This window comes from Bombus pyrosoma, linkage group LG7 (assembly GCF_014825855.1).
Source record: "Bombus pyrosoma isolate SC7728 linkage group LG7, ASM1482585v1, whole genome shotgun sequence".
NCBI classification, from domain to species: domain Eukaryota; kingdom Metazoa; phylum Arthropoda; class Insecta; order Hymenoptera; family Apidae; genus Bombus; species Bombus pyrosoma.
This window is the reverse complement of record NC_057776.1, coordinates 8,766,847-9,010,639: the sequence shown is the minus strand read 5'-3', so window position 1 is coordinate 9,010,639 and position 243,793 is coordinate 8,766,847. Positions and strand designations below refer to the sequence as shown.

The 243,793-nt window shown below is 41.1% G+C and overlaps 2 protein-coding genes across 2 annotated transcripts; one reads left to right on the top strand and one right to left on the bottom strand.

Moving 5' to 3' along the window:
• Positions 1-20,903: 20,903 nt before the first annotated feature.
• On the bottom strand, positions 20,904-21,937 carry LOC122569047. Its single transcript, XM_043729509.1, has 2 exons — positions 21,609-21,937; positions 20,904-21,180 (listed from the first exon to the last, which is right to left on the bottom strand). Exons 1-2 carry the CDS (start codon positions 21,935-21,937, stop codon positions 20,904-20,906), a joined length of 606 nt encoding a protein of 201 aa, XP_043585444.1.
• LOC122569046 (discoidin domain-containing receptor 2) lies at positions 21,927-235,947 on the top strand. Its single transcript, XM_043729508.1, has 19 exons — positions 21,927-22,054; positions 68,511-68,576; positions 130,112-130,356; positions 137,274-137,376; positions 162,484-162,715; positions 181,975-182,122; positions 185,201-185,380; positions 193,549-193,688; positions 194,584-194,791; positions 196,905-197,060; positions 200,940-201,115; positions 215,267-215,390; positions 217,349-217,500; positions 218,950-219,263; positions 223,156-223,347; positions 225,527-225,619; positions 229,389-229,530; positions 235,029-235,178; positions 235,704-235,947. Exons 3-19 carry the CDS (start codon positions 130,176-130,178, stop codon positions 235,863-235,865), a joined length of 2,853 nt encoding a protein of 950 aa, XP_043585443.1. The 5' UTR covers positions 21,927-22,054; positions 68,511-68,576; positions 130,112-130,175; the 3' UTR covers positions 235,866-235,947.
• Positions 235,948-243,793: the final 7,846 nt, after the last annotated feature.

The following is a 243,793-nucleotide window of genomic DNA, read 5'->3' as shown; positions in this document are numbered from 1 at the left end:
TATTCGCGTTGTTATCCTTTTCTTTGTCCTTCGTGGAAGAAAGGGGGACGAATGATAAACGAACGACGGACAGAATTAATTTCGTATTGGTCGAGGTTTACTCTCGCCGACGTCTGTCATTAATTTAAGCGCAACAATTACACGACCCCCTCCGTATAATTCTTTCAGGGCCTGTCAAAAGGTCGTGAGCGTGAAAAAATGTGGCGCCCCTTTCGAAGGACCCCTTTTCCCGATGCGGCAGTCGTAGAAAGAAAAAAAAATACCGACGCGTCGGCTAGACCTACACCTCGTCGACGTTTCTAGCGTAAGATTACAGGAACACATCGTTCAAACGCGTATGTAACGAGTATACGTGTCACGTGTGCGGCCAGATGAACGGCAGATTCCGAATATCGTGTTGCACCAGAGAGGGTTGAACCATGTAGGAAATACGGAATAAAAGTCGCGCGCCTCCCACAGGGTGACGTTGCTTTCTCTGAGAACGCGTTTGGAAAGAAGATACGTTGGTCCAGAAATACGACCGTTCGTTTTTCGAAGGTTCCCATGATAAACGCGTAGGCTCTTACGAAAAACAGATTCTGCTTCGTTATTATTCATACGATCGTTTAATAACCACTTAATGTCCCACGTTATTAAATATTCTGCTTAAGAAAAAGAAGAAACAATCTCGAATATATGTATAAAGGATACATATTAATCGATTTTGTAGTGCTGGCCGTGATTCGGTCGACCATTCGATCGTACATTTATCATAAGAGTTCTTTCAACCGAGCCCAATGAACAGCGACCAATTACGTCTGCTTTCGAATTCGATTTGAATTTATAAGGCGATCCCATATATAGAAAGATCGGACGCGCTGTTTAATCGATCTCACTGATTTATATTGCCCCACGGTTTATCGTGTTTACGGAGGAAAATATCTGTCGGTTGATTACAGAAGGCATCGTTAAAAGCATGAAGCGAAACGCACCTCCACCGGGGAGGGATTGCATACCTAACGTCCAGGAGTACATCTCGATGGCGCGCACTGATACAACGCGTCAGTCCATGCTTTTATCTATATATTTTATGGCATCGCCTTTAAATAATGATAGCTTCTCGAGCGTGCTCCCATCGATAAAGAATACGGTTCTAATCGAGATGAATTCGCGTCCGCCAAAGTTGCGAACGCGTTTTTTCTGCGTGCTACGTTCATCGACATTGTCGTGATTTACATATATCGATTAATACCTGTGTCGTGATATCGCTGCGACAAAAGTTGCGTTTTGCGTGGCCACGCGTCACTTTGCCGATATCAAGATTTCTCTCGTTGACAGACGTTACTATACCGAAGCTTCGAGCTATCGAACGTTCCAACGATGGCGCTTTCTCTTCCGAGTTGACTTTTTCAAACGATTCTTAACTCTTAATTGTCAGATGTAATAAATGTTCAACGAGTATCAGTCGTACATAAAGCTGACAGACACTTCGGGATCGTTATAGCGATACAGTTTGTCACAAATCATCTGGACACCGGTACCTGGAACGTTCTAGATCCTCGATCGGCGCTACATTCTGGTCTCGACGTTCTCTATCGAAACTTCTAAACTGATTTTCAACGAGATTTCCAGCTTGACACCGGCAGTTTGTTAACAACAGGGATCGATGAAAGATAGTATCCTTATTTCGGTACGTAAGAATAGTCAACGAAATGGAAGACTCTCGTCGCTATTCTCGAGGGACAACTAGGTAGAAGGAAAAAAGGAAAGGGGTATTTGAGAGGCATACTTCCGAGAGAAAAATCCATCGTCTCGCGGCGCAATGCTCGTTCGAGTGAACCTATTTGGAACGCGATCGTAAAAGGAGACTGCACTCTCCATATCGGAGTCTGAAGTCTCCATATTATTCGATCAGACTCGACGTTACCTAAATTGTTTCAGCCCGTTCGTGTGGCCGCCACGGAAAATTGGAAAAGCGTCTAGTCGACGAGGACAGAGGGGCCCTTTTGAGAGACCGTGGAAGGACGCTGAAGGGTGGGGGGAGGGACACGTACGGAGTGCGACAATGTAGAGGACGAGGCGACGTCAGAGGTTAGCGAAGGAATATCGATCGATTTAAAGGAACGTGTAACGGCACGGTGTGGTGGGAAAAAGAGCGTAAAAGCGACCGGTCGAAGTCTCAGCTCGCGGATCGTACATCGTTCCATTTTGTCGTTCGACCGTTACGTGACTCTCGGCCCTTGCGACTATTTCGTGCGATAAGTCACAGCGAACGGCGCACAGGAAGGGAGTATAAAAATCTGATCTGGATCGCGTCCCCCTTGTAAATCATTTCCTCCGTCCTTAAAGCGTCATTCTCATCCATAACCGGTATCGATCGGCCGCCTAGTCTAACTCAACGCTTTTGAGGAGATCTCGCGGGAGGATCTCCCATCGCGTCGCTGTTCCCTTGTTGATAAGAAAGCTAATCTGTTCCTCGTGTTAATGCAGGCACTCATACATACCTACGTATATACACTAAACTACGTGTTTTCGAGAAAGCGGTAAAGCTTGGGCGATCACGTGAAAAAAAATGGAGAGAGGTTCCAACGGGGTTGAATTTTTAAACGTTAATCGTTCGAAGGTGGTGCACGATGGTTCTCTACGTGGAAAACGAGGAGCGCGCACGCGAACGGGGGTTGTTGGTGGGCGGATCGGCGCATTTATCCTCCGTCCCAGCTCCTTTTCTTCCTTCAGAGCGTGGCCACAAATTTTCCCTCTTCGTTCTGCTCTCATTGGACACCACGGGGAATGCCAGGCGTTTCCATTGTCGAGTGCCGCGTCGCACAATGCCCGTTGCCCTTGCAGCTGTCGCGGCGGAAACAAATTTCTAATGTCGCACTAAACAAACCGTCACAATGGTCGGATCTTCGTGTGCCGGGCCATTCGATGCGCGCTTGGATTCGTATTATTGGCCGTGGTTCGGAGGCCGATCGACGCCAGCAGTCACTCGAACAATGGAACGCGCGTCCACCGATCGACTATTGCGTTCGGCGAGCGTCACGTATGCATAAGCGACACCGGCTAACGAACCAGGCACGAGCCTCTTGACGTATTAACGCCGGATTTGTCGGATCGGGGAGATGCCAGATTTATAGGGTCACCCTGATCCTGACTATAAGTATTTCTATTCGCCGGGTCACGTAATCGGGGTCCGATGCCCCTACACCGGTAGCACGTATCTACTTTGCTTCGTTTGTGGAAAAACGTGACGAACACAATGCTGGTACACGATGTTACGCGGTTGGTAATCTTGTCGAGCTAATGTCGAGCACGGTGGGTAGACCGAGCGGTGGATTTTGTTTGAATCAAACGGTGATCGATGACTCGGGCTTACGCTGGCTTTAGGTGTGACACGGCATTTGGGAGAAATAGTGGTGGCAACGCTTAAAACGTGGACGCTTCTGAAGCGTTTATGTGCAACATTGAAAATACGATGTATTTAATCGCTGTTTGTATTCTTCTAGAAAGAATTCCGTTCTCGCTGATAACTATATTCCTACATCATACGATTCTTGCTTGAATAACTTTCTTTGCAAAATTCTAAAACAGCGATTATTATGCTTGAACCTCGTTCGGATTAGTTAAGCGACTTGAAAGCAAAATGGCTTGACTAAGGAGAAAAAACGTAAGAACTTGACGGGATATTTTAATTGAAGTAAATGATAGGGTTCACACCGAAAAAATGTTTCCGATCGAAACACGCTTCGTGCAGTTTCACGATACGTAGAATTCTGCCAATCACAATCCCCCGTAAGCAAAAATAAATATTCCACGGTAGAACAAGATTAACATTACTCAAACTAACCGCGTTTTCCGTTAGAGAAAACGCGTTTTCATATCGAGTCGATCGAAGGGTGAAAGCGGGGACGGAGAAGAGAGTCACAACGAGATTGAGTCCCCGCAATAATCCATCGCGAATTACGTACTCTGACGACGCTTCGTCGTCGACGTTAATCCAGAAAGGCCGACGTGATTGGCAGTGTCAGGCCGTGGGATGAAGCGCCGTGGCGCTGGCAACCGAAGCGCAAGGAGAGTAATTTGTATTCACGTTAGGTGTTGTCTCGCCACCTGGCAGCCCGGCCATCCCTTCTCGTCCTATCCGCCAGTCGCCCACACCTTTTCTCCCTCTCTTCCCTCTCCTTCTGCCATTCTCATCCTTCTCGTCCTTCTCATCTTGTCTCTGCCCCGACGCGCTGTCCGTCCCGCCAGCTTGACGTATGTCCCCATCGATCACTTTCCTCGCAACCCCCTTCTGGCTCGCGTTTCCACGTCCACCTTGCAGTGCGCAGCGCGCCGCGCCATTGAAATTCCAACCGGGTATAATAAGGTTTTATTGCTTTCGCGGCTGGGCTCGAAAACAAAAGGGAGAAGGTCGAAGGGTACCGAGCAAGACAGAGCGGGGGGGCTGCTAGCAGAGGACCGACTTCCGAGAAGTTCCGTACGGAAGCTACGTAGTTACAACCAAGAGTCTCGTTAAATCACCAACGACTATTTAAGAGGTGGATGTTTGCGTATTCGAAAAACCCCGATTTTAGATCGGTAAACAGATCGTTAACTTTGAGATGGCCCTTCACCTTTCGACAAAGAAACGATAAACGAAGAGAAGTTCAAACTGTTAGTGGAAACGGAAAAGTTTTTATAACTCGAGTCTTTGAACTTGGAACATTTGATGTTTTTTAGTAGTCTGTTATTTTTCTCGAAGTAAGTATCATATGTGACGCGTCATTCGATGAAGCGAATCGGAGGAATATTCGTGCTTCGTATTTCGTTTCGCATCGACGATAAAAGTGATGTATTAAATACGATCCTGTTGTTCGTCAAATTCTACTCGATATCGTTATCGATCCGGGAGCTGAACTGGCTAATTCGTGCTGGAAGAAACGGACGAGCGAGATCGATGGGAACAACGACGCGGAAATAATCGGCAAACAGGCAATATGTCAGTAGGGTTTCGGACCGGATACGCATCGTACGGACTTGTTAACCAAAAACAAATACGACTGGGGTAGGTTCTAACACGAGTCAAGGCCCATGGGATTATCCATCGCATCTCGTTTACGTCGCGTCCCTGTCAACCACCATCTGGTCTTGCTTTTGACGATTTATTCTTATTGGATGTCTCCTTTCCTCTTTCCGCGAGGAAGCATCGCGTAGTAATAAGAAGCAAAAAAAAAAAAGAAAAAAAAAGGAACGAAATCGCACGTACGTCGTCATATTATGCAAACAGGAGCAAAAAGGAGCCGGGCCAAACAGAAAATACGTATTTCCATGCCGACAAGATAAGAGGTATGAAAGGGACGCTCCTCGTACGAGCTGGATAAAAATTTCTGTCGGAACGTTGGGGAGATTTGCGGACTACGAGAGAGATATCGCGAAACGTACATTGAAAATTCGGTAAAAAGGTTGTACAGGGCTGTTCGTCGGAGTTGCAGGTGCGAAAATTTACAGGAAACGCGTCCGAATTCCCTGAGCCAACACGAAATCGCTCGTTCCCACAGGCACCGACCGTGTGTTTTCATAAGATACGAAAGAGAAAGTCAAAGCCCGGCTCGTATCTTTCCCCATAGAGAACCGTAGCTACCAAAATAGATGGATATTAACAACGTTGCACGGTACTTCCTGGAATGTATACTCTCTCAAACAAGTAGAACGTCTTTTTCTTTTCCTTCTCTACTAGCAGACACGGACGAATAGTGAATATTCCTTGTCGTGGAAGGGAACAAAATTTTAGAGAGAGGAGAAGTATCGTTTCTTGGCCACGGGTCAACATTTATCACATTCAGAGGTTCGCCACTCGTTGCGCGGTACAAGTGTACGTGGACGAAGGTATCCTTTGATCATCTTCGCATCTGGTGTAAAAGATTTAGACCGACCAGCCCATGCTCTTTCATCCCTGCATCGTTCTGTCTGCGAGACGGGCTTTGCCTCCCTTTCTCGCTCTCTTAGCGAACCTCTCGCCGCCACGGCCGTTTGGGAATACAGCCATTATCCTCTCGACATACAGATGAAAGCGAAACCTGACCACGGAATGGATTTATCCGGGAAAATGCGGCATAAAGGGGGACGAAAGTTTTCCGCTAATGCTGCCGCAGACGTTGCGCGACCGCGGTCTATTTTAAAAAATATCCCTCGGTATTTTAATCGCGCTACCTTCTACTTTGTAACTTCCTTCTCTTTTAGCGCAACGTACGTTTTTAAGCAACAGCTTGCGCGCACACGATTTCTCTCTTTGCTCTTCTCCGCAAATTTCCCACGAACCGTGGCGATCGTTTCATCGAACGGATATTCACCGCCCGACGAGATCCACCGATATCAAGGTACCCGCCGCTCTACTTCCATAAATTCATAAATCCACCGATTTTGTTTCACTGGCGTTACGTCTAGATGTTACGTGAACGTATACATTACTAGTTTGAATTCGCTCGTGGCAGTGCGCGCCCGTGTACGAGGGTAAAAGCGTGCGCGTAAGCTGTGGTAACCACGCTGTAACCTTGGCAATTTAGACGTAAATCGCATTCTCGGCACCGCGGAACTTTCGCATGGCGATATTGTTCTGACACTACGCAAACACACAACGAACGGAGCGCAATTCCGGTACGGGTGTAGCCAAGGCTATGAATTATGCAACCCCTATTGGTTGCCAGCACCCTCCGGTGGACTAGCACAATCCTCGTATTCCACTCTCGCCCTCCCCCCCTCTCTCTCTCTCCCTGCCCTCTCATCTGCTGTCTCTTCCTTCCTATTTACCTGCCTCTCCTTCCCTCACCCGTAACAATTCCACTAAATGTACCTATTGTATCGACCAACTCCTTCCAATATCGCATTCGATGCCACAATTTCGTCGCGGTCCGTTAGCATTCCGGTCGACTGATTTTTTGATCGTTCGAGCAACGTTGCGTCACATGGTGCCGCTGTATCGAACAACACCTGTTTGCGAATTGCGTGTTATTACGTCGAGAATATCGATCGATCGACCGATTGAAAATGGGGCTTTAATTGCGTGCAAAAATTTTACAAACTGAGCCGGTTTCGCAGCTTTGCTTCGAATAATAGGGAATAAAAATATCTCGCTATTCGTTAGAATGTGTAGAATTCCATAATCCGTTCGTCTGTATTCATTATCGTGTGAATAAGCGGGAAACAGGCTGCAGTGGTCAGATTTTTCGGACCTTTAAAAACCGATCTATTGTAGAACACAGGGCGCGACACACGCGTGCGTATACGTTCTCGTGCTGCGAGCTAGACGTAGTATTTACGGCTAACAATAAATCCCTTTCAAAGGCACACGCAGCGAGTCCATTTAGCGTTTTCTTCCCGCTTACATACAACGAACGTAGTAATTACTCGTTAAGAGCACGGAGGTTCACAGAGGGAGAGAAAGCAGGCTTAAATTCTGCAATGCGTCATTTCGTTCGTGCCATTAAAACTGTTGAGATCAGCCTGGCAAAGTAAAGAGAGAGAGAGAGAGAGAGAGAGAGGGATGAAGAGAGGATGAAGAAGGAAAGCTAAGCGGAAAGAGACTCGTAGGAAAGCGAGCTGGAGATTTCGACACAGAGTAAGACAGAGGGCGAGGGGGGGTGAACAGAGTAACGCGAGAAAGGATCTGAAAAAAGAACGAGCTTTTCTCGATTCGCGACTATGCGATGCGGTGGTAGCGTGGCATTTGAAACGCTTAAAAAAGAACGCGTCGTAAAAAGGACTGGATACTTTGATGCGGGTTGTACGTTTTATCTTGAAAAAAGGGGAGGTGCGAGGACCGAAGGGTGCTTTTCTCCCCGTTTTCCGTTCTGTCCTCTGGCGCTAAAGAGTCGCGGCTGCTATCTTCCTTCCGCAACGCCATTGCTAACGGGCTGCCGTTATCAATGGCCCTAGCCTAATGATTTTCAAGCGGACCAACCGTTTCGATCCTTCGCCACTAGACTGCCTGCAGACATCGTTCGCCATCCAGTGGCCACGATGAATATTTAACGACAACATATAAAATACGATATGCAGCGTAAAATCCTGGCTAAATTGTTCATCCCTGGCAAACTCTCATTAATTTCAGCATCGTTCAATGATAATAATGTCCTCGTGCCAAGTGATTCATGAAATCGTCGTTGACGTTTATTTCTGATTTATTTATTATCAGATCAAGGCATGGCTGGTTTACGATTAAATCGAAGTGTGGCTTAATTAGCCGGCTAAACGATCCTTTAATTCGACGATAGAGGAGAAATCTTGATAGCTGTGTTCGGCTCGTCAACCGTGAATATGTTTCAACGATGAAGCTCATCCGGTGATTTCGGATGATTAATGGATTATCTTTGGTTAAATGCATCGACTTGAGAAATACCAATCTGGAGGTACGAGAACTGGTCAGGAAATTTTGGTCAAAGTTCAGTGAGCTCGTAACATTCTGACATATATAGGAATATTGTAGCATCCTGATTATCCTAAAGAGAAACGTAATCTTTTCGAAAAAGACTTTCATTGAAATTACTCGCCTTTATGGAAATCACAGCGTAGTCAAACAACAATTTTTTTCGGCGTAAAACGCGTCGTGCGTTTACCTGCATATTTGTAGCTTACGCTTTACAACTGCGACGTACATCTCGTAAAGCGTGCTGGGTGCGTCGCTGACAACGATAAACGTAAACACGTTTTTGCGCGAGCCGCAGAAAGATGCAAAATAAATCTGTCCGCAGTAAGGAAGGCAGAATATTTGGTAGACCTGCCTTTGGGTAGAATCAGTTTCTAGTATTTTAAGAAAGAAACAAAGGGGATGATATTTGCGATGCAGACGATGAATAGATTTATGGTGGAATTCTACAAGGAATTTCCATTACAGGGAAGAAGCTTTTCACCGTCGATTGTCACAGATCGAAAGACTGGATATCGTTTATCGATTCCATTGCGCGACGATAAATTGATCTTCGACCACACCTCCGGCCAAGACGGATGATTTATGTCGTTATTATTTCGCGGCGGGCATTAATAGTCTGGCAAACACGGTGGAAACATGTCAGACGCACGCGAAACAGCGAAATTCCACGGGGGGACGTGCACTTTTATTCGTCTGCTTCTTTTCCCTGTCGCGGATCGTTAATCATTCGCCTCGCAGCGAAGAAGGAACAACGCCGAAACAACGAGAGAGAAAAATAGAGCGCGATGAATGGAAAAAATAGTGAACCGGGCTGGGAATTTTTCAGTCAAGCGCTACATCACGTCGTGAAAAACACCACACGTAGTCCCACGGGGGTGTTCATGACGCTATTCAAATGTCTAGAACCTCGTACCTTACCGAGGAAGATACATTTATAATAGCTGGCGCATTTAGCATGTCACTCGAAAATTATGTTCTATCCTGCGAGAAGAACGTAAATTAATTACGTACGTTCACGATTCGGATACTTGATTCCTTTTTTGCCACTTTATCTGTGTATGACATCCTGAAGCATTTTCTGAGCTATTTCTCGAACAACTTCATTTTATTTATCGTACACAAGCGAATATTTAATATCGCAGCGGGCCGATATTTTAAACCATGCAACATGAAAGATTCATATAGGAATTACATAAGAATTTATGTAGTTTACGTAATTTCCAATTTTACGGGAATTCACTTTTCGAACACGTTCCATTTCTTATCGATTCTCAAGACAATTTGTCAAGGATTTGTCGACATTTGTTTTGATATTTCTCGCAATAGCTGTTGCCCTTGAATCCTCCGAGTTCCAACTCTATATTCAACTCCGTTGGAAGACGCATACTGCGCCACTGTAATATTTTAACCTCTCAACCAATTCAAATATAGTTAGTCGCAGGAGCATCTGCAACCTTTCGAAGGACATCTCAAGGCTGTTTACGGTAGCGCCGAGTCTCCCCTGTGAGGTACGATGAAAAGGTAGACTTTCATAAGAGGTGCTGATACAATTCCACTGTACGGTATGTACGACGTGCAGTCTCTCGGGTTACCCTGCGCTGGTGTACCGTTACTCGTGCGTGTGAGCGCGTATACATGTGTTCACATAGGCCCCGAAGAGCAAGGATCGATAACACCGGTCGCGAACGGGGTACATTAAGGCTATTTTACGAGTATAGGATATCTGGAAAGCAATACTCTATTCTTGAGGATCCTTTGGGTGGCGCGATCTTTACGGCATAGTATACATGCCTCCGACATTGTAGAGTTGACAGGAAAAGAGAGATACACCCCCGTGGCATGCTACGCTTCTTTGAGGTTGTGTACCCCCATAGTCATGGGGAGCGAGATCAATTCCATTTTTCCTTGAAGCGAACCGAAAGCAACTTGACTTACGCTTCTTGCAACAGTGGCTTAACTATTGATTAATGTTTGTCATGAACAGTTTTGTCAGGGCTCTTAAAATTTAACGAATCTTTCTGCGTTAAAAGTCCTTAGCGAGTAACTTGTCCGTAGTCAATGTAATTTAAAAAGAGCGTCGTTTTGTAACATACGATATGGATATTTTGAAAAACGGAAGAAAACCATTTTCATTCAGCCTTGCAGCTGAGCAGCCTTGCTCGTCTTATTGTATGGTTGAAATGATTCGTAAAAACGAACGTATCTCGCGTTGTCATGATATTACGACACGCAGAATGGAACTTTCACTGCACGTTACTGAAATGTGCCACCTTGACATCTTATGAAAGGGTAATGAGACGTATTCACGAAGGGGCGGATCTCTAAAGTTTATATTCTTGTTCGTATAGCGGCAGATTTGTTCTATCCTGAAATCATTCCGTTTCACAATCATCCTTCGAATCGCGAAGATTTATTCGGAATTTATTCTAGGAAAACAAATATTTATTAGCAATTATTTATTAGCCACGATATATCACGGATTATGGATAAATTTGATGATATTTGATCGTAAAGGGAACATGAAATCGCAAGAAGCATCGATCGAGCGTGTCGATCGGGCATTTATACGTGTCGCTAATGAAAACCGACAGCAATATATCCTACTGTCGCGTCTTTGCTCTCCCGAGATCCTCCTTCTAATATTAAGGGACCACCCCGACTGCGTTAATTAGTAAACTCGCTGGCTGGCTCGGTTCTAGCGTTGCTAATGAGAATTTGAGTAATGACGGTGTTCTCGCGACTTGTCCTCTTCGTCTCTTGGCAAATTTGCCGATGTGCCAGTGTCAAGACCCACCGAGATCGATAGCTCCTTTGAGCGTATTTGCGAGAATATTGCTCCGGTTCTCGATAACCTATCTGATATTCCTCGCTGCGACCACGCTCTACGCTGTCGATTTAAAACGGTTCATTGAACATATATTATAATACCTTTTGCGATTTACTTTTAGATTCCAGTAAATTCAGGATATTCACCAATCTAGATGTTAGCAGTTTAGTGGGAATATCGTTGAAGATTGTGGCCTGGCTATATTAAAATAAGAGTTAAAGATAAGGATCTACGTTAAAAATGTGTGCTTAATGCAAAGTAAATACAAGATTTCTTATTACTGTAATATTTCATATTTTTATCTACATGTAATGAAAACACGTACACTTAATTGGATATTTGCAGTAATTACGACACTAAGGCAATTTCAAATGGTCTCCAGTGAATGGAACGAAACGTGACCGATGATAACTGTCGGTAGAAAGTAACCGAACCGCAAGAATAAGACATTATTAGCGATACTCTAATTCAACCATGTGGTACCCGGTTATTTTCAACGAATGAACCGTATCGAATGGGTTGGCACACGAAAAGTTTCCATTAATTACACGTACCGACTTACCCACTGGCAGTGGAATCGTAAAAGACCGGCTGAGTAACCTATTTTTACCCTCCATCTGCATGCACCGAGAGAGATTTAAATATGCATCAGAATGATAATGAAAATGCGGAGTTGTTAATCTCGTGGGATTCGTCTCGCTTTGTTTCGCTCTGGTTCTCTTTGACTCCGATAAATTCAATCGACCAGCTTACGCGTTTGTTGCTTGTTTCCTATCTCGAGATAGCTTCGATTTGAAACACGTGTACCGGCAGTCTTAAGGTAAGACGTATAACGTCTTCGATCTTTTGTATTCTTAGCTACTGAAGGGGGTTATCGACGAACAGATTGGGGTTGGAAGCTCGTGGATCGTGGCGCCACCATGGTTAAAAGCGTTCAACTGCGAGGGGAAAGCGCGAAACAACCCTCCGTTGGTCTCGATATTCCTTCACGTTTCTCGAGCCGACTGGTTGGTCGAGATACAGATTCGAGTCTGATTTCTACGTTCACCACTAGAGGGAGCATGTGCTTTGTAAAGCAAGCGAACTATCGTTATTTTCTCTTTTGCTTGTTATATTTTGATATTGATATCGTTTCCCATTATTTACATTCATATATTAATTGGAAGAGAATACTGAAAGGTTTTACGTGTTTTCGACAAAAAGTTTCATATAATATGAATTTCATCGGAATAAACGTCACGGAAATTGCCGGCTCAAATTCTATTGTTTTTTAATTTCAAGACAAAAAGGGGAAAAACAAATACCCGATAATATAGACGTTTCACAAACGCACACACATTTTAAACCATAGCACCTCGAAGCTGATAAACACTTCGAAAAAGGTTGCTCGTTCTTCATGTGGTACTTTATCACAGTTCAGACACTAATACCCGCCATATCTCTTAATGAAAAGTGAAATGTCTTTGGAAGCCGGTCTTGCCTCTCCAGCCTATGTAAGACCAACCTAAAACTCGAACCAGAGAAAACGGTTCTCGCCTTTGTCGAGTGTTCTTTTTGGCAAGGGACCTTCTCGCGTGCTGCACCGCGACGAGAGAGAAAGTCGAATGGAAAATTATTTACGACTTATTCATATCGCGGGCCAGACTTAGAAGGGAGGGTTGCGCGTTAAAAGTTCCAGCAATATATCGCGCCTTCCTTATTGTCTATGCAAATCCTTGCCCCAACTCTGTTAAAAATACCCCCTTGTATCTGAACTCCCACCCTCTTGAGCTCGCCCGTTTTGCCGGCTCTCGTCTCGACGGAGAACGTCGACGGGAAGAAAAAGGGGGTTGGAAAGGCAAACGGAGGGAACAAGGGGGGAAAATAGAAGAAGCAGACACGAAGGAGAAGAGCTTCGATATACCCGCCTACGTCGTGGCTCCAATCTTATTTTTCCACGAGGCGCCGCCTCCTTTAATTTATCTGAATTTAAATTTAACGAGAAATACCGGGGCTATAACGGGGTGGGGGTGGAAAATCGGTGGTCGACTGCCGCGGGAGCTGCTTCGATTACTCCACGGCATCTGCGCCCGAAAGCGCCGGCAAAGCTCGGGACTCAAGGTCGCTAACTAGTCCCTATATTTCTCGAGCTTTAAATATTTCGCGGATTTCGCAGCAAAAGGACCAATCTCTTAAGTAGCTGCGACCTGATTTAGTAGACGGCGAAGTTCGCGGCTACCTAAAGTTTGCGCAGTCCTTAATGACGCCCTTTCCGATATTACGGAAGTATTATCGAGATTCCATTTTGCCAGATGCGAAGAGCGGATTAAATGCATCTTATCGGCGAACGATTTGCACACGGGACCATGATCGCGTTGCAGGTGCCCGTCTAGTACGAGTCGATACCCGGTACGCTGTCATTAAGGCGTTGCCTAATTTGCCTCTGAAAACTTTCGACACGATTACCACTGACATGAGAAGTAGCGGGTGAAGCATATGGTTAAAGGACGGGGAAGCTTCAGTTATTACGTAAGTACGAGGCGAGTATTCCATTAATCAAGTTAGACGCGACTTCGCAACCAACTTGTTAGCAGGATGACGACCGGGTGACGAAAGAAAGAGATAAATTGAAATGGTGGAAGAGAGCGCTTAACATTTTATGTAGCGGGTGGTAAGTTTAACGCGTAAAACGATTATTCGTAGTTAAAGTAATGCGTACTCCAGTACTCCGCCTCATAATTTCAATAAAGACCTTCCATCATTATTAATAAAAGAGGAGCGGTGAAAGCCTTACAATGTATAAAGTCGAGCGGTAAAAATATTAATCCGACGGGATGGAGACATGGAAACGCTTAGCCGGTTTATGTTACAACGATTTAACGAAAGATTGTAGGTACCAGATTGAATTTAAGACGAAATATCGCTTCATTCGGTTGACAAGTATTGAAAAACGAAAGAAACGTGAGTAAATTCGTTTTACGTTTTACGGTTTCCGCCGTCTCGTGACTTAACCGCATTTGATCAAAGCTGTAGCTCGTCCGCGACTTGTACATCATGACATCAGCCCGTTCCTTAAGATCCTCGCAGCATCGGGCGCAGCTTATGCATAAATATACATGCTAAAATTGTGTACACTAAATTTCGTCCTTTTGTGGAAGCGAAGGCTTGACGAAGCTCTACGAGGCTCGATCTTCCAGGCTTTGGTCGAAGAAGCGGACAGAGCATACGCGAAAAGGGGTGGCAGACAGAGTTCAGTTTTGAAAGAGGTCACCACCCTATAAGAAGAAGGGTAGTGCAACCGCCGCGTTGCCCTGAAATATGGCGTTTCTGCATTTAGCTTTCGAATGCCTTTCGAGCAGCCTCGTTATCTTTGTCAAAGGGGATCTCTGGAACGCGGAACAAAAGGAAAGTGCGGCTGGCACGAAGGGTGGTGCGCAGAAAGAGCGGAGAATAATTTATTCTAACGAAGAACCGCAATTAACAAAATGTCGCTCCTTTTTAAACGACGGCTATCTTTTTCAAAATCGTTCGAGTTGCTTTCATCATTTTCACGAGAAACTCGACGGACTGGACGAAGTAAATTTTAATGAACAACAAACATTAACAAGCCGCCCGTCTTTGAACATTTATTTTGCAAGCAAGAATAATCATAAAAATAACTGTAAAATTATAGGCAAAAATGTTCAGACTGCTAGATACTATTATTATCATGTATGTACAGTATATCTATCTATGTACGTTATTGTGTATGCATATATTCGAAGCTGATTATCCGTGCGAAAGCAAAACATTGGAACGCGATCACCGATTGCGACTATACATTCTTACATAAGTAACATTCCCATGCGAATAAAATAAGCTACATCATCGGAGTGTTCCGCCTCGCCTCCTCAAATCTCGTCTAGTCTTCGATAAAGCCTAAGGGTACCACGTTTCAAGGGAAAATCCTTATTTGTTCGGCGTTTTGCTTAATGGGAGATCCATCTTTTCCCTTCAAGAGGGATTTACGAAAGCCTTATGGGAAAGTATGCGATGTGCCAGTACTCGTAGCGATGAAGATTAAACGAACCTTTTGAAGGATTTATACCATAAAAAAGAAAAGGTAGCGAAGAAATGAAGTTCCACGATCTACGATAATGACATTGCAACTTTGTTCTCGATATTTCGTGTGCGCGTCTATTTGTGAGTTCGCGTTGTTATAAATATCGTTAAACGTGTAATGTATGTGCCGCTTATAGGAGGACATTTTTTATGGGCATTAAATTCGCGTTTTACCCTCGCGAAACGCGGGTATTTATATTCATTGTTTAATATTTATGATCGAGGTCACGCGTAAAATAGCTTGACATGAACGAAACGGGACGAAGTCATGGTGTTTTCCATGGGGAACGATATCGAAAAACAATTGCTGGTGATAAATAAGAAAAATTGATTCGACGGAAGGGAGATGCCTAACGCCTACGTACTCGATTTCCCCCTGTTACCAAGACGTATATCCCACCGCAACCCTACGATATCGAAAACCATACAATATTTACGCTTTCGCCAGCAAACGCATAAATATTTCAGGAACAGCGGCCCTTTAACCGCGACGCTCGCGAAACAGACCTCTCCCCTTCGATTGATCGTATATTACCTTTATTCTGTTATACCAACCGATATAAAGTCAGAAAAGTAATGCAAAGTATCTCTTTTTCGCGATATTCAATTAAATGGAAATTCTCTATGGATATTCATGAATATAGACGCGGAGTATCTAAAAATTAGAAAGATCTACAGAGGAAAGGCGGTTAAAATTCCAGTGAGTTCTTTGACCGATAAAAAATATGGCAACGAAGTGATTAACTATGTTATAAAGGGAATTTCTATGGGTTGACTGGAGTACCATTTTCGTACCCTTGAGTTCAAGTAAATATTCATATGGAGCCATAGGTTTTGCGAATGTACGTGATTTCGATATCATCGCGAAGATTATTATGGATCTGTAAGTTTGAACGACCTCCGAGACATCGATAGCGACAACTCCTATGCCGTGGAGCCCGAGTTCAGCAACAGTGACAACATCCAGATTATAGGAACCGATAGCAGTAACATAGCCTAGGGTCGTAGCAATCGATGAAGATGACCCTCACTTGAAATCAGTAGCATGGGCATTAAGGTCGTGAAAGGCAACGACATACTCGACTGTTCGATTCGATCTTTACTTCGCGATCTTTACTTCGGTAGCTACACTAAAAACTTACAACTTCTTCTATAAAAGGTAATCAGTATTTGTGTCAATGTTTGGCATCATTCCCGGTAGTTTTAGATTTATCAATAAAATATTAAAACGATAAAAAGTCCCGAGTAGCATTCAAATACCCACTTGCAAAAACATTACGGTCAATTAAAGTAAAAGAATGTTCAACGACTGGAGTGGTACTTTTTCAGCTAAGATAGAAGTAATGGGAAATGAGAAAAATAGCGAACTGCTGCTTCTATGCAATGTCCCCGGCCGTCTGACTAATTGGTAATTAGGCGACGCGCAATTAATCATACCTCTTAACCCCCTTCTTTCCTTTCCCGGTCGAGCCAACCGAGAATCTCGAGTCGAGGAGCTTGAATGTTTAGGTCTATTCAGCTTGGCCATTCGTTAATGAAGTCGCGTGTCGGGACGCCAAGTTCATTTCCCTCTGAATGCGACGAGTCCGAGAATCATAATTACTGTATTCTGTACGCATATCCCTGCTGATGCGAAACGTGCACACGCCCACTCGGCTCCGCCCGGAATCTCGATTAAAACCATGGCCAAACGATACTGGAATCACCAGCACTCACAAGCATGTGATCGTGACCACGAATATTCTGTTTACCAGCGTGTCCAAATTCTAGTCCTTTCATTAAGCTTCTGTTTTATAGTTTAACGTTATCACGTCAGACTATCTTCCATATTCCATGCAGTTAAATTAAATCAATTAAACAATTTCATATGGAATTATTAAACGCTCCAAAGTCTCCACGTTACAGCTACCTATTACATTTTTCCATGTGTGATCCTTTCTTTACCTCATCGCTCCTTTTGCTTTTTGATTATAATAATTAAACGTATTCCATAATTGTCTTCTTTCGGTACGTAATTTATGCGTATCACGTACCAGCTTCGCAGACTTCCTTTGATCTTTTCGATAGATCGATTTCAATGCAACGACGCACGGAATGCCAATCAATCGCACGACCCATTTGGATATGGCGTCGCGGTCAGCTGTTCTATGAATTCTCTTTTATCCGTCGAAAACTGAGCTATGTCACACGAATCGGCACCGGCGCACGACCACACGGGTGTTAGCGCATCGACGTTCGCCAATGTGGACGGAGCCGTGTTCGCGCATACACACCAGTGAGAAACCGCAGGTCGTAGAAATATATGTACCTTCGGTGGAGGGGTGATTGTATAACATGATCAGCACCCGGTGCACGCCTATAACGTTTTGATTATAGGGCACTCGCATTTGACTCCGTTAAACCTGATGCCGGGATTTGGCTGCAACTCGTGCCGACTTCGAATCGAACCAATCATCGCCAGCTCGTGATATCGAAGTCGCAATGTTCACGCTCGGCTTAAACCGCTTACACTAACGAATACGTTATACACGTTGTATTAAGATGCCGTTAAGGTTGAGTAACGAGGCAATCGATATATTGCCAGCCGGATCGTTGATAATCGAGGCGTCTCCATTTAGCTTCCCCCCGTCTGATTGCAAAGTTTATTTTACCGTTTAACCCGCGCAAGAAGTTTCATCGTGTTCCATTTATGTCAACGATGATTGCGTTTTAATATAGATCAACGATATACGATCTTCGTTCGATTTTTTTGACCGAAGGTTGGTCAAACGTTAATTCGAAATACCGAGTTCGGTACAAGTCACGACACGCTTTATCCGTGTGCTTTGTTCGTTTAATACGGTCCAGCGGATGATATACGCCTACTTCGTGCGCAGGTAAATAATCTGGCACAAAGAATCTTACGTTCCTATGTGTTCCAAACATCTTTCACGCGCAATTATTTATACCGATGATGGAGTTCTCGAGGAAAAGTACCGTTGGAAAATAACGCACGACATTTCTCTACATCGCTTCACAATCGGTGCAGTGGTATCGAACTTAATTGTAGCTGTCGATCCGGCCGCGCACGTTGGATTTAATTCGAGCGTGAGCTACCTAAAGCGGTGCACAACCGAGCAGCTAATCAACGTGCCGTTCTCCCTCTGTATTTACAGTACTGTCGATTCCTTCTCAGCCTCGATATTCCTGCTCGTATGCAGCTTTGTATCTCACGTTATGTAGACACAGAACGTAAATATCCTGTTCAGGTATTTGTACACTTTGCGATGCATTTATCGTTTCCTGGCTGGTCTGTGACTTCACTCGATTGTAACCGCTGTCACGTGTACGTGACCCATTTACTTCAGTTTGTTTTTTAACCCAACAAAACTGATACGTGGACTTTTGACGGACACGAACAGCCGTTCAATCAGTGAACACGTCGATGTAATTATTGTGTAATATCGGCTGTTGCTCGTTATTTAAGAAGCACGCAAAAGTAATTCGCCTGTGGTGTTCTCGCGCGTGAAAAGCAAAAACATGGATAATAGCATTACACGTACGCAAAAAATAAATGGAGTTGGATGTTATCGACATAAAATACATTCTTGCTGGAACTGGAGATATTTCCAGAGCTGCTTTACAGTACATATTACGAACGATTTCAAAATGGGTATAGAAACGTTGAAGTAGAAAACTATTCAACCTGAACTCTTTAATTATATTTCGTTACGACGTTTTACATTGCCAGCCAATCAACTAAGTAGGATTAAATAGATTTCTCTTTGTAATAATAGGATCAGATCGGGGTGGAATTGAGGAAAACGGTAAACGTTACATAATGAAAAAATACTCGGCGATATATTATGTAACAGGTATTATCTCTAATTTAAGATTCAAGCAACATGTAATCGAGAATCGTTCGCGCTATTATCAATCACACTTCTAAGAATATCGATCGTTCGACTATGTCATGGATCAACAACGACCCACGCAGAGAACATTCAATCACGTCGTATCGCGCGTTTCCGGATTACATTATTAAAACAGAATATCGTAGAATTTACACGCACATGGGTTGTGCGAGCCAACAAGAGGATTTCCTCAACAAGCGGATCCCCCGAGATTTCGCCGCCGCGATTTCCAGTTGCTCAGCTTTTCTACTTTTAAGCGACGTGGAGATAAGAACGATAGGATTAGATGTACCACCGGATGCAAACCATTTCACGTAACCTACGTCGTGAAAAAACTGAATGGAAAGCGATAAACAACGCGTCACGCCGCGTTTTAAGACATCAAACCGATCGTGTGTTAGGAAAGATATACTACAACGTTCGCCAAATGGATTATTGGCCGCTCGACGTGAGCAGCAAAAAGAAATAGAGAACAAAATGAGAGAAAGATTGAAACGCATGGCCGCTGGCCATGGTACCAGAAAACGTTTACAAAGAAACAGAAAAGATGGTAATTGAATTTTGTTGATTGCAAAACGCGAAATCGAAACGACGATGCTCTAATAACGATCAGCCCAATAAAACCGAGGTATGTAACGTGCAAACGCAAACGATCCTGTCACGACAATTGCAATTGTCACGTGAAATGAGAATAGCGTGTCTCCGTGCTATTCTCTCTGCTCTTCTCCGCGTGTTTAATCACTCTTGGCCCGCGTATCCTTTCAAAGGATGATAATACGTGCTCGAAAACTAACAGTCAGACAACCATTAATTTTAATCCTCCAGCGAATCGTTCGTTTGAACTACGATCTCGGCGCGATCTCTCAACAGACTCAAAGAACACTATGAGGGTGTATAGTTCTATGCGATGTTCAGACATCGAGGAGCATAGCAAGGTTGAGAAAAAACTCATGATTCCAATCGCGAGCAAAACAAAATTGTAGGAATCCATCAATGTCTGCCGGTCATGCCGGCACGGTTTGCCAACCGTAGATACAAAGCGAGAAAGGAACGTAAAAGAAACCACGTGGTTAGACTATAGACGCAGAGGATGTTAAATTGTGGCAATTAACTCGATACGTCGTCTTTTTTGACTATGATCAAAGAAAACAAGTGTTTCAGTGTACGTCGAAGATAAAAGGATAGTGTACGCTTGCTATCGGATAATGTAATTTACGTAATTAGTTGAGTCAAGCAGCTTGTAAAGAGAAATCTCGGAATTTAAAATACGTTTGCAGCAAGCACAATTTACTTTCGAAACACGTGTGTATAAATATTATTTTAAAGAGGTTCCATATTAATTTCATAATTTAATTATCCTACTACTAAGTAAGCAGAATACAATAAATTCCAACTTGAAAGATTGAAATATTTTTGCTAGCAATATTTATGTAGCATTATTTATAGCAATATTTGTCCCATTTTTGTTTCCTTATTGAAATCTTAGGACGCTCACGTATTTTTACAATAAATCACAAATCACGACAGAAACATATTAGGGAAACGTCGTGTATCAGAAACAATATGAATGCATCCATCTTGCGAATCCATTCTCTGATAAATGGGGCCGGTGGACAAAAAGACGCCGTGCTGATTTTGATATGTTATTAAAAAAGGTAGGAGAGGAAGGAAATATATCAGATAAGATGAAAGAAAGGGTGAATGGGCGAGCATGTGGTCAATTCTTGGGTGTCGGGTAGTTGCGCAGAGGACAACCCTGATTGGTCCGTCGCCGCCGGTCGGCTGACGCGGCTTGTGGCTTTCGGCTCGACGAGCTTGCCTCGACTCGCTCAGTCGCACTCGAACCGCGCATCGGTGAGGGTGCTGTGTCGCCCTCTCTCGGCACCTTCTCCTTTCGGTGTATGCGTGTGTGCGTACTTACGGGAGCGGTTGCCACGCGAGTCGTACCACGTTGTCCTCTACGTTTTTTTTTTCTCGTTTCGATTCGCGCTCGACTGGAACAGTCAATTACGAAGAATTATTAAATAACCGAACTTTCAAGGTGAAAACAATACGAAATCCTATACATCAGGCGATACGTATCTTAACGGTTTTTTCTGTTCCTTGTTTACCTTTGACAGTCGGTAAGAGAGTAAGATAACTCGTAAATGTGTAACAGAATAACATTTGACTTTTGTATATTGGCACTATTGTTTTACGTCGTTAGTGTTATCGTTTGAAATTTTCATGCCGACCGTTTGTGAATTTTGATCGTACATTGTACTGGTATGTTCTCTGAGCTTACGTGTAGCGTGGTTTAGAACGGAAAATTTAAAGTAGTTTAACAAATGTAATTGGCAATTTCATTTTAAATTGGACGGATGCTTGAGTGCAGTCATATATGAGGTGTCAACAACTTTAACGACATAAACTGTCAACATACCGTGCGCTCCATCTTGAAATCGGGTAACGATTCGACTTTTGCCAGATGATTATTCGAGCTCGTGCTTTCGATCGCCAGTTGTTTTCTTTTCCGGCCACTCGAGTTCGATGATCGTTTAAAAGGATATCGGACGCCATTGAATGTTCGGTACTGTTCCCAGTCGGCGCGAGGACACAGTGAATAGTCGGTGCGCGCGTGTTTGTCGTCGTCGTGCAGTTCGTACTCACGGGAGTACGGGGAGTGCGGGAGATAGATCGTCTTCGGCGTAATCTGGCGTTGACGTAACCTAGCCTAACGTAACTTTTGTTTGGGACATCGGTCGCCTCCATTCCATCATCTATCCCACTGTTTCATCCATTCGGTGGTCTCGTGTGTGTGCCTATCTTTTCTGGAGTTGAATACAACTACTTCGTACTACAGCGGGACTGACCTCACACGTTTTTCTGGTAAGTAGCGCGCTATATTTATTTATCATGGCAGTTTGTCGCACCGATTTATGAATAGATGTCATGCTTGCACAACCTATGTTTCGATACCATTTCGAACGATCGTGGTATTTATCTAACAGTTCTCTTTCAGTATAATAACGATTTTACGGAAATTAATGTGTTGTTTTAATTAGAATTTCACAATGAACTGTTCGTGTTATCACCTTACTTGTTTGTTTAGAACTTCTCGATACGGAAAGTACATGCTAGATGTTTCGCGAAATGAGACGCCATTTTGATAAGCTTATATTACTTCGATATTTTGCGATACATCGCACGGTGAAAAATTTATGAACGCGTCTCAAAGCGAAATTAAAAAGCAAAATATTGGCATGCTCGGGCGTTTTTGTAAATTTGTTCGTATTTTTTTAGGTTGTATCCGCTCTCGGAGATAGTTTTTAATCGAAATACGATATAACCGTCGGATTTATGTCGCGAATACGGTATTTCAGAGAACACGAAAATTGGATTTCAATTTCGCTCGCAATATCTTCCTGTTCAAAAATTGTTGATTCGAATTGAATATAGAAGAGACGTTCGTTCTCGTCGCAATATTTTCCAGGCTTCTAATATCTATGTCGACATTGCGCGCATAAATAATTTTCGCCGTTACCAATATTGGAAAACGTTCCTTCGATACCATAAAATACATACCGGGATTATAATTCATTCCCGTTAATATTCAAATTTTCCTCATGCTGATACGTTTGTATTTTGTAATCAGCTATAGTTACCGTGCCTTATAAAATACGCGATAAAAATTATTTTCCATCAGTCTTATAAACATACAGATAGAAATATTAATTAACAACGTATTACATTTTAAAACAATATTATAATTTAGGTTTCAAAAATTGATAATAGATATAAAAAAATTATCCTATAATTTACTTTGTTTTAATATGCTAGCTTTGAGCGGTACATTCAGTTAACTTTCTTAGTAAAATTCAGGACCAACATTATCTCGTGTAAAATTGCAAAAAACATATGAAACATCCGCTTGCTAACGGATTCATTAATTTTGCTAGTTTCGATTTCCAAGCGCTCCTCAAACGGAATAGTAAATAACGTTAAACATAAGAGGACTGCGACGCGCTCGGCCGTCCACGAATTTTTCATTTTACTTGAAAATTCATAACACGAGTCTCGTTTCGTTAAGCGTGTCGTGCCCTCTTCCAAGCGTGTCCCGTTGCAAAGAGTTGCTTCGCCGCAGAAATAATATTCGCTTTGGCGAGTTCAAAGCTTTGCCAAACCGCGGCTAGCAGCGGAGCCTGTTGGCACATGGTGCTGAAAATAGGCGGACACCAGCGGTGGTATTGCATCTTTCATCACGGGCCCGTTTGGAACTGCTGTTCCAGTATCTAGAACCGTGATTAGAGAAAAGGAAAAAAAAAAGGAAAACACGAGGACGGGGTGGTGGGCGCTAATTGGTTAATGCCCGCCATTACGAGGTTTACAACGGAGCTGCTAAAGGGAATTAAAAATAGCTGGCCTCCACCCGAGTGCACTGGCCAAGAGGACACTTTTCGTTCTTTTATTACCTCCTTATTCATCGTTTTCATCGGTGCTGCCGTTAATCGAGAATACGCAAAACATTTCGAGCAGAGGTCGTTCCATCGAACTAAATTTCACTCTCGTCTCTTAATTTTCATGTAAACTCGTTTCGTTTTGGTAAAGTTTGAATCCCGCCAATCCTGTTTTACTTCCCTTCATTTAGATTCCCCGTCGTTATACGTCTGCCTTCTGCTTGTTTGTTGAATTCCTTCTTTCCCTTTCAGCCTAATACCCTCGTATATGGAAATCAATGGAATTTCTCTACTTTTTGTTCCTTCGCCTTTTTCCTCCGTCTTCCAAGCTGTCGCTCTTGTTCGGTTTCGCTTTGTTGCTCGGTCACGCGCATTCTCGGTATTCATTTCAACGAGCACGCAGAATCGTCAGCAGCTTCTCGTCGATCGGACAATCACGCTAAGGTCGCGAAAACACTTCCTAACAACGTTCTTATCGCGTTTCATGACTCGCGACCTCGTGGCACGTAATCCGGTGATTAGGGCTAGTCGAATGTTTCACTCGCTGTTGGAACACGAGCCGATCTGGTTCAACATTTTCTGGTTCCTTTAAACAAATAAGAACCGTGTACGGAGTTCTTGTCGATCCCCGTCTCTTACCACGACATTTCCTCGTCACCAGGGTTTTATTGAAATCGTATTTATCGAAATGCCGTTGACGTTTTGCAATCTGTGAAATCATTCTGTTTGATTTCACGGATGATATCAACGCATTGTTTAATTCCGTTCTACGCGATTTAATCAGCATCATGGTTTATCAATTAAATTACGCGTTTTATCGCAATCTGCACAAGTTTAATTGCTAAATGACGTTGACAAGGTTTTGGCTATTTTGGTGAATGAAAATTCATGTAATATGATAAACGGTCGTTTTGTCCTGTTTCGGGTGCACCAGTTACGTATGTTTCATCCATTTCATGGATTTGTACATTCCATAAGAGAAATTCTTTTTACGATATGCGTATGCGAATGAAGGAATTGGGGAAATGTAGGAATCGAGATGCTTTCTATGGAACAGTACCTGTAGGAATGTTGTATAGGAGTATAGTATAGGAAACGTCGAACTTTTTTCTCTCTAGTCTTTTTATCGATAATCTGCGTACACGTAAGGATACGCGCATAAATGCAGAGCTCCCTGGCATTCGTAATAGCGAAAGTATGAGAAATTGAAAGATTCCAGATAGCGGGGGTTAGAGTTCTCCAGTGACGTGCAAGTCCACGGAGTCACGTGAGGTCGAGTGACTTACACCATCGTCCTTACTACACAGAAATACACTTACGCGCTGCGACATTCATTTTCTGCTATCGTGAGTTGTACCTAGGCGGCAGGCGAGTCGCAAGATTGAAAAATTCCAGATAAAAATGTTACATTGCATTTTCCACACTCTCGAACGCTTTTGAGCAACGAGTATACAGCCTGATCGTGTACATGGATGGGGTCTTACTTTATATTTTTTTTACTCAGTTTTGCGTAATAAAAGCAGCTACTTCTATGTTTATGTATTATTTAATAAAATTATAGCTTTTCTGACACTTGCAATAATTTGCAAATATTAATAAAATACAGTAGAGAACTTTCGGAAGATATTTTTGATAGATTCTAGACGAATAGATATAATTTCTATAAAAAGAGAGATATTTCGTGAAAGATATGTTTTAGCTAGATATGTTTTGCAACATTAAATTTTCACAGAAGCTAATGTCTTGCTTAATTAGCGGCAATTATTTTGATAAAAGATCAGACGATCTTCAATGTGAAAAAGACACTCCTAATTATTATTCCGTTAATCTTTCATATATTTCAAATTACGATAAGCATTACGAAGCATTCTCTAACTCTGCTTTCTAGTTAGTTTACGGAAGGTACGAGGATCTCGAATAGCATTATATTCATGCAATTTTGTTATAGGAAGAAACTTTGATGTTTCTTTTACAAGACTACTTCTTTTCCGAATTCGAATGTATCCAGCAACTTAAAAGTTATACTTTGAAGATTCGTAACTTTGATATCGCTAAAGATAATTGGATCGAAGGTTATAGCGCGAAACGTAGGAATCTCGAAACGAATTTCGGACTGATCGTCCGATTACATTTTTTCCCCGATTGAAATTCACTATGCCGCCTTGTTCCTTCGATGCAAGACTAGTCAAATGATAAACGATTGTAATTTTTACTGTCGCTAAACAATCAGTCGCAATTACAATTCACTTTGACAGCTAATTGGTATCAATGGTTGATAAAATCCAAATTCGTTGTAGATATATTATTATGTAATTCAATGTGTTTCGTTTCGTTAAGTTACATTTATTTGTGACAAGACCTGCTCTTAATCACCAGATCGGTACGTGTTTTTCCTTTAATTCTTTCCCAGGCCTTATTAAAACTAAGCATCCGTCGAGAGGCGCAGTAACGCGTCGAACGATTTCGTGTTCATTGTGTATTTAAGGGTCCATAAAGTAGCAATGTCGCGAAAATTTGTCTCGGCGCGCGAGAGGGCGTCAGATGGCTGGTAGCGAAATTTGCATAAAGGGATTGCGACGAGGGACGTTCTCGTTTTCGTTTTTGGGGTTTTCGCCACGCGGTATCCTCGCCCGTTTCGTTCCACGAACGCCACGAAAATGCAAACGAACACAGAACGTACCATTTTCTCACGTAATTGGTTTCACGCGGAATGAGACGATTTTCATTGCATCGTCCCCTATCTTGTATCTTGTCGCGATCGTATCGCGAAAATGGCAGTCGTTTCACATTCCCCCACTTTCTTTGCTCTACACGTACAAATTTTCGATATTATACAACGGCGGCTGTTAAAATACGCGAGTCATCGATTCGATGTAATTGAACTACCATTCACGAGCTGACAATAATATTTAGCCACCCAGACAGGTTCGACTATCGAGACCACTTTGTCGTTCCTGAACTAAACTCCGGCAGTGTCGTTCCTCACATGGTAATAGCGCAAGTTCACGACGAGATTCGATAGCGTTTAGTTACCTGGTGTACAGGGTGGAAAGACTGCTCGCGGTTGCTGCCATTAACACATACACGAGGGCCCCTGGTGTAGAGGAAGACGACGGTGCATTTATGGACGGTCGCACAGGATGCAGTGACAAGCAGCGTACGTTTCAGTCGGCGGCAGCACTTAAAATTTCCATTTACTCGTTGCACGCAGCCGTTCGTATTGACGTACGCTTAGGTACGTTTTCGAGAGGGTTTCGCGGACGAACGACGAAGAACGCAGCAGCCCCCTCGGTCGTCGAAGTCACTGCACCCGTCCTCCGCCGTTGGAACAAGCTTGGAAAAAGACGATGTTTAACGCGAAAATGTTTTGAAGCATAATGGCAACACTTGACCGAAATACCGGGTGGGGAGTGGAAAGAAGCGTTCTCAAAGGCGACGATACCAGCAGCAGACTTCTTGCATTTGCGCGTGAAACACATACGACAGAGAACGGACCAGAAAGTATAAAGCAGCGGATAAAAGCGTAATTTCGAAGATGCATCAGGAATTCTCTGTGCGAGGTAGGCGTCTTTGTGGATGGATATGTGTTCGGTCGTTATGCAGAAATGTCCCCAAGGAGTCTCCGTAGGGATCACTCGGCGTCACTGTGAACGGAAACACTATCGAATAAAAGTTCATCGTTTAGGAAGAGGTATTCCTCCGTTTTTGCACCGTAAACTTTTTACAGACGCTTGGTAGAAAATTGGAAGATACTTGGTAATCATGCGCCTGGTTCTCGCGCGTGTATCAAAGAATCGAGGCGAATGCGATAGTCGCTTCAGGATCGATAGAAATTGGGAACGCTTGAAGCCTGTGCGTTAACTCCATGATGCTCAGCTCGTTGTCCGGGATCGATTCTCGTTACAAGGGGAATTGCTGATAGCAGGGAAAAGAGTTCGGATACTTTGTACGATAATACATTAGGTCTCTTTTGTATTCTACGACGCAAATAGAACGATTCCCTTTTACCGATGACATCCCACTTTCCATCGGAGATAGACGTTCTCCTTGATTTATAAATCATCGAACACATCGAATCGTCTTTGAAAGGCGGTAAAGCATTTAGAATTCGACGTTCGTGTCTGGCTCGTATCTAAAAAAAGAACTTGAACGCAAAACTACATATGTCTCCTCTCGTTGCACGCGTTTCGCGCCAATACCTATCCAATAACGCCTGGCAGGCGTTATTGAAAATTTGCGTAGAAAACAACACAGGATAGGCCGACGATGTAGCGACAGCTCCTGTGTTTAACTTTCGAATGAGCACGCGTATCTTTTAGCCGTATCCTTCAAGTATTTCGGTAACAGCGTCGTCGACCATTCGAAGTTCAACTTGGAATCTGCAAAATTGTAACCAGCCAGAAACAACGCCAATACCTTCGTTGCTTCCTTCGTTTGGGAACTCGATTTGGAAACAGAGGCCTGCGAAAATAGAAGAGAGAAGAAACTAACGTTGAAATTAAGAGCATCTTTAGGAGATCCTTTGCCAACTTGTGAACGAGCTCGATGGGACATTGGCCCGTGGAATTTCAACATATCCGACATACCTGGACAATTTAGTTTTTACACGAAACGAGATGGAAGGTGGCGCGGTTGAAATCGACGTGAAGCTCTGCATTACTGCGCCATCGGTGCGATCTGCGTATCAGGAACGCAATTACACCACGTGCAGAATGCAATTATTGGAATTCAATTAATGAGAGCTGTCGGATTCCGTGCCAGATTCACTAAGCAGGAACAAGAAACTAATGATAATTAGGTATATGTGGATGAAAAAAATTGAGCCAGATAGTCGAGATTCCGACGTTCCTGTTAAGGATGTTCCTTGGAGATCGAAAGGATAACTTTTCCGTGAAAGTTCGATACGCCTCTGTTAACGCTTCGGCACGTCGCACCTGTTTCAGAAATTGATGCTTCTACGAGACTCCCATGGGACAAGACGTGTGGAGTTCTCTTAAATAAGGGATCGGGCTCAGACACGGCAACTTGGAAATTGCGGCCGTGACGTGGTTGCGGTGATCCCTCACGTGCGATCACGATCACCCCTTGGATAAACAGCTATCCCCTTTGTCTTTCGTTCGTCTTTGCGTTTTCCCTGTTCCGGTTGCCTACCAAAGTCGTAAAGACAGCCTCCTCCCAGGATTTTGATATCTAATACCTGTTGAAATTGAGCCACGTAATTGCTCGGCTTCGGCTTCATTTCACCTCTAGAATGAATAATTTAAACGTCGAGTGAGATAATTAAATTTAGTAGAATGTATTTATATAAATTTATTGAACGTCAAGGTACCTTTATAAAAAGATTATTTCATTAATAGAAGAATTTCATTTCCTTCACTTCGTGTATTTAGTATACTTCATTTATTAAAATGTCTTAACAAACCAATTATTCTTGTAACTGGGACATTTACAAGGGCAGTCAAAATATGGCACAAAGGATTTCGCACGACGTAAATGGTTTTACAGCTACCAAGTCGGTGGCTGTTCAAAGTGCGATGCTCGACAAAGGCTGTGAACACGGACAGAATGTAATTACCGCGCGAAGTGTACCCGTTTCCTCTTTTTCATTTTAGTTACAACGATACAATGCGTAGTGCAAAAATTACCTACGCGGCCTGAGCCACGTTTCGGAGCTTTATCGCGTTTTAACGTCACCGGGTTGGGCCAATATTAAGCGCGATATAAACGGCGAGTCGTGCTCAATTTGCTAGACGAGGTGAAAATGAGACTAAAAAACGTGCCGTGGGCTGTACTGAGAGTTTTCGGCCGTCGCAGAGTTACCCCTCGCTGTGTTTTATTTTTTCACGACGGACATGCCGTATCAGCGTGGAAAGTGGAGCAGGTTACAGCGTTTGTGGTTCATATGTAGGCTAGATATTTTCGTGTCTTTGCAACTATGCCGCGTTGTATTTTCTTCGTTCAACTACCCCATCCATCCCTTTTCTCCATTATCTATCTCTTACTCTCTCTCGCTCTTTCCCTTTTAATCTTGTCTTTTTTCCCGACCCAACCCGGGAACAGGCGAATATTTTACGCGACTGATATTACGGGACAGGCACCGGTACCGCCGCTACAAATGATAACGTGAAAACGTTTTGCCGAGATTCCTCTTCTCTTTCACGGTTGACTGCGGGTGAAAAATATAGAGAGCTCGCTCGAACCACATTATCTCGGAGTGCGCGTTGATATTGATACTATGTTGCGTGAAAACCAGTAGGAAATTTCAGCACTGCTGGAAAAATGAATTTGTGACATAGTACCGTTAAGTACACGTAGCTCAATGTGTTTTCGATCGGTCGAAACTCGACCGCGATTTGACGCGATCTTTCAAGCACAATGTACTATCCAACGACTGCATATTGGTTGGATAGTGTACGTGTCATTTTATTCGTGTACACGTGTTGTTAATGATAATATCAGGGCGTTAAATGATATAACACTTCATCGGATAAATGGAGGTGATAAAGTCGGGGTTACATCGCGGGTGACTGACATTTTAATTCAATTAGGATTCGTACGCCAGCTACCGTAGATTTCATTTATTAAGTATTTTACGAGGATCTAGGACAGCGCGAGCTCTTCTCTAATTTATTGTGTTCGGAGGAACGAAAATTTTTCTTTTTCCTTGCAACAGTTTAGTCGGTCATTCGGAGAGGTTTCGCGTTTTAATTCTAGAAGACAGTAAGACATCCTAAAAAGCAGTATTTCTACTTGAAATAATTACTGTTGTATCATGTTACGGTAGTTTACATGACCTAATGGCGCTTATCCTGGATGCACATTTAGATAACTGAAATTAATAAAAAATGTCGTTAGGTTGCAATGTCCGGAAATAAATTTTCTTAAAGTGGGCATTCAATAAAAGAAGCAAGTAAATTAATAGCTAATCTGTATCGTAGGACTTCCGCTATTTAATATCAATTCAAGAGCAATGTGTCATCTAGGTCAAGCGATTCGTATTCATAGCCATGTGCAGCTGACGGATAATCATGAAATTCGCACCATTGTAGTCCGAATCTCAGGCATTTGAAAGTCATTTGAAGGTCATCGGAGGTTACGTTATTTTCACTAAAGGTCAATAAAGATCCTTGAGGTCATTCATAGTCGAAGCTCATAAAGCCTATGTCATTATCGTTCAAGCTAATTCGAACATTTCTAAAAGTCAAGGTTATGTCATTGACATTCAAAATGATTCGGAATATATGTGCATTTATATAATTTGTGCGCAGAAATATTTCAATTTATTTTGAAATAATCTTGATTTTCCAAGATGACGGATTTAGGGAACGTTCAGTATCCCTCAGCATGTTTCGATACCTTGTATCGTCATGTAAATCATGGCTACGGTCACAGTGTTTGAAGTTCGTTCACGCTTCTTCACCGCGGTCGACCGAAAAGCGGAAATAGAGAGCTTACCAAAGGTAAATTTTCGTGTGTCCCGTTTTCGAGAAAATCACGAGATACCGTCGAGGGTTTTAACGGAGCACGGCCACGTACTCGTCGTTAAATTAAGCTGAACGGTTCGGTTCTACAAACAAATCAAACTGTTCTGAAAGAGGTTCGATTGTCGCTTTGTGGCGCCCCGTTTTCAGAGTTTCTCAATAATGGAGAAATCGGTGATTGGATTATCCTATGTATCATTATGCTTTCGTCATCTCTGCTTTTGAGCCAGATATCGGATGATATTATGCTAATTGACTACGAATTGTGTTCGAATGTATAATATCTTAACGATGATTGGAAATTATTTCTGATAAATATATCGGCACTGTGGAGAAAAAATTTATGGAAGAAGAAACGTGCAGTTTAACTATTTTTAATCTCGTTTAATCCTATGTTTTTCCATATCGCTCGATATTATTAAAGGACAGGAAGATGATTTATGTTTCTTCATTTTTCATGATATTTTATAGCGACTGTTTTTTACCATCAGCTTGAATTGACGTTTTACTCGAAGCAGAAAATAGGAAGTTATCGGGACGGAACCGTATATTTCTTTGATCATGGATTTACACATCGCAATAAGCAATTTTTCTTGATAAAGCTGCCTCGAAAAAATTTGTATTGGCGCTTTCCTCACGAGAGTTATGGTTAAGCAAGTGGGACAGTGGTCCTGTGCCGTGGCTCAACGAAGTAAATTTACGCCGATGAGAAAATTCCACGTGTATTGGATCGCGCCGATGAAATGAAATTAAATTTTCGTAAAGCTGTTCCGGGATAAAATCGAATTCACGGTTGTCTTGGCCAGGCCTGCCTGTTCAAATTACAGCGAATCAATTTGATATAGTATATAACGTCAAAAATTCTAGCCGATTCGGTTAACTCCGGCTATCGAATCGAAGTAATACGGAAAATTGTCAACTTCAATCGTCAACCTGTATCGTGCAGCTTGATCGATATCAATTTATAGATGGATGCATCGTATTTTCAAAAGTATACTAAATCCAAGAAGATTAATGGAAGGCGATTTCAGAATTTCGATATGTCGATATACTGGTTTACTAGATAGACCATTGTATTTAGTTTCATCATTTTATATATCGTTTCATATTTCTTTCAAATATTTCAGTATCGTCTCATAACGTCCTTTAACATCATAAAAAAGAAAGAATAGGGTGAGCTTCGTATAAGGAAATAAAGTTAAACCTGTATCCATGGCCCTCCATCCGCCGACCTTTCTCTTTGATATTCTAATGTTTCTTCAACCTTTTAGAACCGCTACTTTATTCAATTTTTTCAACCCTGTGCGCTCACATAATGTATCCATCTGGAAATTAAGATGTATTACCTCTTATACACACACACACACACAAAAAGGAAAAGAAAGTAAGAGACACGATTGCCGCGCTTTTCTATGGATAAATTTGATATTTCAAAACTCACTGTTTATCATCCAAACATATTTCTTTCTAAATTCCTTGTTACATTATGTTTACAATTTATTAGCATATATTTCCTTGATTAGCGACAAAGTTATAATCGAACGTCATTCGTTTTATGATCAGACGTCATCGTTTAATTTTCATACGCTCTCATTTTAACGACATCGTCAAATTGAACTTTTATGGCTATTAAAGAAGATAGCTAGAACGGATTCGAATGTTTGAATATTGAGACTTCGATTCTAAAAACGAGCGAACTGTACCTTGTTAACAAAGATTTCCACGAACGCGAAAGTTAGCATATTACAAGGCTTCGTTGCGAAGTATACGTAACTGTATTCGTTTGTCAATTTCCTATAATAAATCCCGAGTGTTCAGCGGCAGCGTATCCGATGACATAACGCTGTAAATCACAGACACCAGTTGCGTAGTGGTGGGAAAATAGTTGTTGAATTAATATCGCTTCGCCTTTCATGCACGATCTGTTTTATCAGGAAGGAATAGAAAGATGGATAGGTGGATGGGTCTAGGGAACAAAATTCTTTCGGTATCAATCTCTGTTCGATAAAATCTCGGATTGATCGATCGCACTTTCTGACATGCCGCGGAGATCTTTTTTATTCCTGCCGTTCTGTAATATCTTGTTTTATGGTTCGCGTAGTAATAGAAACGTCTGTGATTAAATTTATTTCGCTCGAATGATCCGCAATTTATTACAGCTGCTCCTAAATTTTCCTGCATCGCGTTACCTGTCGATATTCTTTCTCCGTGCCGTCCTTCATGCACGTATCTATACACTCGTGAAATTCACGAGTTCGTTTAGGTGTGTTTCATTTTCCGCCGATAAAGAGAAAAAAAAAAAAAAAAAAGAAGGTGGAATTCGACAATCGTTTCTGTAGTCTATTTAACATTTAATTTCATACATATCTCGAACCGTAGATTGTTGGCATTCTTCTTTCCAGTGACCTTTTCAGACCTCGTCACGTACCTAGAACACGATGATTTTTATTATTGTATGTTGGAAACGTTAATACCTTGGTCTTGGAAAGCGGTGGAGCATCGTAATCCGTTTACTCGTTTCTTTCCGTTCTTTCTCTTTTGTCGCTGATAAACGCAGCTTATTTCTGCATCGATAGCTTCGTAATCCTCTAATTTTGCTTTTCGAGAAATCTACGCACGTTGGATTAATTAAAGGATAAAAAGGGAAGAAACCGAACGGGCTGGAAGAGGGTGAGAAAAGGGAAAGGACGGGAAGGGTGAAGGACTCCCAGTAACGCTGTCAATAAAGCCTTAATTGTCACGCAGAGCGCGGTCGATCGCAGAAGTGGCCTTGTTAAACATCGATTGGCATATCGGAAAGTTCTGCCAATGACGGTATACCTAGAAAAATCGTGATTTAAACGACCAGCCCCTTCTTTCAGCGTTCGTAGCCTCGACTTCCTCCTCCATGCTGCAATCCTCTCCTCTACGTTTCCTTCTCCGATCTTTATTATTCCTCGTGACTCGGTGGCTCGTTTTGCACATTTTGTTCTTTTCTTTTCCTCCTGGGAGCACTCGCACATGCGCTCGCATTCGTTTCCGACCCGTGATTTTCTAAAAGGCTCTCGTACGATGCCTGAAATCTGTTCTCGTTTTCCCTTCCTTCTTTTTTCTTCTCTTTCCATCTTCATCCAACTCCTTGTCTCGTTCTTACGACCTTGGAGAAAAACAAAAAATGTCGTTGCCGCGATGCTTTCGTCGAATTTCACATCCGCCGCGCCGCGAACAGGATCGTTCGAATTAAAATTGCGATTCGATCGATTAAACTTGCGTTAATTTCCTGTCGATCCTGTCGTCGTTTTGCAACGACAGAGGGTGTTTCGGTATTTTAAATGGCTGGACGCTTATCAGCGAAACGTTCAATTAAAATGTCGATGCTTGGATTAGAGTCACACGAACGACAGCTTAATCGAAAGATTACCCATCCCGGCGAACCTGTCCCTCGATTGCCGATAAAACGCCGCATGAATGCAAATTTACTACGAAACTTGCCTCGTAATCAGCGTGATTATCTGTACGTGATCGAGCCGCGCCTCCTCCGAGACGTTGTGCGTTATTTTGCTCCCGAGCCTCCGTCAAAGGAGTCGAAATCGTGTCACGTACGTACGAGTTTCGACATTTTTTCGCAATCAGCTTATCCGTGCCCATCTCTGCCGGCTATTCGATTTAAATTGATCGTTTTATCAGACCGTTCATGTCGAGATGTCTTATGACGTGGTTTTTCGCTCGGATTACCTGCGAATGTTTACGCCGCGGCTCGATAAGCGCCTTGATATCACATTACTATCTAGGTAATTATAATTAAACTCTTACTAATAGTTCGCCGGCGACCGCTCTACGACGCTATAACTGCGATGCTGTACTAACGAACTCGAATAGAACGTTCAATTAAATGCTACTTAGCACGACCGATCCAGAATCCTGCTTTCGCTCCCGCTATCCCTCCTCTTTCCTACGTTTGCCACGTCGAACGGGGGATCTTCTGCCACGCTAATCACCATCCCATACTACTGAAAACGCGCTCAAACCTCACACCAACGAACCGTATATCCTCCGGAAGGAGATGAAATTGTTCGATGGTTCGTAGTCTCCTGTAACCTTCGACAAAACGACGAACTTGCTGGCTTTCCACGCTGATGTAACTGGGTCGGCTACCAGCTGGTCGACGAGGGCGTTATTGGCCCGCTTAATATTCGGATAATTTGTCGATGATTTCTCTCTTAGCCTTGCCTTCTTAGGCAAAATAATTCTCTCGCATTTGCAAGGGAAATTTCACCCCTTCGTATATTAGTTTTGAAATGGCTCATTTCGTTAAAACGTTTGACGTGTATAATTTTGGAGTATATCATTTTGAAAGACTTAGAATTTAATAGTTTTAGTTTGCAAATGACGAACAGAGTTAATAATGTAGTCGAAGGCAAACGTTTAATTAAGTCGAAATTTTTAGAGTCGAAAATTATGACATACTTTCAGACGTATTTGCGAATCATACAGCAATGAATATTGCGGGCATATTTGAACACCATTTGCCAAACGATCCATTCGAAAGGTTTCTAACATGGTGTTTTAGCTCTAACGGGATGAAATATCGTTTGACCTGTAACATCTATTGTTACTCACTATCGGGTTCGCGAATATTTATCATTTCGTTGCTGCTCGATGGAAGCATGTGCGAATATTCCCCGCGTTTCATTCTGAAAATCGGTAATTTATCAGACGTTGCATTTCCATACAAATTCACATTTTAAGCTTTCTATTCCCACCCCCTTCCCCTTTCTCTCTCTCTCTCTCTCTCTCTCGTTTTTTTCTTTTTTTTTTTATTCGAATGAAAACTCGCAAATTTACCTTTCCATTGAGAATAAAACATTTTCCGAAGTTTAACCCCATTAACGATCGTAACAACAATAATAACGAGCGACGTCGAATGCAGTCAAATATTCCTAACGTTCCGATAATAAAATTTAACAACAGAATTTCAATAAATTAATGTCAATAAAACTTCAATAACGAAATTCCGGGCGCAACTTCCGATACGTCAGCATACGCGCGAAACGTATACCGCGATACGCTCGTTTAAAATTATTTGCTTCGTGCACACACACACACACACACACACACACACACACACACACACACACACACACACACACACACATACACACATTAACCTGTAACGAATTTCAACACGAGAAAAATCGTGGTTGCGGGAAAGTGAATTTATATTCAACAGCACTCGAGTTCTATTCCGTCGCTATCCATTTTATGCAGAACCGTCTTCCACTGCAATCCGGCTTTAAGCATTCGTGAGATTTTGATCGTCGACTCTGCCCAGAGCTCGAAATTTATAAAAAAGTTTGACGTCTATGTGTAAAACCTGTCGCTGTCGCGTTATAAAAGTAAAATACAACGTTCAGAAGCACAAATTGCAGTACGGAAGCCATGAAAGTTTTAATTTGTTTTTAGTCGCTTTCGCAAAAAGAACAAAAGCGAGATAAAAGTGATTGGTAATGCAAATACTCGAAATCACCCCGCCTATCATAAAATTCGAGCGCTTTTGATATCTCTATTTCAATTTCAAAAGCATCGCTATTAAACATGTTTGAATGACGATCGGCTCTCAAACGCAGCGTGCTAATACTTCGTTAGAATCTCGACGCGTGGGTTCGCGCGATCGCAGGTGCAAAATCGTCACGTCGTTGCGACAGCTGCAACTACCTGACAGGTTGCGATCGTGCCAAGCACGTTGTTTAACGATAATTATAACGTCGCCATTTAGTGGACGCAACGATTGTATAACGGGTGTGCATGTGTTGTTAGCACGTATGTTGGTGCTAAAATTCAGAATCAGGAGGAATTTCTCGAAACCTCGCTTTCTATCCCGGTCCAACCGTTTCAAAGAGAGACAACTGGAAACATTGGCCGTCTAGCGTTCCACTTTCCCCGCAGTTGTTATCATTATAGTGTCTCGCTCCGGCGAATTTATCTTGGACCATATTTCTTGTTCCGGCGCACTCCAGAGACTCTGGGGATGAGTTAGATTCGAACGTTCGATATTACGCCGCTATCTCTGTGACCGTGGTGCCGCTTTATAGTTGCACGGGATGCCTCGAAATACGTCGCGTATCGCTGCTTAGCGCCATTTCACTTTCACGCGTGTATTCGTGTCCCTCGCCTCGCTCACGTGTATGCTCATGCAGCGTACGTCGCGATGAAAACAAGCTTGATATATTGGATTGGCCGTGGGAGGTGCTAAAATTGCGCGGAGCTACTGTGTTTTCAATATTCCAACGAGATTCCGTGGGATACCGAAGCTGAGAATGGCGAACGAATTCGATACCTCGGTAAAATTAGGTATTTAGGAAAACGATCGAAACACACCGAAAGGATATTGCCGTCGTTTATCTTCGCGTCGCGTCCTGCAGCTGAATTTTTATTAAATGTGGATTTTATGAAGCGACGGTTTGAAAGGTAAATGATGAAAGATTTGGCTATTCTTTTCCCGATACGCGTATTATAATCTGTATCGCGAATATAGAGTACCTACCATGGGAAATATTGATTCTGTCTGGTGAACGATAATTTCTCGTTACCATTTTATGATGCCGCTGAATTATTACGTTTATGAAGCGGGGGTATATATTCGCGTGTGAAATATTATCCTAATGAGTGGTAGGTTTCAGTGAACCGGCTATTTCGAGGTATAATATTTGAGTGCGCATAGAATAGTCAATTAATTTCGTAACTCGTATTTAGCCGTGACATAGAATATTATATTATGCGGCGTGTAAAATTATGAAACGAAAATTTCGTATTATCGGTTCATTTATCCAGAATCGCTACGCTCCGGTAAAAAGCTCGCGGCGTTATAATCGAAGAAGCATCGGGGATATTATAATCATTTCTGCTTTCCGCTCACAAGATAATTGTGTTCATCCCATCGAAGTCGTTGAACCTGCTAATTACACTCGATTGCTGGAAAATGTGTACGTATCAAACAGGCCACCGTATGCGTCATTAACAGTCAACTAAACGATGCACGTTACATTTTCTTTACTTCGAACCCGAGATCCTGTTAACGAGAGTCGCTATCATTCGAACTAAAATACGGCTAATGTACGGTGGAAAATTTTCGACGTGGTAATTCTTCGCGTCGAAAGCGACGAATGATTGATCGTTTGGTTCAATGCTCTTTGCGCTGACTTCCACTTGATTTAGATTAATGAAACGGAGCTTAGCCTTTTATCTCGCGTAAGTATACGTCGTTTCTAATATGCGTGTAATTGTAATATCACCGTAGATCATATCAATACCGCGAATGTAATAATATCGCAGCGTGTTTACTTATAGATTCACGTTTATTTTAAACGTACAATTGCAGATAAAAGTTTAGCATTATTACACGTTTCATACCATTCAAAGATCTTGAGACGAAATAGATCGGCATACCATTTTCTTAGAAGACCATTTAGTAAAAACTTTATCGGAATTATTAACAAGACAAATTAGCAGGAGATTAGCAATTATTGCCATTTGCAATCAACCGATATTTCAAGATTCAGGTGACGCGTTTTTAACATTTTAATTATAATACGATCTCCTAGTGGACAGATACATCGAAGTTTGCGTTCCGATTATCTATACAACGTAACGTATTCGTATCTCTACTCGTTCCATTGGGATTATTTATATACGTTTTGGTGAAAGCTGGAATCACGAACTGTTCGGTGAAATTGGCCAGTGCCAATATCTGTGACGTTCGATTAAACTACGGTGTCGTGTAATTTCGAATGGATCACTTTCAGATTTAGCTTTAAGAAAATAAAATATTCACCTAGCCATTTCCGCTTTACACGAATTTCCGGCGATGATTCGCGGATGTATGTATTCCCAGACCGCGCGACCGACTAATAGCGACTACCGTTTCGAAATAAAGCGAACGGTGCAATTCTCTGCATGTTATCATTGACGCGTGTGAAATTTCAAAGCGAGAACTCGTTTTAATCACGCGGTTCGCTCTCGGGGATTATTTTCGCCATGTTCAGAACACGGGCGCGCCTACAATCGGCAGATACGAATCGGAGATGCCCCGATAGTTCGAGTCTCGCGTCGCTCTGGGTATTGCCGCGTGCATTCGTTCTTTCAAACGAATTACACGCTCGGTAAAAACAACGCCAGGTATTATTTCTTGTTGCGTAGCGCTGCTCGTTTTCGTATCGACAAATGTTCCCGAGATATTCTTATTCGTCGATCTGTCGTTGATCTTATACAACTTCTGTAGAACTCTTCTATAGAACGTATTTAACCGTCATTCGGGCCGAATTTATGGCGGTTATCATTATATCGTGCGAACAACATGCGCGCGTGGGAAGCCTCGCAAATTCACTGCAATTACAAACAAGAGCGATTCGAAATGAAAAATAAAACTGGTGAAAAGGGAGTGTAACCGGGGAAATTCGTTGGTAATTTCCGATTGTGTGGCAGCTCGTTTGATTCCCGCGACTTGACGCAACTGAACACGCGCGACAACGTTCTCGCATCGGCGCGCCCCACGACGAAAATTTTTAAATTCACTGATCGTTCGAAACGGTCATAGGTTAACAATAAGTTTGCTCGGTGAGATAACATCGTTTATTTGATGGGAAATCGCGAGGTTGGGATCGGATGAAGCGGATCGCGACGAGATTTCGGGGAATCATTTTCAACGTGCACGGCTCGTCGCGTGCATAATTGAGTGTGCATACGCACGTACATACGTAGGTACTAGACGCATACGTATCGTTGAGCGTTACGATAGTTTCCGGTCGTAACGGAAACCGGCTGGTGTTCGTTGTGTCGATACGACTCGTTGAACCGTGTGTTCACCACCAAATTGTACGTGTGCTGTAGTAGGTTGTATACGCGGCGTAAGGTAGCATGATACCGTCGATTAATTCTGAAAAGCTCGAAAGCGCCCGCGGCGTCGTCGAAGCATTATGCGATCGGTAGACGCGCACAGATTGTAGCTTTCGTGGCTCGCGCTTCTATACGTATCGTAATGCATCGGAATGTCGGAGGCCGAACAATGTTGGCGCCGATGTAATTGTCACCTGTGAATATCGGTCCTCACAGTCTGACGATCGCATTATGTACGATGCTCGAATTTTCGGAACGAGTCTGGACGGCTCGTTATCGCTGGCTGCGAGTTACGCTTCGGCGTTAGCTTCGTTAAAAACGATCGCCGACGATCATATTCCGTGTGCTCATAATTTTTAGTTAACGATAGTTGACGGAATTTGGCCGATCGAATTATACGTATTTGTTTATTCGTTTGTCAGGTCTTGTGGAAAATTCGAACGTTTTTTGGTAGCCTGTGATGAAGTAATGTTTATCTTTTTAATTATCATAGAATCTATCGCATTCGATCGCGTTCCTTTAATGGTTCTTTTTAAAATCGCGCAGTTCATCTCGAAGTTAAATCGACAACGAATCTGTCGATATACGACACCCGGTAACCAACGACAACTATACACGAATAGCCGAAAAATTATGACAGAATAATTTGTGGAATTCTGGGGAAGAAGTATCTGTTAGTTTGCTATGTAATACCGTCTTTACAATTTTGGAGCAATCAATTTCTTAGTAAATTAGTCTTTTAGAAGCGAAACATCGCGTGATCTGTCCGGCGATTTTGTAACTCCGAAAATTACTAACTCTGAAAATTGCTCGTGCGATGTAAAAAATCGATGGTGGAAACACGCGAAGGTATAAAATTTCGTTTCAAAGAGATTTGTCGTGAAATCAAAAGAACGCGTTAGCTGGCTAATTGGCCATGATTTTCAGTAGTAATAAAGGTCGTAGTTCTCGAAGAATTTCCAACTTGATCAGGCGTACGTTAATAAGGTAGCGAGATTCCGAGGCTGATATTTACGCCTTCACGGAGGGAATTCCTGTGTAAAATGAAGGCGCGAGCGCTCGCGAAATTTGAGAGCTGCACGGAAATCATATTTCGCCGATATTACTTTCCGACGTGACGACGAGGTAGCGCGGTAAACAACAAGACGAATGAATGTTTGGAATCTTGACAAATGCAAGGAACTATGGCACTTCGGTGCGGTGCGGTGCTTCGTATACGTTCGCCGGAAAACGTTCGTCGGTCTCAAGTGAAATACGATGGCATACGGTCCGACAATATTTAATTGCTCCTTCTGGCGGAATAACTTGCTGCTTGGATAATAATGCCGGAAGGTATGGGAACCTATTGTCGAAGAAAGGGAAACTTCATCGCGAAGGAAATTGTTCAGTTTCCTCGCTCTGATTTTGCCAAAATTTCGAGAGAATATCGAGACATTTCCGTGGTGCTCGTTCCCTTGGAACGTTCGATAAAATTTTCGAGTTCCTACGATCTTATAACAAATTCTATTAATATGTCACGGTAAATACCTTATTATTTATTGCTTATTGTTTATTTATTGTTTACTGGAATAACTCGTTAGAGCATATAAAGTATACAAGGAAAATATACGTATATACACATAGAATAAACATTACAATTACAACTAAAACTAAAACGAAGTATATAACTTTTATAATAACGTATAATAATTTGTTGATGATGGAAGAAGATTCAGAGAATATATCAATTGCGGAAAGTGCATTATTAATGTTAAGGGTCATGCGATGTATGCTGCTGCGGTAAGCAAACTCAGTGTTGCGCGGTTGAACCTAAAAAATTTCGTGGTGCCACAGGTTTCTCACTGGAACATTAATTGTGCATCTCTCGGTAATATCGAGGCAGTCTATGAGACCATTAGACACTTTATGGAGAAATAGAATGTTACCAAGCCTTCTCCTACTCTCCAATGATGTAAGGCCAAGATCAAACGGAATTGTTCGATAGTCGTGGCAGGTGATTGGAACAGGCTCACCACGATGTTTCGCAGCTATGTATGAGAATTTGTACGATCATCGATAAAGTTTCAAAGTTAACGAATCTCGGATTCTATCGCTTCTAACGCAAATAAATTCTCAGGAGCTACTGGATTCTTTCGCGCGATATTAAAAAAGTTTTCAAGGTTTAAGTTATCGACGTATCGTGAGTAGATTTTTGTCTTTTAATTCTATGGGTTAGAGAGCATGCAAACAATGGCTAATCGCCAAAGAGCAGGAGACATCGGGTCGCGAATTATCGGGAACAGTTTGAGCGGTAGGCGGACACGTCTAGCCACACCTGTTCGACGATTATCGATTTTCGGAACGTTTCGATGTGGAATCCAAACGTCGTTGGTAGACCTCGCGGCAACCGCCACCCGTCGACCTGACGTATTATCGATTATCTGTCCCTGGCTATGAATAATCGCGTTCAAGTCCTGTATTACGACCGAGACTTTCAACGGAAGACCAGGTTAACCGCGAACTTGGACGATCGATCGCGCCGAATTCCTGGATCGTTCGAAAGTTGCCTGGAAAGAAGTTGCCGGTGGAATCATTGGTATTCGCCACTAAGATCGCTCTCGAGAAATCTAGAATGGATAGTTTTATTGAATCACAGAGGAATTTGGGGTTTCATTGCTCGAAATCAACGAAATTTAATCTCTGTTCGCTTAAACGTGTCGAGTTACTCTTTTTCATCGTGTTTCGCGGGGGTATTTGGCAGCTTTTGTAGAATTTATACGGATGGTATTAAAGGTTGATAAATTTTAATAGGTATCGATTGACCCGCTAATTCGAGTTAACACTGTGAAATTTTGTCCATCGGCGATTATTACATTCAATCGATTGAGCCGGGCGAGGAATTGATCCTGTATCAATTACCAATTGCATTATCTATTTTAACGATATTACTATCTTACGTTTCAATAACGCTCGACACAATTACGTCGATCAGCTCTCGCTGTTGCATGCGCGCGTGCCGTGATTGAAAAACAACCGTTGCATGGAGCAACGTTAAATATGTATTTATAGCTCCCTCGTTGTCGTCGTTGTTTAACATTAAATACAGTACATTGTAGCTGAACGAGCGCATACGCGTCAAACAATAATCCGCATTGTGCGCTTCGACCGATCATTTCGAAAGTTATCTTGATACCGGCGAATCGGATTAATAGCGTTTACTCGTCGTTCGATGTGTATCTTAGAAGTTAGTTGAACGAGAATTAAAAAGTGAAAGTAAAGAGGAAGAAAAAATATTGAGGAGTTTAAACGATCGAAAGTGGAAGAGGAAGCAACTGAAGGAAGGGCTGCGTAGAAAAATTGATATCTACAGGCAGGCACGAAATTGCAGCGGGAAGGCCGCGTGCCGGGAAAATCAATTCGCCGCTACAAATCCATTACTAACTCAATCTAGTCAATTTTAGACTTGATTCGGCTCGATCCTGAGGCTTCGCGCGAAGCAACAGTTTCTTCCTTTTCCCTGGACGTAACCTCGTAATAATTTATTTCTATCCATGGGAAGTGTGCCGGAGAGGGAAAAAATGCCGTGATACCGTCATCGATCGAAGTCCGCCAATAAAATTGCCTACACGGTTTCATTCGCGCGGAGCTTTTCAAGCAACGAGAGGAATGTTCGGAAATAGACGTCGAAATGTAAACGGCGAGAATTTGAGAATTTTGTACTGCTCGCAATTTTTCCAGTTCCAACGAACCAACCAACCGCGATGGACGATGAATTCGTCGACATCCAACGAACGAATTCTTCTCTATCTCGCGCTATTCTACGTCTTTGTCCCTCGACTATCGCGTCGTTGTAGTCCGCGTTCCGTGATCGAGATTGCACCCTTGCTGTGAAACAGTATAGATAAAAAATAGAAAGAAGAGTAACCGAGGATCGCGCGGAATCTCAACACTGAACGAAACTGGAGACATCGGTTTCGCGCTGACTTGATACCCGACAAAAGGTGAGGAATTCCTTGTAGCCGCATCAACCGTCTTACCGCCTCTTGCCTTCTTTGTGGCTGCTTAAGGAGGGAAAAAGGGGAGCGAGCATCGTAAAGAATGTCTTGTTCTTGGCAATCGTCCGAATATCTCGGTCTATATAGACACGCCGCGAGGTATAAACGTCGGGAAACCGGCATTCGAGTTATTCCAATATTCAGAGATAGATGTATAACTACTACGGTCTTTTGCCTCGTCCTTCTCTTTTCATCACGCGCGAACTACCATTTCCCGCTTCCGTCTGTTTCCCGATTTCGCTCGTACTGACCCTGTCGTCTTCCGGACCTTCTACGCCTCTCGCTCCTCTCTGCTCCTGTTCTTTGCTCTCATTTTTGCCTTTCCTCTTTTTCTGCTCTTCTTTTCTTTTTCCTTCTTCTTTTTTTTATTTCTCTCTGTACGCGGTAGATTTTAATCTTGGCAGTTTTTCACCGTTTCGTACCTCTCGCTGCTTCCATTTTAGAAGTTCCAGCATTTCAGTCGCGCCACTTTTCTCGCGCGTTTGTCACTCTGTCTCACCTTCGGCATAGTACTTCCGCGCCTACTGGCTCGTGCAAAGAGTCTCCCAGGGCGTATCCATTGTATCTAAGTCTCCGGATACGGAAGGTACGAATGTACTCGCGCGATCCTCCGGGATTCATATATACACTGTATATCTGTCTAAGTGGCAAGATGATATTTTCCACCTACGGGACTTCCCTTTATTTCGATACACGGTCTATGCGTGTCTCGCTTTTTCTCGCTGTCCTCTACCATCCGCTTTTTCCCCGCTTGTCCAACTTTCCAATTATTTCAGACTTTTACTTTCGTTTAGCGAACCGACGTCTGAACTGTTAACTGATGTTCCTAAAACACCGCTCGTTGTTTCGGATTTCAACAAAGTCAATCAATCGTCAGTGTGATCGTTCGCTAATTAGCAACTTATTGAGATAGCGAGACGAATAAGCTGCCGTTTCCTTAAACTTTGGAAAAGAATGTCTCTTACGTTGACGCTGCGACGTTTGAAAAAAACCGTCTACGCGCGTCTTTTTGTTACATTGCCCGTTAGTTCAGCGTCGCCGTCGTCGTCGTTTACTTTTTTCCCTCATTGTTTGTTTTTTACCCGGAACGCCAGTTCTTTATGACTCTTCTCAATTCCTTCCTCTCCGGCGTTCTTTTCTATTTAAGAATTTCGGGCCTACCCCAGGCGTCCCACCTCTCTCTCGCTGCCTCTCTTGCCGTCATCCCACCTCGCTCCCTTTCGCGACGCCACGGAATAATTTAAAAGCTCATTAGCTCTGCCATTTCTTAAGTTCGGGATAAAGTTGGCGGTAGGTCTTAGGAACGCGGGTTTCAGTCGTTCCCTCTGCTCCCCTGCCGCCGTCCTGTACCGCCCATCCTTTTGCTGCACTTCCTCTTCGTTTCCTTACTATCCATGTAGCTCAGGATTCAGCCAGGGATCGTGGTGGTCGTGTCGGTGGCGACGCTGATGGTGATGGCGGTAGGAGCGGTTCACAGAGAGAGGAAAGGAATATAGGAAGGGGGTTGAGGGCTTCGCTCGAGGGGACTTGGTGCTGGTTATATAGCCGCAGCCTGGCCTCCACCACATTGGTTTGTCGAGCCATTAATCGGAACAGCTTTATACCAGGAGATTTATATTGGATTAGGTTGTGGGGACTAGCGGTGGTTTAGTTTGAAGGCTCTTCGTCTCATCTCACTGCCAACCCCCACTACTCGTTTGGTCGCCTGGTCGCCCCCAAGTCGGTTAACTACTATCACCCCGTTTAATGAACGTCATTCCACGGAATTTCTTTCATCCTTTTGGCCTCTTTTCTTTTTGTCGCTCGGGTTCTTTGAAGTTTATTAAAGAACCAACGCGGTCACGACGTGAGCTGGAGATTGGTAAACCGATGCCACTTCCGTTCCTCCAGGTTTTTCCTTGAGTGTCGGGCTCGCGGTTGTAATTAGTATTCTCCGAGCGTAGAAGTTATTACGTGACGGTACTTATAATTAAAGTACTTGTATGTTCAACGAATGGAAGTGCTGTGTAGGGAACCGAGAGGCATAGTCGAGGAAAAGGAAAAAGTAGGAGACGAAGGGCAGAGGCAGAGGGGAGGAAGAAAAATAGAATAAAAGTTCGAACGAATGCGAGAAGTTATAAGAATCGCGCGGTATTAGGATAAGCTTTTGTTTGGTTAACTCCGTTCCAAGGACCAAGCAGCACCTGCATCGATCCGAACTGCCTATTTTTGAACTCCCTTGTTATCCTGGCCGTATCTAAAGTTCGCGTGTGTTCGCCCGGTGCTTTCGGGAAAATCAATACTTGATCGTGCGTCACCTTCGAAACTTTATTCGCCGTCCGATCGTTGGAACAAATATTTTATCCGACGCGTCGGAAAAGATAACGATCCTATGGAAAATATGCGATGAAAAATTTTCCACTCTGCTTTCATCGCGTTATAGAACGCAAATGGAATTCGATATTCATTCGGTTAAGAGATTTTTCCCAGGGCAACGCACACCCACGCGATTTCCTTTCATCTCGTTTTTGTCAAAGCGACGCCATCAGTGACTAGGATAAAATTTAATAAATTCGAGGATGAGGAAACCCTCTCCTTCACCTCGTCCCTGGTATCGATGTCGACGGGGGGGAAAGAACCACAAAGTGATGTTTGATGCATTACGCTTCATCATAGTTCGCTGATCAAACCACTTTAAAGAGTCAACGTTTCATAAAACACTTTCATGATTTAGTACTTTATACGTAAGTCGTCTGCTTGATACGTATTACATTACATCGTCAGCAGAAAGAAGGTATCGATGATAGGGATTCCAGTTTATCCGATTTTTCAGATCCCTTTACCGTTGCGAAACGAAATCGGCTATCGCCGTTAAACCACCATCGTTCGTTTTGTAACCCTGGAACGGTTATCGAGATCGTTAAGAGGTCGCAATTAACATTAAGCACGTCCCTGTCATGGTTTCGTATAAATTGTTAGTATTATCGCATAATGTTCGCGAAACTGCTCGACCTCACGAAACCTGCCCGAAATCAGACCTGTACTCCGATGTTGAGTTATGACGGCTGGATAACATGAGTTGAACTTTGCGACGTATTAGTTAATCCTTCGGTGATGTGCACGTCCGTGAGAACAGTTTCTAGTAAGAAAAAACTCGTTTTCTTTGATCCGTGATCGCACGACCAAAGTTTCATGACGACGTTAATTTCCTCTTTCGTAATATCCCTGTGATTCATGTTGTTGCGGAATATTTGGGCCTCTCGGAAGCCGAATCAGTCAAGTTCGCTTTTCAGAAACAAATAATTTAAAAGTTTATTTATTAGGAAGTTTATTTAGCAGAAAGATGGCATGGATAATAATACATTCTAAGGTACATTTAAAACACAGTGTCTGTAACATCATGTTTCAATTTATGTAGTTGACCGATGTGACTTTTGAGCAGCTTGTTTTCAATTTTCTGTCGCATCAATATATTTTTAATGAGAAACCTTCATTTCTAATCGACTACACCTCGATTTCGTTTGGTGGAACAGTGAAATAGAAACGTACAAACGAACGACTTATTTCGTGAAACTCGCGTGATCGTTCAAAGCGATCGCCGTTGATCTCTTCATCGTCGCAATAAAATGTTGAACGGCAAGGAATCATCGTTGAAGAGAGACGTCTAAGTGTCAGAATCTCCGTGGTGAAAGGCGCTGTCGGAAGCCCGCGAACCGGAGCGTGTACGTCCGGACGTAGAACTTCACGGCGGACTAGTTAACTCTGTTTCTACTTCCAGCCACGGTAACCGAGATATCTCGGCGCGAGTCGTTGGAAAATTTCGCTAGCAGGAAGCGTTGCGGCTGCAGAGGTGCCTGTTTTCTTCCGTGTGCAGAGCATCGGTGACCGGTTTGATAGTTTTGCGTACGAATACCTACGCGTGAAACGAAAGAGGGTGGTCGAGTTTCCAGTAGAAACGTCGACTCTCCTGCGGTGGAGTTCCCGGTCCGACCAAAACGCGCTAACTTCGTACGTTTTCGGAAGACCGATGAACGAAAGGGGGCTGCCCAATTAACTCGCCCACAGCATTTCGTTTAATGAGATTTAATGATCGTGCACCAGGGCGAAAGTGTAGCAATTACCGCCGTTTTTTGCATTTTAATCCCGAGACTTGCCTATTTACATAATTATTTAATTGAAAATGAACGCAGATTATTTACGCAGATTATTAAGATTTAAGAAGGTTATTAACGCAGTTCATATTTTTGTTTTAACTCATTAGGTCAATTATATCGGCTTGCCAGACATATGCATCTTTTTATAAATATTTATAAGCCGACATCACGTGTAATTCAACTTCAACAAAAAGACAGGTTAATGCTAAAATTCTTATTTATTAATTTTATCGATGCATAAGGGAAACTTCGCTAAATCGTACGAAAAATCGAGAACGCGCGTAACCTCGTCGGCTAAATATTTGCCAGGCGATCGAGCTCTCTCTTCGTCATCGATCAGTCGTGCTAGTCGAGCTGGTCCATTGATTTCACGATGTTGATTATGCCGCGGCTAGGATGGGTTTAAATTTCACGCTCCACCGATGAACCCCGTGGGTGTGATAAGGTTACGTAGCGGAGAGCTTTAAGCTGCTATTGAGTACACGAGGTTTAGCGGTTACCCTTCGCGCGAACAAGAAATTCCACTTGGAAGCCCGAGCGCGAATATTAGATATCTCGTCGTACGGCGTTGTTGGCGTTGAAATTATTGCCACGGGGGGATAGGGATCGTTTCGATGCGTTTCACGGCTTGCGGTTGTGCAAAGGGCAAGTCGAAAGGGGAACATAAGAAAGAAGGGAGGTAAGGATAGCGCGTATTGCAACTAGCTATTCGCGAGTTTATCCTCGTCGATTCCCAGGAGTGACACCGCAATCGATACATACGACCTGCAAACCATCGTTTTCTTGCTCGTTGCGCGCACTTTCGCCTCGTTGCATGCTGTTTCTACACGTTTCACGACTCGCTATGGCCAGCCGTTCCGTTACGATTCGTGCATCGAAAAACTTCTATTTCGTACAAGTGTTAAAGACGTGTAATCAAATGCTTTCAATTATATCAAAATACGAAGGAATTGATTAGAAATTGGAAATTCCCGGACAAGAAAGAGGAAATCTTTAGAGAGGCTGGAATAATAAGCTTGCTTAAATTGTTTCGAGGTTCCTTCGATAACGCGGTATTAAATGAAATGCAGACACGCTGTTTCTCGAACGCAAATATGGGTTTGCCAGTGCCGTTAGAGTCTTATCGCGTGAAAATAGCGCCACAATAGCGTGGAATGGAAGTCTCGGATCCGTACAAATTGAAGCGTACAGGGACACCCTGGCAAGAAAATAGTACGCGAATGTGAATATAGAAAACAGTTGAACGGTGTTGATGTTATAACGTGTAACAGGGTTATTTTCTTGAGACTGATATTCGTTGAAGCTCGCCAGTAGCAATTTTAAACGTAAACACGATTGCAAGTGAGAAGGCGGAAACAAACATTTATTCGAACATTTTCATTAGCTTCGTGTCTCGGAACTTGCCTATCTATTTCACGATGCCGTGGCTGCTGCACTTTCAGTATCGTAGCAAGATACTGCGAACGAGAAGTTTCGCAAAGTACCATCGTAAATGAACTGAAAACAGTAATAACCTGAGCGAAACCAGGACAAAAGAACTCGACTCATGGATCCTGATGAAGATAGAAAACGTTAGAAAGAAACTGATCGTAATCATTTCGTGGCGCATATCAAAGAAAAGGAGAAATCATTTCTGCCAGCGATCGTCTATGATGCACGGAAGCTTCTAATATTCTGCTATCTAGAGACTTGTCTTACTTCCTCGTAACCTATTAGGTACTCATCGTATCGAGGCAATATTTCCCTAGTACACTGTAAAAGTTCGTTTAATGCGAAAAGCTTTCGAAAAGATTGCCACTACACTGATGTATCGAACAGTTGCAGCGACCCGGACTTCTTGGGTATGACTCTGAAGTTACGTCTTCATAAAGTGACATTGACGTTGCTGGATCTAGCTTCAAGTGACTTCAAGATTGCTAGGTTCCAATGATTTTGTATTCATTTCACGTTAACTGTAATTCTGTTGTATGTGAGATAGAAATTGTTGACGATATCCTCTCCAGAGTAGGTTTTTATTACTTTCCCCCGATCACTATTGCGGAAAGTTATTTCGCGTTAGATCGATTTACTTTTCTGAAATGCAAACAACACGAGATATAGTGTACGGATTAGCGTTTCTTACGTATCTTTCTTCCTGATATTTATAAAATTCAGTCTAAAACGGCGCATATCTCAGCCGTTCGAATAAAAGCTTTTTTCTGTTCGATTTACATAAACGCGATTTCCCTAAAACTTCCAACGCGGCGCGTGCTTTTTTCCACCCAAAGATAAATAAATCATAACGTCGCGTGCATTTCAGCGGCGACATCGTCGCTCGCGACTTTCTTCTCGAGAAAAAGCTACGGCGGAAAAAGTTTTTCCCCGCAACTGTCTGAATTCGTAAAGAACGGTTCCGCGGAAGCGGCGAAGATCGCGGAAACGTCGTAAGTCGCGATCATGGAGTTAGCTCGCATTATCGCCGCTTATTCTGCCGCTTCCGCGAGAGAAACACGCAAACGTTAAGAGCTAACCATCTGACAGACTGTTTCGAAACTTCTCTGCCGCTTCTTCACCTTCCGTGTCCCTTTCGTCTCGCTGGCTGGCTTGTTGACTGGCTTGGCTGACTCGAAATTCGTCGAAGGAACTCGGCCAACTGCTTGGCGGAAGGAGAAAAGGGGCGACGAAATCTAACCTCGCGGGAGCGAGAGCGAAAGCCAGCCAGTTTCCGGTTTCTTGGACACATCCCGTGCGGAAAGTTTTGATTTAACAGACACGCCCTGCTCTGGATTCTCGGCCCGACTGAAGTAACTTGATTTTCAGAATGGCTTGTCATCTCGACTACCAACCGGCCTATCCCTTCTCCTGAATATAATAACCTCGTTGTTCCCCATCTGTGGTTCTTTATCCTCGTTTCCTCGTCTTTGTTGTACAATGCGACCTTTCCCATTGTTTCTCTCGGCTCTTATTTCCTCTCCTAGTCCCCGTTATTCTTTCCGCTTTTCCGTTTTCCTCTCATGCAGTTGCTCGACACCCTCGTCTAGTTGCCTCGTGCTCGAAATAAAGCTACTCTCGTTCCCACGTGTTATCAAGAAACACGTTACATCCTATGGTATCGGTATCTACTCTAACGAATTCTCGTTACGGGTATCCTGGATCGAATTCGTCAATTATTGGGCAAACTTCCGCGATGATTCGAGACTCTCAAGGGGATCGCTGTTCTAGTTAATTTCTTGGTTCGGCGAACACTCAGTCATTGTGATTAGGACGATCGAACTTGCGCGAACAGGCTTCAGAGAAAGTAGATATATATTTCGGTATAACGAATTGTGATATATTTGACCGAAGTAGGTAACATATATAACAAATATAAACAATTAAAAGGAAGGAAAAAGAATAGGGGTGTTTAAAGTTTATTTTGAATGGTAAAAAAGTTAAATTTTCTTTGCCTTTCTACGCACGAAAGTACGCTTTGTACGGTATACGGGTCGATATTAACGAGATATTGTTAGTGACGTGGAAAATTTTGGACAACACACAGACGCTGCTTAACATTCAGAGATCGTGTGACAGGTTAATTAAATACTTTGTACATGGATTTCTACGGGTAAATTTCACAGTGTCCGTGAGATACTAATTAATACATGCACGCAAAGTGGAACAGCATAGAAACGTTAAATGCTTCACTACACAAAGCATGATATGGTGTAGGAAACCCATTTGTTCCAACCATAGAAGGTCATCCTCCTAGAATTTACTTGTATCGCGGTGAGATAGAGTGTAGAGGCAAGAGATGAAGTATGATAGGAAGCTGAGAGCGACAGGGGAGGGGAGAGTTAAAGGCAGACGAAGAAGATAGGGAAGTATAGCAGTCGAAACAAGGATGCAAAGGCGAAACACAAAGACGCAACAATATTCTCCTTCCTTCGTACTTCAGTTAGCTTGCATTATAAACCAGAAATTTAGTGCTACCCTGGGATCAACCACTCTCGAGGAGAGTACCACTTCCTAGCAACGACCCTAATAATGCCATTAGATACATCGCGAATCCCTAATCTGGGGTTAGAAACTTGCATAATTCTCGACTGGCGCCTCGCTTGAGTTTGCTGCTTCAAACTTGGCTGCCAAAACTCGCGCTCGCGCGCGAGTAAGCCAACGATGTTGTATTCTAAAATCATTCGCTCAAATATTACACTCCTGAGTAATAAGTTTGCCCTCGTTCGCGATTGAAACTTCGCGTTGGCTTTGTTTCACGATCGTGGAGCCGAGCAATCGAAATCGATACGATCTGTAAGCGTTAGAACGATGGATGGATGGTGCTTTACTCGGGAATAGTATCGATTATTTCGTAAGGCAAGCCTCTGGCACGTGGACGTCCCCGATTCCCTTTAAGTACGACGTACCGATATCGGCAGTCCGGTAATGAAAGCTCCGCCCGTAGTAATTACTTTATCGATACAGTATGGTATACAGCGATTTTTCTCAATTTCCTCGCTTATATCCCCAAGGTTCCGCGGCCTCTCCCGAAGAGCCTGGGGATTTATTTATAGAGTAGCTATCGCGGACATAAGTTTGTCAGACAAGAAACGTGGGCTGTAGAGGGCAAGGATAGAGAGCAAGGGCAAAAGGAAAGGGATCTGTAAAGGGTGCGAGCAGAACGGAAGCAGAACGATAGATTTTATACCTATACATATAGTATAGGAACTAGTGGCCATGATACGCCTCGGAAAATCACCAGGGACGAACGATGCTTTCACGAACTTTGCCGCCAGTTCTCGACTCCTAGCCATTTTACCTCTTTCTCTGTTTCATCTCTGTTCCTGTCGTCTTCCTGCGCTACTCTCCTTTTTCCGGCCTCCGTTATCTTTATAGCTTCGTGTTCTTTCGCTGTTCCTGCATATCTGATCACGATTGTCCATTTCTTTCGCCTTGTTTTCTATCAATTAATATAAAACTACTTTCTCGGTTAACGTTACTTTAATAGCGTAATTTCGATCCTCTCAGCTACTTCTTTTTATACGGTCAAATTTGTCGGTGGCTCCTATTGTAAATCGTTAAGTCGTACTTTGTTCCACGCTTCTGCTTTTATCGAGACCATGATGCTCATCTAAATTCTCCATCGCATTGGTCATGAGTAAGTGGTCGCTATTCGAGAAAGTTTTGCAGCAGACCTGCCTGATTGAGATTTCTCGCCGTACTAATGTACCAATCTCCATAGTAAGTAATCATCACGGCATCCCTAGGAAACTTCTTAATTTTTCTATTTAACGGGACGTGCTGCCGTATTGAGCAAATTATATTCCCTAATGATCCGATAATCATTATGATTAAAGACGAAGATAAAAGGGTGAATGTAACGTTGAACATTTTTTATCGTTATTACTCGAAAATAATTTAGATTTTTATTCGTCGATATAGGATAATATTAAGTATGGCAAGTCAAATACAGCCTTTCTGAGAACCAACATTTTTGGCGAAAAAATATCATTTTTCATAGAGACTATCCATGAGTCACTTTGCATGTCATCAATGTGAAAATGAAAATCTGCGTGTCATTTGAATCGTAAACACAATCGTGCATACGATTGATACGCGCCGTATGTATAATTACGTAGAGGATCATAGCGATGCGGTGTATCTGAGCAAACGATGGATCTACGAATATCTGATTGAGCAAAAGGTAACATCGATCGGACCCGAATTTATGCGCCTAAACGCGTGTTTATTGATGAGACGGCTGCAGGCGAAAATACCTTAATGGCTTCGTTACGCACGGCGGAATTTTCAAATTCACCCCTAGGCAATTGTTGGGGCTACATGATAATACGTTCTGGCGTATTGCGAGTTTCAAGTGTTTCCCTCACATGCGAGCATTTAATTAGTTTACACAGTCTCCATTATACCATATAATGCACGAATTTTCAAACGAAGTTTAAATTCTAATACGATAATGTTTACAATCATAAGTCAAGATGGAAATGTTAATCGTATAAAAAATAATACGCCGGTATCCGACGTTATGCTAAAACATTATACGCGTGGTAAAGTGTATTAGCTGCTTAAGTGTAAAGTATTCAGCGAGTATGGACGTAGAAATACGAGCAATAAAGAATGGGTTTACAGTCAGGTTTGCAGTCGAAAGGGAACAGCATTGTCCAGTTCGCATATTAAGTTATCAGATCAATTAGAGTTATTGCTTTATTCCGGCTCAACGCTTCGAAAGTTTTCGCGGAGCTGAGCTAGCTCGTTACCCAGCCAATTTTGCGGCTCGAGCGAAAACCGACGGAGTGTGAAGCTCGACTAAAGTATTCGCGGAAAACAAATAGCGTAAGGCAAATGGCGAAGAGTTCCGTTATTTTTCACCGTTGTCGACCAAGTCAAACAGATTCACCGACTCCTGCAACAACTACCGGTTTTATTCCAGAGCTTTTTTACCCCCTTTCTGCCCCCACTGCTCCGCCTCTTTTTTATTTAATTCAACGACCGTAGAATTTCACGTTTGAGCGCGAGATGAGAAACGAAAGGTGAAAAGTTGCCATTCGATTGTCGGATACGCGAAAAGTTTGGGAAATAGTTTTCCATTGATTTACCGCTGCGCGTCTCCTTCCTCTCCGCCGTTCCATCTGCTCTACATAGATCCCATAGTTAACGCGAAATTCGAAACTCGTGATTCGTCGTCGTCGAAATGAAATATTATCGGGACAATGGTGGATGTTCTGTAATTGTTCGTCGTAATGTTTCATTCCTGTCGTGATGGTCGTGGCATGGTCAAGAGTTCATTAATCGCGAATCGTCGACGTTTAAGTAAGGACGGAAAAGGGTGAAGTACAACTGGCAGCGAGCCACTGTGATTTTAACGGAATCAAGATTTTCGTTGACTTTTTATCGTCGTACCTCTATATCATCGCGTTTCCGATCGCAGCGGGTCAAATTCGTTAACATAAAGGAATTCAAGGATGCTGTGAATGAATTCGCTCTAACGACCGGGCAGGGAGTGTCACTTACCGGAAACGACGGCGGCCGAATCGATAGCGTGCGGTTCGAGTACTTCGTGAGACCTTTCATAACATTAGGCGAGCCGAGCACTCGGCAAACGACACTTCTCGATCGTTTCAAGATCTGCCAGCCACTGTTGCTGCCGTACTTTGCTCCATCTTGAAGCAACTGCGACGTGAGAGAAAAAAAATCAAGTTTAAAGATCGAACCGATAATCGCCAGATTGCGAACAATAAAGTGTGAAATTTTTCTGTTTTCTCTTCAGAAATTCTTCAGCGAAGTGTAGCGATTAAAGAAGTAGGGTAAAGCAAAATGCAAGATAGTGTGATAATGACGATAAGACGAGGAAAGAATATATTTGAGAAAATCGATACAGAACTCTTGTTCGCGTGTCTTTGTATGAACTCGCAGTTCTACTTCTGACCATATTCATAAAGAGAATACAGAATGAAACGCTTAAATCCGTTACAAGAAACTTTATTCCTTTTCATTACACGAGGAATCACATAAAATATCTACATCGAATTATCGATGTAACAATTTTCTCTGAATATCAAATACCTTTTTCTTCTTGAAGAAGATAACGTTGTTCTTTACTTAAACGGTATTTCCAATATCTATGTAACTATATCTAACATATTATCATATACATAAAAATTTATTGCACGTATTATCAGTGCTAAGGTCAACTTCTCTCTCTTTTTTCTAAAATCTTTTATTTGTCCACCGATAATAATAATTCATCGCCTCATCGTTCGTCACCCTTAAGACTCTCCTCCATTACGTCTTCGTGGACATGGGGAAACTGATTCATCACAGAGACAGTTCATTCGTGGAAACGAACGTGCGCAAACCGCATTGTAGCACCTTCGCCACAAAGTTTATTAGATTGAAACTCGCAGTCACGACGAAGCAATATACATGGATGTTTTATCGGTAACAGGCTGTCGTACACGTTCCTGTCTTTTGAGCACAGTCGGTGCTTTAATGGCGTCCTGAGCCACGCTTTCGAGGTATTTATACGCGCATCAAACCGACTGTACGAGCTCAAAGCGCAGTCTGCGCGATCTCAAATACCTCTGGACTCTTTCATTCGCTCCTCCTCGAAAAGCCATCCAAGTGAGACGACGCTGTAACGAGTGCACAAACCAATCCCCTTTTTTACCTCCTCGCTCCTTCTGATGCACCCGTCCTTTTGCTTTTCGACTTTCCATCGTCGTCTCAGCCATTTATTTTTCCCTCGTTCTCGACGATTCATGTGTTCACGCATGCCGACGAACTTTCTTCGTATTCTGGTTCGCGCGTTTTCCATCGCCTACGATGCAAACGAGTCGCCTAAGACCGATTTACATTTCCATTAGTTGGCTGGTCTCGCGTCGATAAATCTGGTCACTTTTCTTGTAGGTGCTAGCTGCAGCCGAAACACAACGAAACGCACACGTTCTCTCTGTTTGTCTGCCATTGCGGCACCGATGGCTAGACCTAATTTCATTAACGGCGGTTTACGACGCGTTCGCCGTGAAAATCTCTATGCAAACCCAGTTACGCCCGCCTCTTCCATTTATGCTTTCGTACACCGCTTGAAATATTCGATTGTGAATAGAAAAACCAGCTATACGAATTGTTTGATTCATTGAAACGATTGTTTCTTTTCTCTGTGCTGATTCTTTTAACACGTTCCGTTAGCTACGGGGAAGCTAAAGCGTTTCGTAGAATTTTAAATCCGAGCGTGAAAACGTCAAATTGGAATATTTAATTGGTAAATGAAATAATATTTTATACGGAAATCTTCTTACTTCGATATTCTCTTGAATTTGCTGTGAATTTTATTTGAATACTTTATAGCGAGGATCGTAAATCACAGGTGCTTTACTTGCAATACTGTTAGAGAGTGTCATAGTAGTGAGATCTATGCACCGCTTCTTATGCAAGACGTAAGGCCAGTAATTAACAATAGCATATCGCGCTGTACTTTCTAGGCATTGTCATCACACACGTCACGCGTTATGTAAAGTCATAAATCCATTCTCATTCAACTGTAATAGCTACGAACTGTAATATGTGCTAACCCTTTGACATAGACTGTTTCTAATAGCTACTTGAGCGATCGTTAGCTATTTAGTATCCTGTTAACGCATGACATTATAAGGAAAACAGTTAAAATTAATAGCGAAGCAGACTATGGATTTTTACGCTTCTTGTTTTTATGGAACTTAAGCGAAGATTCGTTTTACATATTAAAAATTATAGCGAGTACTCTGCTTTGGATATTTCATATATCAATAATTGTATTGTATTATTGTTGTTTCGACCACTCGCGGAGAGACGCGATCGCGAGGAAGCACGTAAACGGGAGTCGTAAATTCCCGTTACGATTAGATAATCGACGCCACGAAATGATCGATCGCCTATTTCGATTAGGATAATAGAGGTAGTTAAATTAACAAGTTATAAATCACAGTTTATTCCAACAACTTTGTAAAGAAGATAGTTACGCTGGTGCGTATGTATAAGTTAAGTAAGTGACTGATCTAAGGGTGGAAACCCGGTCAGAAGATGTTGACTGCTTGAAAGATAGAAAATCAGTGAAGTTCGGTGACGATGCTGTGGCGGAGGAAAGCTAAGGATGGGTGCGTCTAGCGCACGGGACCATCGGATTTGTCGATGACAATTTTGACTAGGAGAGTGAGGGAAATAGGCTTCGTTGTTAATTGGTTATTTTGCTATGGTGGTGGGTGAAGAGGGATGCTAACCGCCCTCGAGATAAAGTCGCTAGTGGGAGGCCTCATACGCGAGAGAAAGCAACTTTCCCGTGTCAAATCGTGGTGGACAATGAACTTTAGAAAACAATTCGGTGAAAGAATATTTGCATGGTCTGAAGGACCTTAACTAGAAAATTCCGGAGATTTATGGAGGGTACTTGAGACTATTGAGGGTACGCAGTAAGGATCTGAAGACATCTAGCTGCCATCTTGCCCGCGGTGTGTGGCCTGGTTTAGGTAAAGAGTCCGCCGACATAACAATTGTATTTTCTGCTTTTCTGTATTTTAAAATTTTGCATACACGCGTCAAAATCCACTGTCTAACGGGGAACCGTCTCATCGTTAGAGCGTGTAAAGAAGCCATCTAAATTATTTCTTTCCTAACAAATCTAATACACGGCTCATCTAGCTATTACAATACGTCGTATTTCTAATTCATAAAACGCGAAACTACGAATTGTTTCACATTCTAATGAAATAAATATCCAGGTTAGCGTTCTCGTAGAAGGAAATTGAATAATAATTCCTTGGGAAATTTAGGAGAGCATTGGGAAGATAGAGAGAGATAGGAGGCATCGAGAGAAAAGGATGCTCGTCGGGCATAAACTGGAGAACGATGTTGCGAAGTCGTAAATCACTCTCTTAACGAAAATCTTTGTTGCAATTTATGCGAGGCGAGCCGGTAAATCATTTCGCGAACCGATGGGGCAATTTATAACAATTAAGTGCGCGGCTCCGCCGTGACTGCTCCGAGGCAGCGCGAAGGAGCTTTTCTCGTTGAGAAAAGGAGGCTGTAGCTGGCTCTGCGCGTGAGAACCGTAATAAGTCTTAATAAGTACGCCGGTAGCGGCACACGCTTTGAGAAAGCCGTGCGGTCGTGTTCCTTCTTTTCCCTTTGCTCCTTTTCTTTGCGCTTCAGCCTCTATTGAGGCCAGAGTATTGACTCGGTTGCATTCTTTCGCGGTGATAAAAAAAAAAAAAAACTCGGAACGTCAATTATTCTACGAAAGCTTAATTACACTCGGTATCCTCGTTTTTATTAAATATTTGACTCGGTTCGTTGAGATAGGAGTAGAATCTGGATGTTGAGCTTAAAATGTGATTGCTCTTTTAAACAATCCTTGTTCCTTCTTGCAAGAGACACTCTATTTTAGTCGTTAATAGCTATATAATAACGACGGCTTTTCTTCGGAGTAAAGTTTCAAGTTTCAAAGTAAAGATCAATAGTTTGAGATCGACATCATCTTGTAAGGTAAGTTTATGTTTCCAAAGACATTCAACGAAGACAGTGCAGAGGCCGTTATTTTTATCGCGATAAATGTCGTTTTTTCATTCACAGTGTAACGGTGTCTTTTCATCCCTTATACATAGTCGACGATTATCTTTACTTTTTTTGTGTCTTGTCGTTTGTTGTCGACTCGACATCGCGTTGAGCAACTTTTAACGATTGGTCCAAGTATCAGATGTAGGTTAAGGCGACGAACAACACATTGGGACGAGGGATGAACGAATTCATAGGATAACGGGTCAGGTGAAGCTTAATCTCAAAGATGTCTGACATGAATCTCGAGGTGGAGATTTATTGCCTCGTAATATACGAGCAGCTAGTCGAGTCCAGTAATGTTACCCACCACGAGAATTATGCTCGGTCGGGACATGAGATTTTGGACTCTCACCCCTGTAAGTTTTCATATCTCCGTCATAGGAAACCATAGAATCAGTCGTACGATCGCTATCGAACGATCTATTAATCGTTAAAGCTCGTACAGAAAATCGTAGGCATATTATACTTGTGTCCATAATTAATTTAAGGAATTTGGAAATTATTTGACAATTACTTGTTTTCATGTTGTATATTATACTTTTATTACTGTATATTAATAATTATGGAAGCACTTTAAGCAGATAATAAATTTCCTCGATAAATTAAAAAGTTGTAGGATCCGAAATCTATACAATTCTGTAGAGATTTCCCCTAACAAGTCTTTCGTGTCTTCACAGGCACGTCACCTTGGTTACACCCTATTTTCCTCACCCTTTTTTTCGTCCTTGGCTCTAACGATTAGTATGCCTGTTGAGAAACCGCTCTTGATTACCATATTCCCATTGAAGACGATTTCGGTTGGATTCCAGTAATTTGCCGGTGCACCGCGAGGAATATTCATTAAGCGAGATACGGGGAACGCGATAAAAATTCTAGAAATTTAGCCAGTCCAACGTTTCTTGATTTTTCCGCCGGCCGGAAGCTCTTTATTTGATCTTAACGCATATCCTGCTCGTTAAGATGCAGACGGGCGAAGGAGGAGTGTGAGTCACTGGTTCGCTGAGTCACCAGCCAGCCGCCGTGCCGGTGCGCCGAAATTCCGGATGCGCCAATTACGCAGCCCGATAATGAAACGAGCTTTTGCCAAAAAGTGCATCGCCCCAATAATGGTCACTTACTGTCAGGTCAGCCTATTGTATTATTGTCGACCTTTGTATCAACACTTGGTAATAACAATAGTTTCGTCGCTGATGCAACGGTATGTACACATCTGATTGTTCCTTTCACTACTGGCAACATAAAAAAAATTATTTTCCCCAGTCATCATAGGAGAATTCAATTTTCTTCGATATTAGAGAATTATTTATAAGAGATCGGCGTATTAAGAGATTTCGATCGATCGGTTGCGAGATTTTCGTATAAATTTTGTAGTTTTTAAATATCAACGAAACACACTGACAAATTCATTCAGTTCACGCAACGACGATGTAACGTCGAGCTCGTTTCCCAGGGACGAACTTTGAAAATCGATTTTTGCAAAGCCAGCGTAATTACAATGACGGATCCAATTAGAGCGAACGAGGCTCTGGGTGTCGCGTAAGTGCACCGAGAATTCGCTAAAAGTGAGTATTCTCGTCAGGTATTCTGATTGGAATATCTAATCAGGAGTCTATGAGGACCCCGGAGACGAGACCGCCAATTTGAACCGGTGCCAGCGCTTTCTGCGTGACATTGGTCTCGTTGGCAAACGTCGCTCTCGGCTGAGTCGAATTGAAACTTGAACATTCGTCTAGCGTTTACTTCCCCCCCCCCACTTTTTATTTCACTAAAAAAAAAAAAAACTCAAACTGCTGATCCTCCAAGTTTACCTGGAAGTATATGGTTTCGCACGATGCAACGAAATTTTAGTTAATACCCTAATAACTGAACTTTTGCTGGTTGAATTCACTTATCTTAATACGAGCTTCTATTATCGGTGGTGGAAAATAATAGGGAGAATTGACGAGATCTTATTATACGGACTCCAATTATATAGTCTGTGTGATCGTCGACAAGCTCAGCTGCATATATGAACTTGCACTGTACTGATGATTTTGACTGTACGTGGAATCGAGATGCGACGAACGATAGAGCTGTAATTACAGATAGCGGGGAAACGTATGCCTGCGTTGTAACATGATGTAAAAGTCACCGATACTTCTGTTCACCCCCGTTATATTGCACACCCTCGACCGCGTCTAGACGCTTCGTGCAGTCGAGTGTTATCGTGAGTGGTAGATACGGCATGTGGAGCGAATGACTCAACGGTTTGTGCAGCTCGTGTGTTGCATGCTGTTACGTGTCCCAGACACGTTTTGCAACATTCTGCAATCTAGGGTGACATATTGCTCGGCAACGCGAAAAAACCCTGCTCTACCTTTGTACGACTGGAATGGACGTCAGCGGTAGCTTTGCTCCTACTAGAAAGTCAAGAAAACCTACACATCGTGGTATGACTTGTTCACGGGTGCTACGTTTGACACGTTCACTGCGGATTTGATTTTCATCTTCCACGATGCTCTGTGCTAACAAATAGTTTTCGTACAATACCTATCTGTTTATTGTAAAACTTTAAAGGCGAGTTTTATACGAATTTTATGGATTCAGTGTAATTTAGTAGACTTTTTGATCACCTTCCATATTCGATTTTTATTTATAATGCAGGAGGAATCATGGTTAACACGAAGGTTGAATATCTCGTTTTATATAAATAAATTACAGGAACATCTTTACCCCTATGTGACGACTGTTATACATTTACTTGAGAAGTGAAATAGTTCATATAGTTTGACATGATATTGATATTATTCTACCTTAAAGATAGTACCTTAACGTTAACATTTAAAATTCACTGGTTAAGCCATTATCTGGAAAATGAGGTGTTTTGTCGTTACCCTTTGTTAATACTATCGATCGCAATGGGTTGCCGATTGCTGCGCAAGATACAGTAGCGATTGAATCTAAATAACGATACAGAGTCTACCATATGCTCCTGTTTCGTGCAGGATGAATATTCTGATGTAGCGGGCTGTCAGGTTTAGCACACAATCAAGCATTATCAGGTACGGTCAGACGGTAATTAATGGCTCGGCCTGGTCAAACAGTAATCAATAATCAATGGTCACTCATAATCAGGTCAATGGTACGAAGCCACATCACTTAGATCGGATCTAAACGTCATATCAAATTCAAAGGTAAACATCGGTATATACCAAACGGCTGGTCATCGTATGTTCTGTTAGCCGAAGTCCAAATACAATGTGCATCCGTGAATGAATCCCTTTAATTATTTTATCCTTTCTCGCGGACGATATTCATTTAAAATGGAACGATTTGTATTAACGATAATTCAAAAACATGTGCCTTTAAGAATTTTCAAAGATAGTTCGACGATATTTTGAGCCGAAAGGATTTATGCTAGATGCTTGGACTGTACGTACCTGGTCAGTGAGAGTGCGGATGGAATTGTGTAAATGCTCAACGATAACTATAACCTACTATCTCGAAGACACATTGCTGTCAGATATCGAAAGATTGATTGTTAGGCACGACAGAGTTTAAGTACAGCAAGTAATCCCAGGTTACGTTGTCTTAACACCAAAACTAACCAAATGACTCGTATTAAATTCTTCGCTTTTGCTATACTTTTAATTAACGATATATGACATACGTAAATACATATTAAAACTCGATCATTCCAGTGCTATAAAATAGGAATATTATTTGTGAAAGGACTATCTCTGTAATAAAGAAGGTGAAGGTGCTTTCTGATTCGAGGACTATGAAGAACATGAGGCAATTGATCTCACACTTGAAAAAATATTTGAACGATCCACGCGGTAATTTAGCAATAAAATTTTCTTTGCCCAATGAAAATTTCTAGCGTAGATATTTTTTCAATTGAAACAGAGAATTCGCATCGAAGAAACAAACGCCGCTTTATGGAGAAGTAAAGAGGAAGAGGATGAGACTGGAAGCCTAAAAGTGGAGGCAACAACGATTAAGGTTACACCTCGACCTCTAACCTCAGCCCCACGTTCGCGTGGAATCTCTTCTGGCAATAGCAGCCTCGAGTCGAAGCTTCCTTGCTCGTTCGCGAATACGTAGAGCTGCGAGTCTCGTGCAGCCAGTGCAGAAGCTATTACTCGACGAAAACTTACTTTTCTCGGGGAAATTACTTTCACGAAGTATCTTATTTCGTCGGCGACGCGAGGAGAACGGCGCGGCGTCGTTGCTTTCCCATTTTCGAGATTTCACCGCCGAAGGAGCGGCCAGCAGGATCACGGAAACGCGCCTGCGCCGTTAAGCGTATTTTCGGCTGGCTTAGGCTTCATGCTCATAGATCAAGACAGCTAGAAACAGAGTAGGCTTCCGATTGAATGGGGTCGATCGTTTACTCGTGTGGAGAACATCGTTGAACCAAATTAGATAAAGCTTCCGGTAGGATAAATACAACGAGTGACACCCTAATTGTTTGGAGGGGTTGGTTCTATGAAGGGTGCCTCGGGGCACGAACGTTTTGATTATATTTGAAAATAGGGGAACTATGATTGATACCTTTATGCGGATGATTTTTCTATTTATTAATGACATATGGATGGACGTTAATTTTTGTGCAATTTTCGTGAAACGTTTACAACACGCTTATACGATGTCAAAAATATCATTTCAGCGTTTAACAGGTACGTTTACAGTTTACACAGGCCAAATTTTATGGTTTTCCGATTCGAATCGGGCAGATATTATCGAACAATAAACACTGTTATTACCAATTTCGAGAAATCCTTCCTCCGTTGCAACGCTTTCATCCCCATCGGTCGGTCTTTTGTGAATTCTTCAACATATCGAGCCTGTAATCCGATATCGACAAATCCGGTTAAAACGAAAACAGTCACTTAATACATCAAGTGGAACAGGCTGAACATTTGTTGAGCTCTCTGCAAATCCTGGAATCCATATCGTTGGTAGGTCGCTGTACCAGCAACAACGGGACGAAATTCCGCTGCAACTTTTCGCTATACCATGCCAAGGTTTTTCTTAATATCATAGAAACGGATTTTAATCGGATAACGTCGAAATAGCTACGGGATTAAAGAACAAATCGATTGGATTTTCATAATTCTTTTAGACGGCAAAGAAAGAAAAAGAAAGAGACATACGTAATTATTGGGGTTCTTAAAATAAAACGTGCATTTCACTTCGACCGGAATATTCATGGAAATTACCACGGAAATAGGCAAAATAGAATCTCTTGCGCGAGGTAAGCCAGAATGTGGGTTAGGAAGCTCTAATCAGAATACATTGAATTATACGGTTATCGTGGCCACGCATAACGTTGCATAATGCGAAGCATTCGATCAATTATGCGACGATATTTGTGCTTAATTATGCAAGTAAGCCAGGCATTCTCGCGCCGTTATCGGCAATCACTTTTCGGCCCCGATATTCGCGCGGATTACAGATTCCTAATCACCGATGCCGTTTGTCCAACTTCGCACGATCCGATCGCGATAATTAACGAACCGTTACAGGCGAAATGATTTTCACGTTTGAATTATTCTTCCGTTAATTCCATTCCAACCGCTAATGCTTCCATCTTCTATTGAAATCGGACGAGAGAGGCGCGCGTCCGATCGCGCTAATAACACGCCGTATTCTTTTCGATTTCTCTTCCGACTGTTCCTCATTTGGTTCTTATCTACTCGCGGACGCTTCTGGCCCCGAGGCAAAGAATTTGCAGTTTTAATTATTACTCTCAATACTTCACCGGGTTCCGCGAAAAATTAGATTTCCGGCCGGAATGGTTTCAGCCTCCGCCCGGGGATTACCGCTCGTAATTCAACTTGACGGGCGTCAGCGGAGCTCGATACGGAAAGGAATCACGTTTAATTCTTAAATTTGCCTGATAATCCAGTTACCGTGGACTTCATAGTCTCGATCGATCGGATTCGATTCGATTCTCGGTCATTGGACACGCTGCTTTCGATATCGATGGCGAACAGTATGTACGTGCGAATGAAACAAGATGGAAAAACCAGTGGATTCGCTTAGTGAGAGGGATGAGAGCGTAAAAGAGAAAATTTGGAGTGGCAGTTAACAAGAAGATAACAGGAACACGCGTGCTCCGGGATGAAAGAGGCAAAAAGCGTCTGCTTGAGATCGTGGCACGCGACCACTTGCATTTCATCCCTTTGCGCCTTCGTTGCTCGTATCACCCCGGCTCCCTGACTATCACTCAACGTCTTAACCCTTTCGTAACGAGTAGACGGTACGCGTGTCAGCGTCTATCAACGAAGAAGCTTTCTACCAGTGCCTTCTTCTTAGCGCTGGTTAACCTTTCGTCTCTTCCATCTGTTTATTTCTCTCCGTAAGAGCCGTCTCTCGGTCCCTCATCCTCGTCTTTGTCTTCCCATTGGTCGTCGTGATTTCGCTCCCAAGATCTCTCGCGCTCTCGCGACCAACGTTATGTCTGAGATCTTTATGACTCGACGTAAAGGCAAACGACCTCGTCGTCACTCTCTCCGGCTGTTCGGCCGGAAAGAGAGGCCGAAAGGTGGAGGACCGCGTGAAAGAGGAAACGCTAGTTGGCGAAGGAAATAAAGCATTTCGCGAGGCGACTGAATGCAGAAGGAAAGGGGCAGAAGGGGATGGGCGCATAATTTTCGTTTCTTCCGCGGCCGTATTTCGCGGAGACAATGCCGCCTGGGAACCGCAATCCTGGATGCAACCGACCCAGAAAACACGTCTGGGATTACTGTACAACGATAGCTTGCTTTTCTACCATGCCTATTTGTCTCTGCGGCTACGCGTCCACACTTTCGTCCGGCCATGTCTGTATGGAGCAACTGAACGACGTGAAACAAAAGTGCGAGATGGGTTCTTTTTCATGGTACGGAGTGACATAGAGAGAGAGAGAGAGAGAGAGAGACAGAGAGAGAGAGAGAGAAGAAAGTTAAGGACGAGCGATTAGACATAGCCGGCAGACGTTACCGTGAGAGCGTGATTCTGGATTGGACGGGCAGATTAAGTTCTTTTATGTATATACTTTGTGATTATCCCGTGAAATCATGGTTGGAGACGATTAGTGTTTTTATAGCCATAATATTGTCATTAAAATACTGCGTGTACGAACGTTCGCGTCTTAAACGAGTTTAAAGTGGAATTTCTTATGATGAAAAGAAGTTAATAATTTCCAGGAAATGGGAATTGGAAAGATCTAAATTATGTATCGTAGTTAAAAATGTATTTTATTATGTAACCGGAATTTCTACTTTGTTGTTTATGTTAGGTGGCTGGATTAACCTGTGATTAAAGATAGATTAGGTCTACCTGTAATTTCCAGGAACTACCGATTTAATTTGACGTTGATAGTCGTGCCAGATGTAGACCTCGATCGTACAGTATCTACTCCGTTACAACAGTGAACGTACGAACTCACAGTGCATTTGCCTCGATCGAATATCTGGGTGGTTCGTTTTAATTAACATCACGTCTCTACGTAATAGTGAAAAATGAAATATTCCGTTAATTGAACGATTCGAAATAGGAAGAGGTAAGATAAACGTCGTTCAAAGCACGTCAACCTCTAACCGACGTTCACATATCGATTCCCTATGGAATCTCTTTGGCGGAGATTGCCTGGATCGTCCGGTTGAATGCGCGGGAACCGAACTACGGAAGATGGGAAACTTGCGAATGCGGACGGGGCCCAGGTCGAAGTTTCTTGTTAAATTTGTAAGGCTAGAAACTTTTTCTATTATTAAATTCGCGACGTAGGTTATCCAGCGACCCTCTTAACTCTTATTCCGATAGAAGCTGGAAGCCAATCGCGTTATTCCGCGAATTAAACGCGATCATTCGACATATTCCACGGTGGTATTCGGAAAACTGGAAAACTTGCTCCTGCAGCGCGAAAAACTTTGTATAGAAGCTAGATATTCTCAATAATAATAAGAAATGATTGTTAACGATAAATTATTGTTATTATCTTTGTTCTATTGGGTCGTTGAGAAAGTTCGTAGCGTTCCTGAAAATCGATACTTGCAACTTCTATCGAATAATGAAATACTGGTAACTTAGAATTGGTTAATATAAAGGGTAACGTCTTGAACGAAATAACGTCGGACATCGTGCTAGGAACTTAGCTGTAGCTTTTCAAGTACTTTCGAAAAAAACTTTTACAAATCTTCTTAAAACATTTTTTACAAACATCTTTACAATCTCACGAAAGATCGAATATGTTGAAGCTTAGTCAAGATCAATAAAAGTATGCTAAGTTAAAAACTATTTCAGAAAATTTATTTCTTAAAAGATCGAAATATTATTTAACGAAGTAATCACGGAACTGTTCGATAAGGTACTGAAATTATTATTCAACAAAGTGCTAATCTCGCGGAAACATATTGCCTTAAAATTTTTCTTTCATTTCTAAGAACTTCCAGTACTATAAAACAATGTACGTATATATATATATATAATGCTGATATAATAAGAAGTAGGAAAATATAAGAATCTGCATGTTTCTCTGCCACGATATTTCAATTCGAATAAGATCCGCGGCGTTCCGCGCTGAGTTCGTGGAGCTAAGCTCGCAATGTAACACCGTGTCATCGAATGAATTCGTTATTAGACTAAATAACTCTCCAGCGAACCGAAGGGACAGACAGGCGAGTAGACGAAGCCATCCACAAAGTTACTCGATGAATCCGCTAGGAATAGTTTGTCAGTGTCTTCGTCAAATTTCCAACCAGTCGCGATACAATCTCGCTCCCGTTTTCGCATTAAATCAGACGTAGGTTGGTACGCGAGCGTATTTGCACGACCTCGCCGCGCGGTTCGGTGCCGCCGCATCTCGCGACGTCTACGAATTCCTTAAGCGAAATATTATACAGGAAAGCAGCCATGGTACAGGCGGATATGCGCGCCAGGCCTGTGTTTTATTGCCGGCACGCTTGGATAAATATGCGGACGCCTCCACCACGACCTCCTACTCGGCCGTAAAAATGATAAAGAAGGGTATCGGCTGGCCGATCGGACTGAAATGTAGAAATACATACGGAAACGTGCTGTCGCGAACGTGGCTACCTCTTCCGCCCGTCCTCGAATCAATATTGAATCCTTTTCCACTGTCACGACCGATTTCAAGCTTCTTATCGCGTCGTTTCTGCCGCGAATCGTTTTCCCCGCGCTTGTACTTATAGGCAATTTTGCACACGATCGTCTTGATATCGAATTTATCTATTCGAGTAGTAGGAAGCATAGATCTTTACACGGAACAGCTTCGAGCTTACTAGACCTTAACTTATCGCTTCTGGTTTCACGTGTGCTTGCAGGCTTTCCAATCGCAGACGAAGATGCAGTGAAACGTTGGACGCGCCGAGACACATCCCCCACGATCGGTGAGTACTTTTTTCTATCCAATCGTGTCTTTTCATTCGTATTACCCTTAAGTCGCGAACCCGCCGCGTTGGAAAGCAATTGGCTGCCTCAATCGAAATCGAGTTCGGACGGTAATATCGTTGACGGTGGCTTAAAAATTTCTAAGCCCCCGGAACCGAAGATTCGTGGCTTCCTACGAAAAGTCCCCGAAACTTTCCCGGCACGAGACGTTCTCGACCGCGATGATTTCCCAGCGTGGAATATTATTCGGTCGAGCGAGCTGATCGGCCCACCGGCTGCACAGGGCGTCTCTCATGAATTTCATAAAGTTTCATCCGTCCTGTACATTGGAAGTTTCACGAGGCCCGTGAAAATTGGCGCCTTTCGACGCTCGCCTAAAGCTCCGTCCAAATCGAAATCTAAGCTGCGGCATCAATATACGGCGGCTCGTACTATAAATCCTGGTCGCTTTTCTCGCTGGGAAATGGGGTTACAAGATGCGGCTGCCGCGACCGACCAATCCAATCAACTTACCTGAGAGACTTATGACAGGAATTTCATAAAACGAGGAAGAAAGGGCAGCTTTAGGCAACGACGAACGACTACGATAATTCAGACGATTTTCAGCTTTTTGCTATATCCCCATCTTATTTCTTGTTCGTCAGCCTTTAAACTATATTCTTAATCGATTTTCAAAGGTTTTATCAACGCGACCATTACTCGGTCAAAGATATCAACTTTGCGCCCTGGTATAGTTCCAGCAACCAAGAACACCCGTTTCATCGAGCCTATTAATTTAATTTCAAACGCGACCGGGCTATAAACGTTGCTAGTCATCGTGCGTCCATCTGTGTCTGTCCCGGGCTCCGTGTAAAATTCATTCCCCCTTTATAACAATAACGACCCTCCGTTCTCTGTGTTCGCTCGCTGAATCATTCATGTTGTCGAGGGGGTCAGGTTTGTGGAGTGTTCGTCAGCTACCGTGCGATTAACGTGCATTAGCCAAGGCAACTTCGCATCCCCGAAGAGGGCAGAAGTGGCCTTACAGGGAACAAGGAAGCTTCGAAACGCGCTCCCACCACTGTATCCCATTGTCGCTCTACCTCGTTTCCCCGCCTCGTTGTTAATAGAAACGTGTCTGTACATTTAATTTTTCTTTCATTATCGTCAGATATCGTAGCTACTATATTCTTTGTTTTTATTCAACTCCCCCATCCTTCCACCTTTTCATTTTGAAGAGCTCAGATATTGCAGAAACTCGCGACAATTTTGTATTACGAACGAGTAACTTCTTCCTCCCCCTAACAATATCTCGGATAGAGTTCTGGGGAGACTCGATCAAAAGATCGAGAATGCTAGTCGACGAAAACGAAACACGGCTAGAAAAACAATAGAAGAAACAACTGGCCGGAGCTTAACTACGAAATTGAAACGAAAACGCCATACTGTATCCCATACGCGAAGGAAGAAAGAAACAGAAGCCGATTAAACGCTTTGTTTTCCTCCATCCTCTCAGCTCCTACCCTTTTCTTCTCCGCTCGCCTCTTACATTCTGCTCGAGAAAATCCAGTCGATGCTGGCAGAGTCCAGGCACAGGCAGAAATCCGCGGAAGCGAAGGCGAGGGTAAGTCCGTTGCGAGAATGCGTAAGCGAATTACTGAAGTTCCTCGGCGAAGAGGCTCGGGTCCGGGGTTAAAAATCCTTTGAGCGCCTTGGTCGAGGCTCCGACATCGGGATGATCGACGAGGGAGCTGGGGAACGCTCGATCTCCGTTACTAGTGGAGACGCATTAATTCGTGATAATACGATCGTCAGACTTCAGCCACTGAGTTCAGTGACAGTGATTTCGCGATGTTTGATTGGCCAGCGAATTGATCGATTCGTGTTTTAACGTCTTTGATACGGCGCTCGTTCGCCGCGTGGTGTCACCTTACGATAACCATAATACTTATCTAAATCGGACGATATCTAATAATTATTTAAGCTGAGAAATTACACAAGAACTGACAAACTACGTATGCGTAATGAAGTGCCGGAACGACCAAACGGGAGAACGTATACAGTCGATTAAAAATGATAGTAGGCTGGACCTATATTTTTGGAAATTGACGAGTTTAACCGATCATCGGACATAGGCTGCTGTCGACTAGGCGCTCGTAGCGAAGAAGTTAAGGAACGTTCTTCGATTCCTCTGTAGAATAACTCGAAAGAGATTCGATATTGCAGTGGCCCGAGCTATTGACTTCTTCCTACTCGTCGAAATAAATTACCTTTTTAGACGGTAGTTTCTTTGTATCGAGGACGCGCGCGCTGCTGTGAGTTCTCAGGATTTCTTGCGATCGCAGTGATACGCAATCTTGACCGTATAAATTTGTTCGTATCCCTTTCTCTCGGTCTCGTTCTGCCGAATGTAGGGCGTGGTTCAAGGTAAATACGGTCGAGTAGCATACAGCGATGAAACGGTTTCCTTCTTCCGATCCTGCAATCGAAACGAGTTCGGCCTGCTCTTCGTCGAATCGAAACGACGATTACGCGGACGCTGTTGCTTCATTGCAGAAACTCGCTGCTATTTTGCGACGAAAGCCTCGAACGTATAGTTTCGTATCGACGCGGTTGTTATCAGAAATAATAAGGTCGCAGCCAACGGCGGGTATCCCGTGGGAATCGGTTTGTTTGACGTGGTTCCACGACGATTCACCCACCCACTGACCGAACAACGCGTCACCACTTGACCGACTTTTCCGATTATTTCTGATAACCTTGCTCATCTTCTAGTTTTCTGCTCGTCTAGTTTCTCCGATAATATTTCGCAGGCTATTTCGACATGGAATATATATCGAAAATGTATCTTGATATTGCGTTGAAAGATGGAAGAGCAAATTGCAAACTATTGCGGTTTATTAAATAATTAGAAAAATTGGAGGAATAACCAATGGGGATCTGGCAAACGGTACGTTTAGCTTTGGTACAGGTGAAATATGCAGATACCGTGTTTGTATGCATATGCAACAGTGGCCACAGTATAAATACCATATTGTGGGAAAATATTTAATGACGTATCGACAAATGTGAACCGCGCGAGGATTACACAGGGCTCTGCGGCGCATCGGTTTCCATTCCACGTTACCACTGATTGGTAATGTTTAATGTTTAACCAAAAAACGGTTAACTACATTTGTAACATCGCGCATCGTTGTTATTCGATAGCAACATTCGAGAAGGGCGACCTTTTTGCATAAATTTCCGATCATTTTAAAATTACAATTGAACATTATTACCATTTGTTGACAGTTATAATTACAAAAGTGCAAAAATGTTTAGATTCAGTTCGTTAAATTCTTATCGTTAGGATTTAACAATTTAAAGAATATAAAAATACAAAATATATTGGAGTTTTGTTATAAAAAGACGAAAGCTTCGAATTGGTAGAATAAAAGGTTACTTGATCCATTTATAAAATGTTGTATAATAAAACTGTATTATACACACGTTATCGACCATAAATAGATCTCGTATAAATACACGATGCTGAATGCTTTTTGATATCTTTTTAAAAAAATGAGAACGAACTCATTGGGCAATCTAATTTTTCTCAAAAATATCCATTGTTCTTGCATTTTGTTAGGAAAAATGGAAATAAAGGTAAAAGTATTACGCCTGTTAAACCGCACGAAGTATGCAATTACACCAATAAGGATGGCTCTGTCTTAAAATCGGCATCGAGCGGAAGGAAGGAGAGTGGGGCGCAAGATTCTAGCGTCGAAGGCGTTAAGCTAAGCCGTAATCGTCTTATTCCGTGTTAAATCTCTTCTTCGCCCGGCCTTCCGTTCCTCGAAAGCGCTTCCGACTACAGTGCCGACGATATGACTTGGCGCTATTGTCTCGAGCTTACAGGCACGGCTACACGCTTATAAGCCGCTGGCTTCGGAATGCGAGGATTAAAAGCCCGTCTTGCTTTCTTTGAGGAGAACCTCCGACGGCATGGTTGAAATGCTCCGCTGCCGTAATGTCACTCCGACCGACGACAAAATAAATCAAGAATTCGCGACCAGCGTACGCATCGTTTCACTGGTCTCCCCCCTTTTTTCTTTTTACCTTATTTCTACTGAATTTCATATTCTTCTTTTCAAAGGGTCCCGGGAATTCTACAGAAACACTGCTCGGATTCAATTAGAGGAATTGTCATGTCATTGAGTGGAATACTTTTTTTTTTTAATTCCGCTTTCAAAGCGGAAAAAAGATTTCAAGGAAAAGAACGTAGAATATTTTTCGAGGTTTTTGTGGAAATATTTCTCGACTTTGTAAGAGTATTACGCGTTGATACTGTGGTGCATTTTAATAGAGTTAATTTTGTAATATAATTGCAACGTAATTTTATCAATTAACTATTCGTAGTTTTCGCCGGAAGAGTATCCATTAAAATCATACGCCTTACTCGGTAGTATTGTAGTTCTTACGCTAATGTGCTACGATGATTTACGTTATTTCATCAAACACTTTGTACAGCGTTTATACGAGAATTTTATTTGCCATATCTATCATATTCTTGAATCGTTTTACGGTTATCTTAAATTACGTTGAAATAAATTTTGCATATTACGAATGGCCCGTAGTGCGGATAGTCGGTCGGTCGTCAAACCTTTCTGTGTATCGGTATGACCGTATAATTTAACGAAACGGGCAAAGCGTTTAACAAAACGGAGAAGATATCGTACAAGATGGACTGGGCATTCGGGTTTTTACGCAAAGGAAACGTTTCACTTTGCCAAACCAGATTCGATATTACGGATATCGAACTAACACAGTGCAGTTGGGAAGTCTGGCGTTCGAACTCTTATATAGGTTCCATGGAACTTTACAGCTTCGAGTATGCTCATATTTCCCACCGGTTCAGACATTCTTGCGTGTTTTATGACGACTGACGAGACGACAGCTATAGCGAATAATAACGAGGAAAAGGTCAAGAAATTCCGATAACGCGATTCGAGTCTCGGAATTCCGCGTGAAATAAAAATCCGATGCAATTCGAGGTTTACGATCCCGTGATCCTATTTCTTCGTAAAAGCGTTGACGATAAATAATTTCGAACACATTCCATCGTCAAGAAAATCAAGATCCCTTTGTTATATTTCCATGATAAAAGGGATTATTCCTGGAGAATATTCCTGGCGTACTACGGGTCTAAGAAAGCTCGATCGACGTCTCGAGATCGCTCAACGTCTTCCGCATTATCAATTTAAAGCTACCTTTCTCTCATCTTCTATTCTATCGCAAATTCTATTTCCACGCTGATTTGTCTTCTCCCTTCAGGCGGACGCACGGCCTCGTAGCGCAAAAGTGTATCTCGCGTATCCCCATAGACCTCGGTGAAAGAAACCGTTTCTTCGGCCGGGAGGGAAAAATAAATATTTGTTTCGCGGAAGTAGCGCGTAACCGTGAAAACAATCGATCCGACCGACGAAACCGAAACGCCAAACGGATTTGTACGGATCGAAGCCACGGATTCTGTCGTTGAAATCGACGATCTTCGAACGTAATCTGGAATGGTCCTCTTTAGGATCGTTTCTATGCGCGCGTCGCAAGGTCGTTCACCGAAAGATTCTGCTGATTCTTCCTGGACTACTTTGCTGAGGGGAATAATACCGTCCTCCACGAACGACAACACGATCCTGCTTTACTCGAACCGATTCGTTGACCGATTATTAGCCGGTCTGGCGAACCATTCACCTCGACATGGCTGCCGCTTCGCTTCTATTCTATACACCGAACGTCTTTATGCACCGCGACATAAACTTCCATGGAGGTCGGAAAGAAGAGCGGAAAGTGCTGTCGAGAATGCCAAAAACCTTTCGTTGGCAGAGTGCACGGACAACAGAATATCGGCTCGGTGGCTTTAGCGGTCTACGATCACCGGTTAAGGGGGAAAACGACACGAGGCTTTCCATGTCGAGTGTCGTGTTTCTTCGTCGTTGATGCTGTTACGTATAGAAACTAGAAAAATTCTTTCTCAAGTTTCGGTGGAGGAATTTTAGCCAAGCATTTATTAAAAATTTGTCCTAACTCTTTTACATTCCGCACTAGAGGCATGCATACCGTGAGAATTCTTGGCAGTCCTTGGTTAACTATACTGTTCAAGTAAATACGTCCTCTGACCTGACCTCCATTGTCTCAGCGTTTATGACAATTAATGTAGCTTTGAACGGAAGCTCTCAGAGTACCGTGGCTACACCTTGTGCAACTCTATTAGGCTCCTGTCCCCAATTCCTAGCTATCAGTAGGTGACAAGCGGAGCAAATTACAATTTTGTCTTTTCATCGGTTCATTCGACTAGACCTGATTCTCGCGGTTTTAAAGAAATTTTTTACCTCGGCCTTGTTTTTAGTTTGAGCTTAAGCGAGCTATCAGAAAGAACTCTTTTAACGTTTAAGCTGTATCGATGAGCGTCTTTCCTTTCTCTCCATTTCGTTCAACTTCGTTTTCTCTTTCATTTACAGCACCACAAATACACCGATTTCTATGATACTATAGCTTTCGAAAGAGTGTATAAAGTAACAAATAAGATTTTACAGCGTATAGCTAGCTGACCGAACGTTGAACGTAGGTCGGTTAACGAGAAACGCGTAAAATACGGCTGACAGTGGCAACTTAGAAGGCGCTAATATCTAAGCGGGGTGTATTCGCAGAATATAGTAGGCGATAGCGGAGAAGCTGGCTAATAACGTGGAAGATTACACTGGCCGCTTTTGGCAACGCGCGTACTTTCCCCACGAAGCGATCACCCCATGGATGGAATAGCCTAGATTCCCCTACCTTCTATTTTACCACCATCGTTGGCTCTCCGTGGCGAGATAAATTTTACAAATCGCCCGCGGCTCGATGCTACACGATCCTGCGTTTTACCACGTTATTATATTATACCCTCCGCCGCGCCGGACCGGCTGTAACGCAAGACAAACACATACGTCCCTGACAAATGAATTTTATTACGCGATTTCTGGGATTTGCACGACATTAATTAAATCCAGACTTTACGGATGGAACGAGTATCTTCCGCTCCAATTCGAATCTTCCTTTTCACGTCTTGTTCCGGATCCCCTGCCTCGTTTATTTTAAAGTTACTTTTCCAGCAACGGATTACCGGATAATACGATTCTCAACGTTTAACGAATAAAACTTCTTCTCAAAGATATTTCATAATCCCCGATGTTAATAAAAATGACGACTTTTAGTGGAACTTCGGACAGATGATAAAAACGATCTCAGAAATGGAAAACAAACACTCTCGGGGGAAATACACAGGCTCGAAAAGGTGTTCGAATGTTCGTAGGCACTTTGCAATTTCGTTAATACTTTTACGAGTGAACGAGCACAAATCTGATGTATAGAAATTATAAGATATTCAATGCAAGTGTATATTTCGCAAGGTTCGACATGATATCTAAATATCAATTATCCATGCTATTGCTAGATCTCTATATATATGGCTAGATCTAATATACTGAAGATAGCTATTCATGCTTTATACTAATTTTTTTATTGAATACGATATTTGCAATAAACGTCTTGTAATTTCTATATACATGGCAGATTGGTTTTAAATTCTACCAATATAATCACGTCGTATCTCGCTATAGTATAGTACTAGTGGAACGTCGAGATTGTTTATACAACGTATGCAATATGGACGTAAAAATTTTCTATGTGTATTTCTACGTGTATTTTCTGTGTGTATTTCTAAAAAGTGTTCGAATACTTTCGTGAGCCGTCAATTTGGCATTCGAATTTCCGCCATTATAGAAAATGCAATCCTCTGAAAACGAATGGAAGGCGGCCGGAACAACGAAGAAAACGAACGCCGCGAACTTGACGCGAATACCGACAAACTGGTGACTGGATTTCTCCAGTCGAAATTCGCCTGTCCGAGCTTCGTGCTTGTTAGTCTAATTACTTGTAAGTGGAGTTGCGGCCGTAACGAACCAACCGACCGGCTGCTCCAAAACTTCTCGACGAGTAAACACGCTCGGCGCCGCAATATTATTCGGCCGATCCCTACTCACCACAACCCCCTTTCCACCCCTGTTCGTTTTCCTCTCGTCTCCCTGCGTGTAGCGTCCCTCTTTTTCTTCATTCACCCTCCGAGCTTCGCGAGCAATCTTCTTTGCGCAACCAGCAATTTTCCCCGACCGCGGGCGAACGACTTCTTCGAACAAGTTTTCATAAGAAGCAATTTCGCGGCAGGGGTAACTGCTTCCAATGCATTATACTTCCTCGTTACAATACTTTCCATCAGTTCACGAAATTCTATTTCTGGTTCATGATAAATAAATCAATTTAATCGGGCTGGTTTGTTACCCGCCGCGCAGATTGCTCTTTTTGCTGAATTTCGTCTCTGAGATCGTGATTTGTGCGTTATTTTGCACGTTTGCTGTATTTCCGCCCCTCTGCATATTCTTGGTATTGGTAAATGTGTACGTATTCTCATACATTATTCGGTTTAGAGGTAGCTATGTGAATAATTAAAAGAGTTAGGTTTGAAAATATAAGTACGCCGAGTATATTCGGCAAATATTTTTTAATTCACAGTCTACAAGAATTATATTCATGATTTATGAAATTCCTACAAGCACTTTTTAACTCTCGACAACTGCTAATATTTGAATTTTGTAGATTTCCTGGTATATTTTCTTGTCAAATTTTTATTTCGCAATATCCTCGTTTTGTCTATAATTTCAAATATTCTCAAGCCTCCCCATTCGCATTTAAATCTCCGTTCTTCCCTCTCAAATATTTTTTAGTATAAAGCTAATGGAACTGAAGCTTCCTGTACGTGCATTTACCCGAAAGCATTTATACTCGAAACTAAAATTTCTTACACGCGTAACACGATGATATTAGTTAACTCGTCCACGTTCTGATTCTGAAAACAGAGGGCAGAATTCCCATTGTGCTTTATAAAGTTATTGTTAGCTTAAGCAACGCAGAGTTATACGAACTGACACGGACCAGACGGTACTTTTTTTTTCGCAGCAACAGCGTAACGCTGCACCTCGTGCCCGATGAATTCCCATATATCGTAATCAGCTTAGGAACGGATGCGCGAGCGTTCATTCAAGCGTGTCTCATAGTATTTGCCCGCAGTAAACTTACACGGGAACGACGATGGGCTGAATGCACGTCGCCGTCACAAAGGGAAAAGATGCGCGACTAGCGAACCCCCTGTGAAAACAGCCTCGCGGAAAAATTTGTTTATTCCGGTATACGGCCGTACGAGAAGAAGCTTCGTCTTCTGGCGACGTTGAATCACGCTGTGTACACTGTCTCGGTAAATTTCGCTAGCATTTCGCGTAAACATAATTAACCTGCAATAATTTCGCTCGTGGTGGAAATTCGTGTTTCACCATACCTTTCGCGAACGATAGTGGGCCACGCCATTTGAAATTATTTCTCGTTCCCTCTGCGTTCGAATTAATCTTGTAACTAATTAAACAGATCGAATCGAAAGATTTTTCGAGACACATATGTATATCTTTATGGTACACGTTTGAGCATAACTTTTGCCAAAAGTGAATTTCAGTTCAAACGAAAGTTACGTTTCAACTATGTTGCTTTTCCATGCTATGTCTATGTTGTAATAGTCTATTAAATAATACAATAATGATTATGGATGAATACAGGGATTATACAAATTTACGGCTATAATATAACTTTCGACTCGAATGATCCATTCACTATTCTCTATCTCCCTCTCTGTATTTCTCTCTCTCTCTCTTAAAAGCTTCACACGCACATCACACAGTCTTGTTAGACGCAGATAAATTTTCATGCATCCTAATCTGTGTGTGCGTTCTCCGAATAAATCTTTACTCATTATCGATACCTCGGTATAAACAGTCGTTCAGTTCATTATCATTTCACATGAATCTTTTACGCGAATCCCCTCTTCCGCTCAAATTTCCGCAAAATTTTCGCTCAAAATTATAGCACCATATGTACCTTAACAAGCAACGAACGTATTAACTCTTCGTTAGCTTTACATTATACATTCGCAACCTGTGTGAATCAGAACCGAGTATGATACACACATCGGTTGGTTTAGATGCATCGCGTCGCGTTGCAGATGAACATCGCGTGTATTTAGTAAAGAAAACGAAGGGAATTTGAGCGTTCGATCGCAAAAGCAGCGAAGCAGCCACGAGCAAAGCTTATCGCCGGAATAAACTTCAAAGTCGCTTAATGGCAAAACTAATTACAGACGGCGTTCCGCGCACGGTCGCACGGCAGTGTACAGCTGCCGGGATTAGCGTGACGTGCTTTTCGTGTCCCCTTTTACGGCCGGCACGCAGTTCTCGATGATAACATGGTCGCTTTCGAGTTTCGAGGCTTGAAAATTGAAAAACTTACGGCCGCGCTTTCTGCTTGAGCTTAATGCGTCCAGGAAGTAGTCGGTAAGCACGAGTGCTTTCGTGACATCGGTAACCTGACTTTTCTTTTTCGTTCTTTCGTTCTTTCAAACTTAACCGTTTTTCCTCTTAAAGTCGTCTATTAAATAGGAAGATTAATTTCTGAATAATTAATCGCCCCGTAAGGGGTTATTATGTCAGACATTAGGTATATATTCGAGTTCTTCTTTCGGCGAAACGTCGTTTCGTTCCTCGCAGTATGCTCGTCGTTTATCCATTGTTAAAAAGTTTCTCGATGTTATCACGATGCAGGTCCCGATTCTATGCACGCTTTCATTAATACCAATAAAAACACCCTCGCCCTCGTGCTGGATTTTTTTCACGCGGTTAGTCGAAACACGCACATTCTTGGAATTCTTATTTTCCAAACGAACCCTTGATCGTATTTAGCGCTCGTAAAAGTCATTCACAGCAGCGGCGCTAACGAGCTCGACATACGTAGCGGAATTTTCTCCCGAATCCTGTTGGTATATTTTCTCATCGCGTTGTATTAACGGAGTCGCGAAATAATTGCTTAGCACGTTGAAGTGACCACGATGAAAATTTTAAGTGGAATTTAACCATATAACCGTGGCTGGTGCAACGCTCCCTCTGTATTTTCAATTTTGCAATTTTCAACGGTGTCCCTTATTGAAACGTTAATTAATCTCCTCTACCCTTCGATCATCCTCCGTGCGTTTACTTTTCTGCGTCAACGTAAACAGTTTTATTAAAAGAGCAAATTAAAATTCTTTAATCCCGAATAATTAGTCGAGTAATCCGACGTCCCCTTTTAAGCCACGTTTCATCCGAACGATCGTCGAGATAAGAAAGTAATTTTTTCACCATCGTTACAGGGAAAAATTGCGGATAATTTCGGGTGTACCAAGGCACACAAAAACTTTCAGTGGAATTAACCTAATTACTTTCAAACGTGAGGGCCGTTAAACTGCGACGTTGCGCGTACCGGAGTAATCCTAACGTTTCGGGGAACGACGCTGTTAAAATCACTGTTCTGGAATGCGACTGCGTTCTGCCTCGCGAGAAACGTTTACCGCCAGACCGGCGATGTATGTAGCAGCGTATAAGACGTCAGCGGCGTGCACCGGCTACCCCCGCCGCCACGAGCTTCGTTACAATTTATTCCATGCTCGTCCTTTGTAATTAAAAAAGCCCCGATTCATTAGGAGCGTCGCCTTAGAACTTAATTGCTTCGCCGATGGAATTTCTTCCGGTGGAATAACAAACCACCGGCTGAAAGAGAATTTTAACGGAACTCTGCGGCGGATTTCCGGAATTACGTTTGTAATTCAACCCGCCTGGGAGATGCTGGCTGCGCGGAACGAGGAAACGTTAGAGACGTCTTCGACGAAAATACCAGTTCTCGTCGAATTACGATGTAAATATCCGAATGCTACACTGTTTAGTTCTTTATCGGAAATGCTAGGAAATGCAGGAATTACGTCTTTACGTAGTCTACTTTAACGTTTCCCAAACATTATTTCAAAAGTTATTTCTAGCTCAGTCGGTACCTGTTGGAATACATCAGAGTGTCATATATCGACGCAATACGACTCATTAAAGTATAAGGATATTTTGTGGCCCACAGACTCGATCGGGATCATGTGCAAAATGATAGTTCATTCATAGAAGTCATTCACATATATTATGGAAAGCGTATACTCGCGTAGAAGTTAGTTTTCTTTTTTTTTCATCTTAATAATCACTTTGTAAATGCAAGCTTGCGTGTAATGTAATGCTTGTGTTCAAGCAGCGTAATCTTTTCTTTCTGTGTTTACTAATGTACTTCTTTCTATCGCTGATCGCTCAATCTTCCAAGCAATTATAAAGAGAAATTTTAGCAATACCCATAAATAACAAAGTATCAAGTCCTTAGAACTGAAACCAAAAACGATCGTCTCACGTGTAAACTCGTAACTCGCCTATAATCGATTGCACGCGGCATCGTAGCCAGCTGCATGTTTGTTCCAATTACATCCCCGGACCATTACGGCGTGTATGCTATTATAGTATACGCAATAAACTCTCGAGGCAATGCTGAATATTTATTACTATGGCGCGTGTTTACGTTGCACAATGGCATGGCAACCAGCCGAAGACGGCATCGTAGAGGATTTCTACTCATTGCGACCCTATCCTAATCTAAGAAGACGAGTGCCGAGTGAAACGGAGACGGCTGTTTGGAAGACGCGAATCGCTTAATTGGAGAACGCGTCGTGTCACTCGAAAGACAAGTAACTTGGATTCGTTGATATGACCCAGTGCGCAGAGGGAAGCAATCGAGTTAGGTTAGTTACGTCGAAATCAGGCTGCCACAATGGATGAACCGAAGGCTCGTACGCTCCGTGGAAACGAGTGCGCCAGGCTATAAAGAGTATCTTTACGTTTGCTGGAACTGGCGCGACCTGATCCGCTGTAATGAGAGACTTTAGAAGCCTATGTGTACCTGTCTCCTCTGTACACACACGAACGGAACACAATTATTGTCGACAAAAGTTCTCTCTCGGTTTACTTTGCGAGTTATGTTCCTTCGAGGGAACCTGTTCACCGTGCCAGAACCACGTGCTCCTTACCCGAGAAGGAATTTAGTGTTGATACGATGGAATCGATCGTGGAGAAGCAACGGCGCCTAAAAAATTCACTTTTATTGCTTGCTTGGTTGTTGGATCCCTGAATTATCACTGACGATTTATCGCTCCGAAATGGTAGAAAATTGTGTTGTGCGTGTGGCCTGTCGAGAGAACAAAAGAGTCTGAATCAGAGGATTAATAAGTTTGGCGTTTAAACGTTGAAATGAAATAATTTTAACGTATAAATAACACGAGCGGGAAATGAAAAATTCAAAGCAGTATAATTAAGTATCATTGGATAAATCAATGGTATTTCTCTGTGATATTTTATAATGGTATTGTAAAAGAACGTTTTATATCGAATTAATATATTGGGTAAAAATAGGGAGAGCGAGGGTGGATACCGTAACGTTAAATGGTAATTAAATATCAGATTAACAAATGATCCTTTTATGGCAGCGGCGGAAGAAGAAATGTAAAGGGTGTAATTGAAGCCGATCCGACACGAATCGGCTTTCACGAATTCCCCTCTTTTTTCCTCTACAGTGGATTAATTAATCCACATCGTGGCTCTTTCATTATCGCAACGTCGGGACACGGTATACATAAATTACGTGTCGTGCTAGAGCGACAATGTCCAACGCCATTTTTCTGTTCAGTAGCAGCTTGTCACAGTACGCATATACAGGGTGATGCAGTAACTATTATTGGTTTTATATACTCGAAACGGTAGAGATAACGAGTTAACTTTTATAAACTTGAAATTAAAAAAAAAACGAAGTACGATAGATTTGTATGTGAAAGTTCTAACAATAGCTCAATTAAATACTATTGGATTCCGTATTGGATTTCATATGGGAATTTCCGGAAACGAGGGTGCCGATTGTTAGTGAAACCAATACCAACCCAAGTTCTCTCGATGTACTGAAACAAACGCGTAACATTAATAAAATAGTTTTATCACGATAAAGACCCTTTTCTTCATAAAGCAGATTCTGTATACATGGTTTTTATTTTAATTACATATACATATAGCAATTACGAAATTTCAATAACATTTACTATGCTTGTGTACGATTTTATGAAAGTAGCAGCGGGCTACGATGAAACATTGTTCGCAGCGTAACCAATTTAAACTGTAACTCTTTTTTCATAATCTTAAATGTAGGTAAATCGTTTGATTAACAATTTCAAGTAGAATACGAATCCTAAAAATATCTACAAAAACAATCTCGATTAAAATTTTGGAACCAAGAAAGCTTTCTTATCTCTTCATAAAGTTCGGCGATATGCGACATATTGTTCATCGACATTTTTCATTCTCTTCCAAGCCTTTTTCATTTAATGAAACAACCCGTATACGGTCTCGATGCCATCGCGTGTATTAGGAAAAGTCGTTAATTACGTTGGCGGATGGATTTTGTGACTGACAGACCGGTCTTTCCGGCGTAATAATGTTTTAAAAAACGACTATTTCGCGAGTTTGCATGGTAATAAAGAAGCACGACATGTTTACGAATAAATATCGAAACGTCGAATCCCGCTCGTCCGCTAACGATTTCGACTTTGCATCAAAACGAGCGAAGCGTCAAATGAGTGGTCGGTATTTCCACAAACGATGAGTCGTATTTAATAGCCAGTAGCGAAACCTTCGTACAATAACACGATTGCTGACAACACACAGGCACGCGCCATTTGTGGCAAGCAGCAATAAAGTAATCGATGCGGATTTTTCCTGATAGCGATCTTTACCTATCTGCAACGTGAATTTTGAATGGCCACGAGTGACCCAATAGTCAAGCACTTTATCAATACGATTCGAACAAACAAAGCGTCGCTTTTGTGAACTAACTTCGAAATTTTAAAGTTGAAAACGCAGTAGTTTTTATCGCGCATAACAGTATTATATGGAAAAAATTCTAACGTTTGGAATTCGTTGCTCGTGAAAAACAAAAAGATTAGCCGAAAACAGCATCGTTAAAAACACTTCGTACGTTTTTCTTATCGCGACATTTCGTTTATCGATCGATCTGTAGAATGGTTTCTGGAGAGGCTCGTGGTTATTTGTGTTGGGGGCAGATGCATTTTGAACCAAAAAGATCGCCACGAAAGATGACGCCCCGCTTCATTAAAGACGCGTTGGGAGCGCGCGTACAAGAGACGGACTGGCGCAGCAACAAAAAAGAAGAGCAAGGCAAAAAGAAAAAGAAGTGCGACGTCCAACTTTGAAACTCAAATAAGGTACTTAACAAGTGTCGGGGTGGTTTCGAGGTTGGAAAGATGGACGAAAGAGAGTTTTCCTCCCGAAAGCTTCAGAACGCACCAAGTTTCTTCGCTGTGCTCAACTTTGTATCGTGGTGCAAAAAGTGCCCGCTAATTTTGTCCCTCGGCTTGTACGTATGCATAAAACGCAGCCGAAAGTTCTCGACCAGGAATACCGATGCTCGTTGTGGTAAACTTCATGGACATTCGAGTTTTATACTAGAGTATACTAGAGCTTTTGTATTTTTGTAATTTTGTGTATCCATCGTGAAATAGAAGAATGCCATTCAGAGTCACTTCTTTTGTTCGTGTCTCTTGTATTACAAACATTTTTTAATCAATATAATATTAGAAAGTGTCGACAAGTTACAACTACGCGACCTTATTTCTTTGACTGTTTTCTCAATGCTGACTGGTAACAATAATGTCTTCTCATAACGCACGTAAGCCGCGTAAATTGAACGAAAGTCGCGAATTCAGTTATATGTAGCAACCAGGCGTAATCGAAACGATTGGTTTCGTGTGAACGAACGAACTGGATATTACATATGGCAACGATAAAAGGAAGGAACGGAAACGATCAGGGGAAAAAAGCTGTGTATTTTAAGCGAAAACACGTATTTACTTTCGCGGAGTAACGGGTACACGCGATAGTTGCGAGTCGACGAGTTTTCGGTTAAAAATATGCGGCCAATTTACCAGGGAAATTGTTCCATGAGAATTTCATAAATCACCGGCCAAATATCAATTACGTCGCGATGCATTTGCACGAGGAGCAAGCGAGTGAGCAGAGAAAAAGGAAGATGTAGTAGGGGGAAAAGAGAAAAGGGGAGAGAGAAAGAGAGAGCTGTTAAAAAGTAGAACTACGCAACGATTAGCGTAAATGGCTCTCCCTCTGTTTCCCAGGCCTGTAACCGGGTTATTTTTCTCAGTTTATACACGTCACCGTGCAGAAAGCCGAGGAAAACGCTCTCTTGCCAGTCGATACACGCGTACCATGAACGGCCCGAGTTTCAGAACAATGTCTTTCCTGGAAGCGGCGAGCTTCATTGCGAGAACAACGTCGAGGTAGCTCTTTAATCACGCCCAGCTGCACCGTCAGGGAGAGAGGGGCGGAAGTTTCTAGTTAAACAATACGAGAGGTTGAAACTACCCTTTCCGCGTTCGTTGTTCACAGCCGTAACTAAATTTTAATAAACTTTCGATCGAATGGAATCCTAGGCAAACTCCATATAATCTTTTCGATTCTTCGCCCGTGGCCCGAGGAGACTCGCCTCGAATTATTTTTTACGATCGATTCACCTTTAAAACTCCGGCAAGCTCGCCCGGCTAATGGTTTCTCGATAAAAATTAATAACCGGCGATACTCGTATCAGCTACAGACGCGTTTGCAGAAACCGAAGAGCCGACCCGAGCCTTCGAAGCTTTAAAGAAGATACTCGTGCAGAGACTAGTTCCTCGAGTATTTTCGATATCCGGCGAACTGATTCGTACCACTCGAAATTTCCAGTGGATTACCAATCGATTACCAGTCGATTACCAGTCGATTACCAGTCCAAACCTCGAAACATCGAATATTTCGTATTTCCGTTCCATCTCGTTCTGTTCCATACGCGATAGTTTTCAACATAATTAACATACCACTCGAAGCGAAAGGATTATACAGCAGGGTTGAGGGATTTGCACGCATACTACGAAGTAACACACGGGTCGAAACAATATGCAGGTACGTACGTATCAGTGACTCGCAGGCCTTTAAAGACGAACACGCATTGCGAAGCGGCGGAATCCCGAAGTCGAAACTCACTTTGACGAGGAAGTTAAGCACGAGGAACTTGCGCTCCGCTCGTCTTCGTAATTTGACAAGCGGAATTCATGGCACGCGGCACACAAGGAAAAATCCAGCCAGAGGGTTGGGTCGGTTCCGTGAACACGCGAGAACTTCCATTGCTTCTACAGGTAATTGACGAACTGCTCGGCAACGATTTTGGATAAAATATCAAGGCTCGTTGAATCTCGCCTGCTGCATCATCCAATTTCGTAATACTTATCCCGATTTTCCAACCGAATTTCCAACCGCATTTCCACTCGACTACGTTCCAGGCGATGCCCTCTTTAAACGATACGCGTTACTCCGCGAAGAAAAGTCCGATTCAGGTTTTTAAGCGGCTGTAACCGGCGAGAAAGAAAAGAAAGACGATTTCTGCGCTGAAGTTCCCCGGAGGTGGCTTTATCTTCGTGGATCAACGTGACCCAACGAGCGGATCGTGATCTCCGAACGGATCGCCTGACGGTGTAGAGGGTTACACCTGGTGGAACGACTCTCCAAGTGTTTGCTCGTTCGAAATCGTTGAACGTGAATGCCGGTACGGTTGTCGACGCTGGTTTGTGTGGTCACGTGGCAAACAATGAAAATCGGAAGTTCGTAGGATCTGTGAAAAGTTTGGTATATCGATCGCTCTCTCCGTAGTATAAATTGGCTTTTCGTGCGGATCCGTAGGATCGAATGTGTAGAAGTGAATTTTCGAATTTATCTTTAGGCTATAAGTAAGAATCCGAGGGGCAGTTACGGTTTTACGGAGAAGGAATAAATCTCGTAAGGAGGTCGAGAGGATCGAAATAACAAGTAGTCGAATTGCTTAGAATTGAAATAGAGTTGGTGCAACATTTCTGTAAGGGGCGAGGGGGAGGAAGGATTGGTCGATCCAATTGTCCGACCGAGATTCGAAAGCCTGGCTCCTTCGTTTATTGCCTTTACAGATTGAACTCGCTGGGTCAACAAATCTCCTCTTTATACCTAATAATCGATAACGTTTGCTGTCTATAAAACCTGTCGGCGTACGACCAAAAAATGCACGTCGATTTTACAATTACATGGTCTGTAAAACTTGGTTCGAACGTTAGGCCTGGAGAAAGAAAACCTTGCGCGGATCCGGTTAGTTCGTTCGTTCGAACGATTCGTCGAACGAGCATGAAATTCAACTTTTCCACGGATTCAATAAATTCAGCTTGACGATCTCTTTTCTGTATCGCGTAGCAAACAACACGGAATATCCGATTAACCGCAAGCTATAGCGAGCGCAAGGACCGAAACAGCGAGTCGATGCTAATTGGTAGAGGCGAGCAGAATAATTTCCAACTAAAGATACAAACCAGCGTTCAGTGAACCGATAAACCGTGTCGCGAGACACCCTGCTGGACACAAAGGATCTTTTTCGCAGGGGCGGCTACACACACACGTAACACGAGGCGACGCAACGACTCGCATCGAGCGTGTCATACAGAGGGAGAGGCGTGCGAGAACGACGTTGACGAACTGTGAAGAATCCGATTCTCGGGGGTGATAATCGATTATAACTAGTTAGCCCGTCACGCCGCACCGGCGGCCAACTGATGTGCGATAAACACATCACCCAATTACTTGCGGTGAATCGGGTTGCGTTCACGGCACGCAACGCCGTCAACCAACACACAACACGCGCGCAAAGACGAAGCAAGCAGTCGCGTAAGTATACACACGTCAATGCGCCTGGCCATTCGGGGATACTTTCGTACAAAGCACACGCCCGAGAAATGATCGGGAGCAAGCTGTAGCGAAAGCTCGTTTTATCCTGCGATGTTGCATCCACAGTCGTGCAAAGCGGAGCTTTGCTCGCTTATCGCTAGACGATGGTACAAGCGTATACAGGCGTTCGGTGGACCGTGGTTTCGCATTGTCGCATCGTCGTAGGCCGTTGAATCGCGCCCGCATCGTCTGGTCGAGTGCGTGCGAACACGAAAATTGAATTTCGCGCGCTGCCAGGGCGGAAAAAAGGAGGGGCCGTACGTCGCATGCAAAAAGTTTCACCGGATGCTCTGCCGACTTTCACCGGCCACGTTTTTTCCCTTTTCCTCTTTTTCTTCTATTGTTCTCTCTCTACCTAGCGTTCGACCAGTCTATGTTTTCTCGCGCGTTTTACGTACGTCCTCTGTCGACCGCCCTTTCTACATCCAGCGCCCACCCATCTCCACCCTTCTGAATTTTCACCCTTCCGCGGGAGCGTCGGATAACTTTCGGCTGGTTGGAAATTTGATTCGAGAAACACGTTGTGACGTTTCGCGCTGATGATAAGCCGGGAAATAGTCGATGCAGTAGAGAGATTTCTGCGTGTGGTTATTCAGAAAATTCGTGGAATTCGGTACAAATTCGTGTCGATGTAAAAGCAATCCCTTTTAGTTTCAATTATATTTATCCTTAAAGCTTGATAGCACGTGATTCTCTGTAACTTTCTACGATGACAATATTAGTCCTCTTTAAGAAATAGCGTCCCTTAATGTAATCTGTAGAATGTTCTCATCTGTAATGCGATAAATTGCCACAAAAAAAAAGAAAAAAAATGATGCGATCATAGGAAACTGATTTTTCTAAGGACGATGAAGGAACAATAAAAGACTAAAATCACGTAGAGATATTAAGACCACGATTATGATATTAGAAAGTCGTATAATTTTAAAGATAACACTGCGAAAGCTTTTCTTTTCCCTTTAGAAAATTGGGGCTCGCAGAAGCATAATCGTGCAACGCGCGGAAACATTGATTCGAAAGCAACGCCCAGTCGATTTGCATGCGTCACTCGGCCCCTCTTTCACTCTCTCTCGTTCCCTCTTCTCGCAGGTCGAGACCCATTTACGGGGCGTAGACTTGCAACCTATTATCGACGAGCTGATTCGCCCATGTTATTGCTCTTAAATGGCCTTGGACATGACGCTGGTTTTTAAGAAATCTAAAAGCTTTCGTTCTCTGATACGCGTGGGTGGATTAATCGGCCGTTCTTGCGCTTCGAGCGTCATATTTTATTCTGGACTTTTGAGTGCTGTAGTTTTGGAGTGCTGCGGTTTTGGAGTGCTGCTATATTCATCGACCGTTTCCCGACTACTTTTGCAATTTCTGTTTTTGTTGGCGGAATTTCAAACGTATAACTTTAAACTTGCTCGAGATTCTGGGAACTCGATACTTCTAAATTTAAGTTAATTTTAAAAAGCCCAATTCTGTGAGCAACAGAGTATTTTATTTAGTAATGAATCATAATGAATCAAGAGGCGCATCGTGCTAAATTGATGCTGCTCGCCGTGTACCATGCGTCATAGGTTGAAATGCGTCATTTCGAGATAAGATAAACGTAATGGACGGGTGCGCCACGGAAAGTTTAGCATTAGCGGATAGTTTGTAAGGGGATAGACTTTTCTCCCGCCACTCACGGGGACAGCTTGAAATGCGAATAACCTGTCCGTACTTCGCAAACAGAATACCGAATTTACATATTTAAATGTTTGATGGTATTCCAAAGTTGGATCGAGGATGATTCGGCAATATAGGCTTTTGCAGGTTGTGCTTTGATGCATGACCCCATCTCAAATGTTGGCTAAAGTAGTTGGAGTTAAAAGCACATTTAATTAAATAAAGTGACGACCGTCGTTAATTTAAATTTCTAAAAATTATATCCTATACGACGATGGATATTACATATATGTATATGTATGAAAGTAATAATAGAACATTTGCTATACCATATATTTAAACCATTAAACCCAATATACTAATGCAAGATTTTTACGAATAATGAAAATGCAAAGTAATGCGACACAAGGGAAGTAAAGATGCCTGTCACCACTTCTATTTCGTGGATTCTCGTGGGATCCGATTAGGACACCACCCCGAGCTCGGTTAGCGTCACCCAGAAGTTGTGGGATTCGCCTGGTGTCACCCTAAATTGTAGGATTTGGCTAGCCCAGATTCGTAGGTCTCGATTGGCGCCATCGAGGAATCCTGGGATTTGACAGATTGACGCGATCTAGACCACAACACACGTCCCTTTTCTAACTCTCATACAGCGTAATGGAATTGATAATGTATCTAGTAGAATTATATGTATTGCTTGGTGCCTGTAAAATATCTGACGATCGTTGAATTTTTTTAGTTTAATTGCTATCTTTATTTTACGATATCTTGTGCTCTTCGTTTCTGGTTCAATACAGGTGACAACTCGAGATTATATAAAGTGCCAAAAATTTAACCAAAAGTTTCGAATCACTTTCTCAATTGCTGTATCTGTATCGAGTCTATCAATAATTTTGTTATTAATCGTAACTCGATGCTATAGATATCAATAATGATTTCCTTGCTTCAATGAATTTCCGAGAGAAAGATTCTTCAACACTAGAAATACCACACCAGTCAAAATGACTGGTTCGACAATTTTATAAATGTGTCAACTCTCGTTTAGAGATCATGGTCCCAGATGGATTAATAATACCAAAAATGTACTACATAACATGGAATTCCTTCCGTAAGAAATTAATAAATCAATAAATATAAAAATATTCTATTATTACGTATTTTTTAAAGACCAGTGATTTTGACTGGTTTTGGTAGAAATAGCTTCCTGTTAACTATCGATAATTCTAGTGTTAAATTAATAGAATTCAGAATTCTTGTGTCCTATAGAACACCAATTTCGAGACTTTTTACGTCCCTGTCTCTTCAAAGCGACTGCCTGTTCCATACCTCACAGAACCAACAATCTTCCCGTAAATGAAGAATTAAAAGTTAGCGCAAATCAATCTTGAGCACTCGCGATCCAATGGAAGGTTGAGTCGAGGACGTAGATCGAAATCGATAACAGAATCCCGTTCGGTTAATCTCGAGATGATTTGCTCGCAACCGGAGACAACTTTTATCCACGAGTTTCTGGTTACACAGAAGTTTCTACTTTCTTGCGCGAGGTGTGCCTAATCTCCGGCTGTCTGTCAGGAATCGACGCGAAGCGGCGTAAATTTCTCCAGTCTCCTTTTGGAAAGCAGGAAATGAGATTACTTAATCCACGTTGTTCCAGCATCGAGACCAACCGTGAAAATGAAATATTCCGCGTTACCGCGGTATAGAACGGGAGCTTGAATGTTCGTCGACGCCGTTCGTGTTAATCTAATCCTGGCTGAAAGTAATTTTAGCGGTGGACGGTTAATTTGCCGCGACGCGTATTCTTCGCGGCAGTTTCGCTACAGTGCGGTGCGCCGAGAGAAAAAAACGCTGCGTTTTACCGACATCTGCGGACCGACGTTTTTTTATGTTTGCCCAGCGGTTTCGTTGAAACATCGAGGTTAACGAAACGATCGATAACGTGTTGATAAAATTACTTTTCGGAGTTGAACGACAACGATTTCCTCGAAACAGACGATATAATAGACGATATACGCACAGAACGATGGGTTGATCGAAATCAAAGTGTAGTATTTTATGGATACTGACTAATTAGTTAGAAGCCGTGCGAGTTTAAAATGAGATTGTATATTTCATAATATAGTAACGAGTTTGTAAATATAAAATCTGAAAGTGTGTCAAATATTTATTTGTTGTACTACTATCATTCTTATCCCGTAAGGGAACTTTTTGAAAGATGAAAATAATGTTCCAGTTGAGATATGTTCGAATGGAAATTACGACAAGCATGACTTCTTACTAAGTAATTACATAGAAATCACAGTTTAGTTACTATTTTATTATTAACTCATTTTATCGCAACACGGGGTGTTGAATCAACGATAAATGGTAACTTGACTTTAATTATTGAAATATCGAAACGTAAATGGAAGGAAACTTTATAAATTTATCACGGTTAATTACAAACTATTTACAAGACGAAGTCTTACAATCTCTTAGAGAACTTCATAACTTTAAATGTAATTGCTCGAACGTATCGTTTAACAGAATATTGTAGGCATATTTGGATGCATGAACGCATCGAGCCGTTGTTCCGAGCGTGTTTAACGGAGCTCGTTATGATGATGTATTAATTTCATTATTTTACAGTTCCTTCGGCGCGAATACAACTTTATGAAATTGACCGTTAATCCACGTTTATTGCCTCTCGTTTTACGTCCGCCCCCCGTTTTCCCGAGACCCTGATTTCGCATGGAACCCCCGAAGGACAGGCATTTCCATCGACGTGCCTCGAGAAGTCGCCAACTAAGTAGTTGCTTTCCACTGTAATCACGAATACGCTTCCCTTCGGGACACATTACGTCCTGCGACGCGAACACTCGAGGACAATATCGTCCAATGATCATCCTTTCGACCCTCGGCACCGTTATTTTCTACTCAACTTGTGTGTTCTATGTTCGCGCTTCTACTCACGACCGAAGTCCTCCAGCGTTAATCCTCCTACGGGCTAATTGCACCTTTTAAGCTGTGTTTCCCGGTATATGCTGTGTTCTAAGAAACTACTCTCCGAATCTAAATGGAATATTGTCTAAATATTCGCGAGGGAAATTTGTAATCGAAGCATTTCTTTTTATATTTTTCTTTATAAATTGGACTTGCGTGTAAAAAATATAATTCGAAATAAACTATCTCGCAAGTTTCCAGTATAACTTTCGAATTCAGAAGGAGAAAAGGAATAGAAAAAGAAGTTTCATAACAGGAGTTATTTATGAGATTTTTATCTATTTTGTAAATATAAAACGAATAAGGATTTTTAAGAACTTTCGTAATCATCGATTAAAACGTAGCTAACGTTAAATTTACAACTAAAACGAAGCGATCCAAGCGATTTGTACAATCTGTCTTCTTCCAGAAAACCTTCTTCGATTATTTATGTTTCTGAATGTTAATTTCCGATAGATTAATTTACTATGCAAACTTCTACCTTCGATACCATCGTTCGTAATTATAATGGCATACGGGTCGTACAGAAATTTCATATTCTGTTCGAGACCATAGTCGAAGACCACTGATCACTTGTACTTCAAATCAACCCCGAAATCAATTACGTTTTGTTGGACCGTGTTACAGTAGGATGTAACTTTTGGTTCAACTATCTCCAACAATATCATTGGCCGAATAGGAAGCCGCACAGGAGGTGGCGTTATATAATTTAGCTGGTTTCCCCTTGATTTCAACGTTGTTTGATCTGGTGACCCGTCGCACTAATGTTCTCCTGCGAGTTTACGCGCGGCTGTACACACAATCTCCGCGCATATTTGTGTATTCGATGGAGCAAGTGCCTCGTCGTGGTGCATCATCGTTGTTCCATTGAATGCGGACGCTTCGCATCATCTGTCGCCGAAGTTGATTGCGGTGCCAGACCAAGTGTGTGTATCGCCGTGTCTACAGTGAAAGGAGAAATTGAGGAACCTGTTTCGAGATCACCGTCTGGAAATATTTACGAATGTTCCCAAACACGGTGTGTTGCTCTCCCAGGATTTTGTACAACGTGGATTTCCTCCATCCGTGAAATATAAATCTTTGATTTGTATAGAATTTTTATAAAAGGAAGAATATCCGCGATTTCTAAAGAACAGAATTATCATTCAAAACGTGTGTTCGGAGTCCTTGTCAAAGGTAATCTCGAAAGTACCATGTACCGCGTGCTATTTCTGTAAAAATCTTCTGTATCGCAAGGACGGTTTTCATGGAAGAAAGATTTGATGTTTTCGGTAGAACTGGTATTCGATATCTATAGAAAGTAAAATAAGATTCAACTGCTTCTGCGAGGACGTACGGTTCTTTTGTAATAGAAATCTACGATATCTCTTGAATAAGATTGCTATGATACGACGATTCATGGTCCTCTGGAAATCCACGTATACGATTCCTATCGTACGTGTATCCACTTCATTGCACAATATCAGCTTCCATCTTTATCCTGTCGTTATTTCAACCCCTCCGTTTTGTTTGACTTTCTTTCACGGAGAAGCGTTTACACGTCGTTGGAGAAACGTCTGGACGAGCAAGGTAACGAGCACACGCGACACGCCATGTCTGAAGGACGTTATTGTTAATTTTCTAGTCGTGGTAGGTTGCTGCTCGCCGATGACGCTAAAACGACAGCGCTCGTTGCAACCCTTGGCTTCGTTTACGGTCGTCGTTTAAGTCGCGAGTGGTGCCCTCGTTATCTCTCGACAGATGTGTTTACAGAGCGTGCCAACTATCCTTCATCTTGAACGTTCCTTGACTTTTCGTTGTATCTACGCTTTGATTAATTACCACGAAAAATCACGGCTGACTTTTGTTACCAGGGATTTCTTAGGAAAGCGATACCACGTTCACACGTTTATTCCGCAATTTTCGATCGAATTGCGCTTTCATGCTACTTAAAAATTTTCTTGAATTTGACTAAAATACGAAGAAAATCGTTTTTGGTATCTGTGACTTCTCATTTGTATTATATAATTGAAGCTAAAGCGGGATTTAGAAATCAAAATTTGGTCACCGTGGCGGGTATAATCTTCACGGTCGGATATCAAAGTTTACATGCTGCAACGTTTTCGTAAGCGAATTGACAGAATTCTATGAAACTAAGAGTTCGAAACTTTAGCTAGGACGAAGTAGATATTAGAGTTTTGCTTCAATTTCTATTGGTAAATGTAAGACACTGTGTACGCGTCTGTAGGTTTCAATGCGTCAATCAGCGTTGCCTTAATTTAAAAGCTCACTAAATGACGGAGGTTACTATATTACTCTGACGATTCTCTTGCATCAGAAGGATTCGTGTCAACATGGAATTTTCAAAAGTCCTCGTCTAACTATCTCGTTCATACGACTATATCCTTTGAGCTGACTTCAACTGCCCTCGCATTTAAAGTAAGAGCCTGTTAAGGAGCCTTACTAATGACTTCACTAACAGACTCCGGACTAACTCTTCCTTTTCTTTCCCTTCATCCCCCCGTCTCTCTTCACTTCCTTCTCTTCGTTACAGAAACGTGCTATTATTAGAAATGTAGAGTCAATGTTGTATCATTTATAATTTTACGTTCTTTGAAGAAAAAGATGAATTTTCTACTCGATAAAATTCCTTTTCCGAGGCAAACGAAGTATTTACTATCTCCATTTTGTCGAAACAAGTTTCTGGAAATACTTTTATAGAATCTTGAATTATAATATTGGAGTTTCGAGAGTTTGTAGCTGTATATGCCTGCTTAGGTGAATTGGTATAACACAGGCAACCGAATATAGTCTCGATTTTCACGCGAGCAAAACGACATAGCATTCTTTACGAGTATCGTTCACGAGTATCGTTTCAATATATTCTGTATTATAAATTCTAGACTCTCATTGATCGTTTCGTTCCTTTACCTTTCTTCTTCTGTTAACCCCTGACAATATGAAATCTTAGATATCGTAGAGTACGATCTTCCGGAGCAAAATATAGAAATCACACATTACTTTCGAGTAGTATTATGAAAAATTCTATACCCATATGGCAGAAATTATTGGGAGACAAGTCATTCGTGTAGCAAGAGCTTAACTGATTCTCGCCACTGACTTGACTTCTCGTTCGTGCGATAGTAGTCCGAACTCACATAAGTAGAATCAGTCAGGAGTCAGACACTATTTCTACCGTACCAGTGACCAGATCGCAATACATTTTCTAAATTAAAACAAACTACGTAACTTTGTCAATGATCAGTGAAACGCCTGCGTTAATGAAACTTCCAAATGTCCCATGTAACACGCATAATATATTTTTGAAAGATGTCTACGAGCGTTCGAATACTTTCACGAGCCACTGTAGCTTTCTGAGGAATATCGCACTCCGACTAGATGTGCAGCATCATTTTATATCAGTTTCTCACTAGACGAATAGAATAAACGCCACGCCAGTAGCGATTACGTTTGCATGTCGAACGAAACATCTTCTTTATGGAGAGCGGCGATTTCGGGGTGAATATCATCGCGATCTGAATCCGTAGTACGGCCGGGGTGCTCGACGCTGCCGGAAATTGGAAAACATTGGTTATCGGGCGGATCTCTCGACGATTTTACGAGCTCACCCTCGGATTCGGGGCTGGCATCGGCCATTGAACGGCCATCGAACGGCCATCGCGACGATAACGTTGACAGCGTGGATGAAGCGTCGCGACCATTCGTGCACTTGGAGGCCTCGTTCGATCGCGTAAGTCACGGAATTTTGTTTGCATTCGCCGTGGCGATAGAACACGGGAAATCTGGCTGTCGAAACCGGTGATTCAACCGTGCGAATTCCTGCTTCGACTCCCCGCGTAATTTGTTTGACCAATTAAAATGTAAAACAGTCGTCCACGCGGAAGCCGAGCACGCGAATAAACGTCCGTCTCGTTTTTCGAGATTCGCTTTAATCGAGCAACGTTGGTTTGTTCCCCGGTTTCTAATCTCGCCGGGCTCTTCACTTTCCCCTTTTCGTTGATAGAAGAGGGTGGATAGAATATGTAATCTTGGCTGCTTGCGTTAATTGCGTATGTTTAATTCGTGGCGAACGACTCGTGAATAAGGGTAGCTGTGTAGGTTTAATGGACTATAGTTTGAAGGGTTCTGTAACAAATGAAATACACCTCTTTCCTTTATTTCTGTATATTTAACGCCTTTTGTTTTCTGTCTACGCTTCCTTCCGATTTGCGTGGAAAAAATTCGTTTGATTATGTTATCGTGCATTTACATTATTGAAGGTACGTGTTGGGATATTTTGCTAGATTTATGGTAACATTATTTTTAAAAATTGTGTATTACATTAAGTTTACAATTCTTTGACGTAATCGTACACTTAGATTGTTGGGATTAATTGCTTGATACATTTCCTATTGATTTGGAAAAATCTCTTTTACCTGATGTATCCAGTACATTTGCATATTAGTTTTTAAAAACATACTTTATTACCTTTTAATATTTGCAACTATTACGTGTAGCTACAACAATAAATTAAATAGATAAAAGTGCACACTTCTGCGAGCAGATTTGATTTCGAAGTATTTTCATCGCTGACCCTCGTTAAATAAAAAAGTTAGGCGCATTACGTTGTTTCAATTTCTTACACTGTTACCTACGAGGATAATTATTTCCAGCATCGTCGTTCATTACATCAATATGTTGATTTCTCCGGTGTTCCATTTATTCGGCGTATTTATTTCTTCTCATGCGTGTCTAATCCTCGAGCATTCGTTTACATTAATTCACAAACACCAGCTATCCTATCCGTTTTTGCAAGTATCGTTACATCGAATAATCTGCTGGCCTCGGCGAAAATATAAAATCATCGCCGAATGGAAACGAAATCCGATTAATTTTGAATATTAATTCACGTAGGATTAACGTTGTCCGGGTGCACGTGGGGTTCCATTTTAATCTAATTTTAATTGAATCGCGATCCATCTAACGCGCTCGCGACTACCGATTTTAAGCCGCGCGAAACAACAAGCCTCGCGTACGAATTCCCTTTTCCTCTTTTTCCTTCTCTCTCTCTCTCTCTCTTTTACCGAGTAGGCCCTTTCACGCGTGCTTCCGTCGGCTATTTTTCTCAAACATTAACGTCGCTGTGCGCGCAGAATTTGCTACAAAGCGGCAAACAATACCGGCAAGACAAAGAAAGGAAAACTAAGGGTAGTAAAGAGCTTTGAAAGTTGTTGCAGAGGCTGTTCAGGCGCTAGTCCGAATGGGTACAGAGAACAAAAATCCAGGGGACTACACGGTAATTCAGAGGAGTACGTCATTTAATATTCCTAATCAACTTTTTACTCGAATTACCGTCGTACCGTAAAAAGAAAGAGAGAGAAAGAGGCGATTCAAAAGACGAATGAATTTCACGTTTCTCGCGTTTAAACTTCGTATGATTTCTGAGTTTAAAACAATTACCAATTCTTTGAGATAATTGGTCTTATTGCGTTTAACAAGACGAACAAAATTTGATGGAGCTATATAACTGACAGTTTAATCAGTCGATGTAATTAAAAGTAAACGCAGGTGAGCTTCCTTCCTTAAAGATTAACTCTCAAAACACAGAGCTGCCAGAAGTTCTATTATCGCGCGAGCCCCGAAATCTTGTAAATTACGCGAGCTTACGGCCAAATTCCCGACTATAAAAGGAACGAGCGCAAGAACCGCATTCTCAAAGTATTAAGGAAAAAAGAGAAGCGGTGAAGGGAAAAAGGAGGATCGGAAGCGTGTGGTCGAGGAGAAAGAAACGAGAGAGAATCGCGCGAGAGGCTCGCGCCGATCGATCGATGGAGGCCAAGTTTTCTCGTCGGCTTCATCGACTTCGTATCGACGGAAGGCCAATTACGTACGATTCCCATTGCCTTGAGTATATTATCAAACGGCGTTCGAAAGTTAGCCTTCCATCTCTTCGATCTCGCTCGATGGCAACTTCTGGTGGTAGGAAAAGAAGAGAACAAAAAACAAGCAACACGAAACTTTATTTTTTCTTAGCCGCATCTCCTCGTGATTCTCCTCTTCGTCTTACCTCTAATCATCAATCTCTTTTCCTGTTCGGTCTTGCTCATTTCCGTATCTTCAAGATTCACCGTTTCTTCGCCGATGGTTCGAACGAGAAGCCCGAAACCAGTTCGAAAAGCTTCGACGGGCCGTACAGTCGGATAGTTAAACGAACATCGAGAAGAAGGTGGCGAAGGAGATTGGGAAAGAGGAAAGTTGGGCAACTTTCAGCCAACGAGTCTAATCGTCCAAGTCGCAGCCAAAGGTTTATTCCCGGCCGAGAGCCGAGTCTGATTTATGACGCGGGGAACCGGAGAAACGGCTCCCGCTTGGTTTGGTTTCCGCTGATCGATAGATCGGAACGAATTATCAACGTCGATTCTCCGGAACTCTGATTGGTTCTAGGAATCACTCACGGTAGAGGGGAAGGTTCGACGTACTGGCTGGAAATATCCTCGTTCGTTTTACATTTCGAGATGATCAGATGCGCGATTTCTCGATTCCGTGGCGTTTCATCGTGAACGTCTTACGGGTAAAATCCGAACGATGAATAGACGTTTGGTTCTTTTCGTCGGCCTAACTCGTGTTCTCGTTTCACGGTTTTATTTGGTGTGGTATTTTGGAAAATACTTGTTCAAAGAAGCGATAATTAACGAAGTTCTAAGCGAAGGCTCGTGTTGCTGATTTATTTTAAACTTACTCGTTTCGCGCTCGACTTGCCGCGAAAGGGATTCCGATTACGGATTTCAATCCACCGTGCGGGAATTCTGATTTCCAAGAGAAATCATTTCGCCAAGGAGACCACTTTATACCTCCTGTAGCTCTCAATTTGCGTAGTCCGCCCCCGCTACGTTGGATCAGCGAGTCACGGATACGAACTGCCGCGAGCTATTCTTCAATCAAGTCTGCTCATCGCAAGGATCAATCAATGAAAGTCTCTCCCGCTAGATCGTTGTAAAAAATGTTTGATCGAGCACGTTCGAAAGAGGAAGAGACCTCTTCGATATGGAGATTGTCGGGTAGTCTTGAGAGAGGAACGATCTTCTGGGAGAAACGATGAAGAGACGTTCATCGTCTATGTAGGAGAAAAAGTATTCTCTCGTAATACAAAGAAGAAACATAATAGGATTCTGTAAAAAGAATTTCATCGTTTATCACAAGACATACATTTTTTTTTTTTTTTTTATAGTATCAGACGTTCCACTTTTCAGAAACAAAGAACTTTCTGTTGATCGTGGAAAGCGTTTTATTAAACGCGTCTGAATGTCTTTGAATGAAAAAAAAAAGAGAAAAGGAAGGCAAATGGAATCGCTTCGGTGTCGATTCGTGTTTCACCGATGATTCTGCCAATTCCATTGACCTAGTTGCATTTTCCGGTCAGAAAGCCGGCTATGTAGATTGAAAGAAGTCTCGAATGCCTGAATAGAACGCAGTGGCGAATAATAACGAAACAGTTGTGACGTTTTGCCAAAGCAATCGTTAATTCGTATTCAAAACAGATCGCGGATATCGTAGCTGCTTCGTGCTTCCATGATGATCCAGCTAATCTTGCTGACCCGGCTGAGGTATCCGTTTATATTACGCTGTTCAAACCTTGGGCAGAACGGGAAGAGAACACAGAGACGGTGTGTGAACGAGATAGCGAGAAGGGAAGAGAGAAGAGTAAGATGGACGGAGATGGCGAAAATCAGGGGCGAAAGAGAGAGAAAGGATGAGATAGGTGGCTACACTCCTCGTTCCCCATATTATCTTCGTGCCGCTTTGGTCTACATTGGATACGATCCCGTAACTCATATCACCATGTGTCACCGGCTTAATCTAATTCACGATCGTTGGCCGTCGTAACTCATACGAGAATAATTGGCCGATCGATATTTTGACCGCGACGCCGTACGTCATGCCACCGCACCGTCTCGACGTTCCTGTTCGTCGTGGCTATCTTTCGCACGCCGGACGCACACCGATTTCGTTGCTTCGTAGGACCGCGCGCCACGCTTGTCAACCCTCTCCTTTGATTCAATCAAACGGGTTACGTGTACGCTTCATAGATTTGATGAGATTGCTATGCTATTGCCTCTGCCTCTGTACAACGGAGAGGATTCGAAACGTTGGATTTAACGATTATTGTGATTATTTTATTTTCAAGTATACAGAGCTTGTGTGTAGGTTTTTTGTGCAATTTTATTTTATGCGACGAATATAAATTTAAATTCAAATAAATGTCTGTATATTTGCAGCACATTTCTCGTAGTATATTTTTTAGTATACACATATACGATTGTTATCAAAACGGATCAGAAACGATTGAAAAATTCGGTCGAAATATTTTCAATTATTGTATGTGTACGCGAATTTGCCGGCGAAATTCAAGATCATCGGTTCGACGAAGCGTCAACAGCTGTCCGGTTGCATCAGTGCTCCGATTTTTTCGGCGCGTTGTCATCGATCGAATTCGCAGATGCATTTTTCGAACTCAATATCTAGAGAAAATCGAATGTACCGTTTTGACAAACAATACGGCAAAGATGCGAGTTTTTTGCAAATGCTACCGCCATGGACTGCCCTGAGCGAAATTTGTTTTCGCGTCTTTCCAAAGCGAAATGAACACGACCGTGACGTTTCTGTGCAATAGCGAGCTCGAAAAGTATATTGGAAAGTGGAATTTTTTTCTGTCGCTCTTTTCCTCGTTTTCTCTTCTTTCTGCTTTTGTCTTTTTTCTCGTCCTTTTTTTTTGTTCTGTTATTCTAGCTGACAGGCTTCTCGCGTTGATTGATTGTGACGAATAGCCAGTGTTGCGAGGACGTTTGCCTCGTATCGGCTGGCGCGTACGCATTTCAAACACACTCAGAAACGAGTAGCAATTTAATCAGTCGTATATGGTATTGCGCGCGTTGTCACGCTACGATCGCTCGCACGGCTTTTGCCGTTTTTACAAGAACCGTCGATGGTATATCGTACGATAATTCATTTTACGGATTATCCTTGTTATTCCACTCCTTCGCGGAGATATCGCGAAGAAAAAGTGGCGACAGCAACCTGTAACGTTAATAATGTCTTTCCTTATATGCATGCTTGGAAAGAAACGAACTTGTGCTTCGACGAGGCTCGAAATCATTCCTATCATACTTTCATGCACTGTTTAATTTCCATAAAGTTCCTACATTATTATCGTAAAAGCGTAGAAAATAGACTTTTAAAAATATATTAATATTTCAATGTGGAGATAATATCTGAATTAATTTACAAGAATAGAGTACAAGCTGTATATATTTCATTTCAACAGGAGCGTTTTGGAATAATTATCGCGCCAGAGAGTGTTCCTGACGTTAGTCGATCAAATCCCGAAACGCTCTGTAGATGACACTCTGTACGTGTCACGATAAATCCCTTTTACTGCGACAATTCAACAGTAATGTCCCGATACGAACAGTTGTAACCCGCGACGACTGTTTCCCCGTTACATCCACTTTATCCGAATCGTTCTCGTTTTTCCGGCACTGATTCTCAAAAGAATCGACGATCGACGCGAGCACGAACGAACCGGTGCAACTATGGCGCCCGAGTGAGCGGGTGAAAAAAAACGTCTCGTGCGCCATATATCCGACAAGTAGACGAGAGATATGGGAACGTTGAAAAAGTCGTGAAATAGTTTGGGAGAGCTCGAAACGTGTTTTATGAGAATAGTTAACACGGTTCGGTACACACGCGAAAATTCCTCGATACAGTAGTCGATCAGTGGTTACCGCGATAAAGAACGAGACAGAGGGAAAAATAGACTAAAGTGGACGTAAGAGAAACTCTGTTCATACGTTTAAAGCGCGAAGTGTGACGGATGAAGAGAAAGAAGAAGAAAATGAAACGAAAAAGAAATGGAGGAAAAAATAGAAAACGCGAAAATGCCATTCGAGAAGGGTGGGATACTTGAACTTTCTGGCAAGTTTCAAGCACCGAGCTACTCGAGAAGTTTTCAGTTGGCTGCTTTCGCCCTTCTTCCATACATTTACCCGTTTTGCTCATCGGCGGCGAGTTTCTGCAATTTGCGCTCGCAACATCGCTTCAATTATAGGACAGGCAGATTCGCCGCTCATTAAAAGCGGTCAGGGTCCGTTCTTCTTTCGTGCTCGTTCGACAGACCTTTCCATCTCTCGAACAGTCTATCCAACTTCTTCTTTTCTTAACCTCGTTACTTCCGATACAGGCTCGATCGACTGGCTCCAAATAAAGGCGAATTTATCTAAAGTCGAAGTTTTCGAGGAGCACCGAGCAGCGGCAGCCACTCGAACAATAAGCATTCCGTCCTGCCTCCTTCCTTACTTCCTTCTGCTACCCATTCCTTCGGCCTTTCTTATTAATTTCTAATTAATTCAACGAGAATGTCTGCGAGTCGACAGACGGCAGATCTATTCAACAACGTCCGTCTGTGACCATCGATCTTGACCTCGTTCCGCCGCCTTTCTGTCCGTTCGATGACCGATAAAAAAAGCAAATATAAAAGGAGAAGGAAGATAGAGAAACATTTGTCAATTGGGAATAATTCATTCGCGATTCCTTATCTGTAACAATTCGAATAGGACGGTTTGTTTTCTGTCGATGCATGAAATACGATGCGTCTAGAGGCTCGACCGATTTAACGAACCGCCATCGAAATTGCGCTCGTTCGCCGGTAACGCGATGTAAATATTAGAAAGCGGCTATTCTGTAACGCCATCCGTCCCGCTGGGAACAATTCGTTGATTTCTGCGCGCACGCAGATTCGATCGCCATTATCGCGACCAATATCGAACCTGTACGATGTCCGATACGTTCTCGTGAATATTTCGATGAAACGCGTCACGATTTTTCTTGTTTCGAGAAACGAGCGAACGATCGGGACAAGGTGAAACGGTGACGTACGCCGCACAGATAAAATATGGAAACGAAGGCCGTGTATAATTCATCCGCGCGTTATTCGCGTAAATTCGTATAGCATCGAGTAAAGTCGTCCAGCCCGCTTTAAAGCGTACATTTACATGGAACAGTCCGTATCATCGGATCTCCCGGCTTGGTCCAGGCTTGAACTAACGGATTACCGCCAGCTAATCCCCCGCGGAAAATGTAGAATCATTAATACGCGTTGATGGCGCGGTGTCTGTGCGGTGGCCGCGTATTATCCTAGTCCGCAGACTCGTCAATATGTATCGATGAATTAACACGGGCATAATAAATTCACGTCGGTTTTTACGCTGCGATCGCATGTTAATCATGGTAGGGTTAGATTGGTGTGTCAATTTTTCATAATATTTAGTTGATTATATCAGGGAATTTTTATAACATAGTTTGTGCAAAGACACGATGAACTTATTAAAATTTCGTTGAACGATAACCGATTGTATCTATACAGCAAGTGACGGATTCAAACGTTACAGATTGAGTACGTAAGATTAAAACATGAAAGAAATGGCGAAGGCGATCGTTGACCGTTTCGCTATAGCTTGCAATTATTTCTATCATTTCGCGGATTTACTACGATAAAGATTCCTACAATAACACGACGCGTAGGCTTAGAATCCGTAGATAAAAACCTTACACCATGGTTGATCAAGAATTATCAAAGAGGATACGATAACCGACGCAAAAACCACACGTACGTGTACACGCGGACGAAAACCAAGCTAAACAACATTCAATACCTGATAGAAATGATAATCGGCACGCATATACGCGGGGAATAAGCTCGAAAGGATTTTACCGGGCGCTGGAATTATTTATCATTACGGATTATGGTCGCTCTCGTCGGCTATTAAACAAAACGAAAGCCATAAGAGGGAATATGCGGTATGATGAAATATCCCAGCGGACGAATGGGGAGAGCATTAAATCCACGAGCAATCTTCGCGCATGCAACTAACAGTACCTGCTCGTTCGGGCTTCGACGGCTGTAATCTTGCATTCTGAATTGCTCGGCGAATCGCGATCGCCACTCCGGCAAACGGGAAACGAGCTGAAATTAACGGCCAAGCTACGCTTGCTCGCTCTTATTCGCATAATTAAACAACAAATTTTTCTGTCGACGACCAACGATACCTCCTTATCCCGTTTCGTCCGTGTCCGGTGTATGCTGAATTATAATTCACTCGTGTTTGTCGAACTGTTTCGACGCGAATAAAATCGATCGTTCTGCCGAGTCGACGACTGTCGATCAATCGACGACGAGCTTCGTCGTTATTATTCCCGTTTGCACCTTCTGAAACGGCACAACGTGTCTTGCCTTTGATGTCAAAAGACGTTCGAGTGGTGACCCTTCCGTTAACGATATGTCGAAGCTGCGATCTGAATCGAGACTTTATAATGGAACGATATCTCCGAGAGGATCGTTGTACACCTAGAACAGGCGACGATCGATATTCTCCCGTTTGAACCACGGTTTCTACACACATGTTCGTGCTTGAAAAATACGCCCGATATTGCCAGCTCTTCGCGTTGTGAAGATTGGCACAAAAAGTCGCGAAAGAGAACTTATTATCGCGTTGGATGTCACATTTGACGTTACAGTGAATTCGGATTTATCGTAGAGCCGAGTTAATTTAGTTTGAGGAGAGTTTGAGGAATGTTACGCTCTTTGTCCGAGGATATTTTCCTGGAATTTTCGTTTTGCTATAAATTTTGTAAAGTGTTAGAGGTTGATGACGTGAACATTATTAATTATTCTTGCTGAAATACGTAGCATTGCGTGGAATATCGTGGAAATTGAAACGTGGTAAGGTCAACAGAGTAAAATGAATAGAATTGTATTAATTTTTTCGAAATAATGTTGAATTTGAACGACGCGAATTGAACGACGCGAACCGGTAGGAAACGCTGGTGAATTTTCACCAGTTTTCCAGGCGTGCATTCCGCGTGCCATTGACGCGTAAAATTCGGCCTGGATTTAAATTCCACGGACGACAGAACATCGAACGCATCCGTGATGGGATTGAGTATTTAATTAGGACAATCGAAGGGTAAGATAATTGAATTCCGGAGTCGTTCCACTGGAAAGGCGGGGATGGATCATTCATTATCAATGAATGATCTGTTCTCCAGTGAGCAACCATCTCTTAATTTTCTAGATTGCCGTATGTAAGTATATCTACATGCAATTATTCTAACGCGTTACCAATTAATGTCTTTTCTCTTCGAATAACGTTTGAATTATTCAAGAAGAAGCTCAAGCGATAGAAATTACGAATGTCCAAACTTTCGAATATATAATTTATTTCAGTGAAGAACCTTCTTAAGAATTTTCGTTATTTTTAAAGAGACTATTTTGTCTTACAACGTTTAAGATTTACTCGTATATATTCGTATTTATCGTAAAATGATTAAATAACCATCGAGTGTATCATCATAACTGAAAATTCGATTAAACGATAATGGAGAACCTTTAGATCTCTTTTTGCCTGATTTTCGATGGCATCCGGCATTTTTCTTCTCTCCCTTATACACCGTCGGGTGTCCCTTTTTTGGTTCAATTTAATGCCGGCGCGCCAGATATTTGGAATAAAACGTGGAGGAACGTGAAATCGGTGGCTGGTACACGTACATACTGGTGTACGTATCGGAAAACGATTCAGGATCGAAGATGAAAACCGTGGAGCGCATCGTGCACGGTCGACAGTCACCTGGAAGAGTCACGTGGAGAAAAATATCATCGGCTGTGAGTGATATTTGGCGTGAACGGGAGCAAGAAAGACGATTTCGTTTCGCTTTATCTGTTTGCCGTTCCCCGCTGCTTTATTAAACCCGGTTGCTGCCCAACGATAGAGTCATTGCTCTTCCTCCGAAAAATACGCCGATATTAACGCTACCGTTTGAATTTCGAATCCAGGGACTGGAAATTTTAGTTTTTCGAGCCGCTCGTTGCTTATTGAATTTTCACTCGTACGACCACCAGTGGGAACGGGACACGAACTTCGTTCAAAACGATTTTACTTTCAATCAAAATCGGAGATTTTTCGAAGCTAATAACGACGTTGCCCAGTTTGCGGTCCGCCAGTGAGCCTAAACGCATGCGGATTTCGCGTTGGAAAAATCTCGGCACAAATATTTTTGCCAGCGCAGCTTGATTTCGCGTAACGATCGCGGCTGCTTTTTATCTCGGACCAAAATTTCGAGCATGCCGTTTCCAGGGCAAGAAAAACACAGGGAATAAACGGGCAACGAGGTCAATCCGTGCGTCGAATACGCTTTAAAAAATATGTCGTCCGGTATCTGGTGAGCAAGGAAACACGCTAGCAAATACGTTTTTCACGTGCACCTCACGACAAACAGGATGCGTATCTTTTCTATCGCGATATCTTTCCGTCGCTAGCTGTGTCCAAATAACGCGCGGAATGCTCGTATATTCCTGTCCGACCATGTAAAGCAATTTCCTCGCAAGGATTCGTGCGTTGTTTCGCATCAAAAGGCTGGCGCTTCGTAAATCGCGCGGAAGATGGGTCGTTCGCGTAAGCTCGATGAGAAACGATGCTGTGCAACGGCGACCGATAGCAGGTGCGGAACACTGGGAAATGAGAAGACAAAGTCCGGCGTTTCTCTCGCAGGTTACCACTTGCTCCGAATCGCACGGTGTACCCGATACGTGTAACGTCCGCTGCCTCTTTCTTTTAATCGTATTACCAGACTCTATATACCTAGAACCGGTCGAAAATTGAATTGACCGTGTCCAACGGTACCCTTGAAATTGTAACTTTGCTTGAGTAAAGAAGGGGATGAATTGCGGTTCGTGTCAAATTTAAAATTCCAAAACGAAGTTTATTCCAGTTCTGAAGGTGTTTACGCCCATCGTTTTAAGATATTTACCGTTCCTGTTCTGGTTACTTTTCCTTTCCTAGCGGATAATATGGCACGCATCCGCGTTAAAAGAGAGCTGGTTTGCTGATATATCTGCTATAAAAATGCCATTAGCAGAGAAATCACAACGATACAAGATAAAAATTTGTCGCTTTCGCTCATACGTGACTATTTGGTCGAATATAAAGTTCCGTGAAGCGTCTTTATCGAGTAAAATCGAATCTACCGTTTCCACCCTCGCCAGGATGATCCTCCGTTAACTTCGCGAACGTACCACGCCTTCTCCCATCCACGGTTCGTGCCAGATAAAAATTCCCCCACGGGCGGCGACAATGCTTTCGCCGATCGGACGTGACAGGATGAAGAGGTGAGAGGCGAATAGGGTGGAATTTGATACAAATGCATGAGAGACCAGGATGACACGGACCCGGGCGAAAGTGGAGCGAAACAAATAAGGCTGGCTAACGTGGCTTTAGTAGCGGCGATATTTTTTTTCCCTTCCTCTTTTCACTTCGTCCCGGGCATTATTCGGCGCGGAGAGAGCTCCCCGGCCGCTCTATACATATATCAGCACCAGCCAGCCTGTACACGCCTTTATCTCCAAGTATATCGCGCGAGTAGATAGCTGGCGTCCTATATAGGGAATCGTGACTTCGTTTTAAATTCTCTCGACTCGGGGTAACGTCGTTCCGGAGAGAAATCGCCCTTTGCACCGACAATAAGGAACGATAGCGCGGCAGGATGAAGGGCACGAGTATACATAGGGAGGAAAAGAAGCGAAAGCCTCGTGTAGCTATGCATTTCTTCGATGCACACACCGTACACGTCTCATGGCATCTCCATCGATTTCATCGACCGTTTTTTTTTTTTTTTCAGCTGATTTACGATGTCGCTCGTCATCAAACTTTACGCTGCGTGGCTGTAACGTGGCACTCGATTATATGCTTACTTTGCTGGCGACCAAGGAACCCCACTCTATGAATTTTCGAGGCTACATATGATTTTTCGATGAATTTTTCCAACATTATGTGCTACATGAATACTCGATGATAGGTATTATTCTCGTTCCGAGGCGAATAAATAATTGAGTGTCCTGGTTGGAAGGAAGTGGCGTTTCAGTAGATTAGGAAGAGTCTAGTCAGGTATATCGTCGAAGAGATTTTTCGAAGCTAATTCTTCGATCGAAGAATTCCGAGTTTCTGCTCTTAAGTGGGTACTGAATAATGCGATGTGTTATGCGATCGTGTTTCGGTAGATCAACAATTTCCTGAACGTATATCATATCGAATATCACACTAATTTTTTGAATTATTTCTTTGATGGAAGAATTCTTAACTTTTCTCTTCAAGTACTGAAAAGTGTAACATTTTGCGCGCCAGAAATTTTTATGGAGTAACATATTTGATTTATAGTAGGGTATGATGTAATATTGCTTAGCTCCCAGACCGTAATTAAAATCCAAACTTTGCAACAGATTAAAACTTTACAAGTCGATGCACACTGTATTATAATTAAAATGTAGCTTCCGGTGTTGGCGAACAATAACAAAATTCCATCAACGAAAACCCTTTTGACCATCGATACAAAATAAACGGTTGCGACAAAGGTGTTCTTGTAACCCGAACTTTCATGAACAATTGCAAACTTCCGAGATGGTTTGTGCTGAACGAAGTCGGCCGAACTGGAAAAATTATTCCACATTCGCGGTGTTTAACATTCGTGTTAGAAGCAATCGAGCAAACGCTTACTTGAAGTGTCGGCCGCGAACAAACTGGTATTTACTGGCAAATGCTTATTTTATTAGGCGCTGATATTTCTTCAATTGCTTGATTGAATTGCTCACTTGGCTGATTTATTCTTGGTTCAAGCGGATTAGTAACAAATGACGTCAAGTCAGCTGGCAAGAGAAGTGGAACGTTCTGTTAAACGTTCTGTTAAAGGAAATGGATTAGCTTAAATGACATGAAATTTTTGTTCCTTCAACTTCAAGACGTAGATCCAAAGCCAATTTCAAAACCTTGATTTATTTCTGATATTTTATTAAATTCACAGCGACTATTCCTGATATTTCAATTTCTATCAGCAAATATATATATAATACAATTAGGAGTCATCGCCTCCTGAGAATATTTTCCATGTCTACGTAAATATTTCAGAATACTCTTTTAAAACGATCCAAAAGTACATTCGTCAGACTGAATCGCAATTCGAATGATCCAATCAATTTTTCTCCATTAACCTAAAAGTCACTTCGGACAACATAGAAATCTCGATCGTCGACGTTGATTCGCACGTTGATTAAAGGCAAGAACCAAGCACTGGTATAATTTCAAACTCCTGCCGAAACGTGAACGTGATCGTCTAGAATACATATACAAGATTGACGCAACGGTCGACGGAAATCCAGGTCGCCTTATGACGAGACTGGACCTCCGAAGAATCTTATCGAACTACGTGGAAATCCGTGAACCGAGTTAAGGGTGGAGGACCAATGAAGGGGGTTGGGCTGGACGATCGAAGGACCGACGACACACACGCAAGGTGGAAGGCGTTGAAGCGTAAGTGGATGGAAGAGGGATGATAAGAGAGGGTGGAGAGAGGAGTAGGTCGAAAGGAGAACTTAAACGCGGAATAGCGTCGAATAGGCGGCACTCGTCCGGTGCTTCGAGCCGTTCCGCCGATTTAATAACGTAAATTGTGCGCGGCTCGCTTTAGCAGTTCCGTCACGAATTTTTCTAAAGCACACTATCGAGTGTTCGGAATCCTGCCGGGAATACAGAGATCTCTCCCTACAGAACAGGGCTGTGCGCGATGTCCCACGAGGCCCTCCACTAACCAGTCACCTCTTTATTCTTCTCCTCTTTCCGCCGTTGCTCTTCTCGTCTGCTTTTTTCCTCCGTTTTCACGCTTCTCCTTCGTCTCCTTTCCTTCTTTATTTCGTTTTATTATTCCTTTACGTCTTTTGTTCTTCCTTCTTCTTCCCGGACCGACATCCGATACAGTCTGACTTCTTTCTTTTTTCTGCTTCTCCTAAGTCGATCGCGTCATACGATTCTAGACTATACCGACAGCTTCAGCGTTCCTCGCGTAGATAACTCGAGGTGACGGGACTGCGTCGACGAAAGCTAAACGACGAATTGCAGCCCGGTGCTTACGTGACTCGCATTCGACCGTTTTCCGGCTAATATGGCAGCCGTGAAAGCGACATGGTTGAACTTTCTACCTCAGACCTCCTCGCCGCTCGACGACTCCTGCTTTCTTTTCTACTCTACCCCCTCTTGTTCTTTAGACGAGCAACCTTCGGCTTTGAGCCACTTGTAGAGGAGGTCGCGGCTGAAAGAGAATCGGATATGACGGAGACGGTTATACGATATATTGAATCCCGGTACAGAGAACTTGCTGATGGGGTTTCGGGGATGGCGCGACGCTCGCAATTGCGTTCGTAACTCGTAGAACAATAGACTCGGTCGGGAAATGGAGCTTTTCTTCTATAAAGAGGAATTTCAAATTGGTTTACAAGTTCCTTTTTTCCCAGGGCTTGTTTGCCCCCATTTCCTCACGGACTACAAGGAAAATTGAGTTCTATCGATGTCGCGTTACAACATCGTGTTTACCACTGGATTCGCCCGTACTCTTTTACAACGGACAGCCGCTATACGACTCTCTGCTTGTTTCAACCTGGATATCTTTCCACGAAAGACTTCCTGCCTCCGTTGGAGGATAAACAACGAAAGAATACATCGGCCGACCTTTGAATTCTGCTTTGCTTTTCCCTAACGATCGAAAATACACTCGATTCGAAACCGGTTTCACCGGTGTCCTTCCTTTCTAATGCTGTAAACTCGCGAGAGGGAACAAGCACGAGAAAAAGTGTGCGAGCAAAGGGAATACGCGAGGAGCAAACTCAAGCGAGGGGTGAGAAAAGCGTAACAGAGCGTCGGAAAATGGAAGGAATCGTAGGTACGGCGTGAAAGGCGTGAAAGGCGTGGCAGCGCGCGTGGTCGAAGAATTTCCAGCTACGAAGGCGCTCGGTATTTGCATGTGAGTAATGAACCTGGCACGATGGGGTTGAAGATGAGACAGAACGCGACGCCCTGGAGGCGGCGAGTCTCGAGGAAAGGACGCGAGCCGAGCTGATATCAGCGCCTACCAGACGCGATAACCTCTCATGTATGAAGTGTAGTTAACCGGCCACTCGCGCAACCCCTCTTGCCAACTCCTTCTTTCGCCCTTACGTCACTCCGTCTGAACGACTTCTCTCTTTGTCAAACTCGTTCCCCTTATTTACCTTCCGCCTCCTTCTTTTCCCCGCTGTTTGTCTGCTCACCATGGGACGAACGTCCCATCTGCCCAGCCGTGCACTTCCATTCTCTGCCACCTAGTTTTCCTATCCAAAGTGCACAGCTCTAGAAGAGTTTGCCGAATAAAAGGGTCCCGGAATGTCGTCCGCGGAACTTCCGAAGTCAAATTGAATGAGGACGCTCGCAGCCTGTGATCGGCTCGCGCTCCTGAAATCCGGGATGGAGACTTTATCGATGAAAGTTATTGTTGTCTCGGGAAGAAAATTTCACGAGGCGGTTATGCGGATGGATAACGTTAGTCGGTGGCGCAGGAAGACGTGCTCTTTGTCGGAGTGGAACGATTGTTTCTACCTTTCAATAGAAGTATGGTTTATAGCATGGGTGCGTATGCAGATCGTGTTACTATTAAGATACGTTGGTACATACAATGGGTATAAGAAGTATTTGCATATCGTTGTATTTATTATCGCGTTTGCATATTAAAATAATCAGGTCCATTAAGCTTCCTGCCATTTGGCAGTACTTTCGCAAGACTACGAAAAATTGCTAATATAGAAATGAAATGTAGGACTTGATAAAAAAGCGTTTCATTGGAAAATAAGAGTATGTGCTTGTTGTTGCTGCTGCATATATGTGTGTACGAATTACGTTAGGTTCAAACATTTGTTTTTTTACAAAATACTAAAAACAGTTTGTGGAAATGTAACGTGATATAAAATTGTATGATATCCGATATTCTTAGAATTCGATTCAGAACATTCACTAGAAGGATGGACAAATTAAAAATGTATCGAGGTGATACACTTTTATCCGAACTACTTGTTTCTTAATAGGATGTCAGACAAAGTTTCTTGAATTGATAGTTTAAAACTTTACGTAAAAGTTGATTAAGTTAATCCATTGATTAACATCATTATACTACCAAATATTCTTTTTATGACTTAAATCAGAAAAATTCACTATTCGATAACAAGAGAAGAAGTATCGAATATTCGACGAGATATATCTAGTTCCGGTATTTGTTCTCTAATTAGACGGTGGAAAGAGTTCCTTGATCTGATGACCTGGAATGGATAAAGATCGAAATATTCGTCATTTATGAATAACGAAATTAATGGTATTTCCTCTTTTGTTATCGAATCGAAGGAACCGGAGCGAATAACCCAAGATACGTAACTACGAAGAGAATAAACGGTCATTATCTAACGATAATTCCGTTTACGTTGATGTCGGGGTACTTTCTTGAATCTATAGACAGATTCTCTTATAAAGGAAAAAACACACCGACAGAAGAGGGTCACGCTAGTTTTCCCATAAAATCTGCTTTATAGTTTGAGTTGTGTCGCTTCGCGGATGCTACCGAAGTTTTCAGACTGTCGTCATAAAGCGCCATTTTCACTGCTCAGAAGTGCCTAATAGAATTGCAACGTACCACGGAGGAAAGTTACGATTAAAGGATAAACCGTCTTTTTCCCGTCCGTTGTCGCGAGAAGTCGAAGAAAAGAAGGCCGTAAGAACGGTCGTGCGATCAATCTTCGATGAACGGGCAAAAGTTTTTTCATTTAATTATTTTTAAGCGGCGCTCACCATCGACCATGGCGTTTATCGTTTGTTTTCTTCGATTTCGGTATCGAACTCGCCACTCTCTGAAAATTGCATTCCAGCCACACCAGGATCCTTTCATTTCCTTTAATATTTTTCATAAAATTACAACGTTACAACGAGGGACAAAAGCAGTCGTGTATTACGCAAAAATGGGCGCAACGTTTCAGGTGGCCTTTAATAGCTCCATCATCCACCAAATTACAGTGGATGCTGTTCCCAGCCTCTTTCGCTCGTGATGTACCGAGTGTACTTTTCACGCAATTATCTCGAAATGGCCTTCGCAACCGATAAGAAGCCACGCACACGGCATAACCAAGAACGAGGGGAGGAAATACGTGGTTCTCCTGTCTCGTAGTTAACATTATCATGTACGTAATTCGTCTTGTAAAACGCGTACATGCGCCTCCACGAGTCATCATTATCAAACATATTATTCTTATTCGTTTCGTCTGAGACAATCTTGAAGGATCCACTCGATGTGTCTCGAGCAAGTCTCCGAGTCTGAGAACAAACTCTTATTCGTACTTATTGCGTAACGCGGAGAAACAATTTCCATTTACGTCGATAATGGCCGCCGGGTATGGCGTTCGTCATTAAATCAAGAGGTCGATCACGTATAGATAGATGGCCGCTCATTGAACGGGTAACTAATGGCTCAAGTACGTAACTTGAGTTTTAGCTTTACCGGATAGCGGTTGGCTCTTAAAGAGATTATTTCGAGACCCTCTACTCCGGACCGTTTGGCGAACCATGGCCTATTCCTCGAAGAGCCTCCTATTCTCTTCCTATGGCTGACTCCTTACGCTTCCTTGACTTCCATGAGGTACTCCGTCTTGTCTTGCCCGGTAACGATGAATATACTCGGCGGAGGATCGAGAAACTGCGGGTTGCCTCTCCTTGCTGTGAATCGGACCGTACCAGCGGGCAAAGTAAAGCGAGAGAACCGGCAGAGGACCGATGGAGTTCATCAAAGAGTGCCATTTATTATTTAGTTTGCTGCCGGGGGAAATTCGAGTAATGGAGTTTTGAGTGGTCGCGATATTTCTTAGTGTCCGCGTGACACGAGGACACTCGCTCGGAAATTTCTTTCGAAGAAAAATTACAAAGGCTCCGACGATATAGTGGTTCCTGACGTTTTTGTTCCGCCGTTATTGGGATATTAATTAAAGATAAGTGCCGAAATTCCGTGTTAAATTGTATCGAAACCTTTACAGTTTACTATTGTACCAGGTGCTTGAAATTATTTTATAGAAGTATCCATATACGTGCACGGTGAACATGCCTGTAATATTAATCGAGATCTGTTTCTTTGGTAACGTCCTACATAATTCTAAAGTCCTGCATAATTCCTCCCAACTTTCTAACACACTGTATCTAATAATAATTTATTAAGATGCTCGTAAAATATAAATACCGCATTCGATTAATATCTCGATAACGTCTGACAATTATCGTCACGAACTACTTTATCTCCGAGCCACTTTTATTACATGCTAAAATATTTTCATCGACAGCTAGTTCCTCGTTAAATAAAATGAAAAGTCCCTGCTGCTTGAAATATCCCGTGTAATAACAATTTATTAAAGTGTTGTTACAGCTCAAATTCTAACATTTCTCTTCGTCTGACAAGCAATGCCCAGAACTGCTGCATCTATCAGCCGCTTCTATCACAGGTTAAAATATTCTTATTGACTGCCAATGTTCCCCATCAAATAAACAGATGGAAATGATTCGTACTTAATTGGAAGCCTACCACTTCTCGTTAACGTTAATTCTGGTTTCCGGCGTTTCATAATAAACGACTACTTTGCCCCGTGAAATAGTAGGCGTTAAAGTTCGCGATAAAAAATGCTACGGCACCCCGTCGTAAACCGGCGCACTCTAAAGGGTGAATCATAATTGCTCACTTTGTCGGCGCGGGGGCGCGGGCGAAGCGCAGGCCGGCCTGTTAAAATATTTCCTCCGGCTGGCGGCGTTTATTGTTCTCCCTGTTGCCATTTCGTCGTGATAGGCGGCCGCATGCGCGCGCGCGCTCTCTCTCGTCAGCGCAGCCCACGAAATGTGCTTTTCACGGATACGACGGCCGCTCCAATCAAAGCTCGCGTTCCCTTGCCGAGGAACTGTTCCACTACGAACGAAATATCGCGAGATTATGCAATTTGCGGGAAACACGCGAAACGCGTACCCATTGTCGTCCCGGGGAGGAGGACCGACGTATCTGGAATACTCGCACAGCTGCTAATTTATGATTTACCGTTACTTTCCCTTTCTACGACCAGCGAGTGTATGGATCCTCGCGTAAAAATGAAACGAGCCACTTGTATTCGTAATTTTCGGTACGTTAAGCGAAACTCGGTGCGCGCACGAAAGGACGGAAACGCGGAAATTGGATGCCGCGAAGATTTGTTTTTCGAGGGAAACAGGTTGGAGAATCGACCGAGCGTTTAAGGGTCGTCGTTGCGAAGCTTCAGTATTTTTAAATGAGGGCGTACAAAGAGGAAAAATGGCAGCTTTTAGGTTGAAAATGTTACGAGCTACACTTGCGGGAAAAATTGGTTGGCTGTTCGAGAATGCTGGTAATTGAATATTCGGAATATTTGACGATCAATTTGCAGCGATGTTTTTAGAAGGTTGAATAATAATGTTGATTGATTTAAGTAATGTATTGTCCGACTGTTTCGGTATAAAAATAGAGAGAATCGTTCGAAAGTATCCAGCAATTGGATAAAATGATTGGTAGCATGAGCGAAACGATAAATCAATATGCACGATATGTAACCGTCGATTCTGTGTGAACTCTGTCAGTGCGCTTTTACGTAGCCATCAGGTGGTGTACAGCTGATACGAAACGCTGCCAGGAAAACACGATAAGTCAACAGAACATCGATTTAACACGATGGGAAAACCTTTGATAAAATGATTTTTACCCAGGGAAGACAACATCGTTGTTGTACCTAGCTTTCTTTTTTCCAGAAGCTATCTCGTCTAAAGATTTTCTGGTCGTAAACCAAAATTACTCGTTGGACGTAAAATCGTGAACAAGTCGGGGAACGACCACATTCAAAAGTTCCACCGCGAATAGTTTAGCGACCGTTGGTTACTGACGCGTGAAACATTATTCTATCTTGCGCGGAACAAAGGTTCGCTCTGGCCCGGAAAAAAGTTAAGTCTGTCCATTGTTCCTTCGAGGCACTTGCTTTTCTTTTTTCAGAAACTAGACTCGAGTCTAGCAATGGAAACGTTTGCGTTTCGAAACCAACGAAATTCTCCGCCGTTGAGTCCTCCACAACGAGTTTTCGAGTTCCGCGCGCGATTCATCTGCACCAACGCCACTGTTTTCCACGGACAATAGCGATACATTGAATAATATCGGGCCCGCTGGAGGACATTGAAACATTTTCTGCCTTACCTTTTAAATAGCTCGTGAAACCGCACTTATTGTTTATTGCAAAATATCGCACAACGAGTTCTGTCGTGCATTGTCGCGCACGCGCGATATTACGCATTTTGTATGCGCAAGTATAGAGGCTGGGGCGTGTGTGTAGACGCATCTTGTATTACATGCTGGCGTATTTGCGTGTTGCTTTACATACTGGTGAGTTTGCGCACGTGCGCACACAATGCAGGTCAGCAGATTTTGATGGCTGGATCGGAATACAGAGAGGGCTTCGATTTGTTGTGGGAAGGACGCACAAAGGTTTAAATGGACTGGAAGTTAATTACTGCAAGAGTGTCATATATGGAAGATGTTCGAACGTAATTATTACGATTCGTGATTTTTCAATCAATCGACGAATTGTTTTAAAGCGATTATTTATTTTCTGGTCGAAGGACTAACATGTAAAACTGCGAAACTCTGTTAAACGGTTGACCAAACAAACAGTACAACGTAAGTGAATTTCGTCATGATCCTAGATAAAATTCAAACCTCGTTTCTACCATGTTGAATCGGACTATCGAATTTTGTACTACATCGAATAACAGCGACTGTGCTTGGCAAATTTCAAGCCGACGTTACCCATTCAGAAACAGTATCAACTTCCATATCGGACAACGTCTTGTATCCACTCATCCCTCTCGTTTTACAACGAACTATCAAAATTCAGGTTATCAGCAACGTTTAACACAATAGAAGCTACGTAGGAAAGCACGGTGCATTGTACGATGCCTTTGAATTTTATTTTCTGTTGGACTATACCGGTGTATAACACATTGTTAAAGAAGGATGTCAAAGTGCCTGTGAGACACATAGACGTTTTTTCATACAACGAAGTTGATGTGATAGGAGAAGGAAAAGTCAGTCAATGCGTGTCGATCGAACAGTGTGCATCGTGTTTAGCCATGCCATTCGATACAGTTATTTTTGTTATATTATACTCGCTTAATTAATACAAAGTCACTTTAATCTTAAATATTTGACAATTTGTAGTTTAGCATTACACATTGTGTATTTTCTGTTTAGTAGCTCGCTTTCATCATTGCGTAAGAGAATTGTTCGTTGATAAACAATTAAATTCAATATTTTATACGTTATTAAATTATACTGTCGGAACTTGGAGAAAGTTTCATTGGCTGTTGGCTTTCAAAGTATGTGTCAAGTCTCCAACGCTAATAAGGGTTCCTTGAGCGTGCGGCGACCTAGATAAGGTCATAAATCACCTCCCAAAATATCAAGTCTACTTTACCCCCCTACTCGAATACCAGCCATTGTCCACTGATCCTAAAGCTCACATAACGCCAAAATCGATCGCAAAGTCACATCCTAATGTCACCCTGGCCATTAACCAATGTTAAACGTTAAATCTTTGAAATTACTGTAAAAGTCGTAGAAATGCAATGACAGGAATGAGTTGAAATCTAACCGGCGTGTAAACCAGAGGTTATAAATCTAACTAAGGGTACGCCAACCGTACTGCGATTCGTGATTTAATAATCCAACCATCATCCGATAATCGGAATTACTCCCTTCTCATCCAAAACACAAATTCGATCGTGTAACATTAATTTGTGACAGAGATAGGATGTAGAAATTGCATTGCATGTACCTATATCGTTACGTTGCGTGAATATCAAGCTAAATGGCACCCAATAGTATGCAATACTATTGAGAATATGTAAGAATTTTTTTAAATTTCACCATACTCAAAGATGATTTTAAATAGCTACATTCAAAAGTTAAAAAATCGCGGAAGATATAACGCGCGCGTCTTGTATTCTTAGTTTTAAGGTAATCATTTGTTTGTTAGAACTGTGGTTCGGTTACTTCATTTAACACACTCGATGATCTAATCTGTTGAAATTGCGTAACAGAGCGTCGTGTCGAAAACTCTAATGTCAGTTTCAGCTGACGGATAAAATAAAACGTTTTTATTTTGAGAAAATACACCCACAATCTCCCTTCATATCTGTACGCAAGTACAACTCCACTCGTGTAAAATATAAATACATATATACGTGCAAATCTTATATTATCGATACTACCAATATTATTTCCATCTATTTTTAATTAACAAGTTATCAACGAAATACCTTCACTGATTTCAAATTAACACATGCAATGCGTCGTAGAAAATCAAAGGGGTTCCTGATGGCGAAAATCGATTTTTCTGTAACATATGTTCATTCATCCACGCGTTATCCGTAAGAAAAGAAGAAATCCCAATGGCGCGTATGTTCATTCGACTCTCGTATTGAATGTGTTAATCAAGAGGACATCGAAATGAAACGAAGCGAATGAAATGAAAATAAAATAAATGAAATGAATTATATCTTATATTTACTCTAATATTCTTAACACTTAAATTGTAAACGTGGGTATCCCGTGTTTTATCTCGAACAGGTTGAGTTCATCGCAAAGTGGTAGATGAAAAATCTTTCTCTTCCCCCGCGTAAAAAGAAGTTATTCGGCAAAAGTTTTACGATAACCTTAATTTAGAACGTTTGTTAGTTACCTTGTAAGTATCAACTACTGAAAAATGCATCGGACATGAAAGACCCACGTTTACACTTTATGAACACCGTAAAAATGTTTACGGTCCAAGGGTTAATTATTATATTTATTCGTCTATTAAAACAAGCGCTTGGTCCGGCTCGTTTAACATAATACATTTGTTTTCATTAACTTAAAGCAAAAAATCACGCAAAAATATCGCAGTTACATAAAAGAGAGTGTCCTGAAAATTGAAATACAGGTCAAAAGCGAACATCGCCCTGCAGTCAGTCATTGACACGATTCGAACACGTGTTGGTCGCATTGGTCGAATGTCGTATTTGGTCGTGTGCTTACACAGGTCCATACGGGCGTCGTAGTAGCACGATGAGAGTCGCGTTGGGCTTAACATTGCCACGACGTACATGTGTATCATACAGGACATCGCGCGTCGATCGCGGAAACCTGGCCGGCGTCGATTATTGCGTTAGTCGAACGGAAATTAATCGGTCGGTCGCGACCGCTTTTCGCCTCCGGTGTATCGAGTTCGCGTGATTCGTTCTTTCGGCGGGGCGCGTCCGTTTTATGCGATACGCCATCACCCCACGCAGCTATGATAAATACCGTCGCCTGATTTTCATACAACCGACATTCCACCCTCCTCTCCAAAATGCTGTGGGAAATTTACGAGAAATCGTGGATTCGACGGATTCCAGGATTTATGGAGATTATATTTAGTTATTGAATTCGTTTCGGTGCGCTCGGCTCGTTGTAAACGCGTCAGCTCTTTATTCGATCGACTCAGTGTGAGGATACGTTTCGATCGTATTTCTCTTTGATTCGCTGTTTGAAGTGGTGGGGCGTTTCGTTTCGATAGGCATTTTTAGATATGAATAGCGTTTTTCTCTTTGCGTTTACGTGCCACTTTCGCGGACTGAATGTATCAGGGAATTTAAGATTTTTTGGTGTCATCAAAAAATTAAAAACACGTGCGGAAATTTCAATTTTTTAACTACGATGGTAAGTGGTAGATTGTTCTCAATTTTCGCTGAATGTAAATCTGGAAAATTATGTATACGATACAATTATTTTAATCTATATAGATAATGTACTATGCCAGAGTATGTTTCATGGAAAAATATTCCGGTGTTTGTGTGTACATTCGGGTGTACAGGTGTATTCAAATTCTTAACATGCATGTGAATAACTCTTTGATTCCTAATAATCTCTGTGGTTATAAAAAAAGAAACGCTAATTTTGCTAAAAAGATAGAAAAATATTGAAATTTTCGAGTAGTCCCAATTCGACGACTGTTTGCTCTACATGAATTTCATCGAGGATTTTAAAAACGAACTCCACGTTATTTCTCGTTATTTAATACGTAGGAGGAAATTTCATGAGAGTTCGAAATATTTCTCGTCGAGCGATCGCTTTTATTTTGACCAGTACATTTATTAAGTCCGAAAATCTGCCGTTTAGCCGTCCGATAGTTTTACCCGATTGCCGAGTAAGCACGTTCTGTGAATTCCGCTAATTGCTGCGCTGATTGGCGGAAATCCAACGTGTCCAGCCGTACAGAGTGAATGCTGGTCATTAACGCGTTTAAAAGTCCTCGAAATGTTCGAGTTCTACTGATACTCGTCTTCCGGCGCGAGTCGAGATTCCGAAATTTTTAGCACGATCGTCGCATCGCGTGCAGAATTCGAATTCGAATTCGAGTTGGAGGAATTCTTTCCACAACGTCCTATTTTTCGAAATATAATTAAAATTTCACTTTGTCGGTGGCAGTTCCGCTACGTCGAAGCTCCGCTCGTTAATTCGATCCCTTTTCCTTTAGAATGTTACCCGGCTTTTCCGCCTTCAAAACGTCGTTTCCCCGTGAATATTAACGCCGACCTCTATTTCTCTCGCCCCACTTCGTTCTTTACCCTTCTACTCGGGTCATTTCAATGCGAGACACCCATCCACGACGGTGTCGTTTGTATAGCAATTTAATTAAGTAAAGCTTTAACACAGATATCTGCTTTCCCGACTAATGAAAAATATAAATTAAGTCGCTTTAATAACAGCGCTGCACTCGGAGAAGGAATAACGAGCCGGTAAAGTATCGTCATCATTCGTGCATCGTCCCCCGTCTTCCTATCACTTGATGCGAAAACGAGGGAAAAGAGCTCGTTTTGTCGTTTGCAATCACTTACACTTAAGATTCGATCTTTGATCCTTTTAATTAAAATACGAACGACAATGGAGGAAATTAAAACTTGTCGAAAGATTGAGACGGAATCGCAGATTTCTTGGAAAGATATCGACAAACAGGTTTTATCAGAATTTCAGTGGAGCAGGTTGGGCATTAGTCAGACCTCGTCGAGATTCTACGATTCGACGTTTGTGTTCCTTGGCGTTCTATGCTAAGGGAATCGCTCGATTTTAGAAAAATTCTACTCGCTATCGAAGGCTCTCCAACGTCGACTCCTTGTCCATTATACGTACAGTTGAAATGGTGTAGAATTTTTGCGCCGTTCCGTGAAATCGATTTCGATTTTTCGAGGACCGAGACGAGCCACACGGTACTCTGTATTGAAATCGAAAGGACCGTCGGAAACTTTACAATTTTTCCTGAGCAGACGATAAACGTTGCACTTTGGTCAACGTTCCGTATATTTTCCGTTGAATGCATGTTGCTTTATCGGTTCTTCGATTCGGTAAGCTGAAATAAATCGAAAATGGACGAACGCCGCAGCGACAGCGTTCCTGTCGAATATGCAACGATCAAAATGCATGAGAGAGAGAGAGAGAATCAACAGTAAAGATCGATCTCATTTTAATATTACCAACTTGTGCTTTTTATATTGAATAACTTTCTTTCAAAAAAGAATCTAACGATACTTCACATTGTAGATAATTTATAATTTCGAAACCGTGGAGCTTTCTATCGAATGAAAGTCTCGTATAAAATATTTACTTGTATATTATATGTACTTATGTACAGAATTGACGTGTAACACCGATTAATTCTCCATGTTCGCGCTTTTTATAGAAACATTGAACTGCAAATTTTTGTAGAAACACGATGTAGAGTAATTCTGAACAACACCGTTAAGCTCTCCGTAGGCTACGAATACGTTTCCATTTCAATCATTTTGTAACAATCTGAATAAACATTAATCAGATAAACAACCGAGTACGTAAACTACATTTTTGTAAGAGAAATAACAATCGTCAGATCATTTTCTTCTCTGTCAGAAACATCTATTGCTATTTACCCATCGACTAAAATATTTTTTTACTTCTTGGCCACGTTGAAGCGCGTAATCGCCTTAAACGAATCTTAGACCGACGAAACGCGAACGTCCTTGTCTCATGAAAATTTCACGTGAGCTGTGCGCGGACGTCAAGTTCTAGATCCGACAGAGATCTTTACCGGGCGACAAAGTGTCACGGTGTTCTCCCGATCGAATAACCGTGTTTTCTCGAATCCTCCGGCCGTTCGAAGGAAAGAGACGCGATTACTCGAAGGTAGGGAGGCGAGCACGGCAGAAGAAGGTTAAAGGAGAAACGATCGAGTCGCAATTCAAACGGAATCCTGAAGCTCGAATACGGCGTAATCGAGACGAGGCACGCGTTATCGATTGATCTCTCGAAGGCAAGCTGGATCCGTTCACGAAAAAAGAAACGGTTGGACCTAAGGTGTATCTAACAATGCTCGGGGACAACCTACATAGATGTTATCCTGTTCGAAGAATCGGTAAATCCTTGCTTAACGACGATCGACTTAGAAGACTTTATAGTTTCCTGCACTTTTCTCCCTGTAACACGTTTTCTTCCAGTCCCCAGGGAGGCTTGCTCACCGTTCTTCTCTTTCCATCTTTCCTCCCCCTCAAGTAATCCGAGATACATTAGCCGACATAAAAAAAAATAACTAGTTTTACGTTCTTACCATCGCTTCTCCAGTGTTGTCCGGAACTTTAATAGGTACATCAACTTTGATTTTTATTAAATGTATTAGGCTTACGACCGTACGGGGTTAGAAAGTTATCCTCGGAGAACGAAAATTATTCCACTGTCGCTGATAAACGATTATTCACAGCGAAAGATCGTTATAAATAAAAGACGTATTCTAATTGAAACACTGTTACCTTCGATAACATAGCACGTATATACAGTCCTCTCGTGAAATTTAAAAATTCTGAACTGTACTGAAATATTTTCGTAGAAGCAAAATGTGCGACGTAAAACCATCGAAATTCATCGAATTGATTCATTTCCTCCAAAATTTCTCTGTCCCATCATCGTGACGTTTGACGAAAAAAAGAAAGAAAATGAAATACTAAATACTTTACGTGACAATCTTGTTTCCAATTGCACCTACTTTGTCATATTCGCCGATTGTCTCGGCCAGACCGCGTTATTTCGTCGGAGCGTTCCCTCGACAGGTCGCGACGGCTAGCTGAAAATCTTTCTTGAACGCAGGTGTCGGCGGGGCTTGGTTGTCCCAGGAGGTCGAACGGTAGCTGGCAACCTGTCAGAATTCATTAACTCTGTCGCTTGTATCGTGTTTTTCCCTTTCCACGAGGAAACATGGTTCCCGGGACGGGACCGTTGCACGATTCGCAAAACTCGGTCGGAAGTTGGTAAACCGGCGCCGCGGTGGTTCGCGAAAAACCGTCTGCGATAATTCTGTCTAGTTGGTTGACGACGCGTAAAGGATCCCACGGGATCGTCGGATAGAAGATCGGTTAAAGAAACTGGCAAGTTGGAAAGGAAGACAAAAAAAAGGCCAGGGAGAAAGGCCGACTGGTTGGACGAATGGAAAGGAATGAGCAGTTGGGGGAAAGAGGAGTGGGATCGCGAAGAAGGAAACGGAATAAAATTTGCATCCGAAAATCCTTTCGTTCGGCTCGACCCCCTCGCGTATCCTTGGTCTGTTTCTCTTCTGTCTTGTCTGGCTTCATCCCGCGGTAGGGCTAGGAACGTCGGCTCGTCTGCATACGACGTAATGACGGTGCTCGACATCCCGTGAACGGAAGAAGGAAAGTCCATTGAACGGAAGCCGGGCTCGCTTCCGCATCGTAGAGCCTGTTTCGTGTCCCGTAGGCTTGTTTGCCTTGCACGGGCTATCGAACCGACACAAAAGCTACAACAGGCATCACTCTAGTTTGGGTCCACTCTGTGGAACCTATTCACCGATATCGTTTCTGTCCCCTTTCTTTTCTTTATCGTGTTTGCGCACCTTGTTTTCCATCCGAGTTTATAACAGCTAGATCGAATGAATCGATGGACAGATTGGAATTTGATCGACGATTTCGGCTGGAACTGAGAGTCCGCTTTACGATTTTTTCGTAATTTATCTTACATCTAAATCAGAGGCATTCATTGCTATGATACTGTATCATGTGCAACACACCGAAATATTATATGCGGCGCGAAGGAAGTATATTTCATGATTTATACGGATGATTCTATATTTTTGGTATTAGAGTGTATAGATGAGTGAATAAAATACGACCCACGAAGACTTTATTAATTCATTTTCAAATTCAAGACCATCTTCATGGTATAAATTTTTTAATGAAATTCTATCAAACGAGAGTAACGATCTATACTTTTATCAAGCCTGGTACATGATTTCCCCTTCCACTTAATTATTTTTATCGAAGAACCGAAGTTCAAGTTATAATTGAAACTAAGTTTTCTTACAAGTATAACGTATCTTTGTCGAGATGGAAACAAAATACCACGAATGCAATTCGATGTTACCCGAAACGTTAAGGATATTAGAAGTAGGATATCAACGCGTGGAATATGGCGGAAGTTCGCGCGACTGAATTTCTTTCTTTGAAAATGCCCTTCTTCCGTTTAAATGGACAATTTAAGTACCTAACGATCCGCTCCTTCTGAAACATTGAAAACGGCTTTTTGCAAATGCGTCGGAGATCCGTCGGGTTAGACGACGAGCCTTGTGCGCGGAATTAAATTAAAATTAAACAGGTTCTTTACTTGTAGGTAAAACTTAGCGTTCCAGAGGTCGGGGAAGGAAGTTTTTTGATATTCACAAATGGTTGCTCGCAAAGAGTACTTGTTAGGTGAATTGCTCGGGAAATTGCTCACAATCCGACGATTCTCATAGAACTACGCCATGTTGTACCAGGAAGTAGATTCGGTTATGTTATTCTAAAGGCAATTCAGACTTCCCAGAGTATAATTCAATAGAAATTTGAGTGTACCGGAGTGACCGGAAACGACGTTTATTTTTAACGTTTATTAGATAGGGCGTCTAATGAATTCGATTCTTCGCCAGATAACGATGTTGACCCAGTTTTATTTTACATCAGCGTTTCACCTTTCTTTGGCTTTTTCCCATAGTTGGTATTTATCCATTTATCGCGCGATACAATGGTATAAAGCGTAGGTGAGTAATAGAGTATTCAATGCGACGTTGTTTATTTAAAATTTATTGCGATAGCGCATTAACAGAAAACTTATACCAACTCGTAATTTAATACACTGTGTTTTTGGTCTGTGATAAATTACCTTCCTTTGAGTCATTTAATCGTTCTTAGAAACAATTTACATGATTTACTCAAAATGGAAACTCGTAACGCACACCAGAGAGAGAGAGAGAGAGAGAGAGAGAAGTTTCTGGTTAAAGGATTTTAGAATTTAAATGAGTAACTGTTAAAGGAAAAGGAAAATGAAAAGCTGAGAGCTCAAGACAGGACATTGTTACAGGTTGCAACGTTGGAACCCAGCGTCTTTAAAATTCAAATACACAATCGTGGAATATAAAGAATGAGAAAAGCGAATTTATCCTGGTTTGCAAATCGACGTTGGATCGCCTTCCAGAATCCAACTAGAACGTTATGAGAAGTAAAATATACACAAACGTCTATAAGCCAAAGTCAAGAGAATTCATTATAGATCGCGAACTCAGATTTCAAAGGTCGAAAAATTCAAGTAAAATAAGGAGAGCGAAGCTTGTTAACTCAGCTCGGAAATTCCTTGGCTATCGAGTTCAAAAATTGACGACCTTGGCATCTAAATATTCCACCGTTGTGTATAAAGGGATTTGCAAAATTCACTCGACAGATCATTTCAGTTCGCAAAGCGGAAATTTTTCAAAAAAAAACGAGCAGTTTTTCGCGGTATCGTTTAACAACAACGGTGTCACAGTTCAACGAACTATCGCAATGTTGTGTCACTCTAACAACGCACGGTTTACGGTTGCGTGTAATTCGATATTTTCCACGCTCGTTATTGGCTAACGATCGATAGTTGCGAACAATTAGAGTGAGAGTAAAGGGAAGCGAAGAATATCAACTGAATGATCTCTCGATAATTTTTTTTGCCTTTTATTTTTTTTCGTCTTTTAATCGAACGCGTTTCGTCGCTCTATATTTTCCGTTGGTTTTGCCCGATCTCAACCTACCGGCAACAAATCACTTTCGTCGGAAATGGGGAGAACGTACAACCTAATTCTAAACGCGTGGCCACGTGATCGGCTATTCAAAGCGTCCGATCTCGAAGTTCCATTATAGGTTTCGGGTACATGCATACCACCATATCTTACAACCTCAATACAGGACGTAACACTTGTTTCTGACGGCTTTACGAGCCTCTTCGTATTCTATAGCTATATATCAGATAGTACACGGGGTTGGTCTCGCATCCTTGAAATGTTACACGGAAAACAAAGACGTGTTCTTCCCTGCTCGTGTGATATTGAACTTTGCCATCATATATTTATATCAAATAAATTGCGCCGGCTTTTCCCATTTCGCCTGTATCGTATAAACGGTAAAAGCAGAAATTTGGTCTCATTTCTTTTCCGAGTAGCTTCGGATGATTGAAATAAAATTATTATTCTATACTAATTTATGCGTTCCATGTGAAATTTCTTTTTGATACGTAAATTAAACCAAGTAGCTATCTTTCGGTAATTATGTTTACAACTAGCAGAGTAAACCAAATCGACAATTATGATTTTTCTAGTTTTATAAATCTACAACGCGCTGCATATCTTGTAATTTTAATAATCTATTGAATTATTTTTCCTATCTTCTTTATATTCATTTCTTTAGAACAGGTTTCATACTTCTGTTGCCAATTTTTCACTGTCACGTTTCATTGTTTATCGTTTTAAATTGAATCCTCGAAAAAATGCACCACTTACGAAATAATCTGGCATATTTACAACACTACTGATTAAACAAATGCGGTAATTTAACTCCTAGAAATGTAACTACAATAACTAAAATTTAATTACTAGTTCAGATATTATTATTTCCTAGTTTCATTGAAGGCTTTGCTCACGTGCCTGTCACTGATGCACAGTTTCTACTTACATCGTGAATATCCAAAAGTTAAGGCGCATTCAATTAGCGCGAGGCAAATCCGTGTTGCGTAAATACAGGCTTAATACATCACATACCGTTTTAATACCACTATAATGTTGCCAGATTAAAGTTGTACCGCTACTAATTATTTCTAGCCCTTCCAGACTATAGCCGGATTGTTTAGAGCGCGGCCTCCCTTTCGCTCGTACAACCGTTCTACCCACTCGGACTACATACGTACATAGTTGTACACGGTCCGGGAACTTCCTACATAGGACGACGCGGTCGGAATAACTAGGAGTTTCAAACGAATCCCGGGGACGCTTGGTGCACAAATCTATAGCATAGGGGAAAAGGTCGTAGACGAAGTTAAACGACAGAAGTATACGCCTAACGGATGCTGACGGCAATTGAATTCGGTAAATGACAGAGTCTTTCGTTTTGATCTTTCGATTAATATTTTATAATGGAATATTGTGCTACAGGAATGGTTCGATCGCAATCACGTTATCGTTCATGAAATATAAAATCAAACGTAGAAATCTACGTTTATCGATAATAAAATAAGAGTGACATTTCTGTCTTTTTTCATCTCTCGCACGACTCACACAGAACTCTCTTATTCTTTAAACATACCTGAATCATAAAGCAGTCCTTTGAAAAATCTGACACACACATTCTTGAAAGAACGTAACACTTGCGGACATTACTTTCCCATCGAACAAATAATTTTTTTTTTTTTGAATAGACAAACTTTCCTGAAACTTTAACAAAATTCGTATATTAACTCGTATTGCGGGATAATTTCTACGTGCTTTTTTCGACGGATTCAAGAGCAGAGCAAAGCGATAGCCGCGTGAATCAAGAGCATTCAGCCTCGAATGTTGAAGGCGTGAAAAAATAGTGTTGCGACTGAATGCTTGAGATCATAGATCTCTTAGGAATGCCCACGTTGAATGAATCACATAAGGAAATACAGAGAGAGAGAGAGAGAGAGAGAGAGAGAGAATGTGCGAATGTGAAAATAAATGGTCGTAGGAAATACGTATACCAGCGTTTTTCCGAGCATACAATGTATCTAAATCACATTATATTATTATTCAAATATAATATTTCTCGCCTTTCATATTCTACGTGTCAGGTGCATCTATAATGTAATCCAACATTTCTAAAGTATGAAAGAATGTTAGTATATACACGGATTAAATTCGTTTGTATATTTGATAAATCAAATAAACTGGGATGTATACATTCTTTCATATCTGATAAATCAAATGAATGTAAATGTGTACATTCGTGATGCGAAATTTTTGTTTGGACACCGTACAAGCAAACCGACGTTAGGATGTCCGCGAGATATGTCAGACGTTAATGTAGCAACGCGAAGCGCATTTGCAACGCCGGTTGTCGTCCATCATCGTCTACACGCGTGAGTTGTGTAAGCTGCGCGTTCGTGTAAAGCAATTGCCATTACACGGTCTCTTAGCGTTTTCTCCAGGAACGATCGTGTTCATTAATAACGAAGGCGCAATTAAAATTTTATAGCCGACGAAGTTACATTAATGAATTATTCATGCGGGACACGCGTGATTCTGTGTCTACGTATACTTTGTAAGATTTCTTGTACACGATTTTAAAGCTGGCTCTGACCTACATCGGGGTGAAAAGTTCAATATCCTTGAAATAAAAGCAATCTCGAAGCGTGAATAATATTCAGCGTTTTTTTTTTTTTTTTTTTTTTTTTTTTAGCGAATACGTCTGTGGAATCATTTTTCTCAAAGTTACGATAAAGATATATTATGCGAAATTCATTTAAAATCCAAATAACGTGAAATAAATTGTCAAAAAGAAAAACATTTCTATGTAAATATCAACTTTATTTGTTCATTTATTATTAGATAAATCGATCATCGATTGGTTGGAATGTACGGTAAAGCTAACTACGATTTCCTCTTTCAATTAACAATAATTACAAAGCGTATGATTTGACCAAGCGCAAACGAATGCTATTAATGCTATTTAACAACATGACATTTAATTGAATCCAATGATGTAGAAGTCGGTCGAGCTTTATATGGCACACAACGACCCGTCCGATCCTCATTCGTGCAGATAGGGGACCTATAGAACCTTATCCGACACGATGGCAACTCGTAGGGCCTGATTTAATGCGAATAGAGCATGATTGGATTCCATTCCATACAGACTCGATTGGATCTTATTCAACGCCGATAAGATTCGATTGAATCACATCTGATACAATAAGGTTCGATTGAAATATGTTTGATACCTTCGTCGATAAATCATTTGGCAGATATTTCAAAAGATTACAAAAATATTCCTATTATAATCCAGAAGCGTTAAGTGAGACTCAAATCTATTGTTTTCGCGTCTGACCTAATGAGGTACTATTCTACTGTGGCTGCCCGTTTCAATGATATACCGGTAGATCTGTGTCAAGAAACTATCGTAGAATTTAGAACTGTGAATCGCTGAAAATTCGATACATAATCTTTTTAAGATTTAAACAGATTCAAGTTTCATTTAGATAAACAGAGTCGAATCAAATTTCGTTGCGGTGAGATTATGGTTGCATTTGCTACTTCACGTAGGCAGTGTGAATTGAAGCGGGAGCTTCGCAGTTCTACCGATTTCAAAGAGAAACGATCAAGTTCTGGAAGACCGAATGTCAGGTCGAATTGTACCTGTTTCAAAGAGTTTCGATTGTCCTCTGTAACATCGGAGGATACCTAGTCGAATTCCACTGTCGTTCCATTGTGCTCGAATCACCTTATGATAAATTCAACCACCCGTTTCATCGATAAAATACAAATATGAAACATCGTCTTTGAAAGAATATCTTAATCCGTTTATTAACCGATCGTTTATCTCTTTATACGGTTTTAACGTCAGCTACTATAATAATTTGAATTCGAAGACTTTTACAGAGATATAAATCGTATTAATGTCAATACGTCGACTTATATCACCAACAGGTTTGAAACGTTTGTCAGTGACGTTTCCGTGGCGTCTGCAGAGGATTAACAGGGATTATACTATGCGCAGGTTATCGGCGAGAACACTCACCACCTTTCGGCCATCACGATGCCAGGAACGTGCTCGATGACCGATGCGGTCAGAATCGTCGACAGTTAGTGATGAGGAGGAGCAGGTTGTCGGCTCGCCGATGGCTCAGGTCACCAGCAATATGCCAGTTCTCGAACCCAAGCGGGATCTGGGTCCTTCGCGAGGACTTCTGATCGGCGTTTTCCTCCTGCTGTCTCTGCCACGGTGTCGCTGCTTCGACTTGGGTAGGTCAAAAGTTCAACATGTTCTTACAATATAAATTATTTTTCGTCCTTAGTGAGACAGTTCATTCAGAGTGTTATTTCTGTCAAATATTGCTTTACCATAGTAATTTTGATCTGTCAAGTATATATTGCATTGAAAATGATTAATATTTTATTTTTGACATGAATAATAGTTTCCTATTTGGTCGTAAAAATTAGTACCATTTTCTTGTTTCTAGAAATGTTTACATCGTTTAATATAATTCTATTTAGTAGCATGTAGCAGTAAGGAATTGAAACCTGCAACTGTGGTTTCGAGAGATAATTTAATGAATCAGTTTAATGAAACAATGTAACTTATAAAGTGCTCCATCCTCGGGAGAAATGGATTACATATGGGTTACATATTTCATAAAACAGAAATCAATATAGAAAGTAATAATTTAAAAACACTTTTAAATTCTCCTATGAATAAATTCTATCTCTTCTGCAATAACCGTAACAATAGAAAATGTTCATGTCAATTCGAATACCAATTTCTAAGTAGCTACGAGACGTAATACGAGAAACGTCTCATTCATTCTTTTTGGAAATATGATTACATAAATATCCTCATCCAATAAACGTCATCAGACACATACAATCATGCCCGGTTCATAAGAGCGTAAAAAATACTTGATATCACGGGGGGTTAGAAGCTTCTATAATTCACTGGTCGAGCCGTAGTTCAGCAGCAGATGTGGCCACGATGACCGTCGTTAAAGCGATTTCGACTGGTTGGAAAGGAGAAGATTCTCACACGAACGGGACACGGTCAACAGCCCACGTCCGTGGCTGTAGTCTGTCGTGGAAAACGTATACCCGGTGTCGTCTAACTCATGGTTCGCGCGGGTCATTTCGCCAGATAAAGGAGGAGAAGGTGAAACGAAGGAAAAATATTGTTCCATTTGTGCGGCGACTATTCCACGAAAATGAATTTACCTTAGTTTTGTCTTTCCCGTTGTCTTCCAGCGTAATATCGCCGGATGCTAAAGCGGAGAAAAATTATTCTGGAATTTTTTTCCCCCTTTGTTCTCGCGCGTATACACACACGGGAAAACACACTATGCGGCGAGGTTAAAGTGGGGATGAGGGGTAAGCTACGCGACATGCAGCGCCTCCAGGGATTCTGCACGGATTTCTTTTCCCTTGATACGATACGACACAGATAGAACGAGTACAAGCATAAGAAGGAGAGAGAGAAAGAGAGAGATACAGTTTCCCCGAAAGTCGGGCTGTAAAATTTAAATTTTTCTACTATGCGCATTGGCAGCGACGAGATGCAAGCAAGCCGGAAGCGAGTGCCACTTTGGCCAAGGTAATATACAATTACTACGGCGTGTTGCACGCGCCAACGAGATATGTACGTAGTCGAATGCGATTCTTGGATGCGACACGGACCGCACGAAAATTTTATTGATTTAGCATATTTTCCCCTGCATTCAGCCTGGAAATTGGAGGAAAATTACACGTGTACATACGCGGCTGTAACCGCGCGTTATGGAGTCCGCGAGATGAATTTGTAAAGAGGAACGAGGAACGTTTTCCATGGCCGGCGATGTTAGCGCACCGTTTATTCGTTAACTGCGATCTTCATGTTTCTTATTTTCGCGTATGGCTCGTTTTTTCAAACGTCGTATCGCGTCACTTTTTATCATCCCCCGAAAATGTCGCGCAAAACGCTCTGTTTTCCGTGAGAATTTGCTGTTATGGAGTCTCATTCGCGATGAACTTTTCTGATTTTTTAATTTACATTTACGACACATTACCATCAAGTTGCAACGCGCTTGTGTTGAGAAAATTAACGGTAAAATACGGTAAAATACGTGAGAACGTAAATGGAGATATCTGAATAAATCTTCAGGCAAACAATTCTACCCTCAAATTACGTATACATACGTGCGATGTCTAGAACTGTTCAGAATGAACGCCGTCGTTATTCAGAAAGATTAATATTCATTATTTTTCTCCGGGGCCAGGAAGTCGGCCGCAATGGAACTACGCACTCAGTTTCTATTGTACGACCGCAAATGAAATGTCAACGGCACGATGAATTAACAATACTATCTAATAACTGCTCAGACGCAGGCGGGCAGGCACACGGCATTGTGCCGATTCATTCGCTCGTGCTATACGCATCCAATGTCTCTTATTGCGTATCACTTACCCGTGATGTGTTTGTACATATTAATTATCATCAACGAAGAAAGTACAGCGGCTACAAACAATATTTGCGCACACCGGTATTTTCCAATGAAATGTTTCTTCATCAGGTTCTACGTCTATTTTTATAACTAGTAGAAAATTCTCCTAGCGATACGTAAATACTACGATAATTATAACGGTGTGCAGATACTTTCCGTAGTAATTATATGTCGTTCGTGATACGTGTGAATTGTCTCCTGCTTTATGCCTTTTCTTCCCTTTCGTTCTATCAGTTTACGTGTCGAAGAAAAACCGATCCGACCTCCCTTTCTTTCCTCACTCTTGAGATTTTTGTATTTCAATTAGCCAGGTTATTTGCATCGAAGGCAGAGAAAACTAGTTGGTTCCCTTTTCGGATGGATTTAATTAACGCCAAATATAATCAAGGCAACGCGCAGAGCTGGCTGCCGATCGATGGGTTTCGGTATTCATGAGTCAATAGGCCATATTATAAAACGGCTCGGGAAGAAAAATGGCGTCAAGGGGCGATCTTTCAAATTGCAAATTGATTAGCGCTTTTCTGGTACGCGAAAACGGTAACCGGTTGTATTTCATCGCTCCATGCGTCGCGTCGAATTTATTTTATTGAATCGGGCACTCGTTTTTCCGCCAACTAGTTTAATTAATACGCTTCAATAACGATGAACAACGAGCCCGCTTAAGGATTGGCAGTTTCATTCAAACGAAACTTGAATTATGAACGAACGTTTCGGTGCTTGGCCTTCCGTGTACGTTCGAAATAGAAACAATCCTTTCCCGTTGAATTTTCTGCCAAAGAAGATTATCAACGGACGAGCAAGATATTATTCTCCTCGTATTATTTTGTCTAGAAGCAGACACGTTTTCTTGAGATACTTGTGCATGATACAGTTGCGATTCTGTTACGAGCTTCGTAGTTCAGGAGTCCTCTTTGTCCGACTAACCATCAAGCAAAATAATCTGAATTGTGCTGCGATAATAAATTGTATTGTCAGCAAAGGATATAACGAATCTACTCATAAATAGGAAGTATAAAGAACGATCAGGTTTGAAATGAATTTTGAATGATGCCATTCAATATTAGAAAATTAATCACTAGTAATAGTTTTTATTATAATTTTATTTTATTATAATATTAATTTTACAATTAATTAATATCATTTGCGTAATTACTTACCTAACCTCGGATACTAGGCTTCAGAAGGAATCCGTCAGCCGTGTAACCAAGTCTAATTGGTGGTTATGTAGCAAAGCACAGAGCTATTTTCCTTCCTCAGCCTTACGGAAACGAACAGAAACACGTGTCAGTTGCAAATGACAGTTGCTTAGAATATCAGACACCTATAGATCAACTAATATTCCGACTAATTAAGATCTTTCTCCAAACAACCTGTACGAACCATTAGGTACGCGAAATTGTGATCGTAAGAACAATGAACATACGTGTCTCAAACTACGCCAAGTTTATATATACACAAATACCCGTATCTTCCTCTGTACGTTTATGCTACTGACAGATCGTTGCAAACCTTCTGCAGTTCGAATGCTCTCGCAACGAGTCTGTCAGATCCGGAAGTTCCGTGCAATTTTTGGCCAAGAGAGCACCTGCGCGAGGTTCGTAGAACCGCGAACTACACAGTCGGTCTGTTTGCCGTGAGTTCGATAATTACAGCACGGCTCATCTAGTGGCGCAGTTTGCCCCAGTAATGGATGCTGCATAAAGAGGCGCAGTCGGTATTCTGGAAAGCGCGATCGAAGTTACACCGACGCCAGGATGGCGACAGTTCTAAGGATTGAATTGCAAAGAGAACTAGGCCGTGCCTATCTGACAAAGTACAGTTTGCACGGCGTAGACGGGCATGCATATTGGCAAGCCGGGGAACAATGGGCGAGCGTGTCGCACGGCAAATGTTTTATTCCAGTGAGCAATTATGTCAGTGTACTTAGAGTTTCCAACGCGTGTGCTCGTCGATGCACCTCGTCGGGCAACTTCCCCTCTGTGAAGTATACGTTACTCCCATGAAGTTAATTTACCGCGTAGTTTTCATTATCTTTTCTTCCAAACGTTTTAATTTTCATTCAACACCGGCGTAGCTACCTTTTCCTGTACGAGAAACGACTCGTTGCTATTATTTCGGTAGAGCGAAAGTTTCGTTAAAAGTTTTGGATTTAAACGTAATTTCGGGATCGTCGATTTGTCAATGTATTTGTCTATGTAGCTGATAGTGAATAGTTTCAAGGGGAGAACTGGATCCGACGAGAGGTGAATTCAAATTAACGTAAAAGCAATTATTAGTTCGGCGTGGGATTTTAAGTTAACAGGGTACGCTAGCGAGAACTGTTGGTTTATTGTGCCTGGTCGATGTTGAGCGTTTATCGAAAGGAGTTCGTTCTGATTGTGTTTTGGAAATGATTGTTGAACGTGAGGAACTGCAAACAATCTCCCTGGAAATTGTCCTAAACAGAGCTCGGTGAATCAGTCACGTACTCCTGTTAACTGCTTCGCCATATCGACTTGCGTTCCTGCTTAGGCACTATTTAATCGTTCACCGAGATCTATTCGTAGAACGTTCTCGATTTTACTATTCCGTTTGTTTTATCATTCTGCAGAACATAATACGCCGTTAACTTTGTAAGAAAGAGATGCGTAAGTCATAATACAAAAATTTGTAATTTTTGTCATCCAATCATCGTATAGTTAACAGAATTGAAGTTTTCTATTCTAAACTAACAACGAGGGGAAGATCCATATTGGAACTGGTGTTTATAACTCCGTTTTTCGTAAAGCCAACGTTCGACATTCTCGGAAAAGAAATCTTATTTTCGTAAATTTGTCTAACATTGGAAGATGACAAATAATTTCGAATTCCAAGAAGAATTGAAGAGCATGATTTTCGCGATTGGCGTTATTCTATGCATTGTAATTTACAGAATCGACCAACATAGCTCTTATTTTTAAGATGGAACTCTGAAAATCGATTTTCATGATCCTAATCATAACACGAACTAATCGTTTCAATCGTAAAATCAAAGTTTTCTGACACATACAGAGATAAAGCGTATTAGCGCAACAAGCGAGAACTCGCTCGATGTACTACGTTTTAAGGAAAACAAGTTCGCTCAGCAACGTCTTACACGAAACTGTGATTCGTGCGCAAAGTCGGAAAACCAGTCTATTCTGTCTGTATGTATAAGACAATATATATACATACAAAACAGAACGGTGATGCAGGCGAGTTTGTAGAATTTGGAGAAGTAAGAAGCCAGGACGAAGTTTCGTCGTAGTAACACCGAGTCACCAACATGAACAGAAACTAACTGTATTACTGGTACGCATGACAATCGCAGTTGGTAGAATATCAACTCAAGTTGCGCGATTGCGACTTTCCAGCGACCCACATTTTGCAACTTCATCGTTCGTTAAGTCATTTTCCTGAGCAACAACTTTCTTCTAAACATAGTCGGCTATGTCTGTTTTATCGTCGTCACAATATCCTCCGTTCGAAAAATCATAAGCTTCGCTGCTATTTCCAGTTTAAAATCTTTACGAAAATTCGAAACTTCGGAACGTTCAAATACCAATCAAAACGAAACAAACGTATTTCACTATTCGATGCGATAGAGCACTGTATTTTTAAATAAATTAAATCAAATTTATATTTTTAAATAAAACGAATAAAAGCAAACTTTCGCCCGTTATAACGCTGCTTGGCGAAAATCATTGCTAGCGTGTTGGATCTCTCAGGATGCTAGCCAATCCCACGTCCGCTGCATTCTGCAGTTTTGAAACTTTCCAACGTAACGGCAGTGTCGTGGCTTAAGTGAACCGGCACGATATAGGCTGTCTCGTGCTACGTCACTATGTATTGAACAATTTATTACAGTTGGTTATCTTCGCATAGTTGTACGATCTCTCGTACATGCTATCATTTGTCCGCCAAACGTTTACCCGATAAAGTCACGTAATTTTTACTCGAACAGAGAGCAAAGGAAAGATTGAATCTTTTTAAAGAAAGGATAGCTTCAATCGATAAATATGAAATTAGGATGGTGCAAGATATTTGTGTCGGGTTATGGTTTTGTTTTATCGCCGCTAGTATTTTCGTTCCTTTCCTTTATCGTGGTCAACTGGCAAACTTTTACGGGGAGGGGAACGAGGAAGGAAGTTCGATCGCAGTTTGTCCGTGAACACCGATTGGGTCCCTTGTGTGCACACAACGAAGTCACACGCCGGTGGCCACTTCTGTTCCCGTGGATTTCGTTGGAGAATTTTCACACGGACCCGTAATCGTGCCACTGTAAGCTGTACGTACATGTATTTTGCGGTAACGTGGCATTTTCCAAATGAATTCGAAATTCCCGGTGTAAATTCGAGCGTATAAAACGAATTATACGGGCGATCTATTAAAATCAATGCGACGATTGAAAACAGTTTGTTTGTCATCAGTCAAGTTTTAATTAGTTAGCTAAATAACAAAATACGTTAAATGCGCGCTCGACCCGTGGAAAAGCGTATTTTCTCGCGATTGTTCGTCGAGGTCTAGTTTATGCAGAGTTCCAACCTGAAAATTGCCACCCGTTTCTCATTCATTAACGTTTAATTTTGCGCACGACCAATCCAATCCCACTCTGCTTAATATAAAACGGCCCATAGTTGACAAAGCGCGCGCGAATAGATATTGAGTTCTGACTAACGCCGTTTCGAATCCTTTCAGGACAATGTACCGCGGCACTGGGCATGGAGAATGGCGAAATCCCCGATGAAGATATATCGGCCAGTTCTATGTACGATCCCAGTCTTGGCCCGAAACATGCCAGGTAAGTGAACAATGATATCGCGAAATGCTCGACTGCAGTTAAGTCGGCCATTTTGATTTAGCGCTATAGTTTCTGGCTTTGTTGAATGCATGCGAGTGCTGCTTGATTGCAATTAATCGATACGAAGGATCTGTTGCTTGAAATTCAAATTCCTTACTAAAACAAGGTATTAAACCAGACGAATACATTGGTTTTCTTTATCGAACGTTTTAACCAAAAGTTACTCCCCCATTCGTCTTAACGATTTGCAAGGAAAAAAGAAAAGGAAAATAATGCAAGTTTAAGAAGTAGAAGATACGAACCTAAAAAAGTTGTACGATTGTATCACAGAATCGGCTTTTAATTCTCGACTGTTAAAGAGACACGGAGTATCGGTTTGCCAGAAGTTAAAGAAGTAGGTACTTACGTTGAACATCGGCCAACTGGTTGGTTTAATCAACTTTGCCCAACTCTCGTCCCTCTTTTTTTCCGGCTGTAGGATTAGGTAACGATTCTTTTCTTCTCGCGATACACTAACCTAACTACGTTATCTCGACGATAGAACATTTGTTTCTTTTCGCAATATGTAACGATACGTTTGCTCAACACGCTGCGATACACACATACGTGTGTTGGATAGCGGTGAGCGTTTAACTCGTTCGAGTATGTAAACGCAGCGGGTCGTTTCCGACTCGGTGGATATAAATCTCGAGCGTTGGAATGATTAAGCTCGATAATTCGACGTCTGCGGCTCGGAGGTTAAGCCCTCTAATTGCGTCCAGATTCTTTCTGTTTCGCATTCTGGATCGCGTGACGCGCACGAACGTTTCAACAACGCGGCTGCCGGCTGGTATTTAGCGAGTCCACTAGGCGGCTCGGTTTTATTTCTTATTACAACGGCGAGATTAAAATCTCTAGGCTGCCCGGGGCAGCTAGAAGCATCCCGTGCCTCGGCTCTGCTGGCATTAAAATGTTAAATAGCACACGGCCTGCAAAGCACGCTTATAAAATCCTGTTATCGAGAGCCAGAACGAGTATCAGATAACGAGATGCGAGAACGTAGCTAATAAACTGTAAATATCGAATTAATCGCTAATCGATGGGAAAGGAAAAAACGGCCAAGAAAAAGAAAAACGAGGGAAAGTGTTCGAGCGAAAGGATAGGTTCGAATCGATCCTTTTTCACGGTATGAAAGTCGCGAGTAACTTCGTTGGAAGAAAAATCGCGAGGTCAGATTAACCTTGATACACTCGGAAGCCGAGTGTCTATCGTTTGTCAAAAAGAGGAATCGTCTTCCTGACATTTTTACCAGCGATATTACGATCCTGATTCGTTGCGAGCGTCGGACGGCTGACAGCCAAATCGATTCGGCACATTTACGAACCGAGGCAATTTATGAGGGTCGCTAGAAACGCACCGCGAATATCACCGACCCATGTCTGTTAATAATGCGCCTCGACATGCTCCGTTTCGTGACGTTAGAAATAATATTGGGAGAGGCGCGATTTCGCTCTACTCTTTGCTCTTTATTCGCTTTATTAACGGTTCGATTTGGAACCGAAATAGAGTCTTTAACGTCGATGATTCTTTTCAAGCGTTTAAATCGTTCGCCGTTAAGGTCGAGAACGATTTAGTAGTACATTATCTGCAATTGGATCATCGGTAATTGTAATTACGCTAAGATACGTTATTCAGCAAGATACAGAAACTTTTTTTAACCTATAATATATATATACGATTATGCCAACCCAGACGCGATAAAGTGCACGCGTATCGAGCGAAAATTCAAAGTCGATTTTCTCGAAAACAAAGCCTCAAACGAAAAATTTTTATTCTATATTTTCGACTTCTTTTTTCGCGTAGAATCACCCCTTCTCCGCTTGTACCACCAGTTACCAACCACCTGTATATCTAAAAGATTTCTAATTTTATCAAAATAAATGTAAGTTACAATTGAGATTATTAAACCAACTATACATTTTCAAACAAAAATATAAATTTCGTGACACAAAATACGGCATGCATTTACAGAAAAAATGAAACATTAATTAATTGAAAAATTAAGTAAATCGCAGTCCTCTTGTACAATAATATTTCTTTCTTCCCGATTTCGGTGCTATCTCACAAAGTAAGACAGAAAGCAACTTATGTACTCGATGAACTCGTTTAGGACCCGTGTACAGGCAGAGAGGGCAGTAGTTTGGTCGTTTCGAGCGAGTTTGCAGGTGCATAGAAGCAGGCACGAGCCCGGTTCGATGTAACGGAGGATAGAATCGAGGGAACGAGTGGGTGTTGTAGGGGCGCAGGGGGGAGGAACTGGGTAGGGTGAACTCGACCCCTACAAATTACCTCCAATTTCGTGTAAATTCCTCGTTCCTGCGTCAGCATAATACCTGTATTAGGACGGCCAGCTCGGGCTCTTAGGCGGCAATAAATCTGTATTAGGGCGAGGCGTTGCTCCTCTTAGCAAAAGGGGTACAACGCCCCTGGGCCTGGCTAATTTTTCACCACCACGTTTCGTCTACGACCAGCTGTCTGGTAAGATCTCGCCCTAAATACAATTCGTCGGACAGTGAAAGAGAGACAAAGAGAAAGTGGAAAAGTGTGAGCAATCGTCGTTCTCTCGATACGTTGTCCCCGTTTCGATTTTCACCTCACTCCAACCGTGACTTGGTGCGACGACGAATTAGCCAGCAGTGGCCGCTAATTAGACCGCAATCGTGGAGCTCTAATTCGCTTCTGATTGTACCGCGTCATCCCGTTAATCTTCGCGTGGAATTCCCCGAATCAAGATTCAATTTGAGTTCCCGTATATTCGTTGGTCGAACAACTGCTCTGAGGAGAGAGAAGAATAGGGAAACTCGTGGAAGATTTTGCCATCGTGGGGGATGAAAGCTGGAAATTCGAAACGACACGATATCCACTGCTGTGAGTAAGGGTTAGGTGACTGTGCCTGCTTACGTTTATCGCGATACACGCGCGTTATCTCGCCGAGATTGACGATAAGCTCGAACGTGCCACGCTAACGTACGATTATAATTATAGATGGAAGATACGTTTCCATTAGGAGGTTCAACCGTGTATTGCGCTGTAAGATCAACCGCGTTGCAGGATACCTTTGACTCACGAGTTAATTTATCGGTACGACTGCGTTTTCGATGGCGAATAAGTTCATCTGATTTCACGTGTTAGATTAATGCCAGTTATTACCCCATAATTTACGAAGTTTCCTCCTGGGAGTAGCTTTATTAAGTTAATAGCTACATGTCGACGTATTATTTCTTCGTGGCTCTATTCCTACTACTTTGTTGTGAAAAAATGACTAAAAGGAATAATTACTTGCTTATTAAGGTTTGAGTTTTATAAAAAATTCATATTTTCATCTTAAGTATACGTATTACATACAAAAGCATCGTTCCGAATTGTTTGAGATAGAAACAACGTAGCTTTTATACGTTGTTTGTATTACAAACATCGTCGTTTGTTAGAAATTCAGGGAAAGCAATCTACTCAATTTCTCGAAGGAACAACACAATTTTTGCGGGAGGTTCTGAAACTTTAAGCAGCCCACCGCTGGGCACAAACCTGGCTTTTGTCTTCCGTAACAAACAATGTCGCGTTTCGTTCGAGCGTTACAACTCTGACCTATATCCGGCTTTGTGCCGGGCGTTCTCGATTTTCCAGCGTGAAATATGCACTGCATTTCCATCGTATTGTTACCGCACAAAGGTCCGGCTAGCGTGGGAAGCGACGGTTTTTGTAATCGGCTAAAAAAATGTTTATCGAAAGGAAGCGCGAAAAAGAAACGTATTTGTCGTCCACTCGCTGTGTAAACCATTTTATACTGTCCTGTCGTGGCCACTCTGGTTTCGCCTATTTCCACACAATGTATCGAGTGGAATTCCTCTGTCAACGAAGACAAAACACTGTCCTCTAAAATTAATTCGAACATTGTGTTTTTTAATCCTCGACCTTCCACCAGTTCCCGAATGTCAAAACTCTCAAAGTGATATGTGAACGAAATGTCATTGTTATTCTTGAAAGCTTAAATTTAACGCTATAATGGCCGGTAATGGCACAGTGACGTTAGATGGCCGCTGATACTACACTGGTGTCACGTGTTATTTACCTGTTTACGCATTTCTTTAAATATTCCATTACCTTCATTTTACTTTACAAATTGCAATCAATGAATTTTCTTATGAATATAGTGAGAATCACGTTTCAATAATTCTTAACGTGGAAATTATACTTAGGTGAAATTAGGTCGACATAGTCTTCATGTTCTATACGTTCGTTATCGTCTAATATTAATATTGTAATTCAATTTTTATATAAAAAAAGAAATACATTTCTTGTAGAATTTCTTATTACACGAAATTGTAAATGCCATGAAAAAAGGATAGTCATCCTTGATCACGACTAGAACAGTCATCAAGCTAAACTAGGAAACCTGCCAAGATTTCCTTGATACCACTCCCAGAAAGGGCGTGCGAATCGTTGGGGCAGAATCACGTGAAGTAAACTCGGAGAACGGCATACAAGAAGGCTAACGGGGTTACATCGCGAGGACACTCGTTCATTGGTAAAAAACGAAGATCGATAATGGCTTGCGGGAGTGGATGAGCATCTGTACGTGCTAGGGAAAAAGTTTTCGTTTTCGTGGCCGAGCTAGTGACCGTTCGTATCGTTTTAGAACTGGCACGAGACGAAGGAAGAGTCTCGAAAGGCGAGTCGAAGCCAAGTGGGAGAAAGCTACGGTAAAAACGCCAATGATAGAGAGAAGGAGCAGAATGACGAGTTGGAGGAAATAAAAGAAAAAAGGCAGACTGAGAACCAAGTAGGAAGGAAAAAAGGGAGGTGGGAGGCAAGCATGACAGGCCAAAATCTTCGACAGAGGGAGCATGGGGTGAAAAGGCGGAATCACGCAGACATAAAACGTCCTACGGCGTTACGTGCGCTTTCAGCGGTCGAAGCCAACGAAAAATGGTGGCCATATTCTGCCGACCTTCCAACCGGGGCTATCTTCCACTTTGTTACGATTCGAAAACCCCGCTGGCTCTGGTCCCTCTCCCGTTCTAGTGATTTATGAACCGACAACTACACCCTCCGTCCTTTGCCATTCGCCACGGCGTATCCCCCTTCCTTACATCCCCCTCTTCCTTGTCTGTCGTAGCCTCCTCTTATTTTTTATTTTTCTACGTTTCGTATCGCCAGGTACGTACCGTGGTCCCGCGTGGCACGACGAGTCTCGATACGTCATATTATGCCCGAAGGAACCGTCTCCCCCTAATAGTCTCTTACACCCCCAGTCGTGACTGTTCGCGTGACGACGTTACACGGTCGCATAAATCTTGGCCAGCCGCGTGGACTGTGGCTGTGTATCGATGTAAACCACCGTCGGGTTTTCTCTGGCTTCGAACTCGAGCGAAGCCTCGAACGGCTGACCGGTGCGGTTCCAGGGATTTCGGGGCCAAGATCGGCGAATTGTTTCGATAAACGAAATTTACGTGGCAGATGTGTGAAACAGCGCTCGCCCGTTCGAAATACCGGTTCATTCGCGGTCGTTGAACGCGATTTAGGGGGCCGTCGGTGTTGGCCCGAGAGTGAGCACTATTTGGGAAAGAGATTTTCGAAGCGTATGGTTATCGACCTTCCTAAATGGCTATACCATAAGAGCTTCTTGCAATGGTATATGATAATAGGAAGTTTCGAGCCAGAGGACGAAAATTTATCGACTAGCGCGTGCACGACGATTTCTCTAAGCGTTAAAGTTAACTGTATAGTTTCGTGATTTTTACGAGTATTAATGAAACAGGATGGGACTGAGCTCGACGAAGATAGACGAAACAGTTGGAAATTTCTTAGCGTCACGGTTTATAGCCGCCTGTAAAATTTGAATTCCACCCGTGCAAGTTTGTCCTGCTGATTCTTTAATGCGGCTTTTAAAAGTACCTGCAGATTGAAAATTTTATACCTAGCGAAACTAGAACGAGATAGTCGCGTAACGTAACATCGCGGAAAATTCCCTTCCGGAATCTACTCCGTTTCCTGCTTATTTTAAGAAATGTTATCTGAATCTGTCGACTAGAAATGTCTGACTATTCGACGAATCGGATGACTTGCTAACTTATGCATAATAGCAGTTTTACGATCGAAATAACCCGTCTTAACATTCCATAAAAGTAAACCGTGGAAGCTTTATATCTGGGTGATCAATCGGCAACCATTAAATCGGTCGACCCTTGAAAGTGCTTTATCCATAGAAGCCACCCGCCATCGGCCCGCTTATCCCGTTGAAACCTCTTTGTTTCCTGGCCCTCTACATCCGAGACGACTGGTTTCAACGCAGCGAGAGCTTCCCTTTATCCCAGAGCTGATTCGCTCCGAAAACTCTGTGAAATTCTTATCGTAATTGCACGGTCCTCGACACCGAATCGGGGTTATACGTTCAACGACGCTCGCCAATTGAAACAAGGAAAATTGTTTGCAAATAATTGCGAATTATTTCCCCTTTCGTTCGAGGGTAATCGTACTCGATGGTCCTAAAATCGATCCTCGATGGCTAAACGTGTCGAAGATTCGTCCAGGAGAAGGCCTTATCGACTGCAAGCCGGTGATTCTCGACGGCTCGTTCTCGATTTTCCTTTTGTTTCCCTCCGGTTGAGATCCGACTAGCGACTCGTTCTATCGAACGCGAATCCTTCTTTCTTTCTTAAACCGTGCAAAACCACTCGACGCGCGGAATGATTCATTTCGAAGAGACGGTAAGAGCGGCCGTTTCAACCGAGATAACATCCAATCGCGATTTAACAACGACGTTCTGCCTTCGTTAAATTAACATACTCGTTAAGATGTAACTGGGTCGCCGACCACGGGGGTATAGCGAGACTGCGATAAGTTAGCTTGCGCTTTTTGCGCGACTGACGTGAAACGTCTTACGATTTTTCACGTGTCTCCGTCGAACCATGACGCTCGACAGTGGAAAATCCTCGGGGAATTCTATTCATTCCATAGACAGTCTTTTTCTTATTTTTATCCATGTAAAGGGCCGACAAGGGGAACAGAAATTGAAAGTGGAATTTGAGACGGTTCTTTGGAATTTCTTACGTTTCTTTTTCTTTTTTGGAAAAGCTGTGTTTAGATAAAATCTACGTCCTTGAGCTTCGATAATGGTGCTACTACGATCGTCTCGCGATCTCGTGAACTATCATTTCGATGAACACGCCAAAGCAATCAAACACGTATCTACACACATATGTATGTAGATTTTTATGCATCTGGCTTTTCACATGCTACATTCATCAAAACACGCAGTGTAGCCACAACCTTCCTGGTGACAGGTGCTAAATATGAAGCAAATCGTAAATGCATTTAAAATTTACATCAATTACGACTGTCTTCGAAAATTTGTCGTTAAATTTAACAAATCGAACGAAGGAAAGATCGAAATCGAATGTAACAATTTATTTCGGAAAAAATGTCAACGTTCCATGTATGATGAAAAATTGTTCGAAACATTTGAATTGGAAGCACAAGAACGACACTACACGTGATACATATTCATGCGACAATCTTTGCCCACATCCCTATCCAGTTTCACGGGCCTCAAATATTGACGTACAGCTGGACAACAAGCTACACTATCGACACGAAGTTTGATTTCGTAGCACTGAATTTCATAGAAAATTTTATCGAGTCGATATCCGAGTCGCTTTGACGGAAATCCACTATCTCACGTACGAAACGAGCGCGTTTCATCCTTCGAATTTCGGTATCTTTAACAATTCCTGAATGAATAGTGTCAGAGGCAACTTTATCGTCGGCATGCGAACGTTCGTTCTTCCAGACGGCGGATTAGAATTGAAAATCAGCCGAGGAGGAGCAGGAAATTCGCGTTTGCCGGAAGAAATGCGATCACGTGCCGCCCTAGGCTTACCAACTTTATGATCACCCCGTGCATAAACTTGGTACAAAGACCGTGCTAGTACGCCCACGTGCTTTTAGTTTTATTTAAGGTCACTGTCGTTCGTAGACGACAACTGGCCCGTTATTGAATATCGATACTTATCGTAAATCGCGATATCCGCGATGTCCGCGTTCTTCCCCCCGAGATTCTTCCGCGATTGAAAGAAGAAAGTCGGCTATTCAACGTTTACGGGATACTTCTGCAAGTATAATGCACGAACGGCGCCTCGCCAATGCGTGGATCGTCTTTAAAGATTGTTTCTCCGATGTTGGAATCGCGATGCAGACTGTTTGGTAGCGATGATGTGTCTGCGGATCACGAGTTGTGCAGTGGAGTTTGATACTTTTAAACATTGTCTGATAAGTTTTCTCTTATTACCTGTTGCAAAGCTGTACGAAGAAATATTCCGAGTTTTAGCTATTTTTAGCTTTGATTTAAGAAATAAAGCGGTTATAAAACGTATCACGATGCACCCCTATTCTCAAATGAAGCGCGTTTTTTTTTATCAGGTTCCATACGTTTCACCTTCATAGGATCACATCTTTAAAGTCGTATGAAAATATATACTACGTTACGAAATTTAACATACTTGGATTTCATTACTTACTGTGTAAATGCTATAATTATACAATGCCGTCTCAATACTTCTTATGGAAAGAATATGGAAGAATATGGAAAAATGGTCCAAAGGCAGATAAATAGAATTGTGCTGACATTTGTTTTATTTAAGAAATAACTTTAGCAAGCATATATATATATATATATATATATATATATATATATATATATATATATATATATGCTTTCTTCTTTACAAAATATTATATTCCAACGTGGTATCAAACAAATCATGTTGTATGTAATAAGATAAAATGACGCGTACAGCTGTCAGGTTATAAATCAGCTTTTTCAATAATCATAATGAGACGAATCATTTTTGTTTTACACAAACGGTATGCAACATTCCCGGACGTTACAAACATCGTATCCATAAAATGCAATCGAGAAATTGGTTCACACATTATTACGGGTTCCGCGTCCCGATTGTTTTTGAATACAGACGCGAGATCGCGTTGTTTTGCATGATTTTAAATTGCGGTTTATTTGTTTTATTGCCATAACAATTTCGTATGCCGTGAAATTGAATGTGGCGTTGGATATGAAGATTACATTTTCGTTAATACGTGTGCTCGTGCATGACATCCGACTATGTTTCAACTTAACTTTGGAACACGAATTTTAGGGCCATGTTTGATTATACAGCAAAATCAGACAGTAGACTGTCATTAACTCCTAAAATAATCAAAAGTATTCACCGTAATTAACCCATCGGCCACCCTTAAGTTATATCTAACAAAGTCATTTTCTCATATCCCTTGCCAATTTTTATTATCCAATCAAGATCAATTTTTTCTTTCTCCCGCTACGCGTAATTGTAATGGAACACTAACATAAGCCAAATTATAATACAACTACTCTATGCGTGAACATCACATCGCTGTGTAAGTAAAACATTCTCAAATCGCTACAAAAATAGTCGACCAGTAGTCCGCATAGTTTCATCGAGAAAGACGCGATATACATGTATACACACAATCGCGAGTCCGGCAGAGCAGGAATCAACTTTTCTCCAGAACATCGGGCTGGGAGGGGGGAATTTATTTTTTCATCAAAACGGAGCAAAACAGAAGGATCGTGTGCGTCAAACGTGAAACACGATTCGCGTGAATGCGAATGCAGTCGACAGCGACTGGCGGCGGAAATAGAAGAGGGAAAAATGACACGGTCGCTTTGTGAGCCGGTGATATTTTCTGATTTAAAGTAACGAGCGAAAACCGTATCAAGGTATCGAATTTCCATGAAGGAGTTTCGTCGGTCGATCTGCCTAGGGCTTCGGTATTATTCCGCGGCGAGCGAAGCGTAGAAAGACGCAGCCGATAACGAAAATCTATTTGGTTGCTTCCGCGTTCCGCGAGAAGCGTGTGAACACGACCTCAAGCTCCGTTCATGGCCGCGTACGTGCATCCTTATTCTACTGTGTTCGTGCGTATCTCACGCCTGGCGCGGCGTATGCACGTACCGCTCGATTTTCAGTTTCGATTCATCGGGATCGAGGCGAGTATCGAACGCACGTATCGAACATTCCGCGCTTCTCTTTATTCCCCTTCCGGTCCCCTGTGAAACCGTGAGCAACCGAGACGAAATTCTCGTTAGCGATAACGTGAAATTCTATTTGCAATCATCGGTGACGCGGCGTGTCTGCCTTATCGAGTTCCAGCAGAAAGTCTCTCCTCCGCGAGTTCTTCGACTCGGCATCTTTTTCCCTTCTGTGCATATTTTCGCGAGAAAGCGCTGCATTTTCTCAGCCAGCCCACCTTCGCTCGTCGTTTCTCGTAAATTCGCGTGCACGTTGGAAATCGGATTTAAAGCGAACCCGATTTTATCGGGATTTCGTTTCGTTCGAGAAGTTTGTCTGTTAAATGTTGGATCGGAATCAACGTTTACCGGCCGCGAAGGTAAGCCGGTAAAAGCGTTATCGTCCCGCCCCCTCCCTCTTTTCTACGACGATTAAGGTTTCTTTCTAAAGGTTGCAAAGTTTTCGGAACAAAGTGATACGATCTTCTCTTGGTGAATCACCGCACGTAGAGTACAATGTGCTTTTTGTTTCTTTACTTTCTACTCTTTTCGTTGTACTCTTGATGCGAATGCTCGTTTAATGTACAACAGATCTCCATTTATCTAAACTCCAATTATTGGAATTTTAGTTAATGCCCGTTTAACTGAGCATTACTAAATGAAAACTTTCGTTAGCTGAATTTACTTATTCGAACGCGAGCTGCTGTTAAGTTAACGAAAAATAATAGGTAAAGAGGAAAATTGGTAAACTTCTTAATAGAAGTTCGTATAATTCATATAATTATGAGCACCATTTATCTGAACATATCGGGAGACAAACAGTTTATATTGTATCTATAATTGGATTTCATTTAACAGTAGCAGTTCATCAATTTTCTTCTCCGCCTATTATTTTTATTGTTACTCAAATAAACAGAGTTCTGCCGTAAACGAAACCGCGAGAAACCGTTGCTATTTTCGTAGACGGTTGTAACGTGCCACCGCTAGAACAAAGAATCTCGTCTGACGTCGTTACTGACCTAGCACGACCATCCTCTGTCCTGCTCCTACCCTCGTGGAAAACTTTGCTCATCGGGATTGAATTTAGGTTTTTGCACGATAGCGGAGAGTTTAAGTCGGTACAACGAGTCCGAAGTTGTTGCAGTAAGTTGTTGTCTCACAAAAGGTGAATCACGTATCTCTCTGCGACGTATGAGCATCGTACGACGAAAGAGTTTCCGGTCGAGTCACAGGGATGACTTTTGCGGATTGTCGTTTCTGATATATGACGAGCCGAAACTTTGTCCCCGCTTTAGTTTACAGAAGCTTTCATTATGCATGTGCGCCGCCGGAGAGCTCTGTGCCGCGGCAATTTCACTTCGCAAACACTGGTAAATCTCGAATGGAATATTCGATGCGCCCTAGACGGCTGAATTTCATTTTTCCTTAATAGAGTTCGCTATACTATACCACGCTGTCACTGTACCTTCGGTATTTGCATGCTTAAAGGGGTATCGATAAGGGTTTGTTGTCAGAAATTCTCGATTGTCATCCGAAAATTTATTATTATGGACGAAGGGTATACTTTACTATTTAAAAGCATCCGAACGTTCGTTTATTTTCGGCAAGAGGTACCTTGATTAAAAAATGACGAATAAATCGAACACCAATCATTTTATTCTTCACAATATTACATAGAATATTATTATGAGGCGATTCATTTTTAAAGGCTAATATAAAATAATAAAACTTTTAAGCGATAAAACGTTTGTAATTGCCAAGCTTTGTGGAAGCATTTTGTTGGCTGACAAACTCTTCAATAATTCGATGGTATCTCAATAGTAAGCTTGTGCACCAGTGTATGTACTAAAATATATTGTTGCTATACTTTCTAATAAGTAACATAAATCTATAGTCTACTAATTCCATAGAAGAGTAACGAGAGCTTCTAATTATCGATTTATAGACAATTTACTTCAGTTTGTTACAAGTCGACCAACTAATCCTAATTATTAATTCGTACGTTGAATCGGTCGAATTGGCGAAATCCGGACAAATTGATCAAAGTCTCTGGATGCTTACGCAACGGCACTTCGTGATATCTCTTTTGTCTATTAAAGTTAGGGTTATCGAAATATTATCGATCGTATGAAAAGTAACGTTAGACATTACAGGTATCGAAAGATTTCGGCTTGATGCTCGAAGGATGATGATCTCGTAACTTTATCGTTTGCCAGGTTATTGAATACTTCCGACGTGCTGTATAACGCGAGCATTTAATTACGATATTAAGTCCATTGAATATCCAGCGTGCTTGTCATTTATGAAATTCGTTCTAACGCAACGTTTCATCATGCACGCGTAGCTCGTTCGAAACCTGCGTAACTCGTACAAAAGCCGTCACGATCTTTGTCCCAACGAATTTAGATACACAAAGGTGTTTCACGGATGGGGAACGTTTTATTTCAGACAACGAAAGCCGCTCGCCGAAAAACACAATTTACCTTTTATTTTCTACGCGGAATGTCCGCCATTGTCGCCGCTGAGATTTCCTTTTTTGTCGAAATTTTTTTTTTGTTCCCATTCCTCCATTTTTTTAACATATCGATGTTTCACGTGCCCTTTACAGTCACGAAATATTCTGGGGAAAACGAAATCCTCGACAACGAATGCCGGTGGAGGCTTTATAACCGATATCGGGCTGAATCGCGCCCGATTCAAAAGTATAAGTTTCCAACGACGAGTTTCAGCGTGTATCAAGCCGAAACAAAATTAAAAAAAAAAAAGAAAGAAAGAAAAGGAGAGAAAGAAACAAGGGAACGTGCTTAACAAGGCCCGCCAGACAGATATTCACGGAGGATAGTCGTTGGACACAGTCGACGATGTATTTCGTCGACTGTCCACCGTTGAAATATGCTCAGCCACGCAGTTTCCATCGTTCCATAGCGATTTCGCGTAGCTTTTGCCGAAAAGTTTCCGCGTTTCCGCGGATATGCTGACTCCCTTTGTTTTCCATCCTCCTTCCATCCTCTGTTCGAAACTGGAACACTCGAAGCATCGATTAAACTACTATTATTCAACAACGTACCAGGTGTGAAAAGTTTCTTGATAATTTATTTAAATCGGTCGCGATAAATTACCGCAGCCGCGGTCACCCTTCTTGTCTCTCATTGTTTCTGTTCGTGTAGACGTTTTCATTATCGCACTAAACTGTCGTCGCGTGTACGCTTTATTCTCGTGATTAGAGGTCGTAGATTTAAGGATTTGCAATATCAACTTATCGTAGAACGGTATTCATTGTAGTACTTATGTTGGGGTTAGATTTCCGTAAAGATTTTTGCAGTTCTAAAATATAATTTTCATGCTAGATAGAAGTAGTAAAACCTTGTTTATATATACCGCGTTTCAAAGCTGCAACATCGTAGTAAAATTTTTAATCGCTATACGAGTGCGAGGTACTAAAGATAAGAAGGCTTCTGATTCTTCGATACCTGAAACGCCAGATTTCTCTATCGTAATGTTCTTCTTAAATATGCATGCAGTGTAAAAATGATCTGCTGTTATTTTAAATGGTATAGAGACTGACTGATACGCTACAATCCAAATAACGTTACATCGTTACGTCAGAGTTTCACAAGGGTTAAGCGCGATACAGCATACACGGGGAAATTGTAGTTACCCCGGACGTGATTTTGTTTCTTGACGGTGTTTGCTCAGTGCTGCGTGATGTTTCCTCTTCCGCAGAAGATTAGTTGATCTTATGCTAACGGTTGTTTGCAGTGCAAAATTCAGGCTTGTCACTACCGCGATGAAACTTGACCGCATTCCGTGTTTGCGCACACGAGTAAACCGAATTGTACGTATGAAAATGAAGTTAAACATGTAGTACGCTTGTTCCGCACATTTTATACCCATTATCATATAGTTAGTCTCTAATCCCCCATCTCTGGGAGAAATCTGTGTTTCCGTTTCTTTATTACAATCTAAAACCTGTAGAAGTTGTAAGCACTTGCAAATGAAAAAAATTCTTCTTCAGAAAATGAAATTATCAACTTGCATAAGTTTCTTTATTGCAAGATATTACAAATAAGCGTAAATTCCGCGGAAATTCTTAAAAGATTGTAAATTCAACACACCTTTCTTTACTCTTTAATTTATGGGGTTAGTCGATATTGCTTCTCAACGGTTTACATATCAAGTTAAATGGCAACATTAAATTAACTTGCACGAAACGTTGTTTTAATAAATAAAATTGCAAGAGTTTGAGGAACTATCTGTCTATGAAGATAAAAAAATAAAAAGAATACAAACGCCTGCAATTATGGATTAAAACGAATAAAGCCTGATTTCAATTTCACATTCCAGACGTTCGCAATTTATCTATCGGTCGAACGGAAAATAAATTGCAAATTAAATTCCAGGTCTCTCGGTGGCCTAATTCCCCGCTTACGTTCAATTTACCACTCTGTATGTTGTATCTTGGGGTTCCATCCGTGCGTCCGATAAATTTGCCATCAAACGAACGCGACGTTCACGACAAGACTCCAGTCCATCGAAACACGCGACGTCACATCTAGCCGTGCACGAAAGTTCATACGTGGCCCGCATCGAGAACCGATGGAGTCGACAGGTCGAACTCGTAGCATCGAAGTAACGAAAATGGGATCGCCCCATTTGCAGATTGAGTTTGACTTGTGGAGGCTCTCCTGGGGGGATCGAGCCGGATGCGTCCCTGCTCCTTCCATCTGTAACCGACGCCAAGGATACGCGAGAAGGACGAAGATAGGGTGATATGGTATTATAAATGTATAAGTCGTCGCTTTTTCATCCGGTTTATCGTGCTTAACGGCAGACTTTGAAAAAGGATCTACGAACGACCCCGCGTGGTTGGTGCTGCCCTCGCAGGCCGATGTCGTGCGGAAGCTTAAAGAGCCGGGGGTCGTGACGGTAGAAAAATCGCTCCATTTCCGCCTAATAGATTCGGCAGCGAGGTCTAATTCTGGAACGAGCCCTTATGTAGGATAAGTCCGGTGTAAATTGAAGCGACCCCTTGAAAAAGTTCCTTGAGTAATCTGTACGACGATTGCGGTCTTTGATCCTGCTGGGACTATACCCCAGTCCTCTTGAATAAAGTAGATGTTGATAACTAAGTTGCTAAAGAAAATAAGAATTCGAGCGAAAGATAAATGAGATCGTTATGTTAACTATTAATTAAATTGTAACTTGAATATTTGAGGTTCATCATGGACCTATTCGTGTTCAGCGAAGAAGCAACGATATCATCCTAAGAACTTTATTTCGAAGCTTTTCTTATTTGCCCTCCTCGATAGGTTAAAACGGTTTCATAACTCTGGCCGGATGTCGTGGATGGCCGTGATTGACGCCTTGCGAATTTTCAAGACGATTTACTAAAAGAGCACGGACCAAAAGAGACGGAAACTAGAAAGAGAAAGAGAGGAAGAACGGTGGAGTATGAGAAGGAACGGTTCTATTTATTGACAAGTGCTCCGTATCGAGATCCACGGATCGCTTCGAAATGGAAGCAGAATCAATCCGTGACGTTCCATCGAGCATCGCTGTCATTCAGTATAAGCTTTAATATCGACGGTTCTGGTATGACTGCAGCTTTTTCCTCCCTCGTTCTTCCAGCTCAGACCACGCTGCTTTTCCATCTCCATCTCCCTACTCGTACGCGTACCTACGTACCTCTATGTACTCATTCATGTATACACACATGTACACACGTACGTATGCAAGATTGTATGAGGCGCGCACGCGACCGTGTACGGGAATAGAAAAAAAAAGAGGCTCGATCGAGCTCGCGTAAAATCGCACCGGGGCAGCTGGAATTTTCACGGATCATTTGGCTGATGGCATATTCGGCGGCAGCATTCCCGGCATATTCGATAACCGTTCCCGCAAGCTTCGCAAGCCCGGCAGCAGCAACCAACGAGGGACAGGTGTGCGCGCGAGCGTGAAAGAACGCGCTGCCTCCCTGCTATATATTCGCTTGTTCTCCCGCTTCCCATTGGCACGCCATAACCCGCCGCTTCCCTATAAATCCGTGTCGCCGTTCTCCCATCCCCGCGTGCCCCCTTTTCACGATAGTCCATCGAAAATATTCGATCGACCGAGCAAACTGCGGAGAGACTCGTTGACCTGCGAAACAAGTCGCGCGAGCGAGATTGGAAAAGTTAGGAGGACACGTCTTTGACTCTGGCTGGTAATAGGGATTTCTTTCAGAAGGGACCTCCGGCTAAGTTCCTCGCGAAAGAAGCGTGTCAGCAGGTTTTGGACTGGATAAAGCTCGCACGCTCTAAAACTGCAAGGAATTATTTGTCCACTCGGTGAAGACGAAGGGAAGCAACACGTGGTACTCTTCTTCGGCTGTTTCGCCACGTGTCGTTGCGTATGCAATAAATCAGCCAGCGAGCTGAGCAAGTGCTGTTACTAGATACTACAAGAGTTAATCGTGGTTCTAGGTGTTTCTGGTTGTTTGAGACGTCTAGTTAATTGTGTAGTCGAGGATAGTTGTTTAGTTCGAAGGATATTAGATTGTTGGCGTTTGTGTTTGTTTGTAGAATTCTTGGAAGTATTGTTAGAAACAGGTATTGTTGCTGTGTGATCAAGTACTACGTACTGTACTATATTAAATACAAGTACTATAGAAAATCACGCAATACGAATGTCAAGATTTGTTGAAAGAGCTTGACGAATATAATAAAAGTAAGATTGAGTAGCGACAGATATGAATAAGGGAAATTCTTTGATCTAGTATGTTTCGTGTAATTGATGAGCTTTCTCAGTATAATATTAAATATATAGCTCTTTTTATAGTTTAACATTGGAAACGCGTTAAAAATCGTTCTTCTTGTAGTGTGTATATCTGACGAAACGAACTGCCAGAAATTTTAATCAGTCAGTTAATGAAAATGTACTGTGATAGTCGGAAATAACATTTGTATTTGCAACGTCTGCGCAGTATTTTATCCAAAGATTTATATCAGTGCACCTTGTTTAATTTAGCTTATATAATTACCAGAGTTGAAATCGCAGAAACATAATTACTTCCAAAGGCACTACAGCTCTTATCTTTTGATACGTTTCAGAACCACTGCCTGTATAATTTGCCATTAAAAAATGTTCCCTCGAGACAGAATTAATTACAAGAAGTTGAATTTCTAACAAATCAGTGAAAAATTACCCTTCGATATTTGTTCGAACGGTGAAATACAAGCGGCCAGTTACCATTCACCGAATGTTAAGCTGAAAATCCGAGCGAAGAGGGGCAATATTTATAATTCCCGTCGAGAAAATGGCCATTAAGAGATTAAATTACCTCTCTGCCTCGAAAATTTCTACAATATCGAATCACTCGTTTCCAATCTCCTCCATCTGTGATCCATTCAATCTTCTTCCTTCATCCTTATCCTCCTCTTTTTTTCCCATTTCTATCAGCGGTTACTTATTTTCTGATACTGGTTTCGAAGACTTTTTAAATACATCTCTGCGCACATACATACACATATAAAACGTATCGGAATTTCATTGGCAATGTCCTGATTATATTGGTAGAACTTGAAAACAATCAGAAAATCTATATAGAAGTTGCGACAGATTTATTGTAAACATGTTTAATAGAAAATAAGTACACATGGCGAGTGTTAAAGATGGACCCACTTAATATCGAGGCTTATCAATATCATGTTTAAATACTTTTGTATTTTTACTAAATATCCTGTACATTTTGCATACATTTACAGATCTACCAATCAAACTTTACCAATATAATCGTGGTAAAACATATCTCAGTCTCAGCCTAATTACGATTCGATTACGATTGTTTAATATTTCAAAATGTTTTGTATAACACATAATATATCGATGAAAACTTTCTCCAAACGCCCAAATATTTTTATGAACCACTGCATGATCCAGCGTATATACCGGGCATCGGGCCCGAGCTTGTTAGCCGAAAATGCATACTTTTTAGCGTCACACGAGTGGCTGTTCGTCTTCCGGAGTGCACCGTACATTGTAATAGTCGCTCATTTCGCGTCTAATTAGAGAGAACGTTAGTTCTCGTCGAAACATTACCGCTATACCGTGCAATGTTCCTAGTTTCACTCGAGTAAGAGTCTAAGGGGTTTTCATGAATCCGGGAGTGGACCGGGTCGCGTTGACTGCTGCTATCACCGAGATTGCCGTATTATAGAAAAATTTAATTAAATTCGACGTTCGTCGAACGCGCCAGCAGAATCACAGACGAAAGCTAGATGCCGTCATCGCGGCGTACGATGGAAGCTCACGTACGCGGCCAGATAATAAAAGGAATCGAGCGGTCTGCGAACGTGGCTCGAATATCGTTCGCCGTTCAGGGACTAAGTCGTCGAAAGTGACCGCGCCGTAAATTCTTTTCGCTTACACATCGGTGATCGTATTGATTTACGGACGACACCGGCGCTCGACAAGGCAACTTTGTAATTCGATTACTATATATATATGGTTCGCACATTCGGTCGTTCATTATTCGGGATGTATCGTCGCGAATTGACAGTACGAGGGTTTAATCTCTCCGTAGACTGGAAAAATTCATCAGGGACGTAGCTCGAGTATGGAATACTGAATAATAGAAGTTAATTTTTCACGGAAGTCTGCACCGTGTACCTCGTATGGGAATAGAACCTTATCTCCTTGAAATCAACACGATTACTTAATCAGATATTACTGTTTCTTGAAAACTAGTACGAATGTCTGCAGTTTCTAAAGATAAATTACATACCTTAGCCGTTACCATGCCAACTGCTTTACAAAGTGAAAAGAAGAAGATGCAAAGAGAAAAAAAGGACGAAGCTACCTCGGGTGTTAGTTTTACAGACACGATCGTGATGGCTCATTTTCGAATAACAAACGTAGCCAGAACTCAAGGTTGGCGAGACGAGGATGGTGTTCGGTGTGGCGTGTGGCGGTAACGATCGCAGGTCATTAGCAATGCTAATGCACCTTTCGACTGATGAGGCAGCGTAATGCCTCTCTGGTCGGCCGAGCTTCCACTCGGGCGCATTTCTCAGCGAGGCTACTTTGGAGTGGCCGAGCTATAAGGCTGCTTGGCTTGCTCGGTCGGTTGGTCTCCCTGGCTGCTACCGTAAATTTCCTCGGGACTATTGGCTTCCTATTAGGATCGAACTCCGTAACTATCTTCCAAGAAATTAGAATACTCCGATAGCGGGATTCCATGTAAAACAGCAAAGGGTTAGGCTTCTAATTACGAAGCTGAATTATCTTGTTTCGATTCGATGCATTTTGAGGATGACAGTACGACACATTTGTTTGAGAGATTTTCATCGTTCGATCTAGTTCCTGCTTGATTCTATCTTTGATATTTCGGAAACTTTTCGTTGATAGAGTTTTGGCAGCGTACGTAGATACAGTCGTAGAATAGACGTCGACATCAGTTTTATATTATGTTAGTGATTGACGCTCAGAGTCTACGTCGATGCAAATATTTTCGAAGCTCACTTGGTCTCGACATGTCCCATTTATTCTTCTCGTCGTTCGATGTTATATAAAGAGTTCAATAAAATTGTGACATAAATGAATGTTTGTCCAGAAATAAGATAAAATATACAAGAAACGGAACACATTGGTGACATACACACGTGTTCATTCGTGACATTCGTACATTCGTGACAGAATGAATTATACATAAAATGTATAATTCTTTTAGGAACCTTCAGCTTTTACTAACTTGACTATTTGCAATCTTCAGTTTTTTTTTTTTGGTAAACAATTTTTACAGAATGTCACATTCGTGCCAACGCATACAAGTATCCGCAAATAAAATTGATGTTGAGGCAGAATCAGAAAGAGTTTGAAGGATTAGTTTCGATATTAAAATATAACTATCCGCAGTTTCGTCACTTTTACCAGTCCTCTGCGTCCCTCCTATTAACCAATTTAAAATACGACAATCTTTAACCAACAACAAAGATTCGTGTGCTCAGAGAAAATATACCTATTGTACTATGATCGACCTAACTCACATTCTTTTCTGTATCCGTTTTATTTATCATCTCTACGCACAGAATTTTAGTATTACTCAGAAGAATTTCATCTATCTTTGGAACCTAACAGGGAAGGTTTCCAGTTCGATGAAGTTGTTACGGTCGCTGTTTATGGTCTCCTGTAGAATTTTATGATTAAAGGTACGAGAAAACCCTTACGTATCTTTAACTACCGCGTTTCGAACTTCTTTTACGCGTTTCCTGTTCCCGAAACGTGGCAAGTGCAGCGTTTTTCTGGTGGGCGAATTTGTTCTGGTTTCAAGAACGAACATAAGAGAAGTCCTCGCGATTCCTCGAGCGTCGTTCTCTTTCATTTTGTTACGGCCGACACTGTGGTGCATCTGGCCACGTTGATGACGCTATTAACGAAAGAAACTGTTATCGCTATCATACTACGTACTCCGGACTTGTCGGCCATGATTCGATTACGTAAACGCGGCGGAACGCACGCTTCTTGGGAGGCGACCACAATCTTCATTGAAACGTCATGGTTGACGTTCTGCCTTTGCGAGAACTGTAAACCACTCAGCAGGGAATTAAAGTAATTTCGGTTAGAAACGTCGTACGATTTTAAAGGAAAAAAGAAAACTCATCAAGATGAAGCGTCGGATCTCTGCAAAAGCCCGAATGTTTTCAAAACAGTTTTCACATACTGATTTATGATTTTGAGTTTATTGATTCGATATTTACGAGTAAATAAAAACGTTGTCTTAATGAAATTTAATCTTACAACAGCTACTTGTGTAATGTACTCGTAAAATCGAAGATATTCAACAAGTGTGATATTCGATACTTGTAAAGTATTTATATTCGAAGGATCTTTTTTGTTAGATTGCATACTTGATTTAATAGTACCGATATGAAAGTACTAGTAAATGACACGAAATTTAATAAACTTGGATCTAATCGACTAGTATATACCTAAATATTAGAAGAAATACAACGACGTGGCAATAATTTTTGTAGCCACTGTACACGTATGTACATGTACGTCATTCCATATTATTTACACGACGACTTCAAAATGCAAAACAATGTTAATTATTTTGTCATAGCGTTACAACCAGCAGATACCACAAGTTACTTCCTGACGGAAGTGAGACATTGTCTAATAACTTCAAGACGTACTAAATTAAAGTACAAATTTACGAACTATCTGCAAACTTACTCGCGAACTTTCAAAACACCGTATAATCCTTATTAACATCCTAAAATATCATTACGCGTCTCAACCACGCGATGTCGTGCCATCAAACTATGTCTCAACGTCAGACATCCATGTAAAAAAATTAGACAGATTGGGAACCAGGCTCGACCAACTTTCAAATATTGTCAAGAGAAAAGGGAATAGAAATTTGGTGGCGGGCATCGGTAGCCAGACGTTCTATCGTCGTTGTCGAAATTTTCAGCGATCTCTGTGCGGCGGTTAATTTCCTTGCTGACGTAATTAGCCCGCAGGAACGACAGACAATTAGCGACCTCGAGGCGATCGTGGAATCAGTCGGTTGAAGGAGAGGTCGGGGATAACTTTATTCGAACGAAATCCTGGTCGAGGCTGCAGCGTTGCGGAGAATTTCAGCGGTGTGACTAGCTAGGTCTGCGGATAGGATAGACGAAAATGGGCTGAGAAGAGAGAGAGACACGAGGGAGGGACGGAAGGGGGAGAAGAGGGACGAAGCCAGGACATTGTTAACAGCATTGCTGCCTAATTAACCGCAAACGCTTTCAGTGGGTTTCGCCTGGTCTATTGTTTACATGCGGGCATGCCGCCTGTATGATAGTGCTCGACGACCGAACCAGCTGAAATATTTCCATGAAGATTCTCCAGCCGCTTTGTGCCGTATATGCATGGCGTCTATCTGGATCGGGACGTGGATCGTATAGGATACACCGGAAGTAACGTCCACTCGTGGGAAATTCCATGCTTTTCCTGTGAAATCGAGCCTGGACTCTCGATACACCCGCAGCACGATTTCGCTCGCGGCGGATCTTTTGTCGGTGAAAATCTTCTTTGCTTTGACGATCACGATGAAGTTTTCTCTTCCTTTCTGCGGATAAGAGGATCGCCGTTACTGGTTCTATAGGGAGATGATCGTAAATAGGGGAATAAATGGATGTATCAGAGGTTGTGGAGTTGTTAACGGTTATAAGATGGAGAGCCGATTATTTTTTTATTTGAAAATATGATATCATGATATGGGATTCGATAAAAAGTAACGAAAGTTTGGCAGGTTTTAATCGAGACAAGTTATCTTGTCATCGATAAGATGAAGTAAGTACTTGATCCTCTTTCAGGTATTTCGTGTGTCTGAATAAGTGTTTGTAGCTAAGCTTGAAAAGTACATACGTCTGATCCATGGTCGCAACAAAATCTTTAATATAAAACATACCGAAATGAAAAATAACTTAAGTTGTAGAAATTCTGATCGTTCGATATTTACTACAAACCATCGCTGAGCATCGCCAGTATCGCTGGCATAATCCAAATCGTCTAACCTGTTTTAACACATTCCACTTGTTAAAGTACACCTCACTCGCACGAGAGATCTTAACGAAAATTTTAACGTAACGCAGTGCGGAATACGTAAATTCAACAAATCCCGGTGCAATATTTAATCCAAACGTCATCGTCATCGAAATAATCCAAAATATCCAACCAGTCTTCTAACTCGACTGTCAAACTATCCCATTAATCGGAACGATAGATCGCAACGAAATAATAGATTAATTACCAGTAGCAGTTCCGGGTTGAGCTCGGATCGGAACAAAGTATCGCGGCCTGTCAGAGGCAGGGTTTGCCCGCGGCGAGCCAGTGGGTCAGCTTTCATTAATTTTAATTGACGAGGGGAATCCGCGCAATATCGGGGGGAAAAGTTGGCCGGTCTCGCCAACCGGTAGAGGCGAGGGTTTCATTTCAAGACGATTACCAGGCTAACGAGCTTTGAAAATCAAGGAAATTGTATCGCGGCCTAGGAAGTCCAGCCGATGAAGTCCAACGGTCGAGCTGTTTAGCAGCGAGCCACCGCCTCGCGAGCGATAATGAGCCACTCGGATTGAGCCGCGGTTCGCTCGCCCAATATCCTTAATTCCGAAAGCTCGTTGCGCGGGGCAAGTAGAGCTTAAAATTAAACTCTGCCGGCTAACTTTCTTATCGCCCGATGAATCTCTGGCCCGTATATAATACGATCTTGTTATCGGCCGCGGCAGTATTTTTAGCTGGGAGCACGCGTGGAAAGTCGGCCGTGGTGTCTGCTCAGCAAGTGGACTGAACGTGAAGTCACGTATCCCGTATGCATCGGGGCCACGTTCTTCCAGGCTCTCGCTGAATTAAAAACTCGTTTCGTGCTAGAAATTATGGGTCTCGTTTCACGGAATGTCCATGATTGTGTATGGCCTAGGAAACGTTTGGTTGGTTCTTAGGAGGAATATATTAGAACGTATCTCCGTTGGAAGATTATCGTGCGAGGGATTTGTTTGTTGGATAAGAAAATGCTTTCCCTCGAGGATCGTTCAAATTACGAGCATTCAGATTTCGATACGGACGAGATAAATTGTTTCGGCTCGTAAATCGTTGCTTCGAGTATGAAGATACCCGTGAATCGAGCCGAGAATTTTAGGCTTTCGTAGTTGCTACGATGTAAGGCATCCGGGAGAAGTCGTATGCGGTAGGAATTATATTCTGATGTTTCACCAATATTGTAGTTTGCTTCTCCAGATATTTTGTGGGATATTTGAGTTGTAGATAGCTTTTTGACTCGTGAAGCGATAAACGTGGAAGAATGGTAATTACATTGAAATATCTTTAAAAATTTCTTTCTCTAATCTATTTTTCTTTATTTGATGCAACTATTGCCAAACGATATTTAATCCTTCGAAATTCACATGACATTTTAATTTCGTTCACATGACAATTTTAAACATTCGGCTCAAACACTCCTCTGTTACACTGTTAACTTTCCAGGTCAAGTATTGATCACTCGCACTTCCATCGCTTGATAAAATCCTGTCACGTTTTCAAAGACAGTGCATCGTGCGATTCCTAAAGAAGCTATATGATATCTGAAGATATAATTTCAATGCGAAATTGTAACAATACGAATCAAGCATTCTCGAGGTACTTTTTTATAAATTGAGTCTGTTCATTCCGTCGAAGCTACGCAGATATAGGGGTGGAAGCGTGGATAATAACGGCGTTCCATCGTCGACGAAGTGGCCTGGAATCGAAACTGCTTTGTCGTTGTTCTCCGCGTCGATGTTGTACATAAATGGGTCAGAAACTTGTGCGATGATTAAACGTCGATTGCTTTCCCACCTTGTACCACTGTCTATCTCGCCCTCTCACTATTTTCTTCTCTCTCTCTCTCTCCCCCTCTCTTATCTTCCACGTCTCCTGATACCAATGTTGAAAGCCATTATCTCGAAATGCGGATCGACACACATAAATGATTATAAATAACTCAAAATCGATAGTGAAAAAATATCTCCGGTTAAACGATTGCTCGTAAATCAATCCACACGCCATTAATTTATACGTGTACATCGGTCGATCGTTGTGTGGAATCACGTTCGCCAAAAAAAAATACAGGTAAAGGCAATGAGTGAGCAAGAAAGAGACAGAACGAGAGGGGAAGGAGGGAGAGAGAGAGAGAGAGGGAGAGGAAAAAGTAACCATTAATTATTCTACTACGCGTATCGAAATACTGAGGGTTGGAAAATAATGTTTTTCACCCCTGGCTGGTGGGAAAGAAAATTTGCTGCACACCCCCAAGTTAAATACAACCTTCATTGCTTATTCATACGAAACAAGGGAGCGGTATCTCCGGCTACCGAAGGAAACACGAAAAGATTCGGCGTTTTTGCACGAGTGTCTCTCGCAGATCCCGTGATACCCACGTAAACGTAGAGTATGCTCTTTGCACGAGAATATTCCCGCGGCGGAGCCGTCGTAATAATTCTTGTCGTAATTCCTCGGTTTCCCAGGTTGAGACAAGACAAGGGCGGCGGCGCCTGGTGCCCGAAAAATATGGTCACGAAGGAGGGCAAGGAGTACCTCGAGGTGAATCTGCACAGTCCGCGTATACTGACGTCCACCAGGACCCAGGGCAGGTTCGGGAACGGCCACGGGGTCGAGTACACCGAAGAGTACTTCGTCGAATATTGGCGACCAGGGTTCAACAAGTGGGTGCGATGGAGAAATCGACGTGGCATGGAGGTACGTACACACACCTTCTGGCTGCTCGCTGTCGATCGATTCGAAAGCGTCCGGACCTTCTTTTTTACCTTTTTCCTCTTTTTCTGTCGACCTCGCGACCACTCAACTGTCTCTTTTATAGTCGTTAAGAACGCGACGACGTTCGACAACTCCATGGCGCAGCTTTGAATTCATTTAAAAATAGAGTCGATTACGTATTCAGTTGCATTTGCAACGGCGTTTCGTCATGCGATCTTTCTAGAATGTTGATTTTAAGCGTATTGATCTGTTGAGATTTATTTGTACGGAAGAAATCGTATAAGAGATTTCGGGAGAGATTTCAAACGGTTTTTAAATGATTAAATTGAAGACTTTTGTTACTTTAAAAAGTCCCGTCTCTGCGAACGTATAAAGTAACGTATAAAAGCAAGAAGAGATTTAGAAGATATAAAAATAAAAGCACGATTAACTGCGCGTTTGCGTTAAGTGGAGAAAAGGAGAGTAGAAGTAGTAATGGATCGCTTATAGTCAGACGCTAGTCTCGGCCGTTCACGCAGACGCTACATCTTCCGGCAACTTTTAATACGTGCATCATCTGGAATTTATTTTGAGAAAAAATTATTCATCAACTTTGAAACTACGCTTAAACTTTATAAGCACTGTTACTTAAAATTTGTTCAATGCCCCTCGACTAACTCTTTTAAAAGTGATTAAAGACATTGCGTGAGCTGTAGTTTTTCATAAGCTTTACCAAGAAATTACGTTAATCGTAAGTATGTCAAGAACTTATAACGAAATCATATAGACAGTTTATATTTCTATATTTGAAAGCACAATTTTACGTTTCTTTCTTTCTTTTCTTTTCAATTTCGTTATCACAGTTACATTAACAGAGGAGCACGAGAGAAGGACATTCAATTTTAAGACTTAACGAATTTTTTCCAAACTTCGACTTTTTCTTCGCCCGCATTTGAAGTTCTTGCAAATATTACAGAGTATTAAAAGTATAAAGATAAAATGAATATTCATTTCATTATTGTCGAGCGTTTAGCGTTAGTTGACAGCATTAGACATTTCTAAACTTCAGAATAGTCTGGCAACGATTAACTTTGTGAGGAATCTGTACTATGCCAGACTCTCGGACATTTGAGCCGCATCTGATCGACTATTTCGTTGCTATTTCACGCTAAGTTGAACAAATATTATACCCATTGCACAAACTATCGCTATTAAAGACTCGGAAGAAGAAAGTCTTCTTCACAGAACCACCAAAACCTACACATCCTTTGAAAAATAATTGCTTATCGTTCCTCTACATATTTACGAACCATTACGGATTAAATCATCACGTGCAACCTTGAATTACTTTGCAAAAATTGACGACTAAATTCGATTTCTTTTTTCTGAAGCGTAGCGAATATTGTAGCCGACAGATTTTTATACGAACGACCAATTATAAAGCAATTTCGCGGCGAGAGGCGGCCGTACCGGCAGAATTAATGCGGTGCCACTCTTTATAATTGCTCTCGTCAAGGAAATCGGATTACAGTTTTAGCCTGGCTCCAGTGGAAAAAGGAAGGGAAGAAGAGGGGGGCTGGGAACAAAGCGGCGCCGTCGCGTAATTCCATTCTTTTGAACGGGAAAATCTGCAAGTATCACGCGGAAGCTTTGCTCTCGATAGGCCCCGAGGCCGTCCACCATTTGTATTCCCAAACGGTCGAGCGACCGCTTCCAACCCCCGTTTCGTTCACGTTGTGTCGTGAACGCGTATCTATAGCGCGTAAACCGGAGCTGCCTGTGTTAGGTCAGTGTAAGCTGCCGTTACAACGGAGCGACGTGTTAATTAACGTCTCTTTAGCATGATAATCTGTACGCGATATCCATTAGCTCGTCAAAATACATCATGCCCGGTAAAGCGATTTACCGGCGTCAATGAAATTACGAGGAACAGGCCTTCTCGTGACGTCGCCTTAAATTACTATTACGCGCGTGTGCACACGCCAATAACGACGATATGTGTATGGATGAGACGGCAGGCAAGCGCAAGGATGGTCAGTCGCGATTATAACGAGGAGCTTGTGCTCGACGACGTGTTGGGAATTGTATGTCTTACGGATTAGTTACGGGAATTCGTGACAAAATTTTGGAGTAGACGTAGAACCGTTTGAATTATTGTTGAATTATTCCATTGACCGTATTTAGTACAGTGAAAGGGTAGTTTTTATATTCGTGAATTGTGTTTATTTTAATCAATGATTCAGTTACTTTTGAAATTGCATAATCAGGATTACACATACGTCAATGAATTTTTCTTTTTATATGGTATAGAAATATGAAATGGAAAACATACTGGTCTTTGAAAAATATAATATTTCAAGTGATTTAATTTTATTTTACTGAAAAATAATGTTAAAATAATGTAACGGTGATTGATTTTGATATCCTTTGTATACATATGGTTATGGTATTATACTATGAACAATATTAAACGCAATACTACATGGTTTTTGATTACACAGTACAGCTAATTCTGTTTTTAATCTACATCTGCATTTTCTGTCCTTTTACCTTAAAATACAGTCTCTTTCTCTCTGTTTCGTTCAACTCAGACATTTTATAGACGTCTCTGAGTATTCGATCATGCAACCAGAACCTCAGGTGCAAGTTGTTTCGCACACTAATCCCGAATGTTCTTGTTTTTACATTCTTCTTTTGCATTTCCAATGTTCGAAACTCTGTGACGCGGAATTTTTCATTTTCACACCATCGTTGATACTTTCCTCGCAGCAGAGAGAAATTTCTTATAGAGAATATTATTCATGTTCTCTCTTTCGTCTCACGGGCACACCTCGTGGGTTAATTCCCTAACGTTCTCTCTAGATTTTCACTAAAATACTCAGCTTTGCTTCTACTACACAAGAATACAAACGTACATACACGGTCCCTTAAGACTAAACGAATTCTGCGGAAACTAACTAAAGGTACGAAAGTTTCAGACTGAAAGATACTCCGAAATGAGCTTGTTCTTACAAAACAACGCCCTAAAATTTCTTCTCTGGCTTACATAAAAAAGAAATCTTACGACGTTATTACACTGCACTTTCTATGGTCCTTTTATACCTGCGGACAGAAAAAATGCGGTAAATCGTATTATTGATCCAAAGAATTTCTCGAAAATAATATTTTCGTTACTGGACAATAAAAAGCATTAGATTTAGAAGAAATCAGAAGATTCTACAATAGTTTTGTACTGGTACAAATAGTTTATTTTAATAATATATCATTCGTTCAATATTTTACATTTAGATATTATTGTATCATTAACTTCGAAACCAAATTTCCTCAATAACATATTTCTTAATATTTAAACGACGATAAAAAGTGTTATTACAATTATTTTGTCTAACTAGAAAATACAATGCAAGATCGTTGAAACGATATAATCGAAGAAACCTCGTCCGGTATTGAGAACAAGAATCGCTATTGTTCGCGGTCCAGTTTAATATCGGCAAATGGAATTTTAATGGATACACTGTTCGTTGAAACAGCCAGCACATAATCAATCGCAACGAGCCACGCTCCATTTTTCGATTTGTCTCGCGTTCTTTTCATCATGCGGACGCGTCGATTAAACGATTGTCGCTCGAGACGACCATAAGTGGACGGAACACTCCGTGTTTCTCGATAGTTTCGTTTCCCTTCTATCGACAAATGAACACGTTCTTCGGCATGCTATGCTCTTCAGCGTCCGACATGTTAAACTTTGCCCTGGAATATCGGAAAAATTGTATTTCATATGCGTAGAGCCTTTCATGTTGATATATTCCTTTCCTCTTTAAATTTTCTTCGATATCTTTCATGAAATTTTAATACCAAATTTTCGTGCACCATCGTTGGATAATTAAGCAGCTTCATGGAAAATTGAAAATGTACAAGCTAAAATCGATAAGACTAGAAATTTTCAAAGTCTAGTTTAACATGCCAACTGGTGAGAAATTTGTTTGATAATCTTTTGGACATTTTTTATTTCGGAATATTCCGTCCGTTCACGTCTTACCTGTAAAGAATATATCATATAGTGCTTACGAGTTTTATTTCTCCACTCTACGGAAGCAAATAGATAATGATAAGCAGTTTTGAACTTAGCAGACCAAGTAGATCATTATAAGCATATCTTCAATTTGTCTCCTCCACGAAAACAACGCAAAGCGAAGTTATCTGTGCTCGACAAGGAAAGTCTCGTGTAGTTAATCTTCTCGACTACGATAACTTAGCCTGATATTTCGATACCCGGATGGCACAACGGGAAAGCGTCCACCGCGTCGTGAAAATACTTGTGAAACTCCTGACTGACTTCAGTCACGAATGTGTGTGTCTCGTTATTCGACGAACCTCTGTCGTCTGAAGTCTTCCTGGTGTTCTCCTTGTGGCACGAGTGATTCCTCCTTCTACTCCTTTTTGTCTCTCTCTCTCTCTTTCTCTCTATCTCTATCTCTATCTCTATCTCTCTATCTCGAATGCACACCATACCGACGCCTGTTCGTTTGGGTACACACAACACATACCATCGTGTGTGCCTCATCCGGTGTTCTTCCCATTTTCACGCAGATTTGCTCAAAGCGAGGAAGCAGACGTTAGATTCAGGCTGCTCGGTGAAGGGGTGTACATTCGCAGGAGCAGAGAAGAAGAAGAAGATGGCATATGGCACAGACGAAGAAACAGACAAAGAGAGAAAAAGAGGGAGGAGATAGTTTAAGGGGGAACGGAAGTTAAAGGAGGATAAGCGAGAACACGAACGTTTACCCTGCAGCCTCAATCTGGCCGGTATGTGATCTTTGTGCACGCGCACCTTTCCTTTGCTCCTTGCACTTTGAATACGAGCAGGAAGAACGAAAGAGCCCGGTTCACCGGCAGAGAGATGAGAAAGAGCTAGGGCTAGGTAGAAGAAACGAGACACGGACTGTACGAGGGGTTGGGGAGGAAAAAGCAAAACGACTATGTTATCGCCCCGTTGTACGTGACCCGTGCCCTCCACGGGCATTTTTCTACAGCAGACGCGGCCGCCACTCCCACAAAAAGCAAGGAGGAATGCGAGCGCAACGAAAAACGGGCCTTCCGTTTCCGATCGACCGCCAGCGAAATTTCCATGCTGTCACGATTTCCTTTACCTTCCTGTGAAATATATTAAATGAGAAAGAGAGAGAGGAGAGAAAGAGGTAACGGAAAGAGCAAGAAAATATTTCCAAGTGCTTCCTTTCGAATAGTTTACGGCGAGGGATACATGCACGCACGAGAATCGACGTTGGAAAACCGGTATGAAGGGTGGATCCGGAAGGTGGAACCAGAAGCGAACCCGTGTCTACCTTCTGAACGAAGAGCGCTATTTTTCCTAGAAAAAATGTATCGCCTTACCGCGAACGCAATTTCCTTCGTTCACGAAGTATATTAAGTGATACGAAAGAAAAGATCAAAGGGATTGTAAACTGTGAACGTCGAGACGCGAGTCGGAAGATTGTTGCTGGAATACTTCGCGATGAACGTACGTGAAACGCGCAAGGGAAATTACTTATCGTTATCGAACGAAGTATCACAGAGGTAAGTGCAGCTTACATGCGCCGAGTAATAAATTGCTATTAGAATTCTTTAATATAAACGGAACTCGCATATAATAAATAAAAGAGAAATGACTTTAAAATCGTAATTGAACGCAATAAGAAACTCACGTGAATAAGTAAAAAAAGTAATTTCGTTATGAATAATTCATTTAAAAAGAGATTGAAAATCAGAATGTAAAATGTAAATTTAATGTAAGAGACTTGCCGGCGAGTTATGGCGAGTTTAAGGAACAGAGCTTCGCATGCTGTTTGTTAAGATCGAAAGCAGACGATTGTTCGTGTAGCCCATATCTTGACCTAGATTTTCTACGTTTTAAGAGCTCCTTCTAATTTTCTCTTTCGTGCGCGTGCACCATAAGCAGAGACACGAAAATACATTACGAGGCCGCTCCCTGTAACGGAGAATTAAGCCGAAAAGGAGATTCGTTTCAACTCATGGTACAAACGGTGAAAGAGCAAACGATATACATCAGAACTGCATCCTGATGAAAATGGAACGAGATATGATACCGTACGATACCGTCTTTTCCTTTCGCGTCAGGATGCTCGTTATCGTTCCTGTGGTGGGACAATTGCCAACCGTGGACGTGTTTCATTAACGTCCGTGTACAGGCGCCAACAGGAATTACCTCGACCAGCCTCATTTACGACGTTCTTCTACTTACATTCGTTATGAAGTAAGCACCGGCAAATTAAATAACTCTGCGGGGAAATATTATAGGAATGTTGAATTGAGGATAGGATTTTAATACGTGTAACCTGAAGCGAAACGTGATGATAACTACGTCCAGTAATAAAATTGCGATAACGTGTTTACTGAAACTTCAAACTCTGAGTCTCAAGCCTTTGAGTCCTGCTTCGTCAATTCCAATTTTTATCGATTCTCCGGGAAAATATTGTGAGAAAATATTGTTGAGTTGCGAATAGGATCGTAAATGTGCGAAGGCTTAAATGAAATGGAAATGGAATTCATTTAATGATAAAATTGTAATTATGATTTCAGAAGAATTTAAAACTCGTAGCCTCGATTCTTCGTTCCTCCTTCTTTATTCTACCTTGCACCGAGTCTTCAGCTGTTAAGCTATTTTGAAGTTTGAACACGATCAGTTTCCGTTCCTTTGTTTCTCTACTTCTTTCGTTCGATACAGTTATCCTTAGACGACACTCGGGCACGTGCATACACGTAATATCTTCAACGATCATGCATCCTTCATTCATTCAACAATACATTTTCCATATGGTTGAATATATATTCGACACACTGCTATTTCTTTATTCTAAATATTTTATAATATGGAGCGGAAAAATATTTGTTTCGCCATCAGCGTGAAAAAATTTTGTTTGTCGTAATGAAATAATGACAATTATGCTAAAAAAGATATCGATACGCGTACCTCCCTCAAATATTATCAGTGACTGTCGCAGGTGGAAAACAAGTATTTAAAATCTTGTATCTCTCAAAAGTAAAAATATCGTTGAACGATAAGTATGAATTGAAACATCAGAATGGAAGTTAATAGGATGGAGAGAGACTATATTCATTGTTATTCGTAAATTTTTATTTTCAAGAAACCGCGCTGTCGAATAAACACACTCACAGCGTAATAGCTTTAAATTATAGTAGTAATAGTCGTGCGTGGAATTTATTGCGCATGGAGCTGAGATTCCGGAAGAAAAGGAGGACAGTACACGCGCGAAACAAGACACGGTTGCTCCCTGATGATAACATTCCCAGAGGTGTGTCGCGATAAATCCGCAGGTGAAAGTCAACATGTACCACTATTCTCGGTGAGGCTAAACATATATCCACGTTTTACGTTATTCGAAATAGAGTCTTTCTGTTGTAACTTCTCGCATCTTTTCAGATCTCCAATGCCACAGACACGGCCAATGTATCGATGACACGTTTGATAACGCCTTGAAATATTTCTCTTTGCAATTTGTATTCTAATTTAGTCAAACATCTCATCCTTCTTTCGATTATTATCTGGCATTTCAGTTCATACTTTTAAAAATGTTAATTTGTACTTTTTCACTTGAACCTCTTAATCGAATTGCTGAATTAAAATTCGAATTGAAGCGTAAAAATGTTTCGATGTCTATGGACCTGGTTTTCGAAATCAATTACAAATATCCCAATCTCTTTCAGTAGCGTTTAAAAATTAATAAAGCTTCGGGACAACGTAGAAATATTTTTTTCATAGATCGAATGACATGAAATGAGATAAATAGCCGGGTAAAATGAATTAGAATGCCTTTTAGAATTTATTAAAGCGACAGAGCGATGGCAAAACACGCGTTTGGCGTGTGGAGATGACGAGTCCTCGAGACTTCTGTTTGACTTGGCGACCGCGCGCCGCTTAAGTCCACAGATACCGACGGTAATTTCCATCGAAATTTCAATCTCGTTTATCCGCAAAGTAACTTCCACGAGCCCCGTCCGTCGCAGTGATCCCTCACCCTTCCGCCGCGCTGTTTCACCCCTCAAGCGACCGTCGCGAGAGACTGGCAGCACGTATCGAATTTTAATCAATCACCGATAGGGACAGCCAATTCCAAAGCCAATTAACATATTCATTCTGCGAGTCTGCTCGCTCTTTTTCCACTGATTTCAGTGAAATTCAAATTGCAATATGGTGAGCACCATTACTGGCCGAGCCGTGCAGTCATTACGCGGCAGTCATTACCGAGCGCGTTCGTTCGCAATAATATTGCATGGGTCTATAGTATAAAAAAGAGGGAAAAAAGAGGAAAATAGTGGAAAAGAGAAACAAAGAAAGTGAAATGGAAAAGATACGGAGGAAAGAGAAAATCAAAGAAACACGGCCTCTATTATCAAGCCTGTCGATTGCGTTCGCTTGATAAAATGAATTTTTATAGTATCGCCTTATTAAAATGGTTCTCGATTCGACGTAATTAAAACAAACTAAAGCAAAGCTTATAGAACTCTTTCGATTTCTCAGTAGCCTAATATTTACAGTTCTACAGGTCTTTTGTAATTATAAATTGAATCTCCTTCTGTATTGCTTACAGAAATATTGGAGAACTGGAGAATACCGAGGTAAAAGCTCTATGACAACGAAAGTATAAAAACCGTCGCGCTTTTATTACGTAATATGTACGTTTACCTAACGTTGTCTGCCGATGGCAAAAATAATTATCAGGAAAGTGCACTAACCCGCAAAAATAAGCAAATATCGAGATTCGCGTAGCAAATGAAAATTCAGTGGAATCGAGTGAAACAGAAGATACTGTACTTGCGCTAGTGATTTTGAAGTCCGTTTATGGTATCATACGTTGGTTAAATCTGTTATTCGATAAGGTTGTCATTTCTACTCGTCAAATTTGCGGCGCGTTTAGAAAATCAACCGAGCTTTTACGAAGAGCCGGAAGGAAATCCCGTTTCATTTCGTCTAGGAATTAAGGAGAGCAATAAAGTTACACGCGACCGAGCCAACAGATATTTCACCTGTCTTTTTCGGATTCGCTCGTGCCCGTCCTCTTCCCAGGAAATTCAATGCGCGACAAGGGGAAACTAGAAAATTTCTCTCTGGCTGCTCGAACATGCAAATGCACAGGGTGTTTCGTGAAAATTCCTGCCTGCTCCCGGGACGATGTCGCGACGGTTCTTGACCGAAAATACGCGTTCGTTCGTGACGTTAAAGGATTTTAAATCTTATCCGGCTGTCAACGCGAAGACAGCGACGTTATCGTAGTCTTAAAATGCAAACGCAAGACGAGTAAATTTATCTTTTTTAACGTTAAGTATCTGACTTTCCGACGGGAAATTAATTTTTACTAAAGCTAGTGGAACGAACGTTATATCGACAAACCCCTTTTGATGTGAATAGCGATTTTCTTCGAACACCATTGTTCGAGTTAATTAAGATTATGGTATAAAAATTTAAGGATACATCATAAAGGTACCGATTATTGTTTCTACACTGTTTGCTTAATATAATTCAAACTACATATCGTTTAAACTGCTCGTGTTTTCGCATTGCAGTGCGATTATTTCACATAAAGACCTGAATTGGCATGGGCCGTGATTAAAGTTTCAAAGATTGCATTATAAATCAAAATCGCTGGAAACTCTGTTCGCAGTTTCATCATCGACAGTTTCCCCAATGGTTAATACACCAAATCGATTCGCCGAAAGTCGAAGTCGTTTAAATATTTCTCTCGTCTTGCGACTCGCCACAATATCAAATATTTATATCGCTGCCGTTATATTTTTCCGTTCACGCGTTTTCAATGGAAGAATTGAATAATTCGTATCGCGATCGGTAGGGAAGTGTCCTAAGGAATATCCAACAGCGGCGAATATATCGTTCGGTAACGATACAAACACGCGGTGTTACGTGTATAATTTATCGCGCGCGTGGTGAGAGCTGTTGGAGGATGTGTGCGCATTTATACGGCATCAAACCGGGTATCGGTGGATTACGGATTACCGGCTCGAACGTGGACACCCTATTAGCAGATTACCGAGCGGCCCTGAAACAATTTTCTACGGCCACACTTCCTCTCTCTCTCTCTCTCTCTCTCTCCCTTTTTACCCCTTTCCCCTTCTGTTCCCCTGCTTTTTTCCGGCGACCAGATCTGCCTGGATTTTTTTTCTTTTTCCAATCTCTCCCTCGGTTCTCTTTCCTCTGTACGCGGCTTTATCAGAGCGCAGGCTCGATCGGTGAGTGCTTCCATCCAGACGAGAGCTCTCACCCCGAGGCGCGGAAAAAGATAGGGCTGAATTTTGTTCCTTTTTAGTCCTATCCCCCCCCCTTCTCCGTAGGTTCGTTTCGCACGATTTTCGGAATATTTCCAGCATCGACCAAATTCGTTTTATCGTAAACGAATGGTTACAACTGGTTACTAGCGATTTTCAATTCGTGCAACTGTCGATGGTAGTTTCCCAAAATCGACGCTGCTTTGTTCGCGTGACTCGAAAAATTTGATGCCTTTTAACTTCTCTTTTTTTCTGTGCTGGGATTGATTGTTAGAAAATCATCGTTCATCGTATTTGTGGGAAAGTGTACACCAGTCGCGTGGACAGCGATCGTTCGCCAAGTCTGTTATGTTTGGTGGAAGAGAATAATAGAATAATAGAAGAATCGTAATAGTCGACTGTAGTGCAATTAAATTTGAGCACAATTAAAAACATTTGACGTTATATTTCATATTTGTACGATTGTTGTTTTAAGTTAGATAGTTGTTGCAGGTATCCTGTTTAAATTAAAAAAAAATTTTCTATGAAAAATATTCAATACACGAGAATCTGCATTGACGAAAAATTCAACATCGACAGACTGAATGAATTGACAAGCGCATGAATTTGATAAGTAACAATTTATAGAATCGATCCAATAAACCTTTAATTCACCATTTAATAACATCATTTATTCACTATCTTGGAAATGCCGATTACAGACAATGTTCAAGATCAAGAGAATTAAAGTCGAATAAAGAATTTAAAGTATCTGTATTGAAAATAATTTGCAAAGGGGCTGATACAATTTTTACTTTTGTTAGCCCGCGATACCTGTTGGTAGAAGAAAGATGGAGAAGGATGTATATTAAGAAAAAGGGCTCGAGTTCGTTGAGAGAAGACAAATTCGAATTATACGGGTTTTTCGTTAGCTTAACGGGGGAAAGATTTCAGCCGCAAGCGGATTAGAGACAAGCTTCTCACCGGTAACCTCGGGATCGAGATCTCGCTAACGATAATACGCCGTTCCGGAATATTTTCCTCTTACATTGAGCAACAGTCTAACGACCGTGCTCGTTAATGAACATTAACCGAGAGGAGGAAGAGGAAGACGTTTCCTTCGAATGAAATTAAAGAAGAGAACGAACTGGCTCGTTCCTTTTTCGTAGGTGTCGAGAGATGCCATTTGGCTAGTTAAACGTTGCTACTGCTTCTATATACCGGTTATTTAGTTCTCCGTTTAAACAGATAGAAATGGGAATTGTCAAATTAACGAGGTTTTCATCGCTGGAAATTGGGTTGGGAACAAGCTGAAAACGTATATTAACGTGCACAGATGCGTTATTATATCAAAAGATCGCTATTACTGTTACATTTTCAAAGTTGTCACAGAGGAACGTTTCCTTATTGTTAATTATTTGCCTCTTGGCGTTAATTCTTTGCTCCGCTAAATGGAACCAAGTTTCACCTTCATCTGCAACGTATAGCCGACACATCATAAAATCTATATGAGCTGTTAGAACATTACTAAAACACGTATCTCAATGGCTGCAACGTCCTAATATAGAGTCAGATATTGAGCAGATAAAATCAGAAACCAACATTGCATTAAGGAGTTTCATTTCTTAAGTACAATTTATGTATCTGCAATAATTTGCAAGTATCCAGACTTAACAACTTACGGGCGGTACAATCATGCTATGCATAATGCTTATTATTTTTCTACATATTTTTCCTTTTCAAAGTGCAAGGTATTTAAATATCATGTTTATACTTTATATTAAACACTCGATCCGCGCTAACGTCAAAAACTTACTCGCTCGCCGTAAAACAGAGGTCTCATGAATCCGTATTTTTCGAATTTCCTACCTTTGTCTCGTTCTACGAAGTACAACTACGAATTTTGTAAATGTCCCTTTATGAAGCTCCGAAACGACGTCGAAAAACGGTTCCCCAGCCCCCGTAATTCAAACTCTGCGCGCTATTAATTTCGTGGAGCGGAGAAAACGTTCGCGTTATTGCTTTTCCGAGGCGGGTGCGTCGTCTCACAGTCAAAGGTCCCCGCGACTGACTCAAACGATATTAAGGGAACACAACCCGCGATATTTCGTTCACGTTGGATCGAGCACGTTGAAATTAAACAGTTCTTCATTAGTGGGGTCCAGAGTAGCCCCAAAATCGACCGCAAACAGATTAGTAGAAGCGTGGTCTTTTCCGGCGCATCGATCCTAGAAAGCAATCGACTACACGGCCCCATGAGAAACGAAACGGAAATGGGACGCGCCGCGTAAGCTCGTTCCGGTTTTTCAACTCGGTAAGACGAGGCATGGATATCACCTGCTCGGGTTACCTGGCATCGACCTCCTAACCTCGTCGAGATAATGAAACCCGGCAGAAGACGTTGTGCCCGTGGCTTTAATTCCATCAGTACACCACCTTCCCGGAGCAATTCCAATTTGTTCCCCTCCAACGGCTTAAACACCATGCGCGATGGAACGTTTCGAGCTGCTTAAAAAAAAGTTCACCCAAGATTTATGGTGTCGTGATGGATAATAAATTGGCTTCTTGCCTAGAAGAGTGATACTAGCTAGAAAAGTAAATTTTTCAGAATATCGATGGGAAATAGAAAGTTGGAGGGAGAACGTTATTAATTACTCAAGCATTTAACAACGATGAAACGTTTGTTCTTTTATAATTGAAGTGTTTGCAATTATAAGAAAGCAGCTTTAATGTCTGAACTAGATTTATTAGAAGAGAAAGGAAGATGCATAGGTTTCATATTGAATGTACAAAAGATTAGTGCTAAGAATATTAATGGACTATGAATTTAATATACGTTTTCAAAAGTGATTTGATCGATGCCATTGATTGTGAGTTAGTTTTTATTGATTTACGAAAATTAAACGGAGTACAATCTCTAATGAAATATTGTTAATAGATACGTATTCTTTTGCAACTAAAAAGAACAGAGATTCTTTGTGAATTGTGACGTTCTTTTTGTTAAATTGTATAATTATAACACTTTCATTTTAGTAAATAGATTTCTTCGCAGATCAGTTTTACTGATATTTTAGAATTGATGACTTTCTACACATGTCACTCCTCGATTAAGTTTATTGGATAGAAGTTAGTTGAACGTAACCGTATCGTAAATGCAAGCAATTTATTAGGAAGGAAGGATTTTCTTAGCGAAGGGGATAAAAGTTGAGTTACTGTAAATAAGGGAATAGCAGATTGTTTATAGTGTGTCTTACCTACGAACACGTAGCTAATAAAGTTGTAAACCTATCGTCGAAACTTTTCTGATCCTGTTTCTTATGTTACGACCTGATAGAAAACGCGTGTGCTCTATCGATCGAGGAACCTTCTTAACAACTTTCTGAAAAAATATTTTCACATAATAACAAAAACATGCGATTTTATGATAAGAAGAAAACATTTTTATTAAAGGTTAGGAGAGCAGAACTTGCTAACTTTGAAACTGCTAAGGTAGGTTCGCACGCTAAATGTCACGAGGGATCTACCTGACACTCGTAAGTTGAAAGTAGATTTTAAGGTTTTCAGTCCAAAGTCTCGTGCTTATTATCTAAGATTTAGCAAGATCAGTCATCCGTGACTTTCAGTTAGGGATTTCACTAGTTTCGACTTTAAAACGTTAAATACAAGTTTTTGGACAGACTGATTTTTACAAATCTGATCTTAGAAATACCGAGTGCCGTGTCTAACTTTGTGAATTCAAACTCGTACTAATTTCAACTCACCAGTACCACCGATGAATATTACTTATCTGTGGTTACGAATACCAGCTGTTACAAGACTTTGGTTGCCTTTATCACTGTGAATGGTCTGATGGTTCTAAGCTCGTATGAATACTATTTGCTACGTGTCTTGAATTACAGACACTATCTTCTACAAGTGAAAGTCTACGCAAATCCTTTATAGGTCCAGGCTTCCAGACACTAGTTCTTCTTTTAATTGCGAATATCAATTTTTACTAAAGTCCAGGTTTGATTCTAGCAACTAAGTCAGATATCCATAAACGTATTATCTCCGAACTGCAACCATATATATACACTTTAGCCATGATTCCTTTCATCGTGCCTACGTGCGAATTTATCAAGTATAATATCTAAAAGCTCACGCTGTCTAATCCGAAACACTAGTGCAACACCTTGGATCGCGACGACGCACATAATCGCACTGCACAAACACATAAATAACCGGTATAATATACAGGGAATCTCTGGTACAATTGCCATCCTATTGCAACGGCGAGAGCGATCCATCTGAGTCGCCGGATATATGGGCTCCCTTCAGAATGATCCTCCCTCCTTCGAGCACGGATATCAATTTTATGTGTCGGTAGGACGATATCGGCCTCGCTCGCTTCCACCCCATCCTGCCGCTTGTTTATGGCTGTATTAATTATTCCTATCGCGTATTCGCCGAGCTACGCTCGCTTCTATTCCCACACGTTGCTGCAGTTGCAGTTGTAATGCATCCGCGGTCGCTCGTTCCGAGCTAGCCGATATAACCACTCGCTCTCGTACTCTCTCTTTCTCTCTCTCTCTCTCTCTCTCTCTCTCTCTCTCTCTCTCTCTACGCGCAACGGTTTAAGGTTTAAGGGGGCGCGTTCCATTTGCGTGCCGTTTACAACTCGCTGGCCCGCTTACAGCTGCCTGGCCTGTATAACCCTTTGCTGTATTAAGTCCGCGTCAGAACCGCTACGTTGCTACATACGCTGCCAATTGAATGGCCGATTGATTCACAAATAGTAGTACAACGATCCTCTGATCCTGATACAGCCAAGATGTATGGCAATTAGCAATCAAAAACTGAACTTTGTTTAAAGAGGTAAGAAATTGAGATTTTTACTTCAATTTTCTTTGAATTTTTTCTGAACATAGGAATGAGCTTGTGAATTTTAACAATTGCTTTGGCTAGTGCGCTACTTTATTTCGTTACTTTTTGTATAAGCTAGCTCGCACATGAAATAACCTCTCAACAATATGTTAATTAGTAAGCAAAAATTATTACGTAACCATTACTGAATTGCCATGTTTTATTTAAAGGTTTCTAAGGAGTAGAAAATAACAAAATTTTCTTGGAAGTGAGGTTGAAAGTTTAAATTGTTTCATTAGCAGGAAGGTAAAACGGAGATTGAAAATTACGTTCTCTTTTCTCTGTGATTTTCTTCGACAATCGTACATAACCGATCTTGGAATCGTTAGAATCTATTTTCAAACGAGAGTCGTCGTTATTAGATCCCCGTGACCCTGAGTTCGCCAGTATCGGTTTCCATGACCCGAGAGGCTCGATATTGGATCGCGTGACCTCGTGTCGTGGACCTCCTGTCTGGCGAGCCTGCAGTTATCGACATCGTGTTTCACTTCCTTAAATGTCTTAAATATTTATTCCTTAGCCTGCTTACTATTTTCCTTAAAATACCATTAGAATTCTAATTAAAAGAACTAATTAATTCTCTAAACACATTGAAATTCAAATCTATATTCAATTAGGCATAAGCTCTTCGCAACAAGCAGCAAGATTTACCCGATGATGTTTAACATAAATTAAGTGATTTTCATCGTGTTTATGCTCCAACTACGTCATTATAAATCTGTTATTTATTTTTTATACCACACGCTACCAAATATTAAAAATAATAAAATTGGCGAAATTTTTTCGTAGTTGGAAAATTACATGTTATTTCCCGAATGTATTATTTCAATTTTAATCATTTGTGTATACTGAGCAACAAGAAGCTTATTTTAGTGTTTCTAGAATTGTCTGGTATTTTCGAACAATCTTTTTCTATCGCAGCATTCAGCCAGTAGCTTTGTCATTCAATGGTCAGACACGATACGCGCTGCTAGACGGATGAAAAGGCGCAAAAATGCTGTCGCCTATTTCTAGGTCCGTCTTTCTACAGAAGAGTCGCGACGTCGGATTTCATGGAAACGGCACGATCCATTTAATATATCAGCCAAGACGCCGGCAACATACGACGCTCGGGAATCGTTCGATCCGTGTGAAAAATCTTGGCGAAAATCGGCTTTCGACAGACAGCGTATCATTCCGTGTAACTCACGACCAACTTTCACGATACCGCCGTTATTGATACACGGAAAAGAAGTTTCGAGCAGCACGAATTTTTCGAAAGCTGCATCGTTTGAAATATTCATCGTGCGAGCATGTAGAGTACTGTTGTCGATAAAACAAGTGGAATAAAGGTGAAATCTAGTCGTGCGTCAGAGGGTTTCCACAATTCTGACTACATGATTTGAAACACGGTCCTAAAACATGCTTCTATACTTTCAATACTTTTATATTTTAGTACTATGGAACTGTTTTTAGGTGAAATCAGCGTGTTATCGATATTCAAACAACTTTTCGTATTAGAGTTTATAAAATAATTCGTGCGTAATACGAAATTCACATTCTCTGTCTTTTATTTAATTTTATCTTCCTGTGTATTTAGTATTTTTATTCTTTTATTTTTTATTGCCTTCGTTTTCATCATCTTCATCGCTTTCGTAATGATGCTATTACATCTATTTCTTTGACAATCAGAATATATTTTTGGCTTCTCAAAAACCATGTCCAATCCTTGTCTAATATATTTGGCAAACAAACTGTCAGTGTCTTATTTCGAAAGGCAGATAATTAATCGAATTATTAAAACAACTCTGACATAATTTTATTTAGTAAAATAATACAAAAATACTGAATCATCTGGAATTATTCATAAAATGTGCAATGCATTTACTGTATAATTTCTTGTAAAGAAGGAATTTTCTTTCTACTGTTAACTTTCTATGACAACTCTTCTATTATACTGCCCATTTCTTGTGTGCTCTGCATATACGTATAATAATGGCAGAACACCATCAACGTTTCCCTTCACAGTAGTATTATCCTCCCAATTTTGGCCCTACTCGATTCGTCAATACGTAAATGGATCTTAAATGAACCTATGCACGCATAATATCTGATTTCAGTGTCTTACAACAATATGAACACGGCTTGAATATTTGCAGAATATCATCCATCGTGATCTCGTTAAATCAACACCATGGTGAATACGGTAGACGCGCGAGATCAAAGCAGCCGCGAATACAATTCACATATATCCTGTTACGTTCCTCTCCAAAATAATATACAATCATCCGAATCCACCTTGGTTTTCGCAACAGGAAACGTCAGACGGATCAGATTGCGGCCGCTCATATTTTTCGGATCGAATAACAGATCGGCCCCGTTAGAGATTCTAATCCGAACGGAAAGGCAAACGAAACCCGTGCGCACGTTTGCTCTTCGCACGCGATCGACCAAGTCGCGTATACATACATATACGTACGTACGTACATATATGCAGTCGAGGGTAAAAATAAGTAGAGAGGTAGTGGAAATAGGTATCGATGAAATTTCGTTAAATACGGCTTGCTTACACAAAAGTGTAAATATTACTTTCTATTATCTACCACATAATTTGTGCGCTATAAGGATATTTAATAAATAAAACTGAATTACCTATATAATGCTAGAACCGGTCCGATTAAACTTTATTGATTCCACTACTTCTACGTTTATTTCTGTATCTGACTGCATATGCGTACACGCGGATTTGATTCGTTTAGTCAGTCGTCCGCGGTTTGATTCTCTGCCTCGACGTTCATATTTCAGGCTCGTATCGCGGTTATCCTTCGAGGAGTTACGTTCGGGTAGCTTGTTTCTCGAGAATCGATCGAACGTAGACAGGAAGAGATGGTTCAGATTGAATGGAAAAGCGAGAGATACGAAGCAGCAATGTCCACCGCCTTCATCGAGATTTAACGCTGGCATTTACATTTAGGAGGACCTCTCGAGGTGTTGTTTGCTAATCGGATCCGGAAAATGGTGCTCGTGAGTCGTGAAATTCGTTCTGAACGCTGTAAACACGTTCCAATGGTAGCTCGATGCTCCGTCCATCGGCGAGCTTAACAAAACCACCGTCTACCATTCAAGTAGATCTCATCCTGTCTTTGAATCTGAACGTCCAGTCTCGTTGCTCGTCCTTTTTTCGTTTTTAGGCTGGAGAAACATTCCAGACATTGGCCGTGCCTCGTTCTCTTGGAGGTTTCGTTAAAAGTTTCCCGTTTTTTGTTTTCATACCACTACTTCCTTTTATCCGCTCGTTTGCTTTCAATATTCACGGAATGGAGATCGTAGTCGCCAGACTAGTCTGGTTGGCTGAAACCGATGATGATAAAGGTAAGGGAAGTTCTTGTGGGAAACGTCGATAGAGTGGTTGAATTTTTCTTTTCTTCCCGCACGATTTGTTTGGCATGGTGTTCGGTGGATTGTTGGATGGCTTGAAGTACGAGTATAGCGCGGAGAATGGCTTCGAAAGGAACAATGACTCGAACCTTTGTCGAACTTTTCTTGTCAATTTTTGTTGCGTTAATATTGAGGGAGATGTTCTTGATGTTTTGATAGGGCGAAAATCGACCGACGATACGATCAGTCAAATTTTTGTTACAGTAGAGCGTAAAGTTCAATAAATATGTTACATACTTCCGTGGGATTTGAACAAAAATATCGACCAAATATAAAGATGTCCTACTACTTCCGAGCAAATGTATTCATCTACTTGACACATACACATTTACCACAAAACATTACCAAACTTCCGCCAGTAAGATTCATTGCTCGCGAATAATTTTACTTATCAAACTCATTTTCTGTAACATTTATAACAACATCATAATGCTATTTAATACGGTATCTTCTACTTGAAAATTCATTAAATCTCTAACACGCACAATTAACCTTGCTTCTTTAATCAAACATACTCTCTTCCTAGAGAATCTAGCATTAAGTTTAATTAAAGAACTAAAGATAAATGATGTACATAAAAAAGAGATTCCAAAACATTTGACTGTAAAGGACGATGAACGATCTATTTTTATTTTGTGTTTCAGCTTCTAGCTGGTAACAATAATCCATACTCGGAGAAGGAACAGGTCTTCGACCCTGCGATCGTTGCAACGAAAGTCCGTTTCATTCCTTATACCTCTCACATGCGGATGGTATGCATACGAGTGGAGCTTTATGGTTGTCCGTGGACCGGTGAGTACAATTTATTACAGTTACTTTTGCCTCCTATATCTCAGGATCTTGCTACTTATTTGTGACAAGGTATCCACCGCTAAATATTGAAAAGAACGATGCAGTGGTTCCTTCAGCATCGAGTATTTTTATCATGCTGTCAGTACTTTCCGTTTTATCGGATCGAGGAGGGAACTTCTTACCGTTGGAAAAGCGTGCACGCGACCGGGACCGTATTTCCTGCGTTCTGTCAGCGTCGATTTTCCTGCCTCAAAAATCTAATGCCATTCTCTGGCCGTCGTTTGTCGCTTACTATAATTCCATTCCTTTTCTAGCACGGTGAACGCAATAAATAGTCGCTGAAAAACTTGCTTCGAATATAAAGTAGGTTACCACTTTAACTATAAAACTACTTTCATAACCGATCCAGACAGAAATGAAATACGCTTAATCTTGTATTCCGTCGGATTATTGTGAGCCCAAGCTTTATAAGTAGATCGTGGGCGTCTACCTTTTTGGTGGGAAGTTTGAGAGTACAAATATGCAAGAATACATATAATATGGAGGAACATGTAATAGGTTGTGACGTATGAAATATCCGAGTCTTCAGGATTCGTATCACTGGATTCTAAAATGGATGCTTCTAAAAGCATCTGCTTCTAAAAGGTATCTGCGTAGAAAGCTGTTGAGAAATGAAAGTTGTATGTATACGTATAAAAGACAAAATTCTTAACTTCAGTGTAACATACTACGATAGATTGAAAAGTGTAAAAATGTTTATTAAAGAATAGAAATTCTCAGTATTATTCGTAACTCCATCACTTATACATTTGCAATCTATTCTACAAATATATAAAATATCCAAACTACGGTACTCGGTGAAACATTTGGAAGATTCCATTTTTAGATTAGACTTTTCCTTCAGATTCCATTTTTAATTGCATTATTCCATAGCAAATCTAAATTTCCAGACAGTTTTCAATTTTACACCGTTTACTCATAAGTTCCTCCCGATTAATTAAACAAAATTTACCAGCTCCACCCAACAGCACAGGTATGTTGCGTTAATTTCACCCCAAACAGGTTCACAAAGTCTCATCTGGTGTAGAAACTTGCAGCTTCGATCGTTATTACCGTTCTAACAATAGATATCGTTACCTCGTATCGACGTTGCTCGTAGGTGGCGGACGTTTTAAGAAATATTTACACCGACGATGTTTGTTCCCCATTATTGAATTGGTATCGTTCTCGCAGTATCAGAGGGGCGCGTATGCGCGGTTGAACGATGGGACTGCAGCCGCTTGAAAAGTCGCCCGAATTATCAAGTGTACGATATTTTTATTGGTACGTCGTTAGCGGTGAAAAACAGCGCGACCGTAAACGACAACTTGCGTGTATTCAGTTTCGGTGTCGGGCCAGCTGTGCAATTACTGTAACAAGAACGAAAATATTTTTCATATGCTGGATGGTGATTCTAGTCGAAATTACTGCGATCGCGACTGCTACGAGCCTTGGTATTACTCTCTGCGTGCGTGTATTATATGTATACGCGTATATACAACATATATATTTTTTTGTGAGTTTTTTAACCCCTTCGTGCACCCATCGCATGAAGCGAACAACACCATGATAAATATAGATACGGTATTTTTATTGCGCTCGAAATTTATCGTTCGTGCCGTTTTATCGGAAAAGAAAGCAATAGGAGGGGAAATCGGTGCCATTTTACCAACGTTCTACACCGCCGGAAGCTCTCTGTTCATTTTTCCCTATCGTTCGCGCAAACGGCTAATTTAATACTGTCAAGCTTTTAATCTCATTCTTTTCTCTCGAATAGATATTCGTCGTTGTTGCACGACGGACCATTAAGAATGCAATTGATTATTTTTCGAGCGGTAGCGTCGAAACTCGTACTACGTTCTTCCCTTATTGGCATCTGTCAGTTCTCGTCGCGTCGAAGACGGAAGCTTCCGAATAAAAATCATTTCTCTGTATGTTCTATCGCCGCGAACGTGCCACTCTATCGGATGTCAATCTCCGACGCGGTGATGAGAACGTGCACAGATTAAATTATGCGATTCTTGCGGATCTCTTAAGTGAAGTCGTTTCAAGTAAAATGGCTTAGAGAAACGGTTTTAAATTAAATGCAGCTTCTAGATAGTGAAATATTTAGAAGCTCTAACCCGTCGAATGGTAAATTTTGTATTTATATCGATGTCTATTCTGTTCAATCGGACGTGTACCGAAAACCATCGAAATCGCAGGATAATTTTATCTTGTGACTTATTAGATTAAAGTTCGTCCTCGTGTAAAATACGTCTCGTATCCGACATTAATTTGATTAAAAGTATTCCTGAAGGCAACTATGAAAACAAACAATCTGGTATCAGTCACTTCGACGAATTTTAAAAATGGATCGAGCCACTTAAAAGCCAAATTGACTAATTCCTTTATAAAATTATTAATTTCACGCTATACTGATACATAACTAGTATCCAATATCTCAAAAGAGGAAGCCTTATTTTCATAGATTTATTTATCACACGTAGATACCACAGATGCTTCCGAAGAACGTTTAAGAATTTTACTAATTATAATTTTCATTTCTCTATACAATTTAATTTATGAAATCGATCAGCGCGGTTTTTCAGTCACGATCGAGTTTCGATCGTTAAATTACTCACACTAAACTGCGGATATCTACGGAAATTCATATTTCTGCGAACACAACGAAAAGAGCAGCACTTAGTCAGATCACTTATGAATTAAATATACCTAACAAATACTATACTTTGGGATATTTTATATATTTTTGTATAATACGTGCATTCTGTAAATTTGTACACCTTTGAATTTCCCGTAGCTGCATAAAAATCCGCAGTCTACGCGTCAGAATATAAAAAGTAACCACACGGCGTTTGTATAAAGATTCGAAAGTTTCCCGGTGGCGTCTATTTCCTGAGGACGTGCGCTTTATCCAACGACCAAGCGCAATCTTATCACGTCTCGTCGTGGAATAAAATGTCCGTCTCATCGCCGCGATGATGCATAGTTCACGAACGTACCGTGCTACTACCCTTTTTGTTTTCTCGGTTGCAGACGGCCTGGTGTCGTATTCCATGCCCCAAGGAATTAAGAGAGGATCGGAGGTTGACCTTTCCGACAGGACATACGACGGCAGGGAAGAAGGAGGTTACCTCTCCGGGGGACTTGGTCAACTTGTCGACGGGCAAAAGGGTCCTGACAACTTCAGATTGGACGTCAGTGGTAACGGGAAAGGTGAGCTGCCTCGTGCTGGAACGAGATTAACGCTAGAGTTTGATCGTGTCTAGATTAGCGTGATAGAACCGTCTGCTACGTTCCGTGCTCGCGAGTTACCAGCTCGTTCGTTTGCTTATTATTTCGTTCCTTCTTCCATCTTTCCCGTTTATCCTTGTTCTTTTTCCTTCTTTCTATTTTTCTTTCTTTCTAGCTTTTGTTCTTTCGTTGTTCTTTTATTCTTTTTTTTCTTTGCGTTACGCGTAGAAAGGATCGTTGAAATTCGGCTTGACAGGGCTGCAGGAGCTAGTAAAGGGAGGAAAAGGAGAATGGTCTGCGAGTGGAAAGAAAACAGGATCGTTTAAGCTAACGGGGCTCAGTTTTACGGGAATTAACAATTCTCCTGCGGGTGTTTTCTCGAGTATTATTAAATCTCAATTGTAAATTCGCTGTTTCGTTTCAACGGCGGAATTAAATTTGCTGGGCGTTATCGAACTGCATACATATTACAACAGGTAGAAGTTTCTTTAGCTCTGGCGGAACGTATCGATGATAAAGAAACTCGATGGAGAAGCAAATTGTTTTCTTCGTTCTGTAAGAAAAAGGCAATGAATCGATAGCTCTGGTCTTTGAAATAGCTCGATTTTTACGTGACAACTTTTTTCCTAAGTATATTATTGTCCTGGAATTAATTATAGCTATTAGAAACAATATAGTAAGACCGAAAAATTGAGTTCTTGAGCGGTGATATCGATCGATATATTCCTTGAAAGTCTCTTAAATTTGAAGCTACACGCATTAATTAAAACTGTACGATATTAAGATTTCGCTGTTTGCTCAATAAAAACAACACTTAATCTGTTATTGCCAAAGAAAGAAGCAATTTCAAATTTACGTATTTTTCAAAAAGTCAAAGGTTTTTAGTCCTACAAACATATGAACTTCTTTCCTTGATTGATGTCGCCACCTTATTACGTCTTTTCTATCAACCTAACGCATACAGTTCATACGTAGCCAAGTTAACAAAAGATCTCGCGAGGTATCTGCTGCTACCGGCGCTTAAGCCGGCGAATAAAATTTTCCTCGTGTCGATTCTAGGTGTATAGAGCAGTCTAGATAGTGATAAGAGAATTCTAGGAAACTATGTCTGCGAAGGCTAGGATACTCGGACTCTTCCGGAGGCAAACGTGTTCCACGTCGCACTCGAATCTGTTCCAATTTACATTTATATTGAACCGCGGACTAGGCTGCGAGCCACGATGCTGTTTACCGGCTCCCAGGATACATTTGTGTCTTTCCATTTACGCCACGGGACAGGCCGAGGCTACGTACTTTCAGCTTCTTAAACTTTTAAACCCGTCGAGACTGCGTGCACCAGCCACTCCTTTCTCTCTATTCTCTGCTTAAACCTCTGTTGCAATCGGAGTCTCTCGAATCGAGAAGAACTGGCCTCTTAGCGTCCTATGCAGCTGCATCTCGTTTCTATTTTCAAAAGACTCGTGAAAATATTTCTTCGCTTCCATTCTTAGTCTGGTTGAGACGATGATGAAGAAGCCACGTCATTGTTTCTATCGTTGTCCAGAAAGTTTCCGTGAAACTTCCGTTCCGTTGGCATGGATGCACTCACTGTTGCATCCCCGTTCTCGTTAATAAGTTTCCTTGGTTTGCATGCAAGAATGGTACGAGAACTCGAACAGCACGATGCGATCAGAATGTCAGCGGGAAACGGCTCGTCAGCACCGGAGTGAGTAATTAGGTCATTAAGTAATAACTTTCAGATTGCAGTTTAGCGAACGTCACGACAAGGACAGGGATCGTTGCTGATTCTAATATCGTCAGACTGAATCTGTGGTATTTTCTAAATTTTCCCGCATCCAGATTTCTTTGATCCGCCGCCTTGTTAATAAATCTTCTCCGTAAATTGTTCGCCAAGCTGTTTTGTTGAATGACGATTTGTTACTCAGCGATGTTATAAATGATTGCGCGTACAAAGTTAGCTGTTTTGATGAATAGAAGAGCAAGGAAAAATTTCAACATACAAAATTTCAGTCATTAATAGTCGTCGTAGAGAATTATATAAATGAACTTCCTTTCCTCTATCGCTTGCGAAATTGTTTAAAAGGTTGTTTAATTAATATATTTTTGTTCCGTGCCACGACCCAGTAATTATACACTCGTCCATTTCTTCATCCACGGTATTTCACAATTCTTCACTATTTCTATAACAACCTTTCAACACTAGTCGTTTCTGATTTTTTTAAACATGCCATGCACGCTTTCCCATTTTTATTTCTCTGTCGTTTCGCTTTTCTAACGCTTTCTTTAACATAATCGCTCGAACCTGCAATAATCCTCAAGGAGTCGTTGCTGCCGTGTCGAAAATTAGTCTTTATTACCACTGATTCCATCTGCCTGCCATAAGGTTTAGTGTTTGCTGTCGAGTCTTTTATTTTCACGATGCATTAAGTCCAGGCGCTCCTTGGTTTCATTACTTGTAATGGTTAAACGTTGGATTTCCGCGCACGTCACTCGAGGCTACGCTCCGTACTTGCGAGTGATCTTCAGTTTGGGGGCGGCCTGTTCTCATTTTTTCGTATCAGTTTTTCCAACGAATTAGCAACGATGCCCTTACTTCTTCACCGAAAATGTGAATTCTCTTGTCCCATGTTCTATTTTTCATCTCAAGTTTTCATCTTTTCCACATCCACCACCGATACTTCGCTTGTACTCAGCTCTCCGCACAAGACACACAGAGAAACGACACTGATCCGCTTACACTTAACATTCATCCGTTCGTTCAGTCGTCTTTGTGTTCTTTGCGAAATGTATAGCTATATTTAAACTGTAAAACAAGGCGTCAGATTCATTCTAAATATCCCTATCATCGTAATCGAAGTAGAGAATCGGCTGGCTCGTGGTGTCCATACTAATCGAGACGAAAATTTACGAGTCGCACCGCAGACGCGTTGCTCCGCGAACACGGTCGAACAATTTTTGTAAAACCATTCAAACCATAAGAGAAAAAGAATATTTTGATTATATTCCCACGGTCCAAAGAGTTCCAAGTTTCAAGCATACAAAGCTTTCACAGGTACAAATCCACGAAGAATATAATATAAATATTAAAAAGAAATGTAATTAATACAAATGTGAATTACGGAAATACAAATCTACAGAATTTGACAAAGATCAAGAACGCATCTACCATTTCATGACAGTTGATATGTTTTTAAATATTCATGAATTCGATCCGAATGCGAAACAAGAAGAAAGTTTCATTAGTATAAAATGTAACATAATATACTATAAAATGATCCAAGAGCGTATTGAATTTTACAATTACTCTCCGTAGAAAACAAGGAATACAGCTCATCGCATTCCTGCCCTTTGGCCTACAGTCATAACCCTTGGAAAAATAGTTCTACACTATGACTACTAAGCTGTTCCTCATCTACGTCGTTTAAATTCTCTTTAGAAATCGATAACACGCGAGCGTATACCGTTTTACGATCGCCATACGCTCGGCAGTATAGTTTCAGGATGGTTTAAGTGAGAAAATCATCAAGCTACGGAGAGTTCACGGTGTGGTATATACCCGTTGGTTCGGCGGTTATCTTACGACCCTTCTGAATGTTCAGAATTGATGGTAGATAACGGCCGAAGGCGGCGGCGGCGACGACGACAGGAAACTGGAAACTATTTACTCGGGGGACGATATTAAGGGTGGTTTATATGAAGGCGGATAGATCAGGGCGATATAATGCTGCTGCACTGCTGATCGTGAACATTGTCGATAGAGAGGGAAAGCGGGCAGCACAAGCAGAGGGATGGATGTGCCATTGAAAATCCGAATGACTACTGCATCCGACGGACACGACGAGTTGAAACGAAACTTCGAACTTTTAATAAGCTCCGAGGGATCGAGGTAGGCTGCCTAGTAGAACAGCTCGACCGATTCCCGCACGAAGACTGCATGAAGATGGAGCTGCTTTGTCTTGGTACGCCCGACATCTTCTACGCTTCTTTCATCCATCCTCCGAGAATTCGTCGAGGACGAAAGAGAGAAATGCACAGGATTTATAGCGCTAAGAACAAATCTCGGTTGCTTTGGAGAGGTACGATCATCGTGTATCTACTTCTCGTCTTATAAAGCGAAATGAGGGGACAGGAGAAATTGAAACGTAAATAAGAGACGCGATTATGGGGAGAATCTTGGTATCTCGCTGTTGACTCGTTGTAATATTATGTTTCTAAAGATATTTCTGTTAACGCAGTGTAGCGTTCCGTATACTGTAATTATTGAAATTTCGAATTGCACGGGGCTGCAAGCTTTGATACGCCTGTGAACGACGGAAACTCGGGACGCGTGCTGAGCTGGATTCTGCAAGGTCACAGGAAGTTTTGGAAGTAGGGTCAGATAGCAATTACTCGACCTTATATTTCAATGTAACAACCAATATATATTCTATACTTAGCAAAAAAACAAGTAGAAAAACGTATGTAAGAATAGTATATCTGTATACACGGTGATTGTGTTGCAAACTCTGTTTAGAATCTATATGGTACGAGTTCTTATAAATAATTTCAATGAAATTTATGTCTTCATGCTATTGATAGTGTACGAAGTATAGTGATGAATTTTGTAACTTCTTTTGCTAATGCATAAAGCTGATAAAGCGAGGCGTCAGATCGCCTCTGCTTTAACATACCCCAAATTCTTCTCATTGAGTATTTTCCTTGTAAACGTGCAAGCTCTTGAATTGCATATTCAATGCTTAAACATTCAATCCTTAAACGAATCTCATCATTTCAATGGAGCAATGATTGTAGAAAAATCCATCTGATTTCAATTACCATGTGATTACATATTCCTTTTTACAAGAAAGTTTTTTTTTTTAGGTCATTCACAGTAAACTTGCCGGGGAGTTCATTTCGACGAATTCACGTGGAATTCGTAAAATCGCGCGCTCACGAAAGTTCGGCCGGAAAACCGCAGCCAGCGTCCGGTTAAAGGCGGAAATTCGAAGCGAACCGCGAAAAGTAAGAGAGAAACCAGGTTCGGAAAAACGCGTAACTCGCGGTCGCGGCCGGCTTTAGGGTTATTGCAGTCCATTTTCAATCCGCGCGCACTTCCCCCATGGGGCTCGGTGTGTTCGTACGCGAATATACTCGAAACAGTGGTATCTGGCGTCGCGGATCCGTGCAATAACTGCCGCTGCGGCTCCGCGCCACGAAACTCTTCCATTTCCCGAAACCGTGTTCCGTTGCACTTGCGGTGCGTATCCACCGACACACTTTAAAATAGAAGTTCCAGATCCATATATACATCTGGAAAATAGTTTTCGAAGTTAATTCGAAAAGTAATTAAAACACAGATATGTTAAAATTTTTTTGAAAGATTTGTGAGATTAAAAAGAATTCCTTTTATTTGGAGTTTAAATCCAATAATAAAATAATGTTTCTTTTAATATACTTAGACGCACATATTCGTGCATAGTCTTGCATCAAGTAATTTTTAAACAATATTCCGTTTCAACGAATCTTAGACAATAGGAACGTTAATAGATCGCGCAATTATAAAAATCAAATTTGTTTAAATCGACAGAGTCTAGCATAAACTTCTTACACTTGCCTCAAATTACACAAGTTTACGTCTTGCTTATTGTCGTTTAGATAAGATGCGTTTAGGATTATCGAGCCTTGAATTGCGTCACACGATAGTCGATATACTATTTGTTCACAAGAAGTTATCAAGTGATCAATTCCACTGATATTCTACATCAATTCCACTTTCACACTCCCAGGCGTCAACCAATGATTTATATAACTATCTCAATCGTTTGCATACAAACTCTAATCGCTTTTGTGATGCTACCGATCTTTTTTTTTTTGTAGTTCTCTCTTTAGATTTAAGCTATCTGTATATAACCACTAATTGCTTACCTTAATTTTTTGTCTCATTCTCTATTATTATTTATCATTATATCGTTATATCTTCGTTGTTATTAGCTTATAACCTGTTATAACCTGTTATATTCGCTATTGCAAGAAAGGAATTTTTTATTTCTCCCGTAAGTTATTTAATTAATTTCATTGAATTTAATAATGCAATATCACGTTACAAGCCGTTTCGAAGAATGATAGGAATATCCGAGATAATATTTCGGCGAGGATCGATGATACCCAGAGGCCGACTAACAAAGATAATTCCGGGAAATTAGCAGCAATGGTAAACCAGTGAATATAAATTAGGAGATGGTTTTAGTTCAGTGGCCGGTTACGTTGCCTGTTCCTGAAACTGGAGAATGGTGAGTCGGGTTTTCGACGAGTCACGAAGGTTGATTGTTAATCGGTGGCCAAGAGCTAGTCGAGGGAATGGGGTTGGCCGGAGAAAAGTTGGGAAAGCGATGAAGGTAAGGACGTTTCGTGCGAGGCGTTCTAGTGGACTCGTTAGTAAGGCTTAAACTTTAAACGGACTTTCTTCACACAGACGAGTTTTATATATCTTTCTGCTTTCTTCTCTTTATCGTACGTGTAAATCTAGATTTTAGAAATCTATGTATTTAGTTTGTCTAAGGCTTAGAATATTTCATAGTTTCATTTATATAACTTATTGTTATTATGATAATATTAATAAAATTGTTATTCTAAAATGTTCTCGTATATGATAATATAATGAAAAATGATTGGAATGAAAAAAGGGTAGGATATCTGTTAAAATGCAAATTCAGGTGACAATATCCAAGGAATTAATGTAGCAAAATTTTCTTAGATAGGGTGAGACACAGAACGATGTTTAGCAATCGGAAATGGTCGAGGCAGGGTAAAACAGAAGGGAGGATTCGTTTCGTGCTGAATCCGTTAATGGACTTGTCAGTAACATATAGGGAGGGAAAGAATTGGTTGATCGGATTGCTGGGCCGAGGATTCGAATCGAGATTTTTCATTTGTGGACCGATTCCACTAGCAATTGCGCTATCTGTTCTATCGACGAATCTTCCCTTGGCAATCTAAAAAAATTTTTTCGAATTTACATTTTGAATCACGAATCTACCACGTCCCTTTGCGGATATTCAACTTACTCGCTGTTGTTAGAAAAAGTTACAATCTTGGTTCATTCCATTCCATTAACCTAGTATTTGCGAATTTAATCATGAAATATGAGATGCGCGTTCTATTTAAATAATTCGTAAAATCTGAATAAAAATTTGAAGGAGACAAGAAAGAAAGTGACGAGACAAAGCAGAAGATTTCATGTTGCGAAGAAACGAGAGAAAGAACGAAGCTACGATCTTCCGCGTTTAAATTCGCCGGCGAAGAGCGCGAATTCAATGCAGTCGCAGATTGCACGAACCGCCTACTATTTCGCATTCAGCTGACGATTAATTAAGGCAACATTCAAAGACCAGCTGTCGTTCGGCTGAAAATAGGTTGGCATTGGGAACGGGTCGGGGCTGAAAGGACATCGCACAATTTGCAACAAATGCGTTCACGTTGAAACAATTTGTTCGTTTGATAGGGACCGGCCCGTTCACACCGCGCGGCAAACAGATTTCACGTCATGGCCGATTCACGGATTATTTATGTTACAAATTTTATTGTCTCGTTTATCGGTACGCGGTGTCGATGGGGTAATCGGATCCAACGACATAACGTGTCATTTTTCAGATTCACGAATGGAAATATTCTCGTCGTATTCGAACTCATCGCGTGATACTCTCGTCCATATTGTTAAAAAATATAAACTAGAGAAACAGAAAAAATGCGGAGAAGAAGAGAGAGAGAGAGAGGGAGAGGGAGAACATGAAAAAAAGTACATTTATATGGACGAACGGGACTGAAAAAACAGTCGATCGTTCGATTGTGTTTCAGCCGATCGCCGACGTTGTTAAACTCGAATTAGTCGCGGATTCGAATTTTATCGGACGCCACTGGTCGGTTGTCGAATGGCGGACGCTTCTTGGTACACCGATTCGCTGTGATTGTTGAAGGATCGATGAAAAGACATTTCGTGTAACGTTTTTGTCAGGGTACATCGTGCGGCAAAAGTGTAACGAGACAGGATTAAAACGTGACAGGTCGATGTTTCTGTCCATCCGTATTCGAACGTTTCAAATCGGTTCGAATGACCCGGAGGATGTAGCATCGTATTTTTGCAATAACAAGTTTCTTTTTCTTTCTTGTTTAAGGATACGAATGGGTAGGCTGGAGAAACGACACACCAAGTATGCTCGGTCGTCCCGTTGAAATAACCTTCGAATTCGACTATTCGAGGAATTTCACTGCCATACATTTGCACATGAACAATTACTTCACCAAAGACGTGCAGGTACGTTCAACTTTTCTCCATTTCGACCGTGTTGCAGACGTAAAATATCGCAGAAAAATGTTCTCAAGAGTATATTTTCTGCTACGGTATCTCCAAAAGCGATATCCAAACACGCTTCTCCAGATTAATCCGATTAATATTCCGATTATAGCCCCTTCTACTCGGAGATCGATGTTTGTTCAATCGGTATGAACTCGCTGCGAGATCCATGAATTCGGTATAATTCATTAAACTTTGTGGATGACTCGTTAACGAGTAAGAAAGACGTGAAAATCGCTCTTTGAACGTTCCTTAAAGCGAACACGCGTTATCTTAACGAAGCCATAGCTTCGTCGAAATTTTCTCAAATACCTTAAAAGGGAATGAGAAAGATAGAACGAAACGATCCAGAACTTTGAACGACGCCCCATCGTTGTTAAACTCGCGTAAACGATCTCGACTGCGTTTATCTCGGAAATCGTGCGATAACGTTGCATCGTGGTTTCCATGGCAAATTCAACGCGTTGTAAAAACGAATTTTATTCAACGTGAAAAAACAAATCCGGTAGCTTCCCCGCGATTCGATGGACAGGGAATTAAATTTTTCATTCGATCGGCCCATATGGTTCGACGCTTTTGCGTGGAGAAACTATTTTGCCTCGGTTGAACGATGGTTATTACGTTGCTCCATATACTCACGCGATACGTACATGTAGCGACGACTGTAGACGAAACAACAACGGCAGAGGAAGCTAAAGAAAAAGAAATAACGAAGGAGAAATAAGGTAGAGAGAAAAGAAGAGAAGAATTTCCATCACGTTCAACGATTCCCTCCCCTGTTTATTCGTCTACCAATCGCTTCATCTTCAGCCATGAACGCCACTGTATTCTCTACACACACGTGATTCTTCCGCAGGTCTTTTCCTACGCGAAGGTTTATCTTGGCACCGGTGGAAACCAGTTCAACGGCGAACCCGTCCATTTCTCGTATATACCGGACCTGGTGTTGGAGCAGGCACGTGATGTTACCATAAAGCTTCACTCGCGCGCCGGCCGTTTTCTGAAGCTACAGCTGTATTTCGCGGCGCGCTGGATCATGCTCAGCGAAGTAATCTTCGAATCAGGTAAGGGAAACACAACGGATCTCTCGATAAAAATCTATTTTTCATCCTACTTCCCCACCTTTTCGATTCACGTTCCGTAGACGAGAGTGTGTACTCTAGGGTAAGAGAAAAACGGAGACACAGAAAAATAGGTAGAAAAAAAGCTACAGAGACGTCGGTAAGAAACATAAGGGACGAAAGGAGCGAAAGAGGGAAAGGGATCACGGGAATCGGGATAGCGAGATATCGAAAACGAAATAACTTCACACGGATTTCAAGGCTGCCACGGAAACTTCGCCAAGAGTAGAAACCGCATCCGGTGCACGTTTCGAGGCCGTCGCTTGCGAACTTTGGATCAAGACACGGATGAGTTTTAAAGTCCCTCTCTCCGCAGACACCCGCCCGGTCGATTCGATTTCCAATTTTAGATGACACGTTCGCCACTGTGACGATAGAATCGTTGAAAAAGATGAAGGATAATCAGGCAGCTGCGCGCGAACGACGATACGTCAGAACGTTCATCCTTGATGGGACGATGAATTCTTGAACGTGGCTGACAGGCGAATCGCTGATAGAATTTTTATTCCCGTTCCTTCTCAATGGAATATCTTATACTGTGAATTGTTTTATTTAAAACTTTTAAGATTTTTGTGTCAGAGGAGAAGTCTCAATAGTGAATGACGTGGAAGATATATTTTAATTATATAAAGTATGCATCTGCGAGACAGATTAATATCTATTAATATCTATTGAGTTAATAATACAGAAGGTTCGTTCAAAGATTCGAAATTCTAAGTTCTACCTTCTAAATTCAAACTTTTAGAAACAATGTTCTAAATTCGAAAAACAGATTTCAACAGGATATGTACATAACGAAACTATATTTCATATTTCATATGCAATCGAGAACGCGCGTCTGTTTATCAAAATGTAGCATAATCTACGAAATGAAAGTCGCGTCCACAGCGATCGTGTTAAATAACAAACTCGGTAATGAATATTACAAGTCGAAAAAAAATTTACATTATACTTTAACGACATCTCCCTCTAAACATTCGAGGTTAAGAGAGTGAAGAGAAAAACCGCTCGTTAATTCGAAAATATTCCCGCTGCTTGTAAAACATTCAAAGGCGGACTCCTCAGTTATTCCAATGGTGTTTCTCGGTCGACTCGGAAGCATCAACGTCCAAGAAAAAAGGCGAAAGTATACGCGGCACGTTACGCGAATCAGAGCACGTGGTCGCGAAACAGAAGCGAAACTTAGACGGTTGCACCGCGAAGCGCACGCCCTCGAAAACTTTGGTTCCCGTGGCGAACAGCGAAACCGTCGTTAATCATTCTCTCGGTGTTCTATTCCTCCGTTTCCGCGAAAGATAAGTTCGATTGCTTATCCTCAAAGTGGCTCGAATTCCTCGGCATCCTCATCCCATGCAATTCACCTTAGTTTTTTCGCGAACGTGGCGCGAATCGTCCTACAAGACTTCTACTTAATTCCTCGTCCCGTTCCAGCCCTCTACTCTCTTTTATCTCTTTCGTAATTTCGATTCGATCGATTCAATTGAACGGAGTGCAAAGATTTTTGTACTACATAGAAGGAAAGGAAAAGTTCGTATAAAAGAAAAAGGAAGAGGAGAATAGCACCACTTCCCAGCAATTTGAGTAAACAAAAGCCAAGAGAAAATCGATCAAAGTTAAATCATTTTCTCAAACTATACTTTCAAGCTATAAATTTATGATCAATTTATACAAGTTTTCGACTATGCAACTCATATACCCTTTTTCTATTCTAATAAGAATACGATTTAAATATCGCAGAGTCTCCCTGATCGTTGCAAATCCTTCAATTTTGAAACAATTTTGTTATCCATCTGAGAATGGCAGAGAATGAATGAGTTGTATTAAAACGGTGCGCGGAAATTTCCAATGTGGCCACTTTTTCATAGTTCTATTAAAACCAACAATCTCATCTCGCCCTAAGCATTAAGAAGATCACCCTACTAAAATTACGTGATAACCGTATTAATTTCGAGGGTGGTTAGCCCCTTGCTGTGTGTTTAAAAGAGCCTCCCCTTCCGTTAACATTCAATTCCTTTGATGGCCGCAAATTTCATTAGTCTCCATTCCTGATGTGCAGTAATCTCCGAATGGAACAACACCGACGATGAAGAGCCGAGGAACAAGAGTGCCATTGTATTGGCGACCGGCAGTCCCTATCAGAATAACGAGGGTCCACTGCAAAGAGACGAAGTAAAGGCCACTTTTAATAAGGAGGAAAACAACGATAATGCCCGTAAGTCTCCCCGTTGGTTTCTGCTATTGTTGCATCGAAGGACACCCTTCGTAATTTTCCGCACGATTTCCACTCTTCTTTATTCCCTTCCCTTTCTCTTCTCTTCCCTTTTTTTTTCCTTCTGCTCTCCAGATCGCTCGCCTTTTTGCTGTTTGGAAGCTGCAGCTTCGAAAATTGAATGCCGATCACGAGCGGCCCTTTCTTTCCCTTGCTCGCTTTTCTCTCTGTTTCTCTCTTCTCTTTATTCGCATTTCACCGGTCGTGTTCGCGATGTTCGTCGCGAAACCTTTCGCGATATTTCGTCGACGCGCAATAAAGTTGCAAAAAAAGAAGTAGGAATAAAAGAAGAGAAGAGAAATTTTATTTTCAACGGCTTCGTCACGGGTAATTTTTGGCTGAGAGCTTGTCCAGCAGCGACATACAATACGTTGTTTCGAAATGTCGAAGAACAGAGTAGCGATCGATCTATGAAAATACGCGAAATAGAATGTACAAAATATCATGCGTATCTCCTTAAGATATTTTGCTAATCGTATTGCGATTAATTTATCGATGAATTAAAGCTAACATCGAGACGCGAGAAATATTATTAACGATTTTCACATGAACTTTCTATTTTTCATATATATATTATTTCCTATAGAATCAAGTAAAATTACGTATGTGTATAAATGTTAATACCTTATGAATATGCTATAGTATTGTAATATATGTTATTATAGATGCAACAACTCTCGAAGCGAGTGAACCATTTGCTCTAGTCGAAACGAAAAATTATTTCGAATTTTGAAAGTATTGATTTTCCAACTAGCGCGCATTTGAATTTTCTTCGCTTGTTTTTTTGAGTCTCTCTAAAAATTCTAAACTCTGTTTTCGTATTTAACTAGCTTTCAGATAATGCAACGAGTACAACGCACGATTGCCGATACATTTCTGAACATCCGTATGCGGTATCGTGGAACATAACGTACAATGTAGGCGATAAAATGATTACTATATCAGTCACAAGTTGACGTACCCACAATCCTATTACTTTTCAAATAAGCTGTGTACAAATCGAGCGATCGCGATAAACACCAAAAAGCGGTGAAATTGTGTGCAACGCTATAAAAGCAAGATAAAGTGTTTACAGGCAGGTTGCACGGCTCTCTAGTTCCTTGCTTCCCGTTCCTTTTTAAATGCACCGTAACGTCTCCCAGGTGTTCTAAAAAATACACGGTCGGTGATCAAAGAAACGGAGCGGAAGAGATCGACAATACTCTCTGCGGCCTCTATAAACCGATAATGTAGCTATGCTTCGTCTTTTGTTTCACCAATCCTCGAGTAGAAAGCAAAATCTAATTAATTTCTTTTTCCCCGTTTACTACCTCTGCCGGGGGAGCACTTCGCTTTGAATCGAAGTGTTAAAGGAAGTAACTCTTAAAGTACTGACCGCCCCATTCTTTTACCAATCGTTTTATTCGACAAACTGTCCAGTTGTCTTGGAGTTTCTTTTTCTTTTATCCATGCTGCGGACATGAAGTTTAACTGATCGTTATAGTTTCTTCTGTTTGATCGACTTTTCATAAAGTGACCGAATCAGATTATATTGGGCTTTTCTCCTTGTTCACGATCCGATTATTCGTATATTATATAATTATATAATTCGTATTATATACTCGTTTGTTTTATGTATACGTTTACCGAACCTAATTCATGAGGTTCTTGTACACAGACTGCTTGAGAAGTCACGAAATTATGAATATGATAATTTAGACGTACTTTGTCCGTATTCGTGCAATTATTATTATTTTACTTGGAATACATTCTTTCTGCATTAGAATAACATCGTAGTCAATCGGTACCTTTGTTACGGTTACTTCGAGTCTTGCACATAGAAAATAATCGTAGAGAATTGTATCGGACGAATATTACCTGATGCGCAAGCATTTCTATCTATTGCTTGATAAAAAATTTACTTATAGCTGTGCCATGATGAGTAGCATTATCACGCCGGAGAAACCAGATGTACCAAAACACTATCGCTTCGATCGTTGTAACTTGCGTGATACACGCTTTCTATAATAAATGATGCATTGTATCTATCTGTTAGAAATATGATATGCATAAAATATTGGCATTTTTATATTTAAATACAATCTGAAACACTAACGATTTAAAGATACAAATCCGAAAAAGGTCCTGTTATTTTTCAAGCAAATTGTATATGTACAGATAGCTATAACATGTACCGATTTCTTCAGTAACAAGATAAGATAGAAATAACAATCATGATGTAATTACAAGGTCTGAAACTCCTTTGCCGCGTTATAGTAACACGAAACACGATGTTACGCCGTTGCCAGGAAGAAAATTAAAAGCCTTTACATTCAATCGATACGCATGCAAGATCGCGCTCGGGTACGTTCAGCTTTTCACGCGATGAAACCAATATTCCGTTTCCTGCGTAACGATTCTCAGCTTGCAAAGGGGAGCGGAAGAAGCGGATAAGAAACGTTACGAAGCATAACGTTCGCTTTTCTCTTCGTGCATCCGTACGAGAAGCAACAAAACGAGACGAGTTTCGTAGCGTTCTCAAGTGAAGCACGAAGCTGCTTGAAAATTTCTTTCGAATAACAGGAAACAATGGAGAATAACGAAACAACGTTCGCTCGAACGTTTCCTACTGATTCCTAGGAAAGCACTTCCTTTCTGAATAATTTTACGAGACAGACCGAAGGTTATATTTGAACAAAAATGTTTTTCCGAAATTTGAAGTCTCTCAATTGTCGATCATCCTCAGTGACCAAACTAAGAAGAAAATCGAATTTTACTTTCTCTTACAAACTTGTACTATACGTTACAGTAACAAACGTGACTTTTGCATCAGTTCGTACTTCAATTAATTAACAAGAATATTTCTATAGTCGTCTGCATGTGTAGAAACATGCATCGTTAAGAGGCTGCAGATGAATTCGTGAAATTCCTTACGTTCGTTGAAAATTCAAAAGTACAGAAATGTCCAGAATGTATATGCAAAATATGCAAAATATATAAAATATCCGGATCAAGGTACACGTTATCTCTCATAATCTCTGTTTAGACTCCATACCAATAATAATAGGAATTTACCTAAAAATTGGCGTTATACCTATTATTGTAATTTGAACTCGGAAACATTTATAGAAGAAAAAGTCGGCGAGTGACGAGTGAAGAACGAATAAAGCTTCAGAATCACACAGATCACGTGTACGCGTAGCCTTTTTTCGCATTTCTTTCTTTTTCCATTCCGGTTATCCCGTCATCGAGGTGCGTTGAATGACAGTAAAATGACAGACGACAGACGTTCAATCTGGCAATAAAAGCAACGAATCGATAAACTACTGATCGATCGTGATCCAATTACGACGAGCATGATGAACGTAATCATCATTATCGAGCCATCGTGCATTATGCGAAGCTGCCTTCACGATAATATCCAGCGTGATAGGTCGTGTACTTTGGCGTATTAGGTGGCCAGCCTGCATACAGATAGTCGTGTACGCGTACGTGTTTCGTGCATCGCCTACAAACGATCATCTATAACTCGTAAATGCGTCGAAATCGAACGAACGCAAACGACGTTTCGCTCTTCTTTAGTTGCATCGATTGCTTGGTATTCAGCCAGTTATTGGACAATCGGATCTTATCTGTATGAAGCTGGGAACGTGAAAGATAATGAAAAATCCAATGCTACAAATGGTCAGGTGATCGTTTCGTTCGCGAGGACAGGTAAAACGTCGTTAAGTAATTCGAGAGATAATATCTGTCTTGACACAAGTGTTTTACATTTTAAGGGATAATATTATATATATTCAAAATATATGTGGATTTCTTTGCCATTATATATACATACATCAGTTCCAGACAAAAGCAAGGAACCAGAATCGAAGCAGTTTGTCGGTCTCGTTATCGGTATTTTGACCACAGTGATCGTAATGCTCCTGGCGGCCATTATGTTCATTTTTTATAGAAATCGAAGGTTGAAAGCTGCCCTCGCACCTTCGACGTTCTACGATCAACACGGCGACTTGAAGGTAAGAAAAATTCTTCAAACTTGATTAACCGCTATTTATATCGATATAGTTTGCTGAATGTACATGCATGTATATGTATAGCTATATTCTTGTATATCCCATGGAAAATTAGCTATCAGCAGGTCCGCGTTTCAATACTAATTTTCGCTGTAATTCAGCTGTATTTCGCGCGGTTCGATACAGAACAACGAATAAACATACGGAGCATAAATAAAAGAGCAGAACAAACAACAGAATCGCAGAATATTCCGGCCGAATCCAATCAGGCTTGTGAATCCATCGTTTAAAACTTTCGAATTACCTTCGTTTCAGAGTTTACATTAGCCAAGTCTCATTTAAAATCCTGCAGACTGGCCGCATTTATTTTGCCTTTTACCGTTTCGAATCGATTTCACTGTTGTTATACAATGGCATAATATAAATCGTTAGGAACGCGAGACCGTCGCGTTTTCCGTTCGATTTCGTTGCGGCGAGAAAATGAAGCATCGAACGCAACCTCGTTAACGGCTAACGCTTTAATTCGAAGTCAGCAATTTGCCAAATGACCGAGGCGAACTTGTTTCCCTGTGTTACGGGATTTTTCTCGACTATCGCGAGATTCATTTGGAGTCTAATAAAGCGGCCGGTAGCGCGCGGTTATTTGCTCTCCGTTTTCGCGATGCGTTCGACGAAAAAGGCTTTTGAGCAATCATGGAAAACGTCTTGGCGATGTTAGACGCGTTGACGCTGGATACGAGGCATACAAGTGAAAAAGAGAGGAAGAAACAGGGTGGTCTGACCAAATATTTTCCCTAAAGCAGCCAAAGGGGCAAATGGGATTGCGCATCGATGGTCGAAACGAGGGATCAAAAAGGTTCCTCGATAAATAGCCGCTAGCTTCTAACGAGCCGAATATTCTTTATAGCAGAGTGTTTTAATTGTAAGGCGGTTGTTGGTGAAAGTGGTCACGTTTACTAGTCACGGATTTTCAGCCATTTTCGTCTCGTGCCGCGCGTGAGCTAATTATTAAAATTTTGCCGCACACCAAAAAATATATTATATTTGATTCGAGATAAGATATTCACATCGGACAATTTTTTTATTTGTCAATCCAAGGGAAGAGAGGACAATGTCCTTAATTAAAGAGTCAGGTATAGCACGTTTCAAGAATTTTTACTGCACGTAGGTGAGAACCAGTGTGTTAGATCTTACCTCGCAAATAGTCTACAGTCTTAAAAGTATAAGAGGAGTGTTTGGATAGATAGGTTGGGATTATGGAGCGTTCGTGGAAGGGCAGAGTGGAAAAAGTAGAAAGGAGAACGAAAGAGAAGTGATAGGAGAAAAAGAAGAAAAGGGAAGAAGATATCAGAAGTATGGAATAATAGATCAGTTTTAATTCTCGTTGAAAAAAGGTCGAATTTTTCCGTTGCAAAGTATTTCATCGTCTTTATGATATCAGCGGACACATGTTCGTAAAAATATTTCGAGATACTTAAAACACATGGAGTGATTATAAAAGAAAGATCGCTTGCGACCTAACTAGGTCGATGCCCTATATCGGCGCTGTTCAAGTTAAGCTACAGAGCTTAAGTAGTCCCCTTCACTCTGTCTCGATTTACCAAAGAACAGAGTCACTGGCGGACATCAGCTTGGACATGACACACGTACTACCAGAACACGCTCACACTTTTCCAAAGAATACATTGATAAATCTGTCTAAGCGACGATTAAGAACTTTTTTCACTCGTTTTATGGTTGCATCAAAAGTGCAAAAAAGTTTGAATGGATTGCTGAAAATGAAGACTATGTGACACTTAGTTTGAAAGCAGAACATCGCGCGTATGTTCCAAAGGGATTTTAGTTTATAATGTCGCGTTTAATCCTTGGGATTATTAAAGTATTTTATTTATTACCATCCGACGATAATCGATGCCTCTCTCAATAGCAATTGTTCTGGGAGAAATTAATTACAGATTTGTTATCCCTGTTTCAAATTCTGCCAAATCCTCGTGAGTTAGCTTGCAAGAACGTCGGAGATTCACGATAATGTTTATCGCAAAAAATATAAGTTATTAAATGTAAAAATATGTATTAAAAATTGTTTGACGAAAATTATTTCAAAGATATATATTTAGAGAAATGGACCAAGTAATGGTCGTCTAGCTTCTGATAATAAAACACAAGAAAATATTTAATGACACGTAGTGGACGCGGCAGGATTAATAACAAGCTGAACTTCGTTCGCGTGAATGGACAGCTAGTCTGAGTCTTGGACCCTTCCTCTGAAGTGTACAGAAGACAGTAATTAACAGATTGCTGAACGATGGGAAATAATAGGAGCCAGACGGTGGCGCTCGTTTCTCCCTAGACGCTTTCCAAACCTATTCTCCAAAAGCGAATTCAACCTTAAGACAGACGCGGTACAATGCTCTGACATTTGCAATTAGAGATGTGACGCCAGGGCTATATTAAAACCGGTAATAAACATTAATTATATTTCCGCGTTTCTCGTAGATGCTTCGAATGGGCGACTTATTGTTCGGGAAAGCTCGAATTATCGTTCTCCTACTGTCTGCTTTAGTAGAACACAATGGATGTTAGACAAAGGAGCTGCTTTGAAATACTTTCGTGATAAATTGTATGGTGTACAATGCCACGTTACAAAACTTTATTTAAAAAAATGTTTAGTTTCGAAATCTTGTTTTATTTGTTCCAAGAAAAGTGACAGGCCATGTCAATAGATATATAGAAAAATTCAAATTTACTCTTCTATTAAATTCTATTAACATTCTATCCAAATTTATCCTTTATTCTACTATCTTACCGGAAAAAGAAATTCAGCAGAGAATCTAAGGATAGAATTTCTTTATTTCCGTAGGATATCAATATCTTCGTTTTTCCCTCCAATCAATCAAAATTTCAAATTTAATCGTGTCAAATTAAAAACCACTCTTTTATTTCCTCCCGCTAATTCTATCATACTTATAAAAAGAAATGCTACGTTCATGCATTATCACCTACGTTCACGTATGTAATACATTCAACAAAGCACCAAAAAAAAAAAAAAATCTAGACGGCTCTCAAGCACACTTCCTCCTCCCTGAAACGCTGGTATACACAAATAGCGTGGTTCGCGGAGACGCAGCTAATCTTCTCATCGGATCATTACAGAAAGAAACAAGAGCGCTGCCAGTGGGGTTGGCTCACGTTTATTACGAAGAAGCACTCCCGATAGAAGAGGTCCCGCAGGGCTCCCTGTCTCTCCTCGCGTTGCGTCGTTCAAGTACAACGAACCAATATAATTCCGGCTGAATAAAATTTTTCCCAGCCATGGATATACATATATACCGGCATGGCAGTCGTCGAGCTGACTCCACTTAATTAAAAGAGCTAGTCGTATGACCGTATTGTCGTCGCGAGACGTGCGTTATCTAGCTCGTTCACCCGCCCATAAGCAAGTCTGTGTACACACGTTCCTGTTCTCCTTTCGTCTTGTTCCACGATGCCACTCCCGACATTAGCCACCTGCTACTTGTCTCGCCTCGACGTTGCAAAGCCCTCGAGTTTCGCGATTTCCCTTTTTTTCCCTTTCCCCGTCTCTTTTTTTTTTACGTTGGCCGACCTTGTTTCGCTTCCGACAGATTGTGAGCTTCCGCTGCGAAAGAAAATTTACGCGAACGTCGATGTCTCGAGAGAAAGCAGAGAAACTCGATTTTGTTAGGTTTATTTTAAAGATTCTAGCGTAGATGTAGGTGAATTTATGGCGTTAAGATTGGTTAGTCGTTTTTATTTTTATGTTACTGCTTGTGGAATTAAGACTCGGGTAATGTTCGTAGAGTGGGTGAGATTTGGGTCTTTGAGTTGGAAGATTGTCCGTTTGAGATGTTTGAAAGTTCAGTTTTAAATTCGGAGTTCCGTCCGAAATCGTTGAAATGGATTTTCGATGGGGCTTTAAGTTAGGAGTATTGTCCATTTTTCACAATTATAAGTTTTTATGATTCAGTCTCCACATCCGGGATTTTGACTACAATTATTGGAATATAGGTACGTATAATATGTGAAACGTTGATGAATTTTTGTATTTGAAATTTTTTCACAATGACAATTTTCAAACGTCTAGTTTTTAACCCAAAATTTTGGCAAAGTTAATGTGATGGAATTTTGATGATGCTTCAAGCTGAAATGTTATTTATGTTTTCACAGTTATAATTTTCTAAAATTTGGCCTTTAAACCCGAAATTACGACTGAAATTGTTTTAATAAAACTTTGATAGACTTTTGACTTGCGAGTTTCGTTTATTTCCACAATAGCAGTTTCCTTTAAATATATTCTCTGAAGTTAGAATTTGGATCGTAGGTATCGCAAGGAAATTTTGATGAAGCTTTTGTAATTTTCTTAAATCTAGTCTTTGAACCCACAATTTTAACTGAGCTCATTCAATTGAAATGTCGATAAATCAAAATACACGTTAAATCGACATAAAATCGTACTGTTCCGTTTCAATTGGCGAGATATCTGCAAAAAGTTGTTATTCGCTTTCTCTATAGAAATATGATTACAAACCCACCATTTTCACCGATAAAACGTTATATGAGCAGCGCATACAGCTGTACAAATTCCATTGTCGTGAAACGAAAGGTTTATCTGATTTTTTCATTGTTGCTTTTAATCCATGAAAAATTTGTGACCGATATTTCATAGGTTAGTGGAATTCGCTTGATGGAAGGACGATGAGATATTTATACCTTTCAATACGATGGTCGTGTAGGTTTTAAAATAATGAGAGAGGCACTGCCACGATGATAAACGTGTATTGTTAGAACGAAAGCCGGATAGTATTCTTCATGCTCTTCTAGGTTGCTTCAGAGTAGATTTGTTTCGAAATATTTGTACGCAAAATTATTAAATTACTAGTCACGGGTGAGTGAGTCGTGGATGAGAAATACGACGAATACGTGGAACGGTTAATTCCGAATTGTCGAGTTCCTCTACTACGAATTTCTGCGATTCATGTTTTCAAAGAAATACTAACTTGCTCGATACTAGCAGAAACTTTGAACCGGAAATAAATTTGAACGTTTACGATTCATCGGTCGCTCTTCAATCAATGTTTCTACGGCTCATCGACGTTACATAGTGAAATAATCTCTTTCTCTTTTAATGCTATCCTCCTTCATGGCTTCGATGTAATAGCGAGCATGAGCTTGAAGCGTTTCGTATAAATGGTCGAAACAATACCAACTTGTTTGAATTTTTTACGTGTTCGTAGTTTGTAGTCGTATTAACGTGCTCTGTAACACAATGTCAGGTTCGTGGCGCTGTTTCACAGTTCGTTACTTTTTAACGCATCGTGAAAAATACGTGTTTTCTGAACGTCAACAGTGATGCTCAACAGGAATCGGTTTTCTGGTCTGTCGAGTAACGGCACATAGAACCGAATGGTTCTCTGGCATACTTTTAATTTTTCTTGGAATTCTTCTTCTTATCTTACGAAATTAATTTCATTCCTTCGTTTACCAGGTGTGATTTTTATGTATACGTTTATAATACTTATTTTTAATGAGACACGGCACAATGCAAGTCAGTTTCTTACAACTCAAGTGTATTCACTCTTCTGGTCTTTCAAGTCGTACAAAACTTGCTAAAGACTAACTCGCATATTTCTTCTACCATGACATTTATCCCTGCATTTATACATTTTCTCTCTATTAATTCAGGTAAACTCGGGTAAACTTTGTAAACATTTCAAGAAAAGATTTGAGGGCGTCCATCCAAAAACTTGGATGACTGCATACCCTTCTTTTGTGTTTCGAACTCATATTTAAACTTAAATACTTTTATATAAATAATTGTCATTGCCATGTGATGTGAATCATTTATGGAAAATTTTAATATGTAAATATCCATAAAATTCAACGTAACGTGCATAGATATACGTAGTATTCAGAGAATTATCCGAATAATAACAAGCACACCATGGTTCATGGTATATCATACAGTACGAAAAGATTATGAAAATGATATTATTATAAGAAGCTCTTACGTCACTTGAACATCGTAGTTAAAAAACTATATGATCTATCCCTGGATACTCGAAGATACAAACGCGTTAATCTTTTGAATAACAGACAGAGATTCTAACATCGTTCACTATCTCGTGTCCTTAGACTTGCGAAATTTATGTAAATTCGTATTTTTCATTTAATGTGATTCAAAAAATTGAAGTTACGTAAATTATTTTCCGCACCATGTATTGTAAGCAATACTATACTTTGAACGTTTCGTATACTTTTACACATTATCTGCACTTTGAGCATTTTTGCACTTCCAAATTTCTCATAAACGTAAAAAACCGCAATCCTCGTGCGATTATAAATTTTAACGGTGCGAAATATCTACAATTTAATAAAATATAAATATCTACCTGGTTCCACATTTTCATATTGATAAAAAAAAATATGAATTTACGTAAACGTCATGTGATTTAATTGGCATCATCAACGAATGTCGCTCGACATCCCCGTTAATTACCCAATAAATTTCATCCCCTTCAAAGGAACAGCAGGAATTTCTTCTTCGTTGGTATAATGGGACAAATTTTGTCACTTTCGTTTCGGGTTAGGTTGGCATTGGTACGAAGACTGGGCGTAGTAACCAGCTGCGAAAGGCACGCGTGATTTCATTAAATTTCATGGAATTTATTATCCTGGAACGGCCCGATCCGTGACGCACGCTAGTAAACGCGCTTTTATTCCGATTTGGTATAGAGTATGCCAGAGGCGTGGTAGCGTTGGTGGCAGCAGGGATCGTAAAACGAGAGGGTGGGCGAGTTGCAGGGTTAGGTGGGAGGCGTTCAAAAGTGAGGTAATGCGATTACCGACTTTAGCTGTGGGGTTCGTCGCGATACGAGGGGTGGCCGAGCGAAAACAGATTATTTTAATTTAAAGCAACAAACTCCCTGATTCCCGTATACTGTAATCCTCCCCGCAAATTTGACGTACGCGTGTATCCCGATTGTCACGGCCAGTAGTTTCCTGGTTAAGCATTAGGAGACAATCTGGCCACGGGCTGGACCATCTTCTTGATGAAAGTCAAACAGATTCTGCCACTTTCTTAACGTCCATTATTTTCGTTCCCTCTTTTCTGGTTATCGTTTCTGCTGGTTTTATTATTTTGGTATCTTTTTAGTCAAGTTGATTTACATGCGCTATCTGACTAAAGTTTGATGTCATTAAATGTTACGTAGAATTCAGAGATTTGAAACGAATTCGATTTGGGATTCTATCGTCTTAGAAATATTTGGCAAACTGTTCTAAGAATAAAGTTAATTAATGTTGATATACGTGGTATCGATTTGCAATTAACTGTGCAAGTTAGACGCAGGTAAAAAAAAGAAAGGGATACCGAATTTATAGGAGAGTGGTAACAAGTGGCAGAATTTTTATATTGAGAAAATTGTGGATAAGTGACGTTGTAAAATGAAAGAAATGAAAAATGAATAATGTGCTTGATTCATCGTCCTATTTTTCGAGTTTTCTCTGGACAACATGTTGATTTACCGTGTAGAATGGCCAGAAAGATGGATCGAAGAATTTGGAGGTGGTGCTCATAAAGGTAGAAAAAATGTCATGTTCGTGCAGACCTGTGTATCAATCTTCGTTAAAACTCGGATAATTTATTTGATTTACAACGACGAATGACGTGAGGTGCTTTTTTTGGTGTACGTGATTAGACATTTAATATTTATGTTACAGTGGAAGACAGACACGCGAAACATATTTTACAACAATCTGCAACGAAAATTTGATTCGAAATAAATATTATATTTGCCTGTCTTTTTTGTGTGTTTATTTATTATTTGCCCCATTTTTCATGCCAATCTTTCTCTCATTATCGTTGGAAAGAAACACAAAACTAAGCGTTAATAGGCGAAATTATGCGATTTTAAATTTCCACATTTCCACAATTTTTGTTTCTATAAATTACGAAGAACAAAGAATCGGATCATCGACTTCCGATAGTTACAGGAATAAAAATAAAGCGGAGAAAAATATAGGGAAAACGATGATACAACGTCAACATTTTTCTGGATCTTCTGATTTTCATATCAAGCGACTAACTTGATTAATTTAATATGACAGACGAAGAAAGGAGAAATCTATCAGATCTAAGAAAAGATATATTAATTCATACCTTTCAAGATTTCAAAAAGATCAAGATATAATTAATCTTATGACAGTAAAAGTATTTGACATACTTTTGATTCTGAAACCAAATAAAAAGAGAAAATAACATTGATAGACGTCGTATTGAATTTAAAAATAGTTTCCATGGAAAAGATGGAAAATGTTACGTATCATGTTTACCGCAGTAGACCTCGAATACAATCTTCTCGAAATTGAATATACACGCGTACGAATAAGCAAAAAAAAATAAGAAAAAGGCAACCTACGAATTGCTCATTCAAATTACGATTCAATGGATCTTCTAGAACACATTATCAAACAATGAATATTATTAAACTATTATACAAACATGACTAAATACGTGGCTTATTATACAATCCTCCGTACGCTCGCGAGCATGAAATTAAACGATAACATCGAACGTTCGATCATTTGAATTTATAATCGTGGTTCCATCGATTCAAGCGTGCACAGAAACTCAAATCAAAAAATAATAGAATTCAACTGCTATAACTAAATTGTGGTTCGAATGCAACTGAATTCGTCGAAAAAGGACCGGAAATTGGCGAGAGGATAAATGACAGTTTCGCAGGAGGAGGATGTCGAATAGAGGCGGAAAATGTGCAGATATCCGACAGGTTGTGCAGCTTTCGCCGGTACGGGGGCGAAAATGCAGCCATGGTAATGAAAATGGCAAAAAGCACTCCGTCGCTAATTAATGGAAGATCGTTTTGTTCGTGGAATCTACCTTTGGGCGTCTGGGATTTCATCAAGTAGCACCGGGCTCGGTATTTCGATTCACGTTTTTATTACGTTTATCCGCAGCTAATTATATTGCGCCATATTTATCGCATTCGCCAACACGAGATTGCTCTTGATGTGATGCAATTATTTCACCGTGCAATATTACTCTTTGATCGTGATAAAAAAGATAAACATCCCGTAGAGTCTTGGTAATTCGACCATTGTAAAGTTCCCTTCATTTCGAATATTTTTCTCCCAATTTCGAGCTCCTGTTTCCCTTTTACCTTCGCTGCTTTTTACAGCGCGCGCAACCAGCAACGAAAATCTACAAGGAATTTTTTAAACCTTTACCAGAGACTGGTGTAATTTAGTTCGTTTCTTGTATTCCCTCTCCAGCTGAAGAACATCGCACCATCTGCAATTACTTTGCAAATTGGTTTTGTAATTTACATAACACGCCCCCGCCTACGTTTCTATCGGAAATCAAGATTCTCTTACACAATTAAAATAATAATATTGTTCGCGAAAGTTTGCAAGTCACTGGCGTTAACAAATTTTCTCGTATATTAGTAATAGGTTTGGTTATAAATCAAATTTTATGATCAAAGTGTTCCATTCGATGTAGAATCGGAAAATTATAAAGGAGAAGCGCTATAATAAATAATAATAATAATTTATGTATACTTATAACCTGTAAGTTGTCAATTCACTGATATTATTAATCGGAAAATTATAATTCATAACATCTACATACCTATTCGCGAAATATATGCTATTCCTACAAAATTTCCGAATTTCTTCAATGATTTTCAATTTCGGATTAGAAAGGTAACTTCAATCTCACGATAGGAATTGTAGATTATTGAATTTTTTTTTTATTTTCGTAATAAACTCAATACGATGTTGGTTATGGAGAAAAACGTTCTCTATATTTATGAACAAATACGTCACGATAATAAGTTCGTTGGAGCGTTTTCGTTGGTTATAACCAGAAGCTAGTTATATGATGGGTATCGGTCGTCGTTTATTTCATCGAGTTATATCGTGAAACGCCGAGGGCGTATCCATAACGGAAGGCGTTTCAGCAACGTATCGGGCACGATATTTTCCAATAAAAGCGTCTTTGGGTCAATCGAACGTATCCAGGTCCACGAAAAGGTTCAGGGATGTTTCAATCGAAAGGGTCCTTTTGTGTGGTCAATTGATATACTCGCAACCACGGCAAACACTACACGACCGGAAGGGAACGTATTATCGTTCTGTCCACGACGTACAGCCTGATTTAAGGGAAATAGCCGACATTTTGGAAGACGGCAATACGATGATGACCGTCGTATGTATTGATAAACGTCCGCCCTTTTCCCTTCATTTGGATTTGTTGAGGTTATTAGATGTATAATGAGAGAGACGCGTGGATAAATTATAAGGTAGAAAATATATTTGAAATACGGAAGTGAAAAAGATACAAAAGTTGAAATAATAATATGAGCTGGTCCAGATCCACACGCTAGCAGTGTTACTCTATAACTGAAAAAACCCTGAAGCCAACGTCCCCTTTCGACTGTTTATGGCCTGCCTTCGTCGCAGTCTTTTGTCTATGCGCTGTCGATGGCTTCAATGCTTTAGAAAGCTAAAAAGACCAGATGTAGAGTTTTCTTAAAGGCAGTGACCTTCAACAGGATTGTTTAGCTCTACCGCTTTCTTTAAATCGTTTTGGATTTAATCGTGTTTTTCCCATAGTTAAGTATTCACTTTTCTTTATTGGGACGTCTTGTAAATTTGAGAAAGGCGCGAAGGAGTTGAAACGTCTAGATTTTATCTTAGCGTGTGTAATTTTAAAAGCTTATTTGTTTGTTCCCAAAAAGAAATTTACTAAAATTCGAGAATTATAACGGAATTAATAGAAATAGGATGTAAATATATCGTATAATTTAAAATGTAAGCACCACAATGAAAAGCGTCTTCTTTGTAACATTTGTAATTCTATCCCGATTTACAATACATTTGCGTGTATTTATCTTTTCCTGCGTATTAATTTGCATGTTCTTGTTAATGAAATATGCCTGGGTTATAATAACGTTTCGTATGAATAATAAAGGATAAGGACAATATATTGTTTTTAACGTTCGGCGTGTGTTGTTAATTTTCAGCATTGTGCATCGGGGAATTACATTATTCAGTGTTATAAGTGGATTTAAAACGACGAAAAGAGCTTTCAGTAATGTTATTTGAACCGTTCCACGTGCATAAATATTTGGAATTACACGCCTGTTTCTGTGTGGACGATTCCTCTCAATAACTGAAATCGTTTTCCCGGAGATCTCTTTTTTTCAACCGCTCTTTAGATATTTCAATAAAATTCATAAATATCTTTATAAAACGACAATATTTTAATAATTCCATTATATTCAATAATTCCATAAACGGTTCCGTTATTAATTCTATAACAGAGAAAATGAATCCGATGAATTATTCTAACAACGAAAACTTCCCTATTTAAATTAAAGGAAAAACCGAACGATTCGACGGACTTTTGAAACAAGTCACCGGTTGTGAATCAAAGCAGAAACATGGAACTCTCTGCGAGTGATTCTTTCCCTGTCTACGGTGTTTATTGTGTAATTACTATTTTCAATTAACGCACGACGGCCGGGATCGATTATTTTTCGCTTAACCGAAGATCAGTCGAAAATGCCACGCGCTGATTGGTTTTCCCGTAATTAATTTTTCCGACGTTCCGTTGTATCAAATCATACGCGGCTGCCGATCATCGAGGGACTCGTTCGCACGCCCCCGAAGATTTCCACGTTGCCAATTACCTGCGTGTACCCCCGGTTTTCAACGATGGATAGCCGAGTATCGTCGAGCAAACAAGCGACCACGATCGAAATTAACGTCGAACCCTCTGTAGCCTCTATAACGACTCGTTCGATAAAGGATCGTGGCACGTGTACTTTCATACCATTTCCCCTGCTCCATGAAATCACTGATACTCCAAGAGAAACCTGAACGCATCGAGTGATGAGTCTCACTGGATCGAGTCAGCACTGGGTACGACTACCAATCGACGTTGCTTCGAATGTCTTGAAATACCTTCGAATGTCAGGTCATAAGGATTGAGGGAAACAGGCACAAGACTTTAGATAGCCCTGACGGGCTAAAGAGAGCCGTTAAGAGGATCTGAATGACGCGAAGACGAGCAACGTGCAAGAAGAGGGGACGATCAGAAGTAGAGGGTGATCAGTAGAAAGAAACGACAAGGAAATAAGGGAAGAAGGTGAAGCGAGAAAGGAAGAGGAAGAAGTGGAAGGGAATCACAGCAAAGAGATTCGAGCAGAATCTCGATGGCTAAGTGGTTATCTTATCTTAACGGTGGTTGCGCGGAGCATCTCGCCAAGTCTGGCACCCTAACGCTTCCTAAACGGAAATTAACACCCCTCCTTAGGTTGCGGTGCCCTTCTCGTCGGGTCGTCTCCGTGACGTTCAGGCGGAGGGCAAGCAAAGCAAAAATCAATGGATATTATATCGCGACTCTCCGGAGAACGGTGCTCGACATGATCCCCCTTATCGGTTCTCCGGTGTAGAAGGAAGGAGCTCGGGACACGACGCTTCTGGCGAAGGATTGTTTGTTATACAATGAAAGCGTTAATTTCCTGGGGTGGCACCGTCGATCCAGCCCCGCGTTGACGAGTTCTTTCCTCGTCGTACGAGCCAACGATAACACGCGGAGGTTGTCGAGGAACGGGGACGCTCGATAAGGAAACTATATCGGACCGTGTTCCTTCGCGACGAAAATACACGCCGTCGTAACGAGGCTTGTTAATTAATAGAAAAATACAAGCAGTGCTGAAAACGGAGAGTTGAGCTTTTCGCTTCTAACAGATTCAGATGTATTATTTTAGAACTGTCGTTCTCTTTTTTCGTCTTTCGTCTATCGGTCAGTTTTTCATTCGTAGTTTGTTTTTGGAAGTTTCTTACTTTAACAAATTATTGATTGGAAAGAGGTTGATTATGAACGAACGAAGCGATCCAAACGATCCTCTGATCCGATTTCCTCGGCCAGGGAGTGTCGAGACTGATAATTACCCGATGATACGGTTAAATTTTATTCAGGAGAATTACGTGGGCCGTTGAATGCGTATCGATGCATTGTGCCGATAATTACGTCGTGTGAAATTATTAGCCACGCTACGCTATGCCGCGGTTCTGTGGTTCTTTCGATCGTGACGACGGCTGATATGCTTTTCATGATAAAACCAGCACCGCGTCGCCCGGAATTGAATTTTGACGGCCGAACCTCTCTTCCATCTTTTGTTTTAAATTCGCAACACGAACGATATTTGGAAAACCTGGAATCGAGCGAGTGATTATTGATCCCGCTTTAGAAAGATTGCATAATCCGCAATTGAGTATTCGTTAAAGAAGCAGGCAGGTGTTGTTGAAAAAGTGATGCAGGTGATAGAATATAAAAGGCGTGAGAAAAAACGAGTAAAGAAGCAGTGCCGCGCTCCAAATGAATTATGCATCGGGTATATTATAACATGAAAGTATCAGTTTGGTGTGTAAATATGCAATGAGAATGTAAAAATGGTGGAGAAAAAATTCATGCAAATTTTGCTCATGCCTCGGACGACTTGATTTTCGATGGTCTTATTTTATTCGACCACTTGAATAACTGTTAACATTTCGCGCGCGTATCGATTCGCGTAATCGTCGAACTATACTCTATTTATATATCAATTGTTTCTTCCATATCATACCTTAATATGTCAGTCATAAATATACACAGAGTATCGTAGGTAATTTCTAATCATTACCATAAGTGTATATGTAAATATGGAAGTATTTTGCGTAACTAACAATAGCGATTACCTTTGAACGATTTAAACAACCAACAACCGCCAACAAATGAAATTCCTATAAAAATAATAATTGTAATATATAAATAAAAATTCAGAGTAAGGGGATGTTAATAATTATCAGCGTTTAATTATCATGAAATGCACGGGTGATCGGTTGATCTTTCCTCGGATATTCATAAAACAAAAAGCATGCCTCGATGGGCCATGAATATTCGGAATGCTCGTGGAGGGGGTGGGTGTGCTGGGGCGAGACAGAAGTGGTGGCATGAAGTGACGGAAAGTTTCCGGTGGCGTATCGCTTTTACTCGCGTGGTATACACGCGCGACGTGTGCATAAATGTCAGGTGCATTAACAGGAACGCTCAATATTCGGCCGCAGGTCTCCGTGCAGGAGGAGGGTGAGGACAAGGGACCAATTTGCCCTCCGCTTCCGGCGCAGTACCACCCGGCCGCCTGCACCATGACGACACCGCAACTACACAAAACTATCACGGATTACAGCGGTTGGTAGCGACGTTAAGTGCGACACTTAAGCCTTTCGAATTCTACGCGTGCATGCACGGTTAGGCCGATTTAAATTAATTCGAACAGAGAACGCCGCTACTCTGAATTTCACGATTATCAACGTGCCCCGCGTAACCCGTTGTCCAGAATTATTAACCGCTAACACGAAGCTCCGCCCCCAGGAACCATTTGATACGGCAAAACTCGAAATTTTCGTAATAAGCCAAAGTAGAGAGTTGGAGCCAACACGCGTTTAACCCTTTGATCGGCTCGGTGAAATATGTTTGCGAGGAAGGCAATGGTTTCGCTGGTAGTTCCAGCAAATGTACAGGTGCGCGAGATTGGGTTAAAATTAATTTAGCTGCGAGACTGCAATGTGGAAAGTTAATATAAAGCATTAACGAAGTGTAGTGGATTCTGTTCCATAGTTTTAATATCCTAGTTGTTCTAAAAATTTATGAATATTATTTTTTAATATATTAACGTGTACGATGTCTGGATATGATTTTTTGAATAAAAGTATACTTCAACGTATCAATCGTGTGGTACATGAGAACTATTGAAAGAATTTTTAGTTTTGAAAATTTTTCAATATTTTGAACAAATAATTAACACACTTGTTAAATTCTTCTATTTTTATTTCAATTCAGTCGCTATCGATTTACGTAGGAAAAGTTTCGAGTTCCATAGTCGCTACATTAAATAATGGTTAATAGAAGCAGAGTACCTCGTAATTTAATGCATCGAGTTCAAAGTTTTTGTCTGCTAAAAGTAGGCGATTTTATGGTAGTTCCGCGGTGGCCTTGCTAACGTTTCATCCCTTCGATATTTGTTAGTGCGCGGTGCAATTTAACAGCGGGAAAACTCGAAATGAGTGGCTCTACGTTGCGGTGCATTATCGAGTTTGCGTTTGACTAAAATTACATAAAATCGACGGTGGTCTATAGCCATTGGTCGCGATGATAAACGCAACACCTACCACGATATGCAAGCACACAACGTTCAAATTAAATTGCGGATTAATGATCGATGGATTATTACAGAGTTCATAGTACTTAAAGACGAGGCTTGCACGAGCACAAATCATATACGAGCCTCGTCATTTACCAGGACCCTTTAATTCGTTTTAATTTTTATTCGCAGCTACAAAATTTTCATATATCCATGCATTCCTTCCACGCTTATTTTCAAATGTTTAAAAGTCAAATGAAATTCCACAATGATTAATTCTCGTATAAAGCTTCATAAAGCTAAAGGAAAAGAATTCAACTTAACAACGAATACTGTTTCAAACCACTGTTTTTTGCCACATCGTGCCTGCATTGCTCAAATAGTTGACCAATTATTTCGTTTTCTGCTACCTTGCCGACGGCACTGTTTCTCAGAACGGTGTAAAATTACCACGAGTACACTGGAACCAGTAGAATTAAAAATAAATTTCTCTCGGTTAATCCTAACTTTCAGTTCCCGATCAATTAATCACGCAAACTGCAATATATAACGAATAACCTTATATAATGGATCGAGTTAAACTCGTCTGTTAGTCGCGATTTCACTGAAAAATCAGATATTTCCCTCTCATTTGAAGCCATCATTCAAAGCACAAGGGGTTACATAAAAACTATCATAAACCATCTCAAAGAGAACACAGAGGATAAAACATTCTTATATCATAATAAAACGAACGTGTAACAGAAGAAAGATAGTGCTCGGTAAAAGAAAATGGCCGAGAGAGAACTCCCCTAAAAAAGAAACGAAAGAGGAAAAATATAAAACGAGAGGAAGTGCTCGTTTGAAAGTTTCGAGGAACATGAAGCGGGAGCAGGGGTAGGACGCGAGATGGGGGGGGGGAGGTTTGAAACGCGCCCGGGGTAATTTCTTTCGTGCACGGCGGCCATCGTGTCTCTAACCTTGTCAAAATTCTTTTTTCCTTTCCGCTCACGGTATCGGCGGACAGGGATCACGGAGGTGCAGCCGGTTATTCCGCTGTTGCTGAGCACGGCGATCAATCTTGCCAGGCCAATTCCACCGGTTCAAGAATATCCATCTAATCCGCCGCCCATACCGCCACCACCGGAAAAGTATTACGCCAGCACGGAGATCTGTAAGGTGAGTATCAAAAATGTACGGCAGACATGCGATCCGTGACGATTAGTCCTGGTCGCGGAGTAGTTTTGTGGGCTGACGGTGGGAGGGTATTAATGCGGGCCACTTGGCCTGAAACTGTGTCAAACACTGGTTCGTGACTCTGGGATCTTTCGTCGCCATCGTGGCAGCTACTTGAATCGTTTCCCTTTAGCGGGCCTTGCCGCGAGCTTGTTCAATGAATCCTCTTAACGCCTCGTTGTTTTCATCAAGCACACATACATACACACGCGCGTATGGTCAGTTATGTATTTCACGTTCTATCGTGGTAGAGGTAACTAGCGTCGTGATTAATTTCTTGTATTTCATTCTTGTTTTCTTTTTACTCCAAATTTTTTCGTCCCTTTTATTCGTCTTTCTCACTTTTTTCTTTTTCATTTTTTTTTTTTTTTTTTTGTAAATTAGGGCGCTTACAGCCAAACGGCGCGTGCTAAAACGATTCGCGCAGAGTATAATGAAGCTTAATGGATGAAAAACAAGGCAACCAAAAAGAACTATCAATCACGACTAATGCGAGACTTGGGAAAGGAAACGTCTTACGAAAGCATACACTGATCACCGGCCGATAGCGTGAGGCCTGTGATTATTGATTGTGTAACGTGCATGTAGTAAACGAGTATTTTAATTTGTACTTTTATTTTTGGACTGACTACGTTTGCCCCAAATCCTTCGCGTGATTTTAACAGTGGAATACTATAGCGAGGTGTTGCTAATTCGCCACTCATTTTTGTTTCGGTTATTTGTGTAAGATGGTAGCTTTTTGTTATATCAGCTATACGGAAGTCAATGTGATATAACTTCGTTAAAATTAATCGTTTGATTTGTGAATAATTAGACATTCATCGTTGCAGTCTGATTCTAGAATTGAAAAGACTTGTTCAATACCATATTTGAAATGTTTGCTATATTATTTGTTCTCCTATATAGAGCATACAGCTTCCCAATATAACGTTAACGGCATTATATGTTAAGTATAGCATTGCACAGCTATCCTTGTTGCGGTCCTGGAACTTCCTATACGTCCATCTCGCATTACTTTCAATCAACATAATAAAAAAAAAAAAAAATAAAATAAAATAAAATAAAATGAAAACAAGAATAAAAAAGAACGATTAATATTTTAAGATCTTTAGCACAAGAATTAAAGTCAAGTATTTACATAACGATTTTCCTCGAACTTATGAAATTTCGTAACGCTATGATCCAAAAGGTGCAGTGGAAATAAAATTGTAAAAAGAGCTAACATTTATCATTATTAAGTTAACGAGTAAAGACTCGTAACGCGATTAAAATGTATGAAAATACCGTAGATGCAAAGCAAGAAGAAACTTTGAATTTTCTTCTAAAATATCTCTTCCTAGGTAACCCGATACTGCTATCCATGGCATTACCACGTCTTGGTTTTTATTACAGAATTCCCTGCCACCGTTACCGCCGTCTCCGACACCAAGCACGCCGCCGCCAATGAGCGCGAAAGCCTCCAGTAGCATGACAAGCTACAGTCCCGAGGATATGCTTACGGAGGAGGAAGACGAGGTGCCCGAGTGCATCTTAGACTTCCCCCGGGAGAAACTCAACATCGTTGAAAACCTCGGCTGCGGATACTTCGGCGACGTTCACATTTGCGAGGTCGACAGGTTTCCTGGATACGACGAAGTTTTCCGGAACACTAGCAGCGACCTGGTGATCGTTAAGTCCCTGAGACCTGGTTCCTTGGATGCGCTTAGGTAAGGTTCTTGTATTATCGAGCAACGCGGCGTCGTCGAACCGCGTGTCATCCGGAAATTTCACGATATTAAGCAAATAATTTCGAAAGTCTCGATAAGAATTATTTTCAGTTTGTTCATATTCGAAATATCATGACGCGTGGTACAAACTCGAATATTTGCACGGGTATTGTGAAAATAATTGGCAGGAATTGTATATATTCTTCGTCGAAGAATGTTCGTGGTATAAACATTGTGAAAGTTTTGCTCATAATTTTGAAAAACATAAAGTTTCTTCAGATTTAAACTTTTGTAATACGGCGATAAGTGTTTAGGTGGTAGAAATATGGTTGGTTAAATGTTATTAAAATAATTGATAATGATGTATGTTTCGATGAAGAGTATAGTACTTTCGAAAGTTGCATTTCAAATTCAAAATTTCACGACAGGGTCGAATGTTCGGTCGGGTATTATCAAAATAATTGGTAGGAATTGGTTGAGATATTTTTCATCGAAGGAGGGTTTCTGGTATGAATTGATTGTACGTATGAAAATTGGCAGAGAATTTCGGTATGACAGCCAGTGCAGAAGCATTGGCTTCGAAATGTATCCAGCTGCAGCGCAATAAATTGCCGTCGTGTCAATAGCAGAGTAATAATTGAGTAATAGTTTGTCGCGTGTGGCGCACGTAGAACGGTTGTTACAGCGCGTGAATGAAAACAACGTATCGGAGGCTGTTATTGACAAACAAGCGAACGATCCTATCCTCTGAACGCATTTACCCTTCTCTGGAATACAAAAAAAAAAAAAAAGGAACGAGAGAAAAAGGAGAAAAGAATGAAATGAAACAGATACCCCATATAGCAAATCCTATAAAACGAACAGGAAATTATTAGGAGTATCTATACGAAAGCAAATTATCGGTTCGCGTCTCGAGAATGAATAAACCTTTCAATCCACGTTCGCTAAGTATTTTTTGTTACGATTTACCGTGGTAATTTCTTCACGCGCTTGTAAGCGAAACAGAAGAGGGCGTCGCATGGAAAATCGGGAATCGATAGCAGCTACGGCCATAATTAAATTAGCCGATAGAAATGAATCGAACAACACGTTATTGGAGTACTCGTTTACGTCGCTAAATACAGTGGCCGGAACTATTAAGCGTCCGATATTTCACGCCAATCCAAAAATATGGAAAGTATAGCATAATCGGGAGAAAATTATCCCGCTCAATTATAGACCGTTATTCTAATTCATTTACTATCCATCCCACTCTCCTCTCTCGTATCAACCAAACGGAAGAGGAGATTTGCTGTGAAATATAGGGCATCGATAGAAAATTATCCCAATCGATTATATTTAGAGAGGCCGCGTTAATACGATAATTCGATAAACGTGGCGCAAAGTGATTTCGTACGTAATGACGTGGCCCGTGTATTAAGTTGCTGCGACGCGATAATGCAGAGAAAGTGTTTAAACGGTCAGTGACTGACGCATAATCGAATAACTTGTCCGCGCCGTTGCTACTTTTCGCGACGGTTTGGCCTTTAACGGCTCCTAAAACTGTCTGGATCGTTGCCTACGATTGACAATAGCTTGGTAATTTCCCGTACAGAAGTTTCCCTTTGACCTGAACCTCTCCGACGACGCTGCTCGAACCACGAGGAAATTGTTTAAATCCGATCCTGTCTCGACCGTCCTTTTAATAATCCAGTTTAAACGTTTTTAATGCACACAAAGTAACTGTGACTTCAAGTTTCTGGTTGTGAAGTTTGTTATTAAACAATTCTGAAATATTAAGCTTACGAGGGAAAAGTAGAACGCGTGTTGTTTTCATTTCATTCAAGCTTTTGTTAATAATATACTGCATATGAAATGTAATGTATACACTCTGCCAGGTACATATTAATTTTTAATCATAATCATTCAACGCATTCGTAATTGATCAAATTTTTATTAGCTGCAGTGATATATGCCAACAACTAATTTTCAGAATTTCAATTTTGAGATATCTACAGAAATTAAATCTGCCTTTATTAGAATTTTATGATCACCTAATAAAAGAATAATTAATAACAGGGCTGTCTTAATTATTTTTTAAACACCAAGCAATGCGTATAAACATTATTTTATTAGAGACTTATAAAATCCAGAGATTGTTAGTCGTATAATTAATTTTTTAATCAAACAATGAATACAATGGCTCGCGAAGGTATTTGGATACCTACCACCGAAAACCTTTTTCCGTATATTGTGTGCATTATATGGAACATTTCCAGATTTCATTAGCACTGTAATGAAACACAACTGCCATTATTGTATGAGTATAATTTGAATCGAATCTGGAAATATATACAGACGTTACAAACTTACTGCAAACACATATATTTAATACAAAATCAATATACAGCCATCTTGAGGATATCATAATTCTGAGGAGTATTAATACAATGGGTGTAATGAATAGGTGTAATGAAGGGTATCGACTGTATATGTATATTTAAATTAGATATCTTGTAATTTCTATATGTATAGAAAATTATTTATATATATAGAACTTGAAAAAAGGAGCTAACAGTCGATCGATTTAGGAATTGAAAGGCAAAGAAGTAGGATCGGAAGTACACGATAAAGCGTGTCCCGGCGAGGAACACGCGCTGCGTTATCGCTGGCGCAGCGAAAGGATGATCCGGGTAGACAGGATCGGGGATTACAGAGCTCGGCAACAGAACGTTCGCGGAACGTGTATTGTTGTCGAACGGCCTCTTAACGGGGCACCGGAAGTACAGTCGTACTGGTTTATTCCTTTTTCACGCGACAGACCGCCCGATATCCACGCCAGCACAAGAAACGGTAGAATCCTGCCGATAAAAGCGACAAGAAAGAAACCTGTGACGTCTTCTATTGCCTGATATCTTCGATTGGATTTGTTATATCTTCTTTAAAAGATCAGGCAATTTCATTTTCCAGCAAGAAGAAACATTTAAGATAAGCCGTCTTTTCATTGAAACTTTCCGTTTCTCTAAACAGTTCTAAAATATTCTTCGCCGTCTTTCATCGTTTCAAACTTTAATTAGAAAAATTCGGTGTGAATTTTCGAAAAACTACGATCCAGCATACGTCACTCGACGAGAAAGTTTCGATTCGCTTCCCTACTACTGAAAAGTTCTCCTCTGACCCCCAGAGAGACGCATTTTCCGGTTTGCGAGTTGACCTGCCATAGCGTTAACCGTGCAACTTCTTTGTCGCTTGAAATTAGCCAAAATAGTGAAATTTATTAATTAAAAGCCAGTGGGTCGAGCCGACGTCGAGTTTCCACCGGCTAACGGCCGCCACAATTACTGCCTGAGGAGACCGGCGGAATTCGTTGAAACCAACGCTGCAACTTTACGCCTGACATCGTATAAATGCAGCCGCTTCACGAATAACAACGCGTCCTTACGCAAATAACATACGAATCCATGAAATCGATCTTCGTGCGCTGTTGTTCGTCCCACGACCGAGCTTGCTTCCGACGTTGTTACGTTGAGAAACATAGCCCTTATCGAGATCCTAAATATTAGACAGCTGAAACACAAGCAGCAAGCTCTGTTAAACATGGAACTCGCGAGTGTTCTCGAAACGATAATCTCAACAGTAGCCGTTATCCCTGGGCCCGTGTTACGTAGCTACAATCCCTCTTCTATTCTTCCCGTTGTTTTCTCGTCGCTCGTCCCTTTTCGTCGCTCCAAACATATGGAACGAAAAAGAGAAAGATAGAGAAAAAGAAGAGCTTACGGGTACAACGACGCGATACTCGCAGATAGAGTGCTCACATTATTTCCAGTATATCCGCCAGTATTCAATAGCCGTCTGGTTGGTAGGGCAGCCGACTATAAAGATATTACTTCCGAGTGTCCCATGTATTTTCCAGGATAGAATTTCAACAGGAAGCAAAAAGACTGGCACGGCTGGCAGATCGGAATGTCGCGCGGCTACTCGGCGCCAGCCTCGAAGACGATCCCATGTGCATCGTATCGGAAAATGGCGAGTACGGGGATTTGAATCAATATCTGCAGAGCCACATCGCTGAAACGTCTACTGTGCACACTGCTAAGACCCTCAGGTATAATTAATTACGATGCCTCACCGAAGAAACGGTACTTATTAAGGATGAGGCAGGATACACTGTAAAGATCGCTATTAGAGTCTTAAAAATGCTATTTACTTGTATCTCTCTTTAGTTTTATACGTCAGTAAGGTATTGGTACGGTGAATGTCAAAGGATTATGAAGTATCGACACGATGAATATCAAAAGATTATAAAGAGCTTGTGAAGTATTTCGTTTTTAGTATGGTTCTACGATGTGCTTGATATTAGAACCGAAGAAACTGTTATCTAGGATATACGGTTACTTTGATTTCGTATGAGTTTATTCGCTGTCAAAGAATTATTTTATCAATAGCTTTATTTCGTTGATTTTTTAGCCATCAATTCGCAACAGCCTGTATAACATAAACTGACTTGACTTGAAAGGCAAGAGACACGGTGACCTTTAAATATTTCAACATACCTTAGAATATGAAAAACTGCTGGACAGAACATTTTAACTAACGGGAGCGCGTTATATACCTACTAATGTAAACATTTAACAATCAGGAAAATGGTAAAACGCATCCAGCGAACTTCGGATAACGTTTTTCCTTAATTACGACAAACTAAAGCATGCTGTTAAAGTGAGGTATTGACACTATCGACACATTGCTGGCGACAAAATGGTGTTCCATTTAACGAGAGAGTTGAGACGCGCAATGAGTCCAACCTTTTTCATTTTTTTAGCCCCGCACGCGTATGCACGTCAGTTCGAATGGCGTTGGAGTTGCGCGTGGAAACGCGACGTATCCGCGGATCGTTTGGAAAGCGCTCGAAATACGAGAAATCGGCTGAAAATGAGAGGCGAACGACAGAGAAGATCATCGGTGCTCGTGACAGCTGTCGGCGCACCGTGTTTTTCCCGTGCGTTCGTTTCCGGTGGCCACTGCAAGAGAAGCGACCGATAGAGCTCGTTCACTCTTTGTCTTCGTCCAGTGCGGGGAACCGTATCGATCTACAACCAGCTGGAAATTTGCGTACCGAACGACTCCCTGACAAATATTTCGCCACCGATAAAACGAAATAGCTCGTCTGCAGCCTGATACATTCGTACGTCACGTGATTTCTAACGAGATAAACGTCTCTGGAAAGTCGGGAAGGAAGGATGAAAAGCACGCGTTGTGTCGGTTCGAATCGGCATACGTTTGACGAGTCGTGTTTCCATTTACGTGAGCCGTACGATGAACGAAAATAAATCTGCTCGACCAGCGTAATTCGCGCGCGCGAGAAGCTGAACGTTGCACGACAAACAGATACTCGTCTCTGTCGTTGTACGTTCTTGCTGGTTAGAAACTCGTCGCTGTGATAACCGAGAATAATGACGCTACTAAGAATCGATAGTTTTGTGAGAATTTTTATTCGACTATCTTCGGTTGAAATGGTAGGTATAAAGTAGAATGTAAGACAACTGAAACTAAAGAACAAGTATCATTTAACAACTAACTCAGATACACATCTTTTACTCCTCTATTTTTCTATTTCTTTTACTTACTTCTTCCACCAAACTCTTGGGTGTGCTTACATTCTTTCGTATAAATCCCAATTTCATCCGCTTCCTATATTACTATCCTTCTAATTAAAGTGCCCTCTTCGGTATTTTTCCATTTTCGCCTTTTAGGAAAAGTTATATTATACATGCTGTTTCGAAATAATGACAAGTATGTACTTTAATTTGAATGAAAAAGGACAAGGGCGGTACAGAAAAAATGATAGAACTTCGGTTTTTGTCAGCTTTAAAATGGGGCAAGAAAACATTTTAAGTAAAAAGGGGAGAAAAAGGGAAAAGAATAGAAAAGAAAGAAAGAAGGACAGTAAAGGGGCAAACGTTAAGAACGTTCCACTCGTACACACACCTTGAATAGGAAATAACACTAAAAAAGGGAAAGACCAACAAAAAGAACACCAAATTTATATCTACGGATGCAGAAGGGAATGCGGTCGATCTGGCTAGCTTTTGTCGTTAATGCAAATGGTGGACGCGCGTTCGTCTGTGCTTCGAAAGCGTCGTCATTTGCGGTATTGCGAGCCGATACCAACGAGTCGCTTTTGTGTACGGAACGAACGTTTAAACGTGTAGGCTACCACGTACACGAAGGCAGAATTTCACTCCGCGAAACTTCTGAACGTAACCGTCTCGTTCTTCGTGTTGCAGTTTCGGCACGTTGGTTTACATGGCCACGCAAATAGCATCCGGCATGAAACACCTCGAGGAAATGGACTTCGTGCATCGGGATCTCGCCACAAGGTAACGACAGACAGTTTCTCATAGATTACTTTAAGCCGAACTTTGTCGATCAGTCATTCCCACGTTCGATGGTACAGCCACGTTGCTGCTTCGCCACATGAACGCAAACGCGTTTTCTCCGTCGACGGTTCGTTCGACCACGGAACGCTACTTTTGTTTGGGCATCCGGTCGATCGCGCATGCTGTTCGAACTGTAACTTCTCTGCTTTGGTATTTCTAGCAAAATTGTCGCTACAGTTTTGTCACATGTTTCGGGGAATGGTATAACGATCGATGGGAAATGTAGCGTGTAACTGTTAATGCACTGGGCGTTCCGGACACTTATATTATTGTGCTGGTTAATGAGCTTCCACTAAGTGTAATTGCTTTTGTATGTTTCTATTTTAATTATTTTCGAGTAAATGAATTTTAAATCTATTAATGTCTGTATAGTAATGTAACGTTAGGAAATTATAAGGAGAGGAAAGAACAGAGGAGGAAACGTTTTATCTAAGAATCTATTAGGGAAATCATCGATAAAGCTAAATACGTAGAAATGTTGAAGTTCTTAGGATAAAAGCGTCGAGGACGGAAATAGTAACGTTTTATTTTACGGTATATTCCATTGAACTGTTACATTTTTCTTGCAAGATCAGGCAAAAATAGAATTGTGAACTTGTTAATGAGATCTTTACCTGAGGGACGCGTGTCTTACGATTAGATACCAGAATACTATAGAAGAGACCAAATCATAGAAACGTATATTGTGATGATATGTTACGAAATACAGTGATTAGCGATAATTTTTTAGAAATTTTGGCGCGGTATAAAAGAACTCTTCTATGCGGATAAAAATAGCCTTCCGACAACTAATATAGAGCAACAGCTGCATCCTTATTTAAAAATAAAGAATATTTATCATGAACCAAGATTGAAGATAAAGATGTATTTTACCAAAAGAAGAATCTTTATTGTATAAGTTACAACGAATAGTCTTATAGACTATAACAAATTGGATAATTACCATATACTTCGATTAACATATCCAATTTTCTTTCAACGCTGCCGAAGCGTTGGCAGCATTACGTCGCCACTTCCGAGTCGCATTATAAGGACTAAATTCCCTGGTTACGACGTCGCCAATTCCTAACCAAGGTTCTCAAGCTTCGTCGATGTGGAAATTACCTGGTTCCAGTTGTGCTGGCAGATCTATGGGACGTTCTGCGTGGCAGAACCGTTAAAAGGGAACGAGTGGACCGGAGGATGGCTGGGTCACGTGTTCGAATTATTAACTCTAATCATAAACTTTAATTACAATGGCCCGCGGCGCGGCCGTCGCATAAACGCGAAACGCGCGCGCGGCCTGTGGCGGATGAAATTAATTGCCAGTTGATTTATAGAAACGAGTTCTGAGCAGCGAGAGCACGCTGGATAAGCGACCAACTAATGAAAAAAATCATAGACAGAAAAAATATATTTTTCTGTATTTTGTCAATTCTTTTCGCTCTCATTAGAATTTTTTACTAAAATAAAGTCTCGTGTTCGCTAAACGATTCACTAAATGGTCAACGTTTACTTTGATATAAACGATACGCTGCAACGTGTTTAAAATTTTCTTTTAATTCTGTTTACAAAATTACGCTTATTGCTCTTCTGTGGGATACGCATGTGTGTACGTACATTCAGTTTCTCTTTGATTCCAAATTAAACAATTATTCCAGAAGATATACGAGAGAGAAAATCGTCGTAAATAAATATTCCTCGGTGTACAAAAACCTTTCACCAATAATTAATCTTAACGCTCGATAGTAACATATGCGTTCATTATGTTCCTCAATAAAAGCAAAAATTAATTACCTCAAATAAATTCGTTAGCGAAGAAATTAATATTGATAGCACAGGTCGTTTGCGATTAATCAAAAATCAACTTCCCTGATGTGACTTCACGTTGCGACTCGATTAAAAATGAAGAATATTTCGTCAAATAATCATTGTAGTATGAAAAGATTAATTAGAGAGCTTGCAGCAAAACGTTAAAACGGTCGTTACGGTGTTAAACCATGGCGTGAAAAGATATCCTTGGGAATGCGGTGAAAGCTGGAGGATTGCGGCTATTCCGTGTTACAAGCGAACTGAATGCCGCCTCAGTGGCTGCTACTAAACCTCTTCTGTGCTCGATTCGTCGCGGTAAGCGGCCAGTTCCGTGTAGAAATCGGCGTGAAACTTTGAACGATCGTCCCGTTCGACAGAATCACGCTTCCGGTAGAAGCGAGCTGTTTAAAAGCGACGCCCCTCTTGAAAACGATCCTCCAGAGTGCATCGTCGCTCAGACGAGGCTTTAGAACGCGCGAAAACGCGCGACAGACTGACTCGAAAGATTGCTTTGAATTTTCGTTCCGATGAAAATGGTTTTACCTCGAGCCTCAAAGTGTCATTCCAGCTTTTCGCTCGCTTTAATCCCCCTTTCTCCCTTTTCTGTTATCGGAAACGCTAATTAGCCCTTAAGTAATTAGTAAAATAAAAAAAAAAGAAGACACGCAAGGAAGAAACGGATAGAGTTAGAACGATGAGTGACTGTCATCGGTGAAGGGAGGTGTGTTGAATCGGAAGGAATTGTTAAGCGGATAACAATGAATTATGGTCCGTAATTAGTGGATAATGACACATGGTACAAAGTTCCGTTCACATCGTTGATTCAGTGCGTGTCACCAGGGAAAACATTCTCATTAGTGGTTTCTTGTTAAATTTAATGGTTGCCGGAAGCTACCCGCGCTTTTGGTTTATTTACATAGCGGTTTGTATTTCGTGTACCTGGCTAGTATCGGAAATATTTAGTAATTTTATGTGCAGGTTACTTGGATAAATTATTTTGTCGGGAATGACACAATGTATGGAGAAGAAAGTAGCAATGTTTAAATAATTGAACGAACGTCAAATGCATTCTAGAAAAGGGTCCTCCATGAGGCAAAACGATGAATTATATAAATTTCACTGGAAGCTTTAATTTTAGCGTTCTAATACTAGCTATGTTTCAGTTGGCAATTATAATGGCTCCTAAAGAACTTCGTCCTTTTAATATTAACAAAAATGGACCGGAATATTTGACTAGAAGAGTACACATGATATCTATATGTAGATATATTGACTATGGATCTATAGACTCTTTTTTCAAAAAGTTCTACAATTGTTATTCAAATATGTTCTCGAAACGTAAACTCACACAAGAGGAAAATTACACCCAAAATATAAACTTCCACTTTCTCTGTCGAGATGGATCAAGTCACTGGTCAAACACATGTGGATCATGCGAAAACCATATTCTTCCTTTGGATCGCGTTGATCCAGCCCCGAGATCGTAAACAATCTTCGAAGCGCTATTCACAGCAATACATTCGTGTACGTGTTCGAGTATCGGGATAGGAGAGACTGGAATAATCCACTCGGCCTCGAAGACGGATTATCTCTTGGAGTCTACTGTATTTTCACGTAGCGGGGTGGTTCTGTCGCGGATAAAGAGCGTTGGCTCGAATAGGAAGTCTAGAGGAACGCTATGGTCGATTGAGAAAGCAAAAGAACGAATAGCTGGGAAATAAAACGGGCCACTTTTTCGCCCAGCGAATATTTAAAATCCTGAATATTGAAAAAGTTAGCACCACTAATGTGGGTCAGCTGAAAACCATCAGCGGCTGTAGCCACTGGCGTGCCAGCTGTTGTAATAGAAAAAAATGGCAAACTAAAAACTGGAAAGAAAGTGGAATATACGATGGATGGATTTATTGGTGTGTTACAGAAATTGTTTGGTGAGTCGTGGTTACACGGTGAAAGTGTGTGACCTAGGTTCCGGAAGAAACGCCTACGCAGCCGACTACTTCCGGGTCGAAGGGCGACCACCTCTACCGATTCGATGGATGGCCTGGGAATCTATGTTAATGGTAAGTCGTTAATTACCAGTTAATCCGTATCATAAGGGGAAATGGTTGGTCCGAGTATTGGATTTGTAGCAAAGGTACTCACCCACAGTTTGGTACTTTGATCGGTCAGATTGGCGGATCAGGTTTCTGTTTCATTTTCAAAGTTAGAGATTTATTTATGTTCGAGAATAATTGTGTTAGTCTATCTGACTGCATTACGTGTGACAGACAGCTGATACACGATGTTTGTCAATGTATTTGATCAATTGACTCAACGGTGGACAGTTGCAGTACGTTCTAATTAAGTCGATTTATCCTTCGCTACTTTTTTCCGGCTGCTACCCAAATCAAATATCGACGTAATAAATCGTGGGTTCTCTATATATCCTTCTCTGTATAATTCCGTAATTCCGAAAATGCTTTCAATAGCTCACGGTTACGAGAGGGAAAACGAATCAAGTTTGATCGTGACAGACGCCACACAGCAAATTGTAAACGATTTTTGTCGCCGAAGCATGGGAGGAAAAAATAAAGCGAACGCGATCGAGTGGTTTTATTTCGTGCCGCCTCGGTCAGTGATATTTAAATGGACTATAGCTACGCATCCGCGCGATGAAACTCGGTTTGGCTTTCGCGAATACCCTCTCCCGGTTGTTTTCGCTCTCTTCCCTGCGTCGAAATCAAAGCCTCGCACGTTCCATGCTTCGACCGATGAAAGTTCCAATTTTTTTTTTCTCCATTCTTTTATTTTTTCTGTTTTTTTTTTTTGTGTGGCTATTTTTGTTCCGCTAATATTTACCTTAAAGATTCGTACGATCCCCGTTGCGGCGTGTTGAAACAACAGTGATTACCGTTTAATGGCGGCTTCTGTACGTGCTTCGACCCATTTCGACTTCGAATCTGCCTCGATCCAGCGGGATCTGTTTTAACCCTCCTTCTTGTTCAGAAACCTATCCAGCCTGATCCATGCGGATCGGAGGAACTCGAAGTGGATTCAAGCAGTCGAAGCGGGTTCGGGAGCTGCTAGATTAGGTCACATTACGGAGCTAATAACCTGGAACGTTCGCATTTTAATGGCACTTTGATAGTTTTATTGTTTAACAGTATAATTTCATCGAGTATTCGTTGGTATGAAAAATTCCAAGTATCGACTAGGAAATATTTAGGGAAATTAAAAAATTAAAGAATTAAAAAACCGATGTATAGTCATACGCCAAAATGAAGATTTTTGTTATATTTATTACTATATCTCTTTGTGTCTGGGTTCCCATTTTTTCCTCTTTATTTTCCGTGCTTATATTGTAAGCAATAACAAATATTTGTACCCTGACATAAAGGGAAAAGTTTCCTAACGTTGAAAGTATGCGTGATATTTTTGAAGCGTACCCAAACTGCCGCGGTGCACAGTTTGCGGTTAGCACGCTCGATAAAAGAAGCAGGGTAAACATCAACGTCTAGTTTGCGGTGGTCGAGCTTTTTGACTTAATTTTTGATGCGCAGCGTAATAACGGCCTGCGCATTTCTTTCAACTACTATATCGATGTTTCTTCTTTAACCAGAGGATGAACAACTATTAGACTGCAGATAGATAAATATCACATTGAAGATATGATAAGAATGTTCTATTGAAAAAGAAATCTTTAATCGAAGAATAAGCTTTACAAAGAAAAAATAATCCGAGAGTCGTTTTTGTACGTTACATTTTCGAGAGATAAAGCATTGCTACTTGAAGAAAATTACCAGTTACTGGCGCATTATGATACAATCATCTGCTTGAGAGTGTAATAGACTCGCAGTACCTAAAGAAGAGTGCAATAGATATAAAATATAATAGACTACAGCTTTCTGAACGAAACAATAGAAAAACCAAAATAATTTTTAAATGTTTTATGATTCTAAGATGTTACAAACGTGTACGTCACAGATATTTCATATCTATGCACCCAATGTCCCATACGTATGCGTCGTCAATTCTAATCGAAGAAATTCGGAACCATCTTTCGATTTCTTTCAAGAAAAGGCTTTTTCCGAGAACTTTTATCTGTTTTATAAATGAGAATATTTTGTAAAATTAACTCAATGTTTAATATCCAAACGTCTGAGTTCGTGAATGGAACGTGATAATTTCGTTCGAACCCGAGGCCGTATACGTTTTTCTCTTAATTTATTCGTCATACTATCGAACGACCGTTGTTCAAAAGTAATACAAGCCGGTTAGCATTCATGGACAGGCACGCTGGGAATGAAGTCGCGAAAATACGTTATTCCGCGTAGCGACGCGCGGTTACGGTGAATTTATTGGCAGCGAACGGTATGCCAGTATATCAGTGTAACGAACGGTAGCGCTCGCGCTTTCGCCCAAGCCCGACGTATTTTATTCTCGTGTATCCTGTTTTTAATTTCTCGTTTGTAGCCGTCGATATCGAACTGTCGATCCGCGAAACCGCGAAGCATCAGCCCGATAGAGCTGTCTGCGGTCGCGTGGCATTAACGAATCGGGCTTATTCGCTGTTTTCCCGGGCCTCGTGTCATCGTGAAACCGTCGTAAAAGTCCTGGCCAGAAAACGCGTTTCACCAATTCGTTTTCGATGTCCAACGAATATGTATTTCCTGCTTAACCAACGATTGGAACACGTTCGTTTCATTCGTCGGTTCCCCGTCAAAATTCTGAACGATTTCGTGATCGTTTGTTGGATTGATGGAGGGGTCGAGAAGGGGAGGATGTCGATGTTTACCCTTGGAGAATCTCTGAAAATTCGTATCGTTCTCGAGTGACTAGGGGTGCGCGATTCTTCTGGTGGGAGTTTTTGGCTGTTTCGCAAAGGCAAAGGATCGTGTTGCAGCGACAAGTAGAATAGACACGTTCGTGATCAGACACACGATGAGCCGCTCGCTCTCTGTCTTATAGAGGTAATTGGGATCAGGAATATTTGGTGAGACGCGAGTTTCGTGTTAATTGGATGCATTGCAGCTGTAACTGCTAATGTTAGTTTCTCTACAATGACAAGCCTCCGTGCTTTAATTAAATGATAGCGGGTAACGTTAAACTTAATATGCCTTGAGCTTTTTCTTGTTTTTAGCGTGTTTCGTTATTTTTGCATGATGAGATATCATTTTATCTATTTTAAGGATTTATTCATTAGTACCGTAAGGTTTAATTGCGTATGTCATATTACGAAATTTTTGAAAAAATATTGTTTATTCATTGTTAATTAAACAGTCGTATTTAAATATATAGTGGCAGCGATATAAATAGATAAACGTTTACTTGTAAATCTAACGGATTGTATTTTATAAAGGATGAATTTGCATATGCTGCACTTCGAAGCACTGTAAACGACGTATTTAAATTTCTATTTCGAGCGATAATTACAAATCACAAGTTAATTTTGATAGAACTTTCCCTGGTTCCTCCCATTACCTTGACGAGTAAAATATATATTTCAACTACCAGTAATTTATGGAATATATTCCAATAATTTGGAAACCTATAATAATTAAAATTTCAAATACACGAACAATACCTGGTCTATCAATCTAATATTAGTAAATGTAATTCACGGACGAAAACCTATCTGGAAGCCAAAATTCCAATAATTCTGACAGTAAGGACATTCATCTTGTAGATTCTATTCGTGGAAGTGGTCGAGATCGAAGCTTCGATCGACCCATCATCGCGGACCCATTAGCATCGGAAATCGCGTATGAATGAAATCCGTGCAGAAGCAAATTGATAGCTAAATGGTAATTCGACTAAATGGGAAACGAGCGGGCGATATAGTATTTTGCCGCTCGTTCACGTAGTCATTTCGAATTGACTGCGTCGTTAATGTTTCATTATTGCCATCGTTTATCCATCCTGCGCCATTGTACCCGTGTTAATGAAACGAGCCCATGGCCATGGTTCCGTGGCAATGCGCGCTCGCGTGCGTGCCAAATATCTCCCCAAGAATTATACGGAATTAGCGTCGATTTAATGATTTAACGTTCGACTTTATTAAGTTGAACGCCAGCGCGAACTAATGTCCCGCGATTGGCTCCCGTAAACTTTACGACATTCAACCTCGACTCTCTCTCGAACTGACGACATTAAAGTTAACGCGTGGCGGAGCAGGAGGAAACGCTCCTCCATTCGCTAAGAGTCTAGCGTTTCGAGTAAAAAGAATAGGTTAACCCGGAGAGGATAGTACCTTTTAGAGCAAACACTATCGCGGTTAAACAATGACTCTCTTTAACTTTTCAGTGTAAAAAGAATATTATTTTGGATTGTAGGGAAATATCTTTTGTTATCAATTATTAATGGTTGGACTGCGAATGTCTCGACTTTTATAGAAAACTTTATTTTTGCATCTTTATTCGGATATTATTTCAGTGTTTTCCATTTCTTGGGTTCATGAAGATATAAATCTCCATAAACACGTACGGTCTATTAATATATTATTGTTATTTTATTGTTCTTTGTTATTTTTTAATTTATTATGTGGTTATCTATTATTCTTTCATAAAGAAGATATAACGCTATAAGAAAGTTCTAAAATTAACGGCAGTTTTATCGAAAATAAATATGTTTACAGTTTCTGCAATAAATAGATTATTACAGTATGTTTCGCCTATGCAATTTGAAGTATAAAAATGTTAGAACTGTATTCGTCTCTTGTTCGTCGTATACTTGTTGATAAATATAATCGAGTTAATAATAATAAAATCGGGACGAAATATTCGCCGACGGATTTTAATGTATGCACGCCGTCGAGATAACGAAGCTTCGACGAAAAATTAAGCTCTTGTTGATTTGTCAGACAATTCGATTTTCATTTAAACTCTTAATTACTTTGCCGTAATGGCTAATTACGACGTTAAATTAATTGGCGTAACGATTGCTTTAACGATCACGTTGAATTTATCATAACTCGCAACGTGCACGCACGTCGGCTTAAGAGTCACAGGTTTCTGGTACATGCGTGTTCCGTAAACTTGCTCGTGGCACACTACTACGCCGGCTAAGACAGAGTAGTACCATGAAATTACGTAACTAAAGCACTCAAGTTGGAGTAATTTCTCCTCAAGCAACGATACCACCTGCCGTGCTCGCCGCCCCGTAAATAGATTTCTACTTCGAATGGCATTTACAGGACAAGCCTGTCGAGAAAATCTCCCATGTTACGTTACAATATATTTTTTTCAGTTCCCCAAATGGATTACAGTCAGTTAAAAACGAAATCAATCTTTGTTCAATTTTGTTTTTCGAAAATCGGATTTCTTTTTTTTTTTTTGGTCACCATCGTTACGTCATTGTTTAGAGCGAAACTGTTCGTGTAATAGGATTAAATATATCCCGATTTTCGATACATTGTTTGGAAACACATTCGATTATCGTGTAAAAATAAACGATAATCCTTTGAGCGAATTTAGAATGTTGTAAAATTTATAATCCCCTATTTTAATCACTATGGAGATTGATTCTATTTTTTTGGATTACCTATATGTGATTATAAATATATAATTTTGAATGAATTCAGGGAAGACATACGTCGAAGAGCGACGTTTGGTCTTTCGCAGTGACGCTTTGGGAAATCTTAACCTTCGCGAGGGAACAACCGTTCGAGGAGCTGCCTGATCATCGCATCGTCGAGAATGCGACTTATTTTTATCAAGAGGACGATAGAAGGGTAAGTATCTTTCGATGTTTTCCTCACGTTATGTTAACATACGCAGACTAATGAATTTAGCGAGTATCTCCAATTAAAATGCCCTCTAAATCTTTTATCGCCATTCGTTCTCAACCTCTCGATTAAACTTTCCTCCTCTGAACAATTATTTCTGTTTAAAAAATTGAAATTTATGAGTACGGTATACCACAAACCTCGATTTCCAAACAATAACATTTTAACTATGATGTGGTTATGATACTAGAGATAACTCTAAAATAATTCCAAATTAGATGATCAGAAGATTGAAATTTATATTTAAAGTTAAACTAGATTAAACTAAAGTAATTAAAGAAGTAATGAAAAGTCATCAAAGTAATCTCAAGTCATAGTAAATAATTTAATTATTTAACTTACAATTACTAATTTTTAACTATTTAATTATCTAGTTGTAATCTAAGTAAATTTGAAATGAGATTAATCTATATCTCGAAATATTCTTTTGCTTGACAATAGATTCGATTGGACGAACAATATTTTTCGCAGATTATTCTACCATTACCAAAGAATTGTCCCAAGGATATTTACGAGCTGATGCGCGAGTGCTGGCATAGGAACGACGTGGACAGACCGAGCTTCCGGGAAATCCACATGTTCCTCCAGCGGAAAAATCTCGGTTACAAGCACGTCGACTCGAACGACACCTGATACAGAGAACTAGAAGGCTGGAATCTTATCCGGCTTTCTATGATCGGCGAGCTGAACGGAAACTGGTGGAACTGTCCTTCGACGACCAAGATACACCAAGTTAGACCAAGTTAGTACACCAAGGTCAAAATCCATCTAGTTCGAAACGGCGAATCGTCAGGAACAAAGGTAAATGTCTGATCGTGATCATGTGATTCGTGATCAATTCTTCATTTTTTTTTTTTTTTTTTTTTTTTGTTAATTATTCAAACGAATTTAAAGACTGTACGATTACACATAGTGAAAGCTTGATTCATACTACTTGATTACCTTTAAAATATCGATTCGTTATCAACATGTTCCGTCATTGATATTTACGGAATGGTCTAACTTTTATTATAAGAAAATCGTTATAATTTAAGAAAAAATATTTGTATATTTTTGTCAATTTTATTTGGTGAAGGAATATGAGACTATAATTATGCATATAACTACCTAAAGCACAATAAACGAATATACTCACCTGCGTGAAATCATCTGGAGGATGGATCTCCAGCCGCGACATCCGATACGAAATGGAACGTTTCTAGCGCGGGCCAGTGGGCGGAAAGCACGTTCAATAAATCGCACACACGCCGTTCTGAAATTGATACTGTCAGCAAACAAGCTTATGACACCCGCCGCAACGGCACTCATGTCACGTTCAGAATACACGTGGCTCGGACTTTGGAAAATCGCGAAGATACAACAAACGTTTCCACCGTGGCGAATCATTTCCGGAAACTCTTCCACGTGCCTCTTGCCCGTATGTGTTTCTATCTGGCCGAGAAACACGATTTCCACCCTCTCGAACGCTCCCCGTAATCATTTCGTGTCTAGAAGTTACAAAAAGGAATAAAAGGATCGCTCAAACTCCGAAATGTTGAACAGCGGGTCGTCGATTTTGATAAATCAGCAATAGCTTCTTACTGTCTTCGTCGTAACAATTCTTATCGTATTAAATAACCGAGGACACAATAATCGAACGATATTCTACCATATCGTGTATCGTATAACATAAATCGAAGACGAATCCCAACAATATAGACGATACTAGAAAACCTGTTCCCAGTTCGTTAACCGTATTTAAACACGAACCTGGTGGAAGCCAGGGTAAAAATCGACGGAAGAAGAAACACGGTTGAATGTACACGCGATCCTTCTTTCATAAGATTTCATTTAACATCACCGACGAAAGAGGACCCGGGGGTTAGGCGTGAATTTTTCTAGAGAATTTTTGTGGGCAGCTCCTGGCCTTGGCTAAGCATAAAACTATCGTTCGTGTTCGATGACAGACGATACTAAATACACGCAGAGATAATCTAAGTACATATATTAGTCCCTGGTTGGATTCGTCTGAGAGGAGAGAGGCTGAACGATGTAAAGAACGGGGTAAAAGGAATTCCTTGAGCCGCTGGCTTACGTTTAAGTTCCCTGAAACTACTAATAAGCTTAAGATGCGCTTAGCCGAAGTGCATAAATGTTTGACAATACCACTAGAGGTTGCAAGTATAAAGAAACAAAAAAAAAAAGTTCATATATATATATAATATATAAATGAAAATAAATATAGCGTGTAAAGAGATGTTAAAGGGTTTAATCGATAGCGTAAAATTTATTAGAGAGCGTCGTTTTCAAGCAGCTTGCATTCCCCTCGGCGGTCGCGCGGCGTCGTTTCCCGCCATCGTTCGACCTATCGATTCGCGACGTTTGCTCGATGTCCCGAGGACCGAAACTAGCGATACCACGAGTCGAATGTGTCGTCGTTCTACAGACCAGGGAACGTATATGGAGTGAATAAGGGTGTGTATGAGAGAGAGTGAGAGAGAGAGAGAGAAGCTCGCGTGACCTGAAGTTACGTTTATAGGAAGGAATAGACACGGTCCATTTACCCGGTGGATATACTTTTGCTCGTCTTTTACAGCGAATTTTTGCCCCGTGATCGAGGGTACAAAATAGTTCGCACGAATAATCGTTCATCGATTTTGCGTTTCGTTGCCGATCATGTGACTTCTCGCTTCTTTTTTCTTCCATTCTCTATCGCGTATTGTATACACGCCATATTCTGTTTCGTGCTTAAGAAAATTAATTTGCGAAGGTCCTTGTAGCGTGTTTGATCGACTTTCGTTGTTGCAAATGTAGATGCTTAATTTATCTTTAATAGAAATGGGACGAGTCGTGAAAAGATACAAGAAAGGGAAATTATCGTTGTTATGCTTTTTTTTTTTAACAAGCAAAGATTTTTACGAAGAAAGACGTATTATGAAAATATAGGTATTTGTAACGAGCAAATGTTTATCGGGTACATGAATCGTGTTCAATGCGGAACAATGAGAAATTTATAATTGTTAGAACGAATTCGTAGGACAGAATACATAGCAGACGGTAATAAAGAGAGTAGGATAATAATAAAGAAACGAGGATGAATGGTGGAGAATGATGGCGTACGAGGGACGCTAGATCGCACGATAAATCGACGCGTTGTTCTGAAAATTTATAACGTTACTCAGCTAAAAACAGTCACTCTGGTGGTCTGTAAAATATAAATCGCCGTAGGAAATGTAAGTGATAAATGTGCACGCGACTGAAAGTGGTTCGATAAAGAGACCGTCGATCCAGCACTATTATTTGTTATCTTTCCATATGCAAAAGGAGCGCGATATATACGAAGAATAATACACAATAATTGTTATATTTTACGCTGCGCAGGTTCTTCAAACGTTTATTCGAATAGAAAAGTTACGACAAATATCGATAAATGGTCTTTCTATAGAGCTACACGACCGTCGCTGCCTGGAATTAAGCGAGAGTGGTTTCATTTTGAATATGAAAAAGTCTATGATATTGTCTATGACACGACGTTGGTACTTTATAATATAATCTAAAATTAAGGTCGACGACACTAAGTAAATACTGCCATTGTATTAGGGGAACCTGTATGCGAAATCTCGTACGAATCCTTTCCCTTCGACACGACGAGAAACGATCGAAATTTGCGTTCAATTCGTTGAAACGTCTGATCGAGAATAGCGTTACGATCTGAAGGAAAAAATAATCGAGTAACAATAAAGGGATGAAAATGCGTGAAGAAATGAAAAGAAGAAGGAAATCGCGATCGATCATACAGAACACGAGGGAGTCGCGTGGCTAAAAGGAATCGATGTACATATCCACTTTGATGAGCTTAACGAATTATTATCAGTGGGAAATTTTAATTCGACTTTGTGGATCGTCTTCTGTGCGATCGAACGAACGATATAGGCGACACGTGCGCACAGTGAAAACTTCCTACAAATTGAAAGAACAAAAATTATAAGAATTTTTCGCCCCGTCGCACGTATGTTTGGAAAAAATAGAACGAAGAAGAAAAAAAGGATAGAATTAGAGATCGAGTGAATTTCAGCAGTTTCTTCTCTTTTTTTCTTCAATTACCAACGCGGCCATTATCTTCTTCATTTCAGCCCGATCTTCTTTCATCGTTAATTCCTCGTTTATTCGAATTTATTTGAATTTATGACGCTTCCTATTCGATTTGCGTTCAATCAATAGAGCAGAGAAAAACCGGGCTCCTTTCGCGCGATTAATTATCAAAATTGAAATTATCGATTATCCGATAGAGTGAATATTATTAATTAAGGATTGAATATCACGTATCATTGACATATCGTCCGTTTCGACGAGATAACGTTTATTCTGTCCGGGGAACAGGAAGAAATGCATATCAGTTTGAAAATGTTCGAATTCTGAATCGAACGGGAGTAACGTGACACGGTAACGGGAAGAATTTTCATTACTTTATTAATATTTCGAAATCCTACATATCTCTTTGTGATACTATTAGTTCAATCGTTTCTGTTTGTAGGAAGAATTTCTGTCGTAATTAAAAAAAAGGCTGAAAGAGCGAAAGTGTGAGAGAATGGTCGAGAGTATAACACAGAGAGAGATACACCTATAAATAAATATAAATATAAATATAAATATATATATATATATATATTATCGAAAAAATCGTTGAAGACTAAGCGACGAAGAGAATTCATTGAACTAATCGTTTCCATTGTAGCGATATGATATCGTACGACATAGGAAGGAGATACTTTGTACAGTTTGTAATAACAAAATCTCGGATACGCAAATATGGCACGACCAGTATTCCATTGATAAAAAGAAAAAAAAAAGGGAAGAAAAGGAGACACCGAAATCGTTCCATTAATTGTTCCCGCGGTGCGTTCTTATATTTCAAAAGCGACGGGGCCGGGACCACGGGCCGGTTTTAACGTTTCATCGTCGCTATGTTCGACTCCTTCGAGCATAAAAACTGGGACTCGGCCATTCGCGTGCCAGCCTCGGCCATATAGTTTATCGCCTCCGTTTTTATTTCAACCGAGACATAACGTGGCGCGCGGTAAAAATTATTAGTGCGCTTTGGGAGTGTACTATTTTGCTGTACTATTTTATTATGAAGTTCATTTCGTTTGCTGCTGCATCGTGGAAGATCCAGGATTCATTCGAACACCCGTAACAATATCGCGAAAAGTTTGGAATTTTCATAGGCACTGAAAGAAATAAACCACGGGCCAAGAACTTGAAATTAATGTCTGTTCCAAAAAATTCAAAAAGTTTAAAATATGCATACAATTTAATATAAGTTATATTAACAAACTCGTAATTATATTTATACTTTAGAGAGCCCTGTCCTCGTGAAATCTATGCAGATAAAGAAAATAATCATTTGGATTAAAAATTTACATTATAAATTCAACAAAATATTCCGTGTTGGATATAGTTGAAAAAATGGGAAATGAATCTTCATCTAGCTTTTTGTTTTACGGTGAAAGTCCATTTGTCTGAACGGTTCGTATAATGAAAATTCAATGATTTTCCCCACTACCTACGATGTCTCGTTTAGATAATAAAGCTTGTTGAACAGAAGTTCAATTAATTAGACGCTACCTGAAATTCCCGGGAAATGGAATTTACACAAGTAGAGTCCAATTTTATGATGAAAAACAAATGGAAAATTTTTATTTTTCGTGGAAGATCCTCGTGCGTTTCCCAATAGAAACGGTTACTCTCGCTGTTCGAAATCAGGCCCCGTCTCTCCTTTGCAAACGAGCTTTGTTTTTCGCGCGTATTTACGCAATAGAAGCGCTCGGTTTTCGTTGTTGGTCGGCGAGTCGCAAACAAAAGTCGGAACACGGAAGTGCCGCGTACACGGGAATTCCCCGTTTGCCGATAGAATTTAATATCCGCTACCTTCGTTATGAAATACGATCGCGCTTTTTCTCCTTTTCTATCGGCCGCGCGTGAATTTTCGTTTTTCCAATTCTGATAGAGACGCAACATCGAATCGATATCTCCTCAACGTGTCTCGTAACGAATTTTGATAAATAGCGAGAAACCTTATATAAAAATACTTTTTCTCTTTTCCTTCTCTGTTCCTTCAAGATTCAGAGAGGTGGACTTTGTTTGTGAAACAGTTTGGTGAGTTTCATCTTCTTAACACGATATGCGTGTCGGTGAAATACATATACTTCGTTTTATGTATTAGGTTGTTTGGAAAGTTCTGCAGCCAGATTTTACTACTGAATTTCAGACCTTGTTTGTGGTTTTTCACGAATGTATCGTGGCTACAGAAAGTATTTGCGCGATTATATTGATTGAATCATTTACCTAGTGATTAATTAGGTCTAAGTATATCAAATTTTGCCTCAAATAGTAGTACCTTTATATGATTGCAACAATTTGATACTATGAAAATGAAACGTAAAAAACTGATTAAAAAACGCTTAATACGGGAAAATAAGGGTACACGCAAATATCTCTTGTAGCTACTATATATATATTTATTTATTTATTTTTCGAAATACGTATTAAACATTATTGGAGAAATTAGTTGCAATTGGAAATTTGATGTATGAGTTATTTTATAACAAAGTGCATCTCAGTCGATGTATTTCGTACGAGTGTCAAACAGGAAAATTCGTAGTGGAAATTTCACAAGGATTTTTCGATCGATTGATCGATCTTCATAAAACTTTCAGATGGAAAAGATGTCGAATATTCAGAATCAGTCTATGGAAACACTGAAAGAATATTTTAATAATGACAATGAAATATTCAACAGTGACGGAATAAATTGCCAAACATTTAGATGACTATCGTAAATAATAATGAATATTATTAATATTCAAAAATAATTAATAGAAATTTCAATTAGAACAATCGACTTCTACCCTGTCAAAATAATAATAATGATGATAATTAAACATAGTAGAACTTTCCGACCAACTTAGTATATACAAATCGAGAGCAATTATAACTGACTGACAAATAGCAACAATTGGAAATAATTGAAAAATATTTACCGTAACAGAATAGTCAGCTATCAAACAAATAAAATGGCACGTAATAAAATGTCTGTATGGCAATGTAGTTAATCGTAAACTTTTCCATTTGGAAATGCCGGTTAAAAATTTCAGGAAAAAACGGTGCAATTTCTCTGGTTTACCGCTATCGATCGAAATTCAGCGACGAAGGCGGAGAAATGGTAGCGCGTCTCGTTTAGACAAATAAACGTCGCGAAATTCGTGGATTCGCGAAACACGAGCACGTCTACCAATCTCCACGTGCAAATATAAACGGGTGAATGGGTTGCAAATAAGCGTTGGCTGCTCATGGCCCGTACGTTGTAGGGCCAGTTATCTATCGTTTATCAGTGGGCGTATTGACTATTGTGCGTGGTTTAACACTCGAAACCCCTTCCACTTTTCCCTGTATAAATGTCACACACGTGTATTTAATACGTTTGTACATAGCGATTCGTTTTCAATAAATACTCAGCGCTTTGACTTTTATCCTTTCCCTGGTTGTTGCTTTTGCTCCTCAAACCGAATGCTAACATTTTCAAATAAACATTTTTCCGCGTTTTATCGACGGAAAATTTCAAGAAACGGCAATGAACATCGTTTTTCGCGATTAATTCCGGTTCACCTTTCCCTATTCGAAAGTACGGTGTAACTCTTCGCCAGGTTACGTAAGAGGAATTCCCTTGCAGCGACCAAAGTTTCTCGGAAGAATCGCTCGAAAGGAACATCGCGGTCGCCGCTGGCTGGAAGGTAAGTTGTTATTGAATTCTGCTTAGTTTCTTCGATGTAAGCTTTTTCTCCTAGTCGCTTTTTTTCACGTTTTCGATGCAGACAGCGCGCTCTTATAACGTTTCCAGTCTCTGGTGTATCGTCGATCCTTGGATCCCTCTCACGTGTTGCGGTAACGTTACCGTGCGAAAGAGTCCCGTTTCCAACTTCTTCTCGACCGCGAATAATTTATTTTCGACGAGCGAAGAACGATCGGTTAAAAGCCTCGCCAAGTGTATTCGTGTAATTTTCCATCACGATTTCCGACCATTTTTACGCGGCTGACAACTGTCAATCGGTATCGGCTGAGCGAAACAAAATTCACCGCTGGAATCGAGGAAGATTGATTTAATTGGAAACGCGGTCGTGCAAATAGAGATCAAGTAATCCGAAATCCGCTTACAATCGAATCAAATATGAAATGCGTGACCGACGTAAGTGTTGTTATTATATAAAACGATCGCAAATCCGATTAGGACTAATAATAAATACCGTTTAAGGACTCGATTAATGCTACTTCTATCTCTTTATTTACAGACAACTCTCGAGTACCTGCATCAACGATATTCGTATTACAGGAAAATTTCAACAGTATCAATATTTACTGGATGCGGTATTGTTACAGTATCGTATCGCTGATATTGTGCGTTTAGGCAGTTTTATGTTTCTAATAACAGAGTTGCACGTTCATTAAGAATGTATCGTCGACAGCAATATAAACTTGCCAAATCGCATGGTATTACCGCAGTGAGATAGCGATGTTCCTATAAACGC

What these genes read in the sequence shown, in the direction of transcription:
- LOC122569047 (XM_043729509.1), bottom strand. Translation starts at nt 21,937, where the DNA reads ATGGAGGCGACCGATGTCCCAAACAAAAGTTACGTTAGGCTAGGTTAC. An exon ending in ATTTCAAGATGGAGCGCACG is followed by an intron (nt 21,181 to 21,608) that starts GTATGTTGACAG and finishes TGACTGTTCCAG; the next exon opens with TCGAGCGCGAATCGAAACGA.
- LOC122569046 (XM_043729508.1), top strand. Translation starts at nt 130,176, where the DNA reads ATGCGGTCAGAATCGTCGACAGTTAGTGATGAGGAGGAGCAGGTTGTC. An exon ending in CTTGGCCCGAAACATGCCAG is followed by an intron (nt 137,377 to 162,483) that starts GTAAGTGAACAA and finishes TCGGTTTCCCAG; the next exon opens with GTTGAGACAAGACAAGGGCG. An exon ending in CGTCAGTGGTAACGGGAAAG is followed by an intron (nt 185,381 to 193,548) that starts GTGAGCTGCCTC and finishes TTCTTGTTTAAG; the next exon opens with GATACGAATGGGTAGGCTGG.